Source organism: Condylostylus longicornis, unplaced genomic scaffold (assembly GCF_029603195.1).
Source record: "Condylostylus longicornis isolate FDR11 unplaced genomic scaffold, ASM2960319v2 ptg000005l, whole genome shotgun sequence".
Taxonomy (NCBI): domain Eukaryota; kingdom Metazoa; phylum Arthropoda; class Insecta; order Diptera; family Dolichopodidae; genus Condylostylus; species Condylostylus longicornis.
Window position 1 is genome coordinate 2,519,887 of NW_026577974.1, and position 288,358 is coordinate 2,808,244.

The following is a 288,358-nucleotide window of genomic DNA, read 5'->3' on the forward strand; positions in this document are numbered from 1 at the left end:
CGGATTAATCTGTAATAGCCGGATGTGGGTAAGCTGGGACTTCCTTTTGATCTGCATCATGTAGTAACTATCAGAAGATGACCGAAGCAAAATTCAGCTAAAAAATTCAATAAAATTTAATAATTTGTATTACAAAAGTGAAAATAATTTTTGAATATTTCAACAAAATATTATCAACTATTTTGAGTGTGTATTTTTTTTTTATGTTTGTATATTATTTTTAATCAGGTCCAATGTTTATAATTCAATAGGTAGATAGCTAGATTTATTATTGTAAATAAAGTACATTTACGTAAATAATATTTCAAAAATTTTACATAGAGCAACACAAGAAAAATCCTCATTTTTTTGATAGTTGTTCTACGCAACAAATTTTATAAAACTGTGTTATTTATATTTTTTGTACATATTATATTATGTAAATAATACTATGTACACACATGAAAAATATTTTCTATGAGTAATTATAAATTTTAATTAAACATTTTCAATGTTAAACTTTTAATTTATCAATAATTTGGAGGTTTTTGATATAGACGGAACCGCAACAAACTTTTTATTTTGCACCTCCCCGCTCACTGAGTATGGAAAGGAACTTCTCTATAGCATGTCCTCGAGGTTCTAGCAAATTTAAATAACTCGGTAGAATTGTTCTAAACCGTATGAATAAATCTTCCCCCTACAAAGTTGCTAATTTTCAAAAAAAAATAATTTCATAGATATATTTGAAATAGAATTTTGTCAAAAAATATACTTAAAATCATAAATATGTATAATTTCATAAAAAATACATTTAAAATCATAAATATGAATTACATAATACCTGAACTCAAAACATATCTACTGGTAGTATTACTTTTGGAGGGGCATATTGTAATTAAAACAATTACAAAATTCATATTTATTAGATTATTGAAAATAATAAGAGTTTTTCTGAATTGAAAATGATGAAGAATTTTTTTTATTATTTTCTATTCATTAAAATAAAATAATTATTTTAAAAATCCTAGAATATGAATGGAATCATTTTTAGTGGAAAAAATTAGGTTTCCTTATTCCCAGGCAACAATTAAGAAAAAGTTAGGATATGTACCACTTCATATTAAAAAAACAACTTTTTTGACTGAACTACAAGAAATAGGGCTTTTGGTCGAATTTATTTTAATCTTAACTTTTAGAGATCAACAGAATTCGTGAATTCACTCATTTATACAACGTCTTTCTTAACACAAAGTGGTTGTTATTCGCGCAACTTTTCATTGTTTTACATGCTAATATCATTTCATGCCAGTATTAAACATTACACACATTATTTACCCTTTCAAATATAAACGTAACTGCAACATTTTAATACAAAACAAAAGTCTCGAAAAGAATCTACAATTTTTTTTTCAGATATTTTATACAATAATCATAATATCCGTAATCTATGATTTTCTATAGTACTAATTTAATTTTTATGCTGTAAAGAACATAAAATACAAGTCAATATACTTTTAGTACTTATGTATTTCTACATAAAAGTATAGATAAAAAATATTGCACATTCAAAACCATTTGCGCTTCGACAATTTTTCAAAATCAATCATCAATGAGAAAGATGTTTTTTTTTCTTTAAAAAAAAAATCAAAATCCTTATAGTTCAAGAGTCCAATTAGTTATAAAATATTTCCACGCGAATTAATTTAAGGGTCAAAGTAATAGAATTTTTTCTAACAATTTATATATTTCTATATATAAACATATAAAATACATATAAATTAATAGAACGTCTGGTATACATTCATTTAGACCGCAAATTAGAAATATAATATTATATCGGTTGAAATAAATATGTGGCAATATGGATATAGAAATTTATAAAATAAAAATGTAATAAAAATTTATGTTTTTTTTTAATACATATTATGCATTGCGCTAAGAAAATTCCTAGTTAGTAAAATTGTTACATTTTATTAAATGAATTGCCGATTAAATATATTAATTAAATTATCAAAGCTGTTTTTATGACTTTGTATACAAAATGAATATGTAAAGGCAACTCTAGAATTTATTTTTATATTTTATTCTATGCTGATATAAAGATATACAAAGACTCTAAAAGACTCAAAGAAATACTTAACACTAATTCCATTTATATGGGTAGGAATAAACGCAGTGTACCATTGGCAATATTTTTGTATGTATAGATTGGAATTCAGATTATATTGACTTGCATACATCCAAATGAAATTCAATATTAATCATTCATTATTTGCCAAAAGTCAAAAAAGGCATGAAACTTAAAAAAAAAATCCGTTGTATATTTTCAACTTACTTTAGATATGATGAAAAATGTGAAATCGACCTTTAGTAAAACCTTATTTTCCGAGTCCACCTTTCTTTAAAGAGTTTAATTGTTGAATTGTCTCGAACAATTTACAAAAATTCAAGAGAATATGTTATTAAAAATTATCAAAACTATTATGTTGGCCTGATTTGTTCATATATTAGTCTCATACCTAAAAAGAAAAAACAAATATAAATTAAAAAAAATAATTTTCTTTTATTTGTATTATATTTCAATTAATTTTTATTAAGTAAATTAAAAATACCAATAAGTCATATATGCATCAAAGATTATTTAGCAAAAAAATAATTAGGCATCAATCTTTCCTTTAGAGAAATGAGACTCTCGGCGTTATTTTGAAGTTGTTTTGATAATCTGTTCTTTTATAAATTTCCTTTTTCTTTAATATTTCATTATGTTCGACATTTCTTGCAACTTGCTTTAAAAAATCTTTAATGTTCTAGCAAAATAAACAATTTAAGTTTTGCATTGAAAAAATTCGGCACGTGAATCAAAAAAAATTTTTATTTAACTTCAAAATCAGATATTTTTCAAATATTTTCAAAAAGGAATCTTCTGATTTGCGTTAAAACACATTTTCGTCTATACCACATTGTCTATCCTATAGAATTTATCTTTTTCACTTCGTTACAAGTTGATAAAAAAAAATTTTCTAAAAATTTAAATGCAAGATAAATTTAATTTCCCTAAAATTTTCTTTTATGAAAAATTTTTTTAAGTCCTTTTAACAAAGTATAAAAATACAAGCTTCTAATGTATTTATTATATACACAATTACTTTTACAAGTACGAATGTATAGATTATGTGTATACAGCGTTGTTTATTTCAATAAGCCCACTAAAATTTTCCAATCCATTAACTAATTACAGGTAATTTGGTACTTTTGAATTGGATATTATTATTATTGTTGTTGTTTGTAAAAGTAAAAAATATTCTGTAATTCAATACATCAGTAAATAAATAAAGTTTTCATCACAAAAAAAACAATTTTTTAAAGAAAAATTTTACAAATCATCTTGTTGATTGGAAATATTTAAACAAAAATGATTTAAGGGTATTAAGTAGAATGGGGCTTTTAATATTAAAAATTGCAAAGAAATGATTTTTTGGCACATTAATTTAAGGTAATTTAACACAAAAAAACGAAATTTTGCTGGATTATAAATTTGAATACTGTGATTTCTTGGATCTTTACTAATTCAATGCCTTAATACCACAGATATACGTATGTATATGTATATCTCGTTCATCGTTCCTAATTTTATAATTTCCATTTAAAAAGATTACATACAAATTTTTTTTATAATTACAAAATGAAAGTCATCAAATATTTAATTTTAATTCTCAACAATTTATCAATATCATATGCAATCATGCATAATAATATTTTGATACTCACGAATTTTGTAAAACTTGTAAAGACATTTTTAGTTTAGTATGAAACATTGATTTTAAATAGAGTAATTTAAATATTTGAATTTTATTACTACATATTGCGATATAAAAACTGAATTTAAATATTTTTCTAAATTTTTTACCTTAATTTTTATCCCCTATTTAATTAGTATAATGATTTTCCTAAAATTCAATAAAATTTACAAATTTGCATACACAATATATACTTTTACAGCCCCAATGTATGACACAATTCAAATCCATATATTGTATATTTTAACAAACATACTGTATATTATTATCTTGCTATGTAATAAAATCTAAAGAACATTTTCAAATTAAATTTTCTACGCTATAATATAATTTAAAATCAATGTTTTTTTTTTGTTTTTTAAAACTTATAACAATGAAGAAAAACCTTTTTTTGTACATAATATCAAAATAAAAATACCGCCCTTGTCAACAAAAATGTTGAATTAATTATTACCGAAAAATTATACTCACTAAATTGAATTTATGATCGGCGACAACAATTTTTATAATTCTTTCCAGTTCATTTTTATTAGAATAGAATTTAACGCGTTTAATGAATTCTTTGAGGAAGTAAATTTTCAACAAAAAAAAAAATATGGTAAAAAATTTTTAGAATAATAAAATTAAAACATAATATTCTACCCAAATAATTGCTATACGTTAACTATAGGATATTAAATGATCAATGTGAAAATTGATCAAAAAACAAAAATTGGCAAATATTCCAAAACATAACGAAATATCTTAATAAATTTCAATCATGTTCTACCGAACAAGATTGATCAAACTGTCAACCTCTTTCCTCTTTTCCTTTTTCGAATGAATGGTAAAAGGAGAGGAAAATGCATGGTTGATAGAAGGTGAAATAGTGTAAAATTCTGCATTAGAATTTTTATAATTCAAACTCCAGAAAATTTCTGTTTGTTTTTTCTTCAATTGCAAAATAAACAATTAATTCCTCAAGGTTTGAATATAGTGCCCGAAATCGGGAATGTTTTTGCTATGTAATTTAGCAACAATTATTTTTATCTAAGTATTTTAAAAATTTCATAAATAGTTCCTTCAATCAGTCAATAACTTAAAATTTCGAATTTTCAAAACGACTGACAAACTTAATATGCCATAAGCAAACAAAACTCCTGACTACACAGAGATAAAAACACAAGAGTTTTCGCTTTCGAGCCAAAAAACACATATACCCAGTTTTAATATATTGTCCTTGTCATTTTAAATTACCTATTATGTCCTTATTGTTTTATTTTTTATTTTATTTTTATGTTCTTCAATTTGTATTTTGTTGTTTGGTTTTTTAACAGGAAAATTTATTTATATTGTCTGAAAATTTTTTAAGTTTTTTTACTTCAGGTTAGCGTTTTATTACCCACCATTATGTTTTCTATTTTCCTTTTTGTTATTTTCAAGACGTTTCACATAATTTCCTTTTTGGTGTTCTGATTTTTTTCTCTTTTTGTCTTTTCACTGAATTCTTAGTTCGTTTTTATTCTGAATTATGTATGTACACATGTATATATTTTCCCTTTTTCCTTTCTTTATTTTCAAGGATAATAGAAACTTAAGAATAGAAATTAAGTTTATATAAAAAAAGACTACTGCAATAGTTGACCATTGACTTCAATAGTGTATAATAAAATACATTACACTCATAATGCCATAAGAAAGAAATTAGAGTATACGATGTCGACAAAATTTTCATATTAGATATAATTAAATAATAAGCGCACCATGTTCGACCAATCCGTCTAACACTGAAAGATTTTCCGCAGCAGAGTCAATTAGAATTAGTTCAGAAATATAAAAAATAATGCTGGTAATTTTCTTTTCAAGTTACTTCCTTTCTTGTCAAGTTACTTAACGTTAAAGTTGAACAGTTTTGCTCTGCCGCCACCGTTTTTTACTGATTTCGCTTTAATCCTAATTTGTAGGTTCTCAGCCTATTTATGTTCATTCCAGCTTTAACGCGAAATAAAAGCCGATTTATATAACGTTGATATATACCAAAAATCTCGCAACTAACGTGTATTGTCCAAAACTTAATCAAATCATCTAAAAAATAGTTAAAAAGAAAAAAAAATTAATTATTAAGAATTACTAAGTATTATATCCTTTTGTATTGTAACCGTTTTTCTTAATGTAGAATGAAAAAAATTTTAATACACAAAAAAAGGAAGTTATTTACAATAAAAGGAAAAAAAAATTCTCTCTTCAACTATTTTTTTAAATTAGTTGAATTATATTAATTGATTCAAATTAGTTCAGTAGTTTAAGTTCTTACGCTATTAAAATAATTTTGTGCGAATTTAACAAACACTTTAGTAAATTGCTAGCAGAGAAGAATATTATAGGTTAATATGTCAACGCACAGTAATTGTCACACATTTTGAAAAGTTTTATTTTAAAAATAAGGTTTCCTTTTCTAAAGAATTGACAAATAACAAATTTAGTTCCATACATACTTTATTATCAAAATAATTATTAATTTTTAGGTTATGCACCATTCTCTCAGCTTCTTTAAAATCTCCCAATAACAAATATAATAGAATTTAAATGAAAAATATTAGCTTTCTAAGCATTTCCTAATTATTTACTGCCCCATTTTGTACTAAATATGACAGTTAACAAAATCATGTTATTTTTTAATACAAAAACCCTTAGAAAAATTCTTATATTTATTCAAATTACTCCTTTGCTAATTCCATTTTAAAAATTCTTTGGAAATACGGTAAAGATTTACAACATTTTACCGATTTAATTAACCGTTTAATTATATTTTATGTAAATTCCATTTTCATTCATTAAATTATTATGTATTTTATTTTAAAAATGTATTGGACCCGAATAAATAATTATGTAAATAATAATAAAAAAAAAGAACATTAACAAGTACAGCAATTAAAGTGGAAAAAGATCATCACTGTAACCAGGTTATGCTAATTTATTAACAAAAATTATTTTACTCTTGCCTCATTTTTTAACTATATACACACACTTTCTTTTGTTCCTTAATTTACAGTTTAAATTGCTTAATGACCTCCACCATTTCAGTTTTTGATTACATTTAAGAATATGTATAAAACAACATTTCCAGTAATTTTCCCGAGTTACTTCCGAACATGTGATCCCACAGGATCATGTGATTTCACATTGATACAATGGTTATATCAAAAAGAAATCTCTCATAGTTTTAGTGCCGAAATGAAAATCAATTTTTGAAGTTTGATCACATTTATGAATTCGCATACAGTATGAATTAATTTCATACGATAAACTAACAAATAATAAATAATAATTTAGCCGCAAGATAAACTACAAATTTTAGCAACTAAAAATTAGGCAAATGTAGATCCAGATGAATAGTAGATCCTACTGAATTTCTTTAAAATTTTGAAACTATTCAACGTGCTCTTTTAGCAAATACTTTTTCAAACGTATCTAATGAAAATTTAACGCATTCAGCAAATTAAACAACATTACTGAATCTTTCCCACGACGATCGGTTCTACGTACTGGAGAGACCTCGGCTCGCAGTTACAACTGGGACCCAGGCCAAGGATGGTCAACCCGGATATAGATCCTCACCCGATACAACAACAACTACTACATTATTGAATATATCAAATTCAGGGGTTAGATCAGAATTTAATTCAACTATTTAAGCCATTACAATATCTTTTAATTTCTTTAAAGTATAATTTGAAGAATATATCGAAATTTTCGAATTTAACAAAATTTCATCAAAAACTCCCCAATTTTCGGTCGGGAAAAAGAAAATATATACCTAATAATATATTATTTAATATAAATATTTAACTGTACAATAAGCATTTTATTTAAGTTTTAAATTAGGCTTATCCATTTACCCACATTTAAAGAAAGTAAAAATTTTCTAACTTCATACGGAAAAGTGTTGTTTACAACAATATTGAAAAAAGTTTTTTTTTTCTTATATAAAGAGGATAATAATAGTATAGACGTCGGAGTTAAAATATTAAATGGTTTTTAAGTGCAAATTATATTGTACAAAGGTAATTAAGTTTTATAATATTTCCTTTTCATCATTTTTTTTTTCTGTTTTTAAATAAAAATTCAAAACAATTAAGCAATTATATTGTTAGAACGTTTACAGATTTTAAAGGATTTCCTTAAAATTGAAAAACATTCAACATAAAATCTTATATAAATTTTTCTTTTTAAAGTGTTGTTTTGAAATAGAACGTTGAAATGTATAAAAAAAATTTTTTAAATAAGTTTTAAACTTTTCACGGCCACTAATAAATGAAACTTTTATTTGTAAGATACAATTTCAATATTATTAGTAAGTTTGATCTTCTTTAGTTAGTTTTTTAATTTTTTAATTAAGGTATGGATTGTAGAAATATGTGGCTTGTTCACAGAAACTTGAATTTAACCTAAATACCAGTCAAAATGACGTAATTTTTTAATTTAATTTCCACGTTTTTCATACAACAAATTTTCTCCATACTTAAATTTTACTTGTGTCTACCTAATTAAAACTAAAAAAAAATATTAAAATGTAGAGAAGGACTCATAATAATAAATCAGGTTTCTAAATCAAGTTTATTTCCATAATTACCTTTTTTGTTTTCTGCCTCCGAAACTATACAAAAAATTCCATTTAACCTCTTCAGTGCGCTATTATTTTTTAATTGCTTTGTTTGTATCAATGCCTTGATGCTATTAACTATACTTTACTCCATTCTGATTTTTTATGTGCAATCGTATTTCGTGGTCTCTTGATCTCGAATATCATCTATCAGCAACATTTTTTTTCTTATTATTTGCACCGACACATGTTCTTCTTTTTTAAGTTCCTATACATTTGTACATGTCGAATTCTTTTTGGCAGCAATTTTTTGCATATTTTTTTGAATCTTTTGTGTACAATAGCTTTTTTATAAGTGCCAGGTTTTACTTCAATGCAACAGTTTAGCTTTAATGAAAAACTTGTACATTCTTTATTTTTGTTTTATTTTTTTCCAAATCATATGACCTCCATGCCGGACTTATTTTTTTAAATGTTGTTATAGTTAACTATACAAGATGCCGTCTTCCGTCCCACCATCTGTAATTATATTTTCAAGGTTATTATTTTATATTTTATTTAATTATTGAATTTTTTCAGATTTCTTTTACTTTTCATTTTCAAATTAGGAAATCAATAGCAAAAATAGAATAACTATTAAATTATATACTTAAATTCCTATATTTTCCCTAATACATAGTTCAAATTTCTTCATATATATCGGCCAACCTCAATATTTTAAATAGACAGCTAGTCGAAAAACAATTAATTTATATATATTGTATATATATTATATATATATACAATATATATACAATATATATACAATATATATATATATTTATATATATTTATACATTTCATATAGAAAAAACTTTCTATTATTAAAAACAGATTTTCCCTTTCCCCTAATAATATAATAAACACGAATTGATACTAAATATTAAAAATAGAAATCTTTACAAAAATAAAAAGAAATTTCATAATTAATCTTCTCTTGAAAATTATACCGTTATATTTATGTATGTATGAATATAGGTATAATTACATAAATAAGGTTCAGTATTCATATAGATATGTATGTAAAACCATATTACTTACAACCACCGTATCAATTTGAAACCACATACATCAATTATAATTTCTTTATTCTAACCTCAAACTCACACGTCAATTGCGTGGCTCATACTATAAAACATACATATATTTAAATATTATTTATATAATATACATTTCTTTTTGTGTTTTCATAATTTTAATATTTATATTTTGCTATAATGAAGGTGATTCTTGGTTGAATTAATTGAATTCTTTTGTGTTTTACTTGTACAATTGATTTTTGAAATCATATAAATTTTGAAATTTTCAAATTTTTGACACTTACACATATTTAATTTCGTTTGCCAATAATAAATTAACTCAGTATAGTTTGTCATTTATTACTAGAACACTGACGTTCAAACAGCGTTTTCAAAATTACTGATATTTAGCAAGCGATATAGTTTGGAATCCCTTAAGTGAACGCATCGTGGGACGTCGAAAATCATGGAATTCTGCATCCCAAGTATCTTTCCTTGACGGTGTTTGAAATCGTTTATTAATGCAAATTCAGACCCTCTAGTATTTATTTCAGCTTTTGAAAGGAATTTCAGAAGTGGAAAATTCCGTAACACAGCCACAATTTACAAAAAAATGGTTGAAAATTGAACTCTTCAAATAAAAGTAGATTGTAAATTTGACAGCATTAGAGCTTATTCTCAATTTTACTCTTTATCACATTAACAGTATATGAATCACAATAATTGTTGATCTAATGTAGAATTACCTATAAAAAAAATAAAAAATAATACACAAATCAAAATTATTGGCATATTATTAGTTTGTATAATGTTAAACAAAATAATAATGTGTATGTATAGATATATGTATTTTATAACAGTACAAAATTATGTGCGTTCATAAACGAGACGACATTTTATAGACAAGAATAATCAAAAAGTTTTGCAAAAAAAAAAATATAAAAGGATTTTTTTTTATTTTCTTTGTATTCGTAGGTGTTCGCATTCGTATAATACTTTACTTACAATGTATACAAATTAAATATAAGTTGTAAATATATGTAACATTAAAAATCTATATACATATTATATGTATGTATGTATGTTCAAATATTTTATATGCACGTAGTCATAGATTAATATTCGCGTAATAAACGCGTTAATATTGACACGAAATTTAAGTAGCACGCAAACCACAAAATTTATCGCTTTATTTTTAAAGTTTTTAGTTTCTTCTCAATCAAAATACATACATACATAAATAATGGCATACGTATGCATATAACGGCATATCAGTGTTAAGAACCTACAAACATATTATTATGTAACTTTTCAACAGAAATGTATGAATTTCTTTTAAGGTATATTTATTACAAAGTATATTATTTTATTTTGTATTATTAATGTGTATATAAAAAATTTAAATTAGTAGTTCTATTTGTGCCACAAAGATTCTTTTTTTCATTGCACCCAATAAAATCTAAACTATCGTTTTCTTAACTTTTTATTTTAAGTTAAAACTTTAATTTAAAATAATCTATTTTCGTACATACGAAGATAACATGTGTGTATATGTAAGTATAAGGAAAGGAGGTAACTGTTTTGACGGGAATCAGTGAGAAAATTACATGCAAACGAAAGTTGAATGAATTACATTATTTATGGAATTATTGTGAAACTACATACATACACATGTATATAATGGATTGAAAATTGCAAAGTTACATGTAATCCTGATTTTTGAATCAATAAATCGCTTCATACTTTTCACTTTTTTAACATAACTTTATATAAATAAAATTTCGACAATAGCTCAATTTTTTCCAGTGTTGCAATCAAACAGATGGAGCCAATTTAAATAAGAGTTCAATTCTGTTAATTCCGTTATTCAAAATAACAAAATTGTAAAACCCCGATTTATAAATTTTTGGCTCTTACCTCAATTTTTTTCCTTCCGCATATAAATTAGGTCTATGTCAATATTTTATATTTAGATGAAATTACAATAAAATAAATATTGAAATTTTGTGTTAATTTTGTAAGCACAAAAATTATTTAATAAATCAATAATATGATCAAATAATAAATTATTTAACAATCGCATATTATGTGCTTTAACTCTTACCTATAAATAAAACGATTCTTACCGTTAAAATATATTTTAATTATTAATTTAAGCTTTTAACAAGTTTTGTATTTCTGTAGCACATTTCCGAAATATTTTTAAAAATCTAGTCTAATTTTACTCTATTCGTTTGTTCGTCGGCTTATACGAATTGAATAAAACTTACTTCAAAAATAATTTCTCCAGGACAAAACTTTCACAAATCTCCCCTCCTCTTCACATTAAAGTCAAAAAATTATTAGGCAGTTTTTCGGCAGATTTTTATAACGAAATCGTAAAAAATTATTTAATCCCTAAACTACCGGGCTTTTTCAGTAAAATCCTAATTATTGGCAAGTTATATCTTCTAGATCATTAGTTTCTATTAATTTCTAATAAAGAAAAATATTAATCGAAAATTTAATAATTTAATGTCGAAATGAAATGTGCTTCTTTATAAACAATTTGTCTAATCGTCTGTATATTCTTCATTGTTTTGTAATTAAAACTATTTGAAAAATCAACGTGAATTAAATTGTTCTTTTATTCTCATATATACTCGACTTTCTTGTCTATTGTTTAATTTTTTAAATATTATTGGCTCTTATATTCTAAAAATTTGGCATACATAGCAAATACGATGCTTACTCAAATACATAATATTTTAACAATTGTGCAAATATTATAATTAAATAAAATTTTGTAATAGTTTATCAAATCGGTAATTTGAATCTTTGAATTTTTTTTTTATTTAAAATGTGACAATTTTCTTAAATAGCTCAGTTTTAATTTTAATATTTTAAAGAAATTATAAAAAAATTTAAGCATTCGGAAGATGAAAATTTTCGCCTACATATTTTTAGTGTTTTATTTCTCTCGGGTAAAATTTTATTGATTAAATTTTAAACAAAACAAGAAACCATTTTAATAACTTTCAACTTTTCAGGCAACTTTTGCAAATCCCAATGCAGATCCAGGGGTTGTAGACAGTGTACAAAAATTTTTTGGATTAGGAACACCATACACTGACAATGCTTTAGCAATTGTAGAACAGATGAAAAAAAATGTAACTACTATTTTCGATGAATTGCACAGTCAGTTATCGGGAAACTCGTCAAATTATTTAAATGGAATTTCTTCTCTTTTCAAATCATTCGATGATTTGTGCCAATGTAGTCCAAACAGTTCTGTTAATATTTTCGATAAGAATCAAAGTAAATAATTTGAAATTCAATTTTAATAAATTTTAATAATTTTTAATAATTTTCAGCTTCAAGTCTTGCAAAAACAATTTTTGGTTATTTACAAGTACCGAAAAATATTTCATTAGTTTGTTCGAATTCATCTTTATTAACAGCTGGTATTAATTTTGCAAATCAAAAAATATGCAATAATGCTCCATCATTTACTGATATTGCAATAAAAGCACAAAATATGACTGAAGAATTTGTAAATAATACAATTCGTGGATATATGTGTACATTTAGTCGATTCTTTGGCAATCAATTGGTACAATCTCTTGATTTTACTGGGATATCAAAATATATATCGAGTCCATCATTAAAAGATGAACTAATTACAAAATCAGCATTAATAGATCGTTGCTTATTTGAATTTATAACAGATATAAATTTAAATCAAACATCATCAAAAGATTGTAAAAGTCCTATTGCTGATTTGAAAACTAGAATTAATGATTATTTATCAGGAAAATTACAAGCAAGATCAGGCGTTACAAGTTCAGATCAAGATATTTTAAATGCTTTACTAATTCATTTAGAACAAATGGGCAGTACAATTAATTCGGTGTTATCAGCTAAAGATGAATATATAAAAAGTACAGATAGTACAACAAAAGAAGCATCAAATACTTTCTTAAATAAATTATTGAATTATTTTAGTGGTCAAACATCAACTTCAAATAATTCACAAATATCAAGTTCAACACAAAATATTTTAAACAGCATTTCAACATCTCTTCAAAATTGTATTAAATGTACAATATCAGAAATAATTAAATTATTTAACGATGCTCTTGAATGGGGTCATTTAATTTTAGATTTTAAAAGAGCTGAATTTTGTGCAGCCATACATTTTATTGATAAAATAAAAAATATGACATGTAATTCATTTAATACAACAAATTCTCTTGTTAGTGCAACAACATGGAATTTAACATCACAAATTTCAACATTTAAGAATAATATACTTTGTTTCCAAAATGATTTTAAATCATCATTCTTCACAAGTATACTAAGTTCAATTCTTAATTTCTTTGCATTATGCATAAGTGGTATTACAAGTGGTATTGCATCTATTGTTGATACTGTTGCTGATATAACTTTAAATACAGCTACTTCAACAACTTCATCATTTGCAACAGTTTTAAATAATTTTGATATAAATTGTTTGAATGGTAGCACTTTAATTGATCCATTATATCAATCATTACAACAGGACGTTAATTCATGCCGTTTAAATGTAACTTATGTTACAGATACTTGTAATAAAGGTTATTCATTTAGTTTATGGGATCCAATTGGTAGTATTAAAAATAATTGGAATATATTTAATGCAACTTTGTCACAGGTTTCTAACGCAGCTGATAATTTTAAAAAGTGTATTTCTAATAAATATTCAACAGCTGCTTCTACATTGTCAACTATTATGAAAATATGTTGAAAATAATTGATTTAAAATATCAAATTTTTAGTAAAAATATGAAATAATATGAAAATATTTGTAAATAAAATATAAAATTTTAATAAAAATCGATAAAATTTCATTTATGAGTGCATTTATAAGAAAATTCGGAGTCGGAATTGATTTAATTTCGTTCTCTACCCATACTCCTGACATTATTTACCAATATTAAACAAGTGAGTGTAACAAAATTTACAATTAAAATCAACTATTTTATTCCTTAATTCCTTTTCTTCATGAATAAAAGCTTATGCCTAAAAATATTACCAAATAAAAAATTTTTTAATAATTATATCAATTATATTTTATAGCATAAATTTAAAAAATAAAATTATTTTAAAATATAGTACCGTAATAAAATTGTAAAAAATAAAAATGGCGTGTTTCACTCCATTATTATTGTTATATCTACATTGTTCATACAGGAAACGGATAACTAGAATTCTAAAATTTTCGGTTCAAAACTAAATTACTTTGGAATTATAAATTTTAAAAATTAATATTCAAGAAACTTTAAAAATATTTACCATATTATGATAATTGACCACAAAATTTATTTATGATTTATGAAATGTAAATGAGAAATTGTTAAGACAAAAACATTTTTGAATATTTTAGCGAAATTGAAATATGTAATATAAATACTTAACCGAAGTTTATTTTTTCAAATAAAATATTCTAATTTTAATACAATAATAATGATTCAGAATATTTATCGTATATTTTCTTAATAAATTCTTCCGTTTAATACAATTATTTATTAAAATTTAAGAAAGGTTGATTTATTTTAAAAATATTAAGCAAATTAACGCTTGCAATAAATAAAGCGTACATAATCTAACTTTATTTTCTTGCAGATCACCGAAATTTTTTTTGCCTTCCTTCTCATAAAATTAGCTAATGAGCAATTAAGGTCGAGTTTAAAAAGCTACTGCACCAATAAAAAAAACTTTAATTATTTATTTTTTTTTGCATAATATCATAGGCATCTTTCATTTACGTTTCTAAAACATATGCTTAAAAATCATTATAAAACTTTTAACTCCTTTTCATGATTTTCTAAAAAATTATAATTTTTCTGGAATCTACAAAATAATATTCTTTTATACATAAAAAATACACATAAGAAAAGAATATAAGAAACAAATTATTATATTGGTATTTTTCAATCTGTTTACGTTCAAATATATTTTTTTTTAATGACTGTAGTCATTCTATTTATATACATAAATTCAAAGAAACGTTTTTAGCATACACATAACCAGAATTTGCACTAGTTCTTGAGCAACAGAAGGTAATTTACATCAAAAAATTAAATTTCATATTTTTTTTATATTAAATTTTTTAATATTAAATTTTTTTTTAATTTTAATATTCTATGTACATATTTTTTATCTACATATGTACACAATAAAACAAATATGAAAAGATCAAAAAATTAATCTTAAAATTTGTCAATATAGAATTTAGAATAATTTAAAATATTTTACTATAAAACACTATAAAACTAGTGCAATTTTATTTTTTATCTCATTTAGATTATGTAAATGATTTAAAAATATTAAATTAATATTGCTTCAAAAATGTGACGCCTTACTTAATATTCATGTGAAATATTATAAATATAGTTTACAATGCATACTTAAGGTATATATTAAAATCTTAAGAAAGTACATATATAATTCTGCATATGTAGCCTGTTTTCTAACAAATCACTAAAATATGTTCATGGTCCGATGAAGATTTTATTTAACATTTTTTAAAATAGAAAAGGTATTGATATTCTGACCGTAGAAGGAATTTTAAATTCGTAAAATTCTGTGTACATGCATTTTGTTCTCCATCAACAAACTGCATCAACTTTCAAAGAATAAAAATTTCACCAAATATCTTAATTATCCCTTATTCAGAAACTAATTATTTCTAATTTACAAAAATAAAATTTAATTTTTAATTACAAATTCGTAATATTACAAAATTTCCCGAATAAACAATTTAAATTCTACTACATAAATGTAAATCTCAAATATTATTTTCATTTAAGTATACAAGATTGAAGAAAGGATTGTCAAAATTTCATTATTTAATTTTACTAATTTATATTTTATTTATTCATTTATTCATTCATTTTAATAATTAATTTTCGTTTCATTTAAGAAACTTTTAAATTTTAAGTTATTTTTCATTATAAATTGTATTTTCATTTCATATAATGTAAAATTATATAAAATCCTTAAAACTCTAGAATATACGCATTGTATAGTTAATTTAATATTGAAAAATTTATTATGAAACATAAATTTCTCGAGAATTTATTCAATTTTTAAGCTATCATATTTATAATTTCATATTGAAATTTCAATACCTTTTCTTATTTAAAATTATAGTAATATAAAATTTTCGAAATTGTGAGACATTTTATCTTAATTGTGTCAGTTATCCATTCCTATTCTTAAATTTTAATAAAGGAAAGAAAGGCATTTTAAAATGGTTACTTAAAATTCAATCTTTAAATTAATTTAAAATAATATTTTCTCTATGTATACATTATATTGTATATAGAAAAGGTAGGTTATTATTAAATAAAAACGATCAGGGCAAGATTAAGCAATAAATCCTTTTTGTTGTAAGGACAAAATTTTCATATTTTCTTCTTTTTCTTTGATAACTTAACGTAGGTATTTTATAGAATGAAAATTTTAATATATTTTCTTGTCAATAATTTTAAATTAGAAAATATGTCAGGGACATAAAATGATTTTTAATTTTAGGTTCTCAATTCAGATTATTAATTACAAAAAAAAAAATTTTTAAAAATGAAATTTGCTGTCAAATATCAATTATTTTATATTATAAGCATTATTTATGCAAGATTGTAATGACATGCATAACAGTTGACTCAAGTTTTATTTCCAAAATTAAAAAACAGCATCTCTTAATACAACGAATATTTAATAATAACCTACTATAAGTTTTGGAATTACATTTTTCCTCCTCTGTGCGTCCATCTTAAAGAAAGGAATCATAAGTAACCAAACTCTGTTCCGTATAACTATCACTAAAATTAAAAAAAAAAATAATTATTTAAAATCCCCAAACTACTTCAAAAAGCTTAAATCACTTATAAGTCTTGCACTGCTCTGCAAATAAAATGTCATATAAAATAAAGAAAACAAGAAACATATTCAAAAAAAAAAATTATTTTTCAACAAGAAACTTCTTAAATATTTTGTAATAAAATTCAATTTCTAAAATATTATTCATAAAATATAATATCCAAAATATTTATAAGAAAATATTATGAGAAATTTTTCACCTGGTAAATCTTAACTTTTCCAAAATAAAAATGCTTTACCGAAATTTAAAGTAAGTAGGTATATACGAAAAATCTTTGCTTTTTAATATTTTGTGTGAAAATTTTTACTCTTCACAATATTTTATTAAATTAAATTAATTTTAATAATTATGATAATTGGATCGTTATTTTGATGAAATTTTAAAGAATTCGAAATTAATATTTTAAATAATATAAAAGAAACGAAAATTAACAACGAAAATTTAATATTTTCACACTAATAGAAGCGTTATGAATAGTGAAGCTTTATATCTGTAATTTTATTAATTTAGTATTGATCTTTTAAATCACATTTCACATCAAACCAATAAAATCTAAGTACTTAACATTTAGATGGTTGATATTTGATTAGACACCATTCTTAGCATTCTGATTAAAGCGGAAAACAGAAAATTTGAAATATATTTTAAAAAGTGTTTCCGTTGCCGTAAAGAATTGATGAATAATAATTTGCAATGCAACTACCTTTCAAGTATTTCTTTTAACAAAACATTGAAAAATTTACTCTTTAGTCTTAAATAATTGATTTTGCGAGCATCTTCATTAATTTAAATTACGATGCGACCAGTTGATTTTTTAAAAACGCCAAAATGTAAAACATTTTTAAGGATCAAAACAATTCTTTCCACAATATTTGAATTGCTAAACAAGAATTCATATAGATAACATTATGAATAACAAGTATCCATACTTATAATAATGTTGAACCCTCGCTTTTTAGCATACCTTCGTTTTAGCATAACAAAATATATCAACAGCTCCAATCAAAATTGATAAATGATTTACAGTAAATTTTAAGTTAACGCTTTAAAAAAAATTTTCACTTCTCATTTTTAAAGTTTTTTTAAATTATTTTGATTAAATTTAATGCGGAGTACATTAATATACAAATATATAAATTTTTAAGATTTTTTCCAATTTAATTGTTCATATAGTAAACACGTTACCACTTTTCTTATAGTAACAGCTTCAATACTATTTTAAATTAGAAACTTTTACACATTTCCTGTAGTTTAACTGAAAAAATCCGGCTCTTATGATACATATAAGAAATGTTTCTACGTTAAAGATGCTTGTAATCAGAATTGCAACTCCAAAGGCCTAAAATTTTGCTAGCACTAAATTTTGAATACATAGCGTTTTCATAAATTTTAAAAATATTTAATCATCTTTTGTTAATAATTATAATAAAAAATATATATGATCAAAAAAAGAACTTAAAGTTCCCAAATTTTAAAATTAGCTACTTCTTAATTTTGGTTTCCTTCTGTACACACATATTTCGGTATTCAACCCAAAGGTAATAAATTATGAATTCATGATAAAGGAGATGTTAGAAAATTTCACAAAATTTTTCCTTTTTTATAAAAGAAACAAATATTTTGTAGGTTGAAAGAAAAAAGACTGAAAGAAAATAAAATTAAAAAATTTTTCTTTTTGGTTTAGCGAATTTGATTTTGATTTTTGAAGAGGTAAAATAAAAAATTTTCTTTTAGAAATAATTTAGACATAAGATTACTTCAATTACATTAAATCTCTAAGATAATTTAAGATTTTTATAATTTAGAAATATTAACAGCCTTTTAAATAGCAGATATACTGAATTAAATTCAATTTGATTTCATTTAAGAAAATAATCTATCTTAAATTTTAATGTTAATCTTGAAAATTAATTAAATATTATTGCATACTTGATAAATAGTTTTTCTCCACATTACAGTTAAAGAAAGTAAGTGATCGTCTATTACGATCTTTACTTGATATTTTTACGGTTTAAATTTGGAATTATATAAACTAACTTCCCGAAGTTGTTAGTAATATCTTCGTATTTGTATTTCAGCAAAAATATACTCATATTACACACAAAATGCTTATATTTTCAAATTTTTTATGTTCGAATTACAATAAAATTCATCTAATCTATTTGAAAATAATTTAAATGCAATCAAACCGAAACGAATACAAAACTAATTTATTTTTTCACATTTAAAGGAACTTGTTTCGTTAGAAAATATGCATGCTAAAAAGAAATTGTGATTTAAATTATATAAAATAATTTAAAAATAAATTCATCTTCGGATACCAGGAGAAAATAATTGTAGAGACGTCAACCGACATTTTAATATCATAGAATTCGAAAATATTTATGAAATTATTCTCTCGCCTGATTATGATCATCTCCTGATCATTATTATACTCCTCAACTATTGAATTTCAAAATTTTATTCAGTGAATAAGAAAAATCTATTAAAAATTTTCTACCATTAGACAAAAAATAATGGTCCTATCGTTCCAGGAATAAAACCAAGAAGCTAAAACTAAAAAATTTTTATTAAAAAAATTATTGACTAGTGACTTTTGCATAATATTAAAAATTAACTAAGATGAAAACAAAAAATTACCTACAAATCTAAAAATATTTCAATCAGAGCATTTCCATTCCGTTTCGCATTTTATTTACAAAAATAAAAACTAAACACGAAAAAAAAAATTTACTTTTTCTAAATATAATTATTTAATATAGCCATGCTATGTTCATAATAATCATTTCTGCAGATTTTCTTCTAATAAAACGATAACAAGAAAATCTTCACATTTTCTTTCTGTTTTATTTTCAATCTTGAATTTGACTTACTGTTTTTTTTTTTTTATTTTTAACCTCAATACGTTCAAATTCAAGAATATCAGAAGGAAGAAAAAAAGTAAATGTACAATCTGCGATGGGAGAAAGGAAAACAAATTTTTTGAATTAAAAAAAATAAAAGGACCTGAAAATATGAAAATGAATTGCTTTCACCCAATTAAATTTTCTCGGATTTTCATTTTTTCTTATGGTATAAAAAGTGCTTTACTTTTCTGCGTTTTTTGTTTTTCATCTTCATATTTAGAAAGAATATTCATTTTATTTTTTTTTGGTCTGTCTGAAATCATTTTTATTTTAATACTTTAATACATAAAAAAATGCTTGTCCTTCAATCATACAGAAAATAGGATTTGCTTTTTTTTTTGTAAAAATTAACTGAAAAATACCAAAACCATCTTATACAGTAAAACCATTAAATTATAGTATGCGTATTAAAATACTTAGGAATAAAGCTAAAAATAATTCAAACTCAAAAGCAAAAATTGCAAATGATTTTAATTCTGTGCTTGCATAGGATTTGTGAGTATGTATGTAATTACATATGTATGTATATGAGGGAGGATTTCTGAAAATGCAGTTCTTATGGTTAGAACTACAGTTCGAAAAGCTCCACCTCGCATTAGATTTATTTTGCAGATTAAGCTTTGAAAACTTTTCTCTGCATTTTACCCAAAATTTGAAGATCTGAAGAATTTATAGGTGAACTTCTTAAATACAATAAATTTGAAGGCCAATTTGTTCCGTTCATGTACATGTCCATACATAGGTCGTTATACAAATATGTACGTATAGGTGTAGATATGTAAAAGCATAGATTTCGTAATTATCGCTAGTTTATAGGAAAATTGAATTGTAAGAAATCTTCATAAATTATTTTATTTTATTATCTATTATATCTATATTAATTATCTATATTATTTAATATTAATATTAAATCTTGTGCTTACCTCATTAAACTCTACAAGCTGTACTCCTCTTAATAAGCGTCTCTTATAAAACTCTTCGTGGTATCTTTAAAGAAAAAAATCGCTGATAATTTTATAGTTGAGTCTATTCAGTGTATTGTTCTTAATTTCCTCAAATCTATATCCAGAATTTGTTGAACTTATATTTAAATGCAAAGTGATGGAATAAAAATCTTCTACCCGCAGCACAATTTCTCAATGTTTGTGTGTATGTACATACATACATAATATGCCATCATACAATAAGTGAATAACGGATTTTTTAATTTTGCAACGCCAGCGGATTCCAGACTTCTTAATCACTTTTACAACTGAAGAAAATTCTAGTTTATCTTCACATTCAAAATTTTAATATTTTATTTTAAATATTCAAAAATTTTAAAGTTTTATTTTTAAATAATATTTGATATTATTTTAAAATTTTTTTAAGATTTGATTTTGAAATTATGTACATAACTTGAAACTAAGAAAATCTTAAATTTTGACATAACTTTTGAAAAATTTGCTTTTGACTAAAACCATGGCTGACAGGCATACGGCTAAATCACGGCTGGCAGATATATTGGCCTCGACTCTAAGAGAGAGAGTGACAGTTCGCAGCTGACGAAGTTACACGTATTCTTTTGGGATCTATAGAGGGTCCTTTTTAACATCATAAATCTCCCACAAAATCTCAAACTTTTTTGTTATGTCAAGACTAAACAATTTAAATTCATTTATCAAGGGATTTAAAAATTCAATTTCCTTGTATATACATATTTCAAAAAGAAAATTTTCGCTCTGCATTTATTCAATTTGAACATCATAAAACATAAACAAATTTCATAATTCTTGTAATAAATTCTTGAATTTAAACCAAAATTATTTTATATTAAGTCAAATTTCAAATTTTTCTAGTAAAATACAAACACACATATATAGCATGACATATTTTAACATAAAGTTCTACGATGTCATGCTTAAACTTTTTTTTGGACGAAAATATTCAAGCTGAAAAATTCTTAACTTTGAAACTAACAAACCAACCATATAAACAAAAACGAATAAATAAATGAATGCGAATCATGAAGAAAGTAGAAAAAAATTAAAGAAAAGAGTGGAAAAAGAAAATGAAATGATAAGAAAAAAAAAAATTATTTAACTCAAAACGAATTAGTCTCAGGGGAAACCTTTTGCCTTCTTTCGAGTTCTGTCTCTTCTTGTACATATTTTGCAATTTTAACATAAAAAAAATTAAAGCAAAAATATAAAATATTTTTTTTTACTACTGCATTATTTTATTTTAGTTTTATTCGCTTTTGAATTGAAATTTCAATTCGAAATTCCATCGCAAAGAAAAAATATGCTAAAATGTAAATTCTGCCAATTTTAATATCAAATTTTTTTTAAATATAATTTGACAATAGCAAAATTTCTTACAAAATTTTGAATAAGAATATTTGAAATATAATTATAGAAAATGAAAATAAGTTTGGGACTTTCATACTTTTTTCATATATGACAATTATTTGACTTTATTTTATTGGATTTTTCATTTAAATATTGTTCATTTTAATTTAAAGTATTGTTTTATTAAAATAAATATTTTTTGAATGTCATCCATAGTAACTTTATAAGTAATGAAATAATAAAAGGCTAATTGAAAAGAATTTTTATTTGTCAAATTATGTTTTGACATCTCAAAAAAGAGATGAAGCTTTGACGAAAATTATACTTTTGTTTGGATGTATGTAGCACTTTTCCCTAAAATTTGAAATATGGGAGGTTTGTGTCTACGATAAAACAAAAAAAAGTGGTAGTATCAGTAAATATCCCGTATCGCGTATTTCCAAAAAATGTCATATTTATCGCGTATATCCAAAAAATGTCAACACAAAAAACGAAAATATTGTCAAATAAATATAAACAAACAGCTGAAGTTAAAGTAGACTAATTTGTTTGATACAAATCCTGTTGCAAAGCTTTCGTAGACCATAAACTTAAAACTGCAAACATAATCTAAACCTAAATCAATATATTCTTTAGTATTATTATAATAAATATAAAAAAAAATAAATCAGACAACTTAAAGATTGAAAATTATTTACCCTTTTCCAATTTTAACTTCTTATGATAGACTGCCAACATATTATCTTTTTACCAACAAACTTACTTTATAATATTCTTTAATTTTTTGTTTTTACTCATTGACAGTATGCGAGTACATTCGATACATAGAAAGGAGAACGTTTCTTCCTATCCTACTACACTCCTGTATAATTCCCACATATAAAATACTTTACTTGTATATAAATTTTACAATCGTTTTTTTTTTCGTTTTTCTTATTCCATTTCTTTTGTATAATGAATTGTGAAATTTGATGGGCTTCATGTTTCTCTTCTCAACATTTTCAAATCTCAGATGCTACTGTCAGCAATACGTATCGCACATATTATTTGTGTAACAAACAAGTATACCGACATGCATAATGTGAACAAGTTCCCAGTCAGTAGATAAAAAATATATCTAAAATGTATGTATGTATGTATGTATATCATTTAATTTTTGTTTTTGTAAGTCAATGTCAAAATTCATTTGCAAAAAAAAATATTTTCTCTTTTTATTTCTTTTATTTTTAACACCAATTTACAATTTGTAATTTTTTTTACGTTCCTTTTTTTTATTTTGCCTTATTTTCTTGTCAACACATAATATAATAAACACGTTTTAATAGTTAAACTGGTATGCTAGTATCTACATAGTAGTTAGTTAGTAAAAAATTACGTGCAATCTTAAATGTACGTGTACAATTGCAATGTTAAAGCAAAATTTTATAAAAAAGAGTTTTGTAAATGAGTTTAAACACTTTAATCTGATACTCTCAATTCTTTAATTTAAGTAATGTCTACTGATTTCTTAAATGATGCTATTACATTTAAGTATGTATGTAAATATACCTAATAATCTCGATCGGATTTATTCCAGATTTAAAAATTACAAATTAAATTTTTATAAAAATGATTGTGAATTTTCATACCTGTTGATGAATAAATTGTGATTAAAAAAAATTGTGAAAGGAAATGGAAGATGCTTAAAGCCCCATGCAAAATTTCAAACAAATTATTCAGTTAAATTTAAATACGTCCTATAAGATCTACACCACTTTTTATGATAATAAAAATTAAAATGCTTTAATTTTTATTAATTTTAATATTTTTATAGTAATATTTAATTGTTAATAATTAAAGTACTTTAATTGCTACTACGTTATTGACAACACTCTATATTTATGACAACTCGCTGTCATATTTCAAACCCATTATGGACAATCATATGGACAATTTAATTAAATATATTCTTCAAAATATTCCAGTTCATATTAATATTAATCCAAATAACAAGGCCGAACAAATTTTTAAAAATTAATTCCGATAAGATCTTATTATAAACTAAAATCAGAAATATCTTTTTGTAATTACAACCTTCTTATTATAATTTTGCTTGCACTAAGTATCAAAAGAGTATAACATAAATACATACATGATATTATTATTTATTCATAATTAACATTTTTATAATAATTACTATCGATAATATCTCATTTTCTTACATTGAGGACATATTTGGGTATGTGAACTCCAAAATGTCAACATGATAAACATTTATTTTCCAAATTTGAAAGTTATTCAACCCTATCATTATTTACAAAATGGTTATACAAGAATGACCCTTAAGGTATATTAATATTGTAGAACTTTCGACACCTTTAAAAATAATACCATGTTAAAAGAGACCGAATTCTAGCTACAATGGCGTTTAAATTTAACAATAATTGTTATTTTGAATGATTTGTGTAAGTACAATGTTTTTCTAAAGAAAGTTTTGTTATTTTACGTGATTGTTATTTTGTTATTTTTGTTGTTAATGTTAGTTTTTTTTATTCTATCTTATTTTTTTGATTTTATTGCTCACATAAACTTTTCCTTTGTATTAATATAAATATGTAATCAATCATCATGAAATGGATTTAACAATCTAATAACTATTATTGAATTTCACATGTTGAATGCGTTAATTATGTGTTTTGAATAATTTATGAATTTGTATTGTGTTATGTTATGACACAATGTTATTGTAGGTGACAAATGATATCTTTGTGTTTGTATAATGAACCGTGTAATTGAAAAGATAGCACTCTTCGCGTGGTAAAAGACAAATTGAGCAATCTGATCGCTATTGAAGAGAAGGTCAAATCAATAAATTCGGAATCGGCAGGGGTCAATCGTTGGCCTACATGATGAAAACGTGATACTAGCGATGAGGATGGACTCCTTATATTTATATTTCAATAAGTTCTTCTTAAAAGCCCTACAAGATACACAAGAACAACTGAATAGTTTAAAGGAGATGATGCGCAATCAATATAAAATAGAGGCAACTCCTGTTCTTGATGTTAATTCATTTAGTATTAATGACGAGATTGCTAGTATTAATTCATTATTAGTATATTAAATTATTAGTATTATGTAGAATAAAACGTCAAATATTACAAAAGCTCAAAAGTGCATTTCGGAATCAGCGCAAAAAATTTCAAATATATAAAATTTGTAATTTGATTCTCAATTTTAATTTGTTTCGTGGAAATTACATAAGAAATTATAATTTACTCCAGATTTAAAATTTAATATCCTTTTTAAAATTTTCCATATTTCTAAATTTTCCACATGTATGTATGTACATATATGCTTTAAATTTCTTTGTTATTATAAATCTGTGCCACTTTAAAAAAAAAAATTCAATTTCAAAATTACACTTCACTTTAAAATTAGGAGCAATATTAAAAGTATTGTGGCACTATAATGTCGCGATACATTTAAGAGAGCAAAAGAGCGTATTACGCTTACTATGAACATAAACATATACAAATGCGTGCGAGAAATATTTATGCAGATTTTACAGGAAGAAAGAAATTAAAAAATTATTTTTTATATTTTATAAATTTTGCTGCGAGCTAAAAAAATACGATATAGTCTTTTAATGCAAATTCTTTCAAGAAAAACAAAGTTATGTGATATATAGGAACCGGAAATTAAAAAATAATGGAAACCAATATAAAAAATATTGACACACGTTCTTTTGAATATGGAAAAAAGGTAAAAATTCATTTATAAATACCAGAGGTGTTTTTTTTTTTGGTAAAATTCATAAACGCTAACAAATTTAACATTAGCTGATTTTTTATTGTTAACATTTATAGAATTTGGTTATGTAGTAAAAATTATTTATTTTAATTTTAGAAAAGTGCAAATTCATATAAACGCAAGTTATTCTCTCAATCAAGATTGGCTTTCTTATTAAAAGTGAGATAGTACACTGAAAGTACCATCACAGATTGAAATTCCAAAATTTACAGATGATTCCACAACAACGAATATTTGAAGCAATTTATTAATTTTCTTCACGGAAATAATTAAAATCTTCAGTTTTCACCAAAGATCACCATTATCATAATTTATCTATTTGAATATTAGTGAAAACTAAAGCTCTATCTCTCTATACTATACACAGAGCACTATAACTCTCTATACTATAAAAAAATGGACAACGCAAACTCATAAAAAACCCTCGTAAACTTTAAGTGATCCAAAAAAAAAAGGTTTCAAATTAAAATGAAACACATCATTATAATAAACATTATGGTATGTATATGTATTTATATAGATGCACGTACATGTTTCGCAAATTGGGTGAAGAAACAAAAATGATTATGTGTTAACAATTTTCAATTTTATATTCATTTTTCCTCAGGGACTTTAAATTTTCACACAAAATCGTATATATATTGGTAATGGTTTTAGCATCATTTTCAAAAGACAAAATTGTTTCCTGGAAATCGGTATAGAAAAAGTCAAACATTATTTAAGCTCAGCTTTATAAGGATATTAAAAGACTTTGGAAAAAATATCCTTCATAATTTATAAAACCATGATTGATATATGAAACGTTAATCTATGAGAAGAGGCATTTGTAGAGATTTTGAGACTAAAATGGTGAACAGCACTATAGTACTCGTATAGTGATAAAGCTCAGCGTGTTCGCACTGGTTTGGTTAAGCTCCTAAAATATTGGTTAAGATGTTGGCTCCTCAAAACTGTTGGTAAGTTGTATGTCTTACAAGTTTAAATTTTAATTATCAATATAAGTTTTTTTATTTTGGAGCTCTCATGTACTACACAACTTCATTTTGCTATTTGTACCGGCTACTAAATAACTTGAGTCCCACCTTTGCATACATATGTTTGCTCAATTCCAAAACTAAAATATAAAAAAAACCAGTTATAGAAATAAAATAAAAATATCTTTTCGGATAATCAAATGTAATATCAAATCGATTTTTTACGATTTCTTTTGGTATCCTTTTTTTTTTTGTTTTATTATACAAAAAGGATTAAAATTGTTTTTATACGTCCATCTCTTTATATAAGATTTTCCTAATTTTTATAATCTTGTCTCTATATATATGTATATATGTATGTATGCAACAATTGTAGTAATTTGATTTGAAATAAACATTTAAATCTTATGGTTAGTTGGTTCTTTATAGGAAAAACTTTGATTTATTATTTATAACATGGAAAACTAATAAGAACTTGTTAGAAGAATATTTAAGAAATAAGTGAAAATTGAATTTTATTTATTCTGTAGCACTACAACTTTCATATCAATGTAATGATATGATGGTTGCAATGTCCATTTTCAATTCTAAATTTATTTAGAAAATTTCTAACTTTTAAAATTCAATATTAAAAGATTTAGTAAACGAACAAAAATTTTATTGATTCTTAATATCAACATACTTATGGACTATAAATTCTTCACCCAAACATACATATATGTATATTATGAACATTTATACGCACACATAATATGTATTATTAAAAATTATGTAACATTCAAGAATTATTCTCAAACAATGTTGCTGCTCTTGCATTTGTTTATTAAATAATCCGCATGAAATGCAGTTGATTTATTTTTGATTTCTAATATGCACGCTCAAACAATTCTTGTTAATAACCTTAATTTACTTAACTTTAATATAAAGTTGAAATTCATAAATATAATACATAATATAATTTACAAAAACAAAAAAAAAAGGGGGGAGAATTTTTTTTACGTCAAATCACGTGAAGTCAATTTTTTCCATAATTTCTCCGAGAAACAAATACTTTCAAGCAATAAGGACAAAAAAAAAAACGTAAAAATTCCCATATGTTTTTTTCTTTGAACTTCTAAAATATTCCGACTAAATTTTCACATAAAAAAATAAAATAAAAAAAAATTTAATTTTTTTATGATTTTCTTTCATATACTTATGTATGTACCAGCATATGTGTACTATATCAAAGCTAAAAAAACAACTTAACAAAAATGTCAATACGTGTAGGCATATAAAAAATAATAAAGAACATTCTGTCATTACAAAAAGTTTATTATAATGCTAAACTCATAAAATTGTGAATGACAAAAAAAATGCAGACAAATTTTTAACTATTCTACAAAATCAAAACATTTTATAAGATTTAACTGTGCTACTCATACTAATTTCAATATATTGCGAAAAAATAACCATGTTTATGAACAAGAAAGGTTAGCAACATTTGTTTATGAATACAAATATAGTTCAGTTTACACAATATATATCGCAACATACTGCGTTTCAGAAAAGATCAATTATTTTAGAAAAAAAAACACTTGAACTTTATTTCAATTTTTGAATTCAATACAGAAATTTTTTCAACCAAAGGTAAATTTAAAATTTTTTACAAGTTTTTCTATTATTATCACGTTTCTTTCAATTCTTTCAGTGTCACACTAGACCAATATTTGAAATAATAAAAAAAAAATTTTAAATCTCCAGAAATTCTCCTAACATTTTAAAACTGCCATAACCTTTATACATATCTAATCCTTCAAATTTTGGAACCTGTTATTCTCTTTTAATAATAAACTTAAAGAATTTTTTTTGTTACTTGGTGTACCTTAAATGATTTTAAAGCATATTTTATCCACATTTATAACACAAAAAAACGAGTACATTTTTTTTTATTTACATACATACATATTTTATTTCATTAGAATATAACATTTTTTTTTACACGTGACAATTTTTCCAAGAAAATATTCTTATTTCCATTTTTTTTATTCTCATTTTTTTATGAGTGAAATAACTGGTCGAAAAATGAATTTTTTTACAAGGGTAAAATTGTCATAGACATTTTTTCTTTCTTTTCTGTTAACATTATTTACAAAATAAGTGATATATTAATATTGTCATAATAATTCGTTTATAACGTTGGGTAAAATTACGTATTTCAATTTGTTCAGTTTATAATTTGCAATTTTTGACATTTTCATAAGTAATTGTATGAACACTTACATACTTAGTATGTATGAATATAAGTTTTATTTCGACCCGGTTATATAATATGCTCCAATTTTACAGGACTGATTGCTAAGTTAAAGAACAGTGTGCATTATGTCCTTCTAAAAAATTAAAAATAAACGTAAAACTTTTGATTTTAACAGGATCAGTTTGAAAGTTATTAAATGTAAAATGAATTTTCATAAATTAAATTTGTCGAAATGTCAAATGTGTATAAAATTAAGAATTACTACACGTGATTTAAGGAATTTTCTCTAGTAACCATATAAGTCCAGTATAAAACCAAGGAAATTATAAAAATTTGTCAATACAATCCACACATAATTCCTTTGAACCTTCAGTTTTAAATGACTACTTTGACAACATCAATCTTCGAACAAGGGGAATGAAACGTGTGTCAACCATTGAAGCAAAATCCTTGTGTAAACACAGGTGTTAATATTAACTAATTCTGGTTAACGAACCAAATTTTATTTGCCAATAATACGACATTTATCAATTTTTATGAAAAAAATCCTAGAATAGAAAGAAATTTTTAATATTTTAACATTCTTTTTTTTTTCCTACAATAATTTGATTGCTTTTTAACAATATTTTTATATACAATTTAATTTTTTTTTATTTTCCTTATGTAGTAGATACCGAGTCGATTGGGTTTACAAGTATAACATGTGACAATAATAATGTTAAAAATTTTTTGTTTAACAAAAAATACAAAAATATTTGAAATAAAAAAAAAATGAGAACAGGACAAAATACAGGAAATCGTTTTTTTCTCTCACTTACTGGTGTACATGTGCACTCATATACGTTCACACATACGTCTATATATTTATGAACACAAATATCAAGCAAAAACAAAATTTAAATATTTTTAAGAAATTGAAACTTTTTTTCTCTTTAAAGAATTTTATTTGAGTTTAAATTAAATTACACAAAAGTAAAAAGTATGAAAAACAAAAGAAGAATGTCAGAAAAATCACAAAATATATGGACAAAACGTCAATTATTTTCATATTTTTTGTTTGTTTTTCTTTTTTGATACAATCACAATTTTTTTTATACTTACGAATAATTTTTTTTTTATTTCCAAATTACAGATATACGTGATTTTCCCTACATTATGAGAAAAAATATTAAAATGAATGTTTTTCATGGCATTTACACATACACACACTCACTTGAATTTGTTGTTTTAGCAGAAAATTTGTGCTTTTGAGAAAAATTTTTCACTTCAAGAACACATGAGCCTCCTAAGATTTAAGGTTAAGAATATTATTGTATTTTAAAATATTTTAAATTTTGTTTTATTTCATTTTAATATTCTCCATAAAAATGATTAAAATTTACAGCTTTTATATGCCAAAAAATTATTTTATAAGAAAAACATTCTAACCATGATAATTGATAAAAAATTAAAATTATGCAATATAGACCTAAAAATGGTAAAGCTGGTCCTTAAAAATTACCGATACAAGGCACTTGGAATATAAAGGTACAATATAATAAATAATGTAAAGAAATTATTTTATAAATATGCAATAATTTCAGGCGATTCACTAATTGGGCTAATGTGTACAATACAAAACCTTAATGGAGCTGCAATGATCATTCTACATTAATTATTTTATTTTAATTCACTTAACGGTAACACTTAGATTGAATTTACCTTGTGAATTGTTCCTTTAACTTAATTTTTCACATCTTATTTTTTTAGTTTAATGTTTAATCATATAAAAGTGAATAGCTTTGAAGCTAGATTTCGAATCGGAAGATTAAAATGAGACCATTGATATTCATAGAGCAAGTTATTGTATTAGAACTAGTATTAGGAAATTAATCTGCATTATCGACAATTTAACCAGAGGAAATTTCTAAAATATATCTATGAATAATTAATAATATGTACCTACATTATATTAAATTAATAATTAAAATGTTTATGTCTGTTAACAGATTTGTGACAAATAAAATTATAATAATTACGAATTATTATATCAAATATCTTGATTAATTATAATTAAAATTAATTAATTTTGTATAATTAAAATTAATTTTTCAATATTAATAACAATATGATTTGCTTTTAATTGAAAATATATAAATTGTATATTATTTTGACAGAATTCAATATTAAATTTAAACTTTTAAAGAAATCCTTTTTAATACACATGTATGTATATGTAGATATAATAAATTTAATTATGTATATATTACTACATATGTATGCGAGTATATATTATATTGTGCCTTTTGTTCAATTCATGAAACATATTACTTACAATTTGTATATGTAGGTACTTTTCCAAGTGAAATAATTATGTATAAATATTGTAGAGATATGCCTGGGTCCGATTAAAGCGTAACTAATTGGCAATCAACTTATAATAATCGGTAAAACTAAATGAAAAAATGTACATATATATACATATATGTACTTACATATGTATATATAAATTTTTAATTTTTCTTCTCATACATATATTTTATATTCACAACAATATTTACACATCCTGTTAATTCATTAAAATAATTCTTAAAATCGGCTAAATGAAATTAAAAAGAACAATTAAGAGGAAATAATGAAACAAAAATTATTACTTACATACATACATATGTATGTTTGTATATACAAATCGAATTACCCACCTTCTTTAATTCAATTATCCCAATTATTAACACATATCAGAGCAATAAAAAGAGAAAATCTTTGCGGGCAATTTTTTTTATTATAATATTATGTACGCAAATTAAAAAAATATATATTTTGTATATAAATATAAAAAAAAAAACCTTTCATTCACCTATAGGAATTTTAATTTTTACAAAAAATTATTTTTATGTGGCATAAAAAATATAGAAAATCTTTAATTTATTTATGAATGCGTGTAGTAACAGTAAAGCAGATAGGAATTTTATAAGCCTAAAGATTCTTAAAGTCAAAATTGATTTACAGGGTTGAATCAAGAACAGAAGCATATTATGGTACTCTCTCGAATATTAGTTTTTGCAAATGCGTAAGGGAAATTCGGTTTTTAGGTTGAATATTTGTATAATCCAAGAGAGACATCAGGTTTTTGTGAACGGTTATTGTACATTTTGTTATTTGGTATAAAATAACATTCGCACTGCTGCATTTTTCTTAACGGCTCCTAAATCAGATCAGGTGGGAAGACGACTCATATTCCAGATTAAAACTCATATAATAACTTTGCCAGCTACGACTTCCACATTTTTTGAGTTGTGACCATTGTCTCTATAAAATTTTTGTTTACTCAATGAGGGTCTATACAATGTTATAATTTAATATCTTTTTCTGTTTCTTTTTTTTATATTTTCAGGGAAACTTTTTTATGCCAAGAACAACAAATAAAAATTAAAAATATTGAAAAAAAGAAAACCAACCACCAAAAAAAAGGGAATCATGTCATTTTCAGGTCATTATTTTTATTATATAATTATACACGTAAATACATTCCCACATACAATACATTCATATTATTAATACAGGAATTTTCCGCATTTCCATTTACTGATTCAATAAAATATTAATAAATATTATTCACCTATACACAATATAACATACAAATAAATTTTGCTACGAATTTCTGAAATCGAAAAAATTAAAAAAAAATTTTTATTCAATTACAAAATAAATAATGATGTTAAGGTCAAGTCCTCAATAAATAAGTTAATTCTGCAGGTTATAAATCCAAATGCAAATACATACATACAAACATACATATAATGTTTTTTTATAAGTGCATATAACCAAATTCATGAGCATTTATGTACATATGTAGATAAAGATTGTCACAATATGTAGCCACAATTTAAAAGTTGTCCTATATTTATTCAAAAAAGGGATTTTTAAAGTTCATATTAACCTTCTTACCTACTAATCAAAATATTAATTGAAAAGGACTAAGTAAGTGGTTGTGTGTACATTTGTCAAAAATCATAATATGGCTCATATACATAGTACATATAAAATGTAGTATCAGATGTTATAGAAGACTATAAAATATTTATAGATTTTTTATGCATTTAATGTAATAAATTGCATTTAAATGAAGAAATTTTAGAAAAAAAAAATCAAAATTATAAACGCCCCGGAGATGCAATTTCAAATGAAAGGGAAATTAAATATAATATAAGTATGTATGTATATGTTCAAATGGCTAATATTCCTTTAACATTTTTGTTTTATTTCCAATTTTTATTTTTTTTTAACCTAATTATATGTTGTAGATAATATCCAGCATTACGAAAACATTAAAATTAGAATTACCGATGAAGAAATTACAGGAATTGAAATAAAAATATCTAGAAATAATTATTGGCAATAAGGTAAACTTTAATAACCATTGCGATTACCACATTTCTAAGAAAATTTCAAAGAAGATAAATGTTAAATAAGAGATTTTGAATAAATATACAATTATATTACCATATTTTGACTACCAAATTTGACAGACGACAAATATTTCAAAATAGAATAATCAGAATATTATGATCAAATGTGATAGAAAGACGCATATTAGTACTATGATGTTAGTACGATAATATAGATAATTTAAAATAGATTAAACCCAAAATATATGGAACAGCACATTGACTACGTAGGAGTATTTTCACGTACTACGTATTGACTACGTATTTTCAAATTCTATTCCTAATTATTAAAAATGAAATTAGTTTGTATTTTATTGAAGAAATTTGTATTGAAATTTTTCGTATTTAAAATTTTCATTTTTAGTATTAAATTTTTTAAAATAAATATTTACAAGATTTATTACATTCCTAAAATTAAAAAAAAAAATAAAATAACTATTTTTAAAGTAAATTGTTTATAGTAAAAGTTCCTTGTGCTCATATAGATTACAATTTTTCAATGTCCAAATTTTATATTGAAAATCGAAGAAAAAATAGTATAAAAAAAAATGAATATTTTTTAATAATTCTTTCCTAAGAAAATAAGAAAATTTTTTTACATAAACTTTAAATTTAGGAAAATTTAAAAACTATTTTGTGCGTCCACACATTATATTTACATACATATATGGGCTATATCCTTGTACACATAACTTTTTTAAGAAAAAATCTCTGCTTAACTACTATGTATGTATGTATATAAAAATAGTTATAAAATATAAAAAAAATATATTAAATATATCTACCTTGACATAGAAAACTTTTCCGTATACTTATGATAATATAAGAATTTAAAGCTATTAAAATATGTACTCGTCCGTTTTATCTTCTTTTCTTCCCTTTTTTTCCAAAGATCCAATGTAAAAACTTTTATTCTACGTTCATATATTAAAAAATACAAATATCTTTAGTAATCGTATTTGTATGTATGTAATATGCATACAATATTCTTTTTCTATTTGAATTTTTTTTTTTCCTAATAATTATTTTTTTTTATTTTCTATCCAGTTAAAAGAAAATTTGTAACATCATAATTCAAGTAATTCATCTTTTCTCTATAAATTTATTCATATAAGTTTTGATAATTTTATTTTTGGTAGATAGGTGGGTTTGCTACCCACAAATTTTTGGCTTGTTCAATATATTTAAATATTTAAATATTTTAACATAATTTTAAAGATTTAAATTAGAGATTATTAATTTCAAAAACGTTCATCCGAATATATTGGTGAATCACATACAAATATGAAAAATTTGGAATGAGTTCGAAACACTACCTCAAATATTTTATTTTAATTACAACTTCCATAAAAAATATTTTTTATTTTTTTAATTAAAATTTAAAAAAAATTATTCTCTGGCTTACTTTAGTAAATAAAGAATTAGATCAAAGCTGATTAATTCTGTTCTAAATCACATTAAATATGTTTGTCATAATTGTTAAAAAAGAGTCCAAATATTCAATTTACTTGTTAGATACAAGTCAAGAATCGAAACCGAAGTTTTCTTAAAATTATTTTTTCAAATAAAATATATTTTAAAGTAAAATTATTATTTATTGTTCTCCAAAGTACATTCAGTCAATTGTTTCTTAAACAAGCTTGAAATTTTATATAAAAGAACAAATTATTTAATATCTATATTAAAAATACATAAGTGAATCATAAATTTATAGGGATTTCAAAATTAGCAACATAATAATTACGACTTGTTTTACCTCTTACAAGAATTTTATATGGTTCTTTACTTGTATTTACTAACTCTTTAAGACCTTCAGCAACAACATAACCGATTCCTATTATCTTAGAATGTATATAACTAAAATTACTATATTTTACATAGCCAATAACTTCTCTTGAACATTGTTTTCTTACACATTTCGGACTTTCAATTATCCATAATTCAGATGCTTCTTTGGCACATGAATTTTTTATGCTATTCGCTAAATTTTTCATTTTAGTATTGTATAATTTTTTATTTTGCTTATTTTTAAAGATTACTTTTGATGTATCAATTTTTACAAGACGTTGCTTTTTCTCTTCATTTTTGGATTTCTTGATTAAACAATTTTTTAAAGGTTCTGTGTAAGCAACATTCTTATATTTGGCACATTTTAAATCTTCTTTATGAGGAATACAAATTATAGAAAGATCATCAAGTTTTCCCTTTGTTTTCATTTGAATATAAATTTGTATTAAGCATCCTGGTTCCACATTTGGAAAATCTGCTTTTCTCAATAATGACTTACTAATATTTTGCAAAGATTCTAGGTCTCGTAAAACAAAAAAATTTTGTTCTGATTCTAAAGGATACCATTCATTTACTAATTCATTAAAAGGTAATTTGAAAGGACTACTTATACAAAGTTTATTATAATTGCATCGTTTATTTAAAGGTTTTTTGAAATGTCGAGATTTTAATATTAGAGCACGTTCTTCACTTTCTATTTTACCTGATACTGTATCTGGCAAAAACATATCTAAACCACTTTCTTTGAAAATAGATTGCATTTCCCGGAATCCACCAACTCTTACTTTACAAAATAACAATGATTGCCAAAATATTGAACTATAAAAATCTGGAACTATTAGATCCCAACCCCCGCCGTAACCTAATTTACTGATTGTATTATTATATGATCCTGGATTTTGAATTAGAATGACTGGTACTGTTTGTAAACAATTTTCAAACATTTTTTCCGTTGAAATAAGAGCAGTTTTTCTTACAATCTTATTATATTCAGGATCATTAATAAAGCCGACTTTTAATTTCTGTCGGATGTTTGAATTCCATAAAAAGCTCTCGGAAATTTTTTCTGAAAAATTTGAATAATTTTCAATTGTTTTTCCTTCCTGCATCCTTTCAAAGTTTCCTAAGCTACGTGGATCCTGAACGTTCAATGATATTACCATATTGGGTAATATTTGTTCAGAGTTGCAGCCTACCCAAAATTGACTTTGTAAAGTGTGATTTTCTCGATGGGATGAACTCTGCATTGCTTCTAAAAACCAACTACCCTTTACTTCATCAGCAATTTTACTTGGCCTCAATATTTTTAAAAGAACACTTTGCGATCTAGGCCCTGTTATGCGAAAACGATTAAAAGTTTGCTTTAGTTCTATTAAAGACAAATTTGTGGATTTATTTTCATAACCAGATATTATACTTGTTTCATCATTTGATGCATTTTCACCCTGAAATTTCACAAGTTCAAAAGTTTTTATTATTTCATTCAATATATTTGAATAGCAAGATGGATGTATCCAAATCCATAAAGTTCGTTTTTCACATTGTGTTTTACAAGGTTTCCACATGAAATTAACTTCTCCCAGTGCACCTCTCGGGAACATTTCGTTTTGAAAGAGTGTTACATGACCTTCACGAGCACCACTTGAAAAAGTTTTAGCACATATAGAAAGATTAGAATTTCGATTAGTTAATAGCTGGAATCGATCTTTAATGTCCGCTAAAAATCCGTTTATTTCAATACAATTATAATACGATATATCTTGAATGAGGCAAGATGCTTTTATTGCTTTATGACAAGATCGATATGATTTTTCACTAGGGCAAAATGGAATCTTGCAATTCCACTTTTTTACCATTAAAAATCTTTTGCTATGCCAAATATGAGTTTTTAGCAAAAACATCTTTTTTCTAAAAATATTTTTTCGAAGTTTCTTACTTTTCGGTTTTTTAGAATGTTGAGTCAATTTTCCAGATTTCTTCATTTGGGACAAATGCACTTTTCGATATATTTTTGGTAATCTCTTTGGATAATGTGACATTGCTCTTCTTCTCATATGCTTTGGCAAGGATTGGAATATCAAAGTTGTATTAGCTGGATATTTAACATTTTTAAGTAATGTTTTAATTTCTTTAGTATAAGCTGATGCATGTTGAAATGTTTTCACATGCTCCATTTTAATTCTTTTATTTTTAATTGCCAAACTCGAATTATTTTTATGTAAATTGTAACTTAACTTATACCTCAACAGCTGCAGACGATAGTATGCTCTTCGGTGAAATGAATAAGGAAGAAGTAAACAATAACATAACCTAACTGAAAATTCATTTTTATAACACTTTTACTATTGCCCCAAAGATGTCACTATCAGTACCAAGTTTTACAAATAAATGACAATCTTAAGAATTTTGGTATATGTTCTTGATTTTGACATTTCCGCTAAGCATTTGACATTAAATTGCTTCCAAAAATATTCACAATAGTACAATTTTTTTGCTCATTTCATTTTATTGTTCAGGCAGGAATTTTATAAAAAAAAAATAATATAATGTGTTAAGTAATATAATGGATAACCTGATTATTTTCATGTCACCTCAACAAATGTTAAATAGATTGAAAAAACTATAAAATATGACAATGTGAGTTATATTGAATGTTGAAAGAAATATATATATATATATATATATATATATATATATATATATATATATATATATATATATATATATATATATATATATATATATATATGTATATAACAATTTATTGCTTGAAACTTTTATGTATTTTTTCGAAAATAATTGTAAAATGTAATTTTAATTTTTTTTGAATGAAACAAAGGACGATTGTACAAGAGACTTTTATATCCAGTTCGCGTTCATAACTAAAATTTAAGAAATATGCAAACCTGTAACTCATTTAACTTTTCCATTACATTACATAAACAAGATTTATTTAAAATAAATGCCGAAAAATAGTTTCAACCGTGAATTCGAAAAAAATCCCTTTCAGAGAAATTTTTTTTATATAGGAATTTTCATACTTGTCATTTGAAAGCATTTCACAATCGCGCCAAAACAAAATTCTGAAAGCGCCAAAAGTAACATTTAGAGCTCACTTTCAAATAAGTATTCTTTAATATCACAAGGATTACAGGTTCCATTATTCCATTGTTACATATAAAAAACTATTAAAATAAATAAACATTTGAAAAAATTGTTTATATTTGTGATATTATTTCAATAAAAAGGTTTGTTTATGAAGAAATCTAACATTAAGTATTAAATTGTTTATTTTCTAGATATAAAAACAAAAAAAAATTTCAATATGTTTGAAGCTAGGCTTGGTAATGCTGCCACTTTGAAAAAAGTTTTAGATGCTATTAAAGATTTGCTCAATGAAGCTACATTTGATTGCAGTGATTCTGGTATTCAGGTTAGAGAAATTCATAATTGTACAACAAGGAAAATTTCCTTTTTGAAAAACTTTTCCCGGACATAATTCACGTGAGATTTGTAATTTATATTTTCTTTTTTGTTTTTATAGCTGCAAGCAATGGATAATTCACACATATCCTTGGTTTCATTAACATTACGTTCTGATGGTTTTGACAAATTCCGATGTGATAGAAATTTGTCAATGGGTATGAATTTAGGAAGTATGGCAAAAATACTCAAATGTGCTAACAATGATGATACTGTAACAATGAAAGCACAAGATAATGCTGATACAGTAACATTTATGTTTGAATCACAAAATCAAGAGAAAGTTTCAGATTATGAAATGAAATTAATGAATTTGGATCAAGAACATTTAGGAATACCAGAAACTGATTATTCATGTGTTGTACGTATGCCATCATTAGAATTTGCAAGAATTTGTCGTGATTTAGCACAATTTGGTGAATCTGTAATTATTTGTTGTACAAAAGAAGGAATAAAATTTTCAGCATCTGGTGATGTAGGATCAGCAAATATTAAATTGGCACAAACATCAACTGTAGATAAGGAAGAAGAGTCTGTTATTATTGAAATGCAAGAACCTGTAATATTAACATTTGCATGCCGATATTTAAATTCATTTACAAAAGCTACACCATTATCACCACAAGTTCAATTATCAATGTCTGCTGATGTTCCATTGGTTGTTGAATATCGTATTCAAGATCTTGGACATATACGTTATTATTTAGCTCCAAAGATTGAAGATGACGAAAGTTAAAAATATAAAATGAAAATTTGAACAATTCAAAAAAAATTTTTTTTCAAAATTCATTATGCACTGATTGATTGAGTAAGATAAAATATTTAATTTTTTTTTTTTTTTTGCAATGGAACTTAAATAAGTAGGTACTAAAAGAATATTGTTTGAAAATTCTAGAATTTTTAGCACAAGATAGTAAATTACATTATAAGGTCGTATAACTATAAATACTTATAATTTTTTTTTTAGGTTTTACTTACCAATAACAAATAATTTTTTTTAATAATAAAATAAAATCTTTCGCATTTAAATTATATTTGCTTTTTAGACTTGTAGAACTGAACCCACTTTATTTGAGACTTTCATAATTGAGCCTAGTCTTTACCAAAATGGAAAAAGCTTAAGATTTGGTTATCGTTTTAAAATCGATTCTTGGTACACTCTACACAAAGGACTTCCACAATATTTATATGGTTTTTAAAACTAAATCGATTGCTATTATTAAATTGCCAGTTTTATAAATGTGCCTTGGTTGGCTACCTACATATGCATTGTATTTTAAATTCTGAACGTGATTAAATTTAATCGCATTTAAAAAACTTTTCACACATCTAATAATGTTTTTAAAAACACATGTACCTATAAGAAAGAAGAAAAAATCCGAATATATGTACATACATACTACTAACCACCAACCTATCGCAAAGATTTCTTGTGTTTACCATTACCAATTCTAATAGATTTTAATTTTTAATAATTTGTTTTCCATACTTGGGTGGGTTAAGTTATATTTGTATTTTTCTGCAGGTACTGCGATTTATTTTAATATTTGCTAGTGTAGTAGCTTTTAGTCTGATGGCTATTTTTAAAACTGAAGAAAAGAAAAAATGGAAACTATTCTACTGTGTTTAAAAATATCTCAATTATATTTGAAAAGCTCTAAGCTAACTTAAAAAAAAACCTTACGCATAAATAAAATAATTTCAGTTTTTTTAAAAATATTTGATTCAATTATTCTCTTTCCGGTCTAATAGATAGGGGAGGGGGTAGATAGGTAGATGGGTAGGTAGGTAGGTACCTACCTAATTCTCTTTAATGTGATTTAAATAATAATGACAATTTTTCCTTTTTATTCTCGTTGAAAAAGCTCAACGAAATAAAGACCATTTTTATAAAGAAGTCATCAGAAACAAAAATTATTATTACTTTTTTTTTCTTTATGTAAATGTTCTTTTATGTGCAAATATACGTCAGTATATTTATAGACATATGTACATACATACACACTTATATGCAAATTTATAAATATTTATTCTTGTGTTTTTTTATTTTTTGCTCTTCTCTTCTTGAAAAAAAAAAACTTAAAAACTTTGTCAATATCTTATCTGACGAGAATTGAGACGACATTCGCAATTACTTATAGCCTGGTTATACTCTAGCTTATACATTATATTGTAGCATAGTCTGTATCTTATACAATACATACAACAATATTAAATTTAAATTGATAATTTTAATTCAATTTTACAATTGAAATAATGTAGGTATATAAGTACATTATGTGTGTATATTGATTGCACGTACCATATTCAATTGTAATATTTTTTAATATGCAAACATGTGTGCATACATGTATGTACATACTTTGTGGTCGTACAATGTTTAATTTTAGAATTAAACTAAAAAGATGAAATTGGAAAATTAAAATGATTCAAGCTAAAAAAATTCAAAACAATAAGAATATACATATGTAGGTACATACATACATACATAAAGTAAAAATATCATTTTGTTTATTAATGTCTATGTATGTATATCGAATTGTCAGTAGTAGAGGATTCTGGAAATTTCTCAGTTCAAAATTGGATCTAAACATAAATACCAATATTCTATTAGTCGCATCACTTGAAATCATTTCGGCTTGTTATTTGAAAATCTTGTAACTTTCTGAATAAAATCAATTTCGAAATTCGAAATTTTATATGTATGTATGTATTGAGAAACGAAATTTTTTTCAATAATATCCCATCATTCCAAGTGATGGGACTAATAGAATATGGTTGAAAGTTTGTATAGCAAGTACGATGAATCCTCACTGCAAAAGAAACACGCTCTGAATTCGTAACATGCTTAAAGTTATAAAGCAAAGATTTTTTTTTTATTAGCGAACTCGCCTAAATTTTAGGCGAATGAGCATTCAAATCTGTAATTAGCCCCTATAGGTCTTTAATGATGCAAAAAAAAAAACTACTAATCTTGGTATTTCAGTAGGCACATTCATATGCACATACATATTATCTACTCTTACTTGAACCAACTATTAAACTTTTCATCAATTCGCTTAGAATATAAAATATGGGAGACTTTTGTTTAGTATATAAAATATGGAAGATGTGCACTGAATTAAATCTTAAAAATCTTTTCACATATAATTACAAATCTGCAGAAAGTTAATATTTTTACACTTTAGCATATTTATAAAATGCTCGAATAATTTTTCAATAACCAACTATTTTCCATTATGGTTTTCTTTTAATTTATATAATTTTTGCAATATGTAGTTAAAAAAAAATCTTAAAAATTCCTATAGAATTTTAGGCATAACTATCATTTTCTAGCATGCTTTTTAATTAAGACCTAACTTAGAACTGAATTATTGACAATCCATAAACACATTTTTTGAATTTACTTTTAAATACCTTAAGGTTAATTATTAATTTATTGCATACGTCTCCAAGTTTCTAGCCATATAGTCATAGGCTTCATTCTCCCACATTTTGGTATTCCCTGTGTGGCAAGTACCTGTACCTGGCCTGTATAGCCTATGTGGCAGCAATATAATAAAAAATATAATATTTAATTTTAAATTAAATTGACGAGTAATAGCAATAAATTTAAAGTCTAAATTAAAGTTTAACACGTCTTTTTAAATTAATAACAACTGAAAAATAAAAAAAAAAAATAAACAAATAAACAAAATTTAGTTTTTTTTTTTTTGAATAAAGTTTAATAATAATATGATAATGTGTATTTCTAAAAATAATAATTTAAAAGTAAATAAATATGTATGTAAATTGTTTTTTTTAAGCTTATATCTTTTTCCGATTTCAAAAATTTCATTCAATTCGTGTATTTTTTTGTTTTTTTTTTTTTTTTCAAACTTGTTTTCTACATTTTCAATATTTTTTAATTTTTTTTTTCATTCTGTTTTTAATTTCTTGTTTGCTTTTTTCCAACATTTTTTAATATATTTTTCAATTAATTTTTTTTTTTCTCTTAAATTGAAACCCATACGTTGAATTTTATGTTTTTCAGTTCTTAATATTTAATCTTTTCTTTTTTTTTTTTCGTAGTATCTTTAGTATTAAAAAAGAAAGAATTTTAATTTTAAAAGTATTCGTCATACCCGCATTTTTAATATCTTTTTGTTTTCTTTTTTTTATTTTCTTAAAAAATTCAGACTTTTTAGCACATATAATTAAGCTAAAAAATTAAATTTGTAGCTAGATGAGCTTAAATTTTATTTATTTTTTTTTTCAAATACATAAATTTTTTTACTTTAATTGAAAATTATTTTTCCACAAAAAAATAAATTGAATATGAAAATATTGCACACTTCAATGCATTCAATAATTTGAGCTGCAAATTCAATAATTGTATGCAAAATAAAATGTAAAAATATAAATAAAAAAAAAAAGTGCATTTTACATAATATAGATGTTTTTGAAATTCAAATTTTGTAAAATGCTAAAATTAATTATTTGAAATATAAAATATTTATTGTATAAATAAGATTAACAGGCCTTGCCTTGCCCCCGTCTTAAGTATACAAAAAGAATAATAAGATTTCAGAGTCATAAGCAAACATTTATTTTTGAGAATATCATTTCGTATTATATGGGCTCTCAAGTGTTTAAATATTTAATTATTTTTTTTTTAATAAAAATTGTGTTAAATAAATATAATATATATTTGAATAATCAAATATATATATATTTATATAATATTTATCGTATATTATGTAATATATAAGCATTTCAGATAATTTTTTTAAGCGAAAAATAAGGTAAAACATAAAATATAAACTTGACTTAATTACAGATATTAAAAATTAAAATAAAAATAATATAAAATTTAAATAATAATTGCCTTTTATTTTTTTTTTTTTTTGAAAAACTTTTCTATTCCATTCTTTTTTTTTTTTCTTTAAATAAGGCTTTTTAACAACGTAAAATTTAAACCAAGTTTAAATTATAGTCTTGGTGTTGGATTTTTCAATTTAAGATTCTATTCATTTTAATATTAAATATTTATTTTTCTTTAAAATGAAAATAAGTCCATGTATCGAATACACAATTATTAGTATAATATTGGAGATATTCTTAAAATATTATCATATTTTATTTAAAATTATTATAATTTTAAATATAAACATCACCCATATTCTATTAGTTGAATCAATTGAGATATGATGGGATGGTTATACAAAAATTTTAATAAAATCATTTTCAAAATTTGAAATTTTATATTGAAAATCAAAATACTTTTCAATAAATATGGGTGAATATTTACAAGAATGTTGAAATGTACAAGAATTAATCTCAAAATATTATTAATTTGAATAGAAAATATTTTTATCATTTATCATTTTTATTATTAATTTCTAACTCAATTGGAAACTTTATTAAAAATTTTTTATTAAATTTTTCAATAATTTTTTATAAATTCTTGAAATTTTTATCTATATATTTCGATTTTGCAAATTCTGATTCACTACAATGACAACGATGTCTTAGTTCCGAGACTTTTATGTTATCTTAAAAAATTTTGAGATAATTAAAAATTTGCTATTCGAGAACAATAAAATTATTCTGAATCCTTAAAACTTCAATGATAACGCCCAATTTCAGGCGAAAGTTTGCAAATTTTTTCTTAATTGGATATGATTCATTTAATCTTTTAAGCAAATTTATTATGTGTAACGTTTTAAAGGAAAATCCATTTTACGTAGCTTAAACCTAACTTAAAGCAAAAAAAAAAAAAAAAAATAGTAAAATAATAAAAAAAAATTTTTATATATACACATTTTATGTATATATAAATTTTGCAAAAATACATTTTATATGAAACAAATGAGTTTGGGTTTTTCGAGTTTCTTCTTTTTTTTCAGTATTTAGTCAATTTAATTATTTTAATTTTATTTATCAATTCTTTTTTTTTTTACATCATCCTCTTTTTATGTTATTTTTTTATAAGCATATTTTAACAAATTTTATCACATTTCTTTCAGAAAAAAAAGAGACTTTGCTCAAATTGTTTTACTACTTGCTATTATTTTTAATTTACTTTCAATTATACACTCATATTCTCTTAAATGTATCACTTTAGGTTATTGAATATTATTCAAAAATATTGTTATTTTTTTTTAGAATAAAATTTTATTTGAAATTCGATACTGAAAACTTTAATACTTTTGAATAATATTCAAATCAACTGGAGTAATTCGTCAAATGGAATATGGATGATAGTAAAACCTTTCCTTCAAAGTTAAAATATTTTTATATCATAATAATATAATTGTAGTTTTTTAATTCCTTTTTTTTTTTTCTTTAAATTTACAATATTTCTGTAATTCCTATTTAATAATAAATTGAATTCGGTTTTTAAAAATAAAAAAGCAAAACGCCTTCAGCATATATTTTTACTTATGTATAATATTATGTATATGGATACATACATGAACTCATTTTATATTAATAATATAATATATTGTATATATTACATATATATATGTATATGCATGTATGTATAGATATAATTTGATAGATTAAATTTTATTATTTTTTTTCTTTTAATCCAAAATATTCCTACAATTACTAGAAATACTATTTTTAATATTTTTAAAATAAATTATTGATTACTAAGAACAGGATTTATTTGCTGCTGCTGTGGCATTTGTGATTGCGGTTGTTGTTGCTGATGTTGTTGTTGCACAGCGATATTTGACGATGGATTAATTGAAGTTAGTACTGCTTGCGATTTTTGTTGATTAACAGCCTTATTTTGTAATTGTAATAAAGTCTCTTGTGAAGCTTTTGCCTTCAGGAAAGCATTTTCAGCTTCTAAACGTTCGATTCGATCCATAAGTTCAGAAATTTTCTCCTTTAATATTTCAACTTCTTCTCGTACAGCAATCATTAAATGTGACTTGACTAAATCCATGGCTTGTTCAATTTTATTATCAATGGCAACGGAATTTTCAGTATTTTCAGTATGCTTTGCTTCTGATGTTTGTGGTGTATGCTGCTGTTGCTGCTGCTGCTGCTGTTGTTGATGTTGTTGATGTTGTTGTTGTTGCTGTTGTTGTTGTTGCTGCTGTTGTTGTTGCTGCTGTTGCTGCTGCTGTTGCTGTTGTTGCTGTTGTCGCTGTTGTTGTTGTCGTTGTTGTTGCTGTTGTTGAATTTGTTGAACCTGTTGAATAGAATTCGTTATAATTATTGCTGCTTCATTCAATGTTTGTAACTGTCGTTGTTGTTGCTGTTGTTGTTGAATTTGTTGAACCTGTTGAATGGAACTATTTATAATTGCCGCTGCTTCATTCAATGTTTGTGGTGCTGAGTTATTATGTTGGAGATTAATAGGTGCATTAACATGCGATATTAAACCATCTTGATTTATAGTTTGCATATCATTATGTTTGCCTAAATTTATCTGTTGTTGTTGCATAATACTACCAGTCATCATTTGTTGTTTTTGCTGATTTTGAATTAATTCATTTATTTGCCCAGAATCGTGATAAGATGTGGTTTCACGTAACGTCGCTGCTTGTATATTATGATTAATTAGAGAGGATGGATGGATTTGAGGAAAAGTGTGAGGCTGATGCTGTTGTTGATGGTAAATTTCATTAGCCATGTTGACTTGGGATTGTTGACTTGCAACAACATTAGCAATACTACCTTGAGGCATACTTCGAACAACATTAGCAATGCTTCCTTGAGGCATGCTTTGAACAACATGAGCAATACTTCCTTGAGGAATACTTTGAACAACATTTGCAATACCTCCTTGAGGCATACTTTGAACAGCATTCGAAATACCACCTTGAGGCATACTTTGAATAACGTTAGCAACACCACCTTGAGACATATTTTGAACAACTTTAGCAACACCAATCTGAGGCATACCTTGAATAACATTAACTCCACCTTGAGACAAACTTTGAACAGTATTAGCAACACCACCTTGGGGCATACTTTGAACCATATTGGCTACACCACCTTGAGGCATACTTTGAACAACGTTAGCAACACCACCTTGAGACATACTTTGTGTTAAAATATTAGCTTGTAGTTGAATATCAGACGGCATTGAAGATGTCGGAATTCCGGTCATTCCGGTATTCATTTGAGAATTTTGCTGATTAGAAAGTAATTGTTGCGGCGTAATCATTTTTTGTATTTGAATGTTAGATGGAAATGTTGCACCATGTATTTGATCATTCTTTTGGATATTCACAAACGACATTGGTTGCGACTGCCCTGGTATATAACCTGGTTGTTGATTAATTTGCTGAGCCATATTTGCTTGAATAATTGATTGTTGAATTTGGCCCTGGGGAAAACTTTGGGCATGAACAGTTTGCGGCATTGATTGAATTATATTCGCAGCATTTGTTGGAATATTAGTCATAGTTTGATGGGAATTCGGATGAATATTTGACATAATATTTGCTTTCATATTTTCGTTATTAATGACAGAAATATTCATTTGGTTGGGGTTTATTGTAGTTGGCAGCGTAATAGGGATTTTTAAGCTTTGTCCGGGGGAGTTTTGCACATATAACATACCGCCAACAACACCGCCGTTGCACTCCTTCAATTTATTAATAGCATCTAAATTAGTATCATTTGAATTTTTACCTGTATTATCGTTACTATTTTCGACAGACTTCATTTTATTTCCTTTTGAATTATCAGAATTATTCTGATTATTATGATCCAAATAATCCATACACATCCAACGGCCTCTTTTAAATGGCTCAGTTGATTCTATTTTCACAACTTTAAATCTATCACTTCGAGGTTTTATTTCTTTTTCATTTGGACCAACAATATTAATACCAGCATCACAGACACTAACATGGTCATTTTGTAGATTTTGCCCTGGTGCATTCTGCTCTGGATCGACAACAACAAGTCCATATTGTGAGCTTGTTGGTATAACTGGAGCAGTACCTAATGCATGATTTGAAAAAAATACGTCTTCTTTTGAATATGTATCTTCTGACATACTAGGCGTCTCATTTTCAAAATCTGTAATGCGACTATTTTCATCTGTATGAGATTCATCTAAATCATCAGCGGAGTCTTCACCATTATCAGAACTTAATTTACTCACTGTAATTGATGTTATTTGAAAAGAAGATGATTTTGGCTTGCGCTGTGATGTATTATTACCGCCACTGACAGCGGCACCGGCACTGGCAACGTTATTTTGAGGTGCAGTACTTAAATGTAATTGTTGAACTGTCATATTTCCAGTTCCGTTCGAATACAATGGTGTTGAGGTATCTGAACCTAGTCTTAAAGTTTCTGTTGTAGTTCTATTTATTACACCCATATTACCTTGATTATGTGGCAAATTTGTGTGGTGATGCTTACCATCTAACGATTTTGAACCAGTTGTATTCTCACCAGCAGGAGTTTTACCATAATATTGCTTGTTGCCTACTGCTGATGGAAGGGAAGTTTTATGTGTCTTAGGAATTGATGTTTCGTGTAATTGATTTTCAGCCATTGTTTTTAAGTTTACTTAATAATAATTTTTTAAATTTTATATCATTTAAATAGATATAAAAAAAATTAATCGCACAACTTTATATACAATATATATATATATATATATATATATGTGTGTATGTATATTATGTTTGATGATTTTTTTTTTTAACTTTTTTTACAGATTAATCTTTTAACAAAATTATTTTCTAATGTTTTCTGGTGCACATATTAAATATTATATTAATAATAAGTTCAAAAATACTATCGAAATTGATTATTTTTAAGAATATTTACGCATTATTTAGGAATTCTATTAATGGATTAATCAAGAAAAAATTTCACTTAGAGGTTTGTAAATACGCCTAATCAAACGAAACTATTGTCAAGGACTTATACGATTTTTTTTAGGTGGGGTACAAAAAACGTCAATGGAATGTCAAATGCCAGCTGCAAAATTGCGATTTTATAACGAAATGACAGAATAGCACCGGTATAATTTTTTTATATAAAGAAGAGATTACACTGGATTTTATTTTAGTTCAACGGTACACAATCAATATTTTAACAAAATTAAAAAATTTTTATACAAAGATATTAAATTTCTATATAAAGATATTAAATTTTTTTATAAATATATTAATTTTTATTAAAGGTAATTATCTTATTAAAAAATAAGTTGATGAACAAGTTTTTTTCAATAAAAGTTGTTATTAAGTCTTCGACAACTTGTATAACATTTTGACATTACTAAGATAGATAACTCAGTTATTTTTCACTAAATTATTTATAAAATCAGGTAATTATTCTTTAAGAAATGAGTAACCTTAGATCCATTTATTCAAAAACAATCTTATATAAAAATTTTGCTAAATTTATTTACAAATGATATTAAAGAACGCATATCAGATAACATTTCGTAAAAAAACCATAAATCTCGAGGTTAATATTAATAAAACTTGATCAAAAACAAGCTGGTAATTTTTGACAACGTCAAAATATTTATTAAGTCCAAGTACGAGTTCTTAAAATATTAAAATAATTTTTGGTGAAAATAAACACGTTCACAAAACAATTCTTATTACTTTTTACTATGATAACAATTTGTAAATTTTTTTCGGTTCTAGAGTATAAATATTAATGTGCATCAACCGGATTGTCAATATTTTGAATTTTTAGTAAATTTCGGTATTTTCAATAGCAAATTTTTTATTCTATACACTGGAACCATATGTATTATATATCTAAGAAGAATTTCGACGAAAACTTCGCTTAAGTCAACAATTTCTAGAGATTAGATACTAGATATTTGTCAAAATATGTACCAAGCATAAAATTTTTCGGATATTTAAATTTTTTTTGTGCACTTTTTGCATTCATTAAAATTACCTATTTTTACTATTAATTACATATTACCTATTTATTTATTCTTTTAATAAATAAATTTATTTTCACGTACAAAAAATGCTTTATTGAAAATGTCGATAATTTTTCCGATATATAAAAATTTTGTATAAAAAGAAAACTCCATTTTATTCGAAATAAAATACTTTTATTTTTGCTAATATATTTCGTGCGCTACATATTCCAAATAAGATGGGTTCTTTCATATACATACCTAAAAGAATTATTTTTACGTATTTTCTAATTACATACATATATCTAATTTTATCAATTTTGTTGAACACACTCTATAATCATAATTAAAGAGTAGAAAGAGCATATATACTTAGAAAATTCAATTTTTTTTTAATTTTGTCTTAACATTGAACTAAATAAAAGAAAATGCGATTTAAAAATATATCCTCGGTAGTATAGTGGTCAGTATCCCCGCCTGTCACGCGGGAGACCGGGGTTCGATTCCCCGCCGGGGAGAGGAATTTTTTTTTCTAAATTCAGCATTTTAATTTTATTACTAATCCATACATGCCTGTATTCGTTTTAGCTTCTGAATATACTATAAGCAAATGTTGCTTAAATTTAATATTTAGTTAGTGTTATACCGAAAATTCCTTATAAAACATTATGTGATCATAAATAAAAACAGGAATGAAAATAATAAAAATAACGAGGAGCTATGCATGACACATCCTAATGAAAAGTTGATTTCTACCGGCTATTCTCAATACTAATGATGCAAACTTTGATTTCCAACATTTCCATTTTGTGGTCAATTAACTTCAGCACACCAAAGAACTAAAAAAACCTTAAATGGGTATTATTTTTTAACTTTTACAAACTTTTTATTGTACTGTATTGGTATAAAATAAAAACTTCTTAACTTTATAAAAAAAAATTGAACTTTATAGATTTTAAATTCATAAATTCTTATTCTACGATATAATTAGGGTGAACTACCAATAAAGGATCTTCTTCCTCTTCTTCTGTGCTTTCAGTTGAAGCTTTTGTTTGTGATTTTAAACCTGTCGTTTTTAGAGGAATTATTACTTGATCATGGTAAATAAGACGATCTATAACTTTTTCGATTAAAGTTTTCCTTGAAATTAGTTCTTCTTCTGTGTCAATTTGATCGGAAACTTGTTCCAGATACCAGTTTATTACATCATTTCTCCTTATACCACTATCAAATCCATCGATTTCACAACGACTTTCTTCGTTTCGCATATGAATAACCAACATGTTTGATAAATTTTTATAATCTTCAAAACTTAATGTGAGTTTTTTCTTTTGCAAACCTTGCATTTCATCATATCCATTTTGCCCATTTTGTGGTCGGTTTTCGATATCCTCAGAATTTTCAGGCTCGTCAATATCCATATTTTCTAATTCCTCATCAATCTCATCATCTTCCAAATGTATGTCAGGTTGTTCAACCCGAATTATTGATTTATTCAACAACCTGAAAGCTTCTTTTACATGCTTTTCAGATACCTCATTAGCACATTCCATTTTAGCCATAGCTTCACTTAAACGAATCATACTTTCCAATTGTCTAACGGTTATTCGCCATGTGCTACGTCCGGATGTTCCAGTGTCACGTTGTCTCAAATGAACATAATTTTCTACCAATAATTTTAAAGCTTGTTCATTTATAACTGGTTTGAATTGCCTAGCAAATGTTATGTATCTCAAAACTTCCTCCCGCGAATAAAATCTTTCAACAGTATCTTCGTTATTTGAATGTAAATCAACAATTTTACGAGCAATTGCGTAATCTACAACTTCATTACACTCATCTACCAAAATAAAGAATAAATCAAATCTTGACATAATTGGTGCTGATAACTGAATATTCTGTTGAAGGGATTTTGATCTATCGTATCTACCATTTATAGGGTTTGCAGCTGCCAGAATTGATGTTCTTGCGTTTAATGTGGCTCGTACACCGGCTTTAGCTATTGAAATTGTTTGTTGTTCCATAGCTTCATGTATAGCAACTTGATCACGGGGGTCCATTTTATCAAATTCATCAATACAACAAATACCATTATCAGCTAACATTAAGGCACCAGCCTCTATTACGAAATCAAAACTTTCTTCATCCCGAACAACAGCAGCTGTTAACCCCGCCGCAGATGATGCTTTTCCAGAAGTATACACTGCTCTAGGTGAAAAGTCTGCAACCTGTTTCAAGAATTGTGATTTAGCAGTACTAGGATCTCCAACAATGCAAACATTAATATCACCTCGTAAAGTGGTTTCTAAAAAATAATTAAATTTTATAATTTTTGTAAAAATAATAAATAAAATTTACATGTGTACATAAATAAAATTTACATTTTAATGGAAATAAAAAATATTAGGGGGCACCCGGGTTTGAACCGGGGACCTCTCGATCTGCAGTCGAATGCTCTACCACTGAGCTATACCCCCACATATATAATTTAGAGCCAAATATAAAATATTAATAATTTACTAAATCCTATCATTGCCAAACTATTTCGCAAATCTGAATTTACTACAAAAAAATCACAAAAAAAAAAATAACTAAATAAAAATTTATACCAATTGACTTTCATAAAAAAATCTATACAAGTAAACTTAAATATTATCTAAGCAGTATTTGAATGAAAATTAAAATTTTAAGAAGTTTAAGTAGCTTGTAAATAAAATTTCTTCATATAAAATTTATGCACAAAAAAGCAGAAACCAAACAGCACTTGGTATTCTATATTAGTTCAAATTTTGAATTTTTTTTTAAATATAACTAAATAAATTGAGTATACAACTAGTTTAAGTTGAATTACTAACTATAAGAGTCTAAGTAGACGTTAGTACAAATACAATTATTTATTACCTTAAAAAAAAAAAAAAACAGGGGGCACCCGGGTTTGAACCGGGGACCTCTCGATCTGCAGTCGAATGCTCTACCACTGAGCTATACCCCCACTTAATCAATATTGACAAATTTACAAATTTATACATTATACATAACTTCACATACTCAATACAATACTCACTTTCAAGAGTAGTTTTTCCAACTCCACCAAATAATTGTAGTAAAATTCCACGCTTTACTTCATCATTCCCATATATTGATGGAAACAAGCTAACAATTAAATTTTGGTACAAATTTTTATCTCTTGACATTTCATAAACTCTATTCCATTCGGCATCTGTCATTTGTTTTTTCATATCTTCAGCTGTTACCTCGTTCATAGGCAAATCAGTTCCACCAAATCTTGACGTTGTAACATGAACGCTACACGCCAAAAATGCCATTCTGTAGTTTAAATCTCTTACACCTAACGCTTTTAAACCTCGAATACCTTCACTTTGGTCACCCCGTTTATGACGTGCACCAGGTTCAGCTTTAGCACCTGGCATATTTAACGCTCCAACATCAGGTATTACAATTAATGTACCGGTGAAGTCATATCGATCACCAGCTTGCACGGTTTCAACTAATTCTGCGCGTAAAATTATTTCAACTGAACGTGGTATACAACCCCGTGGTAACTCAGCTTGAGTTTCTTGTATTCGAATTTTTTGGAAATCAATAAACAAACTTTTTTCAACATCTAAACTAAAACGTCTTCTATTTGCACAAACAGGATTGCGACATATCGCTGGATTTGTAAATTTAAATTGCTGTTCAACTCCACGAATTTCCGTTTGGCAATCCAAACATATAAAAGTACCAAAAACCAATTCCGGATGTACTGGATGAGTTCTTACTACTTGACCGGATATTCTGATAAGTGTACCAATTTTAGCTGTTGTCATATCTCGGACCTTATGTCGAGTTGGTACTTCAGCAAATGAAATATAACAATCTTTTTCTTTTTTTAATCCAATTCTGTCTTTTGCGAAGTTTGATACGGCTTGGCAAATATATGGATAAATCCTAAAATATAAAAATGTAGAAAACAATAATCGTGTTATGAGTTCAACATTACCTGTAATATTCTTCGATTATAGTAGTAGCTAAATTTTGATTGTATTTTTCTACATCTTCAAAACTAACTTCTAAAGTACACCGATCTGGAGATTCTAAATCCATAACTGGTTTGATATATTTAATTTCACCATCCTCTTTGAATCTATAAAACATATTTTTTAGAATATGAAATGTGTGCATAATATCATTGGACATACTCTTCTAAGAAATCTTGAAACAACTTTTGGCATCTTATACCAACATCATCCTTAACACGGAGCTGTCCTACTTGTGTATCAGCTACATCCATTTTAAAACACAAAATAAAATCTTCAGTTAGTTAAAAATACATATATAATTTAAGATGATGATTATTTATTCGCCTGCTATGGAGTTTTTATGGTTTTTATCCTACAACAAACAATTTCATCTGTCTTTTAATATTTTGAAGTTTGATTTTGCGCGAATTTTTAAGCGGGAAATCCTGAAATATATGACATATGCCATAATAAATACCAAGTTTTGTTTTCTGATTATCTTTACTTTTAGAACCTAGATGTCGTATTGGAACATTGTTGAATATAAAACAATTGTCTTTCTAATGCTTGACACTCTTAATAATAAAAATCAAAAGCAAGTACATAGGTGTGTAGGTATGTACTTTACTTATCTTGAAGTATAACGAGGAGTAAATTACAAGCAAGCTGCACTGTACATATTAAATTGAATACGGAGATTTTGAAATAAAGTTGTTTACAGTATCATTAAATTGTAAATTAATACAAATCTGACCATTAATATACATATCTAACGTAATAGTACTTATTTAATTTATAATTTTCATTGAATATTCAATGTATAGCACAATTTGCACGTCGCTCAATCATTCAAAATCAATAATTACTGTAACTGATATTCTTGGATAAATTTACAGTTATTTTCGCATTTATAATTTTGTACATACACCCATATCTACGTAGTCATCAAATGTTAATCAAAATATGAATAAAAATCAATCAAATGTGAAGTGTCCATGAATTTCATGAAAGATTCAAAAGAAATAATTAAAATTTAATTAGAAGACAAGGATTAAGGAAAAAAAGTATTAATGTAGTGCCTGTAAGGCAGATAAACAGGAGTATGGTAAGGTTTGTTCATTTATTATATTATACAACTAAAAACGAAATATTTTGATCGTTAGCCCCAAGAACTATGCATATGCATGTATACATACATAGGTAGATTCCTATAGAGATGAACTTTGAAATTCAATGATTCAAACTTTGAAATTCTGCTGTTAAATCTAAAACTGTGCTATCATTTATCTGCAGTTCAAACATACATATGTATGATAAAAATCTATGTTCACAAATCTATAACTAAATTTCCAATATTCTATTAATTTATCAAACTTTAAAGTTGAATTCAAAAATGAATAATTTAAAAAAAATTTTTAATAAATGGAAAGCAAAATTATTAGGAATTTATAATATTAAGATTGACTGAACTTAAAACTTTGAAAAAAAGAAAAACACAAAAACACTTGAAACGAAAGATACATACATAGCTGATAAGGGTTCCTTTTACAATAAAGACTGGATTGAAATTCAAAGTGGCGGTTTATGTTATTAAATTTAATGAGATGTCCGTATTTTTAAAAAAATTTATGCTGTACATATATAAAAATTCATCTATGAATACCTAATTACCTATTTAATTTAATAATTATTTGATATTTTCAATTTTATTTGCTATTACTATTTTGTCCAGGCAAATATGTATGTATATTTAGGTAGGTATACCTACATCCATACGAGTACGTTACATAACACATACAAAAGTATATGATTTTTTTTATTAAACAAAATCAACAAGTTTATCTTGCCGGATTATACTTTGTAGTATCTTTATATTTCGTATGGATGTGTGTATGTATTACATGCTAAAATTTTCAGTAATTTATAGTTTTAATTTAACCTTGACCTCTCCATAACATTGAATAATATTTAATATTTGAAATACATAATGTTAATAAAAAGGATTTACTTATGTAGGTACCTACCTATCTATAGTTTCCGAAATTTATTTATTTTTTTTTTTATAATTGCTTAATTTTTTGATAAAAAATACATACTTACATGCATATGTATTATATTTGTACCTATATAATGGAAAATATATTTTTACTGTGTGGTTGCGGTTATTTAACTGAATTAAATAAAATTTTATTTTTCGTTTCTCAATATTTTCTTTATTTTTAGACAAACTTAAAATTTCATATTTGTATTCTAAGAAGACAATCAACAGAAGAGTTATTCAAAGAAGATTTATGTAACCAAATAAGACATCACATATTTTAGTTTGATTTAAAAATTATTTTTATCAAAAACAAATCAAGATGTAAGTACGAGTATATTATTAAATTTATATTTAGTATAAAAATTCATTTATTTTGTATAAGGGAGAAAGAATAAGAGAAAAAAATAATAATTTAAAATAATTTTACCCATTTAAAATTCTTTCTTAGAAAAATTTTAAGTTTAAGACAAAAATAATAATGAAAATACCAGGACCAACTGAAAATGAACACCAATCGCTTTTTTATCATTCATTTTCTAGCTCTATTCAATTTGCTAATAATTTTTCAATACCAATTAATTAATTTTTTTCATGGCTTTTATATTTTAAGTGATTATCTCAAAGTAAATTAAAATTACTAGGGCCCTTTACGCACAAAATGAATTTTAAAAATAATCTAGAATGCAGTAAACAAAGTTAGAAAGTATAAAACAGCAAATCTGCCCTTTTTTTTTGTACATTCTTCGTAAACTTCCGCATAGATAGCAGATTTTGAAATTGTTACAATGTACTTTTGATGCCTTAATATTTTCATACGTGAATTAATAAATAGTACACATATATGTGTACATATGTATGTACACTTATTTTCACATGTGAATATACCAGTTTTTATATAAATGTTTTAAAAATATTAATATTATTTGCATAATTTTCATACCGAATCTAAGAAAACTTTTTTAAAAAGCGTACCTTTTTGCAAGGAGGAACTTTTAAAAGGATAATTTATTATGAATTTAATTCATATAAGAATAAATTGCATTTTATTTTCCTGTTAAGGAAACAAGGAAATTATTTTTAATTTTATATTCTTGAAATTATGTGTATGTATAATGCTATTTTTTTGTTTTTTGTTGAAAAATTGCAAAAATTCCTTTAATTACGTAATAAAAGAAAAAGAAATCTGATTCTGATGTACTCAACTTTTTAATAATTTTGATCAAGTTTTTTTTTTTTGTAATGAAAAGGATGTTTAAAATGTGAGTGTGGTATTTATTTTAATAATTTTCTTTTTTTTTCCATTCTATCCAACTATTCTTGTTAATATTGTCATTTTCCTGTTGACCTAGATTTTTTAATTCTTTTATATTTTAATTGTTGTTAATCGTTTAAACTTCAATGCTCTACTCATTAATGATTATTATATTATAAATAATATCGTAATATAAGGTGTAATACAAATTATGAAATAAATGATAATAAAAACTTGTATTTAAAATATGGACCCCCTTTGCACCTTTCTATAATATTTTAATTCAATTCACTTTTACAATTATAGATTGAGGATTTGTGTTTTTGTTTGTAAGTACAAAAATTTTTTAATACAACTTAGTTCTTACTTTAAACTGGTATAGCCTAAAGACAATAATTCTCATTCAAATAATAGAATTAAGTAATAATAATTAAGCACAATAACTTACTAAATTATATTTGGCAATAACTCCTACATTAAAATTTTGGCTATAGCTACTAAATTAAATCAAATTTGTAGAATAAATTTATTTTACAAAGTTTACAATTACACCAGAATGCAACACAAACAAATTTTTTAACAACTACTGAATCGATTACAGCCTCAGTAGTGCTATTGTCAATTAATATTAAATGTAAAAGTTATGTTTGTACGTTTCAGTTAGACCGTGCTTCAAAGCCGTGCTGGTTGAACATTAAACCGTGCTGGTTAAAAGTAACATAAATTAAGAAAAAAATTTAATTTTGTTAAAGGTTTCAAATGAAATATTTAGAGAAACTCTTACAAAATTATTTTACATATTTATGTTATAATAGTTACAAAATAAATATAAATTTAATGAAAATTTTGTTGATTAAGCGCAAGTTCCATTAATAATAATAATTTAAATAATATTATTGCTGTTCCTTAGCAAATATCCGCTTAATCCGTTATTTTAATCAGTTATTATTGAGCAAATGCATATTTAAAAACATGAAGCCGAATTCAATTAAAATTTAAAAAAGAAATTTGGAATATAAAAATTGAAGGGATCATCTATACCAAAAGTTCTTTTAATTAAAGAAACATTTCATATAGACAAAGTAGTACTTATACAATAAACTTAACATCTACATATAAAAGTTTACGGTTAAGTACAAATATAATATGTAAAGTTTATCATGTTTACTTCTTATTGTTAACATTTTCCACTGTTATACTTCATACCGGCATATATGAAAAAAGCTTTGAATCAACACGTATTTTTCCTAAAAAACAAAAAATTTTGATTAGAAAAAAAAATCGAATTAAAAAAAAATTTCCATAAAAAATTATAAAAATTTATACCGTTATAGGATTCAAACCGTTATAATTTTATATAACACATTCAAACAATAATTTTCCTCTATACATTTTTGGATATGTGTGTATTTGCTTAATATTGTGTATTAGTATAGGATATGAATGAAACTGTAATAAAAGAAATATTTTTATAGGTACACAAAACAAAATATTTTCCATTATAACAGATTTGTGTATGTGTATGTGTTTATGTATAACAGAAAATAATTTACAGAGTGTGTAACATTAGGTATTCAATGTTATGTTTGTTTTTTTTTTATATAAAATATTGATTTCCAATTTGTTTTTGGACGATTTCATTATATTATTTTTAAGCATATAAAAAAAATTTTTTCAGGTAAAATAAAAGCTCATCCAATAATTTAAAAAAAGAATTGCATAAACTGAAATTTTACCATTTTTGCTTGTATATTTCCGTTTTAAAATAAAAATATTTTAAAACTAATTTATTCATTGATTTTATAATAAAAATCAATTGTTCATGACGTATTTTCTTATAACAAATATTAGTTAAGCTAGTATATTTAAAATTTTCACTTTAATTTATTGTTTTTAAGAATAATTATTTAAAAATTTTCTTTTTAGATATTTGATAAAAGTTCAGTTAGATTCTCACAATATCAATTTCGAACTTGATGTTCGAAATAATAAATATCAATTTAATAATTCAAATTGATTTTAATTCAATTTTATGTATGAAATTGATTTCTTAATGGAAAATTAGTACATATATTAAATAAATTATATGTAATTATTATAAAAATTAATTGAATATTTTCATGACTTCATACAAAATTGTCATTAATTAAATTATAATATAGAAAATCTATAGCTTTAGGGTGTATCACACTATTTTACTCGCCAAATGAAGAAAAAGTGACTGACAATCATATATTTGTATAACTTGATAGTCAAATGATAGACACACAAAATTGCAGTTTTTTTTTTGGAGGTGATAAATTCCAGTGGTATTTTGAGAAAAAAATGCAAAGATCCAATTGAAAAAGAGAACAATACGAGTATTATTGGAAATGTGATGTGTTCAATTGGAAAAAATGAGGATTATGATTTGAATTCGGACAGTTACAATTTTGAGGTTAAAATTTTAATAAAATTGATCATTTCACAATTTTAAATTATGTAAATTGAAAAATTCAAATTTATTTTTTATTTTTTCTCAATCCCGATATGTTTAAATAAAATAATACAGAATGAAATTTCAAACCATATGTTCTTTGTGCATGTATTATACTCGCATTGAAAATTATATGTAATGTTATTTATATACATACAAATATATTATATACTTGGTATATGTCCATATAATGTTAAAGAATTATAGTTAAAACTTATATAAGTGTAATATGCTTGAAAGAAATTTTTTCTTTCACTTCTTTTACTGTTATTCTTTAATATCTTGTGTTGTCCTTTACATTTTAGGTACCTATATACATATATACATTTGCATGTTTATAATATAAAAGATTTATAGAGTATGCCAATTCATATCATGTAGGTATACAAAATAAATCCAATGTATACACATATACAATTATATATAATATAAAAAATTAAGAGATAAACATATAAATACAGTTGATTTTTGAAAAGCTTTGTCACATTAAGTTTGAATCATCAACGGAACAGTTGACAATATTTAAAAAAAAAGGAAAATAAATAGAAATTTTTTTTGTTTTAAGTTAGCTTGGAAAATTTAATTGAAAGCAAAAAAATTATTTACAAAAATAAAAATTATTTTTTTTGGTAAAAATTTGGAAAATAAAATTTTTTTTATTTTTCCCTTTCTATTCCTACATAAAATAATAGCCCAGAATACGATTAAAATTACCAAACAAGAGATAACTGAGAAATTGTAAATGAAATTATTAATTATTATTCATAATTAATTGTAATAATAAAAGAAAAAACAAATTTAAACCGAAATTTTAAGAGCGGAAGAAGGAAAATAACTGTAATAATTTTGGAAATAAGAAAATATTAAAAAAATTAATAATTATTTTTATTGTTATGTGCAGTTATTAAAATTTTATTGAAATAAAATTAAAAAAAAATCAACATTAATATAATAACATACATACAAATATACAAAGTGAATAAAATATTACACAAAATATAAAGGTTGAATTTTGTAATAACGGTAAAAAAAATTTAAAAGAAAGGAAAGTGTTAAGATAACAGTAAAAATAGTGAATTTATTTTGTTTTTAAAAATTTCTTAATAATATTGAAATAATTTTTTTAATATCTTTAAAAATTTGAAATTTCAATAAAAATATTCATTCCGACGGTGTTATCAAGATATCAAGACTATATAGCTATATATAAGAAGCATTTTAAGAAGGATTCAAAAATTTCAAATTGTATATTTGAGGAATTTGATTGAGAACGAAGAATTTCCTGATTTAAGACTATAATATTTTTGATTTTTGTAAGTATATTTTATAATTAATTAAGTATTATAATTATTAAATTTATTATTTAAACAACTATAATATAAGAGCTTTGTTTGAATTAGAATTTGATTTATAAAATTTTATATTAATAATATTTTTTACTCAAAAGATGAATATTAATTAAAAAAAAAAATATTTAAAATTTTACTGGAAGAATATTTAATTAAAAATATTTTCATCTATACTGTATTGCCTTATTATTTGCCTCATCTATATAGCTCTATTTAGGAATTATACACTATTTTACTTAAACCTTAAACCAAGAAGGTGCATTATTTAAAGTCATTTAATTTTATTACCAATAATTATCAATATTTCAATCTTAAATGTATGTACGACTTGAATCTCAAATTCCATAAGCCTTTGAATTCTCTTTATATGATACAATTAGTAGTGCAGTAGAACTGCCAATTTATTGCAAATGCTTCAATTTTCCAAGAAAATATTTAGACCTAAAAATTAAAATTAAACAATAACATTTTTTTAATTAAAAATATTAATTTTTGTATATACAAACACTGGATTCAGTTTGTCAAACTCGCAGGCAACATTTTCTTCATTAGAGTGCAGGTTTTATCCTTAAGTTAACGATGTACGTAAGCCCAAATTTATGAAAATTGAATTAATGTCCGCAACTAGAATATAAAATGGAATTTGAATTTTTATTTAAATTTTTTTGTATATAAATTTAATAAAATTGGGAGGACAAAAAATAATTACTGACTTTTCGATCACTTAACATTTTGTTCAAGTCCCGGAAATTCTTTACTATTAGAAATTGTTTTGTTTTATATCCAGTTTTTTTCCAAATTTTTTTCCGAATTTTTTTTAACTTTCGTTATTTTTAATTTTATTATTTTTTAAGCTGATTCGAATAAATATTTTTTCTAATTTAAATACCAATTTCTATATTATAATTTAACAAATATATTTTTTTTTATTTTTGTTTCCGGTTTTTTACAATATTTTAATTCCAAATTTTCAATATCGAATTTCAATTAAAATCATTTTCCGGTTCAAATTAATACAAATAATCAAATAATTGAATTCTTTTGGTATACAGGAAGTAAACTGCATTGGGTTTATAACAAAATATAATAAAATTATATTCTTAAATATATATATATATGCATTACAAATGAATGTATATAAATGTGTGAATATTTTTGTATAATTAAAATTGTTAACTTACAACTATGTACTCGTATATTACTTTTCTAAGACTTTGTACAATTTTTTAAAATTAACTAGTTTTCTATGTTATATACAAAGAGTGTGTTATTACTTTTTAAAAATTAACAAATTCTGTATGCCATACAAAGAGTATGTTGGTGTAGGATGAAAGAAAAACGAGTAGGAACAATGCTTCAAGGTGTCATCGGAATAAATTTAAAAGTTCCAATAATAATAGAAAAAAAAATTGATTACAAAAAAAAAATCAATAATATTATTAGTATATTTGGAAAACATAATAAAAATTAAACAATTTAACCGCAAAGGTTATAAGGATTTTTTCAGAAATTAAGAAATAAATATATACAAATTTTGAACTCTAGAAGAAAGATGTAATATCATGCTTGATGCCTACCCATAAGTTGTTTAATTGTCAATTCTAAACTTAATTTCGGCTCACTTTAAAAATTCTCAATTCAAAGCAATAACATGTAAAATAAGCGCAGAATGACGATATCCGGCGGTAATACAACCCGCGTATTTAGTCTTCATTATAAGTTACTTTAAATAGTAAGCCCATTATAAATTTTATCTAAAATAATATAATATTGAAATGCACAAGTCCAATTTTACCATTGTCAAATTGTCCACAATTAAAAATTTGACATTTTTCTATTGTGAATTTTTTGTATGTCATTTTAAAAGGAATTCGAATAACATTAAATAACACTTAGTAAGTGGTTAGATTCATAACAAAAAAATTTTATTTAAGGAACCAAATTCAGTAATTCATAATAACTATCAACAATTTTCAATTAAAAGATTGCATTTGAAAATCAAAATTATTCAACAATTTTAAGCATTTTATATTTGGTCACAAAGTTTAATTAACATTCTATAATAAACAGTATAAACAAAATCCGAAAATTCAATTGATTTTTTAAGAAATCAAAATTAATTTTGCATCAATTTTAATTCGGCTAACTTAAAAAAATTCAATTGTAGTAGAATAAAGTTATAGTCTATGACACCATATTTGCGTATATATAATTATTATGTACCTACGAGTATATATGTATGTAATAACAATAAAATTTATTCTACTCGTTCTTTTAGAGAATAAATTTTATTTTATTTATTCAAAATTATGAAAATTCTTTAAAAATTTTCAAAAAATAATTCTTAAAAGTATTTTTAATTTTTTTATATTCTGTATAAAATTTATACATATATGTAGCTAGCTAGAATTTTATTATGATTTTTGATAAATCTTTTAAAAAATTGTTTGATTTTTTCAATAATATGAAAAATTTATATGGTTTGTCCGTCGGGTTAATTTCGTTTTATTTATTTTATTCAATTAAATTCGCATATGGGCTAGTGCTAGAGGAAGTACTAGTGTAAGTGATATGAAAATTATTGCATTCCAATATTATCTTATCCTGTTGCATGCAGATGGGGTTAATGGTTATCATGAGATGCTATATACAAATGTGTAAGCTTACTTTTAATGAACAGTTTTAGTGGTAATGTATACTATTTTCTAAATGAATATGTAGCCTTTCTGTGTAGATGCGGCATATAATTTGTATTGCATATATTGTTGTAAAATGCAACAAAGTATAGTAACTCATTTTCTTATTACGCTTAAATCATCTAATTTATATTCGCATCTAAATCTAAATTTATATTCGCATTATTTTTTTTTTCCTTTATTATACCTATTAGAAGTGTAGAGCTTCCGCAAAGCCCTTCCATATTTCTCTATTTTGGGCATTTCTCTATTTTTAAACTGGGCCCATGTTTTTCCTACTTCTTCAATTTCTTTCAACACACTTCTTTTTCAAGTATTTCTTGGTTTTTGTACACTTCTTGATCATTGAGAGTTCCATTCTATTGTCTGTCTTGCTATCGAGTATTCAAGCCTTCCTAGAATGTGTTCGAACCATCTGCATTTTCTTCTCTTAATTTGTTTTTCTATTGGCTCCTGTTCGCATACTGATCACAAGTTATGTTTGATATTGTATTTGGCCAGAACACTCTACATATGATCCGGTGGCACTTATTTATGAAAACCTTCAATTTCGCTATGTTTTTCTTTTTGAGTAGCCATAGGTTTCATTGCCATATAGCGTGAATTTTCAAATCTATATGTTTATTAAAGTAATGTATAAATTTTAATTTTTTAAAATTATTTACGGTATTCAAATATTAAATTAATTCAAATATTAAATTAATTCTTTAAATATTTACATACATACCTTTATTTAGATTAGACTAGGTTGAAACGGCTATCAAATGATACACTTCAGCCATGTTATGATATTGTTATGATGTCGCTGGATCTCCATTTTTCCACCCACACGTAAACTAGCATAAGTTCTTTATAAACTGGTTTACATTTGCCAGAACCGTTGTTCGCAGAAAGAAATGCGACCCAAAGAATCTCGGCCTTCCCCATGCTAAAGCCGGCATGGCGACAAAAAGAAAATTTTTATAATTTTATATCTTATATTTGATGCAATTTTAAAAATTTTCTGATTATGTATTTCATTCCGGAAAATAATCTAAAATTTTGATATTCGAAAAAATAATTAAAAACTTTGACATTTGGATGTCAATAATTTTGACAATTTAGTCATAATTCTCAATATTGACTTGGCAATTTAAATTTTAAAAATCCTATTACCTACTCTGTTATATAAATCAAAATGAAAACTCTCTAATTAGTAAGACCTGATACAAAAATCTCCTCTTTTATTTCGAATATAAAAAAAGGGAGAACAAAAAAATAATTTTATCCTTTTAAGGATTTTATTAAATGAGATTTTGTTATTTAAACTATTGTGAAAGCTATATGAATGCGTAATCTAAAATATTTTTTTTTCTCTTTAATCTTTTATCCATAGAGTTTATTAATAAAAAAGAAAATATTGTAATAATATTTTGCATTTTATATACACACTTAAATAGGAATGTTATAAAATAAATCACGTTCAAATGCAGTAAGTTGTAGTATTCTAAGAAACCAGGGTATTGATGGCTATTTCTACATCTATTACTTATAACTCAAGTATATATAAGAAGAAAAATTAAAAAAAGAAAATCTTATTATGACCTTTTCAATTCAAATATAATATTATTTATTGTTTTCCTGGATCGTCTTTATATAAAAATCAATCTCCTTATCAGCATTGTATATAGCTAGCGTAATCAATATTATTTTCTATAATATTGAAAGGACATTTTCAATATAAATATGTATATAAATATAAATATTATGCATGGAAGTTGAAATTGAACGTGACCATCAAAAAAATTGCAAAAAATTTAAAATAGAGCCAAAAAGGTTAAGTATGCGAGTAAAAATGATTTATTCTAATTACCATACGCTACGTAACGAAATTTCTTTTACCGTAAATAGCTACTCAAATATTACCTATGTGTACATAATTTTAGTTTTTAGTTTCTATTATGGCAATTTTTGAACAAATTTAACTAACATAAAATTATGAGGTAATGTGGAGAATAGGGAAGGCATTAACTTCATATCAAAATTTTTGTATAAATATGTAAAAAATATATTGTTTTCGGTCATATTTCAGAGCATAGAGTGGCGTTCTTGTTAAAGAGATCTTCATATTGTCATACGGTTTCAGGAACTCGATACACTTATATAGTTATTTTAAATTTCAATGTTAAAATCTCTTTTAACGATCCATTCATTACACGCCTTTTGGCCCTATTTGTGTCAATTTGGAATTTGGAATGCTATTACAATGTCGTTATTTGACATTAAAAAATTATGATTAAACCGTTGAGCTTATTTTTATTTTATTTTATATTAGCTTAATTCAAACTATATTTATAAAAAGTTAATTACATAGTTAAATAAAATTTTTAAATAGTGTAAAATCCATTTCTTATAAATCTGAACACTTTTCAAATAAAGATATTATTTAAAAATTCGATTGTATTGTGCCCACATTTGATAGATTGTTTGCGTATAGTCAGAAGGAGTTTTTTGCGAATACTTATACCATAAAAGCACAATCTGGTATAATGTTGTTAGAAATATAAGAAATTGAAAAGAAAGAAATGTACAATAAAAAACATAATGGGTTATTTAAAATTTTCGTTAAGAAACCTATCATAGGCATTTGATGTACATATATATGATGTATATAAAGTAATGAGAGTACCGACGCTCGTGATTTGTAACATACCATTCAAGGTTAATGCGCTTCTTAACACAAAAAAAGAAAATGTTGTTTTTCTACTAACGCCCCATGACCATTAGGCCACCATTGAACGTGAAATTACAGGTGGCCTATCTAAGCCACTTGGTCCTTTTTAGAAATGTATTTAAAATTTCGTTGCCAATCTTTGATATCTTTTCCAGCCCCGTCACGAAAATTCACTACCACTATGATTGAATAATTTATTACAAAATTATTCTAACATAATTCCTAAATTACTCAGTCATAATTGTTCTCCAATTACTATTAAGATAGTCACAATAAATTGCTACAGAATCTATAAATAATCACAACATTCGTAATCAGTTGGAATGCTTCTCTCTCATTATTAATCTCAACTCATTTATATGGTGAATTTCATTATTAAGCTTATTTAGAAAATGTTTTTTGACTTTTCAAAATTATTACTCATAAATGGAATAACAATTTTTGACATTACGAATTTCTTCGAAATTATTTAATGTTTCTGTATGAAAATATAAGAATAAATACATTATATTTAACGTACACTTATGTGAATAATATTACGTACTATAAAAGGTAATTTTATTAAAATGATGTTTAAAGGAATTTGAAAGATGTTTAAAATATTGTACAAGTATAAGAACTAAGTAATTATATTTTTTACTTTTATAAAGACTCTTACTTATTCTCATTAAAATGTTAAGAGTTTTGAGCACTTTTTTGTATGCACTTTCCTTAAATTATGTGCATATGTTGCAAATTGTAATGTTATAAGATTTTAATAAGTTCATTTTTAACTTTAATATTTAAAAATATAAAAAAAATAATAAGTAAATACCCGATAAAAAACTCTTTGCTCCATATTAATAGTAGACTATTATTTAAAACAAAAATTTCAAAACATTTAGAGGATTATATAAGAGTTTTCAAGAAGCGTTTGAATTCCCCATGCTTATAATTATAAAAGTTCTTGCAATATCGTTGAAGATTACATAAATACTGTTTTAATTATTAAACTATAATTATAAGATTATAGTAAATAAAACTCATTTTATTAAGCTATGAAGTACAAATAGGAAAATTCAAAAACATTTTTGCTATAAAAAACAAATCTTGCGAAAAATGTATTTACATAAATTTGTACCTATAGACCTGGCCATATACTCATACACATAACCTAATTATAATAGCGTTTATTTAATTTGAATAATATGAAAAACGTCATGGACCACCCTCTTAACAAAAAATTCTTAAATTCTCTATTCTAGAGAATATATTAAAAAAGAGAATTTGTAAGGGTATATGTACAGATTTCCGTCGGTACACATAGAATAATAAGATGGATTTTTTCCCCTGTTCGTGTTTTTAATCCCCGTGCCTACTTGAAGGGTATATTCACTTTGGTATGGAGTTTGTAACCACTTGAAGGAGTCGTTTCAGGTATGGACATGCATATATATTCTTGCTCAGCGTAAATTCTGCGTTGATTTAGTCACGTCCGTCCGTCCGTCTGTGCGATGACTCAAAAACGAACAATGCAATTGACACCAAACTTTCACAAGTTGTTTCTTTTCTGCCAGGATGGCTGCTATTGTAATTGGGCCAATTCGGAGAACAGATTCGGGTAGCAGCCATACTACTCAAAGAGGTTTTTTTTAAATATTTCAAAAACTAATAAAGATTAATATCAAAATTTTACAAGATGTGTTCAATTACACTTTACATATGTTCTAAATTTAATTTTAATGGAATGGCGGTAATGGCTCGGGTAGCTGCCGTACAACTCCTAAAGTTAAATTTAAATATTCGGAAAAATAATAAAGTCAGATTCATGAAACTTGGCAGTTGTGTATCCAATTATTGATCAGACATATCCGTGAAATTTCTATAGAGTGGTTTGACACGTTTCGAGTAATTGGTATACAACAATGAAAGCCAATTCCAGTTATTTCAAAAACAAATTTTTAGACTCAGATTCGGTCGGTTTATGCCGACTGAAACTTTTTTCTAGTTATGACACTTTGAGTGTGATTCGTTACAGTTGTCAACGTCAAATTGACTTAGTTGATTTAATTTACCATTTTATGATAGAGAATAATGCCGAAACGTTATTAATATTGAGCAAATAATGCCGATTGATGGTCAATTAATTTTACATAATTGAGATCATTTTATTTGACGTCTCCATTGATTATTTAATTTGGCAGTACGTTGTATATAAATGAAATTTCTTGTTTATACAACCAACCGGCGTCTACTGTAGTTTTTAAAAATAATCCTAAATGCATAAATTTTAATATGCCGCCCGAAATTAACGAAAATAATTAGGTCTTACTTGTGAATGAAGTAAAAGCAGCATTTTTATGAAATAATATTCAAAAAATCAAAGGGCAATGATTGATTTATCAATTCAAATCAAAAATTTCATGCAAATTTTCAATTTTTATTAAAACAATAATGTTTTTCATATTATTCTAATCAGCATATACGTATATACGTTTTGAAATTCCATAATAAATAATTTAGCAAGGCAATCTTTATAATGACAAAAATATTTCACCTGAAATACCTTAAACTTTTAAAATATTTCCAATTTAAAATTTTTTTTGTAATTCATAAATATTTAATATCGAAAATCTTTTTTTCCACTCTAAAATTTTCGAGAAATCATCAAAACGAGAACATAAATGAAAAGGGTTGTAAAACTGATTGTCCCTTAAATTTAAGAGGAAATTGTTTAAAGAGAATGATTTTAAAAATTATTTCACTATTGGATTCAACTAACAGAAATTTATTTTGCATATATGCTGCTGAAGATTAATATTCTACTTCACAAATACTAATTTAAAAAAATATTCTTATAAAAATTTAAAAAAAAAATTTTAACATTTTTGTTTTTTCTTGTCGAATGCTTTTTGTAACATTGAAGAAAAATTTTTATAAAATATTTAAGAATTTTACAAAATGATCATTGCCAAGAACAAATTTTTATTTTATATTTTTCCATTCAATGAATGGAACAGACAAAAAAAGGACATTTATTATTAAAGATTTCAATGAAAAGAACAATTTTTTTTTAATAAAATATCTTATAGGTATGTACGAGTATGTATGTTACGCATATCCTTTGTAAGAAATTATATTTATATTGATATAGAAAAGCGACGACGGTGATCGAAGAAAAATTAAAAAATAAAAATTGCCAGCTCGTAAATCAATCAAAGATATACAAAATAAGGATACAAAGCACTATAACATACACCCCGTATACCTATATTATAATGTTATATAATTATATAGAGAATTGAAATTTTAGTTGAAGAAGGACATTTTATTCATATAATAAGTGTTGTAAGTAAGTATTATATATAGTATTCCGTCAAGAGTTCAAAAATGAAATTTTAATATTTATATTTTTCATAGACCAACATTATATATATATATATGTGTATATAGTACTCTAATATCTTGGGACTTTAAAGTTCCTTACTTATTATGATTATTTTATATCCTTGTTTAAAAAGTAAGAAAAAAACAAATTATTATTAAAATATTGAATAACTTTTACTTGTTATATCCTTTTAAATATACGGAAGAAATAAGTAAAAATAATCTTTAGATTATCTAAAAATTATTTTATTAAAAATTTTATATTAACGGATAAACTGTTATATACAATAAAATTGATAATTTTAAATAGTTTTGCACTTGGTGAATATTTTGTATAATATTATTAATAATATAGTTTATTAATTTAAGTAATTCATTCAAAAGAACTGAAAACTTTTTAATACAGTTTTAATTTATTTGAAATATTAAAGTAGGTTAAGATAAGAGAATGTGATTCTTAAATTGCTTACAAAATGAATCTTGCAGTTTCTATATAGAGTTGCCATAGAGTTGCCATATAGAAACTGCAATTAATATATAATTTCGAACGGTATTTGCCAAAATTGAAAAAAAATTTTTTCAAATTTTTTTGCAAGGTTTATTTACCGATTAATTTAAATAAAAAGGTATTGAAAAGACCTTTTAGAAGTTTTAGTATTAAAACAACAAACTTATCAGTGGTTTTTATTTGGTGTTAAGCTTCAGTTTCACAAGTCATTAGATTAGCTTGGCGGTGACTAGCCTGCCATCGTATTTTCTTTTTATTTAATATTGAAGGTTATTATTATTTAATATTTATTTGTTGTTAATACTCAATATGGGTAATTATGGGTAATCGTGGGTAATTATGGGTAATTGCGGGTAATTATGGGTAATTACTTTTATACTAATATTTTATTTTATAATATTGTATATTAAGCTATTTAATATTTAACCATCACTTTTTTAGTAACCTAGTCAGGGTTTTGACTTTTGCCAGAGACGCTTCCGTAAGAAGGGTAAATAAAACCAATATCAAAAATGCTGACTGTTTTTAACATCAATTATAAAAAATATCATTCAAATTAAATTTAATCTGTTATAAATTATTATCATTTTTAATCAATAAATTTTCTTTAAATTTAGAACTGATATAAAAATATGGATTTCTTAAATTTCCTATTTTTTCAAATTTTCATTAAAAATATTCTTAAGATTTCAATACAAAAATTAATTATGAATTATAATTGTCTAAAATTTATTTGAATTTAAAATTTCTTGTAAAAAAAAAAATTTAATTTAATATTGAATTTTTTTTATTATACGAACACAAAACAGAAAAGAAAATTTTTAAAATTGATCAACTTACGAGAAATTTTAAAGTTTTCTTCTCCTATTTTACTTTATTTATTTAAAATTTATTAGTTTCTGTTCATTTCCAGTTCACAAGTTTTTTGTTATTAAAACCTTTAAATCAAAAATTATTATCTATAACCGTATAATTAAAATTTTACTTCGAACAATCGCACACAAACATATGCGAATTATTTTCAATATTGAAAATTTTTTAACTTAAAATGGCAATGAAAAACTGTTGAAAAGCCTTACAAAACTATAAAAAAGGTTTATTTTTCGATTCATTAGAAATACAATGTGAAAATGGTATATAAGAGAATAAATCTATATAAAATTGTATATAGGGAATACTAGGGAATAATGGGGAATACAATACAAAACTTGTTCAACAAATCACACAAAAAAAAAAACCAATCACATACGTTGTATAGTATAAAGACTGCGGTTTAGGACTTTTTAATGCGGTTTTTACTCATATGAAATTTTTTATGATTTAAATGTTTAAAATTTCATATATTTTTTTGTATATGAATATTAAAATTCAAACCCACATTATATGAACATACAATATATATGGTCGTAATATTTAATTGTGAAAATTTTTAATATATTTCCAGTTGAAAGGACATTCTTTTAAATTTCCAAAAATAAAAATTATTCTTTAATTCGGTTTCTATTTAATTCGGTATATTGTGTTTCAAAAGTGTGAAGGTATTTCTAAAGGAATGGAATTTGTTTCTAGTTTTTTGAATTTAATAAGAGAAATAACAAAGTTAAGGTATGTGTTTCCTTTGAAAATTAGATTTGTATGTGGAAGGAAATTTCATAATATTTGTATTTTAGTTGGAAAATGTATGGAAACTATATATATACTTTTTTTTGCTGTATTTAAAGAATAATTTATAAATTAAAATAAAGTTCCAACCAGTTGAATATAAAACATATTTATAAATATAGGGTAGGAGTTAAATTATATATATATATATATATAGGAAGTAAATTAATAATTCATTAGAATTGTAAAAAGGTACTTAGTCAAATCTCACACACAATATATACATATATGTATGTAACTTATTCTATGTATGTATGTACCTTATTTCTATAAATTAAAATTAAATATTTAAAGTTTATTTATAAATATTTTTAGTTTAGAAGCAAAGAATTTTTTTGTAATTTTTTTCCAACCTCTTTAAAATTAAAACAAAAGAAAACCTAAATTTTTCTTAAAATATTCCTTATTTAAATAACAAATATTTTGTCCGTTTATTTATTTTGCATTTTTTACTAAAAAATCCTTAAGAGAAATATGTGCCGTTCGTTTCGTAACTCAAAAATTGCATTGTATTGTTTGTTTTTTTTTTTGTAAATTGCTGCATAAGCGACTCTTTTGATAAAACGATTTTGAATTAAAGATGTCGAATACAAGAACAGATGAATGTATGGAAGCACACACATGTGTGCATATTTTATATTTGCATTTTCATATCTCTTTCTTTGTTCGTATATTTTTGTGCTGTACAATAATATAAAAGCAAAAATGTAAACTATACTTTTAGTTTTTAATAATTTTGTAAAATGTGTTATGCATGCTTTTATTCATATGATAAAGAAAACAAAATAATGTTTTACTTTATTTAAGAGGGGCAGAAGAGAGGGGAAGAAAGCGAGAGAGAAATTATGAAAAGGATGTGAAATTTTCAGTGATTAACATGCCCGTAAAATAACAAAAAACGGAACGTAAGTGTGACATTCATTAATGATTACGAAAATATTCGGTTTAAGTTTGTGATTCAAGAATTGTCATATTGGAAGTACTTTTGTTGAAAAGCGAAAATAATTTTTAAATTTTAGTTTAAATTGATGAGAATTTTATTTGACGCTGAACTAACTTTCTTAGTTTACACAACCCAAAGTGATTTTAAAATTGATTTATTTAAAAATTGCATAAGAATTTGTTTAGTTTTGTTCTCGAACGAAATGAATTAATTTTCGAATAAATAAAAGTTGATTTGACCAAGATTAGTTGATAACACAAGTTATTCCTACTAAAATTGTGACAAATTGGTTAACTAACACTAAATAGCAGGCAGGCACATATTTGTCAAAAATAATGTATTGTTTTTAAATTCTAAAATGAATGGAATGAAGTGTTTGCTTTTATAACCTCGAGATTCAAAGCACTAGAATTTAAAGCTTCTTTTTGTATTGCGGCTTTTCATTTATTAAGAAATATTTCAAAAGGATTTTCATCTTCTTTCGTAAATTTTTGCTTTGTCCTTATACATATTTTAAAATATTTTTTCCATCACTGTTTTATATATTTATTTTTACCATTTTGTTTGGGCGTATAATGAATTTCATCACAATTTTGAAAATTATTTTACAACATTATACGTAAAATACAACAATGAAGGATTTCCTTTGGGCTTCATATAAATTGTTAAGCATTATAATTTAAAACAAGTGAAAGAAATTTAAGTAAATTGTAAAAAAGAAAGGTAAATAAAACACTTTTGTTCTCAAAAATCTACTAGTATACGAAATAGTCATAATAAAATGATTCTTTACTAGTACAATTTCCGGTACGTGTATATTAATCTCTTAAAGGGACACAATTACAACAATATTATTATCTTTTACTCTTAGTTTCCTTTCGTACATGGGTATATGCATACATTTACATGAAGGTATATTCAGTCCACCATCATAATGATATATGAAGATAAAATTTCATGGGTGTCTGCGTATCTTTTTAAAATTTTTTTAAAATTTTTATTAAAAAAAAAATTACATATCTGTAATTTGAAATCACTGCTGGTATTCAAATGTTATTAGAAATGAAAAGTGAAGTTATTTTATTCAACATTAAAATTATAATATGTATGGCAGTTATGTGCGAATATTATGTTTGAATAAACAAGAATAATCGCACAAGGAATAAACAAGGAAACATCGGAAGAATGAATTTTGCTGTTGTTTTAAAAATTAAAAATTTTGTGACGGTGAAAATGTAAGCACTTACAATTTTAAATTATTTCTCAGAGAAAACAAAAGTTTTATGGTCATATCGAAATTTTTAGAAATTGCATTGCCTGTTTTAAGGCGGTAAATTCAAAAATCAATAAATAGCTATAGACTAGATAAAAAACACAAATTATTTTACCGATTGATTTAAAAAATTTAATAGGAACATGTAATTTAATAGAAAAATTGGCGAATTATGTAATTACAACACTGCTGTTACTCCAATTAGGGATCATTCTTCTTAATTCTGTCTCATCTCACGTTGGTGATTTCTTTCTTTACTGTTCTCTACCATGTATTCGTGGGCCGGCCAACAATTTTTCTCTCTTGCGAGTCCCGCTTCACAAAACATAAGTTGCCGTCGCATGATATGGGCTATCCATTCCGATTTTTTCTTCTTTAATATTAGAATTAAAATAGTCATAAATACAGAAATTCGGCTGTTTTTTTCAATAATTTAATTAATAATTATTCGAAACGAATTCAAATTATCGAGAAGTTACTGTAGTTAACCTCCAATCATTAAAGTTATTAGATTATGTACATACGTGTATTAGTATAATTATTTTACTGTTATTCATAGCAATTATATATAGATAAATAATTGTAAAAATGAAAAAGTTCCGTATAACTTTAATTTTATAGTGGCAATTTTTGTTATATGACGTTTAAGAGTTTTTGTTTTAGTTTTTTTAACTTAATAAAACTAAATTACTTTATGTAAAATTCTTTATTGTTTAGTAATTTTTAATATTTTCACTTTGATCTCTATAATAAATTTTTTTTATTGTTTTAATAAAGCAATGCCATCTGTACCATCATTTTATAGTTGTGTTTATACATAAGTATATCACAAATAAGTGAACCATGAGTTTTACCAGGTACTAAGTTACCTTCATAATTGCGATCTCGGAAGAAATTCATTAAATTTTATTGTATGATAGTACTTATTAAACTTTTATATTGTTATTAGACATTTTCATCGGCAAAACTTTGAAAGTGTTGTCGTATTTTTAATTCTATTCATTTATTTATCCGAAGGATTTTGAATAGACAATGTCTTGAAAATTTTTAAATGTGTTATCTATATGGCAAAAGGAAGTATACGAGTATTTACGTTAGGCAAATTTTTTAAAATTTCATTTTTTTTTGTGTTACATGACTATTTTTCGACAACTGACATTTTGACAGATGTAGATAAATGATTTCGTATCACAAGATGGCAACATTATTATTCTTTTGAATAAAAATATAATCAATTAACTAAAAATGTAATTATTAATGAAACATATAAAAATTAAAAAACCATCACATGCGACGTATAATGTGCTCAAGATATAAATCTAACAAATTATAATAAATTATGTTTTTATAGTTAATTCATATTGTTAATTCTAATAATTTATTCGTTTATATGTTTTCGAAATGTGTGAATGAAATCGCTATAGGAAACAATTTTTCCCGAAGGGACTAAAAATATTTTAACAACTATAGATGTAGCAATAATTATTCATTTTTGAATGGCAAATTATTCATTTAGCGATAAAAGAACATATTAACGTTTTCTTTTTAAATTTTAAATTTTTTAAAATAAAATAAAAAGAAATGTTCAATAAAATTAATTGAAATAATATTATCCGGCTTGCATATTAAATAAGTAATTAATAATTTTCTCTGGTGTGAGAAATTTCTATTGGGAAAAACTTGTCTAAAATGTTAAGAGTAATACTCGTACATACGTTGCATTTGACCCATTTTAATCGCTAAAAATAGTAGGAAATTTATATCTCAATCACCAAGTCGGTGCTCGCATCAAAAGGTGAATAGAGTTTCAATAACTAATTGTTATAATTTTATATTTTGTTTTAAAATTAATCACTGTGCATTCTTCGTTGATATATCAAAAAGGACTTCTCTTTGTGAAGACTCCTGCGGGACGATGTGGTGATCATATATATTCTGAATGACTGTACTGCTTTGTCTGTGGGTTCGCGTCCAACTCCCTGAAAGATATCTTCTGATGTTTCTTCGGTACGGGAGTGCTATAAGTAACATATATGCGGTAGGGGAGAAGACCCGTCGCCCACATTTCTCTTCACTAATCTACAATCTAAAATCTACTTTATTTTAGCGTTTTTGGAAAAAGTTCCCGCACTTAAATAACTTTGCCGAGAAAAAAATTTTTGACAACTAATTATTTTAAAATTATATTTTTAAAACAAAAACTATAATAATTTTATTTTAGTTAATAAAAATTTCATTAGCGAAATTTACACCATTTTTATATTAAAAACAAACCTCCATTTTCGAAGATTCCCTTAAAATTCTTATACCCAATTGATTAATAAATATAAAAAAAATGTTTCACATTATTACTTTAAATATTAAAATTAAATTTAAGAATAAAACCTACACAATATTCCATAATAATTTTGCTTTTTTTTTGTTTTAATTTTCCCGCAAATTCAAATAATTATTTTAATCATACATAATGAACGAATTACTCGTATATAGAAATATTCGTATGTACATATATATTTTAATAACTTCATTATCCTTCCAACACTTCTCATAATATACACTATTAGAATATGAGTAATAAATTATATATTCAATTAATGCATTAATAATTTGTAGACAAAAAAAAATAGTAAAAATGGAAAAAAAACAGGAAAATAATCAACAAAACCTACATATTAATTTGATATACCAAAAAAAGCAGGAGAAAAAAAAAAACGAAAAAAAAATCTATATCTTCATTAGAATCCTTTTTCTTTTTTTATTATAATAACTATGATTATAATTATTATTATTACCCGCTATCATATTATTTTCCACGCTAGCGATAAATCCACTCTACATACTTACAGGGTCATTCTGTGGAAATTTAAAACATTTACATTATAGTTTAAGGAATCAAAAATATGTCACAACCTTTTGTTTAAAAATAGTCGTTTAAGCTTTGACCGCTTCTAAATATAGAAGGTATTCCAAAAACAGTTTTGGAAAATTCCTACTGGTTCACGAGATTTTAATGGCTACAGCTTACAATCGTAAAAATGTTTGATTAAATTTCTCCTCTCAGTTTATTATATCTATTTGAGTTATAATGACTGTAATTTAAAATTAGATGAATGTACGCGGGAAATTCACAAACATTTCTCAAAATTTCTATAAATAACTTAGAAGTTGATGAGCTTTGACACATTTTTAAACAACAATTTCGCTCTATTTTTAGTTTTCTTACTATATGTGGTTGATGTTTTGCTCTTTACAAAATCACCCTGTATATGTATATGTATATAGAAAAATGTTAGATCAGAGTACAAAACTTTTATGTCATGCAACAATTTACTTTAGTATTTTAAATATTTTTGATTTTAATCTTTTTTAATGTTTTGTTCTATGACAATATATAGATGTGTTCGTATATGAAATACAATTCTTTATGTAGTATAAGCAAAAAAAAAGGGATATGAAAAGCAATAAAATTTTGTTAAAAGGTAAATTCTTATAATATATTGTTCACCTTTAACTCAGGATGGCAGTATATCGCATAGATATCCATACGCCATTATTGGAGGAGCAGGAAGAAGTAGGAGAAAGAAATTGTATATGACGATAAGAAATTTGTTTTTTTTTAACTTATTTTAATGATGAAAGGATGAATATCATGTAAATTCAAGTCATATACGTAAGATGTAATAATAAAATTATTATGATCTTTATTTTAATTTTTGTTATTCTTTCTTTTGCGTTCCGTTCTAATTTTTGTATCTTGTTGTTGTAGGTTTTTGCTATTAATTTTTGCATTTTTTTAATCTTTCTTATAAAGTCATTCATTTTCCCATACTTGTTAAATTTATTTAAAATATTCTTGAAATCCTTTTTACCCCCGTTTTCTAAAATAATATTGTCTTTATTTTATTATTTAATTTTTTTAACCGCCATAAATCTCATGTAATGTGTATAGATATATGTTTGTCACTAAAATTGTCATTAAAAGTATACCACTTCGCATTAACTAAATAAATGACATAACATACATATTATATTAGAGATGCCGAATAATTAAAGTTTCTTCTATATTAGAAGTCCGGCAGAAATTGAAAAAATTGTATTTCTTTAGTTTGCTAGTTGAGTTGTTTAAATTCGATCTAATTTTTGTCACAAACGGTACAAAACGTTGTGTTTGCAAATTTAAAAAAAAAATCTGAGCCTCGATTGAAAACTTTAAAAAAATTTCCTCCATACCTTTTTCATTCGTATCGAAAATCCTTTCGAAATCCACGAAAGTGATATACTTGTGATGAATTATTTCGGCAGACTTTTCTGCGATTATTCAAAATGTGTTCGACTGGTCAATGCAACTGCGGACCCTACTGAATCTCGTCTATTCCTCTATGGTACCTGCTTCTACTCTCAATTCTGGAATGTATTATAAATGTAAAATCTCTTACATCTGCGTTTAGTATTGTTATACTCCACCAGTTCTCGCATTCCGTTAAGCCCCCTTTTTTTGATAGTTTTATTATAATACCCTTCTTCAAGTAGAACGATATTTGTTCTGTTTGCCAGATTATATCGGTTATTGGGTGCATTATATCCGTAGTTCTATTGGCGCCTTCTGCTTTGTTTTTTTGAGTCTATGTATGGCATTTCTCCACCCTTGGCGTCCTGGCTAGGCAAAACAAATTAACCTTGATGTGGGTGCCACGACACTGCCGAGTGGACGGGGACGAGAGAGCTGATGGTCTTGCCAGGGACAGAGCGGTGGTTCCCTTCAGCGGGCCGGAGGCATGCCTTGGGGTGCCCAAGACAACGGTTTTGCGTGCCCTCAATGAATGGGAGGAGCGGGCCAGAGTTGAACACTGGGATAGCTGCCTGGGTCTGTCGCACTCTAGGAAATTTGTGCCTCCCCTAGGACTGGGGGGACAGGGTCTGACCATGCTCAGTCGTCCAAATCTGAGGACATTAAATTTGAGTGCCTCTCGAGGGTCCACCTGAAAAGGATGAGGTCTGCCGTTTATGCCTGGAGGAGGACGAAACCATGGAGCACTTACTGTGTGAGTGCGAGACGGTAGCTCGCCTGCGACTGAGATGCTTCGGGAGGGGCTTTGTGACTCCGGGGAGGGTCTCGCAGCTTGATGTTGCTGCCTTACTGTGGTTTGTCAGGGGCATAGGTATAGAGTTAATGTGAGGGAGGCGTAAGGGGGAAAAAATGACATTTCTTTTGCTTGGCGGATTCAAGACTATTCAGGTGTTCAAAACACCTGGTGTTGGTGATTACTTACAATTGGTATGGTGTTCGGGATGCGTTCCCTTGTACTGCTTACAAACATATCCGGAAATGCTAAAAAACAAAGTTTCCATTAGATGTTTTGATTATTACATTCAATTTTACTTATAAACTTATTCAAACATTTCCATTACGATATTAAGAATAAGTTGCAACTGGCAACTCGAAAAAATACTTAATTGAAGTATAAGGTCGTACAAGAATATGTCAATATCTTTGCAACAACAATAACAACATGTTCTTCAATTTCTATTTATACACACATTTAATATTTCGTTAATATAGTATAAGAGAAATATATAGAAGTTATAAAGACAAAATATCAATAAAATCAAAGTTAACTACTAAAAAGAAGTTAGTAGCTAGTATATTACAATTTTTATGTATACGTGCAGTTACTCATTATAAGCATTTTACCAATACTTTTTGTTCTTTTTAACAGCTTTTTAACCTTTAGCGAGAAAGTATAATGTTTTATGTAGTTTTAGTTTTCTATTTTAATTGAAAATTGATTTAAAGGTTCTTACCTAAAACAAACACACACACGCATAAGAAGAAGCAAAAAGGATTTTAAAAATGTTTTTATAACTATCATACAAAATGTTACAAAATTTAAGTACCTAATGAATATTTTATTAACTTTAATATTGGAACAAGAAGAATTTAGTAGGGAAAAGTTGAACAATTTAAAATTTATAAGCATTGTCCCAAATATGAAAATTTCTTATTGCAAAAGTTTTACTATTGTTTTTTTCTTTTTTGAAAATTAATTACTGTGAAAGTTGTCAGGTGAAATAAAAGTTAATTATATGCAATGTTAAATTATTAATCATAATTACAAAACCAATAAAATATCTTATAAGTGAATTTATAGAGCAAAGTTCTAAGTTCGCATTATTTAAAAAAATTTTGATCGCATTATTCTTGTGGAAAAAAATACCCTCCTACATTTTTTAATTTATAAATAATTAATAAACTTGAATTCAGTAATGTGTGCGTTTATGTCATAAAATAAAAATATTTTAATTAAATAATTAATTACATTATTTTTTTTGCGCTTACTATTATGTGAACGTTATGGGAAGTGTTTCACGCCTTTAAATATTCTGATGGAAAATTATAGCATATCGGCTGACTATGCAATTTTTATTCGTAATTTATGGAGTCCTACCTGGTGATAAGAAAACGAATTTTTGTGCTATGACGACGGCCACACTCAAAGAGAAAAAGGGAGCTTTAAAGATAAAATTTTGCATAATGCTTAAATATTTTATGCGTCTTAAACTATTCAATCATGAATAAAAGTCAATTGAAGGCCTAATGAGCTACTAAGAGCTTCAAAATATTAAACAAAATCTCACTTCTTCAGCGCTTCGCTGTTTTAGAATGTATTCTTCAAAAAAGTGGTAAAACAAAAGTTTCTTGTACCATCAGGGCCTGATCGATAAAAGTGGTGGAAAGAAAAATTTTCTTGTCAAAAAGAAAGTTTGATTAATTTCCGCAGATTAGTCGGCTATATGCTTTAAAAGCCTTATATGGTTTAAATACTGGTCATTTCTAATCTTCCTTAAACTTAAAGCAACTTCGAATTTTACAATTTTTACATGAGATATAACTTCATAATCATAGAGCAACACTACAGAAATGTATACGTCTATACGTACCTGAATATTATCCAAACGTAATAGCAATTAAAACGTTATTAAAATGCAATTAGAATTTCTTTTGCACGGTCGATATGCCGTCCTACATTTTTATATATTTATCTGTTCATATCAAATAAGTAAGATTTCATTATTATATATTGCATTTTGAACTATACACAAGTGCCACCACAAGTAATTAATAAATGTGCATGTTCATACATATTCATACATGTATAACATATAATCTGCTTCTGTACACAATTTACATTAAAGTTTTCTTCATTTCAATGTTTTTATTTGCTCCTTAATATCATCTCGTCATGGTAAATAATAGACTAAGTAAATAAGTAAGTAAATAAATAATTGGTTTAATGCCTTCACTGCTAAAATATTTGACTGGCCATGAAATATTTTTACTTCTTATAATTTTTGGCAATTTTTCAAAATAAATTCAAAAAAATACTATTAAAAAATATAAAGGATGACAAATTCCTTTCCACTAATATTTAGTTTGTAGAAAATATGTATATGCTTGCCTTGTACACAATACATTTATATAAATTTGTACATATTAATAAAATGAACTTAAAGCTAGGCTAATATTTAGAGGCACTTGTGTAGTATGTACTTTATTATTAAATGAAGTGTTAATTTTGAAAGTATTAGAGGGATTAAAGCCACAAAATAATTACATATTATATAACTCTCAATACCTGTAAGGTATGACTCTCAATACCTGTAGATGAAGAGGTTGCAAAGAATGTCAAGTATGGAATAATTCGTGCGATACGGTTGGTTCCAAGTCGACGACTAAAGGATATGCTTAATCTGAACCCGGTTGACCAGGTGATAATATTAACAGGTATCTGCTAATAGCGCATTGCGGTTTCATGTGGATGGTGCTCTGTTTAACGGATGACTGACTACGGCGATCTGGTTGGTTTTTCTATACTTAAGATCTTCGAAAATTTTTCCATTGGAGGGGGAATTTCAAATTACACATTTTAAATTTCTAACACTTTTTAATTCGCTTTAATTTCTTTGTTTAATAAACTAATAAACTAATAATAGTTTAATAAACGAATATGTACGAATTTCGAGAATCAAATTATTGATTGCTGTATTTCACTCCTTTTGTATTAGCAATTTATTGATTTTCCTTTCAGTAGCTTTAATTAACAGAAATTCTATATGGGAGCAAAAATGTATTCACAATAATTAAGTTCCTTTAAATATCATACTACATATAATTTATTTTACATGCAGCCTACTTCCAAGTTTGTTGAAATATGAAATTAAATTAAAAAAAAAAAAAACAATTCGTCTGTTGTTCTAGAAATAAAGAACCGTGAAAATTTCTACACGAAAATTCATTTAAAGTTCAAAGACTTAAATTTTCTGTTTTTTCTATATTTACATCTCATTTTACAAAAAAAAAAAAATTGAAAAAATTAAAAAAAAAAGTTCATTATCCTTGTTCATTCATTAAGAAAATAAATGTTGTTTTAGCAAAATAGCTTTATTTGTATACATGTGCGTGTGTGTGTAAATTTTGAACTGTCGAACAAACATACATAGGTTTAAATTACTATTTACATTTAATTTTTTCGTTCTTTTTATGTTGTTTGTTATTCTTTTTTGTTTCCGGTAACCTATAGTTACCATAATATTTTTTTCTTTTACAATCATCTGTTAATTCTCTTAAATTGTGTGGTTTAACATTATGAAAAGCTGAAATTTTAATGCTATACATCCCAAGATCAATATTCAAGGATTGTACAAAACACAAAAATAAAGAAAATTTTATTAAGCATAAGAAGGATAATTTGAATAGGAAACAAAAACATTATGTTGTAATTTTCTTAACCGCAAGTTGTTGTATACAAACAAATCCATAGATTCAAGGAAAAAGTGACACAACAACAATGGGAATGAGAGGAAAATTCTTGCACTTTAAGTGCTTCAAAAACTACAATGATTTTTTTGTACAATTTCAATGACAATTAAAAATACAAAAAGGAAAAATATAAAGAAAATTGAACAGAACAAAAAATTCAACATAATTTTTGGTTTCTTTTTTTAATAGTGCCCCTCAATTTAATAAGGTTATCCACTTGAATTCCATATTTCAACTTACAAACACACATATACAAAATATACATTAAATATTCACATATGCACACAATCTGGAAATTTTTAAGAACATTAAACTATAAATTGGCAATATAACCCTGAAACCGCAACAGTTAAATTATACATAAAAACATAGAAAAAAACAAAATTTCAATAATCAAAATTTTGTGCTCTAAGTGAAATACTATTTTTAATCAAATATATTGTTAAAATATTCTTAAATATTTTCATTTAGAAATTTTTAATTTTAGAATACGTATATAATTGAAACATTATAGTGAAACCACGTATGTCTTTGGGTAATTTCAGAAAATTAAAAACTTTATATGCACTTAAAAATGGGGTGGATTATAAAATTATCAGATTCTTGATTTTAGTAAGAATTTCTCTATTTAATATAAAGAAATCCACAGGATGTTAAATAAAAAAATATTTAAAAAAAATTATTTAACAAGAACGTTTTACAGACGATCCAATTCTAAAGTGTGTCACAGTTCTATTTGCATGTGGTTGTGAACTTCAATATTAAGTACGGTTTTCGTATTGGTATTAATTTTATTTGTCAGTAAAAACTGGGTCTGAGTTATTAGCATAAATTTGATTAAATTATTTAGAGACAGTGCTTTTAAACTCTGGTGTATCATTTGTGTTGATGTTCTCCAAGTGGGGTACCTTGCTCTATTCTGAAATTTTTGAAGAGGTGCTATATATTTATTGTTAGTATTTCCCCAAATTTAAATTAAAGACGTTGTCGAAGCATGGAACGTATTGTAGTACAGTATGGCGTTTTTAAACTGAGCGGTATTTTTTTGTTAATAATTTTGAATATTCCTGGAAATTTTTCTCGCCTTTTCCATTTGTGATTGTATATTATTATTCCAGGTTAATTTACTTTCAATAACAATACTGAGATATTTATACATTTTAACTTTCTCAATTATAGCCTTCTTTCTTTAGTTGAACACACGAAAAATTAGATATCCTTTTCGAAAATAATAAAAATTCCAGTTAAAAATTAGAGAAGTTTGGTCACCATAGGTACAAAAATTAATTTGTAATTTCATATAAATAACATATGCGATCAATTTACACTCATTATTATAATAACTATATATATTATTACATAATGCATAGACCTACATAATTAACTACTTCTATTATGTAATATATATAATAATTATTATTCTGAACATTATTATTAACAAAATTTATATTTAAACCTTTACAGAAAACGTGTCGTGAAAAAAAAACACAAAAATATCGGACAAAATTATTTAAAACGTGACTTAATTTTGTCATAACGGTATATAATGTCCAACAAGATGTTAATAAACAGTTTAAATATGTAGAAGAAATAAAAAATTTTTTTCGTGTCCTTTTTTCACTCCATTTCTGTGCGACATGTCCTTATAAGTTACACTTAAATTATGAACTATTAAAATTTCATTATTAAGATTTTGTATTGTACTTGTATAAATGTAAAGTAGTAATTGTTATTTCAGGGGTCATTCATTCTATCTGTTATCATTGTTACTGACATTGTTTTTATTGTAATTTAAAAAAAATTTTCAAATTTAAATCAATGATTTTTACCGAGGGCTTTGCATAACATAAGTTAGGAGGTTATAATTATCGCACTAAATTTTCGCATGTTGTGTTTTGGGTTGAAACGCACTTCTCCATATAAGGGAACCGTAAATAACCTATATTTGACGGGGTGTCGGTCTTTTGATCTGCGTGTGCACGTGTGTATCTCAAGTTAGGCTGAACCGATTTTGATGAAAATTTATATATGAGTTTATTTCGGGTAGACGATGAACCTTGCGGCCGGTACACTATAGCAAAGAATTAAAATATGAACCAATGAATCCGTTGTAAAGAAGGGGACTATACATTCTAAAATCTCATTTAGAGCGAAAATTGTCTCAACTGAAAGAAAAACGCGTATAACACTTACATATACATATAAAAAATTGCATACTTTTAAGGGGGAGAACAATAATTTTGAATTCAAATTTTAATGTTATGCTTTTTAAATTAAATATAATTATTATAATAAACAAATTAATTGAATTATTATTAATATTTATGTGAATTTGATACAATATTCCAGTTGCTTATTAGATAATTATATTTAAATTTAAATATATTCCGCTTTCATAATCATTTAATGAGAAATTTCGAGAAACGTTTTCTATGGTAAACAGTTTTTTTTTTAAGGATAAACTCATGTGGTTTTATAATTAACATCACACTATGTTTACTTACAATTATTCCAAAATGAATTTCTATTTGAAGTTCTAAAATCTCTTGAAAATCGAGTAATTTAACTTAAAAAGATTTTCAAAGAGTTAAAAAATATTAAAATAAAATTTTATGTTAAAAATATTCGCTCGCATGATTATTTTAGAAACTATAGTTAATAATTTTTTATTAATTTTCAACTTGATTGAACATAAGAACTAGCACAGTTATTCTAATATACCGCATACTTAAACCTTGGTAAATTTCTAAATTGTGTGAAGATTATTAAAAATTTTTACAACCTATATTTAGAAATTGTTTTTTTTTTTTTTTAATAAAAGTTCACATGATTAATTTGCTTTTATTTTATTCTTAATAAATCCTATAAATATATTTGTTATACAAAACCTATACCATTTCAATATGTGCTTGATTCCATCGATTTAGTGTATATATGTTTAGGCGTGTAATAATAAAAAAATATCGTGTCATCCATATTAATTTCGAAAGAAAAAAAATTATTAATATAAAATTATTTTGTTTCTAAATTTAGTTGATTCCCTCAAGGATTTTTATTGTATATAAAAAATTCTAAAGCTTAAGTGTAAAAAACTATTTAATAATTTGCAATGTTTGAAATTTAAACTTATATGCACGTAGGGAGTATTGAATTTTTATAAAATGATAACTGAAAATATTATACAATAAGAAAATTACCTTGGTAGTTTTTCAATATATTTACAATTTTATATTGGATTTCTCTCTAAGCACTAATATTAATTTGAATTTATTGATTGAATTCGTAACACTTTTGAGTCCACAAAGCTTTAATCTAAATGTATTTAGAGGCAAACATTTTTTAGTATTACACAAAATAATTTAAATAAAATTTTCCTTGAATACCAGTATTCTTTGAAATACGCCATTCTGTTAATTATTTTAAAAATTTAACAAATTTTATAAAAATTTTAAGGGAATTTTTGAAATATAAACCAGGATATTTCTTAAAACATTTCAATTCAATTTAATTTGAGGAATTTTACAATCAGTCCACTGTCTTTGACCCTTTTTTTAAACAGTTTAAAATATTCATAACCTAATTAAATTTTAATATTCTGAAACTTTTTTTTAAGTACCTTCGAGCCTTTCACACTAAATTTTCAGTCAACCATTTTGTTTTTTATTTAATTATCTTACGCTATAATATTACAGTTATCCTTTTTTTTGTTTTTGGAGATAATACTCTTAATTAACAGCACACATTCAAACGTGATTTTTTTTATGTTAAATAAACATAAAAAAATTTTTTTGTCGCCTTTAAAAAACTGTGAGTGTTTAAAGCTTAACACGAGTTCTCATTTTGTGGGATTAATAAATAAAAACAAAAAAAATAGAAACTAAAAATTTGAAAATGTTACTGTGAAAGTAAAAAACGAGTGTAAAAACGAGTTGATAAAAGAATAAGAAAGAACAAAATTGAATTTGGGTCTGATTTCCTCTCCCCTTCCTCACTATTGTAAAATGGAATTACATTTGATTTTCATTTGGTCTTTTTAACACATTAAATGCTGCTTAAAAGATCCAACTCCAAAAATTTTGATCGTGCTTTAAAAAATTACCCAGCAAAATCTATTTGTGCTTGAAATTTCGACTTTCTATCTTTGAACTCTCTTAAGAGTATAACAGTTTTGTAAATCAATTCACACACGGATGGGTACATAAGCATTTTTTTTTCGAATTTTATTGGTAATCTACTAAAAACTGCACCTCTATTACTTGGTTTTTAAATTAATTCATAATGACCATGTGGTATAACAGTATAGAATAGTATAATAGAATAGTATAACAGTTTTCTTTTAAATTTCATTACTTTTTCAGAATTTTTTTGAATTTTCTTATATTATTGTACTACTACACATATACACTCAAAACAACAAAATCCATTAATAACTCATCTTAAATCATATTAATTATATACGCCATCTATTAATGGTCTTCCAAATATTTGTAAAATAAAATTTATTATATTTGATATTTTAGGTACAAATTGGTATAAGATTATTAATACTGTGTATATATATATATATATATATATATATATATATATATATAACAATATATCAGGTAATTGACAAAATAAAAACATAATAAGCTATTAAATTTATTGACTTAATTATACCATCTACATGAATATACGTACATATATATAAATTCAATGATTTTCTCTTACACTTCGTTCCTTTCCGGTTTGATTTCTTTTTCCGTACCATAATATTTCAATGAAAACAATTAAGACTACACGGAATTTCAAGGATATTATTAAAACAAAAAAAAATGTATACTTAATATTAAATTTTAAAAATAATCAAAAGAATTAATAATGAGTTATGATGAGGAATTATGGCACCAACTGGGTAACCTCACAATTTCCGTTATTTCGGTATTTAAAAAATGCCGTCGAAAAATTTTAAAAATTATAAGAAAATTTTAAAGGACCTATTAAATTGCTATAGGAGCACGAATACATACATGCACACATGTACAATTGAGCATTAAAGAAAAAGAATTTAAATTTTTGTAATTATATGTATAAAATTATGTCAATATTTATGATCCTATATATGTGTGTAAGTAAATAAATTTAGAAATGATTTATTTTTAATTCATATAGCAACAATATGATGTGACAATTAAGAGATTATTTTGTGCTCCTTTATAATTGAAATCGTTAATGATGAAAGCTAATAAAAAGAAAAATTTGTTTATGTGTTTAAAGAGGATATTTAATACTGATGAAAGGATTCTCATTTAATTTTATTTTTGGTTTTTTTAAGCAATTCCATTTTTTCTCCCACCATTTTCATCATATCAATTAGAAGTGTTTTTAGCATTATATTTTGAATTAAAGAGTCGATCAATAGCGGATTAAGGTCTTCGTATGTATTAAATAAAAGAATGAAAATTAAATAAAATTAAAATCTTTTCCAAAAGAAATTAGATTTATTGTTCGGGTTTAAGGGCAATATGTCTTATATACAAAATTTTATGTATATAAAATATTGAATATTTCATTAAATTTTTTTTTTAATTAAAGAATAAATTAGTACTTATTCGAAGTCTTATGATTATAGTTGTCTTTAATTAAAAATTTTCGTCCGCAAAATTTTGTATTTGTTTACGAAATTTAAAATTTTTGATATTTTAACCTACAGACATTGTTATACCATATTATGTTCTATTTTTGGCACGTCTTTTGCTGTAAGATGAAGGAAAAAGTAATGTTACACAAGAAAAATTTTAAATAATCTTTTAATTAATCATATTGTCTGTAATGTAAGAATTTATTAAATAATTAAGTTTTATATTAGTTTTGAAATTGATTGGGATTTGGAAAAATAAAATTTTAAGTGCTCGATTTTTGAAAAGTCTCATAATTATTCTCAAAGCAATTCATATATACTTTTAGTGTTAGATTTGATCATTCTTTATCATATGATTTAAATTCTGCATGTACACATATTCCGAAATCTCTATAAACACTCTAACTAAGTTATAAAAAAAAAATACTAAATTTGTTATCAAAAAATTCAACTAACAACTTATATTCTTCAATTAAACTGTAATTCGATTTGCGTCATATTTTGATAAATTTTATAAAATTACATTATATATTTCATAGAGTAAATTGAGAGAACTTCATTAACAACAATTGAAAATAACATTATCTATATTTTATTTTTGTTTGTATTAAAAGAACGTTTTGTTACAAAAGTTGACAATTCAAAAGAAACAAAAAAATTAATTTGCCACGTTTTGTAAAAATACAATATCCTATAAAAAATTTTTTTAATAATAAAACCATTATAGCACTGATTTATTGGAATAACATAATGTTTTTCATAAATCTTAAATTTTATTATCTATATGAGCGATAAATTAATATTATGGTAATAAAATTTAGTTAATGTTTTATGTTCACACCTTTGTTCCGCACATATAAGGCAACAACAATAACAACAGAAATGGTTTAGTGACCATAATTATAAAATATAGATGGGAAGACTTTATAATTTTACGAAAAATGTTTTTCCGAAAAAATTGTTCGAAATTACTTTCTCCGAAAATAATTTTAGGACAAATTATTTTCGGGGAAAATAGAATTTCGAAAAAAAAAATTCGGAGTTCTTTTGTTAAATTTTCGGAGAAATATTATTCGGAAAAATTTCTGAATTTTAAAAAAAAATATTTTTTAAATTTTCGGACAAATGAAGTTAATTTTGAAAATTAATAAAATTTACTTCTGATATTGCTGGAATAATTGCAATGTTGAGAAGACATGTTGAAATAATTCGGAATTTTTAACATTTTTGCACGAAATCTATGTAAATGCTTATAACCTGATTAATATTGACAACAAAACACTTTAGAACCATTACTTGTCAAGATGGTGTGATATAATTTTCGCAATGTTTCTATTAAAAGACGTTAAATTTTTGATAAATTTAAACATACATATATATGTACATGTGTAGGGTATACATATATCCTATTTATTATTATGTCAAAATATTTAAAAATATCGAGTTTAAATTAGAATTGTCAAGTTCAATATACAAAAAATTTTTATTTTTTAATGACTCAAATATCACATTAAAGAATAAATCTTTTATGAGAATATTATGACCAGATTATTTTACCGACAATCGAATATTTTATTGATCTCGTGGACAGGTTGTAGATAACAATCAACTTTATGTAGAATGGGAGTATAAGGCCATATATTAGGTCGGAAAAAAACGAATTATATAATTTTTGAAGATATTAATAAAAATATTTTTTTTTTCTTTTTTGGCAATTAAAAATATTCGAAATTACCCACGATTTCGAATATATTTTTCCCGAAATGGTTTTTCTCATATTTTTTTTTTATATGGTGTATCATAAATTTAAGAATTCAACTTTGACATTTTATTAAAAACAACATTAAAAGATTATTAGCGAATGGGAATAAAAAAAATAGAAAAACAAAAAATATTGTTGTATGTATTTGTAAATTCGGACATTTTTGCAAAAGAAAAACAACAGCAATATAAAAGGGGAAAAAGTAAAATTACAAAAAAATTTCCAATGAAAACAAAATTTTGTTCAATTTTATTTTTTTACGTACAACTTTAAGAAACATGTAACTCTTTAGATCCAATATCGCTTTCCATAAAAGGATATTCAAAAAAATTTTATATTTATTTTACTTAAAGCAACAAAAAAATCAAAACAAAGAACCCAATATCCATACATGTTTTTCTTTTATTAAAAAAAAAAAAAACATGATAAAAAATTAAATTGGAAATTAATATTTCAAGAGAAAAGCAATAAATCTTTATAAAATGTCACTTGATCCTTTACTCCTTTTCTTGTTCTTAAAGAATCACAGAAATTAGTGTAAAATTATTGCAAATAAAATAAAAAATACTTAAAAAAATTTTTGTACTTGAATAATTTAAAAAAAAAACTTAAAAAAAAATAAAAAGTTTGAATATAAAAAAGAATTTTATGGGCAAGAATGGCTAAAATATTTACCAAATTTTTGCATATAATGAGTATTAAATATCGTTAGTTATCAATTCATCCCTTTATAAATAACCAATTTGCAAGTAAGATGGAGAGGGAAAATTTGGTATAGAGGGTAATGGTGACGGGCCGGAACCATTTTGTAGAACTAACACGCAGGGTATCCTGAACGAACTCATTATGGAGGTAGAAAGGGCGATATCAGAGGTATAGAGAGTTGGTCCTGAACTGAGGCGTCATTGAAAAATAGTTGAAATGGGTAGGATTCGAGTGAGAAAGCTCCAGTTCTGTGGGAAAATGGAAGAAACATCGGTACACCTTTTTGGTGAGTGTGGAACTTCGATCCACAGCAGAAGGGAGTCTCTGGGTGGTTACGTCCCCGTTGCAAGAGAGATACGAGAAATCGATTCCTACAAGATACGTGGATTTGTCAGAAGGATAGATCACAAAGAAGCCCTTTAGGCATATATGGAAGGACGTAACCACCCAGAGGAAGGGGATATAAGTGGAAGGGGGTCACAATAGATTCACTTCGATCGCTGTACATTGTTACCCCATGTCTATTCTAATATAGTCTAATCTAATCTAAGATGAAGAGCAAGCATATATAAAAAAGGTTTCCGTCAACTTTTATTATTTAGTTTTTTATTTTTAGTAACTGAATAAATCATCCTTTCATCCTTTTAGATTTAGATGGTAGAGCATCCGGCTACAAAGAGATACGTCACTGGCCCTAATGCCACAGTTCTCTGTCTTTACTTATTCCTTTGCGTACCTACATCTCTTCTACAGTCATATGAAGAAACTTTTATTGCTTACTTCTAAAAGGCAGACTTTCATTATTCTTCATTTTACTTTGCCGAATATACCCTATTTTTCCCTATTTTACCCCATCTACAGTTTTATACTCCTCTTTATTTTATTTACATTAAATTGTACACTTTGATATATGTTATAAAATTTATTATTTGAAAGTTTATCTTCAAAGTTTTATCTCAAAGGACTCACATACGTTATATGTACCCTTGAATGTATGTGAGTGATGCAGCCATTATTATATTTAATACACTTCTGATCATTATATTTTATTGTTATATAAATTTTTAATTTAATAGCATTTTAAAACTGTCATTATGAACTTATTTTTGATTAAGAGTATGTGACAAAGACAAAGTAACTTTATCAAATAAAATATTAAGTTCTGCTAAAGCGTACATACGGGATATATGCATAATATAAACATATAAAAGAGGATTCTAATATGAGAGCTAATAATGTTGTGTATGAATTTTATGAGTATAAAAAGAAAATCAAAAATATATGGTGCGTTTTACATTTGGCTGTTAATATTGGACTCGTCATGTTGACAGCACAATTGTCATACCTCACTGTTTTTTCATATTATTCTTATACCCGCACCATTAAGAGTGGAACTGCTATAACAATTAGCGCTCAGTCTAGTGTCTTAAGCCTTATCCCGAGAGCCACATTTCTGATGAAGACGAGCACTTTTTCAGGGGGAATATTCCACAATGATATGCCCACCAGCGAGGGTTCACTCAAAATTTCCTCTTATGGATCAACGCTCCATACTCATTCTTCACCTGTTAATTCCCAAGTCCAGTTTACTTATATATTTCTTAAGCCATCAGTGTTCCATAACGTTGTACTCACTGCTTAAATGAATAAGTTAAATTCAATACTGGAATTCATTCAAAGATAAAGTTCGACGGAATTTCACATGGAGAAGTAAAAATATCTAACCGATATGTTCCAATAATTTCAACGATTACATTGTAAGTTGTAGTTACAATGTATGTAGTAGTGTAACATCCTTTCCAACAAAATGTAAATAAATTTTCCTAAAATTTGTAAATTTTCGATTAGTTTACCATTGAATTAAATTTGATTACCGCAATCATTATTTATTTATTAATTATTAAATGTAAAATATTGACTAATATTTATTATATTCATTTATATTAATTAAATAAAATTATTTTATAAATTTCACATTAAACTGCATTGATTACATACACAAACCCGTATACAATGTAATATTGACATCTATATTTACTATTAACACTTTTCATATATTTTATGCTAGTCATGGTTATTTTTGTACATAAAGAAAGAAATTTTAACAGATGTACAAATTTTATTCATTGAGTAAGGATCATGAACAAAAAAAAATCATTATATTGAAGCGATTTATAATTTCTCATAATTAATTTTCATGTTACTTGTGGTTCAGTTAAATGTTATATGTTAATAATCGTGTACATATTGTAGTTGTACTGTTGGATCTGAACACTATATTCACAAATTTATTATATAAAGACTGTTGTTATTATTATTATAATTATTATTATGTTGAAATTCATTAATTATCTGCAATTATTACACTAAATTAACCTTTATTTAAAGCATATAAACAATTAAAACTGGTATATTAATATAAGAACTTTAATTGAAAAATTTTACTATTAACTCTTATACTCGCATATGGGTATATACTTTAAAATAATGTGAAATTATTCAAAAATTCCTACTTTAAAATAAATTATTTTAAATAAAAATCAAGTTAAATTAAAAATATATAGATCAGAAGTTCGAATGAGATTAAATAAAATTTAATTATTCAGATTTTTAAATTATGTAATTAAAGTACTAAAATATTTTTCATGTTTAAAACATTTTTAATAAATTTTATATTTAAAAAACTTAATTATTAAAATTACTTACTTACTTATATTACGAAATACAAGGGATATTATGTCGGATTTGTGTAGTATTATAAAATAATTAATACCTTTAGTAATCTGTTGGTGTACACAGAAAAGAATGCGATTTATGTGTTCACGTAATGCTGTTTTGTAATTAAGTGATTTAAAAATTACATTCGATTTCTTTTTAACAAATCAAATTATTGTAATTTAATTTTTAAATACAATTTAATGTGAATTTTCCCACCAGCAGTTTTCCATACTTTTCATCCGAAATATCACCAGCTAAAAGTTCAACACTATGTTTTTTGAGAAATGCTGCTCGGGCGCCATTTACTTCATGGTAGACTAACGTAATAATCTTGAGTTGACTTCATATTGATAACAGTGACGAATATCATTGGTTGGGTGGCATAATAAGAACACATATATATTCACCATATCTATTAAATATTCAACACTTTTATATTCACCAGCTTAAAGTTTTATAAATTTTTTATTCCAAATAAAATTTTCACTATTTTTTGGTAAAAAAAAAACTTGATTTTCGTGCAGAATGAAGGGAAACATAATATACGAGAACCACTTAAACCATTAGTCATTACGTATTTTTATATTTGTGTTAATTAGTCAACATTTAAATAAATGTTCAAAACGTTTATCAACAAATTTTTTTTTGCTTATAGAAAACTTAATCTCTACTCGTATTATCAGTATTATTCTTCATTTTCAAGAGGCATCTTAGTTGTAAAAGATAATTGAATGTGGAAGACAAGAGAGAATATATCAAATGAATTTAAAGATAATTTCTAGTAAAAAGAAATTTGCTTTAATAAATTCTATAAAATTATAATTAAAATTTACAATTTAAGCTTTAATATTAAAAAATTTAGTTATAATTACTTTAATTGAATATTAATACAATTATTTGTAATTATTTTACTAACACATACTTACGTCACATAATATATTCCATTTTGGATTTAAAATCTCATCCGATTATAATTTCCAATTAATTCAATTATTTAATTTTCAAATTTCAATAAATATTTTTCATAAATTTTAATTAACTATTTCGTAAAATTTATTAAACTCGTTCTATTTTAAATATTTTGTTTTTTTTTTGTCAGTATACTTGAAAGTTGGAAATTAGTTTTTGTTAAAGGTGGAAAGAAACATAAAAATTGCAAATTAATTTTTTTAGAAACTGTTGCGACTATGTGAATAGTTTCAGTACATATTCGGTTTAAGGAAATTGTTTGTGTATCGAACTGCAAAACTTTGACTTGGGATATTGTTGCTTGTAACCACAGATGCAATAATAATGCGCAATTAAGTTTTTAATATCAGAGTTAAAAAAATTTTATTTTGGATTTTTTTTTTGTTGGACTAATGCAATTAAAAAAAGTGTTATATGTGATTTATTCTGTTCCGATTGCTTTCCTGACTTGGTTATTTCCGCAATTTAACATAAACATATTTTATTTACATATGTGTATGCTTATGCAAATTTCCTTTTACATATTTTTATGTATATTTTTCAATACAAAATGTTGTTTTATTAAATAAAAATATTGAACTAGGAATTTTATAAGAGCGTAAATACGAGTACATACTAATTCTTGGGTTGTGAATATTCAAAATTCTCCTCTCAAAAACCGAAATTTAAAAACATCTCTTTGCCTGGAGTCGTGCTTTATGATATACGTGTATAGGGTGTAAAGATTGTATGACTGTAAGTTCTGGTGTGGTCGGTGTCGGTTGTGTTTTGGCTCTCTTCCACTTGTACAAGATTTATTTAAAATAAATTAAATTCGTGTTAGATATTTGATAGAGAATAGATGATATTTTGCTTCAAAAAAATTTCTACTCTGTAACACAACAGATTTAAAATTTCTAGTTTTAACATACTAACCAATAGAAAACAGTTATTTTCAGATTAAAATGAGTAAGCAGATTTTTACATATTTTTGAATATACGCTAATTAAATTAACCATATCTGCTTAATACATGTACTGGTAAATAATTGTATAAAATAAATTTATTATTCCCAAATAAATGATTTCAAAAACTATATACATATATTATATATGTGCTTATATAATATATTTTATTTTTAAATTAAATCAAGAATTTTAAGAATAATAAACGCCTTAAGATATTCTTCCAATCCTTTGAAGTGTTAGAATACTTTCTTTTGTTTTGCTCTTTTTCCAAAAAAAAAAAAAAATTTAATGAAAAAATTTTTCCATCTTTAAATTCCAAATATAATTTTTCGTTTATCTTCTTATAACTTTATTTTACAAATAATACTGAAAAAAATATAATAATTATAATGACATCATAACATTTTACCATTACTAAAAGACCCAAAGGATTAATAAAACAGATTTACAGTCATTCGCCGTACGTAGGTTGAAAATTTTTTAAATTAAAATTATATTTTTAAAAATGAGGTGTAAAATAATGAAAATTTCCGAATAATAAATTCGGTTTTACTTATGTATACGTTATAAAGGTATTAAAAATATGGAATATCGTAACTTCTTTAAAAAATATTATGTTTTTTTTTATTTTTCGACTTTTTGAAAATATTTCAAAATTTTTGTTTTTATTTTAACCTTTGGTTGTGCCTCCCTTGTGTTTTTTATCGAAAATTATTATGATAATTTTACGATAAGGAATAATAAATTTAAATAATATTATATAAATGGTTTGTTTTGCTGTTTTTCGTGTGTACATTTATTTTAACGTTTTTTATAAAGGGTTAAAGTTAATATTTCATCATTTAGAATAATAAAGTACTCGTAATACAAAAGTTATACAAAAGTATAAAGAGAATTAAGTGAATTAGAAAGAAAATGAGAATTCAAATTTGAAAACAATGATGACATTTTATGTATAACAAAGGTTGTTATTTTATTAATGTAATTGAAATTGCTTTAAGGTATTTTAATAAATTTTTAATGGAATTCAAGTATATTTCATTATGTATAAACTATTATTAAATTAAATTCTAGTGATTTAAGAAGAAAAAAAAACAATTAAAAGATTTTTAAGATGGAAATGAGAAATATCTCCAGAAGTTTTATAAAAACTTGTTGGAATTTGAGCATATTTCATGTATGTATAATAAATTATGCCACAGGATTACACCCCCGTGGTTTTCTGATAGGCGGCATTATCTGTTATATTTTACTCATGTAAACTTTGCAAGAGGTGAACAAACGTTCAAACAAGTCGAATACAGGAAGTCCAAAAATTTCGAATATAATTCTTTAAAAATTCACATTAGCAAAACCGTTTAGCAGGGACCACTAATCAAAAGAATAACTTAAAAAAAATGAAAAAATTGTCAGCACAAGTTCGTAGCTAACGTCTACTAGGATATTTGCCAATTCTACAAAAATATAGTATAAAAATGATAGATTCCGTTCATTTAGTATTTAAAAAAAGCATAAAATGGAGTGCATAGCATTTTATTTAAGGAAAAGTGACGCGGAGTCCAATCGGTGATATATGCAACATAAAGAAAAATATTGCGGGAGAAATCTAAAATTTTTGATATTACACTATAGATAAGTTATATATTAGTGTATTTTTGACACGTGCTACCTTTACATGCTTTGAATTAAGATAAAACTAACACGAGGTAAATTATTCTTTAGTGTACAGTGTAGTTCTATGTATTTCTAGAACGTGCAATTAATTTTACTAAAACTAAAAATACTTTAAATATATTGTGGTTACATGTTAAATTATTCCTTTTCAATATAACTTTAAATAGTTTATTCTAATACAAACAAAACAATAGCGTGAGAGTTCAAGTACGAAAATATATAAAACAGAATCCTTTATAAAATGTTTTAAACCATAAATTTCTATAGAAATTTAACTTTGTCTTGAAATAGGATCATTTAATCAAACAGAATTTTGTTAAAACAAGTGTCTTGTAATAATCCATTAGGAAATCTGATAAACTATGTAATTGTAATCTTCAAAATCATTAGTTAATCACGTAATTTCAATTCAAATAGAACAGTTTTTTCTTCAGTGTATTTATATTTAAAAAAATATCATTAAAAATTGTATCAGATGTGGTGAACTTTAAAAAGAATAATAATAATAAGGTTGCCATCTTTTACGTTAATGTAAGCTCTTCAATTTAATAAAAATGAAGGTTTCTTGTATCTAAATTCTATTATTAAAATTTAGAGGTCAAAATTTAAAAAAAAGTTCTTTTGTATATCTATACATATTCAATTTGTCTCGAATTTTCTAATTTTGAAAAACCGCAAAATGTTAGGTCATTACTATTTATAAAATACAATTATTTTTTAAATTAAATATTACCATCATGAATACATATTATATTGCTACGTACTTGTATACTCAGGTAAAAATTTCACCAAGGGTTTGTATAATTTATAATCTTCAATCAATTTGTGGTTTTAAATAATAGAAATAAACAAAAATGTTATTTTCTTCTCCTCTTTCCTAATTTGTGAATATTTGTATTGGTAGAAACTAATTTCTATTGATTTCCTTCAGTTTACCTTCATCTTTTAAGTATAAATAAGAAAATTATCCTTAATATAGAATAATAGAATGTCAATATTTATAGTTACAATATTTTTAATATTTGATTACAAGATTTAAGAAGAAGAGGAGCAAAAACCTCATATTTAACACAATTTTTCAAATAAATGATGTAAAAGAACTCTTGTAAAAGAAACTAATAACAAATTGTAAGGCAAAATCTATAAATACTCGTATACAAGAACAGTAGTCTATGGCATCTACAGGAATAGAAATATGTACACGAATATTAAGAGATGTTATAAATCAGGATAATTAATTTCTCTTTATTTAATATGAAGCAATTTTGGTTATAGTTTTGTTTTATTATCATTTTTAAATTTATTTTTACCAATATAGTCTGTAATCAATGAAAAAATATAACTATAAAATAAAATTAAATAAAATTAATTTGTTATGGGCTTGAAAATCAATCAAATTCAAATTGGTTCAATACAACATAAAAGTATTAAAATATATAAACAAACAGGTTATTTTAAGCTATTTAACTTCTGTATAAGATTATTGAAACCACAAAAATATAAAATTAAACATTTTATTGGAGCATTTACAGTTACAAAAAAAAACCCTGGTATTAAGCAGGAAAATCAATATTTTTGAAATTTAATTAGTTAGGATTAAAACCGGAAAGTAATGTTGTTATATTAGGATAATTTTTTTTTTGTTCCTGCTTTAATGGGAGCATAGGACTTCCACAAAGCTTCTCCAACGAACTCGGTTAGGGGCCAGTCTTTCTACGTCTGCCCATGTAATGTTAACCGTGCGATTTCTTTCTTTATTGTTCTTTGCCACGTATTCTTTGGCCATTTTATTTTCTTTGGTCATACAAGAAGACCGGCTTCACACATTGTTGAATATTCTCAGTTTTGTATTCTTGGATAAGTGTGAGGACTTCCATACGGTCCATAATCTGCCGAATGCCGCCTTAGCAAGCTTTAGTCTATTTTCAACGTCTTCTTTGACCCCTCCGGCTGTCGATATTATACTGCTGAGGTAGTTGAATTGTTTAACATCTTGTATAGCGGCTGTATTTATGACAAAGGGAATAGTGTTTGCTGCGTTGATTCAGAGTGATTTGGTTTTTCTTGTATTTATTTTCAGACCGTCCGCTGCTGCTTTTATATGGAGCTCATTCAATTTTGCTTGCATGTCTGAATGTGTGTGGGACAGCAGAGCGATCTCATCTGCGTATTCCAAATCCTCCAGGCGGCTCGTTAAAATCCATTGTATGCCCCTTTGAGTGGTTGCTGACTTCCGCATTATTTCGTCCAGGACTATGTTGAGTAGTAGCGGAGAGAGTGGACATCCCTGTCTTACACCTGCTTCGATGCGTAGTGGCTCACCCAATTAACCTTTATGGAGGACTCTAACTTCGGCGTCTTTGTATAAAGCTTGAATGAGGTTGGTTTTTTTTGTGGTATTCCTCTGCTAGTTAATACTCTCCATATGGCCTCGCGCCTTACTGTGTCGAATGCTCTCTCAAAGTCGACGAATGTTATGTATAGTGGGGATCTCAGGGTGTTTGAGTGGTCTATGCATCCTCTTTGTATTTTGAACTCAGCTTGCTCTTCCCGCATAGTTTCTTCATATTAGGATAATAAGGCATTTGCAATTTCAAAAGTAAATGATATGGTCCCCTATATACTGTTCTGAATTAGAAATGCAAAATTACAAATTTTTTTAATTTTTTATAGAGTAATTGCCTAATCTGTTTATAACATTCGAAAGCTAATCTAATTAATATCCCCGAAAATGATGCGATGTGCTCTATTCAATTTGAAATCCATGTAATTGAAAGTGAAACGTAAGCGGTCGGGGTTCCATTATTATCCGTGGACTGCTGTTTTAATTTTTTTTACTTGTCCTTGCTGAAAACTTACAAGATAAACTAAATAAATAATAAAATTAATTTCGATTACATTTTCAAAGAATATGGGAGTTATGTGTTATCTGAAAATAAATTATTTCTTAAAAGTTAAGAAGTTTCAATAAGAATTTTTAACAAAATAATTGGATACAAAATTATAAGTTATTCTTTTTATATTTTTTTATTATCACAATTCAAGTGTGATTACCTTCAATAACCTCTTTCAGAGATAAGTTTAGAAAAACTTTATATTTTCAAGGTTACTTGTAAACTTACTTGTATAACACATTAATTTTATTTGTTAACCACTCCTTATTTTTACTAAGATTTATAAGTTTATTTTCAAGGAAACTTTTACACAATATAATCATCTTATCATTGATTCAACTGTTCTTTTCTAAGTACAGTGATCTACCCAAAAATCACTACTAACTGAGTTTTCTTGTCTTTCATTAATTCATATTTTTCAATATAGTAAAATTTAAAAATATTTTTTTTATGGATATAATTTTGAGATTTATTCCATTATTTGCTAAAATTTAGGTAAAATTCTTATAAAATAATTTATTTTGATTTTTTATATTGATATAAAAATTTGTTTTCAACTCAATGATTATTAAAACAAAACGTGGATTATTAATGAACGGCTATGAAAATAATAATAATTATTTTTCTTTAGAAATACGAGTATAACAGTTAAAGAAAGATAATAAAAAAATTTCAATACTTTTAAAAAATATCGAAAAATCAGGAACAAAATCAAAATTTTTTAAATGTGTGAGTAACCCACAAAGACGAAAAATCATTTTGTTACTTCTTTAATTTTTTCTTATGCCACTAAAATAAACATTTAAATACAAAATAATATTTTTTAACGGTATATTGTTTACGTATAACAGAAAACAATAAGAGAGAAAGAATAACGGTATTTTTTTTTTCATTTATTTTCCTTGATAAATGTAGAACAAAAAAATTAAAGAAAAAAAAAGAACTTACATAAAAATTGAAATTTCACCGTCGGTTTAGGTTGAATTTCTGACTCCAAAAAAGCTTGTTAGTTAAAACTGCTTTGAAATAGGCAAAACTGCAAAAGCAGTACTGTCAACAAAAACTTCGGTGTACAAAAACGAACTGTCATAGCCATTCTAAATCTTTGTTAAAACTGCGAACTTGAATTCAAGTTTATTCACTTTTACATCTGCTCATTAATTAACTTTTTTTCTGGTGACTTATATGTTGAAGAGAACGTTGATATTAAGTTGATTGCAGAACAATTGCAACGCAATGGTGATTTAATCCAGTGATTTCGGACCCAAATATATAAAATTAATCCAGTGTACCTCTGCTGTTTTTTAGATTTTAGGTTGTAGATTTATAGAACCGGGGCAATAATGTACCGCGACCACGTATTGAACCACACCCTAGTTCCTAAAACGGTATATAAAAATTTGCTTTTTTGTTAACCATTATTTAATTATAAACTTATTTCATTTTTGTTTTATATAACTCTATTTGTTATACGTTGTTATTATTTGTTCCTATATATTTATTTATTTATTTATTTATCTGATTTTTTTTTATATTGAAACAAACCTCTTTAGTAATTGAATTTTAAAACAAAATAATTCAAATGAATATAGAAAAATGATAAATTATCCACCATAAATAAAATTATTTGACTTAAGGGAATATGAATATTTAAAAATTTTGTATAAACACATGCACATTGTTTACAATTGGTTACATGCGTGAGCGAATTGAGATAAAAATTTTTGTGATTACTGATTTTTGCTTTACTAGGAACATATATAAATCCGCACGTACATATGTATGAAAACGTATACGATAATAAAATAAAAACATTTTCTTTTAAAATCAAGATACCATTACTAAAACCAATTTTGAACTAATAAAATAAATGTGAGTTTTTAAATTGTGTTGGTGTATGGTATTGTTTTAAACAGTTAGTTATATTAAAAAAAGATGTACCACTATTAAAATTAAAAATATTGTGTTACTTCATTCGCATTGTGTGTTCTTCTTCTCAATTATTAAAGAGAAGGAGAAAAAATATATTTTAATTAAAAATTTATTTTGAAAAGTTTTACTTTTAAGTAGGCAACATTAATAATTTCCATTAATCGAGAAAATAGAAGAAGTGTAAACACATTAAAATAGGGATATGTATATGTTAGTGTGATGCATGCTATTGCCAAACATATCAGTATTTTTTTTTTTGAAATTTTTGATTATTTTATGGTTTCTTAACTAAATTCTTCTTATACATATGTATATGAATTTCTAAAATATATGTGGGTGTTGATAATACAACATTATGGTGTTTATTATAAATACAACGGATTATGATCAGATTATAATGTTAGTGTATGTATGTAAGTTTTCATGGATAATGCTAAATGACGTAAAATAACGTCATATTATGCGTTTGAAATCAATATACAAATTGATTAAAAAAAATGATTTTAAGAATTCTTAATCAATTGAAAGCTACATTAAGATAAAAATAAAAAAAAAACTTGAAACAGAAAAAAAAGTCTTGTCTCTCTTAGTTATACTCGCGGAAAAAAAATCAGACAAAATTTCAATTGGAGGTAGAAAACAACTACCAAAGATTCATCTCACACGACTCGAACCTAAGATAAATTACATATTTGACATAACCAGGATATATATAAAAATGTAGATAACCTTAACGATTTCTATTGCTTTTCGTAATTTTAAACTAGAATTTCAATAGAAGTAATTTTTAAAGTACTTACTGAAACATATACGAGGAATACGCCTAAATATATGCAATTTTCTTTAAAACTTCAATTTTTAACAAATTGAAAATTTTTGTTAAAATTTTTTTTCAATTATGATTTTTAAAATTAATTTCCATATTGTTCCGACACCTGTGTACACTATACACTGAAATTTAATCTATCAAACTTTAAAAAAATATTGTTAAAATACCATTATTGCTGCAGCGTAGGGCTAGGGGAAATGAGAAAAAAAAGGATTGTAACAAGACCTTTTTTTTTATATTTTAGTGTTGGGCTAATAAAATTTTGAAATTTATTGAAAGCAATTAATATTTTAGTAATTATGTTTTTTTTCTATTTCTTTACTTCATGACCCTATTGGAAGAAGAAGAAAAAAATCACCTCTGTCATTTATAAAATTTCTCTTTTTTTTCTCAATAGCTTATACGTATATATATATGCTTCTGAGAATCACCTTAATTTAAATATTCAACAGGTGAAGGTATTAAAAATGACACTAAATTATTGTGTGTACATAAATGGAAATAACTTTGTTATATAATTTGGAAATGGAACGGGGGCAGGCCGTTACATATATTTGGGTAAAAAATATACACATTTATAAGAAGTCTAATGACTTTTATATTTTTTGAAAATTGTTGTAATTTTATATTAGAAAATGGTCTAATCATACTTAATATTTTATAAAACAATTTAAAAGTTAAAAAGAGCAATAGAAATTGAAAATGTTTAAGAGAAAAACTTTTATTTAATAAAGTTTGAAAAAGTAGTTTATGATTTAAATTAAGGTTTAATAGTGCTTTTTTTTAACAGTAATGAACATTTTTATGGTCGTTATATAATAACTTTAATGTATTATTTTAATCACATATTTAATGCAGAGAAGAATGTTCAAGCACCTTTTATCTTACTATTTGCATTCGTGTTGTATAGTTATCTTACAACTCTTATAGGAACATTAATTCGGGCGAGTATCACAGAATTGTAACCGCTGTTAACTTTTCTCGTTCTCATTTAACTTTAAATTTCTAATTCGTATAAAACTTTTACATGAAAAACAAGAATTTTTATTAATAAACGGTCCACAATTAGACAACAATACTCAGAAATAAAAATGTATGCAAATTACAAATTATAAAATTAATTTATTTTTATATGAAAAAAAATTTAAATTTTGTTTACAATATTGCCATACTAATTTTAACAACCTATATATTTAATAATTATTACCATTCCCTATAATAAAAAAAAAAATTTAAATCCCAGATAAAAGTTGTAAAATGGCGTTAAACTTTTTATCTTTAATAAAGATATTATATAAAATAAATTTTAATACCGTTATATAAACTTAATTGTGGTAAATACGCAATGATGAAAATTAATTATAATTTTTTTTTACATACATATATTTGAATAGTTGATTATACAAGGATTAAATTGTGAAATTATTTTAATGAGAATACTCGTAACTAATTTCATATTATATAATGAGTACATTTTTTAATACACATTCATATATAATTCATACAAATATATGTGAATGAAAGTTTACAATTTATTATACTTGTGGTGTCTCAATTTTATTTATGCATAAATATAGACTTAGTCTTATAAAAATTATTATAACATTTTTAAATTGTGTATAAATTCACGTATTTCAAAAAATATAAATTTTCCTATTATAAATTCGTAAATCGTAAATTACGATTCGATTGGTATATCGTAAGTCCATCTTTAATTATGTGTCAAATTGAAAAGACAAACGGTGTACTCAGAATTGACAATTATTGTATTGGATTATTAATTATTACTTGTAGCTAATAATGCAAATTTTTCGTATATCCAGATGTGCTCTAAATTATTTATACCTGAATAAGGTTCCTTACCGTTCGACTAATCGTTCGGAATTTTTGCAGTTTATATAGTTTGTGCCGTCTGAATTGTATTTTCGATCGAATAAGTTGCCGTCATATGAGAATGAATAATTATTGATTGATTTATTTTTGTTACGATCCTAATATTAGTAGAACTTTTCGATGCTTTTGGAATTGGCAGAAACGTTGCGTAATATTAAATTCAATTCTGACATTTTGATTTAAGTATTACTAAAACTATTTTCAAGGCTCGATACTTCGGTTATTTGAGTTTTGTTAATTGGTATGATTTAATTCAATTAGTATTGACTTGGGTTTCCGTCTCTTTCTACACTTTATTATATTCAATAATTACAGTGCTTTTTACAGTGCCTCCCACATTAAAGCTGTGTTGTCCTGCTCTAAATTTCATTTTTTTTTTCTTTTTCACTCCTAGAAGGAGTAGGGCATGACATAGACTATGTCATACCCCGGTTTCATTGCGTCATAGAGTTTTAACTAGGTAGGTGACTAGCCTGCCGTAGTTTTCTAAATTCATTCATTACTTATAATTCTTTATTACTTATATATAATTTATATGTAAAAGATTATGTTTTTGCATGTTTGCTCTTAACAACATTCCAGCAAAGGTCCCTAAAAATAAAAGCTCTATTTCTTGCACAAAAAATTTTCAATTTCATTTTATTTATAAAGTGTCATTTTATTTATAGGGTTGTATTATTATTTTTTCAGAAAACATGTTTAAAGTTTTACAACAAATTTTATAGAAAGAAAATAATTTTATCCCAATATTTAAATATTGTAGAATATGAGATATTCTTCGAAAACATAATCATTAAAATAGACGCAGAGTATAATTAAGAAATTTTTACCAAAACCCTCTATATTCACCAACATCATTCTGAGCGCACTTTATTACATTTACGCCACAAAACTCTATATAATCATCATTAATGCCTAACTTTAATGATGAATGTTTTCATTAAGTTGTACACAAAAACTTAAAAAACAAATTGAATTAAAGTTTTGCAATTATGATGTTTTTTATGTGCGTATCAAAACTTTCTGGTATAATAACACTTTTCCAAACGAAATTCACGAAACCAAACAAAAATAGCAATAAAATTTTCCTTTTTTTACAAAATTAAAATAACAAACTTTAAAATAAATTTTTCCACATTTTTTAAATAAACATCTTTTTCCCAAAGTTCTTCAATATAGATTTATAGTGTAATAATATAAAAATACAACAAAATTGTAATCGTTTTGCCTTCAATTTTAACCGCAAAGAAACCATTTTTATACAAGAAAAAAAAATTGTCTACCAACAAGTTAATTTTTCTTTTGAACATTTCTTAATGCCGTTTTTGTCGCTTTATTTATATTCTTTGAAAATTGTTAAATTTCATTTGTAAACTTTTTTACTTTTTCCACTTATATAAAAAATATTTACAATTCATTTTTATCTTAATTCACACGATACACACACAGAGTGATTCAGCAACAAATTAGGGAGCCGTACACCATCGGGTAAACGGTAGAAAAGAAGGAAAATCGGAACCGTTTCGTAGCTACAGAAATATTAAGTAAACAGAAAATATCTTGTGAATTTACATACAAAATGGAGTAGAATGAAGACTTGCCTTTTTTGAGTACACTCGTGGAAAAAAATCTGACAAAATTGGATTGTATAGCACTAGGAAGAAAACAACTACACTGAGATGTGTCCTAAAGGATTAAGCGGTATAACATAAGCACGTTCTATAAACAAAACAGGTTATTGAAAGAACAAATAAGCATAATATCTGGATATCAGAAACCAGCACTAAATATAAACAAAGGAGCTTGTTAAGTTTGGCCAATGATAAATTAAAAATATGTAAGAGGTTGGGTGCGGGTGAGAAAAAATCAAACGCAATGATTGCGACAAATTTTACATAAGACAAACGAGGAGAACAAGGGCTATTACAAGGTTAAAGGAACATTTGAATGAGGTAAAACTTACAAGGAAACAAAAAGGCTTTGCAGCTTAAATTTTGTTTAAATTTCTGTAGCACGAAAACGGTTCTGATTTGACACCATGTTTCGAACATTTTCAACCGCCTACCCGATATTATATGGCTCTTAAATTCTTGCTGAATAACTTTATATATGTACAAACATTTTCTTAACATAAAAAAAGCATGTGTGTGCGTGTGTGATATTAACAAATTATAAAGCATTTTTCTCTTTACGGTATTTTCAAATTTATAAAATTCAACAGGATATCCTTGTACACTATTCCCGTAACACATATACATAAATAATAATGTCTTTGATTCTGTTGTGAATTGAAATATCAAATATGACGGATGTACGAATTTATGTATATACATATATATGTATGAATATGTAATTGTAAAAAGTTCTTTTCAAATAAGTATATGAATTTAAATTTTTTTAACAACATTCCTACTCGTTAATACCATCATATTTAAATCTACTTTAGATGTTGTTCTCTATAAAAAACTCTCTATGACATTTTCTATTTACTAGAAAGTAATAATCTTTTAACAAATATATATATTTTTTAATATGAAATAAAAATATGAAATGTTAACATTTTAATACCAGTCAAAAACGTATATTTGGACGTATATACAATTGTAGCGTAAGGGATAAAATTCCATGTGTGTGGCTTTAACTTAACATACGTCATAGATTTAAATGCATTTGTATAAGTAGTAATTTTATTAATATTCATAATTCTATTACATAATATGTATTAGTGTCTTATATAATAATAAATTTGGATCGGACAAATGTTTTTCAAATTAGCACATTTCGTTTTAAATAGCTAAGAGCAAATAAAATAGTTGAAAGCAGTATATTTAAAAGAAAAGAAAAAAGATCGGGTTTAGTTACATTAATTTCTTGTTATCATAATAGTTTCTATTATTGCATACTTTTAGGATAGGAGCACAAAATAAATGAAAGCAGAAGGTTTCTCAATTCAAGCTTGAAAAAGTTTTGTAAACAGAGGCACGGATGGTCCAATGAACAAAACATTTTTTTGCAAATTTCGTTGGAAATGTGCTAAAGATTATCTTGTTGTGTAATAAGAATCTTGTAGGGCATAAATAAATTGATCGTTGAAGGCCAAACTAACTTGGTTCTAATGAAATGAAATTCTATTTAATTAAATGTTAAAACTTGCTACTTCGATGATAAAACATTGTATAGTTATTTTCAACAAATAATGTGTATACCTAAGTATGTAACAATGAATAACACATAATTATCATCCTACATTTTAATATTGTCTTCATTCAAAGACCAAAATATAAAACTACCTACTCAGATTTTCCAGGAAATTACATTCGCATTTCTATACAAAAACATTTCTATACAAATAGAAAAAATATTATCCATTTCTAATAATTTTTTAAGAATTATTTAATGTAATGTGAATGATGACGACTATTACTGCAATATTGTTACATAAAACCTTCAAATCAAACTGAATATTTTACTTTTGAATTGCTTTTTATTTCTAAAACAATGTTTATTTTAAATTAAATCACATCAAATATTGCCCCTCGAGCTTAAAACATAAATTTAAATTTTGGTTGAATTTCACTTTTAAACAGAAAGGATATCAGAAAAATTTTGAAAAAAAAAGGATATCTGAGTGAGAAAATGCTAAAGCATTAAAAATTACTTTTAAATAAGTATGTCAAGTTTTCCTTTTTCATTCAATGTTATCTTTACGATTGTATACCGTTTCCGGCAAATTTTCGCTTTTGAAAAATGAAAGCGATGTTTAATTTCACTTGTAATTTCCTTTTAAGGCCTCTTCTATACTTGAGGCTCATTTCAATTATTCTAATAATTTAAAAGGACATTGAAGAAAAAAAATTTTTCTCTTTTTAGTTGTTGGAACATCATATGTGAGCAGTAATTTTTGCATTGTATTCAATTCAAGTGAAAATATTCGCGAAAAATATAAAATTTACTTGTGAAATTTGAAAGAAAACTTGGAAGTTTATAAGAATTTTACAAAAATTTTTTTTTTTAAAATTCAATGGACGTGTGTTCTATGTGTTGAAATTCGATGTATGATGGTTGCTTTTTAAAAATTTTTGTTTTAATATTTAAAAAAATCAATAAAATAAATCACAATTTATTTTGTAAGAAAAAAAATTTTCATATTGTATGATGTGCACCGCATACATTATTATTTCAAGTGACGTGATTTGATTTTGGAAGGAAGTGAAACAAAATAGCAAAGAACAGTTACAATTAATTAATATTTAAGAAATGAACTTGAAAAAAATTGAGTTGTTTTTATTCTTTACAAATGTTTTCGAATTCTAATTAGAGATTGTTGTTTACAGTTAATGTAACGTTAACTTTTAACACTTTATTATGTGATATAGGATTTATAAATTAGCCTAAGCACTACAAAGCCCATATTATATGATACTGGTGTCTTTTGAGAATAAGTTTATACTCTTAAAGTAAAGTCAAATGAATTTGTTGGTATGAACAAATTGTTCATATCAACTAAACATAATTTAAGAATGCCAAATATTTCATTTACACAGAACCAAGAGTCAGAATGATTTTTTGCCAAAAACTAAATTTTATTGCTAATTAAAATTTGTAACTAAAATAAAAATTGTTTAACTATGCGTTGTTTAGAAAAAAACTTAAAAAATACAAACATTTTTGATGTTAAAATAAAAAAAAAATTTTTTTTGTTTTTACTGTTTTGTTTTTGTCTTGTATAAACTCTTGACTAAAATGTTTTTAAAATTCTCCCCATTTTACATTCATAGTCAAAGGATTCATTTCCATATTTTCATGTTCCATTTTTTTATTTTTTCAAACAGAACCTAAAAAAATAAAAATTAATTTTAATGGTGTGTAATAAGAAACTTTAAAAGCTGGGACTTTTACATTATATTTTTTTCCACAATTTCTTTTTTTTTTAATTTTGTATTTATAATAATGACATTGTTTTAAATTATTTCAAGAATTATGTTCTTATATAAAAGGATATTTTAGTGTAGTGACTTATCATCTTATATAAAATTTGGGGCTAATTTAAATTTAATTGGAATTATGTAATAGTAACTTTAAATATTAACGTAGTTATTCCATTATTATTCCATTTTTTTGAAAAATTTAATTTTTGTTAGAATAAATTTTTTGATGTATTTGTCGACGGTGTTATAATTCACAAAATTTCAATTTACACTGCACTACTCCATTGCAGGAACCTTAAAATAATAATTAGCAAATAACTAAACCTCGAGTGTAAACAATCAGTTCATACTAACTGATTATCGTGTAATGAAACTAAATTATAGATCACGATAATTGGCTTTTGGCAGGCAGAAAATTTGCTAAAACTAGCCGGTTTTAAAACTTTAAATAATTTCTCAGTCCAAATAATCTCTCTTTATAAAACTCAAACTCAAATATAAATAAATTGGAAAAAAAAAACCGAACAAAACCGAACAGGAGAGCACATTATTAATAGTCTCTTTATTTATAAACATGTAAGTACATTATAATTTGTGATTTAAATTATTAATGTAACGTTACAGTTACAGTTTTTTTTACATTTTTATTTAAATGTATTCGAGCTCTGAAATTGTTTTTAACAGGACAGAAACTATCATTATAATTAACCATTTAAAAAGTATGTAGTTAGTATTCATTCTCTGGAATCTTATACATAATAATATTAAAGAGAGTTAAAGTTATAAATATAAATTATATAAAAAAATTAATTTTTTTTTTTCAAATTTAATTTTTAGGAAACTTATAGTATTTTAAAATTTTCTAAACTCTTACAAATAAACAGACTCCCGAAATAGATCTTTCCGTATTATGGCAAATTATTATATTCGGGAAGAAATGAAGCGTAACCAAACCCATAAATTTTTTATTTTAATTGATTACATTGAAATTCTAAGGGAATTCCGTCGTTAAAATTATTTCGCCATTAATTAAATTTTAGTCTTTGAACAAAGCAACAACTGGTAACAGCATATAAAATAGTTTTCTTTCAAACTAATTCACAGTAAATTGAAATTTAATTAAAATTCATAATTACAGAATTTATAATTAAAACTATTTAATATTTATAATTTAAATAACTACAGATTAAAGTAATATTTCAAAAATTCACTTTCAATTTTTAATTAAAAGTAAAATATCATAAATTAATATGAATTTAAAATTCACATTGAACTACTAAAATAATACTGGTAGTTAAAATTTACCAATTTGTAAAAAATAATTGGAATAATTAAAATCCTTTAAAATATTTAATCTACTAAATTGCTATGTTATTTCATTTGAATAAAATTTATTAAACTAAAATATGTAGCTTAAACTAAATATGTAGAAATTTATTAAAATAACGGAATATTTATGAACTCGACCTTTAAATTTAAATAGTTTTTAGATGAATATACTTAGTAGGTAAAAATAATTACCTTAATGAATTTAAATTTTGAATCTGTTCAAAAGGAATTAAATACTATAATAAATTTATCTATATTGTACAATTCGTTATATAAAAAGTATAGATATAATATTAAACCCCACACCCTCTTCATAGGTAAGAAGAACCTTTACAAAAATTGCTATTTTTTATTTTTAACTAAATGAAATAATATAATATAACAAAAAGTTATTGATGTTTCAACCTTCAATTAAAATTTTAGAAAATATTCAAGTTGTCAAATTTGACACAAACTTTTATTTTATAAAGAATGTCACTCTCTGAAAAAACCCTGATCGAGATTGTATAATACAAGTTCTTCTCGCACAAGTCATTGATTAATTAGTGCGAGTAATAGTACAGAGTTGATACGATTAATAATTATTAAAGCAGAACCAAAATGATGAACGGTAACGATGGAAGATTTCCGTTGTTAACTGTACCGTATTTTGCATATAAAGCCACACACACATGGAAACAAATTTTCATTTAACTGTAGGGTTAAATTTCAGAGGAAAATTTATCCGTGAATATTGTACACTACAAATGTGATGGATTTTCTAATCCAAATTGAAATTGGAATAATTCTGTTCTATATAATACTTAATACTCAAACAAAAAAAAAGCAGTAATTAAGTTTCACTATGTATAAGGATTTTATTATACGTTATTAAAGATACCATTGTACATTTTAGCAATATTAAATAACGTAAATTATTGAAAAATGATTTGTCACAATCCTCGGAACAAATTAATATATGCCTATATACAAATATTATATGTGTATGTCAGCGTTTTCATATATATTAGGTATATGTCTGCTTACGCACTATATATAAATTGAATGTCCTTTATAATTCACAGCTTTTCTCATTAATTATTGACTTATGTTGATTTTTTTTCTTTTTTCTTTGGTTTGTTTTATTATGTACTATTTATGTTTTTTTTTCTCTTAATTTTAATATTTTTTTTTCTTCTCATTTGTTGCTTTTTAATTTACGATTGTGACCCACTTTGAGGTATATTGTTTACATGTATAATATTACATTTGTACATCTATACAATCAAAGAACATTTGGAAAGTATGACAATCATCAAGTCTACCATTATAATAGAGACATACAAAAATATGTATGCGTATGATTCTATACAAAATATTTTATCATTATAATAATCAATATATGTAAACATGATTGTAATATTAAAACAAATATCGAATATTTTGTAATATAGCTGTAGTGTACATTGGATTATGAAGTTGATTGTAGGTGGTATATAGAGCAGCTCCTTTTTAATATAAATAATGAATACAATTTACAAGCTATTCATAATATGCTTGAACAACATCATTTAAATGTTACAAATTAATAACTATGTTATGTATACATATATACATAAATTTATGTTATACACGTATAAACACAATAATGAAAATCCTTATACATATTTGTCCCAACTTATGATTGAGATTGAATTAATTCATTTTATACATAGATGTACGAACACATATTATATGCAATGTTTTATATAGCTACATATATACATAAGTGATAAATTTCAAGTAATGAATCTAGTAAAAAAAGTTAATGTTGTGATATAAAATGAGGAATAAAAGTTTAAATTCCATATTTAATGAAGATAATTATTTAAAAACTTTATGCGAAAATAGTTTTAAATTTAATTGTGAATTCTCAATTTCAACTGCAAGGCAAGCAAACTTACGAGGCATGTTATGATAGCATATTTGTATTTTTGAAAGATCTAACGCGGCAAAAAAGTTGGAAAATAGATTTAGATATATTCATTAGTTTAAAATTTTTTTTACTTTTCTTGCTAGAAACCCAATTTTTTTAGAAATCTTGTAAATATTGTTTGCATGTGTGTCAAATTTCAATTCAATGTCTATGATTACCCCTAGGTATTTAATGCTGTCCACACGCTCAATTTCTTCATTTTCAACCTTTACACAACCTCGACCATACAGATCGTTTGTGCATCCCCGCCCCAGATTATTAGATTAAGGCTCCCGAAAAATTTTAACAAGTCCGCAATGCACAACGATTCATGAGAATTCAAGTCCAAGACCCCGAAAAAATTTTGAGACATGAGTGGAATCCTTCGTGCCCTGGTCGAAGAATCTACATCGCTGGGTACTTGATCTGCCAATTGCTCAGTGACAAACCACGATAAAACCTCAGAGAAGAGCGGCTTCGCCTTATAATCTCGGGAATGCCCGCGATCCGTCGAACAAAGAAGTCTTTGCATCGCGACAGACCCGCACAGGAGCGCAACAGTTTCGGAGCGCGCCTTTTCACCCAGGCAGCCACGGCCATTATCAAGACACCTCATAGAATGGCCCACGCTCGAACCAGGCCCGATGAAGGAGTCATTTGCCCCCAACTTCACCAGATAATCGGCCTCCTCATTTCCAGGTATTCCTGTATGGCCAGGGGCCCACATAAGAGTGACTTTGTTATTCATACTCAATTTTTCCAGATTGTTGAAGCAACTCATGACTAGCTTCGAGTTAAAAGTTGGTGATTTCAGTGTCGTCAAAGCATCCTGGCTATCGGAAACTATAAAGACGGAACATTTCCGTGAACCATGCCTCATGCCTCGTTGGCGAAGACCATGGCGTGAAAAACGTAGGGAGATTCGCTCAAAAGCGCGTAGAACCTATAGTTGCGGCGGTATACACCAGCAATTGCCTTTAGAATCGTCTGTGTGACACAAAGGCGGCCGAGCCGGCAAGGAGGCTATAATTGCCTATTATTACCTGAAAGTTCCTCTAGCATTAAATCGTCTTGATCAAAAAGTTCAACGCCTACAGGAGTTCTCCATCCAATCCAACTTCCTCCAAGATGGAGTTATGGCCCGTCAAGCCACGTCCTACAAATTTTGAGAGCCTCAGTCTTGCACCCCTGGCCGCCGCAACGCTAGCAACATGCAAATACCAGGGAACAAGGCTCAGCATCCTCTCAAGCGCTGCCGTCGGCGAGGTCCTCAGGGCACCAATGGCGCTCAGACAGGTCAACCTTTGTATCCTGTTAAGGATAGTTTGGGCTCCCACCTGCTGCGTCTTGGGTCACCATACAAAAGCAGCATACGTTACCATTGGCCGTATCACGGTCTTGTATAGCTAAACCACCAGTTGGGGACTCAGGTTTCAGGTCCTCCAGAGTAAGAACTTGCAGGCAAAGAAGGCCTTGATAGCCTTGGTTTACACGTATTTGTCATAAACACTTTACCTCTTACCTAGTGGCCGCGACCATCAAGGAGTCAGTACCAATTACCGCCTCGATTCTTCTACCCCTGAGTGGTCATGCCAGTGGTCCATCCAATGCTAGAGGAGCAGATGCTCCTCGACGTCATCGCTTGCTCAATGACCCCAAAACTGGTACTGTCGAAAGCACCCGAAATATCTAAAAAAGTACCCGCCAGTATCGCTCTATAGTGTAGCGTACTTTTAACCTTATTGATAAGCTCATGAAGAGCAGTATCCGTGGATTAGGAATACTCATGCTATTTTATTAGCTGAATCTAATTCATTTTTTCCACTCATTCAACACCCAATTCAACGAAGATTGAGTTGAATGTGATTTTCGAAAACCGGACTGTTAATCACACACAATTTTCTTATTTTCCTAAAATAGTATCAGCATTTCTAGACTAGATTTAAATCAAAAACTAGACTAGCTGAGAAAATATTGATGTGTTGATGATATTCCAGAAGGAAGCCGCCTGCCTAAGCGATTTTTGCAGTTTCTGCACTCGGAGGGAAGAAAAATTGTAATCGACCTCCTATACTCATGAAATCTAGTATATAAATAAGCCAAATATCATAAGATACTTGCCGAAAGTATAAATACTTCGCCTTTCAATCGGTTTTTGGAAAATTTGGAGTAATTTGAATTAGATGGACGGAAGATGGTGATACCACAACATGCTCTTTTGCCTAAAGACGCCGGCCTGATATTATCTTATTTATTTTTAATATTTAATATATTCCCCAGACATTAGTATGTTAAGTGTACAAAACAAAAGTTGCATTTTTTTTTAAATTTTTAAAAATTAATTTTTGTTTAAAGGTGAAATAAATTTGTAAAAAAATTAAAAGTTAAAATTATAAAACGTACTCGTATGCTATGAAATTACAAAGCATAAAATACCAAAAAAAATATTTTTAAGCGTGCAAGTATATCAAGTGAATTCTTCAAATGAAATTAAACTAATTTAATTTCACAATTTTTGTCACAAATTATTTTGTATTTTTTTAATAATACTAGCTAGTATCTAGGTCCGAAATATGATCTATTCGAATAAAATTTTTTGCCTAGTCATCGTTTATCATTTTGGGAGGGCATGCATAAAAGAAAGACGCTTTACGAAATTTAATTGTTATATTTTTTTTTCGTTCTTTTTTCCCTCTCTCTCTCTTTTTTCTTTTATGCCTTTTTCAAATTTCAATATTCTTTTGTCTGTTCTGTACTCTGTGGTGTAAAGTTTTTTTTCTGTGTGTTTTTTTGTTGAGCATATTGTGAAATCCTAGATTTTATTTTAATTGAAAATCTCCTTTCTTAAGGTTATTTATTTTCCCTTTCATTTTAAATTAATGAAGGAGAAAGAAAGCAAATTATTTTGTTTCGTTTTTTTTTATGTAAAATTCATATTTTATCTTGTAACTCAAATAAATTTTATTTAGTCTTTAGAATTCAAAATTATTAATCTTTTCTTTTCCCTTTCTCCATCGATTTCGAATGCATAATGGAGTCTGATATTGATCTGATAATTAATATTGTAATCGATAGTTAATTTGAATAACTTGATATAAATCAATTATAGGTACTGTAAATATTAAATTAACAGTATTAAAATAATATTTTTCAATGAAAATATTTTATAAAATCATTATTACAAAAATGAATACATTGTATTAATTTTACTGTTATACGTATAATGCATTACAAAATTGTTATACATACTTGACCTATAACTTGAAGACAATCCATAAAACATTGTCTAAAGGTCAAAAATGTAAAGTTGATTAAGCTGTAAAGGTAAAGTACCTCTGAATTGAAGTTCAACCTTCCTTAACAACCAACAGACTTGAAGCAAATGTGTGTTTTTATGAAAATCACTTCAGCTAATAGACAAAGAGACTGGAGTACTGAAATCGCTCTTAAAATAATTCCTCTTCGTTTCTTTAACATACAGAAATGTTACCTATGTTATTGTATGCAATCCGGTAGGTAAAAATTAAAATTACTATAAACCTTACTTTCCATATGATGTAATCAATGTCATAGTATTTGATTAATGAAAATAGTAAAGAATTAAGAATGGTTTTCGAATATAGAATTCACTTATATGGTGTTTACCTTATCTACAATAACTTCGTTTAACACATTTGACATACCATTAATACATAACGTTTATAAATTTGTAACACAAATATCGAAATTATTTTGATCAAGATCTATGAAAGTTTAAATTAACAATAATCCCATATAATTTATTAAATATACATATACACATAAATACATTGTACATACAGTGTAAATGAGTAAAATACTTAGTTTAGCAGAAAAGTTTTGAAAACTTTGAAAAGTAAATTATATGTTTTGCGCTCGCTCTTGCTCTCAAAGAAAGTGAGAATTTTAATTAAGTGAAAAAAAGTGAAAACAATTATTTATTTGTTTTTAATAAAAATTACACTCTACATCGTAAGAACAATATAGGAAAAAATAATATTAACGTAGAGGAAAATAAGTGTACGTATGTGTATAAAGTCTCTTCTCTGAATTAATTTACATTAGAAAAAATAATAATAAAACTTTCTCCTTATTCATATTTCTTAATAAAATGTTGATAAAAGGATTTTAACTCATTTTTGTCTTTGTTTTTTGAGTATATTTAAAAGAAAAACATTAAGTTTTAAATGTATACCTAGAAATTATACTAGAAGTTTTACACTTTAATTCACAAATAAGTCTAAATACAAACATAGTTAAAATTCTGTGTTTTTGTTTTTATAAAAAAAAGAAAAATAATTTACACTTGTAATCATATGTGATATATGGAATATATGTACAATTTTAAGTGAATATTTTAAAGGATTAAACAAATTAAAACGTGCATCAATGAACATGCGATAAAATGTGCTTTGAGGATTTACTCATTTTTTTTTTCTCCAGTTCGGTCTTTATTAAATTTTTGTTTTTGCATACAAATTCTGTAAATGAATTTTTTTTTTGTTCTCGCTTTGTGAAAAGAGTAGTGAGTACAACGTCTTTTTTTGTTATATTTTGCAAAAGGAGTATAAAGAAGAGTAAATGATGTGTTATACAACTAACTGTATAAGAGAAAATCCGTTTTAATTTATTCTCAACTCAACTTAAAGCAATCATTTTTTCATAATGTTTTTAAAATGTTGACATTTCAAACACAAATTAATTGAAAATGCAAGTTGAAGTTTGTTATGAACAACTCAATTTTAATATTATACGTAGCTGCATAACGGATTATTATAATTATTGTGTAATTTAGCTTTACACTATTTTATCCTAATCTTTATTTTAAAAAATTTCTTCTTTTCTTATTCTTATGTAAGATTTTTCCAATTCTGATTTTTTTTTTATGCCCTACATTAAAGCATTGTGGATCAATGCTTTAAATACCACGAAAAGGTATTTCGAAGTCACCTCCGTCTCTTCATAGAACCTATGGGCACGCCAACATGACCATTTTCCTCTATACAAATGGATTCGATTGGTCTGAAGATGATCGCGCATTGACCCTAATACTTCAATAACAGTACAACCGCTCAACATGATTGTTTTATCTTATCTTCGAAATTTCCCCCATAAATTCAGATTAAAGCCCCACATATATATACAGTGGCACTTATATTTTTTTTTAGCTATTTGTGAAAGTGAAACGTCGCAAATTAAACTCAGCAATAATAGCCAGCACATACTCGTATTTCGATTTTCGTTAAGATAAGAAATCGTCAAAGGCCGGTTCTTTTGCGATTGCATTTCCTATGACTGTATTAAGAGCATTAAATGGAGCGAATTTATTGACCAGTGCATGCATCCACTAGCTCGCTATTATAGCTCTGGGATATGAACTTGTAACATAATTGTTTTTCTAGTTGCATAGTATTTTTTTAAATTTATTTTTTATGCTGAATTTAGAAGATTTTGTCCCGTAAAGCTTCTATATTTTATTTAAAGATTTTATAATCCTTTGTAATTGTTATTATACACTCATAATATATACATTTTAAATTTGTTGTAGGGATTATAAATAACGATTGTAATAAGTGGACTCTAATATAAAAAATATAACATATTATAAGAGGACAAAATATATTTAATAGCATAATAAAACATTAAAACAAAAACAAAGTTCCGCCTACGATTAAATCTCTTTTAATGTTTACATGAATTATGAAAAAAAATTTAAAGGACTACTCTCTCTACCGGAAAGTAAATTTATTATTTTTTCTTCTTTTGTACATTATTTTTAAACTCTTATTTTCCCTCATATTCATATTTATTTAGCGACCGAATTACAATAAGGAAGGTATGTGTTGGCATCGAAATTCGAGTTTTCGGCGGAAATGTGTTTTTCTATGCTAGGAAAGCGCAAATAAACTATTTTTTAGAGAGGTGCCAGTTTGTCGGCCTGTTTGCCTACCTGAGCAGACTTGTGTGTGGAAAGTCCGACTGAACCGATTTTCACGAAAATTTATCTTAATTTCATCTGAGCTTATCAATATCTGAATCTAGATAGTCAGCGTATTTTTCTGAAATTTATATATAAACTGCGCCTGGCAATAATTTAATAATGGGTTCGGTGATGTTCTGTTCTCATCAAATTTTTTGTTTTTATGTAAATGACCAAAAGGATATTTCAATAGGATGTTGTTAAATAAAAATTTCCTTAAATAATGTATAAAATTATTTTCAATCTGCATACGATAATTTTTGTTCTTTGTGCTTGTGTATAGAAACTTCAATAACATTACCTAACCACATTTTCATGTATAACAAAACCATAAAACATAATTATAAACATTAAAAAAGAATTACGTGAGCACACATTTAAAGCGAAATGCAATGATAGAATGTACACTATGCTCTGCTCTGATTTAACAGTACTTTCAAAGCAAAGATAACCTTCATTGTAATCCTGTTTATATAGATTACTTGTATAGTAACTATGTTATTGCTCTTACTATATTTGTTGTTGTTGTACCTACTTCATATCGACTGTTGGTTCTCCCAAAGGAATTTCTAAAAATTTTCTTTTTTATTGTTGTCAAGATTAATGATAATGAAGATTAATCCTCAAGTTTTAAAGCAAATTAAGTGCGAAAATTGATTTTAAATAAAAACTTTTCAATTTTTTTAATTTATAAAAATTCCCTTAGTAAACAGTAAATAGATTCTAGATTTTAAGGGAACCGAGTGGGACAGGAGTAACCCCCCAAGCCACCGCAGACATTCTTAACTTATTGTAGCCTCCCCACGCTCCCGCCTATAATATCTCCGTCGCAACCACAAAGCCGGAGATATCCCTAAGAAAGTTGGACAACAGTTCCCGAACACTTAGGGACTTATGTCCAAGACAATTGCGGCGCCGAACAGCCAGTGCCGGACAGTCACAGAGAATGTGCACGGCGGTCTCATCGCCACCCCCACAAAATCTGCACAGGGGGGAGCCCGACTTCTCCAGCCTATGTAGGTGGTACTTCACTGGGCAATGCCCCGTGAAGAAATTCGCAATAGTGCGAACCCGGCTCCTGCTCATCCCCAGCAACTCTGCGGTGAATCCGTTGGAGCTCGTCGAAAGAAACACTTTCGCATAAGCCAGTGGCGGTCGCATTCCGCCGCGAGCATGCAAGCAAGCCCGGCTCACACGGCGGAAGAAGGCAGACCGCAGAAAGGCAACGGCTGCACAAAATCAGCCCCAGATCCCCTCGACGCCAGCCCATCGGCAATTTTGTTGCCCGCATGGCCACTATGACCAGACCAACTTGGATGTAACTTGAGCTGAACGAAGCGCCAGCAGTGCATCCCTGCTGTCCGAGAACATATAGATGGTGCGGTTTCTATACCCCGTTTCTAAATTGTTTCTCAGACAGATCTCTATTGCATGTATTTCGCCCTGGAACACCGTGCAATACGGGTCAAGGGTTGCATATACACGCGTGTCCGGGCGGACATCGTATACACCCGAACCCACACCCGACTCCGTTTTGGACCTGTTCGCATACCACAAGCTCGAACCCGACTCAAGTACCTTGCCACCCCGATCCCACGTCCATCGATCGGGAAACAGAACCCTGTACTTGTGGTCGAAGTTGTACCGCGGCAGACAGGTATCCGACATGGTTATTCTTAGAATCGGATCGCTCTCAATGAAGTCTCTGTGAGTCCTGTGGGCCAACTTTAGCCCTGCCCTGTCCTCGCTAGAGAGAAGTCGGTAAGTCACTAGTCGAGCTTCCTTCAATACATGGAGGTGCAGTGGCGGCACCCCGATCATCACCTCCAATGCAGCGGTAGGAGTCGTCCGCATTGCTCCGGTCACTCCCAGGCAGGCCAGTCTCTGTAGCTTTTCCAGCTTGGCCCGCACACCCGCCTGCTGAGCTTTACGGCACCATACAATCGACGCATAAGTGACGATGGGTCTAGTAAGGGTCGTATATAGCCACAGTGCTATTCTGGGACTAATTCCCCAGGTTCCTCCGATGAAGCTCCTACACGTCCACAAGGCCGCCGTAGCTCTCCCGATAATTCTATCTATATGGGTATTCCAAGAGAGAGGATCATCCAGGGCTACCCCCAGATACTTCACCTCGCTAGAGTAACTAATACGTTCGCCAAACAGAATTGGGCTCGTTAATCTATCCCTGCTTCTGCGTCTGGTCAAGGCGACCAAAGTGCTCTTGCTTGGATTTATATTTAACCCAACGGCTTCGCACCACCTCTCCACAACACGTAAATTTTGCTGTAGAAGATCAGAAATAGTGCTCTCAAATTTTCCCCGTACGACGAAGGACACATCGTCGACGTATCCCTAGATACGTGCCCCGAAGCCCTTGAGAGCAGCGATTAGATCATCCACTACAATGGACCACAGGAGGGGCGAAAAAACCAACCAACCAACCAAAAATGAAGAGTATATCGTCAGCTATGGTGGACTTAATAATCCTATCCTGTAGTATCCGATTAACCCATCTGCTAGTCGTCAATCCCTCGTTTGTGCAACGACTCACAGATGACATGATATGGGGTGTTGTCAAAAGCTCCCTCTATATAGGAAGCAGCCAACTGCCACCTCCCGCACTTCCAGTGAGTTTTGAAGGACCCCCACCAGACACTGCAGAGCGAGTCATGCAAGGGATTGCTTCCTGGTGCATCGTCCCGTATAAATCTATCAATCACTTTTTCCATTGCTTTTAATAGAAAAGAAGTAAGGCTGATTGGACGGAAAAACCGCCTTCGGAATATACGTCACTTTAGCCACCCTCCATGCCTGAGGGATGTAACCCCACGCATAGCTGGCACGAAAAATTTCCAACAGTGCTATGGCGATATGTTTGAAACCCCTCTGCACAAATGCAGGATATATTCCGTCATCACCTGGAGATTTTAAGGGCCTGAAAGAGAAAACAGCCCATCTAATTCTGCCCATCGTGAAGACCAGACGGGATCGCTGCCAGTCATCCCTCCTGGGCCGGAATGCCCTCGGTTCAATGACCGCATTTGAGTGATTCCGAAGAGTCTCCGAGTCAGGAAAGTGCGTTGACGCCATAAACTCCAACGTCTGCTTTCCGTTCCCAGTCATGGAGCCATCAGGCCGTTTCATTAGGCCCGACCCGCTAGCATACTTTTTGGAAAGCACCCTGCTAAGACGCGCACTGGTGGAGAGTTCATCAATGCCCTTGCAGAACGCCCACCACGAAATTCTCTTCGCTTTCCTAATTTCTTTATTGTATTTCGTGAGTGAGTCTTTATACTCTTCCCACGAACCCGACGCCTTGGCCTTATTGAATAAATTTCTGGTCTTTAGTCTAAGCCTTGAAAGCTCGTCATTCCACCACGGGCACTTACTTTTGCTCCGCCTCGGCTTATCGCGGCAGCTCCCATGGTAGGTACTAGTAATAACCGCCGTCAGAGCCTCGCTGGCCAGTTCGATATCCATCACCGTTCTGACAGAAGCAGGAATGGATCCAATCCCATCCATGAGGAATGTTTCGAATTGACTCCAATCTGTGGATTGGGGTATCCGATACATTTCTTCTGCCAGGCCCCCGGAGACCATGATATCAAACCTAATCTGCCTATGGTCGGACATGGATGTCTCATTTGAGACATGCCATCCACTAACCCTACTGCCGATAAACTCAGTGCAAAGGGTGATGTCAAGGACCTCTTCCCTAATTGCATTTATGAATGTCGGCCTATTGAATGAGAGATTCATAACCATTAATTTATTGCTATATATAAATACAAGTAGGCACTCACCTCTTTTGTTTATATTACTGCTTCCCCAGACGGTGTGGTGGGTATTGGCATCACTTCCTATTATAAGTTGGAAGCTCCTCCTTCCACAAAAGTCCACTAGATCCTTCAGTTGCTCGTCCGAGTGGGCACAGTCTCCCGGGAGATAGGATAAGCACACAATGAACTCTGTCCAACCCCCGGAAGACTTCACCTTCACCAACGCAGCTACCTGATCCTTAGAACAGTAATCTGGAATGGGAAAATACGTTAGCCTTTTACTAAACAAAATGCAAGCCCTAGGCCTGCCTCCTCAGTTTGTTGAATAATAGGTCCAAAAGGATCTTGATTATCCGTCTCCATCGGAGGCGCCGCCTCTTCCTCTACTGGCGTGAGAAGGAGTTCCTCCTGGTTCTGCAGACCCTTGAGCACTAACTGTGTTTGTATTAATGTTGTTCTTAGTATTGTTGTTGTTGTTGTTGTAATTGTCACTGTTGTTATTGTTGTTGTTGCTGCAGTTGTTGTATTTGTCACAGTTGTTGTTCTTGTTGTTGCTGTTGTTGTTGTTGTTTATGTTTTCCATTTTGTTCCCACGAATAGCGCGGGAAAGTACAGTCACCCTTGGCAGAGCCCGGCATACTGTGGGAAGGCTCTTTTAAACTGGGGAGCGCCTGGTATCCAGAGTCCGCATACTAACGATTAAGCTCCCCCTTAGCCACGCAGTCATCGGCATATGCTGTTCCACCTTGACTTGGGACGCCTGTCGTCAGCTGACGTATAGATATAGGGCTGAAACTCACGAAGCAAGAGGCTCGCCTCGAGACATGACCACGACACGAACGTAACTTTGATCGTTTCAATCACCCCTTTATCCTCCGCCATTACCGGGGCCCACCACTAGAAGGTGACAGTGCGGTTTTGGGCCCCAAACAGTAAATAATTATGTAGTAAAGTGTAACTTGTAGTGTCAATTATATTTCACATTTTCTACATTCGTTCTTTTATTTTGCAAATAAATTGGATCTTTTTAATAACTTGAAGGTTAAGGTTTTAACGTATACATGTGCAATTGATTATTTATGAAATTTTTACAAGCGTCCGCACATTGGATAATTAATCAAAATTAATATGGTTAATTTTATCATAACGGAACTTGTTCATTCTTTTTTACCGTAAGAACAGCATATTAATAAAATCTATCATATTTATGATTATTGCGGTTATGAGGAACTGCTCAATTGCATCTGCAGACCCACTGTTGAAACTTATGCCATTATTATGGTAAATATTTTAAGGTTCTCAGGCACGCCATGTACGGATATCACAATTTTGAGTAGAACTTCACTTCAAAACTATAGATAAAAAAGAGAATTGATGAAGCTACCCAATGGGATCACACATTATAAAACTGTACACTGGTAGGTCCAAAACCTCATTGGTGGTTGGCACTGATGGTAGAGTATATCAACCTAGAACCAGTTACTTCGAACGAATGGGATCATATTCGAGTATTTTTCGGACGGAGATGTATATAAGTGATATGTGCGTGGGGTTTTAATCTGAATTTATGGGGGAATTATCGGAGATAAGATAAAACAATCATGTTGAGTAGTTGTGCTGCTATTGAAGTATTAGGCTCAATGCGCGATCATCTCCAAACCAACCGAATCCATTTGAATAAAGCATAATGGTCATGCTGGCGTGCCCATAGGTTCTATGAAGAGACGGAGGTGACTTCGAAATACCTTTTCGTGGTATTTAAAGCATTGATCCACAAGAGATGCGCAGAGGATAAATGCCGAAAAGATGATGCACATCGTATAAAAATATAAGAACAGCATGGTAGATTCGCTATCCTGGTTCGCAGGGCAAAATTATTATTTGTTATTTTTAATACATTTTACCTTTATTATTTAACAAATTATGAAAATATTTAAAACTACAACCATAATATTATAATGATGTATAAATGTCAGAAAAAAAATAGCTGCCAGACTTTTTAAAAGTGACTGACAAGAAAATTATTAAAATGAAAGGTTTCAACACGTTTCAATCATTTAAACTTTTAAAATTAAATTTTGTTTTTCATTCATTACTTTTTTTTCTCATAAAATTTTTTAAATTTCCCTTTTTTCTTTAATAATTCCTACGTATTCCATTCATTGCGTGAAGATTAAAATTTTTAGACTGAACTCAACTTAAATGTCAATTTTGATTTTTCATCATTTTCAACTTGTATTTTGTAAAGTGATCAGGATATTTACCTATTATTGTTCACCTGGTTATCGCGAAAAGAAATCAATTTTTTTATATTTTTTCATCAAACATTTTCGAAAAAACTTTTCAAATTTTTCATTTTTATCTTATCTTTATACATCTTACATCTACTAAATTATTTTCTTTATACAATGAATTTAAAATACAAAGTGTGATTAATAAATTCTCAAATTCTCGAAATCAACTAGATAATAATAGATTACGTCACAAATTTTTTAAGTTTGCACAATTCTGTAAAATATTCAAAAATAGGCAATTCGCTAACGCTAGTGATAGTTATTTTTATTGCATTAATTCATATGTTGTTACATTTACAAAATCTAATTGTTGAAAATGACTGATTTTGATATAAAAAATTAAAACAAGTAAGGAAAAAAAGATTTTTATTCATAAATTACAAAACATCAGCTGACAAGTTATATTGGCATATGACTGGCATTCTCTCTCTTCTCTCGTTATGATGAATTTCGGGTAAAAATACCTATAAGTGTAATAAAGTGAGGTTAAAATTGAAAAATATCTGGCAAGTATTAATGAAAATCAAAAAATATATAACCTTAATGGGATTAACTTTATTTTTAAATCCAAATTTAATCAAAAATCAAAAATTTTTTTTAAATTTTTTCTTTTCATATATTAATAATCTTAAAAAATTTTTAGGCCATACTTTGTATTTACCCGCATTATCAAGTTAAATTGAACTCACGTATACATAAAGGTGAATAAAGAAAAAATCATCACAATTATTAAATTTGGATAAGTTTCAAATATAAAAATTCTTTAATAACATTTAAGAAAATTTTATAAAAAAATCTTGAAAATTTCTTAAACGCACAAAACATATAAAAAGAAAGAAACTTTAAATTGAATTTGACAGGCCAATAATAATTTTTGAAAAAAGTAGAAATGAAGAAAGTTTTAACAATTTCTTACTTATATTTCATCACATAACGTAATACAAATTTACATAACATTAACGTCAAACAGATTGAAAACAGGTGAGAAATTTCAAAAAACTTTGATGATATTCCAATATTGTTGAGCTCAATTTCAAGAAACCAGACAATTATTATGCTTGTTAATATCAAAAGTGAAAAAATTAAATATTTAAGGAGTTGACAGTAATTTTTGCTGCTCGTACAATGAATTTCGTTTTTTTTTTCGTTGTGATGGATTTTTCAATGTCAATTTTAATAATTCAAATTAATAAAAATTTAAATTTTTATATTGCGAATTAGAGCCTATATAGATTAGGTCTATGGTATTGTAAATTTTTCACACAGTATTTCGTTCTTAATATTATTATTTAACAAATCAAATCAAATTTAGAAATTTTTTAAAAAATTAAAATTTACTAATTGTTTTCTGTACATAAAGAGGACAAAAAAAAACCAACTTTTGTGACCAGCTTTTTCAAATCTAATTACAGAAATGTTAAAAGTATATAAATACCAAAGTTCCTGTAATATAAAGGATTAAACTATAGGTATATGTTAATTATATTTTGTATATATCTTAATTACAACTCATACTAATTTTTAGAACTTCATTTTATAAAAATACAATTGTGAATGCAAATCAATACAAAAACAAAACATTGCAGAACAAGATATAATTTAATTTTAATAGAGAACACAAGGAAAAAGAAGCAATAATAAAAGAAGAAAAGAAGAATTTAACGTCACTTCAGTTGAATCCTTTTTTTCGTTTCATTTTTTGTGATATTAAAATTTAAATATACAAAGGCAAAGAATATGAAAAATACAAAATGAGAAAAATATAAAAAAATCTTACCGTTATACAGAAAAAAACACTAATTCCAGAATAAATACAAAATCCTTTTCTTTTCTTCTTCAAAACTTGTTATAACCAAAAAGAAAAAAAGGATTGATTATTTTGTCACATGAATTTAGATGGTTATTTAAACTATTGAATGGGAAATTAAAGAGAATGATAGAGAAAGGCAGGGAGAGGGGGTTTGAGAGAGTGAGTCTCTGTGTACTCTGTGTAAAAAAACACCCTTCAATCGATTACTTCAAATGGATGCTTCACTTTTTTATGTTTTCATTTTAATTTCTTCTTTTAGGGCATAAGTTCAGAAAAGATTCTTTTCTTTTTTAATATTATCTATATATTTTTAAATTCATACAAGTATGTGTGTGATATACTTGAATGAATAAGCATGTTGTATTGACATGCATATATACCAAAATTTTTTTTTCAATATTATTAGAAAAACTTTATCAGGTGAAATGGTTTCACGGTTAATTAAATTATCGATTGCAATCTATATTGTTTCTATCCTTTTTTCTTTGTGCTTTTTTTTGTCCTTCATATATATACCTATTAAGATTTCTTTTATATGTTTTCTTCTATATTTATAACAATATGCGCGCATAAATATTACACGAGAATAGATAGAGTTGACCGTGTAAACTCTGTGATACACATACGAAAGAATGATTTTCCGACTTCCGATTTGCTTATGCGAAATTTTAATGCTGTATCTTCTATAATTTCCCAGATATTGCTAATATATTTTGAAGTTGTATGGTAGCTACCTGTCTCGATTTCATCCAATTTAAATAGCGTTCTGCCATTTACTATAATAAATCATTTGCCGAATACTAACTCAATGAGTTTCCTAGTTATCACCGGAGTGAAAGGACAGACATAGCTGAATCGACTCAGAATTCGGTGTTGATCAAAAACCTATACTTACGCCTATATCTCAGCCCGTTATTTTTAAGCATTACAAACGATGTGGCAAATTTATTATACCCTCCGAACATTCGTTTGTATACGGGTATAAAAAAGAGAAGAAAAATATATGTATAAATAAATGGTTAACCGTTATTTTAAAAGCTTAATAAACGAATGGATGAATATTCAACAGGTGAACTTGTTGGGATATTGATTTTTATATTTGTGAAAATTTTTCTTACATGCATAATGTACTTTATTAAATAAGTGCGACACATAAGAGTACAAAATACTGTAATGATGATAATTTATTTAAACAAGAAGAAAAAAATGAAAAAAGTGTTATTTTGTGTTTGAAGTGATATTCATATTAAATTGACCGCGCATATTTACTAAAAAAAAGATAAGAAGTTCATAAAACTTGAAATTTTTGATAAGAAGCTTATATAAGCGGGTTTGTTCGCAAATTTCACAGTTTTTGTTGGTATATATACTTTCCACTTGAATACATTCTTTTGAATAAGTTTAAAACCATAATTGAACAGAAGTTAGAATAATAAACTTGGATAAAATAAATTTATTGTAAAGAGTAGCACAATTTCTTTGAACAATGTGAGAATTTTAAAAATATTTAAAAAAAAAAAAAAAAAAATTGCATATATTTAGGGGTTGACTTAAATTCGATTAATTCACCACTGTTTCGTTAGACAATTGAGCGTGGTCTTTTTTATCTTTACAGAAATGCACTAAAATTCAAGTAGATTGTACTAAAATTTCACTTCTGGTTTTATTAAAATCCAAAAGAATGCCTTTATTTTGTTAAGTTTTCCCTGAGAGAAAATTGATTCCAAAAATTAATTCTAAAAAATTTAATTATGTTTATCTAAACACTTATAAAAATATTTAATTATTTCAAGCTACATATTTTGATTTCTATTAATTTGAATTAAAATATTTTAATTGCGTGTTAAGGTCCATTTAATTTTTTTTCTGTATTATTATAGACATTACGTCTCCATATAAATTGAATATCTTAAAGTAAAATATTTTAATTATATTTATTGTACTCAACATAAAATTATTAGAAAAACAATTAACAATAAAAATATTAATTGAAATTACATAATTGAAACAAATATACAAACAAAAATAATGTATGTTACTGACATTCAATGTATAATAATGATTTAGTAATTATTATAATAACACAATATTATGAATAATATTCATTTATACAAATATAGTATTAAAATAAATAATTTTGTAATGAACTCAATAGGAGTTCATTTACTATATTGATTTAAGTTTGTTATATGTTTACATTTTACGTATATTGTAAAATTATAATTACGAAATTGTATGGAAATAATTATGAATATGTATTATTTATGTATAACACCATTATTACTTAAGAGACATAATATTCATATGATATTCTATTAAATCAATTGCATATATGTACATATATGTAGATTCAATAATTTCTTAGACACAATTCAAATATCATTATAAATGAAATTAATTGTAACAATACCGTAAATTCTCTTTACGATATTATTTTGCTTTGAATTCAAAATTATGAAAACGACGTAATTATTGAATGATGTTTGTATTTATGTAAATTTATGTATTTGAAACCTACATATTCAATATTCATTTAATTCTTGCAATTTAGCATTATAGGAAAATCTTTACTATTATTATAAAATTTTAAATTATAACAGCTCGAAAAATAATAATATGAGGATAAAGTACAGAAATACTTTATGAAGTATAATATTCCGTATAGTTGTACAACATGTGACATCTACTTAATCCAGGTGACTTTTTATACACAAGAAAATATCATTTTACTTTGTTAGAATACAAAAATTGAAACAAAGTTATTCACAATATTAAAGATGCTTAACACTATACTTATAATTTAGATTATACACATAGTTTCATATTCTTTATTATTTTGAAATATTATTCTCGATTTTATAGTAAAGAATTTAAGAATATAGTAATTTCTTTGAAAACATTTCAACTATACTTATAAAAGCATCTTTATTCAATTTAAAATATGAAAATAAAATTGTAGTTAAAATATTTTATAATCCAAATTATTTGACATTTAGTTAATATTAAAGAGTATTACAATTTTAAAAATTAATATTTTAATGTAATTCGTAATTTTTTGTAATATGTATTAATATCAAAACTAAATTTTAATAGAAAAACAAAAATTAAGTACACAAATTAATTAATTTTTATTACTAGGATATTAAGAACTAGAAAGAGAGCTTTTAATTAATGCCTTTCGTGTAGTAATTTCAACTTAATTATCATAATAGAAATTTTTTCTTCTATTTTAGAAAAAATAATTTATTGAAAATAATTAGTTCCAAAAATTATTTTTAATCAAAGAATTATAAAATATGTTCAACAACTTAAGTAATACAAATTATAAAAATAGCATAGCCTACGCTATTTCTAAAATAAAAATTCTCGAGAATATAGCTGCTCTATTTCGTCTATTAGCTGTTGCATTTCGTTTACTCTTAGCGAAATACTTGAAACTATTATCAATATTCAATTAACACACCATACATTAATTTTGAAAATTTTGCATGTGTCCAACAAGTATGACTTCAAACAGCAATCTAGTACGTAACCAGTATTGTTAGATATTGCAACATAAATACATTTTGGAATTGATGCTGATAATGAAGTTATTTGTGCATTTTTTTGACTTTTGTTGATGGAGGAATGCTGTTGAGGAGCACAAATTGTTCAGAAGCTATTCGTCTGATAGAAAACAATTTGCAGAATGAGAGGGTATAAAGAGTAATGTATGTAATATTAGCCACTTACAACTCGGACCAATTACAAGTCCGACGTTTTTTTTGTAAATTATTTATACACCCGAATTTCACTTAATTCGGAACTAATAATTTTCCACAATGAACTTTGTACAAACATTAATAATAAAATTTCTTTAAATTAAATAATTGAACTCCCATATAATATGCGCGACGAAGTCTATTGTTTATTAACGTCAATTTAATAAGAAATTCAATATACGCAAAACTTTAATTAAATTTATAAAATTGACATTGAAGAATATCAAATTTCAATACTTTTACCTAAATTCTATATTATTTTTTCTATAAAAGTCAAACATTTTTTTCTAAGTTATTTTTATTGTATTTTGAAATATTTGTGCACAGAAAAGAATTCTTGTAGGTGTGGGTATTTTAAATGTTAAAATTATAATTTTTAAAAAGAAAGGAATGTCAAATAATTGATTGAAATTTGAAATCTTCTTAATTCACAATTTAATAACAACAATTCACAATTTTCACTAACATAACTTTCATATTCTCATTAATTTCGTATATATAAAATTTATTATTAAAAATTTCTATCCCGAAAACCTACATTCAATTTGTTTCTAATAAGAATTTAATAAATATGTACACACATAATACATATTATACTATTACAGTTATTTGAATTTCTGATGCATATACCAAAGCGTCACTTTAAAATACTTGAAAATTATATTAATAATAATACTGCCATATGCTATGAACTTATTGCAGAATTTATTGAATCATTGAACCACTTCGGGTATTTTATTAAAATATTGATTGAGTCATCCAGATATTTTAAAAAAAAATCAATAAAAAAATTCCCTCTCGATTTTTTTTAGGTAAACTACATAACGCACTGTCATCAAATATCTTGCCTTAATAATAATTGCAATCATCTTTACTGTAACAGTAAGCTTCTTTTTCTCTATATTATGGTATACACTATAATATGAAAGGCTGTTAAAAAAAAAGAGTAAATAAAAATCCTTTACTTAAACCTGAGGATATGAAAAAAAAAATTTAAGTTTTTTTTTTTACATATACAAAAATGAACATCATAACCTAAAGGCACTTGTCAAAGTGCAATGAATTTAATGAAGAGAGGATAAATTTTTAAATATTTTATGTACGTATATTTATTTAACTATATTGACATACATGAAGGTATACATTATATGTACCTATATTATTGGAACTTATCTGCTAACATATACAGATGTTGATGGCTTTATCCACATTACTGAATCTATAAAGTTGACATTAAATCCTTTCAGTCTGTTTGCCTTAATATGATATAAGGTACTCGAGCATTTATAAAAAAAAACTTAAACATGTTAATGTTATCTATCTTTATGTATGAGTGTAAATGTACTTTTATGCAACATATAGTGAAGTAACTTGCATAAAGGTATGTGAATAAGAAACTAATTCTTGTTTAAAATTTCAATAACGTTACGCACATAGCGTTTCAGAAATGCAAGCAAAGCAAATGAACTGCATACAAGAGCTTCAGAAGTTAGCCTGAAAGTTGACACAAGAAAAACCAAATCACTTCGAGTAAAAGCAAAAACCGTTCCCACTTCGTCATATATGCAAACCCAATACAAGATGTCGAACAATTCAATTATTTCGGTTGTATAATATCGATAGCCGGAGGGGTCAGAAAAGACATAGAAAATAAGTTAAAGCTTTCTAAGGCGGCCACCTGAAACAATAGCAAGGAATGTATTCCACAATAACAGCAGAAGAAGCGTTGGACGACCCAAGAATATATGGTAAAAAAGAATAAAGAAGGAAATCGGCACGACCAACGTGACATGGGCAGAAGTAAAACGAATGCCTCCTAATAAAGTTCGTTGCAGAAGTTTTGGGGAAACCCTATCCTCCCAAAGGTAAAGCAGGAACAAAAAAAATGTTATAGCACAAAATTTTTCAAATGAAAAACTAAAAATTACAGTATAACTGTGTAAATGTATGAAACTGAAAAAACAAATTGGAAGAAGCATTCCAAATGTTTATTTGTAAAAGTAAACTATACTATCTTAAATATGTGATTAAAAGTTTGTGAAACCTGCTCCCCATGTCATGTTCTTGTTTCTTGCTTTTTTTTTTACAAGTTGAAGTGAAAATACATGTTTGCCGTATTGAAATTACGATGTTAAAACTATTTCCAAAAATATCCCTTTTTTTTCCAATGAATAGTAAAAATATAATTTTTTTTTAAATGTCACCATAGACCTGTGAAAAGAAAAACAGTATTTATACCTACATAAACCTATTATGAATATTTATGACAAAACAAGAAATATTTGTAGAGCCTTTAGAAGTTTTTGGAAATATTTTAACCCATGTTCAATGAAAATTTATAATTCAACTAAAAATACATTTTTAAAGAAATATTTCAGTAGGGTGTGAGAAATGTAACTTAAACTTTCTATTGCTACATGTATACGAGTAGCTGTATACGCTGAGAGAAAAAGTACCATAATTTTTCGTATCTTTAGTAAACATTTGGAATTTAATTATGGAACAAAAAAGTTTTTAAAACGATTTATTACTTTTTCGGTACATATGTGTGTGTTGAATGCTAAATGTAAGTTTTAACACGTTTATGAATATTTTAAAACTGGATAACCCCAACATAAAATGGAAAAACAATGAAATGAAGATCTTGTTATACAGAAATAATTAGTAAATAAATTAGATTTCCGGAAAAATAGATAGTAGACTTCCGGAGAGAGATATAAGCAGCGAATTATTGTGGTTTATTATAGCCCTTCCATATCTCCACTTATACGGAATCAAATTTTTATATTTTGCGAAGATTATATTTCAGCGGGGGACAGCGTCCAGTAAAGAACTCAGTAATAGCACGAAAACAATTTTTATCCATCCTCAACGACTCTAAAGAGAAAGATGGAAGAGCAGTTTCGCATCATTGCATTATTTTGTATCCTTCTAGCAAGAATCCGATTCCTTTCAACCAGAACGCTAAGACATGGGCAAATCACAGAAAGATACGGGCTGAAAGGGTTCCTCAAACCCTTTCCACTCCAACTCATCATACTATATTCCGACCAATTGTTAGTAATTTTAAAATTTGTATTCTTTGCTTCCAGTTACTCTTAACACTAATCCTGATTAATAAGCCATTTTTCTTTCTTATATATACAAATACGAGTATTTAAAATTTTTCTTTTAAATTTTTTAAACAATTTTAAATGCTATTTTACAATAGTTCAATTTTATTCTCTATAACAAATCCATATAACTGTTAAAACTATTTATTAAAATTGTGTTGCATTTCGTTAGCCCGAATATGAACCTTATTCTACAGTGATTTAAAAGAAATTGAACAGCTCCTAAAAATAAAAATCAAAGCTTCAAAATTATAGTACGAGTACAAGCATCTAATATTAATTTTTAAAGTGAGCTCTACGTACATCTCTTTGATATGCAAATATTTTTCGCCAATAAAACGTTTTTTAAGCTTTACTTTTAATGATAATTAATGTTTTTGATATTACAAAAAAAACAATCCTTTATTATTTTTATCTTTGTATAACACTACTATTATAGTAATCTATACTCCTATATTTATTTTTACATTAACACTTCAATTTACTTAACTATATAGAAAACAAAAAAAAAAATAACTACCTACCAGAATTTCTTTTCTTCGAAAAAAATTAAAGATAAAAGCCAAAACAAAAAAAAGCCTGCCATTTACGATTATTTACCAAAAAATTATAACAAATAATAATAATTTTCACGCTAGATATACGTATAGTGCTTCTTGTAATCACATACTTTTTCCATGTAAACATGAAGTACAAACACACAACATTGAGTATAACCATATTCTGCCATCATATAACAAATATGTGTACATATACATTTATATTTGCTCGCATATATCTGTGTATATGAGAAGGAATTTAACTCCATTACCGGTACATAACAGCATAACATGGCATTAAGCATAATTTGTGTATTTATAAAGGCTTTTACCTACATATACCTATGATAATATACACATGCCTATGTGCTAATACATATAAATGAAAAATATATTTAAACATATTTTTGTTTAGGTAATACAAAAGTCACCAGAAGCTATTTATTTTGCAAAGTGTGTCAAAAAATATTAAAAAGAAAGCAAAAACTTATACCAAAAAAAAAAAAAGAAAAAGAGAAAGCAGAGGCTCAAACACTTTTAAGTTTACTTGATTATTTTTTTTTGTTTGTCTCGTTTTGGTTTTTTCTTTTTTTTTTGTAAAATATACATACATACATTAAGTGTTAGCGTATGTGTGCGTATATGTTGCTCCAATCATGTAAATGTGATCCAAAAAGGAAACACATGTTGATTTTTTTCCTGTCTTTTACACATCCTCTGTTTTGTATTACAAAACTTGTTTTGTCAAGAGAAAAAGAAAAAACAGCCGATTTAATATAAAAAAAAATTAGTAAAATTTGCTTATTTTTTTTTGTGGGTATTGATGTTCAATATAAAAATGTACAAGGTATTCCAGGCACAGCAGTTTTTTAAGCAATGGTAAAAAAAAGTACATTTGTACAAGTATACTAGTACAAATAATCAACACAGTACCGCATACTGTGGTTACGGTATAAACAACACGATAATTGAGATGAGACTCAATTCCGAAAATATGTTCGTCCGCCAAAAAAAAAAATCATCAAATGTGATTAGACAATGATTCGTTGAGTAGGTGTCAGAAAACTACCCAACTTTGATTTGAGAAATTCTCAAAGGAATGGTCGTGTGTGTGCGTCAACTCCGAGAAGCGCACACAATTAATTCATAACCTCTCAATGGTCTTCGGAATGTGGAACGGCTTCTGGAATCCCGAATAGTTTTATGAAGTAATTCAATAATTAATTGTCGCTGCTTATATCTCTCTCCGGAAGTCTACTATCTATTTTTCCCGATTGGTTATCAACTTTCCAGTTTTCTATGGCGAACTACCAACACCCACCACACACTAAAAATTAATTTTGATACACCTTGTATATCTTTAACTTGTAACTTTATTTTTCTTTTATATTATTCACTTTTATGAAAAAAAAAATACGAAAATATTCTTTTGTAGTTTTTTTCTTTTTATGTTAATGTTTAGTTATGGAATTCTCTTACAAAATTACCAAAAAAAAATCAACAAATATTCAATAAAATTATTAGAGTCAATTATAAAATACTTATAATATAAGAAAGAAATACGCCAAATTAAGTCATATATGAAACGTAAAAAATTAATAATGTCTTCGTTATAACAGAAAAGAGCAAATTGTAATTACAAAGAACATCTGTTTTCATTAAACAACACTTTATTGTGAGAAAATGCGTTTCCTGGTGACGTAAATGCTTCAAAACTCAATTACAAATAATATTACACCTGGCAAAACCAAAATCATATACATACATATGTGAATTCAATGGAAATATTTATAACAAATTTATTTATTTAAATAAATATTTGCTTATGTAAGAATTATAAATATTTTCTAATAATATGTACTTATGAGCTCATCACAGGTCAGATCAAAGTATGTATTTCTAGTAAGACATCAAAAACTTATACAAAATTTGCATATTTTTGGGCGTAGAACATTATTGAAAATAAACTTCGGAAATTCGAAAATTGCCATTAAAAAAAGAATTTTTCAAAATGAATTATAAAATCGAAAATTAGTAAAAAAATTTTTAATATTAGAAAATTATTGTAAAAAAAACATTTTCTATGAGCAAAACAACCTTTTCAGTACACACTAATAAAGGTATATAATGTATGTATACTTATAACTTATTTTAATGAATTTTGATTAACAATTCACCATTAAATAACTTAATTACAAAATTAAAAATGTCGAAATAATAACTTAATTAAAATTTATGTACATGTATACAATAATATAAGCTATATATTATCCAGTATGAAATTAAAATATTAAAAAGGTGTAAACATGAAAAGGCAAAAATTTTATGTCTACCTACACTAAACATGATTGTGCGTAAAATTACTTAAAAATCATTTATATTAATTAAAATTGAAAATGTAATTTAAAAAAAAAGCAAAACAAAAAGGTCAAATATTATTACTAATATTTTCCAAGAATATTTATTTTTATATTTGAGAATTAAAATCATTCTGTATAATAGTTATAAGTATAGTCGTATAATATACCTAATAATTTTTGTATTTTAGAAAAATTGGTATGTTCATTAATGAAATTTGATATTTAATAAATATCATACTAATTTCGGATTATATGAGTAATTTTAATTTAAAAACGAACTAAAAATTGTAAGTAGGTAAACGTAGCAGTACTAAAAACAAAATAAAATGCGAAGTATATAACAGGAAAGTATCTTGAATCTGCTTTTGTTCAAATTGTATATATAGAAGGTTTTCTGGAACTGTGTAATAATGCTGATTCCTACCTATTCACTAATAATATCTGCCTTATGTTCAACGTCGCTATCTTACATAACCTGGAAAGTGTTCTTATGAATAGGGAGTTCGATATTATGAATAGTTGGATGAACACCGCAGGAATTATATTATGTTATAACATCACGTATGAGTTAAATACCTAGAACTGGGATTGGAGGATGGCATATTTTTCAAAATTTGAATAATCGTATATTAGATTTGTACAACGGGGGCAACAGTGCACCGCGACCACGTATAAAGATCTGTTTTACGCCTCAACTCCCCTCCGAGTGCGGGCGTGCCCTACAACATCGAGACCCATTCTCCTGATGAACTCAAGCAACTTGTGAGGACCGGAAGACCGTAACTCCGCCGCCATTAGAACAAACAAACAAATCGTATATTAGGATTAGAAAAATATAATATATTACACACTTTTTAGGAGGCACTTAAGATGCGCTGTCAAAATATGTAAATAATTCGCTCCAAATACATTGAAAACCTGCAACTTATACAGAACAAGACTATAAAAAATCTTTTGTCACAAACACATACTACAACAATACTAGAAAAATAAGAGACAAGCACAACAGAAGAAACGAAAATTTTATTCACCTAGTTTTGTACACAGCAATCTAATTATATAATAATTTAAAGAACACTCACAAATCAATACGAACTAAAGGTATTAAATTTGTATTATTGTTTTATAGTTTCAAAATATTTCTAATTTTAAAGTCTTCAATGAGAGAAATCTCTAAGGCATTTCATGTATTGAAATTAATAAAAAATAAATAAATAAAAAGTTGAGAAGTTGGTAAACATTTTCGATTATTCAATAAGTTTTTCTTAAAAACAATTTAAACACAGCTTTTAAAGTCTACAATAGCATAGTTTTCAATTTACAGCTTTTAAAATTCTCTTATATACCAGAATATTATCCATAAAAAAAAATATTTTTCTGTAAGAAACTGCAATAGTTTTAAGAAAACAAAGCAAAAAAATCTTACAAAACAAATTAAATCGCTTTAAGAGAAAAAATTCTAATAAAAATTATTTTTATAACTAAAATATAAAAAACATGAAACGTACATATTTCTTGTACTTTTAAGAATATTATGGCGCATACAAGGTAAAGATTTTGTTAAACATAGAAACATACTTTAAAATTTTAAACTACTTATATAAACAAACAAAATATTAATAGAGCTTACAAAATAACAGTAAAAAAAATATCTTTTGACTTTTAATTTTTAAATTATTTTAATAATAGAGAGTGATTGTTTTGCCACCAACAAATATAGTATATTGATTGTAATATTAAGAGAAATATGAATTAGAGGCTTGTCAGTTAGCATAAGTGTTATAATGTAGGTGTACTATATGTAATCTAGTTATTATTTCTAATTACGCCTGTTTTTAGCATAACCTCTCTACAAGTCCATTTCTCTTTTAAACAAATAATTTTTATCAATCTAATGTCAGTTGCGTGCTGAACTCGAGAGTCTATATGTCGTTGATGCACTATAAGTATAAGTTCTGCTTAAAATCCATTCGGTCGCAATTCGGTCGGAGAATTTGAATAAAAATTAAATTTTTACCTTTTAATTTTCTCTCTTGAACAATTTTCAAATCGTGAATTAGAATTTCCTTTAGATAGGCGATTATTATGATTAAAGAGTACAATCAAAATAAAATCATCGATTAGATAGTTTCACATAGTTTCATGTGATATTTAAATATTAGAATGTTCCTTTCGTGCTGTTAGAAACTATTAATAAGAAAATATTAATAAAGTAATGTCTTAAAATATTTTTCACTTAAAAGCTTCAATATTTTTTTTTATTAATTTATGTAAAATATTTATGCAGTTACACAAATGTATAATACACATAGATATAGAAATCGTTAAAGGATCTGGTCGAATGGCAGAAAATGTCAAACAATGAAAAATTGTTTGAATTATAACGGTAATATTTTGTCATTTTTTTTTGTTTTATTTAACATTAATTTAATTTGTTTTACACATGCAAATTTCTAAATGCATTTCTCTTTAGCTTATAATTATTCTTCAAAATCCAGAAATTAATTTTTTCCTTCTTAGTATAATTGTTTTCGAATAAAAGAATTTGAAAAAATTAAGCAAAAATTTTCCAATTAAGTTAATAAAGCATGAATTAAGTTAATAATAAAAAAAGTTACTAAATGTAAAGAAAGCAAGCCAACTACCATGAATATGATGAAGGAACACTGCGGTATTTAAATTCAAAAACTAATTATTTAAAATACATAGTTTTTTTTTACCGAAAATTAAAATCCTTACAAATTTTAAAAAATTTTATTGAAAAAAAAATAATTTCTTAAAAATTAAATTTCTTTAGAATTTTTTTTGTTTCTGCCATTATTAGGTCTATAAAATATAATTTTCCTAAAATAACATCAAATTAATGAACAAAAATTTATTTTTATAATTTCACCCAAAAGCGTAAAATTATTTTATATTTTTATTTTTAACACTTAAGCGTAAACTCTTTTTTATAATATTCTGACTTCTCTTTAACTCTCTTTTTTTTTCATAACCATTCACAATAATTTTTTCTGTTCTTAGAATTCTTATACAACACATTCACCATGATAATTGTAATTTTCCTTATGACAGAGCATTCAAAATTTTTTAATAAAATAAAAATAAAAAATATAAATCTCAACAAATTCTTATAATATTTGGAGAAAAGAAAAAGGAAGAGAAAAAATTTTGAATTGTGATGAGTTCGCCAGAGTTATTCTTTATAAGAATATATATAGAGTAGTTGAAAAATTAAATCTTATTTACTCATATAAAAAAAACGCGGTTCACAAATCATATTAATCCTTTAAGGAACAAGAGAATAAAACGTATGTATGTATATGAAAATAAATTCTTGACAAAAGGAACTTTTTAAGTATTTTAAGCGTTTTGGTTTTTTTAATGCATTAACATTTACGTATTACATATACACTATTCAATATAATATGCTATATGCATGTGCAATATACTTGTATATAACACAGGCATGGCAATACTTACGTGCTTGTATTTGAAGAGGATTTTTAAATTTATTCAAATATTTTTGCTTTAAAGAACATTTTCTCTTAGAATTTGTTCGCATATTTATACTTTTAGAATAAGAATAAATAGATATGTATATATGTCAGTAAACTATATCATATTTGCTCTTTAATTAAAGTGTATATGAAAAAAATTAATTGAAGTATCATTAAATATACAACATATTGCATAATATCCTTAAGAATCCTTTCATTTTAATAATTATTCAATTGCTATAAGCATTTAAGACGCATTTCAGGTAACATTAATGTCTCAAAATTCTGTTTAAATTTACCGCTATGCCCTCTCCTATACCATATATTCAAATGATTATATCAACACTCGTCGATTTTCGAAAAAGAAAAATACAAATCGCATATTTAAAGATTTAGAAATTTTTTCTTTATTTTTCAATTATTTAAAATATAAAAAACTTTTCGTCTTAATTTTGCAAAAGATTTAATAAAACTTTTTCTTTTCTATTAAAAATTTTTGATAAATAATTTTCCAGCAACAACTTAATACCACGGCTATACAAGTATGTACATATGTATATAATTACATATACCATATATGTATACACCGAATAGCAACCGAATGACAATCAAAATAAAAAGTCACTTATTTCTCTTTCTAATATCCTTTCTATATTAAGTCAATTCACATTTTATAGAGAAATATTCTTTTTAAGTTGATTTAAGGCGCGCTATATGAACAAAAGAAAAACATTTAAAGGAAGAAAGAAATCAAAAATTGGAAGGGAAACGAATCAATTCTAACATTTCTCAAGTAAATCGCAATGAAAAAAGACGCAAGTTTATGTTAAAGCAAAAAAAAAAAATTGTTCAGTGTCGCATACTTTTTATGTTTTTTTTTCCTGGTTTTTCATTTTTATGTTTCGTAAATTCTACATAATCTCTTACTTGACTTTTGACACGTTAAATAAAATTTCTTAACATTGAAAATTTATTTGATCTTAAAATAATGTTATATGTATAATAAAAAGGATTTGAAAACACGATTTTTTTTTTGATTTAATATTTTTATTTACTCTCCCCCATTTTGTTGTTTTTTCATGTAAATTTAACAAGTATTTGATCGACTTGTTAAGTAAAATGAATAGAAATGAAAAAATAAAATAAAAAAATTATTAATGTTTTCTTTTTTTTTTAGATTATTCTATTCTACTTTCGGATATTTTTTAATACTTAAATAGAAGAAGTTGATACAATCCAATTCAATAATTTGGCTGCAAAATGCTTAACATAAAAGGGCCGAAATATTGTGGACAAGTAAAGTACCGTGTTAATTACGGAAATGGGGGAGATCTTTTCTTCATCATCTTATTTTATTAAAAAATTCATTAAAGCTAATAAATTTAGGGACATTTGTCGTAAAATATTATGACAAATCAAACACACATATTAAAAATCAAAGTAATGAATTTTGCTTTTCTTTCTATTTGAGATGCGGTAAAACACATACAGTATATCACTTGCTTATTTCTTAAAAATTTCTCTGATTGAATATATGTGGGAAAAAAAACAAATTTTAATTCAGCTTTTTCGAGTTCTTCTATACTAATTTTTCCTTTTAATAAAAAAAGTGTCCCACAAACTAAACATAAGATTTATAATAACAAATTTTATTTTAATTTCTTCATTTCGAATGAAAAAACAAATGTCAATAAAATTTTATTTAATTTCTTTTAAATGTTGTTATTATTTTCCAAATTTCTATATTGACATTGGAAATTATACTCCATGAGTAAAAACGATAAAATGTTTTGAAAATCTTTGAAAAAAACAAAAAAATGCGAAAATAATCCAATTTAAAAGATTATTTAAAATAAGCTTAAAAAATTAATATGATTACGAATGAGAATTATGCGAGACATCAAAAGTATTATCGAAGATTATTAAAAAAAGAAAATCTTTTGAACCAACACCAATATAATTTTAAATATTATAAGTATAATATAACAAATTTATAAAAATGAACGATTTCAGGAATATAATTGTTATACAAGAACATATTACATGTACATATAAGTATTTATATATTTCTTAATTTTTAAAATAAGTTTTTCAAGGATTATTTAAATAAATGTCCACGAAAATTTATTAAGTTATTATTTAAACGAGTTGAAAAACTTAAAATTAGAAATAATTTTTGTATATGTATGTAAAAATTATGTAATTATACATACATTTTTAAATAACCATATTGTAAATTTTTTAAATAATTTTGATTTTATGCTTCAGGGCTTGCCTAATCGCTTTAATTTTTTTTTTCTAATTAAAATGATGTTAATGCAAAAAAAAGTTTTTTTTCCATTGAATTCAATTTTCATGATAAAGACGATTAAATACATTTATAACAATTATTTTGAAAACCTATATACGTAGGTTAATATGGAAAAATAATATAAAATAAAATTAGTTTTTATTAAAATTCAGTTTCAGTTTCTTAGAAAAATTTTCTTAAATTTTCAAATATGAACAAAAAACAAAAAAGAAAGTATAGCTATATTTTAAAACAATTTAACTGAAAAAACAAGTGAACTGAACAGCGTGTGATAAATATAATAAAAATGTATACAAAAATATTAAACATAATATATAAGTTAAAGATGAAGGATCAGAGAAATTATAAACTAACAATATTCAGCTCCATCTTTTCTTTTGTTACGTTTATCCTTCAAATTCACCATTCATAATACAATTTTTATCTGAATTAGTGTTGTGAATCTTCCAGACCTAAAAATAAATAAGAGCATGTCATAAGAAATTTTCAATGTATATTATATGCGTTTTATTTTTGTTCTATCATAGTAATTGATAAATGTATACCACCACAAAATTCAAAATCTATATAAGTAGTTTATAAAAATTTACCACTGCGGATTAACCAAGAGAGAAAGAAATATTGAAAAATTATAAATGTAATAATTATTTATCAATTGTACTTGTATATGTATTTAACATTCAAAAAATTTAAGAAATTTCATTTACATATCTATTCATAAAAATATTTTAATTCCATTCAAACGTAAGTTTATATAAAAATTAATTTATATTATATGGAAATTAATTATTTTATTTATAATTCCATATATAAAATATTTCCAATAGGTAGAAATTAAATTAATGAAATAATTATCAAATTTCATTCTTTTACCATAATTTTTCGCTTTATTGACACAAACTTCAAATTTCGTTTATGAAATTGCCATACAATAGGAAACTGATAAGAATATTGCCATATACTGCAAACAATAAAAACGACGATGAAAACAAAATTTAAGTTTTTGGATTATATAAATAGTCCAGACATAAAAAAAAATTTCACTTTATAATAACGGTAACGTGTTGAGAAATTAACTGTTTAATACTGTTCAATTTATTTATTTATAAAAAAAAATCCATACATAAACCTCAACAAAATTTTAAGTTCATAAATTTATTTAAAATTCTTCAACTTTCTTAAAGTCATTGATAATAATTTGTTTTGCACAGCAATCACATTATGTATTGTGGTATATTGTTACATACATACATATGCAAATATATAAACATGTGTATTATGCAAATTTATAGAACATATATTTCTCTTCTACATACTTATGTGCACATGCATGTGTATATACATATATGTACACTATCGCTAGTGATACTTTTGACAAATTATAATAAATAAATCTTCTTAAGATGGCATTACATTCATATACAGGTACATGTGTATACATAGTACATTGTACGTCTATAAGAATTAGAAAATATTATATGTTGACAATAAAAAATGTTTACAAAAAGCACACGACATTTAAACGATGTTTTTATTCTATTTGGAATTTTTTTTTTAAACATACATATATATGTATGTATGTACAGTTTATTCATACTTTTTTTTTCTATTCCTTGGGCAATTTAAATTCAAAGAAACTTAAGAATTTAAAACCTAAAAAAAATTTTCTCTAGTACTCGTATTTCTATATTAAACATTTAAAAATTTTTAATTGCTATGCGGTGTTTACAAGATTTAAAAAAATTATTTTTATATTATATACACAGTAGGCAGTCGTTAGATTGAATGTTAAATATACATACGTATATATATGTTTATATATATTATATTTATATATTAAATATATCACGTTATTCTTTTTAATAGAAAAATGAAAAAAAGCATAAGGTCTTTTGAAGTTTAGAAAATATGATGTGTATTATTTTTCAATAATTTAAAATTATTACTTAAATTCGCGTTAGATACTCGTATAATATGATAGATAGTCACTTCCTATACAATATAAGCACGATCTCGAGCTACGAGTATACCCTCAATGGAATGTTGTCAAGCCTCATAATTAATGTTTTTGTTGTCATACCATAATCAAAATTTTTTTTTTTGTTTGCTGGGTTTTGTTTTCAATATTTGATAGAGCTGGGTTTTGTTTTCAATATTTTTTTCAAATAGCAAACTTGAATATACACATATAAACACATATACTATATATGTATTTTATATATACATAAAAAATCAAACGCATAATATTACTTAATTTTTGTCCTTCTACTGGCCTTTTTATACGTTAAGTTGATTATACTGAATTTAATAGCATATTCATAGAATTAGTATCACCTGCTGATTACACTATAAAAAACATCATTATCTTGATTAAAAATTATAGAAAATTTATACAATTTTTTTTTTTCAAATATACATATATTAAATTCTTTATAAAAATAGTATACCTATTATACAAAGTATACAGCACAAATAATATAGTTAAAATTATTTGCAAAGAATTTATTAGAATATAATTGTCTTTGTTTTCCTCAAATCATGGTCTATAAAATTCTAAAAAACAAAATTTTAAAAATTGCTTTCTTAAAATTAATATGTACAGAAGTAAATAACATGAATAAGAAATTTTTAATGCAAAAACAAAATATGGAATAAAGTTAAAAGAAAACGGTAGGGAAAACTCTAAAATTCTCGTTGTTCTTGCATTCTCTATACATTTTCAAAGAAATTATAGACCCATGAAATTGTATTTTGCGATTATATTCTTAAATATTATGGTACCGTATATCCAATATTTGATTTTTTACTTTACAATAACATGGAAATTAATATATGTATAATAATATCAATTCAAAAATTATCCAGATTAGAAAAAAAGTTTGTATAAGAAAAATAAAGCAAGATAATAAATTTTAATGTTAGATCCACGCTGCGTGGAATTGCCGTATACGTTTTTCTATATACAATATACAAATTTACTTAAGGGCATTTATAGAAAATTTTTGTGCTTACAATACAAAAACAAGTACCATATTAATATACTTACATACTTGTATAATACTTTAATATAGTTGTTATACTCGTATATGCCACATAAAAAATAAAGAAAAATTTTGACTTTTAATATTTAAATTTTCTTTTTTTGCAATTTTATGCTTTCATTACCATATTATATAAAAAAAAATTATCCATTTCTTAATTAATTTCACTTTCAAAACCAAACTAAAACTAAATTTACTTCATAAATTATTAAAATAAAAAAATTCGCTCTTTTATTTTCAAAAATAAAAAAGTTTTTTTTTTATTGAACTTCAATATTTCTATATAGACAATAAATTAATTAAGATTTTTCCCGTTTTCTTTCTTTTTCAGGTGATATACTTATATAAAAGATTTCGAATTTATTTTCAAAATATACGCAAACATGCATAATTTTATATTATACATTGTGGTATTAATAAATATGGTTGCAGGATTGCCAGTATCAGAACGAAGTAATTATTAATAAATATAATATTAAATTTATTTTTTAATTTAATTATACAAATAATTTGTAGATCCAATTGATGAATTATATGAAAATTTATTACAACGAGAAGATATCGGCCAAATAGGTTTCCCAAAACATGAAGTTGAACGTAAAGCTCAACGATCACCATCATTACGATTACGTTTTGGTAGATCTGATCCAACATTCTTAAATTTTAATGAACATTCACTTGCAAAACGTTATTATAATTGGTTTGGAGATGTTAATCAAAAACCAATTAGATCACCATCATTACGATTAAGATTTGGTCGACGAAGTGATCCATCAGTACCATTACATTCCGATATGGTGAGTTTGTTATATACTCATAAATAGTATATGCAAAATTAAATTAAAAAATGTTAATTTTAATTAAAATTTTTTATTTTCATATAAATAAACAGGACCGTTCATCATCACCAAATGAAATTTTTCCATTATCTGATTCAACAAGTCAATCTGTACGAATGTTATTGGAAGCATTAAAACAAATTGAAGAGGAAAATAATAATCAATATTTTGATAAAGAAAATAATAATGAAAATGAAAATACAATATTATATGATACACCAAATTCAATTGATGAACAAAATCAACAACATTCAGAAAATCAACAACAACAATTTGATCGGGAAACAAGAAAACAAAGAAATTCACAATTAAGATTAAGATGGGGTCGCAGTACTGGAAATATTCCACCATCAGTAAATAATATGGTAAAAAAATAGAAAATATTCTGTAGAATTTAATTTTTTATTTTATTCTTAAAAATTTTATTTGTTTTAGAGGATGATTCCCACTATGTAATCTTAAAGGATAAATTCTTTCTCCAATTTTTTTATTATTATAACGTACATAATTATGTATGCATTTTTGAATGTAAAGCGTGAAATTAATAAATTTCAAGAAAAGTAGAAAAATCTTGAACATAAACACTCCATATCCATTTATTGTAACAAATTTTTAAAAATCATATAATTTTTTTTTAATTGTATCAGTACGCATTTATATACAATAAGGAAGACACATATTGTGATCGTATCAATTTTTACATGCCTAATACGTTTTTGAGTTTGGAATTCGACTAAACCTTCATATCATTTAATAAATGCTAATATGCTATAGCGGTGTTAATCAACCCATTCTTTTTATATTTCTTCTTCGTTTAATACTTTCTTTATTATATTAAATCAATATTGTAATTAATCAAATATTTTATATTTTATACTTTTTAGGATAATAATCAAGAAAAATTAATTGCATCCACGAATAATGAATCATCCACGGGAAATAAAATTAATAAAAATTTGTCACCATCTTTATCAACATTTTCAACTAATACAGCAATTTCAACAGCAACAAATGGAAATGAAAATAAAAATTAAATTAATTTAATTATATGGAAAAAATTTAAGTTTAAATTTTAAAAAAGAAAAAAGTATGAAATTATATCTGTTGCAAAATTTACAAAAAAAAAAAAGAAAATTATTCAAAAAAAATTCAATTATACATATATACATATAATTACATAAATTTTATTTTAGAATTTATACTTACATATACACACAAACATTATTCTACAATATAATAGCAATTATGAATAATAAAATTGTTGGCTATTTAATTTACCATTTACGTTTGTAATCAAATTAATATACAACATACAAATATTACATATATGTACAAACATAATATATACATATAAATATGTATGTATTTTGTTTAACATTTTTTAAATATGATTTAAGAAATTATTTATTTTATTTATCGATTTTAAAATATAAAATTTTTATCATCATTCTATATAAGCCTAATAAAGTTACCTTTAGATCTAATAAAATAAAAATTTAAAATAAAATTGATTTGCTATTTTAAATAATTAAAAATACGTCAGTATTCGCAAACCACTTACTTTATTTTTTGCTGCTATAATTTTTTATGTTAATTAATTAAGGTCTGATTCAAAGGTACCGGATGTAATTATAACCTTAAAATTCTATTTAGTCACTTAATATACTTGAAATGAATGTAATTATTACATAATGTTTATATTAGATCAGTAATAATTCAAACATTCCATTGTTCGGTTTTAATTTCACGTTTAAAATAAAAATATTAAATAAACTCCAACCTATTAGTTTAAAAGCGCTACAATCAATTTTTAGTGAATTAGTTTTATTAAAATAAAAAAACTTGTCACCTTAACTTCTATTTCAATAATTTAAATAATCAAAACGGGAATACATGTAATATTTATAGAAATATTATTATTTAAATATTCAAATAACAACTAAATTTTCTAATTTAACTAAATTTTTTCTTCCATTCACATAAATAATTAATTATTATCGTGACAATTTGATCATTTCATTAGATTTTTGAAAGGGTAAACATTTTTTTAGAAAAATATGTAAATAAAAATTTTGTTTTTTTTTAAATCCATGATTTTAAGACATTTAATTTACATAAGACATTTTAATTACATTCATACATTAACACATAATTTTTACATTACGTATAATTTTTAAAAATTAACAAAGTTTAATTATAAATTTTATGTTTCATAATTATTAGATAAATTCAATTTTTATTCATTAACAACATCATTATTAAAAATAATTTTTTTTTTAACAAAATGAAATAAAAATCTAAATTACAACAAACAAATTTGAATTAAAATTGTAAAATTAAAATTAGAAAAATTAATTGAATCAAATCAAAAAAAAAAATATGAACAAATTATAATATTAAAATTACATTTTTAAAATATAAATATTCTTTTATTATTGTATTTGAAACATTGATTGCTCTATTATTTGACATGTTTTTGACAATTTTAATTATTGTTTTTATTATTTTTCTTAATAAATTATAAACTTTCAATCAAAATCTTGTATCAACGAACACATCTATTTAAATTGACATTTTACAGTTAATATTATACAAATTCAAATTTCCCACACTGTTCTATACACAATTTATTAATAATTCACGTTTAATATTAATTTTATAACATAGTATAATTATTTATAATTTAAAATGTTAATTAACATTAAAATAATAAAATTAATTTAAAAATTTTTAATCTCTATGCAATTAATGTTTTAAATCATACGCATTTTCAATATTATATGTATGTAAAAAAAACTGATAAAATTACATGTAAAATATTAAATCTTATTATATAAAATTTATTAATTTTAATACAAAATACATAAATATTCTAAGTTATTTAAAAAAAAAGAAAAGTATACATACAACATTATACATTATTATTAATATTATATATAAAAATAAAAGGAATTTTCAATCTACATACATACATATTTATATAAAAAAAAATAATTCAAAGAATTTATGTAAATAAAATTATTTCAATTTTCAATGTTTGTAATTCAAAAATAACATATAAAAATAAAAAAAAAGAAACATGTCTAATTACATAGTTAAATAATATAAATTATTTATTATTTATATTATAATGTATACATTTACAAAAAATGTGGGATATAAATAATGAGATTTCTATATTTTTTATAATAATTTCTGTATAATATGTTTTTAATTCTTTTTGCTTCGAAATTAAAATAAAGCAAATTTCCAGAATAAAATGTCCTTCCTTTTCATTGAAATTACATAAAGACTAAGACTAAAAGGTTATTAGTTTAATAGTAGAATTTACTTTTATAATTGTAATTTGTCGCTTTTTGCACATTATTTCGAAAAAGTTTTTAGGCGCTAAAATTTATATAGGTTTTTATTTCAAATTTATATTTTTAGCTATTGTTAAACTTAAGTAGTTTTTGTTTATTATCTGTTCTGGTGTACATGTAAGGAGATTTTAAATAAAATTTAATTAAATTTTGGAATGAACGCTTTAAAGCAAGTTTAACTATAATTTTATATTTTAACAATTATTCAATATATCTTGATTTATTACATTTGTAATTTAGCCAAAGTAAACGATAAGTTGACATTTATTTGAACATTGAAAACATTATAGTCTAGTTATCTAAATTTTTGCTGAAATCAACTTTAACAATTATTCTTTTTTGCCACAGAATTACAAAATTAACATTGTTTTGCTTTAAATTAAATAACATGCTTTTCAAAGAAGTTATGTATTTAAATTTATATTTCTATTATAAAAATTCCATATAATTTTAATAATTTTAGAATAATTAAATATTATAATGTTTCGTAATTATATTACAATAATTTAATAATTTAAAATAAAATTTTAAGTCTTGTAATTCAACCTGGCATTCTTTCTTTATACATTATTATTAATTATTTTTGATTAACATTCAATATTTAATTGTATACATTATTCGAACAAATACTAAAATAATGAATAATTAATATGAAATATTTATAATACTATATTAAAATTTATATAAAAAATTGATACCTTTTTTGACTTAAACTCTATAATAGTATGAATATTGTATGTATAAAACAAAAGCAGCTATTTTACTAAGAATGGAAATGAAAAGAAAATTAAAATAAAATAATTATATGTTTAATTATTAAAAAATAACAAAGTAAAAAAAAAAACATAAAAAATTAAAAAAAAAATAAATATGTAAATTTATTTAAACTAAAAAAATTTTATTTAAAAATAAAATTAATAGCACCTATGTTATAAGAAAAAATTGAATTAAATAAATTTAAAAAAAAAAATCTAATATCTATTTTATTATTATATATATATATTAACAAAAAAAAATCATTTTTAAAGTAAATTATAAAATTATTGTATTATATAAATAAAATACAATATAAATACTACTACTGTATATATACACAATTAATATGATACAAAAAATTAATTATATTATCAATTACACATGAATATTTAAAATATATTATCTATATTCATAATATTATACCATATAATAAAACAATATTTGGTATTTTGTATATCACATAATTATATGTATACATATTACATTATCAAAAACAAAATAAATAATAATCAGAAAGAAATTGAAAATAATTACAAAAACTAAACCAAAAACTCTATAAACAAATAAATGTAAATTATATTTTTAGTTTGAAATAAATAACAAAAAGAAAAGCATTTCCAAAAAAAATATTATAATTATATCTACAAGTACACATATATACATACATACAAAATATATTAAATTAAAAAAATATAAAAAAAACAAAGAAGTTATGTAAAAAGTGAAACAAAAATGATCAATTAGTATATAAAATAAATCTTTATTGAAAACCTACATATTATATTATACGTTTGTTTCTTTATATGTAATATTGAGGCCCCGGCAGACATGCAATTTTTAGTTTTGCAATTACGGTTTGATTTCAAATTAATTGGCCGCTCTCATAAGCAATAAAACTATTTGAAATTATTAAACTGCAATCAGTTTGTAAAAACTTACAAACTGTTTTTTGATTGCTTAATTGTATTCGATCACGCAATTGCATATGTGCGCACTTGAATAAAAACCTATTGAATATTTCTTATATAATCAATCAAACTAAAAATTTCATGTCCCCCTGAGGCCTTTTTTTTTTTTTTCCTTTGTTCACTCCTGGAAGGAGCATAGGGCTAGTGCATGATTTCTTATGCATTAGTTTCATAGCGTCATAGAGTTTAACTAGGTAGGTGACTAGCCTGCCGTAGTTTCCCCCTGAGGCCTTAACCATATTTATTTATTTAAAAAAAAAAGTTAGCATCAAAAAACAATCACCCTATTTGAAAATTTGCTTATTATCTTTATAATTAAATAAAATATAAAAAAAACAACTACAATATATTAAACTAAATTTTAAGATGCTTTCATATTGTATATGGTACAAACAACTAAACTAATTAGTATATTAAAGAAAGAATTCTGGGAACTTTTCTCAATTAATTTCTCGGTCTATTTAATTGCTTCACAAAGTAACTTGTACATAGTTACTTCATTTATTACATACGGACAATTATCAAATTTCTCTAATACATTTCTCTGAAATTACGTAAAATTATGTATATATGTATGTAAAACTAACATTAATATACAATTTTAGACAATATCAAATTGTTCATAAGATTTTCTTTATTGTTTATTTTTTTAATGACTTTGTTCATATAATATTCTCCTGATGACATCATACATAAAAAACAAAAAAACATCTCTATTTTTAGAATAGAACAATGTTGCGATATTTAGATTCCCGAAATTCCCACAAAAAATACCTTTCTAATTTAAATTTTCACACAAAGTATTCAAAATTTCTAACAAATAGCTCCGCATTCACACCAAATGTCAAAAACGTAAAGTAATGGCACTAATTCTGAGAAGTGATAGTTATCGTAAAAAACTCGATATTATTGTGATAAACACAAACAAATGCATACAAATGATTCGGGTCTATAATAAACATTTTAAAACTTTTACGATAAATATTACAATCACGTAGTGATCCGATAATCGGAATAAGGTTTTATATTTGATAGCAACAAAAAATTGTATAATATAACTAACATATAAATGGAAGGTAATTCTCATCCTAAACGTTAATTTACGGCAGAAGAAGTGGCAGTAAAATTGACATTACAGATACTATCAAGTAAACGTGATCATTTAGAATTCAACATTTTTTTTAACTGTATTTTAATTTACAAAGAATTCCAATTCAATTTTTCCCGTTGTTAATTCCTTGTTTGTTTCGAATTCCCATAATATGGAAAAAATTCCTCAATATCGCAACACCTTAAATAGAGATAGAATTTTATTTGTAAGAATTATAAATTCAGTATTGAACAAATTCTTGCAAAAATCAGAAGTAATAATTCTCGGAAAAAATATTTTATTTTAAATTATACAAAATGGCATCTTATCAATTACCTAGACCAGATATTCAAAAATATTTAAATAAATTTGAAGATGAAAATATTTTAATTAATGTATCAGGACATCGTTTCGAAACAAAACGTAGTACATTAGATAAACATCCAAATACATTATTGGGATCTAATAGTAGAGAAACTTTTTATAATAAAATTACTAAAGAATATTATTTTGATCGTGATCCAAATATATTCCGTTATATATTGAACTACTATCGTACTGATAGATTACATTTTCCAAAGAATGAATGTGTCAATAACTATGATGAGGAACTTGAATTTTTTGGTATGACATCAAGTATGATTGATGAGTGTTGCTACCAAAATTATCAAAAGAATAAAGAAGAAATTTGTAATTTTACTTTAACAAAAGAGATTTTAATAGAAAATGATGAAATCTCAGAAGATACACAAAAATGGAAGAGTTTTGTTAAAAAAATTCATGAATCTAAATTTGGTTTGATATTTCATCTAATAACTGGTTTGTTTATAATAATATTTGTTATTGCAAATTTTGTTAGAAATGAACAATGTCCAAATATAGCCTATCATTATGCCACTACATGTTCGTATCGATATAGTAATGGATTTTTTTATTTGGATTTAATATGCGTTATTTCATTTACAATAGAATTTATTGTTCGTTTCGTTTTTACTGCAAGTTTCAGTAAATTTGCATTTAAATTTTTAAATATTATTGATTTTGTTGCTATCATCATATATTATAATATTTTATTTGTATTCGAGGATTTCGGTATACTAAGATCAATTATAATATTAAGAGTATTTCGTCTGCTTGATATTTTCAAATTTTCAAAAAATAATTTGACATTATTATTTCGTGCATTAAAAGCAAGTGCAATTCAAATAATTTTTCTTGGATCATTATTAATAACAACAATTGTAATATTTTCAACATTTATATTTTACATTGAACAAAATACTAACGGCACAAATTTTATAAATGTACGTCAATCTAGTTGGTTTGTAGCCGTAAGCATGACAACATTAGGGTAAGTAAAACTATATTGTATTTTTTTAATTGCATTTATACAAATAAATAATAAAATATGGAACATACAAACCTTCCAGTAAATTAAGAATCTAAATTTTGGTAGGAAATTAATATAAGCGAAATAATGTTATGAAGGAATTTATCAATTATTATTTTTATCACGTATTCTAAATTGTTTATTAAAGAATTCAGTTTTTATTGCTTTTTCTACATACATACAATAAAATACCTTTTCCGGAAAATTTGAAGGAAAAAAATATTTAAAAAAAATTTAACTTTGACAAAGTGCTTATGTTTGGCTAGAAATATACACACATAGGATACCGACCCATATACATAAGTATACTTTACCACAAATAAACTATCTTCGAGCTAATGCATATATAATTTAAAAGGAACAATTTTTCTTCATTTTGAAGAACAAATGGAAATTTTTTCTTTTAAAAATTTTTTGGGAAATTACAAGTTCGGAAAATTCATCAATATTCATTTTGTAAAATTTTTCTAAAATATGAGAATTTCTGAATATGCAGTACTGAAGATTAGAAATGCTTCATGTACAATTAATTAAACGTAGAGCTTTTAAAGCTTCGTAGTTCTAATACTAGAAACAGCATTTTCGCAAATATCTAAACATTTATTTCAACGATAACACTTTACAATTTTGTTTCCATACCTATATTTGCAGCTATGGTGATTACATTCCAGAAACTACAATTGGCCGAATAGCTAGTATTTTGGCAACACTTTGTGGCATAACTATAATAGTATTAGCAATGACAACAATTACGTCAAATTTTCTTCGCATTTGCCATGAGAATAAAATTATTGATAAACTAAAATCACAAAAAGTAAGTTCCGTAAAATTAGAGTAAGTATTTTATATTAGTTCAAATCTATAAGCATATCTATTTGCAGAAGTTATCAAAACGAATTCGAAATATAGCCTTTACGGAAACTGAATTTTGTGACTAGAATGTTACCATATAATGAAGAGAGGAAATAATTTTAAAATTTGATAAAAAATTTGAAATAAATGTTTTGAAAAATATAAAAATAATTTGTGTCTTGTCACTTAAAATTCATCTTTTTACTTGAAATTTTTATGTTATAATATGATATTAGAATTATTTTTGAATAAAAATTGTCTTGGTAATTTATCGGACTTTTTGATTTAATGCTATGTTTCCTTACTTTTTTCAATCATAATAATTAGGTGGATTTTGTGTAAAAGTAATATTTGTGTGGTTGCACACGCGTAAGTTAATCACATTTGAAGCGCGTTCTTAATATATCTTGAAATTGATCAATTTATGATATACATACATGTACATACTACTTACCAGTATCAACCAGAATAAAGAACATAATTACTTGAAAACAATCTTCTTGCTCGAATATATACACCTTTTATAAACATAAATGCTTACCAAAAATTTTAAAAGTGTGTGCAGAAAATTTATATGAACAACTTTTTCACACTTTTGGTGACATATTGGAAGAGAGTTTTACTTAAGCATGTAAACGATACCAGCTAAATTATTAATTTATATTTTAAAATAATTTATACGAGTGTCAAAAATTTTCTTATTATGGCAACATTAAATCGACCTTGACGTGGACATTTTAAAAACGAGCCCAAAAATGAATATTGTGAGTTTTGAATTGGTTAATCACAGTAATAAACAAAACCGGCATGAAGTAGAAGGATTAGAATTTGTTTATTTTAATGATTTATTTAGCATTTCTTGTTGTACAAATTGAAACAACAAAAGATAGTTTTTAATAATGCAGGAATTTAAAAACATATTAACAATTTGTTTGGTAAGATATAAAACAGAACTTTATGTATGTGCATTTACAGATTTTCAATTGATTTTTTTTTCGCAGATTTTTATGATTTCTATACAAAGTGTGTTAACAAAACTTAGCCAAAATGTTGTAATAGATAATGTAAATGATATTAAAGAACTAAAAAAAATTTTTAGAACCAAAACAAATGTGCTGGTAATGTTTGTCGAAAATACTAAAGATGTCAACATAAAAGTGTTCAAAGAAGCTGCAGAAATTGTTAAAGGTGTTGGTACTATGGTGTTAATTGATTGTTCAAATAATGAAAAGAAGAAAATATGTAAAAAGCTAAAAGTTCAACCTTCGCCGCATATATTAAAACATTATAAGGACGGAGACTTTCACAAAGATTATGATAGACAAATGCAAGTTTCAAGTATGGTTAATTTTATGAGGGATCCATCTGGAGATTTACCTTGGGAAGAAGATCCAAAAGGAGCGGATGTTTTACATATCGCTGATATTAATCAATTAAATAAAATTTTAAAAAAAGAGCATAAACCAATGCTTATAATGTTTTATGCTCCTTGGTGTGGATTTTGTAAAAAATTAAAACCAGATTACGGTGAAGCCGCAAGTGAACTAAAAGGTGGAAAAATAATACGATTCTAAGTTTTAGGAAAAAATTAAATAAATGACTTTTAATTATTTTTTTACAGGGAAGTATGTTATTGCAGCAATGGATGTAGATAGACCTGAAAACACACCTGCTAGACGTCTATATAATATTACCGGTTTTCCAACATTGCTTTATTTTGAAAATGGAAAAATGAAATATTCTTATGAAGGAGAAAACAATAAAGCTGGTTTGATAAGCTTTATGGAAAATCCTACAGCACCACCGATTGCCAAACCAAAAGAAGATGATTGGTCAGTTGATCCAACTTCTGAAATTGTCCATTTGACAACAACTGGTTTTGAACCAGCTCTAAAGGATGAAAAGTCTGTTTTAGTAATGTTTCACGCTCCTTGGTGTGGACATTGCAAGCGTATGAAACCCGAATATGAAAAGGCTGCTGTGCAAATGCGAAACGAAAAAATACCTGGTATTTTAGCAGCTTTAGATGCAACAAAAGAAACGGCAATAGCTCAAAAATATGGAGTAAAAGGATATCCAACCGTGAAATATTTTGTAAACGGAGAATTCAAGTTTGATGTCAACATTCGCGATGCCGAAAAGATAGTTAATTTTATGAAAGATCCTAAAGAACCTCCTCCACCCCCGCCCCCAGAGAAGTCTTGGGATGAGGAAGAATCTGAAGTGGAACATCTAAATGAAGAAACATTCAAACCATTCTTGAAAAAGAAAAAACACGCGCTTGTTATATTCTACGCGCCTTGGTGCGGTCATTGCAAACGTGCAAAACCTGAATTTACGGCAGCAGCTGAAACTTTTAAAGAAGACCCAAGAGTTGCTTTCGCAGCAGTTGATTGCACCAAACACTCAGCAATTTGCTCTGCATACGAAGTTCGTGGTTATCCTAGTATAAAATATTTCAGTTATCTTAAGACTAAAATTGATTATACAGGAGGACGTACTGAAAAAGATTTTGTGAAATTTGTAAAGAATCCTACCGATGAATCAGCTCAAATAAAAGACCCAGAGCCATTTGGTGATTTCCCAGGTGCAGAAAATATATTATTTTTAAATGACGAAAATTTCGATAGAGAAGCCAGTAAAATAAAACGACTCTTGGTAATGTTTTATGCACCGTGGTGTGGTCATTGCAAAAGTATGAAGCCAGATTATGCAAAAGCTGCCATTGACGCTATTGGTGATACGCGTTTAGGAGCAGTCGACTGTGATGTTAATAAAAAGTTAGTTGAACAACACAAAATAAAAGGATTCCCAACAATTATATTATTTGAGAAGGGAAAATATATCAGTACTTATGATGGCCCAAGAAAAGCTAACGATCTTTTATCATATGTGAAAGGAACTAAATTAAAAAAAGACGAATTATAGATCATTTTCATGTAGGACATTTTTTTATTTTAAATTTTGTCTTCCTTTCACCATTCATAATTGAATTTTTGTCTTTGACAAAGAAAACTTAAAACGACTAAGCAATTTTTTTTTTAATAATTAGGGAAATTGAATGTAACACAAATATATTTTTTCTATTAAAGTTTAAAATATTAATATTAACAAAAACGAACTATTTGTATTATCCATTCCTACCAACTTTTTGTAAAATTGTAAGAACAAATTTTTTATTATCTATGTTAACTTATAATAAAATAAATTTTTATAATCTCAAAAAATCTTGCACTATGTATTTTAATTATTAATTCGAATAAGTTAGTACTAATTTCTTATAGGATCTAATCAGCGTGTCAAAGATCAGGGGATCTAAAGGGTTAGAAATTACGAATATAAGTGGGCGTATATACCTTACAAAAACCAATTTCATTTGTGCAAACGATGTAATCTATGAATCCACTCAAATTCCTACCCTTCACCTTAATGTTCATACAAGATGGACAATAACACATTAATGAATATAACATCAAAAATATACACGGTCCTTTAAACTTGTTAAACGAACACAACATAAAAATTTAACTAACTCAGGTCTACATTATTGTCTTTTTATGTTATACGCTTTTTAGTACGGATTAATTTACAATGTACAAGCACACAGAATGTATATAAGCTAATTCCTTTTTCCTTAATTTACACTGACTGAAAATAAAACATTTTACTCCTTTCAGTATTTTATTTATCTTAAAAACAAATTATAAACGTCACTCTTTACATAAGATGAAAAGTTTATCGTTTACCACCTACTCTTGGAGCTTGTTTTTGTGTTATTTTCGCTGCTTTTTGTTTTGGAGCTTGTTTAGCTTTTGGTGGTGGAGGTGCTGATGCCTTTTTCGCAGCTTTAGCAGCACGCTTCTGTTCTTTTGCTATTCTGATCGCTTGTTCCCTTTGAGCTTTGCGTATTTCAGGTTTCATGTTACGTTTAGCTGAAATTTCATCTAATGTTGCTCCTACAATAGCTCGTTGAAATTTCTGTGTTCTACGAGTACGTTTTTTAGTAATTTCTTCTTCAACTCCCTTCTTATGCTTTCTACGATAAAGAACAGTCCATGTTACCTTACGTGGATTACGTTTCATTAAATATGAGCGTTCACATTTTTTATCACGGAATGTGAATGTCTACAAAATACAAAATAATATGAAAATCAAGTAGAAAACAAATACATATCATGCTGAAGTATTTTAATAATAAACTTTAATTTTTGTATTTAACTTTTTTCATAAATGAGCACCTCTTTTTTTTCTTTTAATTTGAATATACTTAAATAAAATTTATTTAATTCATTATTTACATACCTTCCCATCAACTTTGACCATGGTTTTACCATGTCCTGGGTAAATTTTATACCCACTGAACACACACAATCCAATCCTAAAAATAACAAATATTCACATAATTAAAATTTTAGAACAACATTTTAAAAGAATACTAGCAATTATATGCTTTATTTTATTTGATCAAAAGGAATCAATTGAAATATTTTTATAAAAACTTACTTCATATTAGTTGTATTTTGGACGTAAAAGAACCGGAAAGAATTTTTTTTTAGACAGTTCAATATAATGTCAACGTCAAAACAAGAAACGTCAAATGTTTCTATTTTCAATATTCCCCTTAAAGAGCATTTACATATTTTATGTATAACAGATTTTTAGTGTTGCGAAGTTCCTTAAGTCAAGGTATTAAGTAACTCGTTAAAATGACGTTATAGATACCATTATATTATACTTATATGTAATCGAAAAAAGGAAATATTAATTAATTAAGCAACATGTGTTATCATTTACAGATAAAGAAAGCAGAAATAACAGATAATAAAGGTGAATAAGAAAGAGGTTAGTTAAACATTCTAAGCATCATTCACCCTTAAAACACTCCTTAGAAAAAAATGTACAATGCACAGCATCCGTAATTTTACTAATAAAATACTGTTACTAACGAAAGTTTAAATGCCAATGAACTTTTCAAATATTCCCAATGTATAATTTCAATATAATGCAAAGCAAGGAACTTAAATGCAAAAGAACATACAAAATTGTAAAACTTGTAAATGGATTTTCAATAAGATATTTTCAAAATATAATTGAATCCAAGTCTTAGAGTGCAACTTTTATACATAGATACATAAATTCATACATACACATCAGCATATGCTATGTATCAAATTCTAATAAATGCAATTTGTGAATTTTTAAATCCTGCGCAAGTCCTTTTCTTAAAAAGGATAAATGTCAAGAGTCAATTATAAATCTGGCTGGGAGAATTTTGAGATAAAAAATTTTAATTCTGCGTTAAAAATATCAACTTAAAATAATTATTTATTAATTTGAAAAATTTAAAATAAGAAATTGAAAAGTTGGAGATTGAATTGCAATGAAGTTATCACTAAAACGATATTCCTTTATTTTATTTTTTCAGTTTTCATTTTTGTTTATAGATCTTTTATTGAACAGTTTCGCATATTTGGCTAGAGGTGACAAACTTTCAATTATATTTGTTTTTCTGTAAGTATATTTATGGTAGTTCTTATATATTTTACGCAGTTAAATAAAATTTTTCCATATTTTTCCATATTTTTTAGCGCTCAAGATATTTGTTTAATATTGGCTTTTACTACTCTTATATTCTCCATGTATTCAACGTATATTTATCAAGTATATGAAATTTTAATTATTAAATTTATTATTGTTTTATTAATTTTTTTTTTATTTTAGGCTGGTGTTGCTGAATTACTTTATAAAAAATTTCGTTTACCATTAATTGTTTTAACAATTTATTTTATGCTTTGTGTTGGTTATCATGTATTCAGTGTCATGAGTCATGATAAAAGTCCTTATTCCTTCCAATGGCCTGCAGGACTCACAGCATTATTTATTCTTCAAAGATTATGTAAGGAGTTTAATGAAAAAAAAATTAATTTAAATTACTTAAATTATGAAAATTAGAAAAAAAAAAAAATTAAAAACAGTATGTTTGCGAACAACTAAATATTGATGAAAAATTTTAATTCCTTTTTTTAGTTTCACCTGTATATTATTATCTGTACAAACGTTCTGCATTAAGAATGAGTGATCCAAGATTTTATGAAAATATGGATTGGGTAGCTGAACAGTTGGCTATCAAATAAATAAATTCAATTTTCTTTAAATACATGATTAACAAAATTTTATTCATTTTAAATTTCTAATATGTATATACATAGAATATAGGTAAATATATATATTTGATCATATATTTATATAAAATTAATTAATATTCCTATTAGATGTTTTTCTTTTGTAAATTTTTATTTTTTGTTAAGATGATTATGTGTTACATATCGTAAAAATTTAATTATATTAATGTAAAAATTAAATAAAATGTTAAAGTACATTTAATTGAGAAACGACAAAGTAAAACAATTGAACACAAAAATTATATATTATTATTATATATTTAAATTTAAACATGAAAAAAGTATTTCTTTTTCTTATTTCTGAGTTTATATTTTATTGATTTCATTAAACGAGTTTTTAATATTGTAATAAGAATAACAAAAAAAAAAATTAAATACTTAAAGAAATATATTACAAAATAAAATACAATATGTATATAATATTAATGTTATATTACATAAAGTTTACTAATTAAACGAAAATATTTTATTAGAATTTGATTCAAAAGTAAAATATCTGAACTTATTTATTTAATAATATAGATATAGTAAGATACTAGAATATTATAGATTCTAGACCTAGTAATTATTGTATTTTATTTTCTATAAGTTACAAACAAAATGTTTTTATATCGTATTGCTTCCCTGTTTAATTAACATTATAATATACTCTTTATTCAGAAAATTGCAAACGAAAAAAATATGAGATTTGTTTTTATTTTATAAAATTTCAAATGATAACTTTTTATTTTTAAAACTGAGCAAATTTTGATTATTATATTTTCATACACATATACTTTTATATTTTCTTATTCAACTAATTGTTCAATAAAGGCACACCAAAAATTTTTTCCCATGATTGTTCGATAGCATTTAAAAATGTATCCGCCTAAAAATAAAATCAAATTTAATATTTATGTTTTTAGATTATTATTCAAAATATTGTTTACATTTTCTTGAGTTCCAAATGTACATTTCCAAGTATTATGGCTATCAATTCTTTCATCAGTAAAACATATTTCTAAAATATTATTTTCCAATTTTTTAATTTCAACTAAATTACTCATTTTTTGAACTGAACATAATGTAATACTTTTATCTAAATTTTCTGATAGCCATGATAAATTGGATGAAGTTAAATACAAATGATCATCTGTTGTATAAAATCCGGCTGGTGAAATAAATTGACTATCTGTATCGTTACTTGATGCTTTATATTCACAAGAATTTAATATCGCAAACATTTTTAATTTATTTTTTCCGGTTAAACTCAAAAGTTTTGTTATCACAATTTCGGATGGTTGATATTCTAAACTACAATTATTAGGCAAAGCATTATCTAAAATAATAAAATTAAATAATTTTTTTTTTATAAAAAATATTAATGTTATAAAAATTATTGAAAAAAAATATGAATTGCCTTACTTGTAAAAAATAACATTAAACTATCCGTACGTGATATATCTTGTAATATCATTAGAAATGTTTCGCTATAATTTCTTATAGCCATTGATAAACCAGCTTTAAAAGGTAACAATTGCAGAGATTCTAATCTATCATTTGACACACTTAATATTTCTTTTAACCATTTTGCTGGATCATCGCTCTCTACTCCAATAATTTCCATTATGTATAACTTACAAGTTGACATCGCAACTATCGCTTTGAAATATCTTAAAGTATTACCGTCAAAAAATTTACATTTAACTAGCCATTTGAAATATTCATTTTTAATATTAAACTTATTTACTCCAAAATAAAATTTTAATCGATGATCAATATCATCGAAATTATTATAATTATATTTAAATTTCTCAGTAGCATTTAATACATCGCTATCTAAAGATTTTTCAGATTTAGAGATAGTTTTGTTGGATGACTGAAATAGACCTAAAACAAAAACTTACTAAAGGTACTCAAACATAATAAATTCAAAAAAATTTACCTCCTAAAATGTTAAACATATATGGCGCTTCTTTTTCATCTTTCCCATCAATTTTTGCAGTAGTTGCAATATCATTATTGATTTTATTCTCTTGTTCATATGTTGTACAAATGCTATCAGTAACAGAGCCTGATGAACTGCTCTCTGTCAAGTTTAATTGACCAGTACTAATTTTTTTCTCAATTATTCCCAGTCGTTTATTAATCTTTTCAGTATTTTCCACTTCGTCATTATTTTTTTGTTGCTTAGCTAGTGTTTCTTTTATTTCTTTTTTTAAAAACTCCGCAGTTATATCTTTACTCGTTATTGTCCTATTGTTATCATTCATTAAACCGACACCAGATATTAAATCCATTGTTGTGTTATCTTCACCAATTTTAAAGCTAAAATTTCTAATACTACTATCCTCAATAGTTTCAAGGGATGGTATTCTCGATACCCTGCGTTCTTCGGAAGTTTTTCTGCTTGAATGAAAACCATCAAGTACTTCAATACTACTTTGACTTGGATTACTTAAAATTTCAACTTCGCTATCATTATAATATTTATTGCTACTAATTTCCATATTATTGAAATCATTATCACGTTCGTTTGATGAGCTCCCAGCTACACTTTGATTAGAATCAAAAGAATTTTGTGATATTTTTGAGCATGATGATGATTCGATAAGTGATCCGGCAGAACCTACATTTTTTTAACAAAAGATTAAATGGTGTAACATAAATATAAATACAAAAATACAATTCCTACTTAAAGGCTTATTAGACTGTTTCCACACAACTCCTTTACCTTGCATATATAAGATAAAAGTAATTTGTAGTGTTAAAGAAAATGTTGTTGAAATATAGACGTGCACGCATTACCAAAAATAAAAAAGACAAAATCAAACCATATTATATTACAATTGTTAGTATATTAAAATACAAAATATTTAAAATTAGACTACTTAAGAATTAAAACTTAGAATTTATATTTGCTAAGAAAAACATCAATTTCAAAATTTTAAAAGAAAAATATGAAGGTTTGATTTAATATTAAGAAAGCCAGCCAATGTTATGATTATAGTGATTATTTATAATATGTTTTTTGAGCTTTGATATATGGTTAAATGTTATAGAATGCAAATAATACTAACTGCACAACATTATATTTATGTAAACTACTACTATTTAAAAAATACCATTTACATTCCTTAACATTTATAATGCCGAATATCGAAACTCTTCCCCATTCAATAATTGAAATATATTTTACAAAAAAGAAAGAGCATAAAAATCAAATCAAAATTAATAAGTAGCTAATAACAAATTCAAATTAAATTGAATACCAAAATACATAAGTTACCTATACTGCTATGAGACGAGCTTTCTTCTAAATGATTTTTTTCATTTCCCACGAGTGGAAGATCATTTTGTATTTCTTGATCGCTATTTCCTTCTTTTATTTGAGTATAATTTTGTGTTTCAACTTGTTGTTGTAATGCGTTATTCTTACATGTTTCTGAAACAGAAGATAATGTGTCAGGATTTGTTACTGATGAGTTTTCTTCTGAAAAAGTTTTTAAAATTTCGGAATTTAGTTTAACGACAGGCGTTTGTATGGGGCTATTTTTCTTTAAGACGTTTGTTGTAACTTCTGCTATGAATTTGCTTTTGCATTCAGGACATTCAATATCTGCGAAAATCAAATCGAAGTTTTAGAAAACTTCTTTTGACTCATATTTACATTTAATTAATTTTACCTTTAAGTTTTATTTTGTAGTCATTCGAGTTTTCTCTCGAAAATTGGCATAAACATTGAACACAATTATATATTGTTTGGTTCATTTCAGACAATTGTCTCTTTGATAAAATTTCACGTAATTTTTTTTCTAATTCCTATAAATGAATAAAGTTTTTGATTCAAAGTATTGTTGCTTTAAAATAATTAATTACCTGACAACGACTTTCCTCTATTTTATAGAGCCTTTCCTTTTTATGTTCTCGAATTGTATCAAAATTAATACGCAATGTGTCTGACTTAATTCGATCGCAACTTTCTAGAATTTTTAAACTCCACTTTTCTAATGTTCTGTGCAAGGTAATATAATTATTAAATTTTCGACTCAAAATAATTGCATTTCATACGATTGATAAATTAAGTACCTTTTAGTAAGAGCATCTCTTTCTCTAATTTTTGAATCAGAAATTGTTAGAAATATTTCATCGGTGCTATTGTTGGTGTAAGCAATATAAAAATCTGTAGTATCTTCAGACTCAGAAACTAAAAAGTTATTGAAAAATTTTTAATTTAAATGTAAAATTAAATAACTGTATTAAGTGTGTAAAATATATTACATTGTTCGTCCTCTGAAACTATATGGGTTTTTTCAAACAATGAAACTAATTTATCGACTTTTGGCACATTTCCTTCTATAGTGGATTGATATGATGTGGTATTTTCTGTACCAATTGTATTTGAATTTTTATCATTGGCACTTTCGCAAACATTCTCTATCGATTTTGTATCTTCAGAGTGAATGGTTTCTTTAAAATCACCTGTTTTACTTTCATTATTTTGGGACGATTCAATATTGAGATTTGAAGCAATATCATCTCCAGGAAAATCAGAAGTCAAAGTGTTAACACTACAAGTACTGCTATTAACATTTAACATATTTGTAGAATTTAAAAATTCGTTAAATAAATCTTCTGGAATTATTTTGTCTTTTTGATTCGACGTTTGCTTTAAGCCTAATATATTTTCAAATACGTCTTTGGAACGTTGCTCTTGCAACCAATTCGAACCATGCTCTTTTCGTAATTGCTCAATTTTACTTTTAGTTTCCAAAAAACTTTTCGTTTCTTCTGATTGATATGCATTAGAAGGTGATTCCAAATCAATGATTGAAGAATTTTTAAATAAACGTCTTGCAGGCTCATATTCTTTAAAAAGAAAAATAATTAAGTCAAAAAAGAATTAAATTTATAAATGTTATTTACTTTTCCTGGTAGTATTCAACTCTGCTTTAAAACTATCGATGGAGCTTGTACTTCGTGAGTCTCCTTCTCTTTCGCATCGCTGTAAAGGAGTTGAAGAGCCGCTTGATTTATTAATTTGTGTAAAACTTCTTGTCGAATATAGCGGGTTAAAGCTTTTGATTTTTCCAGTTAGTGATTTTTCATATTTTGACAGGGGCTCGAAATCTAATACAAATTTTCTTATTGAAGTGTTTTCATGTAGGTATTTAGCAGTTATTTCACGATGTTTCGGATGAAAAAACAAAGGATTTCCGGTAAGATTTAAACAATTCAATGCCGAAAATGTACTTAATGGTAATAAATTCGAATGGTCCAACAAAAAATTGTTTGATAAATCGAAATTAGTTAGAGACTCTAATCGACAGGTACTAATTACCTCAATCAAATTATTGTTTATAATAAGAATTTTTAATTTACGGTTTGCTTCTATATGAAAAATTGGGATAGAACTTAATCGATTGAAACTTAAATTTAAAATTTTTAGATGTGGAAGCCATTTAATAGCTTCGACGCTTGTCAAAAGATTATGACTTAAATTTAAATTTTGCAAATAAGCCGCAAATTCTAGTGCATGATCACACTTTTTTAAAGCGTTATAACTAAAGTCAGCTATTCTTAATTCATTCCAAACAAATCCCATAGCATTATCTTTCCCGCAATATACAATAATATCATCAACATTTTTTAAACATCTTGTACATATTAATTGTTGTAGTGTAGGACGCAGCTTTTGTAAACCAACTATTTGATTCAAATCGAATTTTTGAATTTCTAATTTTACTAAACTGCGAAATTTCTTAAGGTCCACTGTTTCTTTGAAATTCTCTTCCCCTGCATAATTTGTTATACATAAAGACAATGTTTTTTGAACAAAATCATAAATAAGTTGAAGATCTTGCACTACACTTAACTTTATACTTATTGGTCTTACTACCTGGAAACCATTTTCTGTATTTGTGTCTGATTCGTGTGTTATCAAGGAAAAACAATCATTCAAACATTTAAGTAGAGAACCTAAAAATAATATCAATATAAGAACAAAAGAAGCAACGAAACTGTAGGAAAATATAAAATTAAAATATTTTTGAACTAATCAGTTTTGATGATATTTGGTTTTCTAATTTTATTTCTTTTGTTTTATTTACATATATGTACATATATGTACATATATATGGTATATTTTTTTGTGATTTTTTTTAATTTAAAAATGAAACAATTATATATATTTACCAGATAAAGTTAATTTAAACTCGGAATTAAGAATTTTGTCCCCCGAATCTCGTAATAAGTTTGCCAGTTTATTTACTTCTTTTACTTCCATAATACCAAGTAATTATTCGAATTTTTTTGTAAATATCGTCATAAAATAAAAAAAAACATATAATTGTTGTTTTTGAAGGTAAGTATGTAGATAGGTATGCAAAATATCTTTGTTTAATTTTATGCGTCGTGAAGCTAAAATCTTTTATATACGTAGTTGCTTTTTTTTTAATTTGAATATTATATTCGGTTTTTAAAATTATTTATATACGGAAATTGTATATTACAATTTAATCACTTAAAAAAATTATTAAATTATTTAAATATTTACTGCCAATGCCAACTTTATTTCATTATTAATGTTTTGTTATTGATATTATGACATTAACAAAAATCAGCAGTTTTCTTGACGTTTATTACAAATTAAGTGTTGGGTCATTCTTAAGTTTATCAAAAACTCAAACCAATACATATGTATTCATATTGGTTTACGTATTAGATACACAAAATAATAATCGCTACACAAGAGTGAAGAAGTTTTAAAACTGCTTTCTGCATGTTTTGCACAAAAATAAAAAAGCTATGTTAGAATAAATAATTATGTGAATATCAAACGTTTACGCTCCCGTAATGCATTATTAACAGTATCAAATAATGCTTCTTAATTTGAATTACAATTCCAGATTTAGAAAGGGTAAAGCGTAATACACTTTAAAAAACTGATAAGTAAGGAGGTACCAAATACGAATAGTACAAGATCGAAATATGAAGAAATCAAGAAAATACCTGTACAAGTGGATTACAGTATTTTGTACTTAAATTTTTTTATTTACTTAACCTGTCATTAATAACCAAATTTAATAAAATTCACTATACAGATTGTATACTGGATTTATGTATATAGTAATGACATAATTATGTACCTACTTACATAGGCGTGATAATTTATGATAAGATAAACATATCTAGATTTTAGATCAATTTTATTAATAATTTAAATAGTTGAAAAACTACTAATATTAAAGCTTTCTTGAATTTATTTGACGTAGTGAAATTTTCCTTAGTGCTGAATAATACTGATATATTAACGGTGAGCAAATGCTGTCTTACATTTCTGACATCTCTTAGGAACATTTAAACATTTATTAGTTTTTATATTTCTTTTTATTGTACATTAATAAAATTTTCTTTTAACCATAATGATCCCATTATATTAATTTCGACTTGATAGGATTATATAAAAAATATTTTGAACTTAAATAGGTACTTTATCTAAAATACTAAATACCAAACAACGTTACTATAATAAGATTTAAAGAATAATTAATTTCTTTTAATATATATTTTGTAATTAAACTTCAAAGTTTTTTTTATTTTTATACAAAAGTTTTATATTATATCAAATGTTTAGACAAAATATAATAAACTAAAAATTCTAGTGAAATTAACATATTATTAAGATGCCATCTTGAAAATACTGGAGTCTAAATTAGATTTATACAATTTATGTTCTATTTTATAAGAATCAAAACCTTTCTGATATTCTGAATCTAAATTTGTAAGAATACATAATACACACGTTGGTTTTAAAAATTTAAAAAGTAACGAAAAAAAAAATTTGTCTAACCTTTTTTCTTATATTCATGTAAAATTTTTTTTTTTTTGTTAAAGCTAGATTTATGCTGCTTGCTGTTGTGGAGCTAAGCGTGTCACAAATGATATACCACCAAGTAATATCCTGTTAATAAATGGTGGTGAGTTTCTTGCCATTACTTCTACCGCCATTCTTAGCTCTGAAAACATTTGTCTTGTATACATATTACGGCGGGATAAATAACGCATTGAGAGAAAATGATAGTATATAAATGGAGTCAACAAACCAGCACGGCCCCTAAAATATTTATGTTTCAATTCAACGTTCAATAATTAAAAAAATTATATGCCACTACTTACATAAACACTAAAATAATGCATAAAGGCATCAAAAATATTTCAGAAAAAGCGCATAAACGTAAGATATTTCTTGATTGAAATTCAACAAATGAAATAATTAGCCGCAAAATAACCATCGAATTTGTACCTAAAATCTAAAAATTATAAAATTAATATTGCAGTATTCTAGGACCAAATATTTTAAATTAATATTATTACATCCAATAATTTTATAGTATAACTCGATGATTGTAAGACAGCGAATAAAAATATAGGTAGCAATATTAAGAATACTGGTGAAACATATAAAAATATTACTGTATAAAATAAATAATGACAAGAATCTTCTATTAATAAGAGAGATAAAAATTCTCTTGTAAGTGCAAATTGCGGTAAGCGTTGATGTAATCTTAAAGCACTTGTTGCCGCATTAGCTATTAATGCTTGAGTAAAATATTTTTGTGAATTCCTGAAAATAAAAGGAAAAGGTTATATTGTATATTTTCAATATTGTTAAAATTAACGTTACCCAAAAATGGGGATTACATATAATATCGTGAAAAAAATTGTCAAAATTCTTGTTCCCAACATAGCCGTGTCTATTTTATTTTCTTTTGCATGTGCAAGAACACCATTATAATTTCTGCTAGGCGGTGATGGCTCTTGCTGTTGGCTTTCATCATTTCTTGGCATATCTGCACTCATCGTTCAAACTTAAAAAAGAAGTACTTTTAAATTAATGCAATTTAAGTAAAAATATTGTCAAATCAATTGAATAAAAACTGTGAAAACTTGTATTTGTTCCCTTACATTTTACATCAATAAAAAATCTGTTCAAATGCCCGTTTATATTTCGTACATACATACCTACATTGTGTAAAGAATTTATATTTACCTAATGTTCACAGAGATATTTAAATAATTTGAGTAAAAATTAAAATCATACTAGAAGCTCTGAAAATCTAATAGCGCGTAAATAATAGTTATAAAACTTGTAATGAAGATTTAATATAAATGTAATCGCTTTTTTCAACCTAATTAACAGGTGCTACGAAGTACTAATACAGGTAAGATTTTGAAAGTTATTTAAATGAAGTTTATGTACATATGTATGTCACGAATGTTAGTGAAAAGCACAATAAGAAATTACATACAATATAAGGTTAAGAGTCCAAATAATAATTTCAAGTCATTAAAAATTCATTTTTATATCACTTAATACGAAATTTTTTCCTTTCCAGTTTTTAATTATTTTAATTGAGTCCATACAAATTTTAATTCTATGTACATATGTACATATGTAATAATTTTTTTTAAAATGTAATTTTTCCAATTTGAAATTTATACTAATTCTATTAAATAATTTATTTGTTATTTAAGTTTTAAAAATCACTCACTTTCCTTTTTTCCGTAATTAAATTCTTTTTATAATTTTAATGAATTGACTTTATTAACTAATTCCTTTGCTATAAAAATGGCTTTTTAATTTTGACAAAACTTTCGTAGTATTGTATTAGCTAGGCTAGCTATTAGCAAATAATATTGAAATCGTACCGAAATGTCAATTTTCATAAGTTTCTTAAGCCATTTTTGCTCTCTTGTGGAGTGACAATTGTCTAGTCATGTGTGCTTCGAAAGTATTAGATATGTTATTTTAGACTTGCCATTTTACTCTAAACGGAGTATTAAATTTTTTCAAATTTTGGTTATATTGTACAGTGTGCATTATACAATAAAAAAATAATATACAGAAGAAGGCAAACACAAAACTCAACTTAAACTTGAAGAAATGCAGTCATTCCAAAAATTATTTCTCCATGGACAAAATTTGAAACATATATTCAATTGTGTCAAGACCTTTATTCAATTGTGTACAATGAAATTCGTTTTACTGCAAACATTTGGTAGATAAAACCCTGATTGTCATTTTGAGCAATTACAAAACAACAGAAGAATGAGGATGTAAACAAAACAATAAAACATACTTTTACCATAACCTTAAATTGTAAAGTTGGAAATTCTTTAGAATAAACTATATCCATAATATTAAGTGATGAAAATGGATGAAAATCCTCCGCAAATCAAAGTTGGTGATTATATTATAATTCAGAGACAAAAATATATTAAATTGCATAAATTTAGCAGCCTTGAGTCAACAGCAGCGCTGGCCAATGGTATAAGAATTGATAAATAATACAAATACATACATATGTATATAAATAATCTGGTTGATATTTCATTTTTAGAGCAACTTGAACTTCGCAATATTGAAGGGAAACTTTACTATTCCACATTCAAAATGATAGTGCAAGATAAAAAAGGAGGACATGGAGGAAAAAAACGCTTGAATAGCTTGGAATTGTGTACAGAAAATGAAATGCGGAATATTCGTGAAATATTAAATATACAGGAATGTGGGGAAGATAATCGCAATATAACAGCCAGTGGAAATGCACAAAATTTGAAATCAGATGATATTTATAAACTAAAAGATGAATGCTCTGGTTCTGCCGAAATATTAGAAAAAATTGTTGAGAACTCCAAATCATTCGCTTCAAAAACAGAATATTCGCAAGAAAAATATTTGAAAAAAAAAGAAAAAAAATATTTTGAATTTGTACAAATTCGGCAACCAACTATTCGGCTTCTAGCTGAAATATTTTACCGATTAGATCCAGACAAGGTAATGGGAATTCGAATGGACACCCTTTCTCAAATTATTTCCTATTCTGGAATATGTGGGTTTGGAAAATTTTTGTTATATGAATCAGGAACCAATGGATTGTTGCCAGCAGCTTTCCTAAATTCAATGGGCGTCGGAACCGAAGCTCAACTCGTACATATGCATCCTGGCAATATATGCCAGAAACAGGGAATTTTGGCAATGAATTTCCCCACTGAGCTTTTAGATAGGTGCATTTCAGTTAACATATATTCAGTATTACGAGAATATTTCCAAAATGCCTCTAATTCAAATAGTTCTGATGAATCGAATCAAATATCTGAACCACCGTTTAAGAAACAAAAAATGGAAAAAGAAAATACTGAAAATGGTGTAACTAAAAAAAGCTTAGATGTTTTAATAGAAGAAAAAACTGAGCCTCAAAAAGTTCCACAATGGCATATAGCTAATCAAAATGCGTGTGAACTTATAAAAGAGAAATTTGATTCTTTAATAATAGCATCAAAGGAGCACCCCTCAAATATATTGAAAACTTTGCTTCCGTTTTTGAAACCTTCAAGACCTGTTGTAATATTCAATCTTTCTAAAGAAATTTTAGCAGAATTGTATGTTGAGTTGAAAACTCATTCTAAAGTAACTGATCTACATTTGACTTCTACTTGGCTCAGATATTTGCAAATATTACCCAACAGAACACATCCTGAAGTTAATATGAATGCGAATAGTGGTTATCTTTTACATGGCTATACTGTAAATACTGATTCATAGCTGATATTAAATTAAAACAGAATTTTATAAATAAATGAATTAAAACTGGATTTATTTACTTTAATGAAATAAAATTAAGTAGGTAGTTGTTAGTAAAGGATGATTGCGAAGAAATTTTTGTTCGGTTCATAATATTAGTATGTTTACTCAATATAATTTGAAAATTTTTCCACTAAAGGCACAAAAAAGTTAGCTGAGTTTTTAATAATGTTTAATACTTTAAAATTAAGCAACCAAAAAAAAATTAAATATTTTAACTATCATTATTTTGGAGCCGGAACAAAATCGATTGCTGCAGAGTTAATGCAAAATCGTTTTCTTTTTGGTTTTGGTCCATCATCAAAAACATGACCCATATGGGCTGAGCAATTAGAACAACGAACTTCCACTCTCTCCATTCCGAGGGTAAAATCTTTGCGTAATTGTACTTTTCCTTCATCTAAAACGTCATTGAAAGCAGGCCAACCGCAGCCAGAATCATATTTGGTATCTGATGAAAATAAATCTTGGTGACAAACTATACACTGATATACTCCTTTTTCAAAATGCTTATCATACGCCCCAGAAAATGGCCTTTCGGTGCCTGCGTTTTGTGTAACTTCATATTGCATTGGAGTTAATCTCTTTCTTAATTCCTCTTTAGCCTCTTTGTTGGACATGTTTATCTTTTTATTCGAACAATTTCTAAATAATGAGTATGATATTGGTTGATATGGTCTATTGCAGATTAGTTGTTGGTTTATTGAGTAAATAAAGCGTACGTGATTAATTGAATTCAACCTTTTAAACTTTTGAAAATACAAAATTATTGCCCGAATATCAAATTTCATAATTTGACATATCAGCTAGGTTATGCGAGTTTTAATTTAAAAGCTTTGTTAATTGAATTGTCACAAACGTCCGGTCGTTTTCTCCTGGAAAATTTTTTTAAAATACGTACAAGTGAAGTGACATTAACAGTGATGACACGAATAAACGATTGACGGTCACTTCACACAAAAAATTCATTCAGCCCATTAAAATTAAATGTCTTAATTTTATTTTTGAGGGAATTAACCGTGTATTTTCTGGTAATGTTGCCTAAGAAAAAGATTGACTGCCACTTCACACAAAAAATACCATAAGCTCATTAAAATTAAACGTATTTTTGTGAGAATTTACAATCGGTCTAGAAAAATCAGCAGTAAGATAACGATCGACAGTCAATTCCCACAAAATGACAATTCAGTCATTTAATTTTAATAGGCTGAATCTTCATTTTGTGTAAAGTCACCGTCAATCTGCCAAAACGGTATGACTAAATGCTAATAAAACGCAACCATAAAATCAGAAAAAGCACAAATTCAAAAATAATATACTAATTTATTCAATTGAGATGAGACTGCACACGATATTATTAAAATATCATTAACGGTGATGTATGCATGAATAAATGTCAAATTGTGCAATATTACTTTCATAGCGTGATAATTGGGAAATTTTGACGACAGAAGGTACCTTAGTACGGCTGGAAAACAAAGATTTCTAAATATACATACATATAAATATTATTAATGTAAATAACGTTAAACGTCTGATCAATAAATGGTTACTAAAATACTACCGCACATGTGAAAGAAATTATAATGTTATTATTATATTAAACGTATATGTGTGTGATGCATATTTCATGAATGTATAATACATCAGCGTTTCCAAATCTCAACTTCATAGCGACCCATTAAATCCTTTTACTCCTTACGGCATACAATTCATAAATGAGAAGTAGATTTACTTCAAGGACACACACACCTACATAAATATTTTATTTTCAATATAAAATTTCGTTGCTCACACTTAATAAGTTTTTATTAATTTAAATATGGAATTATGGGATTAGGTTGGCTATACTTTACAAAGAGTTTCTTATGTACTTACGAGTAATATGATGAAATTTTTTAAATACGTAAATTAATATTCATAGTTGTAATCAATAAAAAAATTGTTTTGAAAAAAATATTTCGTATCATTCTTACATTTTTATAAAAATTTTTATTTTCATCGCCATAACAATGGATTGTGATGCGCTGCTATACTCTCATATATTATAATCATATACACTCGCTCCTAACGCAATATTATTTTATTATATATAAATTTTATTATTTTATTCTTATTGTTTTTCTTTATTTAGTTATACCGTTTATAGAATTCTCTTCGTGATGCTTGACTTAAAATTTCTTAGCAAAACCAAACAACATTCAATTACAAGTAATTGATCAGTGAAGTTCTCTTGCATGCTATCTCGATTAATTTTAGAGTAAAGTTATAGTACATACATATTTAATACCAAATTACTTTAGATTTAAGAATGAAATGTGATTGTTGAAATACATACAATATATAAATATATATTTTTAATAAAATAGGGAAAGAAAATTAATAAAATATATAAAATCATGGCAGATTACTGGAACTCTATTAATACAAATTTAAGTGAAACAATTTCAAAAATTGAAACAAAAAATGTTGAGCATACTGAACGTTTGTTTTCTCCAAGTAAATGGTCCAAACGTTTTGAGAATAGTGATGATGTTATACAAAACCACATATCGATAATTACGAGAGGTTTGTTCGAAAAATAAAATGTAAAAAATATTAATGTTAATGTCATTATAATTACAGAAACTTACAATAACATCGAAAATTACATGTTCAGAGAAGGTATTCCATATGGAAGTAGTGATGGCGAAAAATTTGATATTTATTATAAGTATAGTGAACTTGGTACGTATAAAAAACCTTAATTTTATTAATCTGATATATTTTTTATATAAATAATTAAAATTCTTATCACTAAAAATTTTCAAATATATTACCACTATAAGTTTTAAAATATATACGTATATAGAGCCTGTTCATAAATAACGTAAAGATTTAGGGAAAGATATAATACTTCATAATATTTTTGCTTGGATATTTATAATATTGTAAATATTATGCAAATACAATTATTATTAATATCAATTGCTTCACGAAGATCTTTGAATAAAATGAAAAAACACGTTATACCTATGAAAGTTATACCAAAAAGTTATGGGTGTATCTGTCTATACCTATGTCAGTAGCTCTATACAGCATATTATTAATTTAAAACAATTGATACAAGGTACTAAAAGACAGATCAATCTCGAAGTAGGCGTATTCAAATAGAATTTTTTAACAAAGTAAATTAATTTTACCAATACGATAAAATACGATTAACAGCGAAGTAGGGTAAACATATATGTACATACCTCCATGTCCGATAACATATGCGAGTGCTATGAAATAATGTATTTTAATTGTCAAATTACATCTGTCAAAGTAAGTAAGTTTTAGATTCGTTAATGAAATTACCGTTAAAGTCTTAACATATCTACATTTCTCATTAACATCGGAAATATGTAAATCGGACTTCTACTTTATAATTCCCAAATTAACACATAATAACATTAAATAACATGAATTAATAAGATAACATGAAGTATGAAATAAAATTTCGCGTATCGTGAATCGGGTGCATTTATTATAATATAACGTTCATGTTAATGTGTATACACATGAGGCATTACAGTTGTATTTTTCTGTTAAGTATAAAAATAATAAATTCAAAAATAGTGTGACTTCAGTTAGAAAAAATTAATGAACTTGAATTATTTCAAGTTCATATGCACATACATACATTTCAATACGAATGTACATATGTATGGACTTACGTATATATTTGCACCACTCTTTTATTTCGGTAATTTTTATATTTAGAAACACATAAAGCAATAGAATATGGATTTATTAAAATTGGCAAACCAAAAATATATATGTAAATAATATATTACTAATATTATTAAGTATGTATTTCCATTATTTCGTGTCTTTACAAAGTAATTTCCATAGTGTTGCTTATTTTCTAAATATACCTATTTATAAAATACATTTGAAATCAATCTTATTTTAACCACTTGCATGACAATTTGAACTTAACAAAGTATATGGTACATATTATATAAATTTTTAAGAGGAATGGTTCCGTGGTCTATAATTACATGCTACACATATGCATCTGTATGTACATACATTTACTTGTATGTATTTCTCGAATATCACAATTCAAAATCTAACGTCCTACTTTAATAATTCATTAATAAAATCCTATCCCAACCTATAATTTTTTTTACATAAGCGAAACAGCAACATTTGATTATAATAATTATAATTAATAATTCTAAAGAATAATGCTGCTCGCATAATGTATATACACAAGTACATTAACAAATTATAAACATGCGTTTTCTTTGGTCTAGTTTAAATTTAGCTGCGTCAAAAGTTACAATGGTTTTCTGTTAATTCTATTCGAATATTTTATTGCTTTTATTAATAAAAGCATCGATGCTTTTATTATATATTAATACATACATATAAATAGATTATGTGCGGTAATGTGATGGTCAAGAATATAATCTTTTTTCGTAGATAAATAGTGATCTTGATCTCAAAAGTATGCCTCAAAGGTATTAAAGTTTTTTGAGTTATGTAAGTAAAAAAAAAATTCTGCATCCGATCAATAACTCTACCAATTTTTTTGTTGATATTGGGAATGAAAAAAAATCAATTTTAATTATTTATTTTAAATTTCATAATTTTGTAATTTTTATAAATAAAATTTTTGAAATACGATACAGATTTATATACGAGTATAATTTACAGACAAACCAATTTTTGTATATATTCATGGAGGATATTGGCAAGCACTGAGTAAACAAAATTCCGGATATTGCGTGAAACCACTTGTTGAAAATGGATATCGAGTAATAATTGTAGATTATGATTTATGTCCTAATATATCATTAATGCAAATTGTTGAACAAATAAAAAGAGCTATTTATTACATTGTACAATATGCCAGTGATACTAATGCAAGGTAAGACGTTCTGGGTTCATAATATTATCAATATTGGATATTTTATATTAATATTTTCAATTTATCAATTTAAAATCTCAAAACTTTTTTATAATTATTTTATATATTTTCAAATGTTTAATTTAAAATGTTGAACAATACTGTCTTTTTAAGATGTGAAGCTTTAGCGAAATTTTTTTCAATTAATTTTCTTTTTAGTTCAATTACCTTGTGTGGCCATTCAGCTGGTGCTCATTTAATAGCAAAATCTTTACTTAGCATTTTTGCCACATCTGTACCGAATCTAGATTTAATAAAATCAATATTTTTAATCTCAGGCGTATACGATTTAACCAAATTGTATAAAACTGAAGCTGTTAATCCAAATAATATATTGAATTTGGACAAAAGAATTGCAAAAATTTTATCACCAAAATTCACAAATTTTCAAATTCTACGAGACTATTTTAATCACATGCAGTTTCACATACTAGCAGCGGAGAACGATAGCCCAGCTTTCATTGAACAAAGTGAAGATTTTTATCAGAGATTAAATAAATATGGTTATAATAGTTTTTTGAAAATTTTTGAAAATTATGATCACTTTGACATTGTTGAAGAGCTTCGGGATGAAGAATTTGAAATAACAAAATATATATTGCAAAATATATTAAAATAATCATCTTTTTTTTTGTTTTATTTATTTTTCTTATTTTTTTATTTCTTTTTTTTATTATTTTAGTGCTCACAACGTATTTCTAAATTTTTTTACCTTTAATTTTATTTTAAAATACATTTATATTCAAATTTTTTTTTACTTATTTACAACCCTTAGCATTAAAAATAGTATTAAATATTGTTAATACAATTTTATCAATTAATTTGTTTAAACTCACTTGATTAACTCAAACTGAAAAAAAATCCTTATTAAAACCTAATTGTAATGTTGAAATACACTTTAGCTAAATAAAAAGCTTAAAAAAGTTTAATGTTTTGATTTTTGAATTAATTGCTTAAAAGAAGAATTGTTAAAACTAAAAATGAAGATATTAGCAACTTAGAAATGAATTTTCAATAAAATTTAATCAAAATAAAATATTTTAGCATAGAAAAAATGTACTCTGAAATTGTTTAATGTTTGGCTTTTTTACTAAACAAGTACCATATTATAAATATTCTATCTAATGTGTAAAATAAAAATAAATTCCACGTATACAAATTATTTTAAATTCTTTTTTTTACAATTTTAATAATAAATGCTGCAAATTTGATATTACATAATATATTGAACCAAAAATTTAAATAATTATTTTAATAATAAAATTTAAAATTTGATAAAGTAAATTTCAAATCATTTTTTTTAGAGAATATGTAGACAAACTAATATTAAATTTAATTATTTAATTTGGCTAGATTTTGAATTATTAAAATAATTCTGATTTCCCTGTGATTTAAAAACATTAAGTTTAAATTAAATTGAATTGTAAATGTTTGAATGCAAGGGAAGGGTAAAAACAAAAAACTTAAAAAAATTCTTGACACCAGAGTTGAAAATTATTTTTTAAATTTGCAACATTTATTAACATTTAAAACGCTTAATGAAAAAATTAAAAGTAAATATAGTTCTAAAGAAATAAAAAAAATGAAATCATAAAAACAAAAAACTACGCATCATCATCTAACAAAATTATTTCATCAATTTCCTTATTTTTATCACTAATATTATTTTTACTAAAATTATTAAGATTTGATGTTGACGGCATAACTGATTTTGAATTAGAAGTTGACGATTTAGATAACGAAATATTAGTTTTTGATTTTTCGGATAAAGATGTAACATTTACTATTTTAAGGGAAGATGGATCCACTTTACATGAATTCGACGTTTTGCTGCTATTGTCTTTACTTACAACAGTTTTTGCAGAATTAATCTTTGAAATACTATTAGATTCAATATTTGTTTTGTTATTTTTAACTTCTTCAATGTTACTGTTACATTTTTTATTATCATTACATTCTTTATTGCCAACGCAATTTTTTAAAAGTTCTTCGTTATTTGATTCCCCTTTTTTACTATGAACAATATTTTTATCATTTTCGACAATACCTTGACTTTTACTGGAATACGTGGTATAACTACAACTGGGTGTATTGCGTATTTTATCATTAACCTCTGCAGCTTGTTTCCCGAAATTATTATCTTTTGAAGAATCTATCTGCGTTTTATTTATTTCATTATTATCTTCATGCTCTGATGAGTCAACATTATTTTCAGATTTACGGGTTTGTTCTTTGGCTTTTAATTTTTCTGATTGTAAAGTGTCTTGTTCACGGGCATATCTAAAAATTAAAAAAATCATTTTTATTGATTTGAAAATAAATGATAAAGAAATAACTTGCTTTTGTATTAAAGCATTTATTTTTCCATAATGCTTTTTGTTTTCAGTTAATTTTGCGTTTAAATCGGAATCTTCTAAAGCAGGATCTTTAATTTTTTCCGTGTAATGTGAAAGGGTTTCATATAAATCAGTCTTTCGGCGATTTTGTAGTAGTTTACCTACTTTAACGAATGCGTCTTGGGCTGCAAAAAACAATTAGAATTGAATTTATGAAATAAGTAGATTAAAATATTATATTCAATACAAGTACATCCTGTAAATGAGTACATCGTATTTACCTATTCTTTTCAGTTCTTCAGAAGTTAAGTTAAGATTGTAAGTTTTATTACAGTGCTGTAATATTGTTAAGATATCATGAAAATCCGGGAACATTTTTGTTTTGTTGACAAACGTTTCAATGGCTTTATTAATTTTAGGGTATGATGTGTGATTAAAAACTATAGGTTTTCTAACAGTTCTTTGAGCATGTTTACTTTCACCAGTAAGATCACAAATTTTTTCATAAATCTAAAAATTAATTAATTTTACAAAGTTATGGTACTCATATATTTAAATGAGTATAAAGATATCTAATAATTTACCTCGCAAGCACGTTTTTTAAATTTCTCTACTTTTAAGTATGATGAATATTCGCTATCCCAATCAACTTCTTCTTCTTCCATTTTTGATATCATATGTTTAAGTTTCCTAAGACCTTTATTCAATCTTCTTACCTTCTCGTCAACTTCATCATTGCCAGTAGAAGTTTGACCGTCATTGCTAACTACAATTACTTTACTATTTTTCCTAGATTTTAACTCCTCGATTATTGTCTTTAGTTTAATATAAACTAAACTGGGTGTTTCTAAAATTTCGTTCGTTATATTTTCAACGGTTTTTTTAAATGATTTAGATGTTATGAAGTCCGGATGAATTGAGTGATAATATTTTAAAAGCTTTTTTTCTATCAAAATCTCCATATCGCTAGATTTTTCTGATTTCCTACATGCTTCTATTAATTTTTCAAAAGCTGGTATTATTTCGTTTGTTTGTTTCTTTTCAAAACTTTCTTCACCGCCACTCATATTTCCATTTGGAATAGGCGAATCAGAAGAAACTCTCAGGTTTTCTTCGGTCTTTTCTGAAGTTTTATTTTCGCTACGAGAGTCTTCTAAACGAGATGATCCTAATATCTTTGCTTTTTCTGTCAAACTTTCTGTAATATTTCCTGTTTTAGGTGTACTAGCACGTCGATTAGAATCTTTTAAAGATGGTGAAGGTGTGGTGGGTGAGCTTTGCGATTGTGGCGATGTTGCGTTTGAAGAAATAGATGGTGAAGGACTTGGACCACTACTGGCAATTGAATTTGAACGGGATTTATTTACCTTTTGTGGATGGTTGAGTTTGCGTTTACTACTCTCATCATCGTCATCATCATCATCTATTGTAATAGTGTTCGATAATTGACTCCATTTTGGACTAACAGTACTTGAAATCATTGTAGGTTTTATTCGCTTGTAGCTATTAGTTTTTTGAACTTGATTAGGGACAGTTATACCAAGAGGATCCACGGAATTTTCAAGCTTTCGTTTTAGTATTGAATTAGAATTACTAATTCCTATATTCAAATGTTGATTCAATGCTAAAGATGCCAATTTAGTGCTGAAATTTTCACGAGTTACTACTTCGTTGTTATTGTTGCGACTATTTTCATAATTCAACTTTTCCTTTGATATTAAATTCGATACATTCATTGAAGGTTTTCTGCTAGTTGGAACTGAATTTAAAGCTGAAGAAGTATTTTTTGAAGAAGCAGTTCTTTGAAGATTAGGAGAACTTCTTGGAGAATTTTTGGGTGATAAATTTGAAGGAAATTTTTTCGTAGTTTGGTCACTACTCGTTACAGGTTTTAAATTTTGCATTTTGTTAAGTGGTATTATAGAAACCGAATTTGTATTTTTGTTTGGAGGAAACTGATTCAAAGTTGAAAGTTTAGTTTTTCCATGTTGATTTGCAATATTAATATTGGCTTTTGAAATGGCTCGCGCATTTTGCACTACTGAAGGAGCCACTTGACTACTGATTCTGGATACTGGCTTCGGATCCGTTGCTTTTGATAAATGACGATTTGACTGATCCTAAAAAAGAAAAATCCATGTCATAAAAAAAATAAAATTTATTCATTTTTGTTATTTAAATCCATTTGGCTTGTCACTTGTGTTGACAGAAAATGTTAAAAAAAAAAACGCGCGCGGTATTACATATATAGATTATTAGAAATTTTTAGGAATTTTTGGTCAATAATTACTTTAATTATTATAAGTTTAAAAATTTTATTTGACTTCATAATAAAATAATTGTTTCTTTCAGCTTGTTCCACAAAAAGCACAGAATGGCGTCTTAGCATTTAGTGTTGTATATTTTATTTAGCCCAAGACTTAAATGTATTTTATAGAAGGGGAAATTTTATATTGAATATTGAATACGGAGGAAAAAGGAAATTCTTTTCTAGATTTATTTATTGCAGGTATTGAAGGTAGAGAATTAGAAAATAACATAAATTATTTCTGGAGAAACTACTTACTTCTTCATCGTCAGAGTCCAAAACAATTACGGACGACTCGGATGAGTTCATGTTAACTTTGTTTGTAAATTCTTCCTATAAAATAAATGATTTAAATGATTATTTTTTAAATAATAGCTTCTTATGATTTATCTTGAGTTACACGATTTAATCATTACTTCACTCAAATGAAAATATATTTTTTCGGAATTTTCTCATTTGTAACTCCAATTTGTTTATGATATTTAAGAGATTTTCCAAATTTTCAACAATAAAAAAATTCTAGTACAAAAATTAGAACGTTAATTGTCATAAATGTCATATATGTTGGATAGCGTAAAACATGTCGCTCTTAGCGTAATATTTTACTATTATAATAATATTATAAATATATTAATGATTTTGACACCATTCTGTGACAAGTTGAAAAAATATTATTGTGAAGTCAAATAAAAATTTTAAACTTATAATTCAAGTAATTATTGGCCGAAAAATTCGTTTTTATATATAAAGAATCATACATAAAGAAAAATTTGGAGGAAATTGTTAATTGAAACCTTAAAAACCATCTTACAGATTTTTTAAATGGTTGACGGTTTTCATTAAGAACAATGGTTTTTATTTAACCAAATTATGAGCTTTGCGATAACCTCAACCGTTAATAACGATTTATCAAATTCAACAACCGTTTTTCGGCTTATATTTGTCATTGTAAAAATGTCTAATTTTTTAATTTTTTTTTAATTAGGCGTTATTTAAAGCGGGATTATTTAGTTTAGTTGAATTCTGGTTAACAAAATATTGCAATTTAACAAATCTGTATTTCCCTTTATGAAATAAAGAGTCAGAATAGAATTACTCACATGATCAGATGATCGCTGAGAATTACTGACTTAACAGATTTCATAAATTTAGACTTCTTTTAATTGCGGAAAAAGGACAAATTTAATGTGTTAACTTTGAACTTTTTTGAGTGTTCACAAGCACATGCTACATATAAATTTCTGTCCTAGAGATAGTATAATATTTTATAAAATATCAAAATGTACCCTGTACAGATTTAAATAAACTCAAACTAATCAGGACTTTATCAATTTTAATTTATTCAGATGTCTATGTGTTTTCCTCAAACCTTATATCTGAGTTTTAATTAAGAAGGAAAAACGCTCAATATATAATGTCTTCCGAATGAGGTCACATTTCTTAAAAATGGTTTTTATCAGCAATTATTCAGCGGACCTTATAAGGTGTTGGATTATATGTGCAGGAATACTGTTAAAAAAATTTGACATTCAAAAATTCCGTGTATATACATACACTATAGAAAATATACAATATACATTGACTTTTGCTGCCTTATGTCTTATTCTTGTTTCTCCTGTTTATTTTCCTAATACAAAACATAAAACAAACAATTTAAGTTAATATAAAACATTGATAAAAAATTTTTACACACATTTTATAGCTACGATTAAAAAATAAAAATGGCAAAACATCATCCAGATTTAATTTTTTGTAGAAAACAGCCCGGAGTTGGTAAGATTCAAAACAAAATGATTTTCTATTACAAATTTGTAATGCTTTAATTCTTAGCTATCGGACGCCTTTGTGAAAAGTGTGATGGAAAGTGTGTAATATGCGACTCATATGTTAGACCTTGCACCTTAGTTCGAATTTGTGACGAATGCAATTATGGATCATATCAAGGTAGATGTGTTATTTGTGGTGGTCCTGGTGTTTCTGATGCTTATTATTGCAAAGAATGTACAATACAAGAAAAAGATGTAAGTACCATGTGGTTATACATTTTCCCCATAGAATTAATTATTGGCATGTATAATTTCAGCGGGATGGTTGCCCGAAAATTGTTAATTTGGGAAGCTCTAAAACGGACTTATTTTATGAAAGAAAAAAATATGGTTTTAAGCAAAGGTAATTATGTATAATCAGAAATTGGGACTGGTATTTCTAAATATATTATTTTGTAGCTATTAACCATGTCTCATGGTTTCGGATAATTCAAGTTGGTTTTTCTTCTACATTTCTAATTTTGTACTCTGCGGCAAAAAAATGAGATCTTAAAATAATTTGTGAAAAAAATAAAAATTTAAGATAAAAATAAATTTATTTGAGATATTTTTTCTTTATTTAAATAAGATAACTTTTTATTTTGAGTTTCTATTTTTATTAGCAATTTCGAGATTTGATATTTTCGAGCTGATTTTGCCTTTTTGTATTCGTAAAATCAAGCATAATCAAATCAAAATATTTCTGATTTAAATTAAGACAATGAAAATTTAAATCCAATAGAAAAACAAATGAAAATAATTTTATAATCTATTTGTAGCTTTCACGCTAAATAACTGTATGTATCCTTTTGACCCTCCATTCGTTCAAGATATTCTTTTTCAATCAGTATATCAATGCATTTCTTGATGACAGGCACTTTTGGTTTGAATCTGCTGGATAATTGATTCAAAACTTCAGCAATCAATTGGGTATGATTTAGCATTTTTCGCATTTTCATGATTCTTACAATAGCTGCTTGAATAAGTAACTTTCTATCTTCTTCAATATGTTTATGAGTTTGTTCTTGTTCAACTTTGAGTTCTGTTTTCAAAGGAATATTAATATTGATACGTAACTTTTTATTTTTGTACCCAGTATATAATTCTAACATTGAATTATTCGATAAACTGTTTTCATCATCAGGTGAAGTTAGTAATTTTGCTTTTAAAAGTATTTGCAGCACTTGTATTAAATTTTCATTAGTAATTCCAGTATTGTCGATCAATTGTTGAACTGTCCATGCCACTTGATCATTAAATTGTAACAAAACAGCCATTTGAAAAGTGCTGGCTTGCAGAGTATAGCGATTTTTGAAGCAATTCGTTACTAACTCTCCTTTACACATATTGTAAAGCCAATTTAATTTACGTCCAGAATGTAGTGCACCATAAAACGTTGTAAAACGCTGAACACTTCGTTCTAGTTCTGATGGTAAGGAAAATGAAAACGATTGGTTAAATGGCCAAGATCCACTTGAAAGAACTTGTATACTAAAATCATACAATTTTTTATTAACAAAAAAAATCTTGAATATGAAAAATGTTTACCTGAAATCAATTTCCATTGGGGAGTTTGTTGATTTTAAGTGCTCCCGGAATTTTTCATTTAGATCTTTTGAAACACCTATGTCTTGGAACATACGTTGCAATTTTATTGTGTATTCATAACCACAAGCTTGTTTTAATTTAGATATCATTGATGCTTCAGCATCATCTGATGCAGAAGTATGATGAACCAAACGCTTAGCTAGCATTTTACTATAAAACTTTTGGAATACATCCTTATCTTCAATATACTTAAAAACTACCATAACTTGATTAAGAGTATCTTCAAGTTCGGCTTCTTCTGGATTTTTACTAGATTTTTTCAATAAGATGTCACAATATTTCGCTAAAAGTTCTGGGCTTTTACTAGCACTTTTACTTGCAATTGTAACACTATTTGTGTTTATGAATTTTCCACAGGCTTTATCAAGTGCTGCTACAAATCCTTTGTCATTATTAAATGCGGTGAGAACCAGTGCGTTGTACTTCTTATGAACTTCTAAAATTGTTTGAACATATATCTTAGGATCGCTGGCTTCAGCATCACCAAATTTCTCAATAGCTGCCGATCCTAAAAGAAATCATAATCAGAATTATTAAAAAGTTATACATTCTGTTTAATCGAATAAAGAGTTTGCATGTTTTTATTTTGACTGACCTTGTGCGTGAATATGTTCCTCCAATATTATTTTTAAATCACCTAACCCTTCAGAAATTCTTGACACAAGAGAGTACATCCTCCCTAAATCAGCATTTTTATCGGAGTTTAACAGTTGTTGGAATTCTGTTCTAAATACTTCCAAGTGTTTTTGAATCAATACACGTTCACATGTATTAGACAAACGATCTAGGGTACTTTCATGTAAATAGACTTGCACACGTTTTTGTTCTTCGTTTAAACGTTGCTCTACACGTTTCATATACTCTGTAACTGAATTTTCTCTTAAGAAATTTGCACTCTCTGTTGTATAAAAGCGTTCGGTATCTTCTAAGAATATCATTTCAAAACTTTCTTTGTATACTGATAAGTTTTGACCTTTTGCGTTTGGATCATCTTCGTTAAGACCCAATTCTACATAACAATTTATAACCCCAGATACTAAGCGTGAATTAATTGTCTCTCCATTCCGTTCTTTTTCTATTAAATTTAGCACAGCATTTGTAACCTGACGATTTAAATGTTTAAATAAATGTACACGCCAAGTAACTAAAGCCAGTTGATAAATTTCGTAAATATCTTTCCGTCCTTCCTCACATTCTCTTTTAACCCAATGACGGTTTAAGTAAGCGCAAACTCCATTTAAAACTTTGCTTGAAAATTGATACTCTTCCCATTGCTTTGTATAGAAAGTCAAAACCTCTTCATCTATTAGATCAACTCCATTTCGTAACAGCGAAATTAGCTGCAACGATGCAAAAAAAAATATAAAATTAATATTAGTCCATTTTTGCAAGTAATATTGAAATATTTTAACCTTGCAAAAATTTTCTTAGTTATACTAGTGCTTTTAATATAATTTCTCATGAACATAATGTAAGCCTTTGTGTCGTATACATTGTAATATGTATATAAAAAGTATGTTATGCAGAATACAAATTATGTACATATATGTATATTCATAAGAATTGAAAGTAGGTTGATTTTATACTTACATAGTTTTCCAAAAATTCCTTCAGTCTCTTATACAATTCTTGCCCTACAAGCTGAGCTCCTCCAATTGGAGCTGATGAATTACTTTTTTTAGGAAGTTTTTGGTTTACTGATGCACGATTACCCCCAGAAGGTTGATGTACACTTGTGCAATAATCGTATACATATGTGTAGAGTTCCATATACCGAGGACGCGCTATAACTTCTTTTTGATATATTTGTTGAATACCTTTTTCCAAATCAGTCCAAATTTCTTCTAAATTTATATGTTTTAACCCTGGTGACCCATAAGTGCTTTGTTTAGCCATTATTTTTTACTTGATACGAAACTACTTTTTATTTCTATTTTAAACCAAAAATTTTCCCTTTCTTCTCACTAAAAAAAAATATTTATCTTATCTTTTCTCAAATTGGTAACATTGATTTAATTTTCAGCTCCATCTTGTGGCCATTAAGGTAAATTAATGAAGTAATTTTTCAGAATAAAAAACTACGTTTACATATTAAAAATGAATATCTACTACAATGAAAAATATTTATTCAATACATAATTGCAATAAATTCGTTAACATTATAAAATAGCGTACTTCAAGCGTACTTGACATGGTGCCAGCTTCACATAAGTCAAACAAAAAATTTGCTTAGTTGACTTAAAATGTAATAACTAAACGTCGTTTTCAAGTTTCCAAGCTGACAACGCTGACGTAGTAAAAACACAGCTTGAGTTTCGAGATGATGCGGCATATAAATGAAGTAACTTTCCCATCCCATCTGTCTTGCGTTTAAAAATGCAGTAACTACGGTGTCAGTCGAATCAAAATAAATCTAAGCGGCAATTTTTAGCAAATTTTCTTGACTGTCCACCGTATTGACTTGATTTGTCAAATAAGTAGTGGTACCATTTTTTAAATTTTTAAAAATTGTCAATGTTGCTCCGAAATTTCAAATTTCCTATCCTATCTTTCTGTATTCTTTGCCTTTCTCAAAACAATCAAGTTTTTATCGACAAATACATACCCAGTTTCTTAATGCGTGTATTATTTAATAAACTTGAATCTTTATTTATTTCTCTTCATATATTAATTACTTATAATTATTTTTAAAACACCGTGGATGATAGCATTGTAATGTTTTTAATTTTAGAATTAGCTTCACCCCAATTTATAAAGTTGTAAATTTATATTATTTCGAGTCTTTTACATGAAAATATAGGTCGATTCGTGACAGACAGTATGTTTACATATGTATATAATTAAAAGGATCAAAAGGTAACAATTAAATCCTGAAAGCGCTTGCAATGATAAATTACAATAAACAATTTTTTTTTCAGAATGTGCCTTTATGCTGTTGATCTTTTAACAATTTAAAAAAATTTTACATAATTTCCAAATATGTATAAACCATAGTATGAATTAGCACAGGAATTATTGTATCCTTAAAATTCAAAATTAAAAGTTCCTGAAATAAATTAGTTATTAGTCTCTGTTCTCTCATTTGCATCCCGCCATCGTAAATTCAAAGATTGTATTTGTTTCATTTTCATTTGAAATTAAGAACAGACACTTTGAATTTAAGACAACGGGTTTTTACATACTTAGTTATAAGACCATCTTTTTTAGCTAATCTAACGATACAATCATCGGATTCTCCCATTCGCCTGATTGCACCACAAATAGCATACACTTTATTTGTGTCCGTCATACGTCCAGTGACTGGATCTACATCCACAATATTTAATTGAACGGAAGCATGATCTTTTGCATGTATAATTCTATTGCTTGCAGTACTAAAAATTTTTCAAATGCATTAATTTATTTAAAGCTTAATAAATTAAAGAATTTTAGGCTACACTGAACACGTGTTACAAGCTTACCACTTTCTAGGGCAATATAAATCTACAAAATCACCAGCGTCGTTTTCCATTTTCCTGATCTATGAATGAAAGATAAGAATTAATTCTAAATGTTTTAGGTTAATAAAAACTTAAATATTACTTTTGTGTAAAATAAATTTATTAAGCACAAATCTTAGCTCGTCCAATATTTGACAAAAAAGAAATCTTTCCAGAAGTGACAACTGTCAAAATGAAAAAAATTGATATATTAATTCAGAGTTACCGTTGTCTTTTTAATTAGAGTGTTTTATATATTTTTATAAAATAGCCTATTATGAATCCGAAATACAATCCAAATAAATTTCCTTATGAAGGAATCTCAAACAAAATGTTAAATTAAAAAATAACAAAGAAATCGTAAACAAAATGTGAACGCAAATCTTTTCTCGTAGAGGTGTACCAAATTCTAAAACCGTATTTATATGAATAAGAACGATTATGATTAATTAAATTTCGAATTTGTTTAATATGAACTTTTGAGTTTTCTATATAATCGAACATTTCTTTATTATAATATAGGTTCTGTTATCTTATCTATATATGACGTAGCGTAGTGTTTCAGTATAAAATAAAAAATTAGAAAAAAATTAAAAATTATCAATTTGGTTTTAATAATCGATTTCTCAAAACTTATTAATTATTTTATTTCGATACTATCACTAAATGACTTCCTTCTTTGTTGCATACAACTTTATTGTAACATTACTGTTATTTTATTTATTTAAAGCGCAAGTTCTTCATACGTCTTTTTGTGTTCAAAGAAATACTTTTAGAGATATGAAAAAAATTTTATCAAAATAGACGACACTTAAAAAGCCGATATTAAAAGTAACAAACATAAATATATGTATATGTATATTGTAGTATATAATAAACAAATTTTATTAATTTAAAGGATTCTTTAGAGCAAAATACATATATTGATTTTATTTTTTAAATGATTATTTCACTTCCGTGTTTATACAATAAATAATAATTTTATACTTGCGTATTTAAAATTAAAATGCGTTTTTTTGGTGTGAAATATAGCTAAAAACTATAATTATAAATAAATAATACTTTTTTCATAAATAAAAAGCCCCATATAAAATGTGTGTGGAATTTATTGTTCATATTTATAAAAACAAAATTAAAAAGTTAAATAACATACCATTTATTGTACTTTAATTTAACTTCGCATTTAAAATTGGGAAGTTACCAGATTTTATAAAAGATAATAGTGAGAAGTGGTAATTTATATTTTTATCTGCTTTTATATAAAAAATTATAAGATTTATTATTCAGAAATAATTATTAAAATAGATATTATTATTATTGGCACAAATGTACATATGTGTTTAAATATCTAGTAAAAATCAATGAATGAAATTAATATATATATATATATATATATATATATATATATATATCCGTACTTAATGTATACTAATATTAATGTAAGATAATGTTATAAATATTTAGACTTAATATACAATTATTAACTTTGTAGGAATAAATTTCGTCATTACAGCTGAAGTAAATAATATGCAATTCAATATACTGTTATTTAAAATAATTTCTTCAATTTGAACTGAAATATTTCAAATAAATAATTTTACATATTCACTATTTTTTACCATATTGCGTAATAATACTTGTTCTAGTATAGGTCAAGGATCAATGTAGAATGATAAATATTATGAATTACAAAGATAAAGAAATGTGGGAAGATATCACATACAACACATTTTTCAAACCATAATTTAGTAATATGTACATGGGTTTACACTGTTCTGCTTTAAAGTTGAATATATATACATATACATACATATATCGATAAGCAATTGTCGAAGGTAATACCAAATTTCATTAAAAACGGTATTGATTTAAATAGTAGTCACAAAACTTTCGAAATAACTTATTCATATTACAGAAACTTCATATTAAAAAAGTCAGCTTTTTTATAGTACCACATGTACTGCTGTTTATTACAAAATCTACAATACTAATTATATATATTTTAATATTAAAATATGGAGCGGTGCGCTATTGATCTAAAAATACTAGTAGATCCTATATATGCCCAGGTAAAACATTTAAGATGAATTTAAACACATACATATTAATATTTGAATAGGAAAATAACAAACATTAAGCATAATAAGTAAATATGTACATGTATACACAAGAAATCAAGAAATATTTATGCATATATGTATACATACATAGTAACACCCTATATATAATATAGGGTGTTACTATGTATATATATAGATATAATATTTTTGATTTTGCAAAGGTAAGGCATTACAATTTTAAAAAAATTATTGTATTATAATTAAAGAAGCAAAAAATAATAATTTTTGGGCACTATATGATGATCAGTAAAAGTTCATTCACAATTTAAACTATATAAACAGAACTTACTTACATTTACCTGTAAATACCTGTATTATAATACCGTTTCTCTTCAATATATAGTTATGCTTCAATTGCATTCATTTTTTTTTCTTTCATTGCAAGTGATCTATTCACTCATTCTATTACGACATGAAAACTGTGCAAGTAAACCTGCCACTAATATAAAATTTATAAAAAAAAAACAAGTTAAAAGCAAAATTGAAAAAATTTTTACAAGTTTTCCCGATCATTTAACATTATTCATTTAGATTTGGTTGGAATTGGAAATACATAGATGCGGTTCCAATTTTTCTTTGTTCTATCAAACATAATTGTTAGATGTCAAATTAAACTGTTAATAAATTTTTATAAAAGTTTGATGTGACGATCAAATCAAACAAAATTATTGAATAATAATGATTGGTATAGTGTTAACGTGAGTTAATTCTTAATTAAATCGATTTTTGTTTATTGATTAACTTATATTGATATTTATGTTTTGTTTCACTAATTTTATTATTCAACTGAACTGGTTTAATTCAACTCTAATAAGATCATTAGTTTAGAATTTTTGAAATTTGACTTGCATATTTTCGAATGAATTTTAATATTATTTCAATGTTTTTGATATTTTTATTTTAAATATTTCACAAATACTTAACCAATAACTTTTTATAAACGAGATGAATTTGAGAAAATAGTGTGCACGTTGAAATGGAAAACATTATAGAACAATATTTCTATTATTCCAGTAACAAAATATGCATAAAAAAATTAAGAAAAATATCAAGTACCTAAAATAATATGTAAAAGAAAGAGAAAAAAAAACTAAATAAAAAATTATGTATAGGAAAAATTGTAAATAAAAAGTTTAGACTTTTATTTTGCACATTTCAACGGTTTCGTGATATATTTACGTTTATTTATGTATAATTGTATATATGTATAAAAGATACAAGTGTTTACGAGCATCTACCGTAATCGAGCGCAACAATATTTTTTTCAATTTTTCTGTTTTTCTTTTTTCTGTTTTTATTTTTACTTTTTTTTTCGATTCATGTCATAATCGAATTGAACACACTATCATAGAAGAAGAGTTAGGAGTATCGTTTTAGACTTGAACGCGATCGGTTGTGTTATTTTGTTTATTTGCGAATATATTTTTATTTTCTATGCTATAACTGAGTAATTTTTTTTCTATATTTAATTATTTAAACTAATATTATAATGAATAAATTATTATTGACAAGTGAAATATTATAATTATATATGGTGTTGCCAATTTAATAAAATAACTTATAAGACGAATTATTATAAAGGATAAAATTTTATTAAATGAAAATGTACGGTAAATTATACCAAATTTTAATATAAATGTTTTTATTGTTTAATTTTTTGTTTTGAAATTTTGTTTTTTTTTTTTGTCAAATAAATAAAAAAAATCCTATTTGATCTTTTTGAATAAGGAAAATGATAATTTATTTTTAAAAGATTAGTATTTAATTTTAATTTTTAAAAAATTTATAAATAAATGCAATCACATGCAACTTCAGACCATTCTATTTATATAATTGCAGTAAAGTATATCCTATTTATTTTTTTGGAAAAAATTTTCGATAATCAAGCGATGTTATTGAAAAATTTTGAATTGCAATTAAAAAAGTAAAAGTTTCAACCATAGTACAAATATTTAGACATAAGTGGTTGGTTATAATTGAAAGCACATAATAATATGTAATGTAATGCCTTGAGTATGTGTATATTTTTGGGAATATTGCATTTTATATGTATTCTTATATTTCTCTTATTTACGTAATTTCTTATTTATCCGGCATATTTTCACATTTATAAAATGAATTATTATTTTTTTATTATCTTGATATATTTAAAATTATATACTTATGTATAATAATAGCGATAATGTCGCAAGTTCATATATTCGTGATATATGTATATATAAATGCAAACATCTACATATTTATATGTAATTCAATTTTTACAAGGTATTTTTAAATGTTCTTAATAAAATTCACCTGATAATTACCTATACTGTGCACATATTTACATAGTAAAAACGTAAACAAAAAAACAATTTATATGTACCTTTATATATATATGTATATATATATATGTATATACATATGTATTATTTGTGTATTTTCAAATCGAAATGCAAAAAAAATATTTTAAAATTTGTGCTGGCTAATATTTATTAATAAAAAGTTCACTTAAGTCAGTCTTTATATTCCAATATTGTTGTATATTAATTTAATATCCATTTGAAGTTTATTATACTTATTGCCGTAATTTTTTTTTGAATTCGTTGTACATATTGTGAGAATAATATATTTTATAAGAATATATTATAATAATAATTATGAAATAATTTGTTCTTAATATTAAAAATTAATTTTTACATTACCTAAAAGGCGAAAATTAAATTCTAATATAATGACTTGTATTGTATATTTTTTTTATGAAGAAATTATGTATAATAGTTATTTTGTAATTATCTAATCTTTCATATTGTTGACATAATTACTGTTTACGGTACATATGTATATTTTATATGGGAATAATATTATTGCATGCTTTGTTTTAAAAACTAAAATATAAAATCTTTCGAAACTGAAATTCTAAAATTATATTGAAGAATTTTTTAATAAATTTGAAATATTATACAAGAATAAAATGGATATATGTATAAGAGATCTTTAATTAATCCTTAAATGTAAATACAATAAAGATTTCTTTGAGAGATTTTCGAATTTTTTAGGAGTTAAAATTATACATACTAAAAAATACATGTTAGAGTTATATGTAAATGGGTAGAGATACGAGTATACATTTGTTTTACTTATGAAACTCTAATGTAAATTGACTTTATTAGGATTACTTTGTTGTCAGCAACACAATCTCTTAATATAAAAGATTAACAAAGTCAGAGAAACTTTCTTGTATTCAAAAATTTTTTTTTAAATCAAATAAGTAATTAATTTTAATATATAATGTTTTTGATTCATATAATAATATTGATATATAATTGCATATAAGTACATATATATATATTTAAATTATATGAGGTTAATGCACGATATACCCTTTATAGAGGTATATTAAAAATTTTTTTGCTCATGTAGACATATTAAAATTTTATTACTTTATTATAACTATAGCTACGTATATATACTTATGTATATGAGCTATAGATTTTGTTTTTCATATATAAAAACAAATTTAGAATTTAGTTGGCATAAATCCATAATTTTTAATAATATACCTGGCATATACCTTCATTGGTCTTATATTATATTAAACAAGATATACATAAATAATCATATACATATATGCAAATTTATGCATAAATGCCTGAAATTTAATTAATTGATAATATAAAATTTTTTTAAATAATAATTTATTTAAAAAGCAGTATATATAATATACTGGATGTGTCCGGCCTCAGTTTGTTCTAAGTTTTGTGCATATTCACTGATGCTGTTAAACCAAATGTCTCAATTATTTTGTATAAGTATATGATGTTATAAATAGACTCACTGTCCCATTATGAAGATGATTACAACTTAAAGTATAAAATAGCAGTATATTTTAAATTAATTTTCAAATTAGATACACATTACCTACAATCTCTAGTAAAATGTTTTTGAATAGTGGTAAACTACTTTTAATTATGATGTGGAACTCGATTTCTGTGAAATAAATAGAACAAATTAAATACAAAGCGAAATCAATTAAAATATTTTTTATATAGTAATATTTACCCTTTTTCATATACTTATATATTATAAATAAGTCATATTATACTTATATAATTTTTAATTTAATAAAATTAAAAATATAAGAAAAAATTCTATAAAAAATATTATTATTTACTCCCACGTTATAGGAGTAGAAAAGAATTCAGGTTCATTGTATTATTTAAAAAATAAAATCCCATACAGTATATTATGAAATATAGATAAAAAGATTTGTAATTGTAAGAACATTGTACTTTTGTAAAATTTTATACAATATATAATATGTATATGTAGTTATTATGTGCATAAAATTCTGAACTGCTGCATTATTATGAAAATAAGAATAGCTAGTTCATTAAAATATTTTCTTAAATAGTGTAGGATGCAAATATTTTTTTAAATTTTTCAAATTTTTAACGTTGAGTGTTTGTATATAGAAAGTTCAAATTACTTTAATGGTCAGATTTTATTTTCATGACTAAGTATAGAGTATATATATGTGTGTATTATATTTAATGGAAAATCTGAGGTTAAAAAATTATTAATATGAATAAATCAACTAAAAATGTTCTTTTATTAAATTGAATTTGAGAAAAATATTTTTAATATGAAGTATTTTAAGGTATGATAAACGATTCATAAATGGGTACCTACCTACTATTTTATAAAGTTTAATCATATTAATAATAGAAATGTTTCTGATCACTAAAAATCAAATTTAAATAAACTCATTTGAAAATAGTAATTGTAATAATTTTAAGATTTTAAACTTTAATCTAATTATTGTATAAGTAATTATGACATATGTATATACACCATTAAACAGATGTAACAGTAAACTATATTATATTACACTCATAAAGAAAAATACGTATACACTGAAGACTGTGTGTGTGGAACGACGTTTCCGATATATAAAAATATTTTAAAATAATGAGCTTCCGCTTTTTACTTCAAAAAGAAAATTTAATTGGAAATGTAATCAAATGCTTTACCGTAGAATTTATTAAATACGATAAATTTAAACTGTTCTGCTTAATGTTAAACATAAATTTTCTCGGGTATGAAGTTCATTAAATGATGATTATACCTTTAATTAAATTAATCACACAAATATACAAAATACGCAAGAAAAAAAAGAAAATTTTAAGAAACTATGTAATTTTTTAATCTTTTATAGTTATTCCGGCAATTTTTCAGTATTTTGTTGTTTTTAAGATTATAAACATATTTATTTCGATATAAAATTTAATTGCCCTTGAAAAAAAAAATTTTTTGTTTGGTTTTTTTAGAAGAAAATTCGAACTATACGCTGCCGTTCTGTATTGGAAATGTTTTTTTTTCGATTTTTTGTTTTTTATTTTTTTATTTGCTATAATTATTATTTTATATAGAACTTATGCCAAATATTAGAAAACTTATAGAAGATTTTGATTTTTTATAATTTTGTGTTCTAAATTTAATTGTGTAAAAGTTTTATGAAATTGTGACAAAAATAAATTTTTTATATTGTGTTATATAATATATTTTACATTAATTTATTGTGTATGTATATATATATCTATATATGCTTTTGTTATACTTAATATATATAGATCAAATAAAGTTATCATTAGAATTTCTGATAATTAGGACATTTTATAAAATGATTATGAAATATCTATGCTCATATTTATAAAAAAAAATGCTAGAAAAGTTTTTATTTTAATGATATATGTAAATTTATTAATGATTTTAATTTCAATAATACAGAATATTTTAATAAACTAGTTTTTTTGATTAAAATTTTTTTTATAAAACATACATTATACATGTACCTGCGTATATTACGTCTATCACGCCTTGGTTATGTGTTTTCAGTTTATAAAACCACTTTGAATACAAAGCAAATTAATTTATAGTATAAGGTAACAAATATATTATCATCATTTCCAAATTTCAATAGTTCTAAATTAGGAAATATACTGTAGTCACTCGATATAAGCCGTTAATAAAATTGACTGATAAAAAAAGAACGGAAAATAGTTTGATATTAAGTGAAAGTGTTCCTTGAGTATAGTGAATTTAGGAGTATAACACTTAAGATGTATAACACTTTAGTATATAACACTTTAGGTGTATAACACTTTATGTGTATAACACTTTATGTGTATAACACTTTATGTGTATAACACTTTATGTGTATAACACTTTATGTGTATAACGCTTTATGTGTATAACACTTTATGTGTATAACACTTCTAATTACATCATGTCTAGATATATATAAAAAAAAAATAGTATAGAAGAGTGTATACATATAAGAAATATAAACGTCAATTTTAAATTCGTTTTTTTTATTTTGACATTCATTTTTTACTATATATAAAACGCAGCGTTCCATTACTTCTGGAGTAGTTTGGGGTATTAAACTGACTACATGTCACATTCGAATATGATTCAACCGCGCATTCTCTTTCTTATATAAATTTTTTTCACTCGCTTCAAGTTTATATAGGATAATAATCTCTTTTCTCCTACCTTCAAATTTGTGTAATTTAAAATTAAATGTAGAAGATTTTAATATGATCATGACCGCAGTATAAATCGGTCGCTTTACAATTTATCGTTTTATTTCCAACATATGTACCTAGCAATTTTTTTAATCAGTCAATTATAATTTTAGTATAAATTTAAAAAAATAAAAAAAAATTAGCATAAAAGCTTTGTTAATCGATATTCTATAAAAAAAAAAAAAAACAAAATACTAGAATTATAAAGGAACGTGAGTGTCTTAATCAAAATCTTAATTAAAAATAAAATAAAATTGGTAAAAGAATCGTAAAATTATAAACAGGAAAATTAATTAAGTTCAATGTATGTATACATATTTTAAGAATTTGTTTTTAAATTGATTTGAAAGTTTTTGGAAACTATTTTATACTTTTATGGGAGTAGAATCTTTAATTCTTTATATAAATGACGTTATTTATTTTTGGTAATCCGAATACATATTCGAATTTTTTTTAAAAATACAATTTAATAAATAGATTTGGCAATGTTCAGAGTACTTATTAAGTTAGTGACCTTAAATCGAATATCATTGTAAATTTTATATTTCAATATTTAAACAATTTAAGTTTACTTATATTAAATAACTTTACTCATATGAAATTAACACATAAGTATATTTATTTAGATACATATGTAAAAATAGTTAAAAATATAATAAGAATTAATGTATTAAAATAAATAAGCTGCTTAAATATTTGCTTTTGGTATATGTCTACACAATAAAACATATTGATATAAAAAATTCTAATAATAATTTAAAATTGTAAGATTGTAGGGGATTGTGTGATGTGCCCTTTATGGAGAAGTACTAGGTTTTAAATTTAATGTAGAACCAAGAGACATTATAATACATACTTATATGAATTTCATTTTTGTGTGCAGAACAACTTTCATAAAATTTTCAAAAATGTTTATGAAGGTTTAAATTCATAAATACATGTATTTATGAATTTTTGCAAATTTGTATTGTAGGGGAGCTCAACATTAATGAATTTTTATATTATACGGATAATCTAAATATAAAGATATATATACTCGTACATCCTACTCTTATTATATTGGGTGAATAATATAAAAATTTACAATGAATTGCAATAATTTGCATTGTTCATTTTAAAATTTATAAATAAAAATTTATTTAATTTCCTGTAAATTGAAAATTAAAATATTTTTTTTTTAAATACAAGGAATAATTGAAAATTTTGTTTCTCCTCATAACTTATGTTATATTGTATGCTGACCTTATATTCAATAGGTTTTACATGTATACGCACTTTGACTTCTGTTTTGACCTATTTTGTACAGATGTATTGATTATGAAATAACTTTAAATTTTTAATTATTAAAATAAAACATCAATTTGTTATTTTTCCTCAGTGTTGTAGTTTTACATTATTCTTCTTCTTGTTGAATTATTCCGCTTGTTCTAGAATAAATGAAAGCAATTAATAAATTAAAAATTTTAACAATTAAAATATATTTAATATGCTTCATTATAATATGTTTAATTAAATTTGATTTTCATAATACCAAATTAATTTTTCTATTATGAAATGCAAAATTTCCACAAAACAATTATAGGAATTCCGAGACTACAAATGGCGTGAGACACTACTAATAGATTATTTTTGATATTTTTGGATTTAAAGCAGAAATTAGGAGATTTCGTGCTAGGTTTTTTAATCCAAAAGCTCGAAATTATCAATCCTTAAGATCAGAATTTTTGTTTTTACGAAATATTTCTTAAATTAACATTATTAACATAAGAAATTCATATAACAATATAATAATTTTTCTTTTATATTTTCAGATATTCCGACATGATAGCACAATTGTATTTAAAATTCGACAAATTTACAATAGACATTGCAATATAAATTTATAATTATTGTAGCAGAAATCTAAAAAATAATAGTGAGAGCAAAATAATAATAGCAATATTATATCAATTTGTGATTGGTGCAAAAACATTCTCAAAATAAATAAAAATAAATTTATTTGAATTTTACAAAAAGTTATTAAATATTTTTATTGAAAATTAACAGTTCTTAATTTTAAATTACGAATAATTACAAGTGAATAAAAAATAGTGAATAAGTAATTTGCAATATAAAATACAGAATAGCTCATATTTCCCATAAAATCAGTGATTTAAAATTATTTAACTTATTCGAATAAAAAAGAACAAAGTGACAAAAGAAAAGTTCTACAATTCTAAAATAAAATTTTTTTTAAATCGTAGTCAAAAAGTAAAATACTTTTCCAAGACTTGAAATCAACTCGTGACGAAGCGATTATATAATAATTGTGTATACATATATACTTAACATAGTGAAATATTTATATATAATTTTGTTTTGTTATTATTATTGTATTTAAAGTTAATATTATTGTTTGTTTTGATTAACAGCTGATCGCCATCGTATATTTTATTTAGTATATTGTTGTTGTTACCAGTGTTTTGTTATTCTGATGCTGCCGCCGGTTTCTTAAAAGTTTTTTTTTCATTTTTGTTGTCTTTTATATTTTCTTTGAATATTCTTATACATTAATCTTTATAACCTGTTGAATAGGTGTGCACAACTAACTATACATGCATAATACTATATAGTATAACATTATAATATATGCATTTTATTAGTATATAACAATATAACGGGAATAAAACAAAAGAAAATATCAAAATAATAAAAAAAAAAGATTTTTACTGAATTATAAAAGAAAATAAATAAAAAGAAGAGAAAGAGAAGTGAGAAAAAAAGTGAATTGGAAAACTTAAAACTGTTAAAATGTCACTTAAGGTAAGTGTTTTTGTTTTTTTTTTCTTTTATTTTAAATTATCTGCATTAATAATAATCATTTTTTTCATTGAGTTTCGTTACTTAGTTTTAGGTTCCTTTCTTTCCCTTTACAAAATTAAATGGTTTTGTTTTTTTCTTTTAATGGGTACCTAATTAATTTTTTTTTAATTTTTGTGCTCTCTATCATAAATAAAAAGTCTTTAGAAATTTTTCTAAGCAGTTCTATTCCGTTATTCTCTGATCAAATAAAAATTTAATTATTGCCAATTCTGTGGGTTGGTAAACCAAAACTGTATAATTTTATTTAGTTATTTTGTTTTTAATTTTCGAACCTTTCATATTTATATTCTTGCATTATTGGTTATACTTCACATTATTAATTATGTGAATAAAAGTGTGAAAAGATGTAGCTTACATTGTCATATAAACGTAAAATTTAAAGTTTGAATTTTTTATTGAGTTGATTTCGGCTGTTTTCCCTAATGATAAACAAATTTATTTTTTTTAGTAATAATGAAATCAAATGTGTTATGTTTATGCACAAAAAAATGTTTTCCATTTTGATGCCTAAAAGTATGCAATTTTCAAATTTATGTTATAACACACATATTTTAGTTCTCACGTACCATTTTCAACTGTCACTAGTCACTTATCTGACTCACTGTTCTGATAAAATTTTTAAAATTTATTTAATGCGAAACTTGAAATTTAATTGTAGTTTTAAATTTTTTCGTGAATAGTACAATAGACTAATAAATTATAAGTAAAACCAAAAATAAAATTTTAATAAGTTTAAAAATTACATTTTTCTTATGTAGCTGATTATCCTTTGTATTATTGAATTTTATGGTTTGAAAACGAATTTAGCATAATATTTGGCTAATAACTACAATACATTTGGCATAATACCTAAATATTCCTAATTCAGTATGTGAATGCATTGGTGTGTGTTTATAGATGTCAAAGTAAAAGGAAATTTTTGTGAAAGTCTTTGGTATATTGTTTCTTTTTTTTTTGCCAAATAATAAAATTGATCAATTTATTTGTATACCCATGAATATTGTCATCCGACATAAAATTAATGATTAAATACATCATTTTTCAATATTCAAATATAAATAAAATACCTATAAATAAAATCCAAAATACGTTAAAGAAATCAATTAAGAATAAAAATATTTTTATATTTATTACTATTTTCGTCTTCTAATTGACAAAATGGGTAGAATGTGTAGCCAGGCTATGTTAGGTAGAATTTATATAGCAGCTTTCTAACATGTACATATATGTATGAGTATTTTAATGTCTTTCGTTTTTGAATTCTTCTCAAATTTCACTCTACTGTAAATTGGACAAAAAATTGATTGGACTCAACTCGACTTAATTGATAACGGAATTTTTAAATAATATGTTTAATGTGAGAACGCAATAAAATTTTAAAAATGTGTGAATTGTAAAAGAGAATATTTTAATAAACTTACGATATTAAAATAACTTACGATATTAAAACCGTATGCACAAATTTATATTTTATTAAGAATTTAATTTTATATGGTGAAGATAATAAACTTTTGATATTATTTAAAAAAGTCAAACTTAAACTTGACTTCTATTTTAACTGGAGTTTTCGACAGCTTCTTTATGGGCGCAAATGATCTTAGAGAAGAAGAGGAATTCTATTTTAGAAACTCGTAGAGAGCGTTTGTGATGGATATTTATTAAGTGATTCAAATTATTTTAGTAGGCGATAATATGTTACAAAAGGTTTGCTAACGGGTGTATTGTGGGCGCTTCGTTATGCCGCCTATCCTTTTGCTTATTAGCAAAAATAACTAACTAACTAAATATTTTGTTGACGGAGACTAAATTTCCATTGAATTAAAGAATTAAAATTAAAGAAAAATATTTTATTTCTTTTATAATTTTGCCAAAGTTCTTGAATTTGGCTTTATTATTTTTTTTTTTGCTTGAGCTTATTTGTAACATTGATTAGAAAAGGTCGCATTAAATGGATTTTTTTTTTCTTTCTTATTTATTTGGAAATTTATTCTATCAATAAAATAACACAAATATATATATGTATATATATTTATATTATTTTATAAATATATATGTAAATAAATTTTGCTATATATAGTGAAGCTAATAAATTACGTATTAAAAAAAATACATATTTACCACAAATTCTTCTTCGAAATATACATATGTAGATTCTCTGAAATAATATTTTCTTCGGCTTTACATAAAGGAATGGGGTTTTTAATTACGAAAAACTTGTAATTTTTTGTAATTAGAATGTTTAAAAGAACAAAATCACTCCTTCCACATGTTCATAAAATATTTCGACTGTGTGTGAGATTATCTTTAAAGTGCTAAAATTAACAAACAAAAATCGATTACCAACATGATTTTTCTTTTACTTGATTTGATTTCTTAACTATGAATTCACTGACCATCTATTTACAATATAGATTCTATTCATGTGAACTAATATTATTCACAGAGGATTTTCAACAGCAAAATTAGGTAGTTATACCTAAACAGTTAATCTCTGTGTAAAACATGAACTTGCGTTTATTTTATCGCAATGTTGGCAATATAATCGAAATATATATGCATGTTCTTATATATGTACATATATGTATGGTCGTACTGTTTTATTCTCCAATTCCCTTTATAAAATTATCTACATATGTAATGCGAATTGAGTGAGTGGTGCTAATCTGCTACAAAAAGTAATGGTAAAAAATCTACGACTTTTTGATTTAAAAGATATTTTTTTTTTCATTTTCTCTATTACATACGAGTACATATGCATATATGATTCAAATGTACAAATGTTTAAGTCATCGTGGCCTTCTAATTTTTTTTTATTTTGATTTTATTTTTCTATATCAAAAGTTTATGGTAGAATAAATTGTGTATACATATGTACAATATATTACGAAAGAAAAAGCGAAAGTTTAAGACTGTAGCAATAATCTAATAAAAAGAGGGAGACAAAATGTATCTAACAAAACGGTGTGATTTTATGTTGCATGCCGTGGGAATTGGTCGTTTGAAAGTGTCATTGATTGTTAAAGCATATATTGTGATTTGTTTGTTAATTTGATCAAGGGCATTTTTTTTTTTTTCATTTGTTGTTTACTCTACAGTTCAAAATAAGTTTTGAAAAGTTTGTGCATAAAAGTTATCAGGAAAAACTTTTAAAATATGATAGATTTAGATTGTTACGTGTTCGTACCTGATTTATTGTCCTTGATATAAAGGACACTGAGTGTTTAGTGTTCGTTTTCAATATGTCTGTGTACACGACAAATTTTGAATCAATGATGAACATACAATATTTCAATATTTCAAAAATTCTTATGCTAATGCATATGCTTAATTACAATCGAAAAACATTTAATGATAAAGTGGCGCTTATACCATTCATATTGTTTCTCTGCATCAGTTTTGTAATTGCTTAGTAATACTTTATTACTATGCATGTTGACAGTCATTTAAATCCACATTTTATCTTCTAAATTTTATGAATAACAGCGGTTTAGATGTGTGCTCTTCTATACCTAAAAAGAAAAGTAAAAGTTGTTCAATGAACGTTAAAAATGATTATAAAAACAAAATAACAGAAAAACGCCAGACAAAATTCAAAAAAAAAAAGGCAAAATAATTTTCCTAAGTTTTTCAGTCATGAAAATAGCTCTTCCAAAGTTACAATTTTTTACCGTCATGATTATGAGATTTTTTGTTTTAAAAACCTTTATTATTATCCAATTTTATTGTCACAACATAACTATTATATTTTACACGAAATTTTCTTTATATTTTTGTATAGTTTCGTAGTTTAAATAATTGACAGGTTATTAAAGAGATTTAAGGTTTTTATTATAAGTACATGTATAAAATGAAAATAAAAGTATGTAGTTTTAATATTTATGTGAGAAAACAGTAGTTTTTTCTGTTATACAAAATTTAAGGAGAAATAAGAAAAACGATAAATCACTTTTAGAGTGCAATATTTAATTTTATATTCATGGATCAATAAATTTGATGCATGAATCGGAAATTCAAAATAGTACTCATTATAAGTACCTACATAAAGAAAATTTCATTTTTTTAAAGATATATTTTTTGTTGATTTTTAAAGAATTATGAAATTTAAAGAAATTTACTAAATAGTTTAACGGGGTTGCATATCAAAAAGTTTTCTTATTTTTTTTCCTTTGTTCATTCCCGGTGTGAAAATAGGACTTCAACTAATTCTCTGAATTTCACTGTATTTTGGGTCATATTTTATTTCTTACCAGCATTTTTCATTTAATTCGCCCTCCTTAAGGGTTGTTCGTTACGGGCTCTAGTCACCTTCCTTTTTCTCAGAGGGCTCTAACCTAATCCTGCCTGGCTATCGTATTATTCAGTTTTCTTAACATGTGTCCCAGCTATCTTCATTTTTTTGCTTTTGCAACTACGTTAATAAGCTTCTAGTCCGTAATCGATTATAGTTCATTGTTTGTTATTGTTCTAGGCCAGAATATCCTACATATTATTCTTAAATATCTGCTGATACACAGGCAAGCATTACACAGGCGTTGAATATTCTGATCTTGGTGGCCTTTGCCAAGTGGACAACTTCCATACAGGATATATCCGGCTATTCTTGCTCTGGTGTTGATCTTGAGACCGACTCTTGCAGTTTCCCTATCTAGGATATTTATTTTGGTCTGTATGTTCACATATGTATGAGCTTAGAGACAGATATCGTCTGTATGCACAAGATCCTGTAGTCTGTTGGTCGACCTCCATTTGATACCTCTCGGCGTCCTGTTAACCATTTATTTCCAAATCCATTTTCTTAAACATACATCCATCCACCGAATTTATAACTTTTCATTTAAATTATAATTATAAAGGGTTTAAATGTTCCATTTGATTGCTTCATATGTAAATGCAGATCATATTTAAGTAAAATGATTGAAAAACTACTGGATTGAAAAACTATTTGAGTTGTAAAACAAAGAAATTATTTTAAAAGTAAAATTTCAATTCTAAATTATTTGCTGGAAGAGGAAATAAAATTGGAATAATTTCATTGTGAAAAGATTTTAATTTAGTAAGGAAGACATTAATTAATTTAATTGCAATATGAAATTAAAAAAAATTAATAATTATTTTCATGTTCTTTTATAATTTTTTTAAAATAATTAAAATAAAATTTTTCACTTTACCTTCTTTTTTTTTGCAATGTTTACCTAATTTTTTTTCATTGAATTAAATTCAAAAGAACATAAAAAGTTCTTTTTATTTTGCATGTGTTGATTTTCAAATGTTTGCGTTGCAGAATGAAAGGCTCTTTCATATTTTTTATTTCCTATTCATAAACAAAATATAACTGTATAGAATTTATCTCATTAATTATTTTGTGTATCAAATGAAAATATAGAAATAAATTTGTTATAGACTAGATGTGACGTTCTGAATGAAAATTTTTTAATGTTGATCATGAATACGTAAAGAGAATGCCTGTTACCTTATTTCATTAGGTTATATTATACTGGTTTCTTGCACATTCCAACAAAATTTTCAAATATCATCACTTTCCATGTCTACTTTAAGATATCTATGATGTTTTGAATAACGTCATATTCTTTATCTTATCCGACGCCATGACTTTCTCCTGGCACTTCTATATGTGATCGATCAAACGATATACTTAGTCTTTCCAGGCGCTTTTTACAAAAACTTCTGTTGCATCTTTTTCAGTTAATTAGATGCGACTGGATTTCTCAAAACTATTCGATCAAGATCATAAGCTTCCTTTCTCCCCTTTTCCGTCAATACATCTACCAATTTGTTTGGTTCTCTCCTTCGAGACAGAAAACCTTTAGAACCCATATATTCCCGCGTCTAGCATAATGTTACCCAACTGGAACTGGAAAAAAAATTGATGTCAACTTTATATAGTACATCTTATATCGGACAGTACAATTCATTTTTATTCTAATTAAAAATCTCTTTTGCTACTCTGAAGGTAAACGTACTCACACACGTACATATCCATATATGAGAATTATGGAAATAAATAAGAGCGGAAAATGCTTGTCTGTAAGTTTTCACATTTTGTAAAATATTGAAAAGTTTTTTGAACTCTTTTGAACAAACATTCAGTTTTACATTTTGTATTTATTTTACATTTTTCTGTATGTCACTATTACAATTTTGACATGTGTACTACCAATGAATGAAAAAAATTTTCTTTTAAATTATTCTTATACCATACAAAATTGTTTTTAAAATACCAGCCATACTTATAATTTCAATTTTATATTTTTATGTTTATTATTATATTTCCAATTAAGTGTCTACCTTTTCTAATTTTAGTTTTCGTAATAGAAATTATAAAATGCATGTAAGTATATTGTACATATATATTTAGACTGTTTAAGTGTTAGCTGTGTGCGGTGCGGTGGAGTTCTTTAGCCATTCCATATTTTACAACCACTTACAATCGTTTTGTAATTATTTTAAAATTTTCTGTTTCCTCTTTATTGATGTAATATAGAAAATTTTTAATTTTAATGGCAATCTGAATTTATTTTTAAAAATAATCCAATAAATTTAATGTGTTCTTCATTTTCTTGTTTTGTTTATAGTTACACGGATTTTGGTTTGTCGAAACTATTACAGGGCGCTACAAATAAATCTGACCTCGTTTTCTTTTAATGTTGAAATAAAGTACAATAATATTTTCATTCTTTTTTTTAAGAAATACAAAAATAATTCTAGGTCGGCGGTCTTCATTGTCAATTTTGATATATTAAGACAATTTTCATTTTGTGATTTCAATATTGTTGAATTTGTGTGGCATATTTAATTGATTTGAATAGTAAAATCGAATTAAAGTGAATGATCGATGCATATTAATTGATAAAAATTTTATTACTTATACGTGTGTTGAATAGAGTTAGTACTGAGGTGTATATAAGAATTTCACTAATTGATGACATAGATTTTGTTTTAAATTTCACTTTTCTTTGTAAATATCATTAAAATTCAAGAGACGGTTCGAAAAATAAATGTAGATGAATTATAAAGTATTTTGGACAAATTTTTTATTATAATTTCATATAAAATTTGTTACATATATAATATAAATATTTAATTTGCTTACTAGTTAATTGAATATTACTTATTAAATGAAAGTATCGGGTTCTAATGGTTTCTTTTTTAATATCCGAAGCTACATCGTGATCTTCTGCGGTCGCTTTTTTTAAGAATCGCCATAGCAGGTGGTTTTTATATTATACTATACTGATTCATAATTAATATTCGATATTAGTGAATACGAAGTTTACTGATCTTTTTTTCACTCAGCAATATGGGATACAACGTTCCCTTCTTTCTTTTGCGTAAAATTATTTTTCAAGGGTAAAATACGTGGAAATCGAGAGTAAAATTGTCCCTATAAGAAACGGTAATGGCATGGAAATGAATAAAAAATTAAATTAAGTCTTACATAGAACTGCGGCACTTATAAGGTTAGAAAAAATCCAAGTTATTAAGTATTAAAAATTACATAACTCAAAGTAATTTTTTGTTCGTTTGTGTTAATTCTTAAAAAAAATTCTTAATTTAAGACAATAATAGAAGTGTCTGAAAAATCGAAAACAAGTCAAATTAAAGTATGTACATAATTACAAAAATTTGACCTATTTTTTGTTTATCACCAAATATTTCCATTTTGCGTGATATTTTTAATTTAGCAGTGAATATTCAATAAACTTTTCAGTCAAGTTAATAAATTTTATGTTTTTTCTTTAATTGCACAATGATAGCTGTGGCAGTGTTGTAAATTTGTATTTTAAAAATAAAAAAATTAAATTTTTTTGTGTAAAAAAATTTTGCTATTTAATTCACATGAATATTATGATTTTTCTTTTAATTTTTGGCGCTATTTTATCAATTATAAAATTTTAGTTTGTTTTTATTTAAATGTTCGTTTTGGCGTATCGTGCATTAGTGATAGAAAAAACATTGGGTGTAGTTAATTAAGTAACAAAAACAAAAAGTCTAGACTTTATCAATGTAATTCAATTCTTTTTCAACTACTTGAAAATTGGAGTACTTAGTTAAGGACGTCCCACATTTTTTTTCCATATGCCAAATTTAACTTGAAAACCTAAAGAAAGCAGTCAGATTTTCAGATGGGGTCGAAATTCTTTGGACGGCTTTGAACAAACTAAAGTATTTCGATATAACCTTTAGGGACAGGGAACTTTGGCCCTCCTTACGCAAAAAAATGGGGAATATTATATTGACGACGGCGGATTTGTTATCTGCCAAGCCTTATAAGATTCATCAGTAGATTAAATCTCGAATAAATTGTAAACAAGGTATACCTCGTACTTAGAGGGCAGAATCGCATACTCTTATAGGCACATACTTGTTACCACGATTATTTGCAACCAATAATCTCTAGAGTATATTTCAAAATTTTGTTCTAGGTACACGGTGATGCTTTTACTATTATTATATTTGTTTATTACAGAAAACCTTTCATTAAACTTAATATATTTATGGCTTCCTTTTAATGTATCTATATAACTAATTGAATATAAATTTATTAGTTGTCATATTTTTGTTTTTGCAGTTAGATATGCCCTCAATAGATTTTGTTTATTATTTACGAAATTTCTATATAAGTACCCAGTATTTCTACATTGTATTATAATGAAATATTGCATTTAAAAAATGGGAACTGATTATGCGCTTTATCAAATTTACTTTTTTATTTAGTGTTATATAATCTTTTTAAGAACTAGTTTATGAAAAATCCCAATACGTATAGATGATGATTTGCTAAAAAACTCATAATTCAAAGTGCATAATCATTCCAAAAACTTTTATACGATGCTCATAAAAAAACTTTTTTTTTTCTTTTCTGTTCTTTGTTTATTTATTTTTATTTTTGTTGAATTCAATAAAAATGTAATCGGATTTTTGACCTAAAAAAAAAAGAAGAGATTCAAATATTTTGTTCCCATTTATACCATGTTCGCCAAAAAAGATAAAAAAATTTAATAAGTATGCAATTTTTATTTTTGGATTTTAACTTCCACATAAAATTGAAAATTGCATTTAATATTGTTACTAAAGCTTAAAACACTCCTAAATTTTTTTTGTGTTTTGTCTTTGTTTGGTAAAATTTTTTAATATTTAATATTTTACAAGTTTTATAACCTCGCTATTTTTGTAAAATTCATTTTATTTTAACAGAACTAAAATGCTTTAATGGCAAGTGTAAGCACACCAAACACCATACAAACATTTTTTATATACTCGTATAATATTATTTATGTATATGGCAAATTACACACACTTGTGCATATTTATATTGTAATATTTGGGTATTTATGTTATGTGAATCCCTCATCATTGTGATTCATTTTATATTTTGTTATTTTCAATTCTTTTAAGATAAAAGATTTTAAGTACTTTTGAAAACTTCTAAATAGCAGTGCTTTAGAATTTAATTTCGACACTACGTTAATGATTAATTTTGAAGATGAACAATATGACGATACCATAATAAAAAATGCGCTATAATTAGATATTTTCGGAATTTTTTTTTTGGAATTCACCTTATTTCCCTTAAAATGAGAAATTCCACCAGAGAAAGCCTCGATTACAATGCACCGGCATATTCTAAAATTATTATCTCATAATTATTATCGCAACTCTCACGATTTTTATCCAATGGAATGTCTATATTTAAAAACTTTTAAGCCGATTAGCGTTTTGCTGTGATTCAATTTTCTATTCACCAATAGATTAAATGTATTGTTTTAGAAATTATATGTAATGCAAAATTTTTATTAAAATGGTGATGTTGATATTTAAACAATTATACAAAAAGCAGATAGACATCAAGCATGAAGACAAGTATGTGAAAATGTATGCAAAAGCAATATGTTTCTCTCTACTCTTCAATGAAACATAAAGAAACAATAAGCATGTATAATTACAACCTCTTATGGTATGCAATGCGTTTCTCAGAAATTTCTTTTTATGATCTTCCTCTTTTATTACTTATACATATTATTAAAAATAGTTTTATTTCTATTTTATTTTTCTATTTGTACAGGGTGTTATAATTTTGTATTGGTCACTTTTGAATACCCGCTTAGAAAATCCGTTAGAATTCTCACTTGATTTCTGGACATCACCACGATTCTCTGTAACGTGTCTAGTCACAATAGAAACTCCCTGGCTTGCCGCAATCCCTAACGATTTCTTCACCGCTCTACGATTTCTTCCATTTGAATTCTTTCCATACCAGCTCCCATCGAAATAATACACCAATCGGTGTACCATAAAATGGTGTATAATTCCATCGGGTTTTCCTGTAATTTGGCTTTTCAACTATATTATTCCAGGACAGGCGAAAGAATGAAATGTTCCTCAAAAACTCCTCACGTACCTTGAGCTAATCACATCCAGTTCTTCTGCACTCCCTCAATCCAACCTATGGGTATTACCACCCTAAAAGTATTACCCACCGTCAGATGCAATAATACAAGTCCCAGTATGGCCTCCATTCCCGTAGTCGAACAAGTGCCTTTGACTATCTTGATGCGAAGCGAATCTGCAGCCTCTCTAGACACCTTCTCATTGAGGGTAGATCTATCTCTCCAGTAATAGCTCCATAAGTTAGGAGTGACACCACCATCATTCTGTACAACCATCTCATTACAAACGGAGAGCAGTTCCAAGCCCTTCTTGAAATGACGCTGCACACTATAAGCACTGAAATAGAGGTAAATAAATATTAAGTATCACATAGAGCTATTTATTCTTCGCTTCCGTTTCAATCTGTTCTCCACACACTTAATGTTATGCTCCATATTGGTAAGCTATTTATATTAAAGAAAAAAAAAATAGGATGAAATACTTAAGTAAATTAAAATTTTCTAAACCTTTCATTTAATACCGTTTCTTTAAAAAATTAATTAAATTGAATCATGATTCTTATTAAGTCTCATACCCGTATAGTGTTTAGATGACACGGTAAAATTGTTAAACTTTGATTAAATAAGAAGCTATTTTGAAGATAAGATTTTATCAGACAGAAATACGATATTTTTTTGGTATGTATAATACAAATTTATGAGATATGAACAAATTAGACATCATGTTCATTTTATCATTACTAAAATATCTATAAAAGACGTGTGCAACCTGCCTTTGTAGGATTGTGGGCCAGATGCGAAAACAGAAAGATTGTATGAGCTGGATTATTTAGCAATATTTACTAACGATTGTCTTTGGTAGAGAGTGGTGCGACTTTCATATTTAGAATTTCATGATTTTTGAATTATTTGTAGCAACACTTTCAAATACATTATAAAATTATTTTGTAAGAAAGAGGAGTCAAAAGGCATATTAAACACTTCATTTTGAATGAATTGATTTGGTTACACATTTCATCATCAAAATTACTGGAAATTCACTGGAAATTATCTTAGGACTAGTCGACTAAATTTAATGTTGTTTTGGAAAAAAATTTTCTTGGGCACTTTAAAAAAAACTACTCACTATACTCAGATTGATTGTTGTACATTCCTGATCTATGATATATGATACATATAAGTATATATACATCACACGTATATATATTAAGTAAAGTTAAACATATAAAAAAAATTTTGAAAAGATATAAAGATGTTATTGTTAATGAAGAAGACATCGAATGATTAGAATGATGATGATAGTCATGATTCCACAATAATAAAGAGTATAGATTATGATGATGAAGAAAAAGATGACGATTGTTTAACGTTACTGTAATATAATAACATTGTTACAATCTTGTCTATGGTATCGTCATTTTACATAATAAATAATTAAATCGCGAAATATTGTAAGTGTAATTCTCTTATTAATTTTACGTTATAGTAACGCTTGCTTTCATTCATTAATTGAAATATTGAACAATAAAAATAGTATTGTGTTTCTACAATTATGGCATTAAGTGTATGTATATATACATACATGTCACGTTTTAAGATATGTGCTTGTATTGCTGAAAAAGAAAATGAATTATAAATATAAGTGCTGCATATACTTATACATATTATGTAGCCGAGTTTTGTTTCAAAGTCAAATTTTATTATACTCATACATTCCTTTAAAATGTTATGTAATTGAAACATGAATATTCATTATTCATGCATAATTGAAGTTCATTGTATAACGAAAAGTGAAATAAATAAGAAAAAAAAAGCTTAAGATCTCTTGAATTTCTTCTGTGGGAGTTGATTATGCTATGATATTGAACATATCTCATTGATATGAAACAGATTTGTATGACCACAATCACGTTAAAATATTTTGAAAAAGAACAATCGAAAACAAGATGTTGTTACAAGAAAATGTAGCTAAAAAATGTTCAAATTAGAAAACTTTTTTAGTTATCGCAATACCGATATCTATAAATCGAAATATCGATAACTGCTGGAAATACCATATTGCTCAATTTAACTCAACATTCATAACAATCGCAAGGCCTGCCTATTGCTCCATTTCATTTGGCTTCACATGGAGTGCCCCATCATCTATTCTACTCTTTACAAAAATTTATATCCTACATACGGCAGTCTTAACGGGGTGTTAAGTCACATATTATGTACCATCCGTTCCTATATACATGCACATCTATATACTTGTACATAGGCAATCTGTGAGCAAAATTACAAAAATTCTTATAGACAAAATATTTTTGAAATTATAATTCTGAGAATATTATGATTGAATTAATTAAAGTTTGAAATGAAAGCAAAAAAATTTTTAATTTTAATTTTCATACTCGTAATTACATCAAGAATAAACCATAAGAATACCGCAAAAATAAATGAACTTTTAACTTATTTGTGGGAGCTTTTCGTTTTCATAAAAGATAGAAGATAAAATTAATTTAAATGTTGAACCAAATTATTTTAACTTTCATTAATATTATACATAACTTATATATATACTTAATTATTTCTTTAATATCGTCATAGATTATAAAGATTAAAATTAGAGATATTTGATTTTTTGTATTAAGTATGGTTGTATAGTTAATGAGAAGAAGTTCTCTTTGATTGAGGGTGTCACATTTCCAGATTTAATTTAAATTTGGTAAGCAATTCATTATAGTGATTGTTTAAAAAATGCGTCAGTCAAAAGTTTTGTAATTTTTAAAATGTTAATTAAGTACACAAGAGCTTATCTCTTTAATCTGCTTGTTAGATTTTGTTTTAATATTAAGAGAAAGAAAATTAAAAATCTCATTTTTTATTTGTAAAAGTAGCCTGTAATTTTAATATTTTTTTGGTTTTAGTGATTCAACAAAGACGTTTTAATAATGATTTTTGTAAACAAAATGAATTTCGCTAATGAGAAAGGTCCCAAAAGAGTATACAATTCTTCTTTATTTTGCTTTAGAAAAATAATATATTTTCCGATCACCGTAAGGTGTAATAAGTAGCCTTTCAAACTGACTCCTTGCTTCAGTAGAAATAATATAATTTTTATACTTTTATTGACGGTTGACGCATTCCATCGAACAATCGATTGATTTAAAGGAACGTAGACTAATTTAACAGTAATAAATTGCCATAATATACTCGTTTTAATAAACCTTAACTCAGAATAGAATTGGAGAAATTCTCATTTTTCATTTACTGTAGGAAGACCTAAGTATGTATTTTCAAGAAAGAAAAATTTTGTTTACGGATTATAGAATTGAAACATGTTCCAGGCAGGCAATCAAAATACATGTTTTAAAGAAGGACTACCCCCCTGGTTTTTTATCAGCAAGTATTAATTTTACTTAAAACAACAAGTATGAATTTTGCTTTTCAAATTATTCATTGAAATCAAATATACTTATGTGAAGAAAAACCAAATCAACCAATTATTAGAGAATAATTTGTAATATTATTACACCATAGCAATTTTAGTTATTGGTTTTAATTGGTTACCGCAAAAATTTTGAAATTATGATACCATCAGTAAGACTACTACTACATTGACCGCAGATTCATTTAAAAGAAGATTAAGATTACAAGATAAATACAGATGTTTCGTTTAATAGGCACATTGCGTGATAGATAATTTTCGTTATTGTTGTTCGTTTTCTTTTTTTGAAAAATATAATCATTGTTTGATGATGGCGAATTTCATTTTTAGGATCACGCCAATACTGAGAGATTTTTTATACTGCGTGAATGTAAATATTTTTTATAAAAAAAAAATTAAAAAATATTAAAGGTACAATAAAAGTAAAACGAAATGGCGAAATTTACCACCTACTCGGTAAACTCATTTTATATAGCATTCAAAAAGAAAATTGAAAATATTTATTAAAGTAGACAATAGGTAAATAATCTTGATTTATGGGAAGTGAAAAAAAATTAATTTGACCCATAACTAGATAGGCTAACTAGAATATTGAGTTGTTTAGTAAAATATTTCCGCCTGCAATAAAATATTTTCAACATAATGTGCTTTTAATAAAAATTTAGCAGATCAAACTAATGAATATACTTGAGTCGACCTGAAGAGACTAGAGGACGAACCGATATATAAACAACAAAATCAGAAATAATTAATTTTTAATTAAAAGTATGACAATTTTTTGTTAATTGTGTGTTAAAATTCGGTATAATAGCTTCAAACTTCCTTGACCGCGTGTCTTTTAAGTTTGGCAGGGGAATTAATAGATCGACGGAGTGTTTGAATGTTCCTTCCAGTACTGACTATAGCAGATAATTACACTATAGAACCAACCACTATAGGATGAATTGCACAATGAACTTGAATGCGAATTTATTTGAGTTACGGATCGGTAAGCTCGTTTTCAGGGATGGCCTGCCTCGCGATTGTGTTTTACTTGACGATGACTAGATACTTGGGATTTCGATACTAGATACTTTGGCAATATGTTATCTTAAAATGCGATTGATGACTGATGACCGCATTCTGTCTTGGAGGGGCGGATGATGGTGTGACATTATTATTATTGAAGTCGTATATAAGTTCAATTGTTCGACCTTCCATTCTACAAGATACAATAACAAGAATTATATTATTAAATTTATATTTCCAATTAAAATTATAAAAGAATTAAATAAATTTCAATTTCAATTCAATGAGAGAGTAAAAAAGTTTTATTTTGGATAAAAAATTCCATTGTAAAATAATTTTAATTTTGTAATGAATTTATAAATATTCAATAATTATGCATACACATATTCATACATACATACATATAATTATGTATGTTATACAAGTATTATTGAATTAGCAATTAAAATTCATTTTGCATGTTACGTGATTAATTTTATTACAAAATTATATTCGAACTTAAATATTTCGTTCTTACGTATTTTTGAAAACGTACAATACTTATGTACGTATAATGTAATTTCTTTAAAACTATAGATATATGTATGTAAAATTTATAGGAATGTGCTTTCCATATTTCATTAATTGAAATCTAATTAGCTTTTAAAAAACTTATTTTTGTTGTAATATTTTGTGGTTTAGAAATTTGCATTATTTTTTTGATTTTTGTGGTTTTTTTGAAATATTTGTATTTATATTACTATTTTATACACCTGTATATTATATTGATGCAATAAAAAAATACATATGTATGTACGTATACCTATAATGTGCAATTATTAAAAATAACGACATAACGAATGTGAGTCGTAGTAGTTTTTATGATATATGTACATACTAAGTGTACATTTGATTTAAATTGTTTGCATAAATACCTTTTTTTAAAAATACATACATAAAATACATACATATGTATATACACATATTTCATTCCAAAAATTCCAATCTTGTGTGTTTTACTAACAAAACGTTATATACACATAATTATGTAACAATTGAATGTTATCAAATTACTGAGGTGTAAGATTATTAAATTACCAAAGTAAATAATTGAAAAATATTCTGTAAGTACTACGAGTAACTAACGGGCAGATTGCATTTTGAATTGTTATTAAATTAATAATTTTACAAAATGTCAATATGATATGTGATAATAGGGACATCAGTTTTGTAAAACAAAAAAAAAAGAGTTGATTCGATCAGACCATAGGCCATTTTGCATATGTTTTCTGAATGTATACGTAAATACGTCATAAAGAGTACATTACAAATAGGCGTCAAATACAAAATACCGACAAAATTTTTTGCTTACTGTTTATATAGGTTTACATGTTCTGATTTTCCGAAAAGTTATTCTATAGTTTGATCTGTTGTTTAAAGTGGTAGTGCGATTTTACTCTTATTAAAAAATTATTTCAACTTGAGTTATTATGTTAAATCATTCTGGTAGACATTGGCAACTCTTCTTCTTCATATAAGATAAATTTGATTTCAGAGTGCAGATTATTGTTAATTGTGGCAATTAAATGCTTTCAATACCTTAAATTCAGTAACTTTTCATACAAAAATTTCCAAGTCATAATAACTTTAATTTTTATTAAGCATTAAATTAATTCTTATTTATTTTTTTTTTGTTTTTTTAGAAAGAAACACCATCAGATATACTTTTACATTTGGCAGCATTACGAGGTGATGAGATCACATTAAGAAGAGTATTAGAAAGTGGAAAAGTACATGTGGATTGTAAAGATGAAGTAAGTAGGAAAATTTTTCAATTTCCTTAAATTTGAAAAAAAAAATAAAATAAATTTTTGAAATCGATTTTTAAACCACAATAAAAATTTTATTTAAGTAGTAACTCAATAAACTTTCAAAAATTACAATGAAAGTTAATTAGATTTAAAACATTATTAACGTGCAGGTATTATATAACCTGCACTTTGTTTTACTTAATATATTAAAAGAAAATTTAATGGACTTTTTATGCCGGAACTTAAAACAAAACTTTAATCTAAAATATATATATGTATGTAATTATATTTTTTAGATATATTTTTAATTATACTAGTGGAAGAGGTACATACAAAAAAAAAAAACGAAAAAAATTGCAATTTTACTTTCCTTGTAAGTTTTTTTTTTTTGGATTTTTAAACTTTTTTAATCTTTCTCTTTTCTATTGTTGATATAAAAGGTAATTAAAATTGAGAAAAATCCAATTAAGAAGTGAATTCAAAGTAAATAATATTATAGAAATTGATTTAAGAAATAAAATAACATCTTATGAGGACTAGCTATTAAGTTATTTGAAAATCATGTTAAAAATGTATTTTGTATGGTTGCAAAATATTTGCAAATGGATAAATTGTAGAGAAATGTAAGAATGCTGACACCCTAAAATGTTTATAGAAGGTTGCAATACTCTATAACTTATACTCGTGTAAGATTGTACTTGTTTATTGAAGAAAGCATTCCTTCCAGCTCAGTCAAAGTTAAATATTTCTAAACCTTTATAAATCTACTAATCCAGTCTCACATAGTACATATTGCAATTAAAATATTACAGAAATTACTGTTATTTAAATGCTTTTTCTTTTATAGACATCTTTAATGAGCCGAAGGTCACTAATTAATTATATAAAAAATATTATTTTAATGTAGCGATAGTCAAGTATTTTAGTGTACAATAATATTGTACATAATTTGTTACAAATGAAGGTTAATATTATTATTAATACGTTTATTTTTACTTCATTATGAGTAATTTAAAATAAACAGATATATATAAACATACACACAGATCGTTTTCCTAAGCGTGACATAAAGTTATTTGTAGGCCATACACATTTTTTAAGTCAAATTATCTTAACAAGTGCTGTAATCAACAGCAGAAATATTAAACAACTCAATGTACGAGTCAGCTATTCTTATACTAGTGAGTCTTCATAGCATATACACTATATAATTTACAATATACTTAATGTTTTATCTACTTTGTATGTACAATGAAAAATTACAGAAAACCGGTCATATTGGTACTTTATTAAATCTAATCATGGATGATCAGCTATAACCGTTAATGTGAAATAAAGGATTATTGCTAAGTGTTTATACTAAAAAATTAATCTTATTATTTATATTATGTATGTATATATATTTATAATGATATATACTTATAATATATATATTTATAATGATGTTTGATTACATGTTATACTGTCGTAATTCTGATTTAAAACACGCTATAAATAATTTTTTATATTAAATACTAAAAAAGTTTCTCACCGAAAGATTCTGGAAATTTTCTGGATGAGATAGTTGAGGACCTGGAGCTAAAACTCTTTAGTCTGAAAGAGTCATCTTAGGAGAGAGTTGCTCTGATGGCAGGCGAAGATCCCCTTCTCAGCACTCAAAGCGATGAGAGCAAGGACACCAGGGTGGCCCAGGTTAACCTCCAACCAGAGCCCGGTGTTCACGAAACAACATCTGGGCATAGCTATGGTGCAAGAACCCTGAATTAATTATGCTTTACTTTCAGAGTACATGACAAGGGATCTCAAACTTGTCAAGGCCTGCATTAACACTGGAAGCAAGATAATGTAGGTGGTGCTGGCATTGGCACACTTTGCGGAGGACGGGATATTTGCCCCACCAGCGGTGGACAAAAAACATTGGGGAGTACTGCAACAAAAAGAAGTGGCCACTCATTAACGGATGTGACGTAAACGCACATCACGAGGCATGGGACAGCAGTGATACCAATAATAGAGATGAGTAGTTGCTAGAATATATAATTAAAGAAAATCTAAAGATATTAAATGTAAGGAATTCCCCAACTTTTATTACAAGTGTTAAAGAGGAGGGACTTGATCTCACGTTGAAAACACTTATATTTTTTCGTTGAATAATTGGAAAGGTACTTGGCTACACGGCAGGAAAATATCGGAAGAGGTCTCTATGTCGGACCATAGGATCACTCGATTTAGTTTGGGGCGGCTCTCCAATGGAAGAGAAGCCCTCCTTCAGGAACACTACGAAAACTAATTGCGAGAAATAAAGGGAGGACCTGAGCGCCGTAATGAACAGATCTGTGGAAGAGGTTGGAAGGGCCATGGGCGAGGCATTTGAGTCGAACTGTTCCTTTAGCAGGCCAGGGAGACCAAGCGACGTGCCATAGTGAACCCCAAAGGTAGAGAACCTGAGGCGCAAGGTTACCGGGATTTTCAATAAAACCAAGCGGAAAGGGAACAAGGAGATCCGCAAGGTCAAGTGCAAAAATTTCAGATCTTTCTGCGAAGTCACAGCGGGAACACCGGCTGCTGCTAGGTTACATAGAGTGTTGACAAAGGACAACGGGTGATCCCAGTATCTCTGAGTGGGCCGGATAGTAGTTACACGGAGAGCAGAGCAAAGGGCTCTTCTTCTCTTGAAGACGTAATGCAGCGCGAAGGGGTCTTACCCTTCTTAATAAAAACATTCAGGAGCAGCTTGGTTCTCGGGTATATCCCCGGATCCTGGCGGTTGGCAAAGGTGGTCTTTATTCCTAAGGCGGGAAGGAGAGACATGGTTCCCAAGTCATTCAGGCCAATTAGCCTCAAGTCTTTCTTACTCAAGGAGATGGAAAAGGCGATTGATGATCATATCAAGGCCAACGGTGTTGGTGCGGAAGCCGCTAAGCGGCGGTAGGAATGCGTATCAGGCGGGTAAATCGCTAGGACACTAGAACAAAAAGAGATGGCGCTCTGTCCGTTTCTTGACATTGAGGGGACTTTCGATAATACCTCAGATAAGGTGATAGGGGGAGCCTTAGAGAACAGGGACGTGGATACAACAACATCGCTTTGAATGCTCACAAGGGCTGCAGAAAGTGTTGTCGGGCGGGGCACGGTGTGCATCTGCACGGCTAGGGGGTGTCCGCAGTGTGGAATCCTTTCTCTACTGATATGGAGCCTGGTGGTGAATGGCCTACTTTTGGAGCTTTGCCGCCGGGATATAGATGTCCAAGCATACGCTGGTGATATTATTATCATAGCTAGTGGAAAGTTTGAGAAGACTCTTTGCGACATAATACAAAGAGGTGTGCAGGTGAGACAGGCTTGGTGTGGAACTGTGGAGCTCAAACTTAACCCTAACAAGAAGACCTTTCACTAGGAGAAGAAAACTGGAACGTCTGAAAAAGTGGTAAGGGAAAAGGCTACCCGTTAAAATTAATTTTAACTCTAAGAGCCCGCATGACCGGCTTCGAGCGAAAGCATAACCTCGTATTTCATTCATATTAGAAAGTCTTTACTCAATTATTATTAACTCGTATCTACATACATAGACAGCATATAAAAAAAATATAGTAGTTTTTAATTTAAATCAAGAGACGATAATCGATAATAAAAAAAAATAAGTTTTTTTTTAATTTAATTTTTTCTTTTTTTTTTTATTAAATTTACAATAACTAGCTTATTAAAAGAAATGAATGATAATTGAAATTGAATAAAAAAAGAGAGCAAAAATTTACAAATTATAACAAAGAAAAATAAAAACTTTACTCAAAACTCAAAGTAATAATCGACTCACTTTTAATAAATTACAATACTCACATATAAGCCGAACGGTGAACGTGTTGTAATTGAACTGTGTGCAGACCACAAATTTATAAAATATTTGATAAAAATCTTATATAGAAAATATTTCTAACCTTGTTATAGATTTTTATCGTTATTTTTCATATAACTGGTTTATGAAGAAAAAGAGAAAAATATGGTGTTTTTCTTCCAATAGGCAAGCTGCACAGAGTTATGATGCAATTTGTAGGCATTTTTATTATTATGATTTTTCTTCACTTACCATTTTGGAAAAATAATAATTTTTATTTCAAAATATTTATATACTTTCATGTTCTTCAGCTCACAAATGTGTTCATGCATGCATGCATGCATGTATAAATAAAAATTGCTCAATCGTCTATGTTGATAGAAAATCGATTTTAAATAAAAATATAACTTCTATATTATATAAAAGTTTTTCTCTTTAATTCTTGTTTTTTTTCTTCGTTTAATCGAAAACATGATTTTATTTCCTGCTGTTATACAAAGTTTCATAGCACTCATTATTATGTATACAAGATATATCAAAATGCCTGTACAAATGTATGTATATATATGCGAGTGTGTTAAATATAATTCAATCTGTAATTAACCCTTTCTGTATGGTGATGTAAATTTTGTATTATAAAAGAATATATTAAAAAAAAACTCCACATGCCTACTGCCAATAAAAGTTCGAACTACTATTTTTTCAACTAATTTTAACACCAATGTGTGTAAATACTTGTTCGGTTCATATTACATAAAATCAAATTTTAAAACGCTTGTGACATAAAATCTGACTTTTGGTTTATATAAATGAAATTTAGTAGAATATAGAAAATTTAGTTTTATAAAACGAAATATAACACTCGCAATGAAATGGTCCTTTACAAAACATCAGTCTATTCTCTATACTATATAAAGCAGTAGTTGAAATTTCTAACGTATACTTACTTCCCATATAGAACAGAGATTCATAAATTAGGCTTGCTTGCTTCGAGAATGTTTGGAACTGTTACTGTATAACAGTTAATTAAGTAGTAACTCTAACTAAAAATATTTTGTGCTGCTTGTAAGGGTTAAAAAAGTGTATACTGTATTTGTATATACATACAATTATGGCAATAATTAAATAACATTTTTATTTTTTTTTTTATTTTGCAATTTAAGATAATAATCATAGTTTTATTTGAGATCTCAATTATATATTAGATTTTATTTAATATAGACTTTAAGATTAAATAAGAGATAAATATGTATATATTTTCCTTATACCCAGTTGTTTAATACTCTCCTTAATGGGATATTGTCACATTGTGCACATGTATACATATGTCTTCATTAAGTGAATATGTGCAGAAGGAAGGATATGTTACATGTGGTTAAACAAATGAATCTGGAGCACATATTTGGATAGTCGATGGTATAGGTAATAACTTTTGTACCATAAAGGGAAGACACATGTTTCTTTGTTGAATAAGTGGAAATTCATATAAGGTTTTCGGTATTTTTAAATTGAAATTTAATAACATGTTGTTAGTTTTTATGAATATATATAAATATAAAATTCTTTAAACGTGCTTTTACCATGTTTGTAATTAGTAAATTGTCTTTTTACAATAAGCGGATGTTAAAAAATAAAAATACTCAAGAAATTGATTTAAATTGAAGGGTTGGTGTTGGAAAATTTAATTTATTAGTTTAGATTTAAAACGTTGTATAAAACATGTAGAGATGCAAGGCTATTCAACTTATTAAACCCAATAGGAAACATTCTAATAATTTTACAATTAGAAAACGTAATAGATTATTAATGCCTGCGTTCATACTTAAATTTCTTTATAAAAAATGTGTTTTTCACTAAAAGTTTCACCTTTTTAAATTTTCACTAAAAGTTTCACCTTATTTTCTTAAATACAGGATGGTACCACCCCTTTAATATTAGCTTCAGCGAGTGGGCATAGTCCATGTGTTTTAGAGTTATTAGAACAAGGTGCTGATCCAAATGCTAAGCGTTGTACAGGAACATCACCTTTATTTTTTGCAGCTCAAGGCGGTTATTTAGATGTAGCAAAAATTTTAATAAAAGCGGGTGCAAATGTAGACAGTCCTTCTGTGGTAAGTTTTGCACATTATGCGTACATCTTGAAAATTTGTATGCTCTTAATATTTTACAATTCAGATTGTGTTTTGCCCAATTACAAATAAAAAATTTTTTTTCTAATTTAATAGGACGGTGGTACACCATTATTTGTTGCTTGCCAAGGTGGCCATGTTGGCATAGTAAAAGAATTAATTGAATGTGGAGCAAATGTAAATAGCTGTATGAAGGTAATAAATGAAACTGAAGTTATACAATTTTAATATAATTACATAATCGACAATTATTTAGGATCGCGCCACACCGGTTTTTGTTGCATCACAAAATGGTCATCGTACAATATTACTTTTATTATTGGCAGCTGGAGCAATGGTCGATTCAAAACGTAATGACGGTGCAACACCATTATGGATCTCATCACAAATGGGTCATGATCACATTGTTAAAATACTATTACAACATGGTGCTAGTGTTGATGCTGTAAGATGTGATGGTGCGACACCTTTATTTAAAGCCGCCCATAAAGGCTATTCAGCTGTTGTAGGTGAATTATTAAAACATAGACCAAATTTAGGATTATTACCTGTAAGTATGTATATGCAACATATTCAATATGTGTATAATATAAATATATAGTATAAATCCTGTACATGTATATAGGCAGTTTCAATGAACATTTTATTCTTTGCTTTTTTAGAATGGTGAAACAGCATTACATGCAGCAGCTATGTTTGGACATTTATCGGTTGTGAAACAATTATGTGCCGCTGGTTCTGATATTTTATTAAAAAATCATGATGGTTTAACAGCGATACAAGTAGCAAAAGCACAAAAATATATGACCGTTGTGGATTATTTACAAGATCGTTTAAGACTAATGTTAAATCATAAATAAAATAATAATAAATATTATATATACATATATATACAAATATATATATGCATATGTATATATATATATATATATATATATATTAATAAAGAAGGATTACAAAAATTTACCAAAATTAAATTAAAAAAAAAAAACAAGATGAATAATTAAATTAATGATATTCTTTATTATTATTATATAATATAGTTATGTAGTTAGATTTTCAAAATTTCACATTTAAATACGATAAAATAATAATAATACCAGGTAAGACTGAAATATAATCTTACCTTGCAATTTTTATGTAGAAAAAATCAATAATATTTTTAAAACAAATTTAAAGTTAAATTTAAATTATGCCATTAAAATTTCACAAAAACATTTTAATATGAATTAAATGCAATTAACTGTTATACACATTATATATAATTATGCTTAAGTTTAAAGTTAAACATATATTTATAATTATATTTTAAATATTAGTATAGAAACATTATAATTTGCGTATAAATATGTATAATAATAATGTTATACAGTACTACCCGTTATTTAATTACTAATTAAATACTGTTATTACATATGTATAATGCATAATATGTTATACTATGCATAATGTAGAGTAATCATACTATGCTTCATATTATCATATTATTATTATTATGCATAAAAGTATACTGACAAATATATATTATGGTTTTAATAAAATGTACAAGTTAATGGCTCATGTAATGTCTTTATATGTAACAGCTCAGGTTAGATATAAAGACATTAGCTCAGGAGTCAGAACGGATAAACGCATATCCTAAAAATATTCTCCAACAGAGATCGAAATATTTAATAAAATTTGTTACGATATTTTAACACAATTCAACACTATGTTCATAAATATGTTCATTCATTTTTTGTACATGTACATATTATGTATAATAAAGAATCTCTTTTTCATTGCATAGATATTACATAACGATTTTTATATGTATGTATATAATTAATTTAAATTTTGCATAGATTATTTATAATTATGTAGTATGTGTAATTTATAAAATTTCATAAATTTATAGGTTGTTTAGCACAAAATTAAATAATATTTTTAAATTACTATATTGACAGATCCAAACCAAATGTTGCTTTACTCATAGAAACTGGCTGGTAATTTTATGATCTTAGTATTTTATATGGTATGATTTTATGATCATAGTATTTTAATATTATAATGCAAATTTTTTGACCTATCGAACTTAAATTCCATTTTAATACGAACGTTAATATAATTTATATATTATAATATACATATGTACTTACATATTGTAGCATAAAAAATTATAATTACTGATATAATGATAATAAAATTTTTCGTTTCAAAACTGTTGTACAAGAATTCCGACCATTTTTTCAAAATATATATACTGAAATAATTAATGTATCAAAAAATTAACTGTTATAATATTAATGATTTTTTTTTTTAAATATTTTATAAATTTTTGTATTTAAATAAATTTAAATAACTAAATAATATGAACTTTATGATTAATATTTAAAAAAAACTTTATAATATTATTGTCAAAGCACACTTTTCTAAAACACTTTTAATGGCATAATTTGAATTTAGCTTATAACTTATTATATATACGAGAACAAAATATACAAGGTGAGATTAAAAAAAAACTATATATACATACATACATACATACCTAAAAATAATATATTGGGTATGTATATATATACATGTATAATAAATCCATATTTAGCTCCATATGAGAGCAATTCGTGTAACGAGAGATGTGGAAGTGAAAAAAAAAGTATGAGTATTTTGTACTTGTAAGTTACAATGTTTACTAAATACATAGTACTTCGATATTTTGTAAGACTCAATAATAAAACCTTCCAATCTTTTTAAGTTGTTATTCAAAAATAAAAAAAAAATAATGAAAAAATACAAAATTATTAAATTATATAATAATTATAATTGCAATAAATAATCTTAATAAATTATTAAAAAATAAAAACAATACCTGTTGCCTTTAAAAATATTTCAAAAATATTTTTGGAAAAAAAATTAAATAATTTTAAAAACAATAAAGATATTATTAAAAAGAAATTTAAAAAATATTTAAAATCATTTTATTCACTTAAATTGAAAATAAATATTTTATTAAGTTTTAATTTTTAATTTTAAATAATTGAAAATGTAATTCTTTTGATTTCATTGTATTTTTTTTTGTTAAAAATAAATAAAATTGAAATTATATTTAATTTAAAAATTTGAATTAGCAATTGAAATTAAATTGACAGTAATTTGAAACATTTCAATTATAAATACAAAATTACAAATTTTAAAATTAAAAAAATTGAATTATGAAAAATTTTTCAAAGTGTAGTAATCTTGTACCTTTTATACTGTAATCAAGAATGGAATTAATATTTTTATAAATTTACCAATTTTACTTTTTAAATTTTGAATTATCAAAAAAATTTTTATTATTTCTGAATATAAATTTGCAATATAATGCTTATTGAAATTTATATTTAAAAAAAATAAATTATGTTAATGCTTTATTAATGGTAATGTAATAAAATACTCAAAAAATTTAATTCTTGAAAATAGAACTAAAAAATAATTGCCTTAAAATTAATACTCGTAAATTAATTCAAAAATTTTTATTGTAAAAATGCAAGGATTTTTAATATATAAAAATAATAATTAAATGGTTTATTTTGAAGTTGACCTAATTTAATTTCATTTAAAGTAATCAAAAATTCTGTTAATTGTTTGTTTGTTTTATATAGAATATTTGTTTTCGTATCCGAAAATATAAATTTCAATTCCAACTATTGATATTATTTTTGCTTTGTTAAATAAAGAGTTTGGAAATTGCAAAATGAAACTTGGATCACTTACCATCTTCCTAATTGAAAAATAAAAAATACCCAGTTACGGATAGGTCTAAATTGAAATTCATATTTTAAAAGATAATTTAAAATATTAAATTTACAATTATAGCGCTTTTGATTAATTAGTAAATAGGATATACATATGTATTTACTTCTTTTTGTGTTCTAGGTCTTCCTAAATCAATTTTAATTCCAGAAAAATATTATCTTCCTTTACTGGACTGGTTCAGGCAATGATTATTGATTTAGACTATAGTTTAGACTAAAATTTGTCTCGAATTGAAAACTTTCGTTTTATAAAATAATATTTAATTTTTTTATATTAAATTAAATTTTTGAAAATTATTCACACATGTAATAACATTAATTTTTGAACATAATTTTATTAGTTGTAATTTATATCTCAAATACCCTGTTAAAATTTTTAAATTGGAAAAATATCAACATTAATTTTTTTATCATTCGATTATCTCTTAGAATCTAGGTTACTTTAGTATAAATATTCAATGTTATAAATTTAGAAAAATTAAAAAAAAAAATAAAAAAAAATATTTTTTTTTTTTGAAATTCCATTCTGTTTGCAGTTTTAGAAAATTTAATAACAATCAGAAATGAACACTATATTATATAATTGATGTTTATTCAATGATTAAGTAAAGCGCATATTGTAGCTTTAAATTATTAAAAAATCACAAGTATTATAAAAACAAATAAAAAAAAATTAAAAAATCTAAAAACTCAATTGTTATAAAATAATCAATTGTTACAAAATAATCTAAATTAATTTATTAAAAATTAAAAAAAATAAAAAAAATAAATTATATAATAACTAAGCTCAAAATGATAAAAACAAAAAATAAATGAAAATCAACAATAAATTGTTACAATTCAAATAATAATTTTGTGTCTCAAAAATTTTGATTTAAATCTGGAGAAAATTTAACTAAGATTTATAAATAACTTTATTCATACTTCATATAAAAATTATTATAAACTTTCTTTGGGGCTGTTTCATATACATACATCATAACATAATATTGGTCTTTTCAACAAAATTCGGTGGCCTTTCTTATAACAACAATATCAATTGTATTACATTGGCCACCCTTTCTCTGCTTTATAGGTTCACGCAACATGTAAGTACATCATTTTCAATAAATCAAGTTAGCATTAATTATAATTAAATAAAATTTTCTCAATTATCAATAATTCAAAACATGAAAATTCAGTTCTCATTTTATTTTATTATATTCCTGGTTATACAAACCAATGAAATTCAAGGGAGTTTTATGAAACATCCTCCTTCAATATTTTTGATTAACAATATAACTGATTATTGTGATAAAAGGTTAAACTGTAATGGTCATAATCATACGCTTTGTTTTCTTTCACATGAAGTTATTGTAAGAATTTCATATTAATCAATTAAGTATGGTGAATTACAACCTTAATTATTTTTCTTTAAATATTTCAAATTGCAGAATAATTATACCATTTATTATGAATATCAAATGGAGGGTCGGATAAAAGATATTATATTGGCACATAATGGAATTCGCAATCGAATTGCAGGCAAAATGAACATACCAAATATGGAACATGTGGTCAGTGTTTTAAATTTAGAATAATTTCTTGTTAGATTTTCATATTTATTTTTTAAAAAAATGGTAAAGATTTGGGATGATGAACTATCTCATATGGCACTTTCATGGATTCGTTACAAGCATTCACCATGGATTCTCGATCCATGTACAACTTTTTTTCCAAAGGCGTATGGAATAGCCCCAGAATTTCATTACATAGTTCAAAATATTTTCTTTTTTCGTTATAAGTTTTTACCTCAAAATTTTATCAATTCAGTTTTAAGGACATGGTATCTGGAAAAAAATGATATGCCAAAAGAAGCACTATTTAGAGTATTTAGAGAAAAGTATGTTAAGCGAAATTTGGATTTCCATAATAACTTTACAGTAATCGCACATCCTTATATTAGTCGTGTTGGGTGTGCAATGGCTAGGTAAGTGATGTATAAGATATTATGCATATTTGTATAATTTAATTATTTATATTATCGTGAACAAATTCTTGCAGGATCAACGATAGTTTTTCTTTTGTATGTAATTATTACAAATATATAATACGAAATGAAATAGAATTTGGTCAGCCCACATCAAATTGTCCAAATAATTATCCATTACCGCACTTTCAATTTCAAAATTTATGTTTCGATGGTAAAATATAGATTATAGTTGTTGAAATATGTATCTTAAATATATTTTATTTCAAAGATTCTGGCAGCCGGCGATATGTATTGAAAACTGTTATTATTATTACGTTTTTCTTCTTACTTCAACTATTGATTTAATTTCCATATTCCAGACTCACCTCGGAATAATGAATTTTTTAATAGCTCTTAATATACATGCATTTAGAAATAAATACTTATTGATTAAATATTTTAATAAAAAAAATTATCACTTTTATTTTAAGTTTTGAGTTATAAATAAGTTTCTTTGGCATAATTAAGTAATAAGTGATTAATATAAAAAAATATTGCAATATTAATATACAATAGGCCATACAGCATTTCGTTGACAATTTGAAAGATCTTCATTTTTGCAAAATGTATTGAATGTTAAATTTTTTCTAAAGCCTAGAATTTCACGTTCCTCTTGTATTCTATACGTAAATGTGCTTTCGAAAGTACCTAAAAAATATCCGGCATGAGAACAAATTATTTGATCTATTATTGCTACACCACCATCTTTTATTTTATATAATTGATGCGGTTCCGGTTGAAATTTATACACCTGTATTTTGTTTAAATAAGATCTGAAGTTATTAAATTCTTCTTTTGTACAATCGCTTGAAAGAAAAACTTTTGTATAATTTAATTCTTTCAGTTTTCCTTTTATTTGAATTGCTGCTGACTTTAGAGTTGGAATTAAGTTTTCTCTACCATTTAAAAAATCTCCTCTTCTTAAATGAGCGCATAAATATGGACCACCTTTTGCACCTCTATAATAAATTTCATCTTTCCAATTATGCGGTCTTTGCACTAAATCTAAATTATTTGTTGAGTTGAAATTTTTTAAACGAAATTTATCTGCCTCTTCTACTAAATTCTTATTAAATCTCATACTTCTTCTAGCCATCCAAAATTTTTGACTGCCCCATTGTTCATGTAAAAATATTTCTGCATTTAAAAACATTATTATGGCTGGTCTTGTTCTTATAGTTTTATATGCAAAATTTATAACTTTCAACAATAATTTCGTTGTACCTTGGAATTTCAAGCATAAAAATTTTCTTTCTATACAATTCCATTTATTAAAAACTGATTTTATATTGAAATTTTTTTTATCACAAGCTTCAATTTTAAATTTATCAATAAATACACCATTTTCAAACATTTCCTTGAAATGTTGTAATTGAAATATAATATCAATTGTTAATGGATCTTCAAAAGTCAAACCAATTTCTTCAAGGAAGTCATCATAATCTATTATATCAGTAAATATTGAAAGGCTATCTAAATCAAAAAAATGTTTCCAAGTTATAAAATCTTGTTGTATATCATGGCTTTTCCAATGAAAAAGTTTTGTAAATGGTGGCAAAACTAATTTTGCTGATTTGAATTTATCTTGAGTTTTTAAGTTTTTTAAAAATACCGCCATACGTATGTATACATCTCGACGTAAATTAAAACCTTCTGAAGGATTTACTTCATATAATATATAAAGATTAGGTTTAATCTGTGTGATGTTTTTAACAATTGTGTTTTCAAAGTATTCTATAAAAAAATCCTTGTAAGTACATGATGTAGTTAAAACATTGATTATAAAAGTAGAATTAAATGTTAACAAGAGTATGAATATTATTTTCATTTTGAAAGAAAATTTAGAGAATATGATTTCAATTACTAAAATAATTGTTAAGTCTATTTACTGCAATTCATCGTGTAACAAGCACATTTAAGTAATATCGAAGTAATAGAAATTAAATTTAAGAGCTAATTTCCACGCTAAAATTAAAAGAAAAAAAATAAGATTAATATTTTTAAAAAGTTGATTTCTTTTATGAATGTAATTTTTTATTTTTATGCATCTTTTACTGTGAAGTAGCGTTAATATAATTCTTTTCCACTGTTATACTCCTCCCCATACTAATATTTCTTCTTTTTATACATGCTTGCAAATTTTAATGATATCGATCCCATGATTTAGAAGGAAGGAATCCATAGAAAACAATTTTTAAGAGAAAAGTTTTTATGAATAAATATAAATTTCATAATTGTACAGTATTTCAAAAGGTTCTATAAAGTAAAGAAATATTTCAAGTGTGCTAAGTACTTGTGTACATAGTTGATAATGACCTAAAATAAAAGTTTAAAGCTATTTCCATCACCTTTATATAAATTTTCAATTAAAATTTGCTTATATAATAGTTATGTAATAGAGAAGTAAATTAAAATGTATACCAAAAACCCTTTCTATGAAAAATATAATAGTTAATAATGGTGAAACAATTTAAAATTTACTAGGTTTTTCAAAGAAATTAAAATAGTTAAATAGATAGGTAGGTAGGTAGATAGGTAGCTACCTATGTATACCAAAACCAAAACTATTTTAAAATAAAATATTTAAGTTTCCGTAATGTTAGAAAATGTTAGATATAATAAAACTTACGACTTTGATTTCTTTGTACAAAAGACATCGTGACTTTTTTTTTGATTATTAAAATTTTGAATCTACAATGAAAATATAATTTTTATTTTAAAATAATAAACACGTAATGACAACAACTTTCAATTGCAATAGATAATTGTTGGTTTAGCTCGTAAGTATAACATTTATCACGAGCTTCTACCTACAAAATACATTTTATATATTTTTTTAATATTCACAAATTACAAATATTCAACTAAGTAATACATGTTTTTTTTTTGATTAATTTTTAGTAAAATACAAAATCTTTACTTTTTCTTTATTATTAAAATGTTTAGAGGAAGTGTCTTGTAATATTTTATTCCTCAAAAATTGATATTTTTTATATTTAAATTTACCATTTTAAGTTTACTTACGGTTCCACTTTAGTTTCAACTTTTCAACATTGAATAATTCTGTTTTTGAGTAGAAAAATACCAAAAAAATTAAAATATTTTATTCCTAAAAATACAGGATTTGTTTTTGTTTACTTTTGTAAGAGCATTTTGGTAATAATTTATTGATTAGAATTTTTTACTTTGACGTTTTCTTTCCTTCTGTGGTGAATTTTAAAAAGAAACAAATGGAATTGATTTTTGCTTGTGACTTTTTTACCAATGGTGGAAAATTAACTAAAAATATTTAAGTTCACAATAAATTTTTGTATAGAATGAAATTTAATTATATTTGAAAAAAAATGTGAATTGGTTTGGAGCTAAGATAAAAGTGATTGAAATCATGAATAGAATATGCAGTGATTAATTTTACCGTTAAAGGTTGAAATTATTGCTATTTAAAAATGAATGGCTTTTTAAAAAATTCTAAGTAATACTAGAAATAATTCAAAAATGTTGTTATTGTTAAAATTAAGAAAGAATTCGTAAAATATTCTTAAAAAAAATTTACACATTTAAAAAATGCCGACTTTATATTGATGTTTAATAAATTTAAATAATTTTCATGTATGTTTTTTGGGTTTGTATTACATGGAGGTTGTCGGGTGTTCATTTTGAGTGTTACCGATGGTCCTTCTTTTTTGCCTAGTACATGGGACTATTACATCTATGACACATAAATGACATTATATAACCTTTAACTTATAACGGATGAAATTGATATTGTTTTGTCGTAGCTGTTATAAATATTTAGATGATGTATTTTGAAAGAATGTAAATGGGAAATGTTACACGCTCAGTGTTCACATCAGCTTCCACTGAAGTCATCACATATACTTTGCTGTTATCAAAAAAAATAACGGAACTAAAAAGTATATTTTTAAATTTTTTCAAGTTATTAATTCTTTAGATAAAACTTACAGTGTAATCATCTGAAACTTTTTCAGCACTGAACCAATAATGTAAATACTGAGCATATGACCTTTGCCAATGTTGGCTTGCAGTAACAAGAATTGCAATAAATCAATTTAATTTTAAAATTACGAAAAATTACTGTCTGAAAATGATATGAAATTTGTCAACATAAAAACAAATTAATGGAGAATAAATTTAAGGTAAATTTACATAATTTAATAATGATATAAAAGTTTAAATAATTTGCATAAAAATTTTTAACATTTATACATAATATTAAATGCATCTAGGCACATACGTACATTTAAACATATACGTACATATATATAATTATTTAATTTAAAATGCTAATCATTTTACGCTCACACCACATTTTAAGAGTATAGAAGAGATAGATTGAATGCATTGTAAACAAAAAATAAAAAAAGAAAAACAGGGAACAATAAATTTGTTCTATATTTTTCTATGTTATTTTTTTATTTTTCTATTTCATATAAATTTCATATTGGTATGTATTCTGGTATGTAAATATTGAAAATGTATATACAGTCTTGGTCGGTCAGTGTTTCAGTAGAAACACATGTTTCATAATATCAAACGTTTCAGTGTTGCAAACAAAATAAAATAAAATAAAACAAAAATACTTATGTAGAATAAAAAGGAACAATTCTATTCCTTTTTTTATTGCCCTGGTATTAATTTCTCTTGTTTTTTTTTGACGTTTTATCACGTTCTTTTGTTTTTATTTAATGAAAGTATAGAAAATTCGAAAATTTCTTATAAGGAAATTTTATGTTTTCTATAATATATGTATATATGTATGCATTATTGTAAATATGATATTTAAAAATTATGCTTTAATGCAATTTGTTATTAAAATAAAAATTATGATAGTATTTTACTTAATAGAGTACATACAATACATATTTACATTTACATTAAGGATATTTGAAATTATTATGATTGTGTGCGTTTATAAGAAATATTTAAATGTGTTTTGTATATAATTATTACTATGCATATGTATATTGTATTGAATATGAGTATGTGTTAGATGAGAATATATAAATACACCCAAGCCTCGCTATACGGCCGCTCTTTATACGGCCTTTCGCTATAACGGCCCTCTTTAATTAAGGTACGTTTTCGATATACGGCCTAAAATGTTTTGCTATAACGGCTTTTTTTTTCTATGTCGATATATTGCGCAAGCGCAGTCTTTATTTCGTTGTGTTTCCCTTGTTTACGAGTGTTATTCAGTGTGCGATTGAGTACCTTCCGAAAAATACAACAGCTCTGATCCAACCAATGGATCAGGGTGCAATAGCCACGTTTAAAGCATATTACCTACGCCAAACGTTCCAACAACTTATAAGTGAAACCGATGGTACATCATCAATTAAAACGTTTTGGAAAAACTATAATATCAAGGAACGTTTTATATATATAACGTTTTGGAAAAACTATAATATCAAGGATGCTGTTGAGAACATTAGTGAATCCTGGAAGGAATTAAAATCGACAACAATGAACCATGTTTGGAAAAAAATATGGCCAGAATGTATAAAAACTACCGATGCAGAAGTTAATTTCCTTTCTGAAGTTAGACAAAACATTTTGGATTTAGCACATGATCTCGGTTTTGAAGATTTAAACGAATCTGATGTGCTGGATCTACTTGCAGCTAATAGGGAACCCCTTTCATATGAGGAACTCATTCAGTTGCAAGCAGAACCAGCAATTGATGAAGATACAGAGCCTGTTGTATCCAAACAGCTAACATCAAAAATCATGTCGAGCGCTTTTTCTTATTTTGAACAAGGAATAAATATCCTCCTTGAAAACGATCCTGACGTCGAACGTAGCGCTAATGTGTCTCGAGGAATTAACTCAGCCATTAGCTGTTATAAATCACTAAAGGAAGAAATAGACAAGAAAGCAAGACAAACAACTTTAGACGATTTATTCAAACCACCAGCGCAAAATGGTGGTGACAGTGATCTGTAGGTTTTAGTTGTTTCATTTTTACTTAAAAATTATGTAATGTTTTTGGAGTTTTTTATTTTATGTAAAATTTATGTTCTTGTTAAATATGTTTATAATTTAAACAAAGTAAAAAAATAAAATGCATTTTGAATGATAAACCATATTATATATTTATCAAATTTGGAACCGATCCCATTGAATTTGTATGAATACGTATTAGAATAATTGATTCGTTTTACGGCTTTTCGCTTTACGGCCAAGTTTCGCGGAACGTATCTAGGCCGTAAAGCGAGGTTTGGGTGTATTGCAATATGCTATGGCTTATTTTAATTTGTAGTTATACATGTATATTATTTATGTATACATGTAGCTACATAGAGAATGTGGTATGATATGAAAAGTGCAGCTGTTAACAATAGATATATGCTTGGATGTATGTATTCAATAAGCAAGTATAATTTTTTTTTTTAAATTAGAAATGTTTGTGTGTGTAAAGTGTATGTAGTTTTACAAATTTTTGTTTGCAAGGAAGCAAAAATTAATAAAAATGTTATATGGATTTTTTTACATTATAAATTGAAACGAAGGTATATTTAAAATTTTTTTTAATTTTAAAATATTTTATGGATGTGTATGAAATTTTATATATGTGTATGTATATGAGATATTTTATATTTATAAAGATACGAGTCCTCCACCACACCAAAACAATTAGTTTTTTAACTTTAATTTTTTTTTCGTTTTCTCCATTTGAATCTGCCTTCAAAGACATCGAACCAATTTTCAAAGTTATTTTAAGGCGTTTGCCTTAAAATAAACAAGGCATTTCTAATTTCACGTTCACTTTGATCAATATTTTTACTAAACTTCAATAAATTTCATTATTTTTTGCCATCACTGCTTTTTGTTATATGCAAGTCAAATAGGTAGTACATGCAAGTGTTGCCGTTTTTTGACAATTTTACATTTCAACTATATTGTTGATGAATTTTTGCAATTTCTATTAAATTAATTTTAAAAATTATATTATTTTTTTGGAATTGAATATGTTTAGGGCTTGTAGATTTGTAACACACAATATAATTTCTTATATTTAAATTTATTTAAAATTGTGTATACATTTGTATGTATGCTATAGAGTATGCCAGTTTTGTTCGTGCACTTTTCCATTTTTATAACATTAAATATCCTTTTTTTTTGTAGGAAATGAAACTATATAAGTAATATTGTGTACAAATGCATATACAAAAATAGTTGTACAAGTTTTACTACAAATGCATAAATGTATGTATACATTGAAATTGTCAAAGTTTATGTTTACATTTATGTATGTGTACAGCATTTAATATATGTATGCGTATATATAAGTTTAATGTAATTAAACTATGTTTCGATTTTCTGTTGTATTTCCGAGCAGTTGGTGCATTTTCATGAAAAATTAAATTTTCTGTTGTATTTCTGAGCAGTTGGTGCATTTTCATGAAAAATTAAATTTTTTTTTTGTTTTTGATAAATTTTCTGTTCTTTAAATTTCTTTAAAGCTTTATCTTGATTAATCTTTAAATAAAAACTATAGGTCATTTAAAAATTTTTTACTACTTTTTTTCTTTTGTTGTACTACTATTTTTGTAGTAGAAAATTGCATATGTCATTATATGAGTAGTGTATGTTTACGTTAATAGAGGGATATGTTAACATACCATGCCGTATCGCATTCTAATATTTTTATACTCATATATGTGCATTAGTTAAATAATATTGCAAATAGACTTTTATTGTCTTTTTGTTTTTCTTTATTTAAGTATTTTTAATCAAAATTATTAGCTTAATAGCTAATATACATAGCTTGTCTTTTATTATACATATGTATATATGTATATATGTTTACGTAGAAGGGAAATGTCTGAAGATTTTAATTATTATTTGTTATTAATAATAATTATAGAAAAAATATTTATAATTGTCCTTTTTTTATTTCTTATATTATTTTATATGTAGAAAAGGGTTTAATTATTATAAAATATCAAAATTTATGTTCGTTCATACACTTATTATTATAATTATCTTTACATACATATGTATGTATATGTATGTAATGAAAACTTTGGTTTTAAAAGATTAAGAAACTTATTAAATTGGTGATTATTGAAGTAGAAAATGTTGATTATTAAAATAAATTTGTATGTATTGTTGTAAAATTAAATATGAACTTTTCTTAAACAATTGAAATAATTTTCTTTAAAATTTTTTAACTTTGTATAGTATAGTTATGATACTCGTATATAAGAAAAATGTGGGGAGTCTTTCCTTTTTAAAATTTTCATTAGAAGAAATACGTTTATTATAATATTTACCTTTTTGTATAAATAAGTGGGGGGGGGGGGGGGGGGGGGTGGTTCTGCTCAAAATATGGTTAAACAAGGTAATCAAGATTTTAAAAACAGTATTTTAAAGATTTCTTGCTGATTTCTTTTATTGTATAAATAATTATAAATCATATTGAAACGTGTATTAATTATAATTCTTATAAATGGTATGTTTTAAATTTAAGAAAATATGAATATATGTATATGTATATAAGGACGTTTCAAGGATCAATTTGAAAAATATACATCATATTAGTATATGTTATATGTATATATAAATACATTATGTACATACATAATAAGTAAAGTGAATTAATTTTTATTTTATCTTATTTTATTCGCAGGTAATGTAAGCCTTCTAGAACTAATTGCGAATGTACAATTGGTTGAACATATTAGCAACAATATAGGTCAGAAATTTTAAAATTTCAAACGAAATAGAATACGATTTAAAACTGTTATGCAAGAGGAATGGAAACTGTTATACATTTCAAAACTGTTATACAAGTGAAACTGTGCAATTTTACTCAACCAAGCTACATTTAAATATAAATCAAAGTGACTCAAAGATATTTCAGGAAAGAATGGATAGGTAACAACAGACAAAACAAATTATCGTTTACATAAACATATTATCAATGAAAAACTGTAAAGTTCTAATTTTCAGTTGGGATATTTTTCATCATTTTAAGTGTGGCGTATTGTAAAATAAGAAAGTATGAAATTTGTATATATACTTTTAAAAATTATTTTTAATTTCATATATTATACTTTTAGCAAAAAAAAAGGGAGACTGACTCTATAACATTCACATTATCTTGGTGAATTCCCAACTCAACTGGAAGCTATGGATAAACTTGATTAATTATATAACATGGATATATAAAATATTACTTAGGTTACTAAAATTATAGGCTACCAATACTCAAACAAATAATAATGATTTAAACGAGGTTATTGTAGTAAAGCAGAAAACGATATAATGGTAAACGAAATGTATAACAATTTAAGCACATTTACTACTTAACCATACTTGTATAGATAGTGTAACTTTAGTTCAGACGGTGAAATATAATAAAACTTCGGAGATACAATTACAGGGAACTGGTTAAAGAGTTGATTCTCATTAATAATAGATTTTTAGAGAATTTATAATTCAATTAAGTCTTTAAATATAGTCGGCCACTTCTAATTTATAGATAGAACAATTATAACAGTAATTTCAATAATTTGAAATAACAATACCATTACATAATGGACATTCAATCTAATTAAATTTTTGATTTATAATATTGTTTATCATAATTTTTTATATGTGTTAATATAAGTAAAGGATTTTCAAAAATATTATAAATTTTTGTTATATATCAATATATAAAATAATGGACAAAATTTTTCAAAACTAAATTTTGAATATTATTAAACCCTATATTGTAAATCATTAAGAAAATAAAATAATTAAAAAATTTTTAATTGTAAATTTTTAAATTATAGATTGTGATTTGAAAAAAAAAATGAATTGTTAGGTAATTTAATTGTATTTGTAATTTTTTTTTTCTGTTACTATTATCCTATTATGTAATTAAATATAAATTAAATATTTGTTTTTTTTTCATCCCTTAAGAATAATCAAATTTTATTGTAAAATTAAATTTCGATTGTGTGTATGAATGTATGTGTGTATGTATTTTATATAAAGGGAGTAATAATTAAAAAGCTTACATAGTATTTTGGTTTAATTAATTATACTTTTAACTATTTTTTACTGTTATATTTTTAACTATACTCTAAAATAGTTACGAGATTAAATAGAATTTTAAAATAGAATTTATATATACAATTTAAATTAAAATAAATTTTAAAATTTTTATTATAAATTACAAAAGAACCATAAACTAATTACAAATCTGTAAATTTATAATTACAATTTTACAACATTTTGTAATGAAATAGAATGAGAATTTTATATAGACATATATAGAATATTTGCATATAGAATGAATGTTCAAATGTATGTACAAATATAATAGATATGGCCAAATATATGAGAGTATATACAATATTATGTATTTGAAAATGTGGTATATTTATATCTATGTACAATCTATTATATATTTATTTAAAATTCTATTTGAACATGATTTATAACATATACGAGTACGAACTAAAAAAAAATTTAAAACAAAATTTTTTAAATTGTAATGTTGAATATTTATTATACAGATAGTATTACATATATGTATATATATGTACATAATATGCATGTATGCATTATGTAGATAATAATAAAGACTAAATTGTGTATTTTAACCGACAAACAGTGACCTGTTTAATTAATTTTTAGCCGCACAATAATAATGCATAGCTTCCGTAAAAGCTTTTATATAAAATATAATAACAAAACTTATTTATAGTGAGTGATAAACGAAATTTTTTCGTTTTTGTTTTTGATTTAAATTTGTAACTTACGACTGTAAGATCCCGTTTATAGATATGTATTTAAAAGTGATTATAAATAGTTTTTATAACTGTTATACCTAAAATCTTACGTATAACAGTTACTACCATATTATAATTATACGTTCGAATTGCTATACTTGTTTGATTTTCAAAAAACATATGTATAAATATATATGCTTTTTGAAAATCAAACATGTCATCAAAATATATATGTACATATAGATTGTATAACAGATCAGGTGTATGAACTTCTTGTGTACATATGTTTAGAAAAATAGAAATGTACATTTATTCTGGTTAGATGGTTTTATTAGTTTTATAGGCCGGAAAGTAAGTGTTGAAACTTAATATCTAAGTCTATAGGTTAGTTTTCATTCCTGTTTGAGAGAAAATTCGCCTTCCAATTCAAACTACTCCTGTTTATGTACAATATTTATGCTGTTATGGTTGTGAATTTTATACGTTTAGACTCTAGACTTAGAATTTTGTTATACACGTATATTTTTATATTTTTGTTGTACACAAGCTATTGTTGGATAATTCTTGTAATACCTAGGTATATGTATGCTATGTATATTTATAATGCCAATAAAAAAAAAGAATTCAAAATATAATTTTGGTTTTAAAACTTTTTATAAATAAATTTAATGTTCATAATTTTAAATTTTGAATTGTGATGATTTTATATTATTTGCTTTTATATTTTGTTTTTATTTTTAATTTGATATTTTGCGTTTGATTTAAATATTGAGTTTTGTGAAATAAAATTTGCGATTCTTGTAATTTATAAATTTATTTTACTCGCTTTATTTTCTCATTTTAATTTTAAATAAAAATGAGAAAATAAATTTTTTTTTTTATTAAGTTGATATGTATGTGTACATAATATACTTATATACATATACATATATTATGTTGTATACAAACGCATGCATAAACACAATCTTGTCATAACTGTCATTCAAAATTTAATTGTATAGTATTTTAGAAATTTTAAGTGAATGGGGTTAAATGAAAATATTAAAACTCAAACTTTCAAAGCTACTGACTAAGAAAGTGTGAACCATTTACTGATATAAATTAGGTAAGATCTTCCAAAATAGAGAAGATCTGCATTCGGCTTGTTAAACTATACAAAAATACCTCCCACACATTAATTCCTTAGGCAGTTGAAACAATTTGGAATAGCTTTGGACAAAAACCATGGTTCGTTTATTAAACATTGTTGATCGTATGTTCATTTTAAAATTATAAAATTTTCATAAAATTTTTTTAAATCCTTATAAGCGACCGCCTTAAAGTTTTACTTCTTTTACACATCTTTTATTTTATTTTAGTTGAATATACATAAATACTTCATTTTTAATCAACGCTTTTCACTAAATGCACCTGGGCTAACTCTACAAGGATTTAAAGTAAAAAAAAAAAAACATGAATTTGGAACACTTTTTGTTGATTACAAAATCGTGTTATCAAGAGTTTGTTTTTCATATTACTGATTATGCTCAAATAAAAAAAAAAACAGTTTTGTTATATTTAAAGTACCTATGTACACATATTTTGTTATACAAGTGTTTAAAATTTATATATATTTATATGTATGTTAAAATGTGTAGAACATTTGCGCCGTTATATTTTTTTCTTTCTCATTTGATTCTGAAATTAAAATGTGTATTTTTATATGTATGTATGAACATAACTATATATGAGAATAAATGAAACATTGCGCTTCATCCACTTATCACACTCAAAGTATATCGCTTTGCTGTCATGATGAGTGGAATAAAAATAAGCTTAATTCGCAGGGAATCATTATATCGGTTTGTATTTTTGTTTTTATTTGTTTTTTTTTTTTTAATGTTTTTTTTGTGTGTATAAATATGTACACTAACATATGTGCAGAAAAACAATTAAAATAATAATATTTACAGATGTACACCTGGTATGCGCGCTCAATAGTAATTGACTGACTCAATTGTATTTTTTGTGTACAAGAAACTTTATTATCTTCAATCTTGTAATTTGTTATTATGTTTACCCGAAATTCTTGCGTTCGCGATCAAATCACTTAAATAAAATTCAAGTGACTAAAGGAGTGATTTAGCATTTATAATAAAATCACGTAAATACTGCAAGTAAGTAGTACTAGATTTTGCAGTTGATATGCTTGAATATTTAGCTTGAATTGAGCGATCTCTTAAAAAAAACACTCACCATTTTTTGTTTTAATTTATTATTAATTTACGAAACGATTTCGGGGGTTTATAGTAACACAAAAATATGTTTCATATTATGTTGTAGGTATAAAAACTTTATTTTTTTTTTTGTATTCCTTTCAATTTTCCTAGAATATTTACAACAAGAAAAGGAAATATTTTTGCATTATTATTGTGCAAATATAAAACATTTTTTTTTTTTCAAATTATTTCAGTTTTGTGCTTCAAAATTTTTTTTTTTATTTTTCAGTTATTGAAAAGCATATTTTATTGTCATTCCTTTTGTAATAATTTATCAGCAAATTTTTGTTTTTATTATTATTTTGGAATTTTTTGATAATTCATTTTATAAATTAAAATTTATATCATATTTCAAATTATAGGCGATCATTAAAACAGGGAACTTAAATACTAATTACAATAAAAATTAACATTTCATATATTATACATAATGCATCAGTACAATGTCTTGAATTTTGTCTTAAAATTTGGCGTCAATAATTGAAAAATTCAATTTTAGAATTCCAATTATAGAAGCATATCAAAATTTCAAATGTGAAAATAATTTCATTCGAATATTAATAATATTATGTGTATACACGAATTACATGATATACATATGCGAATACCATATATGTATATACATATTGTATATATGTAATTCAAAAATGTTTATAATGCCTTTAAACAATTGAGGTAAACATTAAATATTTCGAGCTTTGTAGTACTCTTAGTACCTAAACACTTTAATAGAAAATATTTTAGTTTTTAACACACTAAACGCCAGATGTCGTATTTTTTTTTTGAATTATTTAAGATTCAAATTTGTTTTTCTTTTTTATTATTTGACTAATTTTTTTAGAAAATTTAAATTTTAATGCATATAGCTACATTTCAGCCTAATAAAAAAAAATATCAAAATCATATAATATTATAGAAATAATAAGAAAAATAAAAAATCACAATAAAATTCCCAACAGGATAATATTTCATCTTTATTAAAATTTTCATATTTTTAATTCTAATCTTGTAACTTGTCAAATTTATTTTATAAATAAAAATGATAAAAAAAAAATATAGGCATATGGTTATAATATTTTTGAGATGGGTGTATGTATATATGTATGTAGATAATGCATTAATAAAAAGATAGAACTACTTGTATGTTAAAATCTATATAATTATATACACTCTTATTCAACAGAATGTGACCACTTCACTTTGAATCTTTTAAATATTTTTGGAATTTTTGCTTTAACACTTAAGACATAACAATATGCTGTACGTGAAATAAAATTTCAAAATTTGGGAAATGTAAAAAAAAGCAAACTTGCTATAGTTTTACACATAGGAATGACGAATTAAAGGAGAGAAATATTAAAATATTTTTAAAATGTGAACCAGTGACCTCCACACTTTTTTAGGCGCCACTCAAAAAAAATAGTTCCATTGGGTAACTACAAAAATTGTCTTCTGTATAAAAAATGAATTTTTAAATTGTCAAAAATTTTGTTATAATTTCAAGAACATTCCATTGTATTCTTTCATATTCAAACATCTAAAATGTACTGTACTTATGTACCTATGTGTATGAATGTAAGTGCATAATTTGTTATTATAAGTATACATTTATGTGTTGTGCATATATTTGGAATAATTTAAAATCTGAATTCTCATTATTTATAATATTCATACATGTGCAACTATTAATAATTATATGCACATGTAGTATAGAAAAAAAAAAGCAGATTAGTTTTTTTTTGCGGAATAAATTTTGGACTTTAAACAATTACACATGGTTTTAGGATTTAGAAATCAATGTATAAGCATGCTAGTTTGTGTACTTATTAAAAAAATTCACTTTTTAATAAAAAAGAAGGGTAAGGTTTTATCTTTTTGTTACGATGGTTGTGTACACAAAATTTTATTAAAAATCCTGTATTTCATGAATTTAATTATATTTTTGAATGAAAGTGACATTTATACGAAAATTATAGATTACATACTAGTTATGCATGCATAAATTATTAAATTATTAAATCAAATTGAAATTAAACTTGATTGATGAGAAAATAGTGAGTAAAATAATAGGCTGATCGTAATTGCATTTTATGTTTTCTGATCACAATCGTAATTTTGCTTCTACACAAATTTTATGTTTTCTTTCGATTTCGGTATTTAATTATTTTATATACAAATTAATTGAGCTGTGCTAAATTATTAATTTGAAAATGTTTCAACAGCTCAGTAACTTCTGTTCCGAATTTGAATTTTTATTTCTTCTTTTCCAGTTTAATGATCAGTGATGCTGAAATCAATTAACAACTAAAATTTGTTAAATTTTTAAACTTTGTTTTTCAATTATTATTATATTGGTAAAATATGAAATTTTGCATAATTTTCGGGGTTGTACGCCATACACAAAAATACTGGTTTATGATTATTATGCTATAACTTATATTAGATGGAGAAGAAATGCTAAGAAAAACATATACATATTCGATTATCTTTGAAGCCCAGCATAATATATTCATTTTCCTAAATTCGAATAAAAAATTTATGTTTAAGCTTAATTCGAATCTTTAATAAATAAATTGTATTATGTAATTCATAAATTGGAATTGATACCTAGAAAAAAAATTCACTGGACATATTTACAATACATTTATCTACTTACAGTATTTTGATACCAATATTTAAATTTACCCGGATAAAAACTTTCACATTAAAAATCATAACTTGCAATACACTAAAGGACCAGATGCACAAACTCAATCACTATGTTAAAGTGTTTTTCAGACTGTTGATTTTTTCAATTTAATTAAAGGCTGAAAACTGCAAAAAAAATATATAACAAATGAATAAATTTAATGACAAACACAAAATTTAATAAAGAAGAGGCAAGCCTTAGGTACTTTTAATATTTGAAAAAGATTTTCAAGGATTCATTTTGTAGATTTTGAGGAATTGTTTTTTTTATAATAAATTTTTTTTTTGAAAATATAATTTCAAGATAAAATGCAAAACTATATTTTTTGTTTGTTTGTTTTTCTTTTTCCTTCCTTTGGAACAGCATTCAAGCTTTTGTTATCTCATGTGCACGGTGTTTTTGAACGATATTTATGGAATCTTTTGTATTTTTAAAGAAGGATGAGGAGAAAGTTTTCAATATATCCTATTCTGTAAGTATAAAGAAATTAAAAGGGATGAAAATTATTTTGGAAATATGTAATTATCTTTCATTGTAAATAAAAATTTCTTTAAATTGTAAAAATGAAAAACTCTTTAAATAATAATTTTTTTCATAATTTTTTCTTTTATTGCTTTTTTTTCCGTAAAACTCGTTTATCATTTTGACTTAAATTCTAAAATATTCTTACATAACGCTCTTTTTTTTCTTTTCTTCCAAATTTCAATTTAAATTTATTTCCAATAAATTTTTGTTGTTGGTTAGTTTTTCATTCTTCTATCAATGTTACATACATATATAAATCAAAAATAATATATTTATTAAGTTAGTATATGTACTTATTAAATTTTGAATTAAAACAAAATTTTGTTAATTCTACAATTATTAATGGTTTCAATTCGAATAAAATAATATTGATTTATTGTAGGTTACTCCAAAAAATATAAAATTCAGCTCGTTTAATTCGATGTTGGTATTAAATAATAATAAAATGATTAAGAAAAAGTTTAATGTCACAAAGTGTCATTTTAAATTTTGTAGTACTACATACTTTATGTAGTCTATTATTCGATTAATTAATTTCGATTTATTTCCAGTTTGACGAAAAATTGACTTTACGATCATGAAATTTTGAAAATAATAAAATTACTCAAAAAAATCACTTTAAATTTATATATAAAAGAAGCTTTTCTCGGTAAAACATTTTTTCGTACTGACGGTTTGATATTTCAATTTCAGTTTAATACTTCTATGACGTAATTGTTATATTGTGAATGTTTATTTAAAAAGTAAATTTTTGTACCGTAAATTTGAAATTAAAAAAATTTTTTTAGAGTTGCCAAATGCTAAAAATTTCGATATATTTCAGATTAGAATTTTCTATTTATTTTTTATGATTTACTTAATATAGTAATTTTGTTTAATCGAATTTAATAATAACTTTTGATTATAAAATTTATCCTTTAAAATAATGAAGTAGTGTTCTATATATAAAAAAAGTAATTCACGATTTATAATTTTAAGTGATTTTAAAAGTGATAAAAGTAAAATTCTGTTTAGAATTTATTAAAAATATTTTTTAAATAATTATCAAAGAAAAATATAATTACTTTTGACAGTTTAAAATAAAAATGGAATTAAAGAATGAATTAACTAGAATTGACGTTAACGTATAGTTATGTTTATATTTCGCCTTTAAGGATAGATAAAACAAGAACGATTTTCCGCGGTGAAATGTCAAAATTCATATATAGAAATATAGAATACACATATGTATATAAATGACACTTACCAGAAGCTATCGAAATCACCCGCGTTGCCGTTTACCGTATTGTTCATTTTTCTTACAATTAGGTAGGGTTCAAAATAAAATTTGTTTCAGTTGAAAAAGAGAGTTTATTATAAAGTTGTACACAGAATAGATACTACTTCATTACATCAAATGGACGCGTATAGATATTTTAGCCGAGTTAACTTAAAAAATTATTATTTGAATTGAAAATAATTATATTTTTTTAATTGTAGAGAAAACTATTTGAATTCGTTTTATTTTTTTGTTTTGCGTATATTTTCATATTATTTTTTTTTGCCTTTTTTTGTTTGGTTTTTGTATTTAATAATAACTATATAATATAATGGTAACTTCAAAAAATTTGTTTTTTTTTTTTGTTTTGTTGTTTTATATCAGTTACATTCAAAAAATTTGTTATATAATAATTAATTATAATAATTAAAATATGTAATTTGTACTTGTTCTGGTTTTGTTTTTTTTTTTGTTTATTATATTTAATTTTATAAACTATGTAATAAGTTTTAATTATGAGTGACTGCAGCAATAATTTATTTATTATTTCTTGTTTTTTTTTCAATTTTATTTAATATTTTATTTATTTGTAATAATTTTTAGAAAAAGTTTTTTTTAATATTTTATTTTATGGTTTTTTTTTTGAGAATATTTGAACTATTTTTTGTAATTTATGGTTTTGATATTTTTTTTTAAATTTTATTTTTGTTTCTATTTCTTTTTTAATATTATATGTAAAGTTAACATTCTATTTTGAATTCAGATTAAAAAAAAAACACAAAATCAATTAAAAATAATTAAAAATTTATGACAACTGTTATAAGAACTATTTCATTTTTTGTTTGTTTTCTTAAAAATTTGTACATTTGTGGTTTATAATATTTTTTTTCTATTTTATTTTTCGTATTTAAGAAATTTTCTATATATAAATTTTCAACTATTGCTTTGTTTGCTTTTACAACTTTTGTATAATGTGTAAAATCAACAAAAAAAAAAATGAAAGAAAATTCTTGAAATTTCTTTTTTTGTTTTGAAATGGTTGGTTTTTTTTTAGTTGTTTTTATTTTATTACCAGCAATATTATGAATTCCATTCGTAGAATCCTATACGAATTACGAACTTAGCTACGACGAAAACTTTTGAATGATCCCAAATTCTAGTCGCAGAGATTATCAAACAGTAATGGCAACACCTTTTTTTAAAGTGTCAAATCAGTACCAAAATCTCTGGAAATTTCTTGTTACGTGTGATTATATTTTTTGTAAATTTGTGACATTTATTTTTACTACGAACGTAATTTATGATTACTCTGTTACGAATATTCGGAATTGACAATACGGCATTCGTAGTTTTCTGAATTTCATGGCTACGAACGGAATTCATGATATAGCCGTTTATGTGAATTTAACTACAAATTTAATTTTATTTTAATTCTATTATAAACTATTGTTTTTTTTTTAAAACATACAATATAATTTTGTAACTTTTGTTTATTTTTTTTTGTTTGTATTTTTTGTGTTTCATATTATTTTATAAATTGTTTTATATAAATTCTAAATTAAGTGAAGCTTTTTAAATTGAAGTTATTTGTTTTTAATATAATAAGTTAATTATTGAATTTTACAAATTTATTGTTTGTATTTATATACTAGTTTAATAATTAAGTTAATTTTATTGAAATTATAAAAAATATTATTAAAACACAATTATAAAATTTATAATTTGCGAATAACTAAAGTATATAAGTACGAGTACATTAATTTTTGTAACCGATTAAAATTTAATGTAATCGATTATATTGTTCTCTATGAAGTTGTATATAATATTTGTAGAATTAATAAAAAATCGAATTACGAAATAAAATTTGTGATCCGAATCTTATATATTGCAGAGGGTATTTTTTTTTTTGTTGTAACACGATAACTCATTAAAGGAGTCGACGTCGAGCACAAGGGTTAATAGTATTTATATTTAAAATTATTATTAAAATAACCAATGAGAATTTTAATAATAATAATTTCATAAAAGAAAAAATTAGTAAATTGAAATAATTTTACATTTCATTATGAATAGGAAACAAATCTTATTTTTTGTATTTTCAATTTTTTAATAATAATATTTTTTTAAATTTATTATTAAAAATTAAATTTTAATATTATTTATTGATTAAACTTAATATTGTATTTTGTGATTTTTTTTTATTATTGTGAATTATAAATTTAAGCTTATAATTTTCAACATTATTTTTTAAAATTTTTATATATATATGTATATATTTGGATTCAGAAGCACCGTATTTGCGACATTAATTACATTTTTTTTTCTTTTTTATATTTACATGTTTCTATTTTTTTAGTATGTGTAAAAAGTGTAAAATTTCATTGTAAAAATTTAACTTTTTTGTATTTTTGATTTTTGATACGAGTAAATTTATATAATATTATCAGATGTTTTATGTACGTATTGATATTATGCGGGTATGTCTGGTAACACTTTTTTTTTATAAATGTACATTGATGAAATTTATTTTATTTACAATATAATTATTAAGTTTGAATTAAATATGTATATATGTCAAATATTTTGTTTTTCTTAATTTATTGACGATTATTATTTACGTATACATTATTTTTAGATATTTCACTTTTATTCAACTATTGTAAATATTTTTGTGAACTTGCTGTAACAATTAAGATGCAAATATGTTTATAGACATTTTAATAGTTGTTTGCATTTTATATCAACTAACATAATGTTATTTGACATTTTGATTTGCTGCAACAGTGATATAAATCTAAAAATATGATTTCTGAGCTATTTATACAGATATAAGTGCTGAAATCCAAGCGGCAAGCATTCTATTTAAATTCATGTAATTATAATTTATGAAAAATCATTCCGAATTCGATATTGTTTGTAAATTAGGTTTTACGAAACGTAGATAGACGTCTATACTTTGTCAAAATCGAATGCAACTTTATTTTAACATCCACCACATATTTAAAAATGTATGTATCTGATTTCTGGTTTGCAAATTTTGACAGTTTTTTTTCAAAAACAAATTTATGTTGGTAATAACATTTATTTTGGAAATTTTAAAATAGAAAATTTTTAAAATATGTTAAAATTATTAAAGTTGAGCAAGTAATGCATTGAAACAAAATGAACTTTTGAATTTTAAGGAGTCGTTCAATTTTGACATACAAACTTAAATTATATTAAATCACTTATTAAATATATGATTATTGTTGTTATTGAAGATTTATATGTATGGATGTATATGTAAATAAAAGTGCATATGTATGTTTGTATATTTATGAAATATCTATATACAAAGAACATTCAGAATTCAATGCGTTTTGTATTTATTGTATATAGAAATTCTATTGTTTATGTAATGTGTTATATTCTATATTTATACTTACTATATATATTAAATTAATATTATTTCAATTTTTAACTCAATTATTATTTAATTCATTCTTGTTTTCATAATTATCTTAATTTTAATTTTTAAAATAAATAATTTTTTTATTAAAATATATATATATATATATATATATATATATATGTATTTATATAAATTCTAATAAATTTGAATATACCAATTGTATAAAAATTAAGAAGAAGAAGACAAAAACATTTTTCTTTGCTATAAAAAAATAGAGGCATATTATCCTTAAATAAGGATATTGCACAAATTTAATACAAAAATTCTCAAATTATCAACATAATTTGGGTTTACGCACCTAAAAGGGTTATTTGTATTTTTTTTTTTTTGGAAAGCATTTTGTACATTTTGGTTTTTTTGGAGAGTTTTTATACGAATTTTTTTTATGATTTTTTTTTAAATATTTTTGAAGTAAAATGGCACTTTTTGGTTCATGTTTATTTTTTTTTTTTCAACAAAACTAAAATTAAAATTGTAAATAATAATATTTTTTTTCATGTCTTTAATTTCGATTTTTATATTTACAAATTATATTTTCTTATATGTTAATTCTTTATATTGTTACTTATATAATATTTAAATGGCTTAATCAAAGATTTTTTTATATTTTTTAATTAAATTTTATTTAAGATATTTTGTTTGATGAAAATTATTCAAGTGACATTATGGAATTTGGTTATGTCAAATATTACTTAAATTTTGAGCATTATACATTTTTGGCTCACAATTTACATGTATACGAAATTGTGAATATTAAAATTTATGGGAAATTGTAATTTTCTCTTGAATTTATAATGTCATTTATTTTCTTTTTAATTCAAGATATCATCATTAATGACGTTCGGGTTTTTTTTTCTTGAAATAATAATTGGGATTATTTTTGGGAAGTTTTATTTAGAGTGAATTTGTTTATATTTTATTGCAAAAATTAAATTGAGAAATTTTGTCATATAAATTTTTAAAATTTAATATTACTTAAATATTATTAGATCTAAATAATAATAGATTAATTTAAATTTATATAGAAACAGATCAATCATAGATTTTCCTTTAGTATCAAAGATTTTTTTTTAGTGTTGAAAAACTAGCGATATAATGTATTAAACCATCGATATTTTTGAAATATCGATAGCTCCTGTAATAAATGGCATAGTATAACGCAAAGTATGTATGCCATGAAAATGAATTTAAAAATTTTAAACATAAAGTGACTTAATGTAAAATTTTTGAGTGCAAAACAGCAATACCAGTATGGAATCCAAAATCGAATCATCGAATCATTTGAGTTTAATTTCAAAAGACATTGTTAAATTTCACTTTTGAGTTTTGACATGACTATAATTTTTTTTTTTGTTTTTATTTGTTTCAAGAGATAACAAAAAGGAGCGACTAGTAAATGGCTGCTTCTCGAATTATTTTGATTGAAAAGGGAAAGTTTTAAATTCAAGTTGAGAAAAGTAAAGAATTTTGTTTAAAAATAATTTATTATATAATCTTAAAAAATTTTTCCAGAATTGCAAAATTTAATTGATATAAAAGTCTTAAAATATACGATTAGAGATAAGGAAGAGAGAAGGATGGTATTAAAAAAATCACTAGTAATTAGTTTTATTTACGAAAATTCTATATTGTAACTTGTGTAATATATTGTTTTTATGCTTATATAACTGTTATACTGATTAAGTGAATGAGTTTATTAAATAAAATGATTTATGAATTGCTATTGTATTCACCTAATTATTATACGTTTGTATTATGTTTAAGTTAAAATTTTTTATTTTATTTTGGATTATATTATATAACATTATTTTGTACATAAAATTGCATATATATGTATATTGTAATATATATATTATTTAACTGTTTTGATTTTTGAACACTAATTGTACTTTTTTTTTCTATAATAATGTTCGTTTCTAAATTAATTTTTTTGTATTTTGTTTTGTACATGCATATGATACATTATTTTGTACATATTATTATACATTTTGTGTCGTGGTTTTTTTCAAACTTGTTTTGAACTTTTTCAAATTTTGTAAGTTTTTTTGTAAGAGAGTTTTTGCTCTTTGTCTTTTGTCTTCAAAAATTAATCAAAATTTTGGTTTTGTACTTTATAAGTTTTTGACCATTTATCTACTTTTATTTTGTTTTATTTTCATTTTGATTTTTTGGTATATTTTTTCAAGTCTATTTTTATTTGTTTTGTATTATTCCTATTATTTGTATTTTCTTTGTAAGATTATAGTTTTATTCTATGTTAAAATTTTATTTGTAATTTTATAAATCTATTTTGTTTTTCAAATTCTTTTAATTCAGTTTAATCGATTTAAATGATTTCTTTTTAAAGTAAATGAAAGAGATTTTATAATCATTTTTTAATTTGAATTTGCTTTCTTAAGTCTTAGGGAACAAATTAAATAGTATGAAAATTATAAAAGAAACTAATATATGAGTGGAAAAATATATGTATGTAGGTATTATTTGTTTGAATTTTTTGTACATGCTTTAAATTTGGATATTAGTTTTGCATTTTTATGAGTTTAATTATTACTTCTATTTAAAATAGTTATTTCATAAATTTAATAATATTTTAGTAATTAAAATTTCTATGATTTCTAAAAATACACTTTCTAAAAAATATTTAATGATTATTGCTCTTATATTAATAATAAAAAGAATTTATAAGGAGTTGCGGGGGGCTGTATTTTAATAAATTTCAATAAAACATTTGAACTAAATGTAGACGATAAAGTTTGACAACATTCTCTGTGAGCAGAAACTGACAAAAAGAAAAAATGGTGGTTTTTATTTTTCAGGAAATACTGAAATCTTTTGTTTGTACATTTTATTATTTAATCATTTCTTAATCTTTTAAATACATATTCATTTCTTTAAGGATCATAATTATATGGAAGAAATTGGAAATAAAAACGAAATTCAAAATAAATTTAATAAGTCGGTCTATTAAATTCCATATTGTCAAAGTTATCGATTGAATCAAACTAAAGTTAAGCAAAATGAAAAAGTAAATAATTCTAGCAGTATTTTTTTACATATGTGAAAATTTTCATTTTAGCCAATTCAATGAAAATATGTAAAAATATTCATTTTTATTTTATAAAATTTAATTTAGGGAAAAAATTCAAAAAGAAATTATTGCGGGTTTCCAATATATAAAAGACCAATAACATATAATAGGGGTTAAAAACAATTTAAAAAAACGAATGAATAAAATAAAAAACAGAAAAATTTTTTTTATGTAAAATACAAAATTTTAATATATTTTTTTTGTTTTATTATAATTTTGTGTAGTATATACAATAATTTAATTTTAAATTTACTTTTTTTTTTTGTTTTTTCTGTAATTGCTAATTTTGGTTTCATTAAATAAATACAAATTAAAAACTATATTATAGAATTAAAACTTAAATGCAATTTTTGCCTTAACATTTTCTTAAAAAAATAAAATAAAAATAAAATCATAAAATTAATGTAGGTTTTATTTGTTTGTTTGTTTGCTTTTGTATATAAATTAAAATAAATTAAAAAATAATTTAAAATTTCTAATTATACAATTTAAAATATTAGATTTAAATAAAATATAATTGGTAAAATTAAAAATAAGACAGAAAGGGATGGATAGAGAAACAGGATTATTATTTTTAATGAAAAATAATTCAAAAACAAAAAATCTTGATTAAATAAAGAAATGCAATTTATTTAAAAATATATTTTTTTGATATTTAAATTTAAGTTATAAGAAAAATTAAATTTAAAACGAAAATACTAACAACTAATAATGATAAAATGTAAAAAGTAAAAATAAATTCTAAGAATAAATTCTAAGAAAAGAATATTAAATTTATATCATTTAATTATTGGAATATATTCATTATTATTTTTTATGGAATTTTTTGTTTTTTTTATGTTCTTTCTACTAAAATAATTTAATAAATTTAATAATGTTATACTAAAGATATACAATAAATAATTAAAAAAAAAAGATATACCAGTAAAATTTATAAATATAATTATTTTTTCTTTTGACATAAACATAGTAATGTCAAATTAAGGAAACGAGTTTTAATTTTTATATAGTTTAATTAAATAATTATAAAAGCCACTTCATAATATAAAGAAAAAAAAATAATAATAAATTAAATTTAATTAAATTAAATATATTAAAATATATTCATTATATATAAATATATTTTATTTATGAAGAGTATTACAAATATAAAATTTTATTAATTCAAAACAAAAGTGATAATTTTTGTTTTTCAAATTTCATGAATCTTATATGACACAAAAAATATGTTTAAAATGGAAAAATATTCAAAAATTTGAACATTTTTTGACATTTTTGAACAATTTTTGATGGTATAATGCTTCCTAATTAGTGACGTTTTAATAACAAATTAGTTTACGAGAAATGAAAAAGTTTTAAAATCATTAAATTTCTCAAATTATTTTCAATTATTTTATTCTTAATTTGAATTTTCGTTTTTTAAATTTCATGTTTCCATGCAATTTGATTAAATATTTATAAAATTCTACTTGGACACATTGCTGTGATATACCTTAAATTTATGAAATCGATTTTATATTAAAATCGAACATGTAAGTTGCAATGTAAATTAATCAAATCATTAATAAATTTATATTTAAAAATTTTACTTTTTAAAGTTTATTGAAAACGTCATTGATTCGCAAGCAGTCACCTATGTATAAAAGTTCATGAACACAATTAATAAATGTCATTTCAATTTTGTGACATTTTACGAAAATTATCAATCATTGTTTTTTTTTTATACGTTTTACATACATATGTGTATGTATGTATTTATTTTGTTTATATATATGTTTTTTATTTGTATGTAAGTAGGAAGGAAATATTTAAAATTTGCACAAAGGAAATGATTTTTACCTTTTTTTTAAAACAATTGTTAAACGTTCTGCAACACCAATTACTTATATATTAAAGGGTTTGCAAGTGTTTACACATTGTATGAATAAGTGAAATTGCTCTAGGCAATTTTATTTGAAATATTGATTATTTTTAGTAATGTTGAAGTCAAATTTTTTGTTTTGGAATCATTTCCGAAATTCTTAAATTTAAGCTTTGTAACATAATTTAATTATAATTTATTTTAAAATGCTTTTTTTTAAATTTTATATACTGATTAACTAGTATGTTTTCTACTCTTCATAAATATAGATTTTGAGCTATTTTTTTTTTCTTTTTAGTTGAAATTTGAATGTTATGTATGTATAAAATTTTATATGTATGGATTTGTGTATATAAATAGAATGAAAACAAAAAAGTTCACTGGGTTTTTGAAAGCAAAAACAAAATAATTTTTTTTTTATATTTTATATAAATACAAATTTCTTTTACTTAAAAACTAAATTTTTAAATATATTTGTTTGTTTTTCTTACAAAATAAAATTAAAAAATAATATACATATTAAAATTTTTTTAATTTATTTTACTTTTTGGGATTTCATTTTGTTTTTTTTTATTAATTAAAATAAAAAAAAAAGACTCTTTAAAATTTTTTTGACATTTTTCATTTTGTATTAAAAAATATTTTTTTAAATTTTTTTATTATTTTTTTTGCTAAATTTGTTTCTTTGGTTTTAATATTTTATTTTTAAATTATTTGATTTAAATTTCTTTTGACGTCCACGTGTCAAAAGAAAATGTTATGAAACAAAAATGAAGTTTCATTATTATTTTAAATCTCAAAATTTTTTATTTTTAAACGCCAAAACAATATAATTATGTAATAATAAATAAATAAATAAATATTTTAATAAATTAAATTTAAAAGCTTACAAAAAAAAAATTAATAAATATTACTTATAAAATTTTGATGGGATTATTTTTTGTTTTATATTAATGTTTTGGTAAATAAAAATTTACCGAAATTTTGACAATGTAATTTGACATTTCAGTTTTTCTATTTTTTCTCATTAATATTTTTTTTGTTTCATTTAAAATGTTTCATAAAAATTGTGTGAATATTTTATTCGATTATAATTTTTTTTATTACTTTTCTATTAGGAAAATTAAAAAAAAAAGTGATTAAAAGAAATTATTCAGTCAAATGAAAATAGAATGAATTTGTCATAAGTTTAAGACATTTTACAAAATATTTGTCAGATAAGAAATATGTATGTATTATAATAAGTCAAAAATATTCGAAGAACGTTATTGTTTTTTGACTATTTATTCAATTATGCCCATATGAAACACAGATAGCGCAATTTAAATCGTTTTGAAATTCAACAGGGAAACGAGTTATTATTATAAAATTCAAAATTGTGTCAAAAATTTATTTTTTAAATTTTTTTTTAGTAAATGTAAACAAAAAATTTTGAAATAACTTCATCTTCAACATGCAGTTAAATGTGAATTGTGAATGCACCAAAACTTAAATTAACAATAATTTTTAAAAAAAGGTGACAAATTCATTCTGTCATTTACTTGAAAATAAATTTTAATTGTCATTAAATTTAAAGTAAAATATTATAAAATTTAATTACATCATACTGTAAATAATTAAAAATTATAATAAATTAAATTGTGTTTCTTTTAAATTAAAATCATTAAGGTAGAAAAATTATGGCAAATATACAAACATAAAATACATAATTATGCTCTATTCAATATTCTCGTCATGGCAAATTAAATTTAATGACACAAGTAATTAATTATACAAAAAGATCATTTTAAATTTTATACAAAAACAATTTTAGGAATTAAATTTTACAGAATGTAATTTCGTTTTAATTTTTTGTAAATTATTTAAATTTCTTTTAATAGAAATGAAATATTAAAATTATTTATGAAAAAAATAATAGATTTTAGCAATAGTTTAAAATTATTTTTTGTAACTATTTTGTTATTTTCTTTCCTCTTTAAAGATCCATTTCAAAAATTTTTGTATTTAAGCGTAAGCTATAACTTGAAGTCTTTTTGTAATAACGTATTTTGTTGTGATGATTGTCAATTTTATATCATACACTATAAATTGTTCAAATCCAAAATGTTTTTGTAAAAAAATTCTGATTGAGACATCATAGAAAGAAAATATCAAGGATTCCTGAAAAGAAAAGAAGAAAAAAAATTAGAAATGTGATTTTATGTACTGCTTTTAATTAAAAATGTAATTCAAATGTTAAAGTCAATATAAAATATAATTTTCAAAAAGTCCAAATGTGTGAAAACTAGAATTCTACTTATGCATTCATATGAGTTGGATATCTCTATTCTCATGTACGTCATATACCCTAGTACTGTGCAGTCAAACGAATAAAATTACATAGTAAGCTGTCATTTGTTGGTGTATGACAATAAATTTAAGATTCAACACCAATCATCATAATTTTAGTTTCAAATTTAATTAAATGTGTTTTTTTTTGTAATTTCATTTGATTTATTCATATCCATAAGTTTCCAAAAACAATTCTAAATGATTGTATTCACAAAGGAAGTTTCACAACTACATGGACAATTTTTTTTATTTTCTTTCATTGAACTCTGTAAAGTAGAGTATGTTCCTTTTAAATATAAATATAAATTCCAGTTTTAAAAAATTTCTTTACATTATTTTTCTTTTCTGTTCTACAAAATTTTGTATAATGTGTGTATAATAAATTTTTGTTGAATTCAAAAAACGGAAGTCGCTAACATGGATGTAAGTACAATTGAACGAATACTTTTAAAATAAGAAAAACAAAAATTGAAAAAAAATATGGAAGAAGTCCTCTTCGAATACCATTTTTCTTTAATTTTAAAAATTTTACATGTATTAGTAAATTTATCTTTCTTCATTTTACAGTAGAACACAATAAAAGTTGACGAGAACGTTATTTTGTAACGTTCCGTTATTTTGCAAAATTTAAGAAAGTCCGTAGGAAGTTAATGTGGCTAAATATTCTTCTATTGAGGATGGATAATTAACTATCTGCGAAACATTAAGCGTAGGTTAATAATGAAGAAATTTTTAAGATCCGCGCTATTTACACTTCGTCCATTCCAGAAATTTCATTCCTAAAGTCCTCCGTAAAGGTCGGAATTTAGGTTATGTAATTGCCGAACAAAATTGTTTTCAGATCAAGATGATTGCATTTTTTTTAGAACGTTGGTATTCCATAGATATTAAACACAATTATCACTTCATTTAAGGCTTTATCACGTAGCCAACGGTTATTTAATTACCAAAAAGGTATAAAATAATTGAATATTAAGTTATATTTCAAATTAATTTTTGTTTATTTTTTAAATTTCAAACCGGATTTAAATTACTTTTTCTTAAACTACTTAAATTACTTTTACTTCTGCGATTCTGGTTTAATTTTTAGAAAGCAGCACTTAAATGGATTCAACTGTGCATGTATGAACTGTCAATATTTAAAAAAAAAATTTTTTTTTATAGTTTTCATTAATTTTTACCGTTTTTCCATCTTTCGGTGTAAATCAGCTCCAATAAGGATTCTTAAAAAATAAAAGAAAGATTTCTTTGTTTGTATTCTTTGACTTTTCATATATTATGTAAATTTAAATGCATATACGTATGTATGCGTAGTGTAAGAATCTTATAAGGAAAAATTATGCGTAAATAAATTTTATATTCTTATATACATATGTATGTATATAAATATATAAGTGTGCATACATTTGTGAAAACATGTGTTTTATGAGCTCAGCTCTAAATTAAAGTATTTATACTGCATGAATATTATTAAGAAACAACTGCTTACGCATTTTAATTTATAATTATTATTACATTTTTATTTCTATAATAAGAAGAAGAAGGACTTGATGCTGCAGTAGAGCCTGCCTCTAAGTGCATATGTAAGTATACTTATATATTATATAGTGAAAAAGAATATTAATAATAGAAATAACAGCCGTCATATCACCTCAAAAAAAAAATTTTTTTTTTTGTTTTTCTAGAGGAAAATAGAATTACAATCGAGAGTTGTTTTATTTTTTTTTTTCATTATTTCTGATGCATTTAATTAAGTTTGCTATTCCTATTGTTGCTTCTTATTATAAAAATTTCTGTTGCTGCTGCTTTTCCCGTTCCATCATACTGTCATAGCATTAGCGTGGTTGAATGAAATAAAATTAAATTATAGTTAATACAAAGAACACAGAGAAAAAAAAAACAAGGACTGTGTTTATGTTCTCTGTGTTTAAAGATATAAAAAAAAAAAAAACAAAATGGATAAAATAAGAAAAAAAAAATATAAAAATATAAAATGAAATTATAAATTTGTATAAAAATGTGTACATGTATGTAGGTATATATGCCAAAGTGCTTTATACGAGCGTACGTAAAATATATAGTGTATGTACGTGTACATGTGAATTGTACGACGATTTTTGATCCGAGCTATGGCTGAAAACGAACAGATGTACAAAATATTAACAAAAAAAAATATATATATAAAAAAAATAATTGAAAAAGGAAACAAAATAATAAAATTCAGCTGGAAAGGTTAACGCGCAATGCTCGACTCGACGTTCTTCAAAAAAAAAAAAATAAAAAAAAAAATTACAAACAATAAAGAAAAACAACAACAATAACAGCACGATTAATATAAAAATTGAAAAAAAAAAAAAGAAAAATAAGAAAAACAAGTCAAAGTTTTTAACAAAGTTTTTGAACGCAAGAGAGTTTCAATTCATGAAATTCACGATGCATTTCGAATTTATTTGATGTTATTTTACAAATTTTTCAATACACACATTATACATATATACATGAATTTAGATACATCTGCTTTACAATAAATATATGAACATACAATTAAATATATATATATATACATATGTATATGTACATGTACGTAAGAATATATTTTGATACGGATGCATGTAGCAGCAATCAAAAATGAAGAACAAAAAAAAAAGGTTTACAATGATATATCTACAAAAATATGTATGTATATAGTGATATATATGTGTATATATAATAATTGAATGTAAGTATATATGTATGTACATATGTATATAAATGTGAATCAAAAGTAATAAAAATTAAAATCAAAAAATTAGGAATAAAATAAAATAGAGTTATTCTAGTTTATTTGAAGATAAAAAGAAATAGGTTATGTATACAAAAAGAGCTCATTATTATGTCAGCATATATTCAATTTGACTCTTCTCATTTTTATGTCAGATTGACGTAAATGTTCTTGACAAAGTCATAGTAATTTGGAAACTATAATTTTTTGTACATACTTAATTATTTAAGTTAATCATTCAAATTGAGTCAGTCATTTGGGCATGCGCCCAAATGGTTTGGTTGGAAAAGTCTATTTTTCGAATCTTAAACTGAGAGACTCAATAAATAATAGTTTTTTGATGAAATTTTTAATGAGAAATTGTAAGTATTAAGACAGTTTTAGTTTAGATAAGTTATAGTTTTACAATCAAGTAGGAAGATAATTTATATTTTTTTTTTGTAACATATTCCGCAGAAGAAACTTTTATCTTTCAAATTGATTACAATTAATATGTATATATATGTATACCGTTAACTTCTTTTATATACACATGTATGTACTTTATATGTCATGCAAGTAAATTTTCATAAAAATTTTGCTGTTTCGATGGGATGACGTATGATCATTATGATTTAGCTGTTCTACAATAAACAAGTGAACGTTTTAAGGAGAAAAATTAAGGAGAGGACAATTTACAATTCGTAAAATTCATTTTAAACGTTAAGCAAATTTTATAATGCCAATTTTTAAAAGTGTATTATGTATGTTAAGTACAAAACACAAAACAACATCAGATGTCAAAAATAAGTAAAAAGAAAATTAGTAGAGAACCATAGTTTTTTTTTTTAAAGATCATCTGGATTTTCTCATCGTTTTTGGACCGAAAAAAAAAAGTTATTCAAAAAAAAATTTTTTATTTTTATTCTTTTTTTTCTCTCTTACATGTTTTTCTATTCAATTAATTTTGATCGCTTATAATTTATTATTTTTAATAAATTTTAATTTATTTTTAGGATTTACATTAATTACTTTAGTTTTTATAGTTTTAAAAATAATATTTGAATATAAAATATATCCTTTTTTTTTTTTAGATGTGAAGTTTTTAGAAAGGGGATGATATTCTATTGATTTTAAAAAGAAGAAGTTTTAGAATTTTCGGTATAATTTTCGAACTAAATAAATTTTTAATTGATTTTTAAAATTTTTTTTATTTAGATTATTGAAGGAGCCTTTTATTTTATAAAATTTTATTATTTATTTCATTTTAGCAAAAAATTAAATGTAGAAATCTAATAAAATGGAGTAGTAATTGGAAATGATAGAAGGAGTAATGCAAGTACGACATTCAGATGATGTTTAATGATAATTCTTGTTGAGAAAAGGCTTACTACTGTAAGTACAGAAAATGAAACAAATAGAGAAAGTTAGAGAAAATAATATGAATATCAAATTTGTATCAGTTTCCGGTGACTATTGGTGAACAAGCAGAAAGGCAAAACTTGCAGGAACCACAATACCAAGGAACATCGTCGAAATAATGCTGCAGAATCAGAATTAGTCAGAAATAATAGTTAAGAACATTATTTGAACAGTATTGCACAGACATTCAGACGATTCAAATGAAACAATATAAACAAAAAAATCTTATACTTATTCGAAGAGGAAATAAACCTAAAATATGTTTTAGCTATCAGAGTCTGAACCTTTTATATTTCATTTGCTTTTGGTATCTAGTGTTAATTTTTTATTTCTTATATCAAACACACCCTCTTTCACAGCATGAATTTATTCGATCATATCCTTTTTGCCAAACACACTTTTTAATTATATCAATGTAATACTGTGATATAAATTTTATTTATTGCGCTTAATATTATTATTGTGAATTATAAAATTTTAATATAAGATTAAAAATTCAATTTTTAAAAAGTGTAAACTATGATTTATTTCGTTTACAAGAAATGTTCCCACAACGTAATGTTGTGTGTGTTATACTCGTATATGTATATTCGTATTTCATTGTAAAAATTTAAAATTCACGTGTGTTTGTGTCACTTTCATTATATTTCAATTTTTCAATAACAATTAATTTTGATAACCATAAATCCATTTTTATTTAAAACTGTCATTGAAGACACGTGTTATTCGTGTGTGTTAAATTTTGCCCATATACACAAATATACAAATATTTATACATATATTATGTAATTTATTTTAATTTAAGTTTTTATAATTGCACTTTTTTCAACTCAAACATTATTATTTTTGTAAAATAAAAAAAAAAAACATTTTGTAGAATTATGCAAGTGAAAAAAAGCAAGGGAAAGTGTGTTAAATCAAAAATTGATATTATGTACTTGATATATTGATTACATTGTGCTTAGCGGACGACAATGCCGACGGCTATGTTGTAACTAATATGCATAATATGTAAGTATTTTTAATTAACATTGATTGAGATTACAGCTGTTTATTTAGTTCTAGTATGAAAATGGAATTTGTTCATTAATTTCTCAGTTTCAATGTACAAAATTTATTTTGTAGTGCAATAGAACTAAAATATACATATTTTACAGTAACATTGTAACAAATTTAGCACGTTAAAGTTTCGTTTAATTTCCTAGATTTGCAGATTGAGCTGTGGAACGCGCTATTCCGACTATTGAATTTTCCGACGCGGTAAAGTTACTTTATATGAATAATACAGAGGAGTTTTAGAAAACACTGTAATCTACCATTACATTTCAATTGAGAAATATGTAATTTAAAAATTAATTTACAAAAATCAATAAAAAATCGAATAATAATTACAATTTTAAAAACAAAATCAATTAAAAGTAACTTTTTGCCGTTAAACAATTATCGAATTCGGTTATTGTAATCATTATTCTTATTCCCTTGTACCTACTACATTTATTATATTTTAATAGATTTTTATTATGATTACAGTTACATTCTGTATTCACCTTTGTATAAAATTAAAATAATTTTTTTTTTCAAACAACAAACGTTATATTTAGCTATTTTTAATGTTGCTGCTTTTTTTATAGTTACATTATAACAATAGTGACCTGCTTTAGATAGGGTAGAATTACTTTCTCTTCTTTGACCAAGAAAGAAAATACATTAGTATATGTACATATTGTATAATTTTCATTTTATCATCTCCGTATATAAGTTTACGTGTAATTTATAAAGTGTTCGACAAAATATACAAGTCAAAGCAAGTATAAAAATTTATCTGTTTTGAAGGCCAAGGTTTATTATTATGATTATTTTGAAATAATTTCTTACATTCGTTATATTTTAACTTTATGCTTTTGATTTTCAAGTATAATAAAAATTCAACATGAAGAACAGGAATAAAAATAATAAACAGCGAGAAAGAAAGAGTCAAACAAAGATTTTTTTTTACTACAATTTCTTCTTTTACTCCCCCTTTTTATTTATTTATTTTCTATTTACTGTTTCATTCTATCTTTTTATACTGCTGTTTATTACTTGCGAAATTTCTTTCTTTTACAACTTCTCAAAATTCAAGAATTGCTCTGCTCTGTGTAAGACGCTTTCCTATAGTACTTTTTTTTTGTTTATTATTTTTTTACTTCCTCCACTATGTATGAACACATTTCGCATATACTTATGTACATATACATATAAATGTATGTACATTTCTTTTTCTTTTGAGTGTTTTGGGAAGCAACCGAAACAATAAAAAAAAAAATGAAGAAAAACTAAAGAAAAAGACAAGCCAGACTAAAAAGCACGCCAAAACATAATTTGATTTTATCTTTATTATATACTTATACATATATACATATTTATATATTGCATGTTTCTATATCAATTTTTTTTATATGATAATCTAGATAAATATACAAATGTATATATTTAACATAAATGTCTACAATATTATAACATGTGTATAAGCTATGTAAAAAAAATACAGTAAATAACAATTTATTGAATAAAGATAGAAAATATAGAAAATACTATACATACGCATGTACATATGAACACGTAATTCTATTTATCTTATTAACAGCGTGTAATTTTGATTGCATCTGTTACACTTACAGTTCGAATTTTATTTTGGGCGGCAAATTGAGTTTGCTTTTTCTAATAGCTCAATGAAAGTAAATTGTCTATCAGATTTTCAAGTGACAGGTCATACTTCACGAAGGTGAACAAAAAAACAAACCTATTGTACGTTTATTTTATGTATACCTAAATAATAATTATTTTTTATGTTTTTTTTTCAGATAAAATTAAGTAAAACAATAAATAAAATTCAACTGCATATGTTCACAAAATTTTGGATTCAAATATGTATACACCTACATACCTATGAATGTATGTGCGAAACGCAATGTAATGTGAGAAACGCACATTAAAATATAAAAATTCTAACTGAGCCAAGTAAACAGTGTGGGCTGCAAATCTATAAAAAATATTTACAAAAGACTGTATTCAGCAGTAGAATATTAACTGCAATAAAGAAGAAAAATTATGTATCTTATAATTTGATGAAATGGAAATAAAATCTATGTATGAATACGACAGAAAAAATTAATAAGTTATCAAACCGAGTGATTATGTTCAAGTTGCAATTAAAAAGTTGGAAAAAGTTATTTCCTATGATTACTATACTGCCATGACTGCCTGTATACTTAAAGAAATAATATTAAAATTAAAACAATTAGATTTTATAGTTGTACAGTTAAAAATGTTGGTTTATGGAATGAACACAATGTCCATTTTTTGTAATAATTGTAGCTTTTCTTTCAACATTTAGAAATATTTTCTTTATTTTATGCAGAATATGATTTCGGATTGTGACTGAATTCAATTAAATATCAAAGAAATAAAGAACTATTAATATTATAGCAACATTTATTAACAACAAAGAATGTACCTAAACATCATGAATGAGAGCGCTATAGTTAAATTGAAAGTGACAGTTGTTTAACAAAAAAAAAAAAAAAAAACAAAAAAGAAAATTACCAAAACAAAGGAAATTTTGTTTTCCTTTTTTTTTCTTTTTTAAATTTATAATATTATGTTAATACAAATAATATGATTGTATGTATGTATGTATATTATAATATTTTCATTTCCAGAATCAAATAAATCATCAAATATTATGAGCGCAAATATATTTACATTATGTATGCATGTATAAATATAAAAATACTTAATAATTTCGTATAGGTATGTAGGAACATTTTATTAGCAACATTCACAAAATTTTTTTTTTTTATTATTTTAGGTACAGTTTTAAAAGTTTCTAAAAACAAATTAATACTTTTTTTTCGTTCCTTTACTTATATAATGTATTATTTTTATTAGGTATACGAGTTTGTAGATATGTAGATTGTATATAAATAATAAAAACATGAATATAAATATTTAGACGTTTGAAAATTGGTTTCAATTAAACTAGGAAATTACGTTTTTATTAGGATAACAAAAATACAAGAAAATAAGAAAACCAAAAAAAAAAAATATAATTCAAGCGTGCTTGATTAAAATGTGAAAGAAATTTTCATTTGAATTTGCTAAACGTACCTTTATTACTTGTATATTGAATAAATTTGAAATTATTCATACACATGTACATATATAGCATATACAAAGTGAGAATATAAATGCGATTGTATAAATGTATGTATGCACATTATGTATAAAGTAATTTTTAATATTTGACAATATCGGAAGTACCGTTATTAAGAAATATGTGAAACCTAGAGGTCAGAATTTGTTTCATCTTTTATTTTCTTATTTTTTGAAAGTTCTGAAAATAGTTTTTTGTCAATGAAAAAAATAATGAAATACAAGTATACTGAATTAGCTAAGAAAATTTTTCAATATTACAAGGGTTCCCTTGTAAAATTACCCAAACTTGATTCGTTCAACATTTTGTTTGGATATTAATGGTAACCATATTAAAATTTAATTTTTTCCGTTCAATAAAAAAAACATTTATATTTGTCTTGATTCTCATTCAGAGTTAAATTTTCATAAAATTCCCGCTTGAGTACAAATGCAAAGCTTAAAATTGAAATATAAAGAATTACATAAAAAATTTAAAAATTTCTTTATAAATTATTTAAATATTTATAACTGGCTTAATATAATTTACAATCCTCGCAACAAAGGACCGAATTTTGAAGAAAATTGTAGCTGAAGTAAAAAAATTAACAATTTTTCGTTATAAGCAATTTTACTCCATAAATTTATATATGAACCTTATTATCGTTTTTGAAACCAATATTTCGTAATAACCGATATTTTCTTTTAATCGATATATACGTAATAATCGATTCTTATTATATTTGAAAATTTTTTAAATTTCATTAAGTCCAAAATCGTTTAAAATCATTATTTAGTTAAAATTTTCCTTAACATTTGAAATACAAATTTCATTTTTGTAAACTTAAGTAAATTATTATACATACACAATATATATATGTATGTATGTATATATAATTAAGATTTAGGGTAACAAAAAAGTAATGTTTCACTTTTAACTACTATTTAGTATTTTTTTTTTAGTCACTTAGTTCATAAAATCGTGAATCATCCCAACTTAATTTATTATTAATGTTTGAAATTTCATTATAAAGATGAGTAATGTACACGTATCTATGTATATGTAATGTAAAATTTCTAAGATAGCCTTATATACTTATTTATTATATTAACATAAAACTACGAAAATCTATATTTAATAGAAAAGTATAGTGAGGAATAATGTTAATTGGTAATGTTATGGTATACTGGAAGACAAATACAAAAGTATTTTAACTGTTTAATTAGATATTAGACAATAAGCTGATTAATAATGAAATTATGTTAAAGATGACAAGTCATTAAATATTTATTATTGTAAATATTATTCACGATAACTTAGTCTGTAAATTTGGAACTTATGTTTAACTTAATACATGGTTTTCATTAATTTAATAATACTATAACAAGAGTTTACTTTAAGTTCCCTTATACTAGCGTCAAAATCTAGAATCAGTTTATCAACTTATGATTGTAGATTTAAAGTGAAATATGAAAATTTGAAATCTTTGCATATACTGCGGCGTTATCGTTACGAATCGATTATGAGTGGGGAAATTGCCATTATAACACTAAAAGGACACTAAATAATTGCATTTTTCGTGTATAACTATGAAATTTACATAATCTTAAATTTTAAATATTATTGATTTTTGGAATCAAATAATTTTTTTTTAAGGTCTGAATTTTAATTGTAATACAGACCTCAATAATATTTATAATTGGCTTTTTTTTGCCAAAATTACATCATCAACTACCCGCTAACTATAAGTACTGAATTTGAACTTAAAAAGTGTTAAAAAAAAAGGAGATTCAAAACTTATAAACTCAACTTTATCATCCTCTTTATCAATAATATAAATAATTCAATTAAAAAAATTAAGGAAGTGTTTTTAATTAATATTTAAAAAAAACACAAGAAACCATTCACAAAGCACATAAAAATCCTTTGAAAACTATGAAAATTTTAATTAAGTGTGCTTAAAAGAAAAAAACTTTATTAATTATCTCAAAAATAAGAAATTGAAGTTTTAACTTTTAAAAAGGATAAAAAATTGGAAAAATATTTTCGTTAATTAACGTTATTTAAATAATATTTTTGTTGGCAAAAAAAAATATTTAAAAAAAAAATATAAAAAAGAAAAAATTTCAGAGTTTTTCAGAAATTGAAAAAGGATTTTAGTTTTTTTTTTTTTATCTAAATGAATTCCTTGAAAATCCATTTCCTTGCACTTTGCACACTTATTGAGTTTTAGTTTTTGCTTTTTCCTTTTTTGCTGGAGTGCATAAAACCACAAAAATGCAATTCAAATTTTTGTTTTTTTTTTATCCTATTTTATATGTTTTCTCTATATTAGTATAAAACTAATTTATAAAATAAAAAAAATTGTTAAAAAAAAATCAGTTTTTGCCTGTCCCCACTCCTCCTCCTCCCTCTTTCATACTTCACCGATTCTTCTTAGAAGATACGAGAAAAATTCATTTAAAATATTGCAACTAAGCATAAAACTGGTATGTGCACTGTACAAAAACTTTCTACACAAACACACACAAAAACATATAATTTTTAAGTAAAGAAGCACCGTATCACAACTGAAAACTAATACTATCATAAATTTTCTGTTAGTGTCATACAATCGCATATCCTGTACAACAGTAGAATTGCTGATGAATTTCTTTTCTTTGGCCTCTTTTTGTTAACTAAAATTTTTATTTTAACGGTGGTTTTTTTTTGTTTTCTTTCAACTTTTTACTTATAAGAATATTTTTTTTCGCTTTTTCCTTTGTTTTCATTCGATTTCTATATAAATTTACTTTACGTATGTATATGTGTATATCTATAAGTGTGAGTATAGAAATCTAAGAAAAATATATTATAATTTAAATGGTGTTAAATGTATTTGTGAGACAATTTTTTTTTTATTTAGTATTGGGGTAAGAAATTTATCTACATGTTTTTATTTAAATATAATAAAACTATATAAGAAGTAAGAACATAAACGAAGTTTATGTAGTTTAAAACAAATACATATACAATAATATGATCTTATAAAGTTATATGCATATATGTATGGAACTATACATTAATAATGAAATGAGTTTGTTGTATTGTTTAATTGTGTACTTTTCTTTTGTATTCGCTGTAAGGTAAACAAAATTTGATTTTTCTTATTTTGCTACTAATTTAGTGTAAGATCTTTCAACTTCAAAATTTCGAATAGATTAAAATTACTACTAATTACAAAATTTCGGATAGATTCCGAAAAGTCGAAGCTGTCCTTTGTTTCATTTCTTACTTTTGCTTTAGGGAACATAACACTTCAACATATTCTCCAAGTTTTCTCTTTTGTGCCTGTAATTTTATTCTATTTAAATTTTTCTGTTATTATTTTTCTCCATCTCTCCTTTGGTCACGCCACATTTCGTCGCCCTTGAAGGTTTCGTTCCAGGGCATCTTAGGATGTCACCCATTCATTTCAATTTTTTTGTTCTTATTTGAACTTCTACTGGATTTTGTGTCGTAATTACCCATTATCTTGCTTAATAATTCTTATTATTTTGAGACATTTATTAACGAAGGCCTGTATCTTTTGCGTGCTAGCCCTGGACACCAACCATGTTTTTGTTGTTCCTGGACACTATTCATATTTTGAATGTTCTTATTTTAGTTCCACGAATGCAGGCTTCCAAGGCACTCCTTGCCTTGGAAACGCTGTATTCTAGGTCTTTATTTGTTCCTTTCTCTTTTGTTACTGTCCTATCCAGGTATGCGAATGCTGATATGTCTTCAATGCGGGTATCCCGTACGCAAACGAGGGTCTAATTTGTGTTATCAATTCTCATCAGATTGGTTTTGGATATATTATTTTTCAGAACTATTTTCTATCTTTTCTCTACTAGTTTATTTTTGATGATTTGACTTATTTATAATTACTTTGCGTAGTGATGCTACCTCTTCAAACATCTGTCTAATACAATGAGGAACAACAACGGGGAAAGAGCGCATCCCTGGCGGAATTCTACTGTTATTTTGATGAGGAAACTAAGTTTGCTATTATATAACACAACTGCTTCCGCAACATTACACCTTTAGAATTTGTATTAGTTTGGCAGAGATTCTGTTTCTTTGAAGTCAGCCTAAATTGCGGCTCGGTTGATTGTGTGGAAAGTACGTTGAAAGTCTGCGAAATCTGCATATGGCTGGCTGTTTCATTCTACTGATTATTCGACTATCAATCTTATTATCTTAGAGTGTTCGGTGCACTCACGATTCTGGCGAAAGTCCGCTCGTTATTCTCTTATGCATTTCTCCAACTTTCCTACTTTACTGACGTGTATTATGAAGGCTATTGTTTTGGTCAAATTATTAAGCACGGCCATACCTAATGCTGACATGTTTCTCACTTTTGCAAATGAAAAACTGGAAGTTTTTGTAAAATCGAAGGAGGCTTGTTATATTTTGATCTTCTTAGATGCAATTTCATCGTTTGACTGCCTGAATTGTAGGCAGGATAAAAAAGTTTATATTGAAATTTAGCAAATTGCCAGGTTTAACTCAGATGTCCTGATTTAAGAATTATGATCACGCATAAAATACAAATATTGAAGTTACATTATAATTAACTATTATAAGTAAGTACAAATTGCCTAGTGGAAACCCATTGTAAATTAAAAACAAATACACTTGTGCTTAATAGCACGCTTATTCATTAAATAAATTCGTATATGTATATCACATCTATATGTCAGTTGTCTTATACTTAATAGTATACCTACAAATGTGTATGTTACAATGAAATATATGCTTGTGCTACACATACAATTTTAAACATACGCACTTAAATGATTTTATAGAAGCATTTTTTTTACGTATTAAATTGGAGATAAAAAATTTCTATTTAAGTATGCACGTATACGCTTTAGAAATATGCATTAAAGGAAAAGCAGGACTTTTCAATTTGCCTGTTATTATATATGTATGAATTTAAAATGTATTTAATTTTAAAATTTACTCAAGGTTTTGATCTTTATTAATATTCGGACTCAGCTCTATTTTATTTAATTTGCTTATAATCCTTTCGGTTAATTTGTCGCCCCATTTCGTCTTCATCGTATCCGATGAAAATTTTCACTTTTGTTGAATTCATTTGTAGTCGAGGTCCATTTTGTTATAAATCTATGTGTGATAATATGCAGAGTCTCTTTCAAATTCTAAAATGTTTTAATAATTTAATCATATACCCCACACTTTATTCGAAATAAAATATTCACATTTTTTACGAATAATTCTCTAAATTGTCATTAATTGTGACAATATAGAATATTTGATGTTTCAATAATCACTTTTCCGCTCAGTTGTTATAGTCATAGAACGTTCGACTATACGTCAATGAATCAAGTCCAGTTCGAGGAGAAAAATTTTTGAATTTTACTTTCTTCACTTTTTCTCTTGGCTACGCCGTGCATCTCTTCTCTGTAGTTGTATAAAGAAATTTTCTTTGCTCTCTATTTAATCACCCGATTTGATGTGTACAATTATTTAAATTAATTTTTAATATCTACTACCGCGGTACAGTTATATTTTATTAAGAACAAAAAAAAACACAAAAAAAATATAACAGAGAATAATTTTTACTTCTTTTCTTGTACAAGTTTTGTTTTTTTGTTGTTAAAAGAGCATAATATTCTCATTCGACCTACAAAATATTTAATGATTCTTAACACCCTTTTACATATATGTGAGAAAAATTGTTTAATTTTTTTTTAATTCTTTTTTTTTTCTTTATTTTTGTCAATGATATTTGATTATAGGCCACCGCATATAATGTACATACATACATATGCACATATGTTTATAAGACTGCATGTACTTACATCTATTTTAATACGTTCAACAGACAATTTTAAGTCTATCTGCCCACCTCCCCCCTCCCCCTTAAGGAGGTGGAAAGGCAAGAATTGTGTTATACAGGTATATGTAGAATAGATAAAGGTTAAAAATCAACCTGTATACGAAATTATTATCGAATTCCCCTTTGATATAATTTTATTTTATTATTTTTTTTTTGGAGTGTTTACATTTTAGGTAAGTATAGCACTTTTTTTTTGCCTATCTACATACATACAAACATACTCTTTTTATATTGTTGAATCATTATCCTTCTTCATATTATGTACTGTTATTTTCTCCCCAATCTCCATTAGAATAACAAGAATATACACATACGTACATATATATGAATGTACATATTTGTAGCAATAAATTTTTGTTATAAAATCTTTATATGCACATTTTATATTGTTCGCATATGTAGAAACGAATGCTCATATAGATACACATTTACATACATACATATATGTACATATATAAAAGTCAAAAAAAATTTTGACTTTTTGTACAAAAGTTCTAATGTTTGTTGATCATCGTGATGACGATGACGACGAATGATTCAAAAAAAAAATACATATAATTTTGATAAGAAAAAGGAGAAAAGAAAAGAGACAAAAATTTAAAGGGATATGTAAATAACGGACGGAATATCCCAAAAATATAGAAAAAATAATAATAAAAATTCACATAATCCGACGTCTGAATGAATATTACCAAAAAAAAAAAACGAAAAGGAAAAGAAAAACAAAAAAAAAGCTCGTGACTTTGAATCCAAATTATATATTATTGGATACTCACTCACTTGTATGTCTACATACATACAATCTTACATACATATATTTTCTTCCTTTTCACAATTTATTCTAAGTATATAATATATAGGAGAAAAAGAGAGTATTAATATTGATATTGATAATAATCAATGATGATGAAAATGATGTTGCTAACAGTATAATAGTATATAGTATAACAATATAGTATAGTATATTAGTAAAATTTTTATCCTGACCTGACCTTAGATAACATTTGGGTAGACGAAAGGATATTAAAAATAATATTCGCATATATATATATAGCTATACTAAAAATAATACACCATTTATTAAAAATATACGTAATACATATAACAAAATGTTTAATCATATAACAACAACAACAGCAATAACAACAATAACAACAAATTATGCGTTTTAAGAAATTTTACTACTATACAACAGAATTTTTTACTTGAATAAAAATCAAATTGGTTCGTAGCTTGGTTTAGTTTGGTTGGCCGGTCAGCTTTAGCCTTTGAATAGGAAAAAATAAGGTGTAAGAAGAAGAATGATTATTTTGATGATTTTTAGTGTGGTGCCTGGCCATTGAAGAGTGTTGAATTTATCAGTGTTTTGTATCTTTCATCTACTGCCAAGTAAATATGTATATATGTATATAATATATATATTGTATTTATGTATATAGGTGTGTGTAATTATTGGTTAAAATGAAATAAATTTTATTGTAGAAATTTTCATGTTACGGGAAATTTTTGTATTTTTGGGGTGAATTTTTGCTAAAAATATCTTCATTTTTTTTTTGTTTGTTTGGTTTTCTTTTCGGGGGTTAAAATTATAATCATGTTCTTTTTTTCTTTTTTTTTGGTTCTTCTTCATTTAGGGTTAAACTGAAAACGTACATATTTATTGTATAAAAATTATTATAAAAGAAAAAGTGTATAGTAAGTATATAGAGAGAAATATTAACCTTGACAATCAAAAATGAAAATAAAATCCTATATACTTATTTTAATGTACTTAAATATATGCCTATGTACTGTTTGAGTACGCATTAAAAAAACATACGTTTTACGTATATTTTGTATGTATAAATGTATTGCAATGTAGGAAATAGGAATATATAAAATAAATGTATATGTATACTAGTATAGACACAATAAATTTCTTTTTGGTGGCGAAGATGTTAAAATTTATTAAGCTATTTTATTGAAGTTAATATAAAATTTATGTTTATTAATAATTAAATATTTATTGTATAGGGTCGCTCTTATAAATTTAATGAAAAATATGGCAAAATTAAGAACGTGCTTGTTAGGTTGAATTTGCGTTTGTATTTATAACAAAAATCTGCAATGGCAGCACATTTTTATAGTATGCTACAAGAAGTATTCGTTTTTGTTGGTAGAACATTAAAAGATCTTCTGTCAAATCGAAAGCATAAAATTTTTCAGTAAAAATTGTTCAGTAAAAGAAAAACAATATTGAGATTACACATAATATTGAGAGGTCGCGTCGGTGGCGCTGCTTTAGCAGTTCAATTAATCAACTAATCGAATTCAACCTAGGTCTTCCAATATTTATAATAAACACAGGCAAGTGTTGGCCACGATTACATTTTAATTCGAAGATGAGCTACATTTTAATTATAGGAGGCTCATTCGAAGACGAGCTACTTTTCGAACTACAATTCCCGCATTAGGATCAAGTTAATTGTATGGATAATAAAAGATTGCGGCAAACAAGATGTTAAATTCAAGAATTTTTCAAGAAAATTAATTAGAAGTCATTAAAAGACAATATCTCAATTCCTTGTTCATAAATACTTGTTAAATATTAATAAGTTAGAAGCATTACTCGAGGATTACTTTCGCCGTGATGAAATCGTAAACAATATTCGAGCGACTTATTGTTAGCAAATGTAACAAAAATTTTTGCGAAATATATCACCCTACATTTATATGCAATGAAATATCGCATATGATAAGTGATATATATATATGTATATATATGTAAGTGAGTGTATGCCAATATATGTGCATTAAACTTACGTATTTTGCGTATCATGAATAATATATCAAAACAAAAAAATTTTTTTTTGTGTTTTTATCTAAATGTTAATTCATTTTTAATGGACTGAATAAAATTAACAAATTATGTAGAAATAAAAGGACATCGGAAATAAAGTACTGTCACATAGAAATATGCGTACCGATGGCTATATATATAGATATATATATATATGCGTGGAATATTGTTCATATAGACTTTTTGAAAAATGTGGCTCATTTTTGATTCTTCTCTTGGATTGAATATTTGAAAAGGTAAAAAGTGTAAAAGGACGAACGCTGTACAAGCGAAATAGTTTACTGGAAAAAAAATATGCGTTTCTAATTTATGCTCATTGTTAAACCTTACTTCCTATTTAATAAGCAATCAGCTTAGATAATATAGTATGCCAACCTTAGTATAGTATAAACCTTAGATAATACAGTGAAAGTCTGTACAACATATTGTAAATATGCAACGGTTGCAATAAATTTTATAAATTAATTAAATGGAGACAGCTGTGCCAATCTTTTCTCATGTGCGTTAAGGAACCATTTGAATGAAGTAAAATGGACAAGGTAACTGGGAATTGAAATCGAAAATTTTTGAAAGTTATAGCTGCAAAACATTTTATAAGAAATGTGTCATACAAAAACGAGAATACAAAAGAGAACTTTACAAGAGCCTGCAAATATACAAAACCCAACAAGGACTAACTGATAACAAGGACGGCGGTAGTGCGAATACCTGACTATTTAAATTAGGTTTATTATTTCTTTATTAAAGTACAATTATTATGTCAATGCAAATATTTTTCCATATTTTTTTATAATATTTATTTAGAAAATAAAAATACAATAAACATGTTCTTTTGGAAAAGTTTCCGGAATTTCAGTATATAACAAAAATTTATACGTTTAGCAAAATTGTCATATTGCAAAAAGAAAATGTTCCCATCAGAGCAATCCCAGCTTAAGTTTGTATTTCACGTTATCCTCTTTAGAAAAATATTCACGTTTTAAGAATATAAAATAGAATATTTAAATATGAATTTGATATTACAATTAGTATTAATAAGATTTTCAATAGATTAGATTTAAATCTGACAATTTAGGACTAAGAAAATAAAAAAAAAAAAAATTTAAATAACCCTTTTTTTTACATAACATTGACATCACATTGAAAATAATGTAATTTATTCATTATAAAGTGAATAGACAATATCCTTTTAAAGAAAATAAAAGTGTGTATAATTATTATAAAATTTTATAACACGTTTCCGGAGGGTTTCTTCTCTTTTTTTTTTTTATTTTATTTAATTATAAATGACACAATGTAAGTATGTTTTTGTGTCATTTATTTCATAATAAAAAAAATTGGGTTGAAAAATATGATTTTAATCCCATACCCCTAACTCTGAATCAGTCTGTTCTTTCTCTAAGGGCTTTAGCCTAAATACAAATTAATCTGAAATCTTCTTTACTCAGTTCTTAAAATAGGATTCCCACGCACATGTAGGAATATAAATATACTATATACTAAGGAAGACTCGATAAACATAGGTTGAAATCAGATTCCGTTCACCGCGAGCTATTTTAGAGTTTCTTTACTGTTCCTTTGTAGTTCGAATGTTGGAATCACGTTCTGGGAATGAAACAGGCAAGACATTTCATTTCGATACTATTTGAGGACAGTTGGCCTCATTTCCTGATCGCAGTCCTTAGGTTTAAACTAGCAAATTAGGGTTATTGATGGAAATTTTCCTGCAAAAGTACGGAAACAGCTGAGTAAATAATGTGCAAAAATCTAATTTCGGAGGCAATTCACATTCTTACATCTGTTTACTGACGGTTTTTAGTTACAGGCGGGATATCATAATAAAATTTAATGGCTTCAGTGGTCTGTCGAGGAAAATTACTCCCTTCAAACTATCGATTCCATTATAAATACATATGTGACCAAATAATTTTCAATTAATGTCATATAAATACTGCGTTTGAATTGTTGATGAGTTTTCCTGCAGTATTACTAGTTTTATTGTCATATTTTATAAGATAATTTAAGGAGTCTTTAACTTTAAATACTTTAAAATGCAATTATACCAACAATTGACAAGAAGTTGATTGAGATTAGTATAGACTTATTCAATTTGTTTTAAATATCATATATAAGACATTTTTATACATTTAAGATTGTAACTATGTGTTAAAATTTTAAAATCTCTTACACTAGAGCAGGAATAATAGAAAAACTATTATTGAGACCTAACATTTTAAGATTTACATTTTTTTTTTTACTATTATTATTATTCTAAAAAGGAGACAGGGTAAATGCTCTTTATATAAAGAAGTGATTATTTATATTGAATTATTAATGTTAAAGCACAAGGGAAAAAAATTTCTAAAAAAAAAACAGGTAGGTATAGGTAAAAGCAACGCTATTTGAGTCCTTTCTCATGTGCATTAATCATCCATTTTACAAGTCATTAAAGTACATTTGTACATATGGTACAGTGCAAAAGAGGAATATAGGGGGGAGGGAAACAACGGATTGCAGTAGATTATTGTATTTTTTCTTATATATGCGAAAAAATTAATAGTAAAAAAATTTCAAATACCGTTTCTGGGTCAACATTTTTTTTATGCATTGTTTTTATTATTTTTCATTAAAATCGGGGAAAATGAATCTTTCGAAAAATAAAGGGGTGATTAAATGCTGCGTTTTTTGCCTCTATAAATATGTGTTTTATTTTATTTTTATATAATTATACTATGCACATATATGGCAGTTATATAGGAGTATAACAATATACAGAGTATGGGTACTTGCATATAATAATATGAGTTATGTGTAAATACCCTATTTTTGAAATTATTATAAACCACTTATATTATTCTTTGCATTATATATATGTATATACATACCTATATTGAATATATAATAATATTTATGTATAAATATAGGGTATATTATAATTTTTCAAATGTGTGCCGTTTGAAAGTGGTCCCCTTTTTAATAGATGTATATATATTTACGTGAATATATATACATACTCTTTGTAAAACGAGTATGAAGAAAAAAAATTTAAAAACAAAAGTACGAGACAGAAGGGGTTCTTTTTGTTGTGTTAATGATGTCGTCGAACGTCGTCATAGTCGTCATTTTAAGTTGTTTTCTCTCCTTTTAATAATATTTTTGCATTTAAATATGTATATATGTATATATATTATTGCGAATTCCCACTTCCCCTTGCATCGGTTTATTAATATAAATTTAGTAAAAAAAAAACAAGAAAATTTAAAAATACCTGTGTTTTTTTTAGATTTTTTTAAATTTACACCGTGTGGATTTATGCCGTTACTCTTATCCATTTATATTATATACATTTTATATAATATGTATGTATATAAAGGATTTCACCTGCTTTAAAAATAAAAATCGCAGCGTGCGATTATTAAAAATAAAACCAAAGAAAACAAGAATTATAAAGAGTGAAAGAGAAACGGAGAGAGAGAAAGAGATAGAGAGTGAGAAAGTGAAATATTAAAAAGAAATCAAAATGAACATTCAATTTAAAGGGATATATGCCGCCTTATCTAATATTATTTATATATAAAATGTAAATAATTTTGCTATATTGCAAGCATAATGTTATATACATGTGTGTATAACATTATGCTTGCAATTTGTCTATGTGTCTGTATTACAGTAAAGTTTATTTGTAATTTTGCAGAGTTATATGGTGTGACGTTACAAATATTGTATAACGGTAAAAATTATTTATAATTATAATTTTATTTTTGTTATTTTATTTTAGTTTTCCTTGGAAAAATCACCATTATATAATATTAAAAATAAATATTTTTATATTTTATTTTAAATAAATATAACAAAAAAAAAATTATAGGAAATAAATAGAAATATAAAAATATAATTTTTTTTTCAACGTACTTGACATCGAAAATATGCAATACGAACAATTTTATAAATGTTTATAATTCGCATTCGTGTTATATCGCTAAATGTATTACAATTATATATCTATGTACATACATATTATAACATCAATATTTTTTTATATTCTATACTGACATACACATAGTATAATTATGTATATGCATATATACATATATTCGTATAAAAGATAAGTAAAATTATATGCATATATAGGGTATAAAATTTATGTTCATATAACAGTTATAACACAAAAAAAAAAATTTATGCATTTAATGACAAATATATGTACACACAAAAATATTGCATATAAATAAACAAAATGTAGGTGAGGCGATCAAATATCTATACATGCATAATTATATATATGTACACGTTCAGAAAATCATGTACATATAACAGTTATACAATGCAAATGATATAGATTTTTTTCGGTTTTTGTTATTGTAATTCTATTGTATTGTTTGTATATTTGTATGTCGTTTTCAATATGGATACATTTATATATATATATGTATATATATATATTGCAATTATAGCCACATATTTTATATTTAAATACAATATGTTTACAAGTTTTTTTGTATATAAGTATACGAAATACATTCATATATGTAAATATCTACATAATAAGTACTTTGAATTTCATATTATATTAAAAAAAAAAAATCTAGGATTATTCTCAAGGACAATTCTAATGGGTTAAAAATTATTCACATAAAATAACATGTTCATAATATGCGTCTATGTGTATGTATAAAATGTAATATGAACTTTTCTTCATTGTATACTGTACATATATGTATGTGCATATTATACCCATAGATAACAAAAAAAAAATGTATTTATAATTATAATTCGCCATTATAAAATGATTTTTTTTTATTTTATTTGAAAAAAGTACCGCTGTTAAAAATATAGAGAGAATAAAAAAAAACTAGACCATGGATAATGATTTTTGTTTTTTTTTCTGTGCTTCATGAATATTTTAGGATGTAAATTAAAAAAAAAAAAATTGTGTCGGTAGACGAAATTAATTTTAATAATTTTTGCAATTTTTTTTTCTAATTTTTGTTATGTTCACATCCTTATACATAAATTATTATATATGTATGTATTTACAGTATAAATATACATATGTATGTGTTTATGTGGTTATATTATTTCCTTAAATATCATTTAAATTCTTAGAGATCTCTTAAAAAATGAAAAATTTTAAGAAGAAGCAAAAAAAATTTAATTCAAGCAATTTAATTTTCTATTTTTAAATTTTAATAAGATTTTAAAATATTTCTCAAGTAATTTATAAAAATTGTTAAATGATTTAATTTTAATAATTTATAAAATTAAATATAAATCAATAATTTGTAAGTAGTGGATTTTATGCAATTAAGTATATGAGATTTTTCAAGTTTTACTATAATATTCTTCTGAAGTGATTGTTTAAATGGTTACTTATGAGTTATACCATTTAAGCTACGAGTATTAAGAAATACGATAAAAATCCGGTTAATAGTCGTAAAAAAATTAATTATGTCATGTAATTTGAAAAATTTTAATATTTTTTCAAAATAAATTTACATTATGGATTATAGAGTTAAAATTATTTTAATAATAAAGCAGAAATTTTATTTTTTAAATTTGATTATGGAACACAATTCGTTACACTAAAATGACAATCGACGAATTTTGGCCAATTAAACAAAAATAAACTTAATGCAATTAAAAATATGTAATAAGAAGTTCCAGTTAAGAAAAATCACCACAATTCTATGTCTATAAGCAATAAATTCGAGCTTTTAAAGATACAAGAAATTTACAAAAGAAAATTGGAAGACTGAATACTGCAAAACCATAACTGCAAAATATGCAATATATTTTTTACTATTTTATAAAAATTTTTAAAATAGATTTAACAACGCGCAATACTCATAATTTTGCTATGGTAGGACAAACGATAAAAGTCACCAAATTGTACGAATAACAATAAATGACAGATATAACTGTATACGATTAAACATGAGAAAGAATATACCTACTCCTAATTTAAAAATTAAAAACATAAAACCAATGTTGTCATTAATAATATTAAAATCTAATTCTCCCTATTATAATGATATTTGACATAGATATGTTTTGATCTCTCGTAGTTTAAACTTTCTTGCTCAGTTTCTATATTTGATGATCACTGTAAATTACAGTAGTATTGTTATAATATTCTTCAAATTACATTTCTTTAAATAGTTTTCTTAATTATATTGTTGAAAGTTACAAAATTTAATACAAAATGGTCTTATTTAATGCAAATTGATTTTGAAATTAAATTGTAAAAATATTCTAGGCAAATGTAATATAAAAATTATAATTACCTGATTTAGTGCTTGCAATCGAAGTAAGATAAGTTATCCTTTATGATATTTTGCAACTCTGATTGACATTTTATGAGTATATATATATAAATTTTTTTTTTTAAATAAAAATCTCAATACACTTTTTATATATAAATCATAATTAACTTATATTGAATTTTTTGTATTGCTTATAATTTCAATCAACTAATTTTAAAACAATAAGGTATATTATTAAGTACCGAACTTATTTGAGTTTTTTAAAATTATTTTATTTTTTTTTTAATATTAATTTCTTCCCAAAATGTAATTAACCCGAAATTTTTATCTTATGTAAATTTATTTTTAAAATAAGATTAAAAAGTAATAATATAATAAAAATAAATCAAATACAAAATATTTTACGAGAATTATTTGGAAAATTTTCCGTCTTTTGGCCTTTGGATTTTTTCTAAATATAAATCTAATTTTAATAAAAGTTAATAAATTTGGTCGGCTTTTTTGTTTTTTTTTTACATAACATTACTATTTTTTCTTTTTTGGTATTTAAATTTCACTTTATTTATTTAAAAATCAATTAAATATCAGTTATATTGTTGTGTCATTAATGATTGTGTTTGATTTGTATTAAATTCGCTTGAATAACTACTAACTCTTGGATATCCTGACATATCATTATCAGTTTTAGATCGATCTTGATAAGTGTTTGTTAAAGTGGTTGGATTAGTATTAGCAGCTGTTATTTGCCCAGTATATGCAACTGAAGAGGCAACGCCAACACCTTGTAATGCAACTTGATTAACACCGGAAGCTGCTATAGGTTGATTTTGAAAATCATAACGTTGTACTGGTGGTGGAGCATAAGCTCTACCATAATTTGGATCAAAACCAATACCAGCAGTTTGTATATAACCATTATGCTGATATGTATATGTTTGAGGTTGAAATTCTATAGAACTAAGTGGAGTTAAAGTTGTTGGATTTTGTGGAATTTGTTGAATAAATTGATTTTGCCAAGTTTGTGATGGATCTGCGGTTTGCCATGTTGGATAAAATGCCATTGGAGTCATTGGTTGTTGTGCTGTTTGTTGCTCTTTAATATTATGAATTTGTTGCGTTGTAGCTAGTTGGTGTGTTGCAATTTGACTATGAACTTGTTGTTGCTGTTGTGATTGTTGCTGTTGCTGCTGCTGTTGTTGTTGTTGCTGTGATTGTTGTTGTTGTTGTTGTTGTTGTTGCTGCTGCTGCTGTTGTTGTTGTTGCGATTGTTGCTGTTGTTGTTGTTGTTGTTGCGAAATGTGATGCTGAGGTGAAGCATTTAACATTGATACAGTTGTACTATTAGGATTTTTATTCGGTGATTGATTTGTTATAGCTGTTGTAATTGGTGCAAGATTTGTCATTGCTTTTTGAGTTTGATGTGGCGAAGGTAGGGTTGCTGCCACTAAAATAGGATTCTTTTGCTGTTGTTGTTGTTGCTGTTGTTGCTGCTGTTGTTGTTGTGGTTGCTGTGGCAATTGCTGCTGTTGTGCTGCATCGCTGTTTGTTTCTACGGTTGTAGTATTTGCTGCAGCTAAAACAGCAGCTGATTTCCTTCCACGCGTACCTTTAGGTTTCTTTTCTTCTTTTGGTTTTGGCACACCATTTGCTTTACCTTTACCACGACCACGCCTTGATTCCGTTTTTATCAATTGGCCGTCGGTATCATAAATAAGCTTTTTATCTGTAAGTTTTTCACAACGTCTTTGTTTGCAAATTTGGTGACTTTTATCGTTTCGACATGGGGCACAATCTCCACAATTATCCTTACGTTGACAACCAATACACTCTCCGCAACGTTTTCTTTTCTTTTTTTGTTGTTTACCCATAGTACCATCATTTTCATGTAAATTTGTTGAATTAAATGGACTTTTAAAGTTTGCCGTGCTTGATACAGCATCAACTTGACTAGAATCCACATCCATTGCACTGTTCTCGGATTCAACAGTCGATTCAAGTGAACCAGCACGATTTTTTCTACGCTCTTTCTTACGACCATCTACACGATTTATATCCGAATTTGGAATTTTCCCAGCTTTTATACTTGTTGTAGTCGTTGGTGTAATTTGTTGTGTTGTTGTAGTTGCATTTTGCTGTTGTTGATGGTGTTGCTGTTGTTGCTGATAACTATTAGTATCCATTAAACGGCTGTCAATGGATGATTGAACACTACTTACTAAATTTAAATTATCTGTACTATTACCAGTTAAAGTTCGTACCACTGCATTACCATTTTGTAAATCAAATGTATTTACAGTTGTATCCTGTTTTTTAACTAAAATTGTATTTTGTTGACCATTACCATTTGGTGGTTGAAATGGTGATGAAATTGACTGATATATTTGTATATGGCGATCATCAATATATTGAGGTTGTTGATTAATAGCAGATGGAATGTCACGCACCTGAATTGGAGCTGTTACTAATGAATAGGAATGTCTTCCGCTCACAGCCGTTAATGTATGTATATTGGAATTTTGTAAGCTTACTAATGTCGTTTGTTGTTGATGTTCTTGTGTATTTATTGGTGTTAATGGTGTTAATTGTGCTGTTGTATTATTTGTTACAGGTGATGTACTACTTGGTGATACTGGAACTGGTACTGGTACCGGTTGTGATAAATGTGGTAATGCTACTGTATCAGCTATTAATGAATTTGGATCGGTAAAACCTTGAAATTGACTTTGAAATGATGGTAATTTTGGAAATGAATCAAATTGTGATTGCTGTTTAATATCTTTTGGTGGATCAATTTCCCATGGACGTGTATAACTACTATTTGATTGTGATGATATACTATCATTATTTGAACGACTATTATGATCTTGTCTATTATAATAATCCGCCCATGAATTTTGATCAATTTGCATTTGATCATTTGATGATTGTGCAGCATTTGTATTATACGTTTCAGTATTATGATATTGTGCATGATTATTTAAATTTAAATTTGTTGTTAAATTTGAATTAGTTGCTGTTGGATCATTACCAGTTAATCCAGCAGTTTGTGGATTTAATATTGAGGCCATTTTTTTTTGTTTTATATTTTAATTTTTTCTTCAGCTAGTTATTCAATTTATTTTTCCTTATTTTGTTAAAATTATTAATTAATTATGTAAATTAATTCTTAAAATAATTTCGATAATTTTTCAAAAAATACATAATAATAGCAATAATAGTATAATATCTTTGTAAATTATAATATGATAGTAATTCAATTTTCATGATTGATATACCATGAGCATTTTGTTTGTTAATTCAAGCGATTTTGCCCTTAAATAATTTTTTTTATAAAATAAAATAATTATGTAACATATTTGTTTTTAATTCAAAACTATTTTATGTATAGAAATAATTATAATTATAAATTTTAAAAAAAGTAAATCATATTCGCACACACAATTTGTTTAATAATAACAAATTTTTACAACACAATTTATTATTTTGAACTATATTTGTTTTAAATCAAAGTAAATCAAGTTTTCTAATTTTAAATTCACCGGGTTTGTATTAAATGAAGCATATAACAAAGATAATCAGTTTAAATTTTTTTTAGGTTAGTAGTTAATTAAGGAACATAAATCCCACAGTATTCTTTTATTTATTATTGAAATTATTATAATTTATAAAAAATTATTCATAACGTGAATTGATACTTCATATTGTGTAAATATCAAAATTGAAAATTAAAATGTATAAAATATTTTAACATTTTTTAAAAACACTAGATTTTGTTACGTTTTTTATTTAGTATTTTAATTATTTACCATGTTATTTTCGATAATTTTTCGATTTATATATATTAATAATATATTTCAAATATTCTGTTATATTCTTAGAATTATTTTTTCGTTTTTTTGTATTAATTTTTTTTAATAATTATACTTGTACGATTTCATTTATGTTATATAAGTAGATTAATATAAAAAATGATCAATTTAATTTTATTTTCATTCTCATATTTTCATAGTTTTTTATATTATATAATTATATATATAGTGTTTGTTATACAAATACAACAAAAAACAAGAAAAAGAAAATATGAAAATGTTTTTTTTTTTTGTTTTATTCCTTTTAATTTAAAAAATTATTTTTGTTTTATTTCTTTGTATTTTTTACTTTATTTACTTTTGTTTTGTACATTTATATTTTTTGTTTATTTAATTAGTTTCTATTTTGTACTTTTTGTTTCTTAGATTTGTTTTTTAATAAAAGAAAATTAAATTAATAATTATAATTAGTGAGAATTAATAATGATAATTTGTTTGCTGTCTCTTCTATTTAATTTTATTCTTTGTTTTATTCTTTATATTCTAATTAAAAATTATTAAATTTGTATTAATTTGTATTTGTATTTTTTAGTTTTAATTAATTATTAACTTTTAAATAATGATTATGAATGAATTGTTGGTTTAATAATTTGTTATTTTTGTTGTTTTTTTTGGTTAAATGGCAGGTTTTTATTTTCTATATTAATAAAAATTCTTAACAAGAATTCTTAAAAATTATTTTCGTTTTGTTTTATATGTATATGTAAATCTAATGTTTAAATATAAATAACTGTACGTATATGAGTTAGTACAATTAATAATAATTAATTAAAGGTAAATTTAATATTTAATTTCAATTTGTTATTTTTTTTTCTCTTTCAAATCCATTTTGTTTATATCTTTTATTTTTGATTCACTTAATTTTTGTGTTTTGGAATTCAATTCATTTTTATTATAATATAATTATAATATTTTTTTTCTACTTTTTTTTAATATGATTTTTATTGATTAATATAAATTAAATTTATTTTGTAAAGAAATTATCAAATAATCAAAGCGGTGGAGGGAAAATAATAATTGTTATATTTGATTTTATGCGAAAACAAAATAAAATTTGAAAATAAAAAATAAAAAAAAAAAATAAAATAAAATCAAATTTCTATTCTTTTTTTTTCTTTCTAGTTACATAATTTCGTTTAATAATTGTAATATTTATCTGTTATATGCATTTCAAATTTTTTCTTTATTTTCACAATTTTTCAAAATTTCACTTTTTTTTTGTGTAAAAAGGTAAAATAAATTATTTTAACTAATATTTTTTGTACACATTTTTTTATGTAGTTTTTATATAAGAATTTCAATACTTTTAATAAAAATTAAAATATTTTGATAGAAATACTTAGTTTTTACTTTTAAATCATTTTCTTTTTTGTGTTATTTTTCAACCATATAGTAATTTGATTAATTAAACTGAAAATTGAATTAATTAATAGATAAAATTATTTTAAAATAATATTTTTGCATTGAATTTTAATATTTTTTTTTATTTTTTCATTAAATAATATTTTAATATTTTTATAAATTTCTCACCCCTTTTTTTGTTGTTTTTTTAAGGTTTATTAAAATTTATTACATAAATAAAAATTAAATTAAATAAAAATATGAATTGCTTTGGCGTATATTATAAATTTTAAATAAATATTTCATATATTACATTATTAATTGTACGTAAATATATTCACTAATTATTAAATTTTTAATAATATTTTTTTTATAAACTTTAGTAAAAATGTTGTGACTTTTTGTGTTCTTACTTTTATGAAAAATTTTTGACTATATTCTAATTATCTCTTTATTAATTTCTTAATATTTCAAATTATATTTTGTAGTCTTATTTAATTTTATTATATTTTGTAATATTTTTTTTTTGTAATTATTTTGTTGTACTGACTTTATTTTTTTTTTATTTTATTTTATACTATAAATTAATTTTTAAATACATATAATACTTTGTGTGATGTGTGCTTCTTTCCCTTAATACTATTATACAATATATTTTTTATTTTATTTTCATATTCATATATTTTATATATATACTTATGTATACATACGCATTTATTTAGAAATGCATTAAAAAATTGCATTTATTTTTTTATTCTTCTTTTAAATATTTTTTTTTTCACTTTTTTTTTTTAAATTGAAATATTTTATAAATAAAAAATACTGCGCATGTTATAACATATAACACTTTGATAAAAAAAAAATAAAATAAAAATTTTGCTTTTTTTAAATAAATTAAATTAGTAATTATTATTTTTTTATTTTTATATTTTCATTTGTTTATGCAGCTGTATGTGTGTGTATGTTAGTTTTGTTTTTCTTCTTTTTATCATTTAATTTATTATACATATATGAATTTAAATTATTATTATTATTATTCTAAAATAATTTACATACTTTTTTTTAAATTTAATAAATAAAATTTCTTCAAAATTAATTTATTATATTTGTATGTGTGTATGTGTGAATTTAATATAAACATTTAAATTTAAATATTGTATGTATTTATATGTAGAACTTATATAATTTAATTTTTTTATATATGAGATAAAAATTATAATAAAAATAATAATAAAATTTACTGAATTTATTTTTTGTTTTTATTTTCTTATTAATTAATATTATATGTATATATATGTATAAATATAATAGCGGGTGGATAATACCTTCACCTTAAGAAGGATTCACTTAAACTAAATTTTAAAATTATGAGGGAAAAATTTGTGTTGAGTTTTATGTAGCGCTTCTTTTAGTATTTCATTTTCGTTCCTGGCAACATTTTTTGTTTTTCTTGTATCTTTCCTATAGTTTTTTTCTGTATTATTTATTCTCTCTAAAAAAAAATTCTTATTTTAATTTTTATTTCTTATTTTTTCTTGTTTTACTATTGTATATTTAGTAGTACACATACAAATATGCATAGTAGTATTGTGCTGTGTTCTGCTGTTAATATTAATTATCATAACATACTATGAGATATTTTGTTTGTTTCATTTTAAATATAAATTTTCATATTGTTCCATATTTATAAAATACGAGAAAAATAATAAACAAATGTTTTGTTTTATTTTCATTTGTTTCTTACAATAATAATATGTACTAATAAATTATTGTGCAATTATTTTTTCTAGTGTATTCTATATTATTTTGTATTTTGCCGTTGTTATAGACTGTTTACATTTTGAATAAGAAAGATAGGAGTGTTGGATATATTTAATTGTAGCCGGCATTGAATTGTAGTAATTTTCTTTTTTAGGTTCATATTTAAAATGTGGAATTATATATTCTTTTGTTTCACTGCCATCGTCGCTAATGAGACTGAAAGTTTGGAAGTCTTATTGTATATAGGCCAGCATTTGCAAGAAACACTACAGCAGAGTTCGTCCTAAAATTTTATAAATCTGTCTCTTGCTTCGATTCCACTTTGTCTTCAATTTAAAATATGACTCCAAATCCATTATCTGCACATGAATTTTTGAAAAAAAATTATTTTATTAAAATTTTTCAGTCCAGTCAACATCAATTCTGATTCCAGTACACAATATAAATGTTCCATTATTGTGTATTCTACTATTTTAATAAACAAGTTCACATATTCA

At 25.1% G+C, this 288,358-nt stretch overlaps 23 protein-coding genes and 3 non-coding genes across 33 annotated transcripts; 12 read left to right on the top strand and 14 right to left on the bottom strand.

Moving 5' to 3' along the window:
- Positions 1–35,602: 35,602 nt before the first annotated feature.
- On the bottom strand, positions 35,603–38,026 carry LOC129615767 (ribonucleases P/MRP protein subunit POP1). The gene has a single exon (XM_055531146.1). The coding sequence runs from the start codon at positions 37,947–37,949 to the stop codon at positions 35,688–35,690; it is 2,262 nt and encodes a 753-aa protein (XP_055387121.1). The 5' UTR covers positions 37,950–38,026; the 3' UTR covers positions 35,603–35,687.
- Positions 38,027–38,857: 831 nt separating this feature from the next.
- Positions 38,858–40,290, top strand: LOC129615758 (proliferating cell nuclear antigen). The gene is made up of 3 exons (XM_055531133.1): positions 38,858–39,023; positions 39,075–39,208; positions 39,320–40,290. The coding sequence occupies exons 2-3, from the start codon at positions 39,101–39,103 to the stop codon at positions 39,992–39,994; spliced, it is 783 nt and encodes a 260-aa protein (XP_055387108.1). The 5' UTR covers positions 38,858–39,023; positions 39,075–39,100; the 3' UTR covers positions 39,995–40,290.
- A 2,743-nt stretch (positions 40,291–43,033) lies between these two features.
- LOC129614941 (protein bunched, class 2/F/G isoform-like) lies at positions 43,034–49,105 on the bottom strand. The gene has a single exon (XM_055529919.1). The coding sequence runs from the start codon at positions 48,773–48,775 to the stop codon at positions 45,887–45,889; it is 2,889 nt and encodes a 962-aa protein (XP_055385894.1). The 5' UTR covers positions 48,776–49,105; the 3' UTR covers positions 43,034–45,886.
- A 1,454-nt stretch (positions 49,106–50,559) lies between these two features.
- Trnad-guc (transfer RNA aspartic acid (anticodon GUC)) lies at positions 50,560–50,631 on the top strand. The gene has a single exon. It is a non-coding gene; the product is annotated as a tRNA-Asp (tRNA).
- A 352-nt stretch (positions 50,632–50,983) lies between these two features.
- On the bottom strand, positions 50,984–54,531 carry LOC129614943 (DNA replication licensing factor Mcm6). Its single transcript, XM_055529928.1, has 4 exons — positions 54,316–54,531; positions 54,117–54,260; positions 53,178–54,064; positions 50,984–52,418 (listed from the first exon to the last, which is right to left on the bottom strand). Exons 1-4 carry the CDS (start codon positions 54,405–54,407, stop codon positions 51,085–51,087), a joined length of 2,457 nt encoding a protein of 818 aa, XP_055385903.1. The 5' UTR covers positions 54,408–54,531; the 3' UTR covers positions 50,984–51,084.
- Positions 52,519–52,590, bottom strand: Trnac-gca (transfer RNA cysteine (anticodon GCA)). The gene has a single exon. It is a non-coding gene; the product is annotated as a tRNA-Cys (tRNA).
- Trnac-gca (transfer RNA cysteine (anticodon GCA)) lies at positions 53,034–53,105 on the bottom strand. The gene has a single exon. It is a non-coding gene; the product is annotated as a tRNA-Cys (tRNA).
- A 6,059-nt stretch (positions 54,532–60,590) lies between the features above and the next one.
- Positions 60,591–147,956, top strand: LOC129616013 (short neuropeptide F). The gene is made up of 5 exons (XM_055531433.1): positions 60,591–61,217; positions 146,206–146,327; positions 146,391–146,671; positions 146,767–147,078; positions 147,598–147,956. Exons 2-5 carry the CDS (start codon positions 146,258–146,260, stop codon positions 147,745–147,747), a joined length of 813 nt encoding a protein of 270 aa, XP_055387408.1. The 5' UTR covers positions 60,591–61,217; positions 146,206–146,257; the 3' UTR covers positions 147,748–147,956.
- A 4,912-nt stretch (positions 147,957–152,868) lies between these two features.
- LOC129616472 (potassium voltage-gated channel protein Shal-like) lies at positions 152,869–154,027 on the top strand. The gene is made up of 4 exons (XM_055532122.1): positions 152,869–152,875; positions 153,265–153,525; positions 153,601–153,894; positions 153,975–154,027. Exons 1-4 carry the CDS (start codon positions 152,869–152,871, stop codon positions 154,025–154,027), a joined length of 615 nt encoding a protein of 204 aa, XP_055388097.1.
- A 156-nt stretch (positions 154,028–154,183) lies between these two features.
- On the top strand, positions 154,184–155,242 carry LOC129614963 (potassium voltage-gated channel protein Shal-like). The gene is made up of 3 exons (XM_055529957.1): positions 154,184–154,240; positions 154,931–155,093; positions 155,161–155,242. Exons 1-3 carry the CDS (start codon positions 154,227–154,229, stop codon positions 155,215–155,217), a joined length of 234 nt encoding a protein of 77 aa, XP_055385932.1. The 5' UTR covers positions 154,184–154,226; the 3' UTR covers positions 155,218–155,242.
- Positions 155,243–155,919: 677 nt separating this feature from the next.
- Positions 155,920–158,278, top strand: LOC129615485 (protein disulfide-isomerase A5). Its single transcript, XM_055530737.1, has 3 exons — positions 155,920–156,066; positions 156,133–156,682; positions 156,753–158,278. The coding sequence occupies exons 1-3, from the start codon at positions 156,031–156,033 to the stop codon at positions 158,057–158,059; spliced, it is 1,893 nt and encodes a 630-aa protein (XP_055386712.1). The 5' UTR covers positions 155,920–156,030; the 3' UTR covers positions 158,060–158,278.
- A 515-nt stretch (positions 158,279–158,793) lies between these two features.
- On the bottom strand, positions 158,794–159,709 carry LOC129615737 (60S ribosomal protein L24). The gene is made up of 3 exons (XM_055531110.1): positions 159,635–159,709; positions 159,434–159,509; positions 158,794–159,256 (listed from the first exon to the last, which is right to left on the bottom strand). The coding sequence occupies exons 1-3, from the start codon at positions 159,637–159,639 to the stop codon at positions 158,867–158,869; spliced, it is 471 nt and encodes a 156-aa protein (XP_055387085.1). The 5' UTR covers positions 159,640–159,709; the 3' UTR covers positions 158,794–158,866.
- Positions 159,710–160,357: 648 nt separating this feature from the next.
- LOC129615810 (transmembrane protein 138) lies at positions 160,358–161,406 on the top strand. Its single transcript, XM_055531194.1, has 4 exons — positions 160,358–160,642; positions 160,720–160,792; positions 160,853–161,027; positions 161,159–161,406. Exons 1-4 carry the CDS (start codon positions 160,512–160,514, stop codon positions 161,263–161,265), a joined length of 486 nt encoding a protein of 161 aa, XP_055387169.1. The 5' UTR covers positions 160,358–160,511; the 3' UTR covers positions 161,266–161,406.
- Positions 161,407–161,918: 512 nt separating this feature from the next.
- Positions 161,919–167,855, bottom strand: LOC129615800 (serine/threonine-protein kinase 11-interacting protein). 2 transcript variants are annotated; one of them, XM_055531175.1, is made up of 12 exons: positions 167,488–167,855; positions 166,219–167,271; positions 165,574–166,161; positions 165,382–165,499; positions 165,172–165,307; positions 164,979–165,114; positions 164,582–164,911; positions 163,988–164,026; positions 163,238–163,921; positions 162,718–163,182; positions 162,243–162,631; positions 161,919–162,181 (listed from the first exon to the last, which is right to left on the bottom strand). In XM_055531175.1, exons 1-12 carry the CDS (start codon positions 167,576–167,578, stop codon positions 162,110–162,112), a joined length of 4,101 nt encoding a protein of 1,366 aa, XP_055387150.1. In that variant the 5' UTR covers positions 167,579–167,855; the 3' UTR covers positions 161,919–162,109. The 2 variants fall into 2 exon arrangements, with proteins under 2 accessions (XP_055387150.1, XP_055387160.1); XM_055531185.1 differs by lacking the exon at positions 163,988–164,026 and having other exon boundaries at positions 161,921–162,181.
- A 963-nt stretch (positions 167,856–168,818) lies between these two features.
- On the bottom strand, positions 168,819–171,006 carry LOC129616006 (Krueppel homolog 2). Of its 2 annotated transcripts, XR_008697509.1 has the most exons (6): positions 170,847–171,006; positions 169,979–170,162; positions 169,669–169,918; positions 169,471–169,604; positions 169,145–169,408; positions 168,819–169,067 (listed from the first exon to the last, which is right to left on the bottom strand). XR_008697509.1 is itself a non-coding variant. In XM_055531428.1 (5 exons), the coding sequence occupies exons 2-5, from the start codon at positions 170,152–170,154 to the stop codon at positions 169,195–169,197; spliced, it is 774 nt and encodes a 257-aa protein (XP_055387403.1). In that variant the 5' UTR covers positions 170,155–170,162; positions 170,847–171,006; the 3' UTR covers positions 168,819–169,194. The 2 variants fall into 2 exon arrangements, 1 of the variants encoding a protein (XP_055387403.1); XM_055531428.1 differs by having other exon boundaries at positions 168,819–169,408.
- A 446-nt stretch (positions 171,007–171,452) lies between these two features.
- LOC129615274 (tRNA (adenine(58)-N(1))-methyltransferase non-catalytic subunit TRM6) lies at positions 171,453–172,945 on the top strand. The gene is made up of 2 exons (XM_055530402.1): positions 171,453–171,623; positions 171,696–172,945. The coding sequence occupies exons 1-2, from the start codon at positions 171,503–171,505 to the stop codon at positions 172,898–172,900; spliced, it is 1,326 nt and encodes a 441-aa protein (XP_055386377.1). The 5' UTR covers positions 171,453–171,502; the 3' UTR covers positions 172,901–172,945.
- A 149-nt stretch (positions 172,946–173,094) lies between these two features.
- Positions 173,095–173,808, bottom strand: LOC129615283 (methionine-R-sulfoxide reductase B1). Its single transcript, XM_055530413.1, has one exon. The coding sequence runs from the start codon at positions 173,728–173,730 to the stop codon at positions 173,164–173,166; it is 567 nt and encodes a 188-aa protein (XP_055386388.1). The 5' UTR covers positions 173,731–173,808; the 3' UTR covers positions 173,095–173,163.
- Positions 173,809–175,338: 1,530 nt separating this feature from the next.
- On the top strand, positions 175,339–178,721 carry LOC129616480 (kynurenine formamidase). Its single transcript, XM_055532132.1, has 4 exons — positions 175,339–175,507; positions 175,565–175,666; positions 177,626–177,839; positions 178,038–178,721. The coding sequence occupies exons 1-4, from the start codon at positions 175,339–175,341 to the stop codon at positions 178,495–178,497; spliced, it is 945 nt and encodes a 314-aa protein (XP_055388107.1). The 3' UTR covers positions 178,498–178,721.
- Positions 178,722–179,339: 618 nt separating this feature from the next.
- On the bottom strand, positions 179,340–183,014 carry LOC129615466 (death domain-associated protein 6). Of its 3 annotated transcripts, none has more exons than XM_055530693.1 (6): positions 182,939–183,014; positions 182,781–182,855; positions 180,799–182,334; positions 180,496–180,724; positions 180,219–180,399; positions 179,340–180,158 (listed from the first exon to the last, which is right to left on the bottom strand). In XM_055530693.1, exons 2-6 carry the CDS (start codon positions 182,829–182,831, stop codon positions 179,483–179,485), a joined length of 2,673 nt encoding a protein of 890 aa, XP_055386668.1. In that variant the 5' UTR covers positions 182,832–182,855; positions 182,939–183,014; the 3' UTR covers positions 179,340–179,482. The 3 variants fall into 3 exon arrangements, with proteins under 3 accessions (XP_055386668.1, XP_055386678.1, XP_055386686.1); XM_055530703.1 differs by having other exon boundaries at positions 182,923–182,989; XM_055530711.1 differs by lacking the exons at positions 182,781–182,855; positions 182,939–183,014 and adding an exon at positions 182,505–182,593.
- A 1,102-nt stretch (positions 183,015–184,116) lies between these two features.
- On the top strand, positions 184,117–184,882 carry LOC129614798 (PHD finger-like domain-containing protein 5A). The gene is made up of 4 exons (XM_055529677.1): positions 184,117–184,295; positions 184,353–184,543; positions 184,606–184,691; positions 184,748–184,882. The coding sequence occupies exons 1-4, from the start codon at positions 184,244–184,246 to the stop codon at positions 184,752–184,754; spliced, it is 336 nt and encodes a 111-aa protein (XP_055385652.1). The 5' UTR covers positions 184,117–184,243; the 3' UTR covers positions 184,755–184,882.
- A 39-nt stretch (positions 184,883–184,921) lies between these two features.
- Positions 184,922–187,919, bottom strand: LOC129614789 (cullin-1). The gene is made up of 4 exons (XM_055529665.1): positions 187,526–187,919; positions 186,531–187,275; positions 185,876–186,443; positions 184,922–185,818 (listed from the first exon to the last, which is right to left on the bottom strand). The coding sequence occupies exons 1-4, from the start codon at positions 187,829–187,831 to the stop codon at positions 185,110–185,112; spliced, it is 2,328 nt and encodes a 775-aa protein (XP_055385640.1). The 5' UTR covers positions 187,832–187,919; the 3' UTR covers positions 184,922–185,109.
- A 903-nt stretch (positions 187,920–188,822) lies between these two features.
- LOC129615492 (40S ribosomal protein S21) lies at positions 188,823–189,599 on the bottom strand. Its single transcript, XM_055530749.1, has 4 exons — positions 189,518–189,599; positions 189,397–189,455; positions 189,118–189,309; positions 188,823–188,981 (listed from the first exon to the last, which is right to left on the bottom strand). Exons 2-4 carry the CDS (start codon positions 189,444–189,446, stop codon positions 188,972–188,974), a joined length of 252 nt encoding a protein of 83 aa, XP_055386724.1. The 5' UTR covers positions 189,447–189,455; positions 189,518–189,599; the 3' UTR covers positions 188,823–188,971.
- Positions 189,600–200,357: 10,758 nt separating this feature from the next.
- LOC129615645 (ankyrin repeat domain-containing protein 29) lies at positions 200,358–224,669 on the top strand. The gene is made up of 6 exons (XM_055530963.1): positions 200,358–200,905; positions 217,498–217,608; positions 223,351–223,548; positions 223,663–223,761; positions 223,823–224,116; positions 224,229–224,669. The coding sequence occupies exons 1-6, from the start codon at positions 200,894–200,896 to the stop codon at positions 224,424–224,426; spliced, it is 912 nt and encodes a 303-aa protein (XP_055386938.1). The 5' UTR covers positions 200,358–200,893; the 3' UTR covers positions 224,427–224,669.
- Positions 224,670–228,133: 3,464 nt separating this feature from the next.
- LOC129615362 (uncharacterized) lies at positions 228,134–238,378 on the top strand. 2 transcript variants are annotated; one of them, XM_055530535.1, is made up of 5 exons: positions 228,134–228,430; positions 228,576–228,697; positions 228,776–228,898; positions 228,968–229,311; positions 238,007–238,378. In XM_055530535.1, exons 2-5 carry the CDS (start codon positions 228,584–228,586, stop codon positions 238,008–238,010), a joined length of 585 nt encoding a protein of 194 aa, XP_055386510.1. In that variant the 5' UTR covers positions 228,134–228,430; positions 228,576–228,583; the 3' UTR covers positions 238,011–238,378. The 2 variants fall into 2 exon arrangements, with proteins under 2 accessions (XP_055386510.1, XP_055386502.1); XM_055530527.1 differs by lacking the exon at positions 238,007–238,378 and adding an exon at positions 232,993–233,195.
- LOC129615345 (GDP-fucose protein O-fucosyltransferase 2) lies at positions 229,322–232,504 on the bottom strand. Of its 3 annotated transcripts, none has more exons than XM_055530515.1 (3): positions 232,378–232,504; positions 230,056–231,318; positions 229,322–230,001 (listed from the first exon to the last, which is right to left on the bottom strand). In XM_055530515.1, exons 2-3 carry the CDS (start codon positions 231,179–231,181, stop codon positions 229,856–229,858), a joined length of 1,272 nt encoding a protein of 423 aa, XP_055386490.1. In that variant the 5' UTR covers positions 231,182–231,318; positions 232,378–232,504; the 3' UTR covers positions 229,322–229,855. The 3 variants fall into 3 exon arrangements, with proteins under 3 accessions (XP_055386490.1, XP_055386482.1, XP_055386473.1); XM_055530507.1 differs by adding an exon at positions 231,983–232,044 and having other exon boundaries at positions 229,322–231,318; positions 232,378–232,457; XM_055530498.1 differs by having other exon boundaries at positions 229,322–231,318.
- Positions 238,379–281,197: 42,819 nt separating the features above from the next.
- LOC129615457 (methylcytosine dioxygenase TET-like) lies at positions 281,198–284,416 on the bottom strand. Its single transcript, XM_055530680.1, has one exon. It carries the CDS (start codon positions 283,956–283,958, stop codon positions 281,475–281,477), a length of 2,484 nt encoding a protein of 827 aa, XP_055386655.1. The 5' UTR covers positions 283,959–284,416; the 3' UTR covers positions 281,198–281,474.
- Positions 284,417–288,358: the final 3,942 nt, after the last annotated feature.

Coding starts and splice junctions, on each gene's coding strand:
- LOC129616006 (XM_055531428.1), bottom strand. CDS start 170,154: ATGAGTGCAGATATGCCAAGAAATGATGAAAGCCAACAGCAAGAGCCA. Junction 169,919..169,978: donor TATGTAATCCCCATTTTTGG/GTAACGTTAATT, acceptor TTTTATTTTCAG/GAATTCACAAAAATATTTTA. Junction 169,605..169,668: donor ATACTATAAAATTATTGGAT/GTAATAATATTA, acceptor TATAATTTTTAG/ATTTTAGGTACAAATTCGAT.
- LOC129615345 (XM_055530498.1), bottom strand. CDS start 231,181: ATGAAAATAATATTCATACTCTTGTTAACATTTAATTCTACTTTTATA.
- LOC129616480 (XM_055532132.1), top strand. CDS start 175,339: ATGGCAGATTACTGGAACTCTATTAATACAAATTTAAGTGAAACAATT. Junction 175,508..175,564: donor CATATCGATAATTACGAGAG/GTTTGTTCGAAA, acceptor TTATAATTACAG/AAACTTACAATAACATCGAA. Junction 175,667..177,625: donor TTATAAGTATAGTGAACTTG/GTACGTATAAAA, acceptor TATAATTTACAG/ACAAACCAATTTTTGTATAT.
- LOC129614963 (XM_055529957.1), top strand. Junction 155,094..155,160: donor ATAAACTAAAATCACAAAAA/GTAAGTTCCGTA, acceptor ATCTATTTGCAG/AAGTTATCAAAACGAATTCG.
- LOC129614789 (XM_055529665.1), bottom strand. CDS start 187,831: ATGGCTAAACAAAGCACTTATGGGTCACCAGGGTTAAAACATATAAAT. Junction 186,444..186,530: donor GGAACATATTCACGCACAAG/GTCAGTCAAAAT, acceptor GATTTCTTTTAG/GATCGGCAGCTATTGAGAAA. Junction 185,819..185,875: donor CCAATGGAAATTGATTTCAG/GTAAACATTTTT, acceptor GTATGATTTTAG/TATACAAGTTCTTTCAAGTG.
- LOC129615800 (XM_055531175.1), bottom strand. CDS start 167,578: ATGGAAGTAAAAGAAGTAAATAAACTGGCAAACTTATTACGAGATTCG. Junction 165,115..165,171: donor TAGAGGAAAGTCGTTGTCAG/GTAATTAATTAT, acceptor ATTCATTTATAG/GAATTAGAAAAAAAATTACG. Junction 163,922..163,987: donor ACAGTCTAATAAGCCTTTAA/GTAGGAATTGTA, acceptor AAAAAAATGTAG/GTTCTGCCGGATCACTTATC.
- LOC129614943 (XM_055529928.1), bottom strand. CDS start 54,407: ATGGATGTAGCTGATACACAAGTAGGACAGCTCCGTGTTAAGGATGAT. Junction 54,261..54,315: donor TTTCAAGATTTCTTAGAAGA/GTATGTCCAATG, acceptor TATGTTTTATAG/ATTCAAAGAGGATGGTGAAA. Junction 54,065..54,116: donor ATAATCGAAGAATATTACAG/GTAATGTTGAAC, acceptor TTTATATTTTAG/GATTTATCCATATATTTGCC.
- LOC129615758 (XM_055531133.1), top strand. CDS start 39,101: ATGTTTGAAGCTAGGCTTGGTAATGCTGCCACTTTGAAAAAAGTTTTA. Junction 39,209..39,319: donor GCAGTGATTCTGGTATTCAG/GTTAGAGAAATT, acceptor TTGTTTTTATAG/CTGCAAGCAATGGATAATTC.
- LOC129615767 (XM_055531146.1), bottom strand. CDS start 37,949: ATGGAGCATGTGAAAACATTTCAACATGCATCAGCTTATACTAAAGAA.
- LOC129615737 (XM_055531110.1), bottom strand. Junction 159,257..159,433: donor TGGTCAAAGTTGATGGGAAG/GTATGTAAATAA, acceptor TGTATTTTGTAG/ACATTCACATTCCGTGATAA.
- LOC129616472 (XM_055532122.1), top strand. Junction 153,526..153,600: donor ATTTTTTGGTATGACATCAA/GTATGATTGATG, acceptor CTTTAACAAAAG/AGATTTTAATAGAAAATGAT. Junction 153,895..153,974: donor CGTTTTTACTGCAAGTTTCA/GTAAATTTGCAT, acceptor TTTGTATTCGAG/GATTTCGGTATACTAAGATC.
- LOC129615466 (XM_055530693.1), bottom strand. CDS start 182,831: ATGAACTCATCCGAGTCGTCCGTAATTGTTTTGGACTCTGACGATGAA. Junction 180,400..180,495: donor TGAAGAACTGAAAAGAATAG/GTAAATACGATG, acceptor TGTTTTTTGCAG/CCCAAGACGCATTCGTTAAA. Junction 180,159..180,218: donor ATAAATGCTTTAATACAAAA/GCAAGTTATTTC, acceptor TTTAATTTTTAG/ATATGCCCGTGAACAAGACA.
- LOC129615485 (XM_055530737.1), top strand. CDS start 156,031: ATGCAGGAATTTAAAAACATATTAACAATTTGTTTG. Junction 156,067..156,132: donor ACATATTAACAATTTGTTTG/GTAAGATATAAA, acceptor TTTTTTTCGCAG/ATTTTTATGATTTCTATACA. Junction 156,683..156,752: donor AGCCGCAAGTGAACTAAAAG/GTGGAAAAATAA, acceptor ATTTTTTTACAG/GGAAGTATGTTATTGCAGCA.
- LOC129615274 (XM_055530402.1), top strand. CDS start 171,503: ATGAAAATGGATGAAAATCCTCCGCAAATCAAAGTTGGTGATTATATT. Junction 171,624..171,695: donor AACAGCAGCGCTGGCCAATG/GTATAAGAATTG, acceptor TTTCATTTTTAG/AGCAACTTGAACTTCGCAAT.
- LOC129615492 (XM_055530749.1), bottom strand. CDS start 189,446: ATGGAAAACGACGCTGGTGATTTTGTAGATTTATATTGCCCTAGAAAG. Junction 189,310..189,396: donor TTATATTGCCCTAGAAAGTG/GTAAGCTTGTAA, acceptor AAAAATTTTTAG/TACTGCAAGCAATAGAATTA.
- LOC129614941 (XM_055529919.1), bottom strand. CDS start 48,775: ATGGCTGAAAATCAATTACACGAAACATCAATTCCTAAGACACATAAA.
- LOC129614798 (XM_055529677.1), top strand. CDS start 184,244: ATGGCAAAACATCATCCAGATTTAATTTTTTGTAGAAAACAGCCCGGA. Junction 184,296..184,352: donor TAGAAAACAGCCCGGAGTTG/GTAAGATTCAAA, acceptor TTTAATTCTTAG/CTATCGGACGCCTTTGTGAA. Junction 184,544..184,605: donor GTACAATACAAGAAAAAGAT/GTAAGTACCATG, acceptor GTATAATTTCAG/CGGGATGGTTGCCCGAAAAT.
- LOC129616013 (XM_055531433.1), top strand. CDS start 146,258: ATGCATAATTTTATATTATACATTGTGGTATTAATAAATATGGTTGCA. Junction 146,328..146,390: donor ATTGCCAGTATCAGAACGAA/GTAATTATTAAT, acceptor AATAATTTGTAG/ATCCAATTGATGAATTATAT. Junction 147,079..147,597: donor CACCATCAGTAAATAATATG/GTAAAAAAATAG, acceptor TATACTTTTTAG/GATAATAATCAAGAAAAATT.
- LOC129615645 (XM_055530963.1), top strand. Junction 217,609..223,350: donor ATGTGGATTGTAAAGATGAA/GTAAGTAGGAAA, acceptor TCTTAAATACAG/GATGGTACCACCCCTTTAAT. Junction 224,117..224,228: donor CAAATTTAGGATTATTACCT/GTAAGTATGTAT, acceptor TTGCTTTTTTAG/AATGGTGAAACAGCATTACA.
- LOC129615362 (XM_055530527.1), top strand. CDS start 228,584: ATGAAACATCCTCCTTCAATATTTTTGATTAACAATATAACTGATTAT. Junction 228,899..228,967: donor TACCAAATATGGAACATGTG/GTCAGTGTTTTA, acceptor AAAATGGTAAAG/ATTTGGGATGATGAACTATC. Junction 229,312..232,992: donor GTTGGGTGTGCAATGGCTAG/GTAAGTGATGTA, acceptor TATTACATGGAG/GTTGTCGGGTGTTCATTTTG.
- LOC129615283 (XM_055530413.1), bottom strand. CDS start 173,730: ATGAAATTTGATATTCGGGCAATAATTTTGTATTTTCAAAAGTTTAAA.
- LOC129615457 (XM_055530680.1), bottom strand. CDS start 283,958: ATGGCCTCAATATTAAATCCACAAACTGCTGGATTAACTGGTAATGAT.
- LOC129615810 (XM_055531194.1), top strand. CDS start 160,512: ATGAAGTTATCACTAAAACGATATTCCTTTATTTTATTTTTTCAGTTT. Junction 160,643..160,719: donor TCAATTATATTTGTTTTTCT/GTAAGTATATTT, acceptor CATATTTTTTAG/CGCTCAAGATATTTGTTTAA. Junction 161,028..161,158: donor ATTTATTCTTCAAAGATTAT/GTAAGGAGTTTA, acceptor TCCTTTTTTTAG/TTTCACCTGTATATTATTAT.